This window comes from Mustela nivalis (genome assembly GCF_964662115.1).
Source record: "Mustela nivalis genome assembly, chromosome: X".
Taxonomy (NCBI): Eukaryota; Metazoa; Chordata; class Mammalia; order Carnivora; family Mustelidae; genus Mustela; species Mustela nivalis.
Genome location: NC_139040.1, coordinates 56,405,816 through 56,694,173, shown reverse-complemented (window position 1 = coordinate 56,694,173; position 288,358 = coordinate 56,405,816). Strand labels below are relative to the sequence as shown.

The window sequence follows — 288,358 nt, the reverse complement described above, 5'->3', positions numbered from 1 at the left end:
ATAAATAAATTTTTAATGTACTGTGGAATTCAGTTTGCTACTATCCTGTTGAGAATTTTTGCATCCTTATTCATCACAAATATTGGTCTGTAATTTTCCTTTTAAGTTGGGTCTTTGGTTTGGAAACAAGGTGATACTAGCCTCATATAATGAGTTTAAAGTTTTCTTCAATTTCTATTTTTGGATCAGTTTGAGAGAATAGGTATTAACTCTTCTTTAAATGTCTGGAAGAATTCCCCTGGGAAACCATATGGCACCGGACTTTTGCTTTTTGGGAGATCTTGATTATTGACTCAGTTTCTTTTCTGGTTATGGGTCTGTCCAAATGTTCTGTCTCTCTCTGTTTCAGTTTCGGTAGTTTGTATGTTTCTAGGAATTTATTAATTTCTTCCAGTTTGGCCAGTTTGTTGGCATATAATTTTTCATAATATTGACTTAAAATTGTTTTTATTTCTGTGACATTGGTTGTGTTATCTCCTCTTTTTATTCATGAATTAAACTATTTGGGTCTTTTTTTTTCTTTTTGATAAGACTGCCTAAAGGCTTATCAATTTTAGTAATACTTTCAAAAAACCTGGTCTTAGCTTTGTTGATCTGTTCTAATGCTTGTTTGTTTGTTTCTGTATCACTTATTTATGTTCTAATATTTATCAATCCCTTCTGCTGGCTTTATGCTTTATTTGTTTTTCCTTCTTTAACTCCTTTAAGTGTTAGTTTAGGTTGTGTATCTAAGACTTTTTCTGCTTCTTAAAGTAAGGCCTGTATTGTTATATACTTCCCTCTTAACACTGCCTTTGCTGTATCCCAAAGGTTTTGGACTACCATATTTTCATTTTTATTTGCTTCTGTGTGTTTTTTAAATTTCTTCTTTAATTTCTTGGTTAATATATTCATTCTTTAGCAGGATGTTCTTTAATTTCCATGTATTTAGTAGTCTTTCTAAATTTTTTCTTGTGGTTGACTTCAAGTTTCATTTCACAGTGGTCTGAAAATATACATGGTTAGATCTCAATATTTTCTACTGGTTGAGACCTGATTTGTGACCCAATATGTGATCTATTCTGGAGAATGTTTCCTATGCACCTGAAAAGAATGTGTATTCTGCTGCTTTAGGATGAAATGTTCTGAACATATATGTTAAATTCATCTGGTCGAGTGTGTCATTCAATGCCATTGTTTCCTTGTTGATTTTCTGATCAGGTGATCGGTCCATTGCTGTAAGTGGAGTGTTAACATCCCCTACTCTAATTGTATTATTATCAATTAACGTTTTTGTGTTTGTTATTTACTGATTTATATATTTGGGTGTTCCCAAGTTGAGGGCATAAATGTTTACAATTGTTAGATCTTATACATGGATAACCCCTCAATTATGATATAATTATGAGCCCCTCTTCATCTCTTGTTACAACCTTTGGTTTAAAATATAGTTTGTCTAATATAAGTGTGGCTATTGTGGCTTTCTTTTGGCATCGATTAAAATGATAGATGCTTCTCCATCCCTTAACTTTCAATCTGTAGATCTCTTTAGGTCTAAAATGAATCTCTTATAGAATTTTGGTGGGTTTTTTAATCCATTCTGATACCACATGTCTTTTGATTAGAGCATTTAGTCCACTTACATTCAGAGTAATTTTTGAAAGGTATGAATTTATTACCATTTTGTTATCAGTAAAATTGGTCATCCTGGTGATGTTCTCTATTCCTTTCTAGTCTTTGTTCCTTTTGATCCTCTATTTACACACTCAAAGAGTTCCCCTAGTGTTTTCTACAGAACTAGTACAGTGTTCACAAACTCTTTTAGTTTTTATTCTCTGGGAAACTCTTTGTCTCACCTTCTATTCTTTTTTATTAATTTATTTTTTAAAATTTATTTATTTATTGAGAGAGGGAAAGAAAGAGGGAAAATGGGAAAGGAGTAAGGGGAAAAGTAGAGAGTCTTCAGCAGCAGACTCACTACTGAGAGCAGAGCCTGCCTGACACAAGGATCCATCTCACAGCCCTGAGATTACAAGCTGAGCCAAAAGCAAACGTTGGATACTTAACTGACTGTGCCACCCGGGCACTACATCTTCCTTCTCTTCATGATCCATTACTTCTGTTTCCCTCTTCTTTTCAGCTTCATTATTTTATCTAACTTTATCTTCTGTATTGCTGAATCATTTCTGTTTCATCAATCCTAATTCTTATGGCAGGCATTTGGGTTTGCTTGTTGGTTATAGCATTTTTAATTTCAGCTTGACTAGCTTTTAGCTCTTTTACCTCTGTAGTGAGGAATTCTCTGGTGTCTTCTATGTTTGTTTGTTTTTTTAATCCCAGTTAGTATCATTTTAATTGTTATTTTAAATTTTATTTCAGACATCTTAATTATATCTGTATTGATTAAATCCCTGGCTCAGATTTCTTCCTGCTCTTTCTTTTGGAGTGAACTTGGAAGTTAAGAAAAGCAAAATAAAATAAAATAAAAATTTAAAAAAAAAATAAAAAAATAAAAAAATAAAATAAAATAAAAATTTAAAAATTTAAAAACTAAAGGAAACTAGGTCTGTTTTTGTCTGCTTTTCAAGAGGACCTTGACAGAAAAAAAAGAGTAAAAAATTTAAAATTAGGGAGAAGGAGTGAAGATGGCTTAGAAGTAGCAGGCTGAGATGACATCAGGTAGCAGGACATTAGCTAGATAGCTTATCAAACCATTCCAAACACCTACAAATCCAACAGAATATCGAAGAGAAGAAGAACAACAGTTCTAGAAACAGAAAGTTGATCACTTTCTGAAAGGTGGGACTGACAGAGAAGTGAATCCAAAGTGATGGGAAGATAGACCACTGGGGGAGGGACCAGATCCTGGCAAGCAGTGGAGCAAGGGAGCACAAAATCAGAACTTGTAAAAGTCTGCTCCACTGAGGGACATCACTCCAGAGGCTAAACAGGGGTGAAGACCACCCAGGGACAGCATGGTCTCAGGTCTCATGGGGTCACAGAAGGATCTGGGGTGTCTGAGTGTCACAGAGCTAGCAGGTATTAGAGTGGGGAAGCCAGCTACAGAGAAAAAGCTGAGGAGTGAGCTCTCAAATTGGGGTTACCTTATTGTGATCCATGGCATAGGCCACTGCTCTGTGAGTATGGATCCTACAAGATCCAGGGGGATGCCCCCTGGAAGAGCTCAGGAATATGCAGGGTTTGGAGACTCCAGAAGGTGCTGTGTGCCAGAGACTGAGATGGTGAGCTCAGAGCGCAGCTGCTGGCTAGGCAGATGGGAGTGATTGAGTGCTTTTTCTGAGAGCACACTGAGGAGTGGGGCCCCGGGCTCTTGGCTCTTCTGGGCTAGAGATTGGGAGGCTGCCACTTTGATTCCGGTCCTCCAGAATTCTAACAGAAAGTGTTCAGGGGACAAAAGCTCCCAAAACAAACCCAAGCAGATTACTTAGCCTGGCCCCTGGTAAGGGCAGTGTAATTCCGCATGGGAGAAAGACTCTTGAGAATCACTACAACAGTCCCCTCCCCCAGAAGATCAACAAGAAATCCAGCCAAGACCAAATTCACTTACCAAGGAGAACAGCAGAATTCCAGATGAGGAGAAAGCAAAGCATGGAATTCATGGCTTTCTCCCCATGATATTTTAGTCTTGCAAACTTAATAATTTTTTTCTTCTCCAAAATTTTTTGAACTTTAACCCTTTCCTCTTTTAACATTTTTTAACTAGTTTACTTTAACAATACCTTTTAAACAAATCTTATTTGAACAGTCATTGTTGTAGTCACATTTATCCTTCATTGTATCTAACTTTGTTTTGGGATACACACGGGATCTTTTTTCTTCTAAAAATTTTGGGATACAGCTTCTTCTAATAGATCAAAGTATACCCAAAATCTAGCAAAGGGTTTTGTTCTAGTTTCCAGCCTGAGCAAAATATCTCCACTTTCTTTTTCTTTATTTTCCCAACCAACATATCAACTCCTTTTTTAGAATTTAAAAAAACTATTTTTTCATCATTATAGTCATATTCCATCCCTTCATCGTGTTTACCCTGATATATGCTTTTCATTCTTTAACATTTTGGGAAGTAGTTTCTTCTAGGAGACCAAAATATGCTCAAAATTAACTGGGTTAACCTGTTCTATTCACCAGTCTATTATATATATTTTATTTTTTATATTTTTCTTTATTTTTTTCTCCTTTTAATTTTTTTTTTCCTGAACTTCTTTTTATCTCATTTCTTCCCCCACGATTTGGGGTCTCTTCTGATTTGGTTAAAGCACATTTTACTTGGAACTTTGCCACCCTTTTAGTATTTTATTTGCTCTTTCATATATTCTTATCTGGATAAAATGACAAGGTGGAAAAACGCACCCCCCCCCAAAACAAAAAGAAGAAGGGGCAGTGCCGAAGGCTAGGGACCTAATCAATATAGACATTGGTAATATGTCATATCTAGAGTTCAGAATGACGATTCTCACAGTGCTACCCAGGCTCGAAAAAGGCATGGAAGATATTAGAGAAACCCTGTCTGAAGAAATAAAAGCCCTTTCTGGAGAAATAAAAGAACTAAAATCTAAACAAGTTGAAATTTAAAAAAAGCCATTAATGAAGTGCATTCAAAAATGGAGGCTCTTGCTGCTAGGATAAATGAGGCACAGGAGAGAATTAGTGATATAGATACCAAATGACAGAGATAAAGTAGCTGAGCAAAAGAGACATTAACAACTACTGGAACACGAGGGGAGAATTTGAGAGATAAGTAATACCATAAGATGAAACAACAGTAGAATAATTGGGATTCCAGAAGAAGAACAAAGAGAGAGGGGAGCAGAAGGTATATTGGAGAGAATTATTGGAGAGAATTTCCCTAATATGGGAAAGGGAACACGCATCAAAATCCAGGAGGTGCAGAGAACGCCCTTCAAAATAAACAAGAATAGGTCCATGCCCCGTCACCTAATAGTAAAATTTACAAGTCTTAGTGACAAAGAGAAAATCCTGACAGCAGCCCGGGACAAGAAGTCTGTAACATACGATGGTAAAAATATTAGATTGGCAGCAGACTTATCCACAGAGACCTGGCAGGCCAGAAAGAGCTGGCATGATATATTCAGAGCACTAAACGAGAAGAACATGCAGCCAAGAATACCATATCCAGCTAGGCTGTCATTGAAAATAGAAGGAGAGATAAAAAGCCTCCAGGACAACCAAAAACTAAAAGAATTTGCAAACACCAAACCAGCTCTACAGGAAATATTGAAAGGGGTCCTCTAAGCAGAGAGAGAGCCTAAAAGTAGTAGACCAGAAAGGAACAGAGACAATATACAGTTACAGTCACCTTCCAGGCAATACAATGGCACTAAATTCATATCTCTCAGTAGTTACCCTGAAGGTAATTGGGCTAAATGCCCCCAATCAAAAGACACAGGGTATCAGAATGGATAAATAAAACAAAACCCATCAATATGCTGCCTACAAGAAACTCATTTTAGTCTCAAAGACACCTCCAGATTTAAAATCAGGGGGTGGAAAAAAAATTACCATGCTAATGGAAATCAAAAGAAACTGGAGTGGCAATCCTTAGATCAGATCAATTCGATTTAAAGCTGAAGACTATAATAAAAGATGAGGAAGGACACTATATCATACTCAAAGGGTCCATCCAACAAGAAGATCCAACAATTTTAAATATCTATGCCCCTAACATGGGAGCAGCCAACTATATAAACCAATTAATAACAAAATCGAAGAAACACATCGACAATAATACAATAACAGTAGGGGACTTTAACACTCTCCCTCGCTGAAATGGAAAGATCATCCAAGCAAAAGACCAACAAGGAAATAAAGGCTTTCAATGACACACTGGACCAGATGACATCACAGATATATACAGAACATTCCATCCCAAAGCAACAGAATACACATTCTTCTCTAGTGCACATGGAACATTCTCCAGAATAGATCACATCCTGGGTCATAAATCAGGTCTCAACTGGTACCAAAAGATTGGGATCATTCCCTGCATCTTTTCAGACCACAATCCTCAATCACAAGAGGATATTTGGAAGGAATCCAAATACATGGAAGCTAAAGAGCATCCTTCTAAAGAACGAATGGGTCAACCAGGAAATTAAAGAAGAATTGAACAAATTCATGGAAATACATGGTAATGAAAACACAACGGTTCAAAATCTGTGGGACACAGCAAAGGCAGTCCCAAGAGGAAAATATATAGCGTTACAAGCCTTTCTCAAGAAACAAGAAAGGTCTCACATACACAACCTAACCCTACACTTAAAGGAGCTGGAGAAAGAACAACAAAGAAAGCCTAAACCCAGCAGGAGAAGAGAAATAATAAAGATCAGAGCAAAAGTCAATGAAATAGAAACCAAAGAAAACAACAGAACAAGCAAACGATACTAGGAGTTTGTTCTTTGAAAGAATTAATAAGATTGATAAACCGCTGGCCAGACTTATCAAAAAGAAAAGAGAAAGGACCCAAATAAATAAAATCGTGAGTGAAAGAGGAGAGATCACAACCAAAACCAAAGAAGTACAAACATTTATAAGAACATATGATGAGCAACTCTACAACAGCAAATTTGACAATCTGGAAGAAATGGATGCATTCCTAGAGACATATAAACTACCACAACTGAACCAGGAAGAAATATAAAACCTGAACAGACCCATAACCAGTAAGGAGATCAAAACAGTCATCAAAAATCTCCAAACAAACAAGAGCCCAGGGCCAGACAGCTTCCCAGGAGAATTCCACCAAACATTTACAGAGGAATTAATTCCTATTCTCCTGAAGCTGTTCCAAAAAAAAAAAAAAAAAAAAAAAAAAAATGGAAGGAAAACTTCCAAACTCAATTTTTGACTTTTTTTTTAAATTTTTTTATTTTTTATAAACATATATTTTTATCTCCAGGGGTACAGGTCTGTGAATCACCAGGTTTACACACTGCACAGCACTCACCAAAGCACATACCCTCCCCAATGTCCATAATCCTACCCCCTTCTCCCAAACCCCCTCCCCCCAGCAACCCTCAGTTTGTTTTGTGAGATCAAGAAGATGTGGTATATATACACAATGGAATACTATGCAGCCATCAAAAGAAATGAAATCTTGCCATTTGCGACAACATGGATGGAGGAAGTGGTGATCCAAACTCATTTTATGAGGCCAGCATCACCTTGATCCCAAAACCAGACAAGGATCCCATCAAAAAAGAGAATTACAGATCAACATCCTTGATGAACACAGGTGTGAAAGTTCTCACCAAAATACCAGCCAATAGGATCCAACAATACATTAAAGGATTATTCACCACGACCAAGTGGGATTTATCCCAGGGCTGCAAGGTTGGTTCAACATTCACAAATCAATCAATGTGATACAATACATTAATAAAAGAAAGAACAAGAACCATATGATTGTTATGCCCGAGTTTTTGTGTCTGAGAGACCACCAAGGAACCAAGCACTGATGCAATCACACGAGGGTTTATTTGACAAGCTTATGCTTGGGCCCAAGTATACCCAACACAGCAGAGTAGGGACTTGGACCCTGAGGTGACATGCTTAAGCTTGGGCCCCAGTATACCCGACATAGCAGAGTAGGGACTTGGATCGTGAGGTGACATGCTTAAGCTTGGGCCCAAGTATACCCAATGCAGGAGTGTAAGGACTTAGACCCCAAGCCAGATTACAGTCAGAGTTTTTAAAAGCAGAGTAGGGGTGGACTCGGCAGTGGGTGAGGACAAAAGGGGTTATGGATGATGAAAGTCTCTAGGGAATTTTGGAAGCAAGGTCTCCAGGACTTTGAGGGGCTAGCTGTTGTCTGGGGAAAAGGTTATTCATTACCAATAATAAAAATCTTCTTGTGAGACCCTTCAGATGTATATCAGTGGGTCATATGCTTGGGAATGATCACTGACACTATCTTGGAGGTTTAGAGATAGTTTCACATTTCTCCTATCAAGTGTCCTTGTTAGTGAGATTTAGGTTTAGAAGAAATTTAACTTCATTTACATTCCCTTCTTCTCAGCCTCCTTCAGTTTTATGGTGGGGAGGGCAACATTAGGGCTTAAGGAACTGAGTTATTTGCCTCTGGAAATTGTGCTAATCTTAAGATAGCTTCTTGGTTGTAAATCTCTAGGACATTGGTAAACCAAGGGAGACTCCTGTCTTGCAGGATTGTGATATCTGCAAGTTAACTATTTGCTTTTCCCCCAGGGCAGCCAGGGGTGGCTGAGGAATGTCACACATATTAGCGAGGGAGGGGAGCGGGTGGAGAGGGGGTGCAAGGTGCCAGCCTCCACTTTGCCAAGATGGCTGTACTTATGTCAGGGCTAGACTCGAGGTGGGTACAGCCTTGTTTTTCTTGGCGTCCACAGCAATACTCTCAACAGATGCAGAAAAAGCATTTGAAAAAGTACAGCATCCCTTCCTGATCAAAACTCTGCAAAGTGTAGGCATAGAGGGCACATACCTCGATATCATCAAAGCCATCTATGAAAAACCCACCACAAATATCATTCTCAATGGAGAAAACCTGAGAGCTTTTCTGCTAAGGTCAGGAACACGTCAGGGATGTCCATTATCACCACTGCTATTCCACATAGTACTAGAAGTCCTAGCTTCAGCAATCAGACAACAAAAAGAAATTAAAGGCATCCAAATCATCAAAGAATAAGTCAAACTCTCACTCTTTGCAGATGATATGATACTATATGTGGAAAACCCAAAAGACTCCACTCCAAAACTGCTAGAACTTGTACAGGAATTCAGTAAAGTGTCAGGATATAAAATCAATGCACAGAAATCAGTTGCATTTCTATACACCAACAACAAGACAGAAGAAAGAGAAATTAAGGAGTCAATCCCATTTACAATTGCACCCAAAACCATAGGATACCTAGGAATAAACCTAACCAAAGAGGCAAAGAATCTGTTCTCAGAAAACTACAAAGTACCCATAAAAGATATTGGGGAAGACACAAAGAAATGCAAAAATGTCCCATGCTCCTGGTTTGGAAGAATAAATATTGTGAAGATGTCTATGCTACCTAAAGCAATCTACACATTTAATGCAATCCCTATCAAAATCCCATTTTTTTCAAAGAAATGAAACAAATAATCGTAAAATTTGTATGGAACCAGAAAAGGCCTCGAATTGCCAGAGGAATATTGAAAAAGAAAGCCAAAGCTGGTGACATCACAATCCCAGACTTCAAACTCTATTACAAAGCTGTCATCATCAAGACAGTATGATACTGGCACAAAAACAGACACATAGATCCATGGAACAGAATAGAGAGCCCAGAAATAGACCCTCAACTCTATGGTCAACTAATCGTCAACCAAGCAGGAAAGAATGTCCAATGGAATAAAGACAGCCTCTTCAACAAATGGTGTTGGGAAAATTGGACAGCCACATGTGGACAAAGGAAACTGGACCATTTTCTTACACTACAGAGGAAAATAGATTCAAAATGGATGAAGGACCTCAATGTGAGAAAGGAATCCATCAAAATCCTTGAGGAGAACACAGGCAGCAACCTCTTTGACCTCAGCCACAGCAACTTCTTCCTAGGAACATCGCCAAAGGCAAGGGAAGCAAGGGTAAAAATGAACTATTGGGACTTCATCAAGATCGAAAGCTTTTGCACAGCAAAGGAAACAGTTCACAAAACCAAAAGACAACTGACAGAATGGGAGAAGATATTTGCAAACGACATATCAGATAAAGGACTAGTATCCAAGATAAAGAACTGATTAAATTCGACACCCAAAGAACAAATAATCCAGTCAAGAAATGGGCAGAGGACATGAACAGACATTTCTGCAAAGAATACATCCAGATGGCCAACAGACACATGACAAAGTGCTCCACGTCACTCAGCATCAGGGAAATACAAATCAAAACCACAATGAACTACCACCTCACACCAGTCAGGATGGCTAAAATTAGCAAGTCAGGAAATGACAGATGCTGGCGAGGACGGGGAGAAAGGGGAACCCTCCTACACTGTTGGTGGGAATGCAGGCTGGTGCAACCACTCTGGAAAACAGCATGGAGGTTTCTCAAAAACTTGAAAATAGAGCTACCCTATGACCCAGCAACTCTACTACTGTGTATTTACCATGAAGATACCAATGTAGTGATCCGAAGGGGCATGTGCACCCAAATGTTTATAGCAGCAATGTTCAAATAGCCAAAGTATGGAAAGAACCTAGATGTCCACCAGCAGATGAATGGATAAAGAAGGGGTGGTATATATATACGATGGAATATTATGCAGCCATCAAAAGAAATGAGATCTTGCCATTTGTGACGATGTGCATGGAACTAGGCGGGTATTATGTTTAGTGAAATAAGCCAATTGGAGGATAACAAATATCATATGATCTCTCTGATATGAGGAAGTTGAGAAACAATGTGGGAGTTTTGAGGGGTAGGAAAGGAATAAATGAAACAAGATGGGATCAGGAGGGAGATAAACCATAAGAGACTCTTAATCTCACAAACAAACTGAAATCTGCTGGCGGGAGGGGGCTAGGCTAGGGTGTTTGGGTTATTGGAATTGGGGAGGGTATGTATTATGGTGAGTGCTGTGATGTGTGTAAACCTGGCGTTTCACAGACCTGTACCCCTGGTGCTAATAATACATTATATGTTAATTTTTTAAAAAATGTCTATGGCAAAAAAAAATAAAGTAGAATTAAAAATTTTAAAAAGAGTCTATGATTTGTTTCTCTGTTTCTCTCTCGCGCACTCTCTTTTACTTTGTTTCTTAAATTTCACATACCACATCATATGGTATTTGTTTTTCTCTGACATTTCATTTTGTATTATACTGTCTAGGTCCAGCTATGTTGTTATAATACCTAGGAATAAACTTAAAAAGATGAAAGATCTGTACTCCTAAAACTATGAAAGACTGATGGTAGAAATTGAATTGACACTATGAAGATATTCCATGCTTATGTATTGGAAGAACTAATATTTTAAAATATTCATAGGGGCGCCTGTGTGGCTCAGTGGGTTAAAGCCTCTGCCTTCAGCTCAGGTCATGATCTCAGGGTCCTGGGATCGAGCCCTGCATCAGGCTCTCTGCTCAACAGGGAGCCTGCTTCTCCCTCTCCCTCTGCCTGCCTCTCTGCCTACTTATGATCTGTCTGTCAAATAAATAAATAAATTTAAAACATCTTAAAATATTCATACTATCCACAGCAATCTATAGATTTAATACAATCCCTGTCAGAATACCGAGATCATTTTTCACAGAACTAAAACAAATAATACTAAAATTTGTATGGAACCAAAAAGGAGCCTGAATAGTCATCTGCTTTTTTCATGTTACAAGATTGAGGCCAAAAAAGGGAAAGGAGTTTATGTAAAGTCATCATTATTTAGTGGTAGAAGTAGGACTCAGATGCAGGCCCTAAGCAATGTTCAATTTTATAATGAAACCTGCAGGAGTTTTCTTCATCTTACATGTTAGGATTACTTCACAAGTTCATCTTAGACCATATCTCATCCAGGCTCATGGATATATCACCTTTCTTTTATTCTTTAAAATATTCTCACTTGTTGGCAGGAAAGCTATGGGAAAGTGAGAGAAAGAAAGGTAAACCTATTTGAATAGACAAACTAATAAAAATTAAAAGGGGTTGCTTAGTGAAGGGTTTTATAGATCCTGTTTCTTCTTTTAGTTGTGAATTGACTGTAGGAAGAAGAATAGAAACATGGTTTATCATACTTAATCAGTAAGAGAATTCTGGAAATGTGACAGCAGTCCTAAATATATCCAAATCATTAAGTGATATAATAAAGTGAAGTGAGAAAAAAAATGGTCAGGTTGAGTCTGCTTCTCCCTGTAGTATTTTATCCTCATCCCAGTATTTATTTATTGTGATAGAATAGTTCTGTTTAGTACATTTCAATCCTATGGTAAGTACTCTCTACTGTTATTGATGTTTGGCTTAACAGATAATTATAGGGATCTAAATTACACAGAGATCTCATTGTACATTCTTGGGAAAAAAGTGGCTAGAAGACACTTTTAAATCAAATTAATATTTATGGCCCTTGCCCAGTATGTGGAAGGCATCATGGAAGGTTCTTTCTTTCCAAAACTTTTACAATTGTTTGAAATCAGGAGCAAGGAGAGCCAGATAGGGAGGAGATAGAATTTACTTATTGGTAGAATAAAACTACAAATAGTTGAGATTAATGTTGTAATATTGTCCTTCTGATATATAAATAATAATATTTCTGAGTATAGGGGGCTGGAAAATGGAAGTTAGATAGAGTCCATTGTTCTTAATGGCTATCCATTTAAAGTTGATGATCTGTTTCCATGCATTTTGGTGGTTTTATGTGAGTGATTACAGTTATCATCATTAGAACTTTAACATGAATTCTGTACCTCTTGGAAATTTGCAAAATCTAATTTATAGCTAAAAGAAACTCCCTCCAAACAAATTGTCACATGCCACAAGCAGAAATCTATTTGTTTGCTTGCTTAAAGTAGGCTTGGAGAGTATGGATGGTAAGCTATCAACTTTCAAAAATTCCTTTTGGTGAAATTAAATTAAGAAGAATGTAGTCAAAAACAAAATTATATTTCTTTCTAACTAGCAAGTCCTGACTTTTCTGTTTCTATTTTATTTCTCCACCTCCCTGCTGTCTACATCCAATAAGTGATTGAACTCAGTAAATTCTAGAGCCATGAGGAATCTCAAATCCATTTTTCCCTTGCAATCTTAATCCAGACTTAATATCTTTCACTTATATCATTACTATTGTCTCAAACTGTTGCTTTTTTCTTAAACCACTGGTCTTTCCTCTTTCCCATCTAGTAGTTCACAAACTTTAGTGTGCATTAGAATCACATGAAAAGCTTATAAAGCAAAAAACTTTGGGATTTTGTTCCATTTCTGATTCAGTAGGTCTGGAAGAGGGTAAGAATTTCTAACTAGCAAATCAATGTTGATACTGCCAGTTCTGGGATCACACTTTGAGTAGCCCCACTCTAATCCATCCTTTTTCCCATACACTGTTGGCCAAGCCCATCTCCTTAAAACATAGCTCTATTTATGTCTCTGATGTTCACAGAATTTCTGTGGATCTCCATTCTCTAACAAATAAAATTCTCTTAATCCTGACAGAAAGGCTTTCTTCTGTTTTCTTAGCCCCACCTGCCTTCCTGCCTTATCTTCTATTTTTACTTTTCAATATGTTAGGTTGCATAGTCAGTCATACATACAAGAGATGTGGAATTAGATATCCTTGGGTTTGAATCCTATCTCCCCCATTTAAAGAGTGGGAATTTGGAGAAATTTTCCATTCCTGGAAGGTACCATGTTCTTTTCTACTTCAGGGCCCTCGTATATGCTATTCTTTCAGCCATCGACATTTGCTTTGGAAGACCTTCCCTGTTATATCATGTTGGAAGCACCCTGCACTTCTTTGTCACAAATAATACCACTTGCGTATGTAGTTGTTTTATGTTTATTTTCCCCATTTCTCCAAGAATAAAGAACACATATCTGTTCTGTTCACACCATATATCCCAATGTCTAGGGTAGTGTTTTTAACCTGCTTTGTTCACCTAACATTATATAATGAAAACATGACAGGAATTGCATTGAATCTATAGCTGGCTTTTGGTAGTATTGATATATTAACAATGTTAATGATTCTAATCCATGAACATGAGATAGCTTTTAATTTATTTGTGTCTCATATTTCTTAAATTATTGTCTCATAGTTTTCAGAGTAGAGTTCTTTCACCTCCTTAAATTTTTTTTTTAAGATTTTATTTTTTATTTGAGAGAGAGTGAGCATGAACATGGGGAAGGGCAAAGGGAAGAGGATAGAAGCAGATTCTCCACTGAGTGCAGAGCCTGACATGGGGCTTGATCTCAAGACCCTGAGATCATTCATTGAGCCAAAATCAAGAGTTACACACTTAACCATCCAGGTACCCCAAATCTTAAGTATTTTATTATATTTGATGCTATCGTAAATGGAATTGGTTTATGTTTTTTTTCAGAAAATTTATCTTTAGTGTATAGAAATGCTACTGATTTTGTATATTAATTTTATATTCTACACCTATACTGAACTCATTGATTTGATCTAACACTTCGTTGGATCTTCAGAATTTTCCAATATATAAAATCATTTCACCTACATACAGGGACAATTTTACTTCTCCCTTTCCAATTCTTTTTTTTTTTTAAGATTTTATTTATTTATTTATTTGAGAGTGAGAGAGAACAAGAGCAGGGGGAGGGGCAGAAGGAGAAAAGCAGACTTCCTGCTGAACAGGGAGCTGGACATGGGGCTTGATCCCAGGACTCTGGGATCATGACATGAGCAGATGGCAGATACTCTACTGACTGAGCTACCTAGGTGTCCCCCTTCCTTTCCAATTCTGATATCCTTTTATTTCTTTTCCTTGTGTGATTGTTCTAGGGAGGACTGCAGAATAGGAGTGGGAAGAGTAGGTATCCTTGTTTTGTTCCTGGTTTTAGAGGAAAAGTTTTCAATTCTTTAGCATTAAGTATAACGTTAGCTGTGGACTTGTCATATATGGTCTTTATTATGTTGAGATATGGTCTTTCTATACCTAATTTGTTAAATTTTATCATGAATAGATGTTAAATGTTGCTAAATGTTTTCTCTGTGTCTATTGAGATGATCATAGGATTATTTTCTTTCATTCTATTAATGTGGCCTATCACATTGATTGATTTGCATGTGTTGAAACATCCTTGCGTTTCAGGGGTAATTCACAATTTATTATGGTGAATGACAATTTCAATGTGCTTCTGAGGTTTGTCTGCTAGTAATTTGTTGAGAATTTTTGCATCTATATTTATCAGGGATATTGGCCTATAGTTTTCTTTTCTAATAGTGTTGTTTTGTGATTTGGTATCAAAATAATGCTGGCTCCATAAAATGAGTTTGGAATTATCTCTTCCTCTTTGATTTTTTGGAAGACTTTGAAAAGGATTGGTCTTAATTCTTTAAATTTTGGGGAAAATTCAGGTCTTTGGGTCCTGGGCTTTACTTAGTTGTGAGATTTCTTATTACTGATTCAATCTCTTTACTAGTAATTGGTCTATTCAGACTTTCTATTTCCTCCTCATTTAATCTTGCTAAGTCTAAGTTCTTCAAACAAGTGAGATAAAATTTGAAAGTTTATCAAAGAATTTGTCCATTTATTCTAGTTTGTTCAGTTTGTTGGCATATAGTTGTTCATAGTAGCTTCTTATTATCCTTTGAATTTTTGTGTTATCAGTTGTAATGTCTCATTTTTCATTTTGTTACTTACTTCGGGTCCTTTCTTTTTTTTCCCCTTGGTTAATCTAACTAAAGATTTGTGATGTTTATCTTGTGAAAGAACCAACTTTTAGTTTGCCTTTACTTTCCATCATTTTTCTATTATCTATATCTTTTATTTCTGCTGTAATCTTTATTATTTCCTTTCTTCTTCTAACTTTGGGGTCTGTTTGATTTTCTTTTTCTAATTTCTTAAGGCATAGAGTTGGATTCTTTATCTAAGATCTTTCTCACTTTTCAATGCAGACATTAATTGCCATAAACTTCCCTCCTAGAACTGCTTTTGCTACACCCTACAACCTCTGTTATGCTGTGTTTCCATTTTCAATTCTATCCAGAAACTTTTTTATTTCCCTTTTAATTTATTCTTTCATCCATTGACTGGTTAGAATAGTGCTGTTTAATTTTATGTATGTGTGAATATTCCAGTTTTCTTCTTGTTATTGATTTCTAGTTTAATGTCATTGTGGTCAGAGAAGATACTGGGGATGATTTCACTATTTTTGAAATTGCTAAGATTTGTTTTGTGGCTTAACATATGATCTATCCTAAAAACAAAACAAAACAAAAACAAAACAAAATACAACACAATACATTTCATGTGCACCTGAGAAGAATGTGTATTCTGCACTTGTTGGATAGAATGTTCCATTTTCTATTAGATCCATTTGGTCTGTAGTGTAGCTTAAACCCACTATTTCTTTATTGATTCTCTGTGGGAATCATCTGTCCATTGTTGTGAGTGAAGTATTAAAGTTCCCAACTACTATTGTATTATTGTTTATTTCTCCAGCTTGTTTTATTATTTTTTGCTTTATATATTTGGATGTTCCAATATTGAGTGCATAAGTAATGTTGTTATATCTTTTTGATGGATTGACCACTTTATCATTACATAATGAGCTTCTTTGACTCTTTTTACCATTTAAAAAAGTGTATTTTGTCTGATATAACTACCTCTGCTGTTTGTTTTTTGGTTTTTGTTATCATTTGTTTAAAATGTATTCTTCCATCTCTTCACTCTCAGCCTATGTGTGTTTTTAAGGCAAAAGTAAGTCTTTTGTGGGAAGCATATTCTTTTTTTTTTTAATATCCATCATCCATTCTATGTCTTTTAGTTACAAAATTTAATCAGTTCATACATAGTAATTACTGACAGGTAAGGACTTACTATTGTCATTTGCTTAATTGTTTTCTGATTGTTTTGTAAGATCTGTTTTTCCTTACTTGCTGTCTTTGTGTCATATCTTTTGGTATCAATATTTATGCTTTGGCTTCTTTATTGTGTTCTTGTATTAATATTGCAGGATTTTCTCTGGTTGTTACCCTGAGGCTTACATAAAATATCTTAAACTTATAACACCCTATTTTAAGCTTACAATAATTTAACTTCAATAGGATTAATAAACTTTACACTTTCACTTCTTTTCACCCTCATATTTGAAGTTGTTGTTATCATTTACAGTTTTTTAATATTGTGTAACTAATAACAGATTAATGTTGTTATGATTATTTTACCATGTTCTTTTTTAAAAAAATTAGATGAGTTATAAGTGAATTATGCACTACTATTACCATATTGCAGAACTTAACTATGACTATATATGTACTATCACCATTGAGATATATGCTACATTTTTTTCTGTTTTTATTATAGTAATTAACATTCTTTTACTTCCACTTAATGAACTCCCCTTAACATTTTTTGTAAGGCAGGTGTAGTGGTAATAAATTACTTCAGCTTTTGTTTGTATAAGAAAGTCTATCTCTCTTTCATTTCTGAAGGACAAGTTCACTGGATAAAGAACTATTGGTTGACAGGTACTTTTTTTTCAATATTTGAATATATCATCCCATTTTTTCCTGACCTAAAAAGTTTCTGTTAAGAATGCCACTGAAAGCCACTGATATTCTTACAGGATTTCTCTGTCTCCTCTTGATGTTCTTAAAATTATTTATTTTCCTTTGATTTTTGACAATTTAATTACAATGTCTTTGTGTAGCCCTATTTGGGTTAAGCTTATTTGGGATCCTTTGGGCATCATGGATCTGGATGTCCACTTCTATTTCAACTATTATTGCATCAAGTATACTTCCTATTACTTTCTCTTTTATTTCTGGAATTCTCATAATGCAAACATTGTTTCTTCTCATGGTGCCCCATAATTCCCACAGCCTTTTTACACCCTTTTTCATTATTTTTTTTGTTGTTCCTCTGACTATGTAATTTCCAATGTCTTATTCTCCAGGTTATTGATTAGGTTATGATTAGGTCTGTTTTGAAACTGTTGAATTATTCAGTTCAGTTATTTTATTTTTTAACTCTAGGATTTCTGTTTGGTGCTAATTGATGGTTGCCATTTCCTTTTCAAACTTCTTGGTTTGTTTACGCATTGTTTTCTTAATTTTGTTTAGTTGTTTGGTTGTTTTCTTGCAGGTCATTAAACTACATTGAGAACATTATTCTGAATTATTTGTCATAGTTCATAGATCTCCATTTCTTTAGGGCTAATTATTGGAACTTTATTAGATTCCTTTGGTTGTGCTATTTTTACTTGGATTTCCATGATCCTTGATTCCTTTTTGCTCATTTTGAATAATCAGTTTCATCTTCCAACTTTACAATTTTACTTTGGCAGAGACAGTTCTTCACCTGATAGCTCAGTTTGGGATTTTGATTGTACCTGCTGAGAATGTCCTGGGGCATGTGTGGCTTGCAATTATGGCCTATTTTTAGTGAGGCAACTGTTTGAACTCTGAGGACAGAGATGGCAGAATGTGCTGCTGACTGAGAAGAGTTGAATAGGATTGCTAGCTTTGTTCCATACCTAAGTGAGGCTCTACTATGGGCAGGCTTCTGGGCAGGCTTCCTAGATGGCTAACTGAGTACTATTATTAATATAGTAAGTGGGGCTATGAATTAACTTCCTTGGCCTGTTAGGGCAGCAGGATGGGACCCAGAGCCTGTATATCTCATTGTTTAGGGATGTTAATAACATCAGGGTGTGCACCAACTTCCCTGGTTATGCAAGGCAACTGGTTTTGTTCTGCAGATGAGGGAAGCCACAAGCTGTGTCATCCATTCTAGTGTCACTGTATGTAGGAATATTAAGGAGTTAATACAGCTTCTTATTTGCAATGGTAAGGACCCTTGTCAAAGAAGCTATAGGCTGTATTCAGTGATGAGTATGGTTACAAGGTAGATTCCTTGCCCAGGTGTAGTGAGAGAAGCATCTCTAAAGTTGGTAAATAATTTTGTTGTCTTAATTCAAGTTGATTCAACCCCAAATTTCCTCTTTCAACTAAGGAACTAACTTTGCTCTGTACAATATTGGCTCTGCCCACCCACATCTTAGCTCAAATGTTGTGGACCACACAGCTTCCAGGAGTTGTGTCCAGCCCTTCTGGGAAGTTGGGACCAGAAGACACCTTCCGCAGTTGCTGTAGCTGTGATTCAACTTCATATCTAGGAGGATGGGAAGGGTCCACTCCAGACTATTCTCTGTATTGCTGGATATTGCTAATACAGAAACTGAGAAAATAACAAACAATAACAGATATTGAGGAGAATGTAGGGCAATGGGAACAATAATTTCTTTAATTTCCTGGTTGACCCATTCATTCTTAAGCAGGATGCTCATTAACCTCTAAGTGTTTTAGTTTCTTCTAAATTTATTCTTGTGAATAAAGTTGCAAAACATTATGTTCTAAAAATATGCAGGGGATAATCTTAATATTTGGGGACCAGTTGAGACCTGGTTTGTGACCCAGTAATAGGTCTATTCTGGGGAAAGTTTCATGTGCACTCAAGAAGAATGAGTATACTGCTGTTCTGATGCAACATTCTGTATATATCTGTGAAGTCCATCTCGTCCAGTGTGTCATTCAAAGCCCTTGTTTCTTTGTTGATCTTCTTAGATGCTCTGCCCATTGCTGTGGGTGGGGTGTTGAAGTCCCCTGCTATTGATATAGAATTATCAATGTGTTGCTTCACTTTGGTTACTAATTGGCTTATATAATTGGCTGCTCCCATGTTGGGGGCATAAATATTTAGAATTGTTATATCTTCTTGTTGGATAGATCTGTTAAGTATGGTATAGTGTCCCTTTCAATCTCTTACTAAAATCTTTGGTTTAAAATCTAATTTGTCTTTGGGGCACCTGGGTGGTTCAGTGGGTTAAAGCCTCTGCCTTCAGCTTAGGTCATGATCTCAGGGTCCTGGGATCAAGCCCCGCATTGGGCTCTCTGCTCCACAGGGAGCCTGCTTTCTCCTCTCTCTCTCTCTGCCTGCCTCTCTGTCTACTGGTGATCTCTGTCTTTCAAATAAATAAATAAAAATCTTTAAAAAAAAATCTAATTTGTCTTATATGAGGATTTCTACCCCCAACTTTCTTTTGAAGTCCATTAGTGTGATAAATTGTTCTCCACTCCTCACTTTCAGTCTGGAGGAGACTTTAGGTCTAAAATGAGTCTCTTGTACGGACCCCTGAGTGGCTCAGTCAGTTATGCAGCTTCTTCTGGCTTGGGTCATGATGCCAGAATCCTGGGATCAAGTCCCACATCAGGCTCCCTGCTCAGCAGGGAGACTATTTTTCCCTCTTCTGCCTGCTGCTCCCTCTGCTTGTGCTCTCTTTCTCTGTCAAATAAATAAATTAAATATTTTAAAAATAAAATGAGTCTCTTGTATATGGAAAGCATATGGATGGGTCTTGCCTTTTTATCCAATTTGATACCCTATGTCTTTTGATTGAAGCATTTAGCTCATTTACATTCAGAGTAACCATTGAAAGATGTGAATTTAGTGCCATTGTATTGCCTATAAACTCTCTGTTTCTGTTGATCATCTGTGTTTCTTTCTGGTCTATATTATTCTTGGAGTCTCTCTTCCCTTACAGTATCCCCCTTAATATTTCTTTCTGGGCTGGCTTGGTGGTCACATATTCTTTCAGTTTCTGTCTGTCCTGGAAGATCTTTATCTCTCCTTCCATTCTGAATGACAGCCTTGCTAGATAAAGTATTCTGGGTTGCATATTCTCTTCATTTAATATCCTCAGTATATCATGCCTGCCCTTTCTGGACTGTCAGGTTTCTTTGGATAGGTCTGATGTTATTCTGATATTCCTCCCTCTGTACATAAGGAATCGCCTCTTCCTAGATGTTTCCATGATAGCTTCTTTTTTCTCTAAGATCTGCAAGCTTCATTATTATATGTTGGGGTGTTAATCTATTTTTATTGATTTGGGGAGGTGTCCTTTCTGCCTCTAGGACATGAACACTTATTTTCTTCCCCAGATTAGGGAAGTTCTCAGCCATGATTTTTTCAAATATAATTTCTGGCCCTCTCTCTCTCTACTCCCTCAGGCATGCCAGTATTTCTGATGGTTTTTTTTTTTTTTTCTTTTCAGGGCATCATTAAATTCCTGAAGTCTTTCTTCATGGGCCCTGAGTTGTCTTTTCCCTTTTCCTCAACTTCCTTATTCTCTCTTCTCACTGACTCTAGCTGTTAGAGAATCCAATTTAGACTGCATCTCATTCATAGCATTTTTAAGTTTAGCTTTATTAGATCTCACTTATGCCCTTAGAGATTCTGTAGTGTCACTTATGATTTTTCAAGCCTAGCTATTAAGTTCATAATTGCTATCCTGAAAGTCCATCCCTGACATCTTATATCTATATCCATTAGCTCTGTAGCAGAGAACATTGCTGTGGCAAAGAACATTGCCTCTGTTTTTTTTTTTTTTCTTTTGTTGTAAATTCCTCCTTCTAGTCATTTTGTGCAGAGAAAGATGGGTGAACAAGTGAGCAGAGTCCAAAATATCAAGCATGATCCAAGTGAAATACACACTAGACAAATCTAAAGAGGTCAGAAGCCGCAACAAAAAAGCAAACAAAACCAAAATGAAATAAGAAAAGAAAAACAAAAAAAGGGGGCAAAGAGACTATAAACTCTCAGTGTGGACAAAGCAGGGTGATTCTCTTTTCCCTGATTGAATTTTGGTCTCTGTGTTAGAAGAATCTGCATTCCAAATTTGCAAAGAAAGCAAAACTCTGTATATATATTTGAATAGAGTGAAAAAAGGACTAAAATGAAGCATTTATCTATAAAATGTAGGTTTAAAAAATAAAAAATCAACTTCAAAACACAAGTTGGGGGGCGCCTGGGTGGCTCAGTGGGTTAAGCCTCTGCCTTCAGCTCATGTCATGATCTCAGGGTCCTAGGATTGAGCCCCGCATCAGGCTCTCTGCTCAGCAGGGAGCCTGCTACCTCCTCTCTCTCTGCCTACTTGTGATCTCTCTGTCAAATAAATAAATCTTAAAAAAAAAACACAAGTTGGTACAATAAGAATGTAGTTGGAATGGTGGAAAGGTACAAAAAATTGGAAAATTTTAGACTGAAAGATAAATGAATTGTGAGAAAACTTCAGGAGCTATATATACTATTTTCCCTGGCACTGTAGTTTTACAGTCTTGTGGGATCTGTAAGCTTGTTTTCTACTTGTTCTTCCAGTCTGTCTTCTGGGTGAGGGCCCTGCAGTGTTGCTTTTCAAGTGTCTTTGCCTGGGTGGAGTTGTCTCACCCTTTGTCAGGTGGTGAACTCACTGGAAGCTGGTTCTCTATGTGACCTTTGTTCCCTGGAGGTTTTCTACACCTCTTTAGATCAGAGTAAATATGGCCAAACCTGTATTTATGGCCAGAGCTGAGAAATCATGCTCACCCCCCCTTTAATAAACCCTCTGTGACAAACAGTTTTCACTTTTGTGTATGCCAAACTCCACAGTCTTGCAATGTTTGCCTACTGTAATCCTGCCCATTGGTGGGGGGCAGGGCCCTTTGTGTGCCCAGGAACTGAGATTGGTTGTGGGCTTATGAGTGTACCCACTCTTCTGCTCTGTGGGGAGTATTAGGTGTCACCTTACTGTCCTTTCTGGGGACACCATCGCCCTGAGAGTTATTGCCTAGTCATGGGTATAGCCATTTTACCTCTCCCAGGGGAAGGCAAATGGCCTGCATACTCCAGTCCTTTTCAAGGTGCTCAGGCAAATAGCAGTCAACCAACTCACCCAGCTCATGATTAATGGCCACCCAAGCTGAATGTCCCCTCCTGGTCTTGCTGATTGTGACCCATTTCCCTGCTTCCCTGCTTGGGCACTCTACTGGATCAGGCATCCCCATTAGTTCTGTGTCTCCTCAGATCCTGAGACCACAATAATGAACCAAGAACTCTCAACTTTTTATCCCCAGAGCTTCTTTCAGAAAGAGATGTCTCTCACTGGAGCAGATTTCTAAGAGTTTTGATTTTGCACTCCAGTGTTGTATCCCTTTCCAGTAGCCAGCTTATGGAGGCTCCCCCTCTGTTTGTCTTCTGATATCTTCTCCAGAGATTCATGACTCCATACCTCTTACTTTGAAAAAGCAGTCACTTTTTTACTTACAGAGTTCCATATATATTTTCTTACATCTCAGGCTGAATTCATGGGTGTTCAGAAAAGTTTGATAGATACCTGCTAAATTCAAGGGACCAAATGAAATGAGGTCCCCCTACTCTTCCACCACCTTGCCAAGTCCCCTGTCCATTGTTTAAATCTCACTTTTTCATTTTTTCATTCATTTTTTTTCATTTCACTTTTTAATTTTTCATTATCTCACTTTTTCATTTTATTAGTTATTGTGTTATATATGTGATATGGAATGTGTCATCTTTTATGGAAATTGTGATAAGAAGTATATCACTCTTTCCCATCCATGACTGCCCTTGCTCACTGGTGCTCCCTGCTTCCCACCTGCCACCCTCAGGAGGTTATCTTGTTAATCTGCTGCCATCTCCTTAGCCACCTGCCCTTCTCTGATCTTGCCACTTGCAGACAGGTCTCCTTGGCCCAGAGAGGCCAGAATCTGAGTCATCACCTGATTGCCTTTCATCTGAGAAGTTCAAGGCACTTGTGGAATTTCTGCCACACAGGCCGTGGGTCTTGTAGCACATTTGTTTTTTTTTTAAATATTTTATTTATTTATTGACAGAGAGAAATCACAAGTAGATGGAGAGGCAGGCAGAGAGAGAGAGAGAGGGAAGCAGGCTTCCTACTGAGCAGAGAGCCTGATGCGGGACTCGATCCCAGGACCCTGAGATCATGAACTGAGCCGAAGGCAGCGGCTTAACCCACTGAGCCACCCAGGCGCCCACTTGTAGCACATTTGTAAGCATGGTTGTCATCTGGAAGGAACTGGTGATTATTGGTGGTGGAACCTGTGGTAAGACTTGTGGGTCACCTGGGTGGTTCAGTGGGTTAAGCCTCTCCTTCGGCTCAGGTCATGATCTCAGGGTCCTGGGATTGAGCCCCATTTTGGACCCTCTACTCAGTGGGGAGCCTGCTTCCCCCTCTCTCTCTGCCTGCCTCTCTGCCTACTTGTGATCTCTCTCTCTCTCTCTCTCTCTCTGTCAAAGTGTTATGTACCCACAGTGTTTGAAAACTATATGGCAGATATTGAAGTTGATGGAAATTGGGTAGAGTTGGCTTTGTGGGATACAGCTGGGCAGGAAGATTATCACCACTTGAAGCCTCTCTCCTATCCAGACACTGATGTTATACTGATGTGTTTCTCCATTGACAGCCATGATAGTTTAGAAAACATCCCATAAAAATGGACCCCAGAAGTCAAGCACTTTTGTCCCAACCTGCCCATCATCCTGGTTGAGAATAAGAAGGATCTTCAGAATGATGAGCACACAAGTTGGGAGCTTGCCAAGATGAAGCAGGAGCTGGTGAAGCTAGAAGAAGGCAGAGATATAGCAAACAGGATTGGCGCTTTTGGGTACATGGAGTGTTCAGCAAAGACTGAAGACAGAGTGAGGAGGTTTTTGAAATGATCATGAGAGCTGCTTTGCAAGCCAGATGTACGAAGAAAAAATATGGGTATTTTGTCTTGTGAAACCCTGTTGCAAGCACAGCCTTCATGCAGTTAATTTTGAAGTGCTGTTCATTAATCTTAGTGTATGATTACTGGCATTTTTTCATTTATTTATAATTTACCTAAGATTACAAATCAGAAGTCAACTTGTTACCAGTATTTAGAAGCCAACCATGATTGTTAATGATGTCCAACTCACCTGGCCACCGAGGTCCTTCTGACAGCCCTCCTCTGTACTCCCACAAGACACACCAGGTGCTAATTAAAGGAATTTATTAACTTCTTGCTTCTTTTTAGAAAGAGAAACAGTTGTTAACTTTTGTGAATTAGGCTGCTACTACTTTATACTAACATGTCCTGCCTGTCATCTGTCAGCTGCAAGGTACTATGTTGAGTCCCTACTTCAGAGCCAGTTTTTTTAAAATGCTCATTCAGAAAGACCCAAGTCCATGCAGCTGTGACAGTTACAGTTCTGTGGGTTCGTGTTAGTTGCCTTATAGTTACTCTGTAATTAGTACCACTTAATGTATGTTACCAAAAAATAAACATATCTACCCCAGACTAGATGTAGTATTTTTGTATGATTGGATTTCCTAATACAGATATTTGTTATCCTTGCAGAAATTGTATTTTTTTAAAGAAGGTATGTTTGAAAATAAAGTCAGACAGAAAATTTAAAAAAATAAAAAAGAAGTACATCACATGGAAAAGGTGCATCTAATAAAACATGTAATAATTTGCAAGATGGTGAAGAAGTAGCAGGCTGAGACTACATCAGGTAGCAGGAGATCAGCTAGATAGCTTATCTAAACATTGCAAACACCTACAAATCCAATGGGAGATCAAAGAGAAGAAGAACAGCAATTCTAGAAACAGAAAATCAACCACTTTCTGAAAGGTAGGACTGGCAGAGAAGTGAATCCAAAGCGACAGGAAGGTAGACTGCGGGGGGGAGGGGCCGGCTCCCAGTAAGCGGCGGAGCAATGGAGCACAAAATCAGGACTTTTAAAAGTCTGTTCTGCTGAGGGACATCGCTCCAGAGGCTAAACTGGGGTGAAGCCCACACGGGGTCAGTGAGGCCCCAGGTCCTGCAGGGTCACAGAAGGATCGGGGTGTCTGAGTGTCACAGAGCTTGCAGGTATTAGAATGGGGAAGCCAGCTATAGAGACAGAGCCAAGGAGTGAGCTCTCAGCTCGGGGTTACCTTGAACTGGTCCCAGGCTGGGTGAGCTCAGAGCATGGCCAGAGGCCAGGGAGATGGGAGTTATTGGGCGCTAATCTGCGGGTGCACTGAGGAGTGGGGCCATAAGCTCTTGGCTCCTCCAGGCCAGAGACTGGGAGGCCGCCATTTTCATTCCCGTCCTCCAGAACTCTACGGAAAGTGTTCAGGGAACAAAAGCACCCAAAAGTAAACCTGAGCGGATTACTGAGCCTGGCCCCTGGTAAGGGTGGTGCAATTCCGCCTGGGGCAAAGACACTTAAGAATTGCTACAACAGGCCCCTCCCCCAGAAGATCAACAAGAAATCCAGCCAGGACCAAGTTCAACTACCAAGGAGTGCAGGTTCAATACCAAGGAGAGCAGCGGAATTCCAGAGGAAGAGAAAGCAAAGCATGAGGGTCATGGCTTTCTCCCCATGATTCTTTAGTCTTGCAGTTAATTTTTTTATAGTTTTTTCTTCTTCTGCTAAATATTTTTTAACTTTTACCCTTTTCTTTTTTAACGTTTTTTAACTAGTTTATCATATATATATATATATGTATATATATATATATATATATAATATTTTTTTCTTTATTTCTTTTCTTTTTTGATTGTTTCTTTTTTATTTTTTACATGTTTTTATCTTCTTTCTCCCCCCCACAATTTGGGGTCTCTTCTGATTTGGTTAAAGCATATTTTTCCTGGGGTCTTTACCACCCTTTTAGTATTTTACTTGCTCCTTCATATACTCTTATCTGGACAAAATGAAAAGGCGTAAAAATTCAACACACAAAAAAAGAACAAGAGGCAGTACCAAAGGCTAGGGACCTAATCAATATAGACGTTGGTAACATGTCAGATCTAGAGTTCAGAATGATGATTCTCAAGGTTTAGCCGGGCTCGAAAAAAGCATGGATGATATTAGAGAAACCCTCTTGGGAGATATAAAAGCCCTTTCTGGAGAAATAAAAGAACTAAAATCTAACCAAGTTGAAATCAAAAAAGCTATTAATGAGGAGCAATAAAAAATGGAGGCTCTCAATGCTAGGAGAAATGAGGCAGAAGAAAGAATTAGTGATATAGAAGACCAAATAACAGAGAAAAAAGAAGCTGAGAAAAAGAGGGACAAACAACTAGGGGACCATGAGGGGAGAATTCGAGAGATAAGTGACACCATAAGACGAAACAACATTAGAATAATTGGGATTCCAGAAGAAGAAGAAAGAGAGAGGGGAGCAGAAGGTATATTGGAAAGAATTATTGGAGAGAATTTCCCTAATATGGCAAAGGGAACAAGCATCAAAATCCAGGAGGTGCAGAGAACGCCCTTCAAAATCAACAAGAATAGGTCCATACCCCGTCACCTAATAGTAAAATTTACAAGTCTTAGTGACAAAGAGAAAATCCTGAAAGCAGCCTGGGAACAGAAATCTGTAACATACAATGGTAAAAATATTAGATTGGCAGCAGACTTATCCACAGAGACCTGGCAGGCCAGAAAGCCCTGGCAGGATATATTCAGAGCACTAAACGAGAAAAACATGCAGCCAAGAATACTATATCCAGCTAGGTTATTATTGAAAACAGAAGGAGAGATAAAAAGCTTCCAGGACAAACAAAAACTGAAAGAATTTTTTTATATGTTTGCCTTTTTCGTGTGTGTTGAGTTTGAGGAGTTCATTATAGATCCTGGAAATCAACCTTTTGTCTGTACTGTCATTTGCAAATATCTTCTCCCATTCTGTGGGTTGCCTCTTTGTTTTCTTGACTGTTTCCTTTGCTGTGCAGAAGCTTTTGATTGTGATGAAGTCCCAAAAGTTTATTTTCGCTTTTCTTTCCTTTGCCTATGGAGACATATCTTGAAAGAAGTTGCTGTGGCTGATATCGAAGAGATTACTGCCTATGGTCTCCTCTAGGATTCTGATGGATTCCTGTCTCACGTTGAGGTCTTTTATCCATTTTGAGTTTATCTTTGTGTATGGTGTAAGAGAATGGTCAAATTTCATTCTTCTACATATAGCTGTCCAGTTTTCCCAGCACCATTCATTGAAGAGACTGTCTTTTTACCACTGTATATTTTTTCCTGTTTTGTTGAAGATTAATTGACCAAAGAGTTGAGGGTCCATACCTGGGCTCTCTACTCTTTTCCAATGGTCTATGTGTCTGTTTTTATGCCAGTACCATGCTGTCTTGGTGATCACAGCTTTGTAATAAAGCTTGAAATCAGGTAACGTGATGCCCCCAGCTTTATTTTTGTTTTTAAACATTTCCTTAGTGATTTGGGGTCTCTTCTGATTCCATACAAATTTTAGGATTATTTGCTCTAGCTCTTTGAAGAATACCGGTGGAATTTTGTCGGCATGGCATTAAAAGTATAGATTGCTCTAGGCAGCATAGACATTTTAACAATGTTTATTCTTCCAATCTAAGAACATGGAATGGTCTTCCATCTTTTTGTGTCTTCTTCAATTTCTTTCATGAGTGTTCTGTAGTTCCTCGAGGACAGATCCTTTACCTCTTTGGTTAGATTTATTCCCAGGTATCTTATTGTTCTTGGTGCTATAGTAAATGGAATCGATTCTCTAATTTCCCTTTCTGTATTTTCATTGTTAGTGTATAAGAGCCACTGATTTCTGCACATTGACTTTGTATCCTGCCATGTTGCTGAATTGCTGTATGTGTTCTAGTAGTTTGGGGGTGGAGTCTTTTGGGTTTTCCATATAAAGAATCATGTCATCTGCAAAGAGAGAGAGTTTGAATTCTTCATTACCAATTTGGATACCTTTTATTTCTCTTTGTTGTCTGATTGCTGTTGCTGGGAAGAAGATATGAACAGACACTTCTCCAATCAAGACATAAAAATGGCTATCAGACACATGAAAAAATGTTTATCATCATTAGCCCTCAGGGAGATTCAAATTAAAACCACATTGAGATATCACCTTACACCAGTTAGAATGGCCAAAATTAACAAAACAGGAAACAACATATGTTGGAGAGGATGTGGAGAAAGGGGAACCCTCTTACACTGTTGGTGGGAATGCAGGTTGGTGCAGCCTCTTTGGAGAACAGTGTGAAGATTCCTCAAGAAATTAAAAATAGAACTTCCCTATGACCCTGCAATTGCACTCCCGGGTATTTACCCCAAAGATACAGATGTCATGAGAAGAAGGGCCATCTCTACCCCAATGTTTATAGCAGCAATGGGCATGGTCGCCAAACTATGGAAAGAGACAAGATGCCCTTCACTGGACGAATGGATAAGGAAGATGTGGTCCATATACACTATGGAGTATTATGCCTTCATCAGAAAGGATGAATACCCAACTTTTGTAGCAACAAGGACGGGACTGGAAGAGATTATGCTGAGTGAAATAAGTCAAGCAGAGAGAGTCAATTATCATATGGTTTCACTTATTCATGGAGCATAACAAATATCATGGAGGACAAGCGATGTTAGAGAGGAAAAGGGAGTTTGGAGAAATTGGAAGGGGAGGTGAATCATGAGAGACTATGGACTCTGAAAAACAATCTGAGGGGTTTGAAGTGGTGGGGGTGTGGGAGGTTGGGGTACCAGGTGGTGGGTATTATAGAGGGCACGGATTGCATGGAGCACTGGGTGTGGTGAAAAAATAATGAATACTGTTTTTCTGAAAATAAATAAATTGAAAAAAAAAAAACGGAAAGAATTTGCAAACACAAAACCAGCTCTACAGAAATATTGAAAGGGGTCCTCTAAGCAAAGAGAAAGCCTAAAAGTAGTAGATCAGAAAGGAACAGAGACAATATACAGTAACAGCCACCTTACAGGCAATACAATGGCACTAAATTCATATCTTTAAATAGTTACCCTGAATGTTAATGTGCTAAATGCCCCAATCAAAAGACACAGGGTATCAGAATGGATAACAAATCAAACCCATGTATATGTTGCCTACAAGAAACTCATTTTAGTCTCAAAGACACCTCCAGATTTAAAGTGAGGGGGTGGAAAACAATTTACCATGCTAATGGACATCAGAAGAAAGCAGGGGTGGTAATCTTTATAACAGATCAATTAGATTTCAAGCCAAAGACTATAATAAGAGATGAGGAAGGACACTATATCATACTCAAAGAGTCTGTACAACAAGAAGATCTAACAATTTTAAATATCTATGCCCCTAACGTGGGAGTAGCCAACTATATAAACCAATTAATAACAAAATCAAAGAAACACATCAACAATAATACAATAATAGTAGGGGACTTTAGCACTCCCCTCACTGAAATGGACAGATCATCCAAGCAAAAGATCAACAAGGAAATAAAGGCCTTGAATGACACACTGAGCCAGATGGACATCACAGATATATACAGAATATTCCATCCCAAAGCAACAGAATACACATTCTTCTCTAGTGCGTATGGAACATTCTCCGGAATAGATCATATCCTGGGTCATAAATCAGGTCTCAACTGGTACCAAAAGAATGGGATCATTCCCTGCATCTTTTCAGACCACAATGCTCTAAAGCTAGAACTCAATCACATAAGGAAATTTGGAATGCACCCAAATAAATGGACACTGAACAGCATCCTTCTAAAGAATGAATGGGTCAACCAGTAAATTAAAGAAGAATTGAAAAAATTCATGGAAACAAAAATGATGAATACACAATGGTTCAAAATCTGTGGGACACAGCAAAGGCAGTCCTGAGATGAAAATATATAGCGGTACAAGCCTTTCTCAAGAAACAAGATAGGTCTCAATTACACAACCTAACCCTCCACTTAAAGGAGCTGGAGAAAGAACAAGAAAAAATCCCTAAACCCAGCAGAAGAAGAAAAATTATAAAGATCAGAGCAAAAATCAGTGAAATAGAAACCAAAAAAACACAATAGAACATATCAACAAAACTAGGAGCTGATTTTTGAAAGAATTATTAAGATTGATAAACCACTGGCCAGACTTATCAAAAAGAAAAGAGAAAGGACCCAAATAAATAAAATCATGAATGAAAGAGGAGTGGTCACAACTAACACCAAAGAAATACAGACAATTATAAGAACATACTATGAGCAACTCTATGCCAATAAATTTGACAATCTGGAAGAAACGGATGCATTTTAGAGACATATAAACTACCACAACTGATCCAGGAAAAAATAGAAAGCCTGAACAGACACATAACCAGTAAGGAGATTGAAACAGTCATCAAAAATCTCCAAACAAACAAAAGCCCAGCGCCAGACAGCTTCCCAGGGAAATTCTACCAAACATTTTAAAAAGAACCAATTCCTATTCTCTTGAAACTGTTCCAAAAAATAGAAATGGAAGGAAAACTTCCAAACTCATTTTTTGAGGCCAGCATCACCCTGTTCTCAAAACAAGACAAGGATCCCATCAAAAAAGAGAACTACAGACCAATATCCTTGATGAACACAGATGCAAAAATTATCACCACAATACTAGCCAATAGAATTCAACAGTACATTAAAAGGATTATTCACCACGACCAAGTGGGTTTTATTCCAGGGATCCAAGGTTGGTTCAACATCCGCAAATCAGTCATTGTGATACAAGACATTAGTAAAAGAACAAGAACCATATGATATCTAAATAGTTGTTGAAAAAGCATTTGACAAAGTACAGCATCCCATCCTGATCAAAACTCTGCAAAGTGTAGACATAGTGGGCACATACCTCAATATTATCAAAGCCATCTATGAAAAACCCACCACAAATATCATTCTCAATGGAGAAAAACTGAAAGCTTTTCCACTAAGGTCAGGAACATGGCGGGGATGTCCATTATCACCACTGCTATTCCACATAGTACTTGAAGTCCTACCCTCAGCAATCACACAACAAAAGGAAATTAAAGGCATCCAAATCGGCAAAGAAGTCAAACTATCACTATTTGCAGATGATATGATACTATATGTGGAAAACCCAAAAGACTCCACTCCAAAACTGCTAGAACTTATACAGGAATTCAGTAAAGTGTCAGGATATAAAATCAATGCACAGAAATCAGTTGCACTTTCTACACCAATAACAAGACAGAAGAAAGAGAAATTAAGCAGTCAATCCCATTTACAATTACACCCAAAACCATAAGATATCTAGGAATAAACCTAACCAAAGAGGCTAAGAATCTATTCTCAGAAAACTACAAAGTACTCATAAAAGATATTGAGGAAGACACAAAGAAATGCAAAAATGCCCCATGCTCCTGTTTTGGAAGAATAAATATTGTGAAGATGTCTATGCTACCTAAAGCAATCTACACATTTAATGCAATCCCTATCAAAATCCCATCCATTTTTTTCAAAGAAATGAAACAAATAATCGTAAAATTTGTATGGAACCAGAAAAGGCCTCGAATTGCCAGAGGACTATTGAAAAAGAAAGCCAAAGCTGGTGGCATCACAATCCCAGACTTCAAACTCTATTACAAAGCTGTCATCATCAAGACAGTATGGTACTGGCACAAAAACAGACACATAGATCCATGGAACAGAATAGAGAGCCCAGAAATAGACCCTCAACTCTATGGTCAACTAATCATCAACCAAGCAGGAAAGAATGTCCAATGGAATAAAGACAGCCTCTTCAACAAATGGTTTGGGAAAATTGGACAGCCACATGTGGACAAATGAAACTGGACCATTTTCTTACACTACAGAGGAAATAGACTCAAAATGGATGAAGGACCTCAATGTGAGAAAGGAATCCATCAAAATCCTTGAGGAGAACACAGGCAGCAACCTCTTTGACCTCAGCCACAGCAACTTCTTCCTAGGAACATCGCCAAAGGCAAGGGAAGCAAGGGTAAAAATGAACTATTGGGACTTCATCAAGATCGAAAGCTTTTGCACAGCAAAGGAAACAGTTCACAAAACAGAAAGACAACTGACGGAATGGGAGAAGATATTTGAAAACGACATATCAGATAAAGGGCTAGTGTCCAAAATCTATAAAGAACTTAGCAAACTCAACACCCAAAGAGCAAGGAATCCAATCAGGAAATGGGCAGAAGACATGAACAGACATTTCTGCAAAGAAGACACCCAGATGGCCAACAGACACATGAAAAAGAGCTCCATAGCACTCGGCATCAGGAAAATACATATCAAAACTACAATGAGATATCACCTCACACCAGTCATAATGGCTAAAATCAACAAGTCCAGAAATGACAGATGCTGGCAAGGATGCAGAGAAACCTCCTATACTGTTGGTGGGAATGCAAGCTCGTGCAACCACCCTGGAAAACAGCATAGAGTTTCCTCAAAAAGTTGAAAATAGAACTACCCTATGACCCAGCAATTGTACTACTGGGTATTTACCCTAAAGATACAAATGTAGTGATCCGAAGGGCACGTGCACCCGAATGTTTATAGCAGCAATGTCTACAATAGCCAAACTATGGAAAGAACCTAGACATCCATCAACAGATGAATGGATAAAAAGGGTGTGGTATATATACACAATGGGATACTATGCAGCCATCAAAAGAAATGAAATCTTACCATTTGCGATGAGGTGGATGGAACTAGAGGTTTCATGCTTAGCGAAATAAGTAAGTCAATTGGAGAAAGACAAGTATCATATGATCTCCCTGATATGAGGAAGTGGAGATACAGCATGGGGGGTTAAGGGGGTAGGAGAATAATAAATGAAACAAGATGGGATTGGGAGGGAGACAAACCATAAGTGACTCTTAATCTCACAAAACAAACTGAGGGTTGCTGGGGGCAGGGGGATTGGGAGAGAGGGGTGGGGTTATGGACATTGGGGAGGGTATGTGCTATGGTGAGTGCTGTGAAGTGTGTAAACCTGGCTATTCACAGACCTGTACCCCTGGGGATAAAAATACATTATATGTTTATTTAAAAAAATAATTTAAAAATTTAAGAAAATGTAATAATTTGTAGGAAATTATCACATCACCAAATTTAGCAGTTAACTTATCCCAGTGGGTTGGCTTTTAGTGTTCCTCATATTTATATATATGGAATTTGATAGCAAAGTGAAAGATGTTTCACATAAGTAATGTAACATAAGTTTATGTCTGTGCATGAAATTCTCAGATACATACCAGTAAACTAGAGATAATAAGAAATAATTTATGATTTTTCTTAGAAATAAAATATTTCCTAAAATATAGAGCATTTCTTAATATTCTTATATATTTTTCCTAATATTGTTCCTACTTTTTGAAGGAATAATAACTATGTTTTTGTAACAATGAGTCTTTGCCTTTTAAACCTTCAAATAATGCATAAAGAAAAAAGACAAGGTATTTTTTAAGCAATATTATACCACTCAGAAGCAACCATTGTTAACATTTGATAGCTATCACTCCAGATAGCTATCACACCACTCAACTGGTTCATATACTGATAAAAGAATGGATGAGTGGATGGATGGGATAGATGCTGTATCATTCATCTATTGCTGTTTTAAAAAATCACAAAATATCAGTGGTATTCAAAATAAGCACTTATTTCTCATTCATATTTCTGTGGGTCAGTTGGGAAAGGTTTTTTACAGCCTGGAAGTCTGTCAGTTGTTACTTATGTTTCACTTTGGTGCTCAGACTGGAGATTAGTTACAAGTGTATGAAGGACACAAGAGCCAACAAAACCTGCATAGTCACATCTCAAGTCTCTGCTTGTATCTTGACTGTTAAGATCCAATTGGCCAAAGCAAGCTGTGTAGTTAAATCCAAAGCCAAAGTTTAGATAAATACACTTAACTTGAGGCAAAGGTGTGGATATAGAATTCTATTTATAGAGGAGTGAATAATTGAGACAAATATTCATTCTATTACAAATGAATAAATGGAAAGATGGAGAGACAATTTGATCATCTGGAAGAATTACACACAAAAAAGCTAACTGTTTAATTCTTGAATATAACAGAAAAAGAAAATGAATTAAAGGAATTCTTTAATGTCAAGTAAACATTTTTCCACCATAGGATATATTTGTTGTTGTTGTTGTTGTTGTTTTTATGCTCAGTTAGTCAAAATATAGTACATCATTAGTTTTTGATGTAATGTTGAGTGATTCATTAGTTGTGTATAATATGCAGTGCTCATCACAGCACATGTCTGGTGATGAGTACTACAGCTATATTTGTTTTTTAAAATATTTAAAAATTTATTTTTTGGACTTTAAAAAATTGGTGTATAATTGACATAACATTATTTTCAGGTGTATAATGCAGTAATTCAATATTTTATTTATTATAAAGTGATTACCACAGTAAGTCCAGTTAACATCCATGCACCATACACAGTTTTAATTTTTTTTCTCATGATGATAAGTTTCAAGATCTACTCTTTCATCTATTTTTGTAATAAAATAATTTTACTTACATTTCTATGGCTTTTTTTTATTTTATAAATAGAAATTTGTACCTTCTTCATTCTTCATCTTTTTCATCTCTGACATTTTACTTTTTCTTTATTATTTCATGTTTCTACTTAACTTTTAGAACTTTAAGAACATATAGAATACAGTTATAACAGTTTTAATGGCCTTGCCTATTTCTTTTTAAGTTTTTTAAATTATTTTTATTTTTATTATTTTTTTTAATTTTATTTTTTTATTTTCAGCATAACAGTATTCATTATTTTTTCACCACACCAGTGCTCCATGCATCCCAGTGCCTCTATATAATACCCCCACCTGGTACCCCGACCTCTACCCACCACCTGGTACCCCGACCTCCCACCCCCTGCCCCTTCAAAACCTTCAGATTGTTTTTCAGAGTCTATAGTCTCTCATTGTTCACCTCCCCTTCCATTTTCTCCCAACTCCCTTCTCCTCTCTAACTCCCCATGTCCTCCATGCTATTTGTTATGCTCCACAAATGAGTGAAACCATATGATAATTGACTTTCTCTGCTTGACTTATTTCACTCAGCATAATGTCTTCCAGTCCCGTCCATGTTGCTACAAAAGTTGGGTATTCGTCCTTTCTGATGGAGGCATAATACTCCATAGTGTATATGGACCACATCTTCCTTATCCATTCGTCTGTTGAAGGGCATCTTGGTTCTTTCCATAGTTTGGCGACCATGTCCATTGCTGCTATAAACATTGGGGTACAGATGGCCCTTCTTTTCACGACATCTGTATCTTTGGGGTAAATACCCAGGAGTGCAATTGCAGGGTCATAGGGAAGTTCTATTTTTAATTTCTTGAGGAATCTTCACACTGTTCTCCAAAGAGGCTGCACCAACTTGCATTCCCACCAACAGTGTAAGAGGGTTCCCCTTTCTCCACATCCCCTCCAACACATGTTCTACCAAACTTTCAAAGAAGAAATAACACCTATTCTCCTGAAGCTGTTTTAAAAAATTGAAGCAGAAGGAAAACTTCCAGACTCTTTTTAAGTTTTTATTTAAATTCCAGTTAGTTAACATATAGTGTAATGTTAGTTTCATATGTATAATATAGTGATACAGCTCTCTCATATAACACCCAGTGCTCATCACAAGTGCCCTCCTTAATCCCCATCACCTGTTTAACCCATCCCCCCACCCAGCTCCGTTCTGGTAGCCATCAGTTTGTTCTCTAAGGATAAGAAGACTTTTTTAGTTTGCCCCTCTCTCCCTCTTTCTTTTTACCTTTGTTCATTTGTTGTTTCTTAAACAAACATGAGTGAAATCATATGGTATATGTCTTTCTCTGACACACTTATTTCACTTACCATAGTACTCTCTAGTGTCATATCCTGTTTTGATGATTACAGCTTTGTAATGTATCATGAAATCTGGGATTGTGATATTTCCATCTCTGTTGCTCTTTTTCAAAATGACTTTGACTATTTACAGTCTTGTTGTTCCATATAGATTTTATTATTTGTTCTACTTCTGCGACTGATTTGGATAGATATTGCATGAAATCCTTACATTTCTTTGGACAGTATGAACATTTAAACATTATTTGTTCTCCCAATCAATGAGCATAGGTTATCTTTCCATTTGTTTGTGTCATCTTCAATTTCTATCATCAATCTTTAATAGATTTTGGAGTACAGGTCTTTCACCTCTTTGGTTTGATTTATTCCAAAGTATTTTATTTTGGGGGGGTATAATTGTAAATGGGATTATCTTCATAATTTATCTTTCCACCTCTTCATTATTAGTGTATAAATATACAACACATTTCTGTACATTAAATTTCTCTCCTGAAATTTATTGAATTCACTTATCAGTTTTAATAATTTTTTGGTGGTATTCATAGGGTTTTCTCTATATACTATTTATTATTTGTAAATAGTGACAGTTTTACCTCTTCCTTACCGATTTGGATGCCTTTTACTTTTTTTTCTTTTTGATTGCTTGGGGCAGGAGCATAGAAGAGAAAGACTGCTCTTATATTTATTATTTTTATTAGAGAAGTAATTTATATGATAGTGTATAAAATATAATGCTAATTTATTCATTACATAATTTACATTTTAACTCTTATTTATTATAGAATTTATCTATGCAATGATTATATAAATAATAAATTTTAAATAAATGTTATTTGTGTAATATTGTTGAATTTATATTGAATGCTTCTGTTATATTTGTGCCACAATGTCTCTTTCCAAAACCTGGATACCAAGTCTACTCTGGGAAAGAGATAGTAGATAATAGCATAAGATATGATTTATAGTGTGTCAAAAATTTTGCTTACCAAAAGTAACTGCAATTTCCACCATTATAGATTAGAAAACACATGATGAATTTTTTCTTTATTTGAATGTGACCAACTAACCCAGGGGATTTATATTTAAGGTACATTATTATCATTTGGGAAATGTTTTTAAATGCAAATTTTGTGTCTCCACTCCTGGAGAATTTACTTCAGATAGAAACAAGACCTCTGTCAAAATGAGATGTATCAAATGCCAAAACATTGTCAATACGCATCTTTTTCAAAATTGTGTAGGGAAAGTGAGCAAAAAGAAAATTTATAATGACAATAAAAACTGAGTCAAAGCCTAGGGTGATAAAATCCAGTTGACAAATTAAATAACACTTACTACTTTTCAAGCTTGCACTAACACCTTTGAAGCAAACTTAATTAAATCTTGGCTAATGTGTTTGTTTGTTTGTTTGGTGAACGGTCTATATATTTCTCTACAACTGATTATTATGCCATCTCCACATAATAAATTCTGTTTCTTCATATTTAATTAGGCTATCTATGCTATTATTCTTAAGATTTCATTAATATAATGGGAGAAATATTTACCAGTGTAAGACTTTTGCATTTTCCGTTGTTCTAACATGCTTTTGCAAGTTAATTGTTAAATAAGACAATTTGAGAATGTTTACTCCAGTAAACAGATATGTAAATATGGATGAAAGCACACATATACTGACAGTAGTTTATCATTGAATTTATATGTTCATTTTTGAGACTTTAATTATCTCAGGTTTACTGGTTCTACATGTAGCCCAGGATATATTTTCCAACTCTGGGGAAAAAATGTCATAAAACTATGCCTTAAAATATTTACATTTTATCTCACTAACCCTTTATATTGTGCATTTTCATTACAAGGAATGTCATTTAAAGGCTGAAGAAGTATCATGGTGCTTTAGTCCTTCGCTTAGCAGAAGGACAAGAAGTAACTTCCCTGTCATTTTCCTGATTAGTGCCACTTTACTGCCTGCATTTGTCAGATAGCTATTTCATTACTAATCAAGATGAAACTCTATATTGAACACTATATCTGAAATTAATTATATGCTATATGTTGGCTAATTGAATTTAAAAAAGAAACTCTAGAGTATTTCTGATATTCAAGTGATATCTACTGTCTTCATAGGAATTGTCTTAGACTCATCCACTGACTAGGTTTTACCTCTTAAATATATTGGAATGTCAAAGATTGATTAAAAACTCTTTTCCTGTTATATTATGGCTTCTCCTTTGGGTAAATAATATTTATTTAAGGTCTACAGTGCAACTATGGAAAAATCAACCATTTCTAGACTATCATAGATATATAAGAAGAAATTCAATTAAGCCTCTGCTTTTGGCTCAGGTCATAATCCCAGGGTCCTGGAATCTAGTTCTGCATCAGGCTCTTTGCTCAGTGGGGACCCTGATTCTCCCTCTGCCTACTGTTGCCCCTGCTTGTGCTTAATCTCTCTCTCTGAAAAATTAACAAATAAAATCTTTTTTAAAAAGAAATTCAATTCTGGGTTTAAGGCTGGTGAGCTCTGGTACTCAGCCAGATATTTGATTATTATAATCAGGTTTCCCTAGTACTAATGGTAGTGAGATTTCTGTTTTTTATTTTTTAATGAATAAAATAATTTGCATACAAACATATATAGGGATTAAAGAACATTTGATCAGAGTCTCAAATACATCTATCCCTTTGTAATCATGATGGAAATAAAAGCTAAAGTGATGAGGGGATACTTCATTTGGCTGATCCAAAGGCTTTTTAGCAGAATACATCATGTTCTATTGCTAATCCATAGCAACAACTTAACGAAATTACCAGGTATTTATTAAACACTTTTTTGTGTCTCAGGTACATGTAAGAAAAGTAGAATAAAACTGCATATTTTTGTTCAATTGTTAAGTGGTTATTTAAGTAAAAGCTTAAACTATATGCTAAGCTTTCTTAGAAGTTGCATTCATTCTAAGAAGCATTGGCTCTTTGTGGTCAAGGTGATTTTTGCATACTGATTATAATGTACCTATTATAAGAGGAAATGCACTTATTAGGCAGTTACAGGATGTCTTTTAAATGTTTGCTAACAACAGTCAACTTAGATTAAGGATTAATTATGCAGGTTCTGAATTATACAAATTACTGCATTTCTCCTTTATTCTCCTGTCTTTTGCTCCTTTTTTGTCCCCTGAAGCCTGGACAGGCAAGAATTTATACATCCGTTTTACTACTTATTAATTCCCAAGGAAAAATATTTAATGGGAGATGTGAAATAAGGGCTCAAGATAATCTCTGGATTAATTTCAATTATCCATGCCACCTTTATACACCAGTATCATGACTAAATAGGAATTGACCATAATATTAAAATATAACTTAAGCATACCAGTCACATCAAAGAACTCATCAGTAATTTTTGTTCTGTTATCAAATGTGACTTGACCTTTCATAAATTCAGAAGCAAAAAGAAAGACTGATACTGTGCGGAATTTTGCTACAATATGAAGTCCTGACTGACTTTTTTTATATAATTTTTTATTTTTTATAAACATATTTTTATCCCCAGGGGTACAGGTCTGTGAATCACCAGGTTTACACCTGACTGACTTTTTTTAATTTATTTTTTATTTTCAGCATAACAGTATTCATTATTTTTGCACCACACCCAGTGCTCCATGCAATCCGTGCCCTCTATAATACCCACCACCTGGTACCCCAACCTCCCACTCCCCCACCACTTCAAACCCCTCAGATTGCTTTTCAGAGTCCATAGTCTCTCATGATTCACCTCCCCTTCCAATTTCCCTCAACTCCCTTCTCCTCTCTAACTCCCCATGTCCTCCATGCTATTTGTTATGCTCCACAAATAAGTGAAACCATATGACTGACTCTTACAACTAAAACAAGATTTTGAAATGAAGAGGACCTTGAAGATTAATTTGTAGTGTAGAAGTTTAGAGATCAAAAATAAAATAGACATCGGGCACCTGAGTGGCTCAGTGGGTTAAGCCACTGCCTTCGGCTCAGGTCATGATCTCAGGGTCCTGGAATCGAGTCCCGCATTGGGCTCTCTGCTCAGCGGGGAGCCTGTTTCCTCCTCTCTCTCTGCCTGCCTCTCTGCCTACTTGTGACCTCTCTCTGTCAAATAAATAAATAAAATCTTTAAAAAAAAATAAAAATAAAATAGACATTGCCATTTAAGACAGCCGTTAGTACAACCAGCAAAGAGATTATTAAGTAAGCTTCTAGATATCATCAATGGTATTTACCCTGCTAAACTGTAAACCAGTTTTGGTTATGTAAAAGATTATGTGGAACTGCTATCAGCAGCTGGGTTTGAATCTCCCCTCCCTTTAAAAAAAAAAACCCTATATGTAAATATTAAAAGTGAAAAGTAAATCTCTAATTTCAGCTGTTAAAATATGGTCATTACTGAGGATATAATTTTACAGAAGCTATGAAATTATGAAAAATACGAGAAACATGTAAGGAAAGGAGATAGCAAGAATACAGCAGTCAGATGCTGGAAATCATCACCAATGTGGATGAGATATTAGCTGATGGTGGGAGATTCCTTTTTTAAATGAGCCAAACATTACTTTACTGAATGGCATCCTAGGAATGACTCCTAAAATATAAGCAGTTCTTGGTTATCTACATGAATGGGGGTTTACTGTGGTATGGATATTTGGACATTGTGTGTATTTAACCAAAATTTGCTATATGTTTATTAATATAAAACTATTTTCTGAGTGGGGCATGGTGAATCTTACTTCCTAGTTGCATACTATATTAGGCTTACAAGGGCAAGAGAGAGAGAATAGAAGACAGAGAAAAGCTAGGTTAGGATTAAAAAGTCGTAATACATATGAAGTTAATGGAGACATTAACTTCTGTTTGCTGTTCTGTTGAATAATCACTGGAAGAGCTGTTTTTATTTTATATTTGTATCTTCTGCAAATTTTTCAGAGGGTAAAATTTTAATACACTGAAATAAAGTAAATGATACAGGATTTTAAGTGTATATAATTTTTCTGCATGTATCTATATACACTACCATCACTGAAAGCAGGATTCATTTCCCCAAATTCGTGTTAGTTATGGAAATTCTAGAGTCCTTTGGGAGGCAATGTAGATGACCCTTGAACAATGCAGAGATTAGGGTCACTGATCATCCCCTTTCCCATGCAACTGGAAATCTGCTCATAACTTTGGATTCTTCCAAAACTTTACTAATAACCTACTGTTAACCAGAAGCCTTATCAATAACATAAATAACTAGTTAATACAAATTTTGTATGTTATATGTACGATATACTGTATTCTTCTTGCAATTAAGTAAGCAAGAGAAAAAATGTTAAGAAAATCATAAGGAAAAGAAAATATATTTATGGTACAGTAAAGCATTTATAAAACAAGTGTGCATAAAAGCATACTTGTGTAGTTCAAACCTCATTGTTCAAGGGTCTAATGAAATCGTAGTTTGGGAGAGGGGTGATGGAAGAGAGGTAGTATACACAGATAATAATTTCTCTCCTCTCATGAAGTGTTTATCTGTGCGACTTACACCTCCTGAAATATTTTGGACACCATAAAGGAACTTATTTGCCATGATTCTATCTTGAGTTAAAAGCCTTTTTAGAGGCATAGATTGTGTCTGGTTAATGAGTTCTCACTTGCCAACTCTAGATGAGGCCATTTCTAATCATTTTATATATTTATTTTATTAGCTATTTTATGCTTTAGTTCCTTTTAGTAGTCAATCACTGCAGTTTTTATAGACACAGTCATGTCAGTAATTAAACAAAAACATTTTCAACTAATATACATATAATTAAATAATTACAGACCAATTGCTCTCTACTAAAGCAGGAAGTCTCTTTTGTAACAGGTAAAAAAATAAATCGCCAAGACTGTGAACCTACATGTTGACTACAGATTAATGACAGTGCAGTTTTTTTTAAGTGCAGCTTTTGTTTAATATATTATTTTTTTTATTATTTTAGAGAGAGAGAGTGCACACTCATGTGTGCAAGCAAGGGTTAAGTAAGAGGCAAAGGGAGATGGAGAAATAGAATCTTAACTAGATTCCACAACTAGCATGGGGACCAATGTGGGGCTTGATCTCATAACCCTGAGATCATGACCAGAGTTGAAATCAAGAGTCAGATGTTTAACCAACTGAGTCACCCAGGTGTCCCTGGTTATCTATGTTCTTGATGCAATTACTAAAGCAGCTAAAAGAGAAAAAAAGATACAGCTAAAAGAGAAAACAAAGAGAAGGGAGAATTTCAGGTGGCTATGAAAAGATAGGCAAGGAGACTTCTAAAATTGTTTATTAAATATTTTAATAATCAAAAAGTTTAAAGTGAATGTTTTACTTAGTGATGACAAATCTGAAGGGAGAAGGTGTATTTCTACTGGTAATATGGGAATTTTGTTTGATGTGTAACAAAACTGAAGAATTAATAGAATAATCCTATTCTTTAAAAATGGCATTCAAATTACATACCTCTGTCAGTGTTTCATTGATATGTTAATAATGAAGCCTCAAATCTCTGTGGTAATATAATTTCTTCTCTTCTATTTGAAAAATACCTTTCTGTTATCATACAGCTTCTGTTTATTTTGGGATATTTCATTATTATAGAAAGAAAGTCTAGATATCCTTTATAATTTTAAGGACAGAATAATTAAATCTTAGCAAACAAATTAACTTCCTTTTAATATTGTCAATATAAACAAACTGACCTTTCTTGTTACCTGGAAGACAGTTATATATGTGGGAAACCTCATAAGACTATTAGCATATTTTTCAGCAGAAACTCTGCAGGACCAAAGAAAGTGGCACGGTATATTCTAAAGTACCAAATAGGAAAAATCGGCAGCCAAAAATATTCTATCCAGTAAGGTTACCATTCAGAATAGAAGTAGAGATAAAGCATTTCTCAGACAAACAAAAAATAAAGGATTTCATGGGAACTAAACCAGCCCTACAAGAAATATCAAAGGTCACTCTTTGGGTAGAAGGGAAAGACCATAAGTGAGAGTATGAAAAGTCAGAAGTAAAAAAAGCAGTAAAAATAAGCATATCTGTAAAAATCTGTCAAAAGATCCACAAAATAAAGGAATGTAAAATATGACACCAGACCTAAAACTTGGGGGGTGGGGGTTGGAGCAGAAGTAAAGAATGGGATCAAACTTAAGCTACCATTAATTTAATATACATTGCTATATGGATAAGATATTATATACAAACCAAATTGTAACCACAAATCAAAACCCATTAATAAATATACAAAGAATAAAGAGAAAGGAATTCAAGTATATTACTAAAGAAAGTCAACAAAAAATGAAAGAGAGCAAGAGAAGATCAGAGAAAAACTATAAAAGCAGCCACAAAACAAAAAAAAATGGCAATAAATACATATCTTTCAATAATTACTTTGACTATAAATGGCCTAAATGCTCCAAGAAAAGATACACAGTGATAGAATGAATAAAACTACAAGACCCATCTATATTCTGCCTTCAAGAGACTCATTTTAGAGCTAAGACACCTGCAGATTAAAAGTGAGGAGATAGAGGGGTGCCTGGGTGGCTCAGTGGGTTAAAGCCCCTGCCTTCACCTCAGGTCATGATCCCAGGGTCCTTGGGTTGAGCCCCACATCAAGCTCTCTGCTCAGCAGGAAGCCTGCTTCCTTCTCTCTCTCTGCCTGCCTCTCTGCCTACTTGTGATCTCTGTCTGTCAAATAAATACATAAAATCTTTTTTTTAAAAAATGAGGAGATGGAGAAATACTTATCCTGAAAATGTCTGTCAAAAGAAAGCCAGAGTAGAAATACTTAGATCAGACAAATTAGATTTTAAGACATATCAAACTAGATTTTAAGAAAAGACTGTAACAAGAAAAAAAGAAGGACACTGTATAATCATAAAGAGAACAATCCTACAAGGAGATATAACAATTGTAAATATTTATGCACCCAAATGGGAACAACTATACATATAAAATAATAGCAAACATAAATAAGTAATTGATGGTAACAAAATAAAAGTAGAAGACTTTAATGCCACACTTATATCAATGGATAGACCACCAAAACAGAAAATCGACAAGAAAACAATGGTTTTAAATGACACAGCATTTAACAGATGGATTTAATTCAGAACATTCTATTCTAAAACAGCAGACTATGAACTCTTTTCAAGTGTACACAAAACATTCAGAATAGATTACAACTTGGGCCACAAAACAAGTCATGACAAATTCAAAATGATCAAAGTCATTCCATGCATCTTTTCTAACCACAGCATTATGAAACTAGAAATCAACCACAACAAAAAATCTGAAAAGAGAACAATTACATGGAGGTTAAATAACATGCTACTAAATAATGAATGGGTCAACCAGGAAATAAAAAAAAGAAATAAAATTTACTTGGAAAAAATGAAAATGAAAATACAATGACCAAAATATTTAGGAGGCAGCAAAAGCTCTTTTATGTGCGAAGTTTATAGTAATACAGGCCTACCAGAAAGAAGTAAGAAAAATCTCAAATAAGCAACCTAACCTTACCAGTAAAGGAGCTAAGAAAAGAACAATAAACAGAATCCAAAGCTAGCAGAAAGAAGGAAGTGATAAAGATTAAAGCAGAACTGAAAGATGCAGAAAATTAAAAAAAAAAACAACTATTGAACATATTGATGAAAAAAGAAGGTGGTTCATTGAAAAAATTAAAATTTATAAACCTCTAGACAGACTTGTCAAAAAAAGAGTGGACTCAAATAAACAAAATCACAAAAAAGGGGACAAATAACAACCAATACCACAGAAATACTAACAATTGTACAAGAACATTATGAAAAACTATATTCCAAGAAATTTGACATCGTGGAAGAAATGAATAAATTCATAGAAACATATATTCTACTAAACCTGAAGCATGAAGAAATAGAAAATTTGAGCAGACTGATTACCAGCAATGAACTGTAATAAGTAATCAAAAAATTCCCAACAAACACAAGTCCAGGACCAGACAGCTTCACAGAGAATTCTACCTAACACTTAAAAGAGTCAATACATATTCTTCTCAAAGTATTACAAAGAATAGAAGAGAAAGGAAAACTCCCAAATTCATTTTATGAGGCCAGCATTACTCTGATACCAAAGCCAGATAAAGACATCGCAAAAAAAGAGAACTATATGCCAATATCACTGATGAACATAGATGCAAAATTTCTCAACAAAATATTACCAAGCCAAATCCAACAATACATTTAAAAAATCATTCACCACAATCAAGTAGGATTTATTCCTGGGATGCAAGGATGGTACAATATTCACAAATCAGACAATATGAGATATCACATCACTAAGAAAAAAGGACTAAAAACCATATGATCATTTCAATATATGCAGAAAAATCACAATACAAAGTACATCATCCATTCATGGTAAAGGCCCTCAGCAAAATAGGCCTACAGGGAATACACCTCAACATAATAAAGCCCTTGTATGAAAAACCCACAGTGAACATCATACTCAATGGTGAAAAATAGAGAGATTTTCCCCTAAGGTTAGGAACATGACAGAGATGTTCAATATCACCATTTATACTCAAAATAGTACTGGAAGTTCTAGCCACAGAAATCAGACAAAGGATGTAAATAAAAGACATGCAAATTAGTAAGTAGGAAGTAAAATTTTTATTTTTTGTAGATGACATGATATTATATATAGAAAAACCTGAAGACTCCACCAAAAACTTACTAGAACTGATAACTAAATTCAGTAAAGTCACAGGATATAAAATAAATGTAAATATCCAGTAACACAATTACTGAATTATAGGGTAGTTCTACTTTTTAACTTTTGATGCACCTCCATACTATCTTCCACAGTGGCTGTACCAGATTGCATTCCCACCAACAGTACACAAGGACTCTTTTTTTCTCCACATCTCTTCAACACTTGTCTTTCCTTGTGTTTTTTATTTTAGTCATTCTGACAGGTGTGAGATGATCTCTCACTGTGCTTTCAATTTGCATTTCCCTGATGATGAATAACGTTAAGCATTTTTCATATGTCTGTTGGCCATCTGGATGCCTTTGGAGAAATGTCTCTTCATATCTTCTGCCCATTTTTAATGGGATTATTTGGTTTTTGGGTGTTGAGTTTTATAAATTCTTTATATATTTTGCATATTAACACTTTATTGAATATAGCATTTGCAAATATCTACTCCCATTCATTAGATTGCCATTTAATTTTGTCGATTGTTTCCTTCACTATGCAGAAACTTTTTATTTTGATGTAAGGTCAAATTTTCTTTTTTTTTTTTTAGAGAATGAGGTTTTTTTTTTAAAGATTTTATTTATTCATTTGACAGATAGAGATCACAAGTAGGCAGAGGGGCAGGCAGAGAGTGAGGAGGAAGCAGGCTTCCCGCTGAGCAGAGAGCCCGATGTGGGGCTTGATCCCAGGACACTGGGATCATGACCTGAGCTGAAGGCAGAGGCTTTAACCCACTGAGCCACCAAGGTGCCCCTCAAATTTTCTTTTTATGCTTTTATTTCTCTTGCCCCAGGACACAACTAGAAAAATGTTGTTGCTACAACCAATGTCAGAGAAATTATTGCCTGTAGTCTCTTCTAGGATTTTTTATGGTTTCAGGTCTTACATTTAGGTCCTTAATCCATTTTGAGTTTACTTTGTGGATGATATAAGAAAGTGATCCAGTTTCATTCTTTAGCATGTCACTGTCCAGTTTTCCCAGCATCATTTGAAGAGATGTTCATTCTCCCACTGGATATTCTTTCTGCCTTTATGGAAGACTAATTGATCTCACATTTTTTGGATTATTTCTGGGCTTTCTATTCTGTTCTATTGATCCATGTGTCTTTTTTGTACCAGTACCATACTGTTTTGTTTACTACAGCTTTGTAATATATGAAAACTGGAATTGTGATACCTTCAGTTTTATTTTTCTTTTACAAGATTGCTTTGGCTACTTGGGATCTTTGTGGTTCCATATATATTTTAGGATTGTTTGTCCTAGCTCTGTGAAAAATGTTAGGGGTACATTGATAAGGATTGCACTAAATATATAGATAGCTTTGGGTAATATTTGTAATTCCAATCTATAAATGTGAAATGTCTTTCCATTTCTTTGTATCATCTTCAATTTATGTCATCAATGGCATAGGGTTTACTTAAAAAAAAAGAGGGGGAAAACACAATTTCATTGTTTTCATAATAATTTATCTGTTGTTCTTGAACTTAAATCATTTCATATGTGAACCTATGATTTTCTTTTTCACTTTTTTCAAGACCTCTACACATTTTTCTAATGTCTTAGAATATTTCATTATGATATGTAAGAACAATTTTATATAAAATATTAGTCCATTATACTGTTGTAAATATTTTTGTCAATTCATCATTTGACTTTTAGTGTTGTTTTTGGCATTCTGATACATAGAAAATTTACCAAACTTTTGTCATCAGCCTTCTTTAGTTCTTTCGCTTAAAAAGACCTTACTAATCTTAGATCCAAAAAATATTTAGCCTTATTTTTCTCACTATATATTTTTACTGAACTATTCGATCCATTTAGAGTGAATTTTGATATTATATATGAGTAATAATACTCATTTATTATTTTTCCAATTAGCTAAAATAATTGTTTCATAAAAATTATTGAATCATCCTTCCTTTTTCCCACTGATTTGTGACATTCTGATTCTAATAAAGTGTTTTCCTTTAGAAATGTACTACAATAGCATTTTCCTCTGAAATTTTTGAACTACTTAGTGCAGTCCATAATGTTACCCATAACTGTGGGTTTGCACATTCCATGCTCTTTTATCAAAGGGCCATACCTTCTTTCAAATATTTTCATGAGCCTGCCCTCTTAGTGCCTAAAACATTGCTAGATACGACAGTGGGTATTCAGATGACCTGATGGCTAAGGATGCTGGCTCTGGATTTGGCCTTATCAGTTTGAATCCTGGATCTGCCAAGTACTGCTTTTTACAAGTAACTTAACTTCTCTAAGTCTCAGCTTCCCCATCGGTGAGATAAGGGAGAACATTCATACCTATCTTTTTTTGTTTGCAGTAGGGTGGGGGGAGTTAAATGAGATAAAGTATGCAAAGTCTTTAAACCACTGCCTGGCAAATAATATGTACTCAAATGTTGACATTTTCAAAATTATTACTGTTGTTATTGCTGTTATTATTAATGCAGTGACTAATACAGCAATGGTGAAGGCAGTGCACTAGAAGCAGAGGCACTCTCAGAGATAACTTAGTAGTGACAGATACATGGTCTCTTCTTTGTCATAGTGTGATGCTAATATGAATCAAGGAATAAGGGGAGGAAAAATGCTAGGAAGAGATTCTTGAGGTACGTTAGGAAATATACTTATTCCATAATTTTTTAGAAACAGCTTTCTGTACATTAGTTTTATATATTGCAACTTTGTTGAATTCATTTATCAATTCCAGTAGTTTTTTGGTGGAGTCTTTAGGCTTTTTATATGTATTATCTTGTCATCTGCAAATAGTAAAAGTTTTACTTCTCACCAATTTGGATGCTTTTTCTTTCCTTCTTTCTTCTTCTTCTTTTTTTAATCTGATGACTGTGGCTAGGACTTCCAAAAATATGTTGAATGAAAGTGGTGAGGATGGGCATCCTTGTCTTGTTCCTGACCTTAGGGGGAAAAGTCTAAGTTTTCCTCATTAAGAATTATGTTAGCTGTGGGTTTTTCACAAATGGCCTTTATTATGTTGAGATATGATCCCTGGAAACCTACTTTGTTCAGGATTTTTATCATGAATGGATGTTGTACTTTGCCAAATACTTTTTCTGGATCTGCTGAAATGATCATATGGTTTTTATCCTTTCTCTTGGTAAGGTGATATGTCATGTTGATTGACTTGTGATGTCTGAAACAAATCTACTTGATCATGATAAATTATTTTTTTAATATATTGTTGGATTCAGTTTTCAAATACTTTGTTGAAGATTTGTGCATCTATGTTCATCAGCTATATCTGCCCATAGTTTTTTTTTTACTAGTGTCTTTATCTTGTTTTTATATTGGGGTAATGCTGGCTTTGTAGAATGAATTTGGAAGAATTACTTCCTTTTCTGTCTTTTGGAAAAGTTTGAGAACAACAGGTATTAACTCTTCTTTATTTGTTTAATAGAATTCATCTGTGAAGCCATCTGGTCCTGGACTTTTTTTGCTGTTGTTGAGAGTTTTTTGACTACTGATTCTATTTTATTGGTCTGTTTGAATTTTCTATTTCTTCCTGATTGAGTTTTAGGACGTTTTGTTTCTAGAAATTAATCCATTTCATCTAGATTGTCCAATTTGTTGGCATGTAACAATAGAAAAATATAACCAGTTTTATTTGTTGGTTGTGGTAAGGTAAATGATCATTTAAAGTAGCTTCTTTGTTGACATCATTTGGCTTTAAAATGACACAAAAAAAACATAGAATGTTACACATAAGGAATAATCTAATCCAAACTCCTTATTTTGCAGATGAAGCACAGACTGGCACAGAGAGGTTAAATGATTTACCTAAGGTATCTTAGAAACTTACAAGTTAAGTTTGGAGTTTGAACTCAAAATTCCCTAAATACAGCCATGTGTTCTTAAATTGCCTCCCTACCCATAGCTTAATTTGAAAATGGAGATAGAATACAGGGAAACAATTACATGACTCATAAAACAATATCTCAACAAATTTTTATGATTCCTAGCCTTAGGGTAGATTAGCAATGTTGTTTTGTGTTATAAAATATATTTAATGAAAGGTAATCAGACATTATGGTTAAAAATCAATAATTTTATCCTGAAATTGACAGCATTAACATATTTACTTGACTATGAAGTTTAGAAAATAAAATGCACTGTACTTCAACTGTGCCTTTTCTGGTAATAACTTCATGTAAAGCCAGTTATTCCAATTGGTACTGATTGATCCTAGTGATTATTTGTAGAGCAGCTGGGAAGAAAGGCATGATACAACATGACTGTTCATATATAAACACCTCTTTTATAAATGTGACTTATTTTTCATTGGTATTATTCCTTGACCCCTGTATTCCTACAAGGTGATGAAGAAACAGAAATTAAAATTAATTCAGTTGATAAACGGACTAAGAGAGCTACATTGATTCTCATTCAGATTAATTAAACTTGGGTAAATGGTTTTCCTTAAAATGTAATTCCCTGATTTAAAAGTTGCTCATAAGTGAGGAAGGGTCTAAGAGGGAGCAGAGATATCTGTGATGTTAGTGGATCTTATTAACTTTCTAATCACACAGGACTGCTGTGACTCCCTTTCAATTTCTTTTTCTTTTCATTAAATCAGCTACTTTGTGTTATTACAGCACAGTGAACTCTTCAGTTTGTATAACATTTTTAAACAGTGATTTAAATTGTGGGCAAAGTAATAAATATAAGAATATAGTATCCTTTCACATACATTGCTCAGGAGCTTGCAGTTCTCTTCTCTTATATCCCTATCTCTTTGATCATCATAAGCAAATAAAATTTTAGAACTCTAAAGCTGGTGATTCACAGACCTGTACCCCTGGGGATAAAAATATATGTTTATAAAAAATAAAAAATTATAAAAAAATAAAATAAAATAAAAGGTCAAAATTAAAAAAAATAATTTTTAGAACTCTAAAAAGGGGCACAGGACATTATATGTAACTGCCGTAACTGTGGCCCAAAATTGGATTTGACTCCGCAGCAAAATTAGGCATAGGGGTAATAGAATACTTTTAACTGAGAGAGAGAGAGAGGATTAACAACACAATTTCAGGCAGAGGGACTTTTCTTTAGGTTTTCACCAGGCTTTCCTTACCACCCAAATAAAGAAAAAAAATGAAGTATTTATAGTTCCAGTCCAAAATAGGCCTGGGATGCTTGAAAACACATGTCAGAGTCCTGTCCTTCATGTCAGCTGTGCCCTGGCATGAAATAAGGCACGATACTTATAAGAATATTGTACCAGTAGTACAGTCATGATTAAACAGGTGATGTGAGTTCTCAGCCACTATGCTCATTTTCAGCCTTTCTGTACCTTCCTCTATTACATCCTTTTTCTCAAAAGAAAATTGAAATGGCATTGTAGTTTGAGGCTGTCCAATTGTAGCTCTGTAGCCAGTTAAACTGTCAGACCCTCAAGGAAGGCCAATGTTTTTCTGCCAAGTACTGATACTGCAAAATGTTGAATTATTATAAAAACCACAGACCACATGGTCAATATAAAATCTAGGCCCGTGATGAACAATCTACTCTTATCTGTGTGTTTATATCTTTTCCCTAATGAGGCTCATTAGAGACTTGTACATGAAAGGGACAGCTCAATGTTGAGTACTCCTTTCTAAATGTCCCTGTTCAGTTGCCTCTTTGTAAAAAGGCAGAAAAAATATTAGAAGTCATTATGTCTTTTTTGTTTTATGATATGAAAGACAAAGTTTTCCTTTTTAACTTTCTAATGTTGTTAAACAAGAGTGGACAACTAGTTTAAAAAATAAAATCTTATCTTTTATGTGTCTAGTATTCCTTATAATTCACCCTACATTTACTATACAAAACATTTTCTCATAAATTTTGTAGTTTGATTTTCAAATTAATTTGATCTTCTAAGCAGCACTTTGAAGTGCTCTTAGCCCAATTTTGCAGATGAAGCAATTGAGGCTCAGAAATATTAAATGACTTGAGAAAGTCAATTAAGCAATAAAGCAGGAATAAAACTGTTGGGTTTCTAAAAGTAAAAACAGAAACTCAGGCCAGTGAAATATTTTAGATGACATGAGGATTGAGAAGATTCATTTGTCAGTTCCAAAAGCAAGTAGATATAAGGCTCTTAATGTTTTTTTCCAGGCTAATGGAGGAATTTTGAATGTAATATAATTCAACAGAACCAAATATCCATTTACTACTACCAAGAAAAATAATAATGCAATGAAGTATTTTAAATCTGTCTGTCCAAAATCAGTGAACCATGTCAAAGCTTTTTTAAGTGTCTTATTTAAACAGACAAATCACTATTTTGTATAGTCAAGAACTGGACAAACTCATATTCTTGGTCAGGAATCACTTGGGCTTTTGAATAGGAAAAAGTACAATTACTGAAATTCTATAAGGGATCTGCTGTCCCCATGCATACACACTTACAGATTCTGAAGTTACAGATATCAAGGCATTTCCTTAGTGAACTAAGAATATTGAGAATGCAGCCAGTTTTCCAGTATGTTTAACTACTTTTGCTATGGTGATTATACTATTTTCTCAAGACGCTGAACCGCTAAGAAACTTGGAAACTTTCTTTACAAAGAGATGGGGAGTATTTTTGCAGGATCTGGATTAGCAAAGTACAATGAGTGTTTAGCAAACCTATATGTATCACCTTTCAGATATTTTGGGGCTTTGTTTTTTTTTGACATTAGCCTCTCTCCATTTAATATTTTTCAGTGTATTTTTTGAAGAAGACATCTATTTGATTTGAGTGAAAGTAGAACATATTTGCTCAGTAAAGAAGCCAGAGCAAATATCAAGCTTTTCTTTTGAAGAAATTGTGCTGAGATTTGAAAGAGCACAAACTGATGGATGGCAAAGTAAAAGCATAAGACTGGCTCTTTGGTCAAACTGAGAAATAGGACAAGTCTATCTTAATCCCAACTTCCCACCTTTCTGTTCATGTAACATTTGAAGTTCTGTGTCTTTTCCTGGTATCTTTTTCCTTTTACCACTTATCATACTAAAATTTTAATGTCCTCTGCCTTATTCTCTTGGCCAAGAAACAGATAAACCATCAGTAAATTGTTTATGAGCACAAATGATATTCAATCTGTCATTCTCTTTACAGTTGTGTATTAAGCGATAGGAGGGATTGAAAATGTTGCCCACTGTGACGGGCTTTTAGCTACTAGAGAATTGGAGGATTGATGTGTGTTTTACATGTCCCTCATTTGACACTATATACAGAGATTCTCACTACCTGCATATGGACTCTAAATTCTGGTGAAGGATTTAAAAACCAAGGATGTTAATGTGGTAAAAAGAGGACTTTGGAGATGTAACTCAGATTAATGCTCTTGATTTCAAAACATGAAAGATTCTACACTTAACCACATAATGACGATTTCTAGAATTAGAAGGACATAGACCCCCTGCAGAGTAGTTCACACTGGAATAATTTATACATTCTCTATGCTTCCTAGAACATATCTGGTAAATGCCATACTGAGACTTCAGTTCAGGACTCTGTGCCTAACTCCAAAGCCAGTTTTTCCAATATCAGAATTTCCACCCAGCTCTCCCTGCTGTCTCTCTTCCATGCTTTTAATAAAAAAAAAAAATCACATTGAATTCAATTCCACTTATTTATATGTCCCTCCTCCTACCTCACCCATCCACCTTTCTAGTAGCTCATCTATTGTGTGTTTGACACTCTCATATTCTTGTGAACAAACATTTCCATATTTATGTGCAAGGATCTGGAACCAGATTTCTTGGATTCAAATTCTGAATCTACCACTTACTAGTTTATTATTTTTCTTATGTGAACTTAAGCTGGACACTTAACCTCAGTTTCATGATCTATAAAATGTGGTTACCATTTCTTCCTATATTACAAGGTTGTTTATTGGCTTGGATGAGCCAAAATATGTAAATCACTTAGAAGAGTGCCTATAATACTTTAAGTGTTTAATAACTGTTGCCTGATTATTATATTTCTTCCACCATTTCACTTTATTTTTTTTAGAGATTCCATTTATTTATTTGAATGAGAGAGCATGAGAAGGGAGAAGGTCAGATGGAGAAGCAGACTCCCCATGGAGCTGGGACCCTGATGCAGAACTCAATCCCGAGACTTGGGGATCATGACTTGAGCTGAAGGCAGTTGCTTAACCAACAGAGCCCCCCAGGTGCCCCCCACCATCTGACTTTAATTAAAGCATGGGTTTTACCTGAAACAATACTTAAAACTGCACCTTACCCTTGTGCCTCTTATTCTCAATACAGATGGACTCTTTTCTACAATTTCCACTCCATCTCGGTTATTTCCCCATATGACCATCCTCATTTCCTTCTGTTGTAAAAGAACATGTGTCTGTTTTTCTTGGTTAGCCCTGTATCTCCCATTTCTTTAGCAGCCTAACTGTTCTCTTTCTTGTGTCTTTGATTGTTTCCTCTCCACTAGTTCCTTCCCCTTAGTCTGCAACTATCGTCAGGGATCATCTCCTTTCAAATCATCCTTAGCTCTATTGATTACTCAAATTTTAGAATGCCAGTGATTGCAATTTGAATTCCACTTCTACCACTCCAAGTTCCTCAGTGACCACTAATCAATATATCCAATGTTTTCTCCTATTTGAAGAATAAAAATGATTACTTTGAACCTTTTTTCTTCCTTTGGCTTCCTTGATATACCTGGGCTACTACACTCAAATACCACTCAGCCAAGCTTTTGTTAACATTTCTCTTTTTAATTATGGAAAATTCTGTGAATTAACATACATTTATACATACATATAGAACTTTCCATAATTTTCACATATATGGGGGACAGAGAAGGAATTTTTGGAGAGTAATCAAAATAGTGTATTATTGTCCAGACAACCAAATCTTGTGTCTGTGATATGCAATTAATTGTTCATTAATCTCTGAAAGTAAAGTTGAAGTGATTGCAACAAAAGGTGTAATAGTGGTACAATGAAAATCACCAAATAAGAGGTAGTCGTAATATTCATATTATAACTACACCATAATGAGTTATTGACTTTTATTATATGTTAATTAATAGCTATTATCAAGCCAGGAATTTAACGGTCTTTGTTAACAAAACACATCAGTGGCTATGTACTCATAAGAATTTAGTCTTGTTTTCTGGCAAATAGTGTATTACTGGTTGAAGGAAATGAGAAAATGCATGTGGAAAGCCTTTTGAAATCTGTGACATGGTATTCTTTTATTCTATTCCTGTATTTTTATTGTATATATTTTAAATATTTATATTTATAAGCATTTGTGAGTATATAAACTTTAAAAAAGTTTTTTATTTACATTCCAGTTAGTTAAAATACAGAGTAATATTAATTTCAAGTGTACAATTTAGTGATTCAACACTATATACAACACTGGGTTCTCATGGTGACAACTGCACTTCTTAATCCCCACCACTTTTTTAACCCATCACTCCCACCCACCTACCTTCTGATAATGATCAGTTTGTTCTCTATAGTTAAGAGCCTGTTTCTTGGTTTACCTCTATCTCTTTTTCCCTTCTTGTTCATTTTTTTGTTGCTTAAATTCCAAATATGAGAAATCATATGGTATTTGTTGTTCTCTGACTTATTTCACTTAGCATAATACTCTCTAGCTCCATCCATGTCATTGCAATTGGCAAGATTTCATTCAATATATATATGTATATATATTCACTTATATATATATATACACATAGATATATATGTATATACATATACATATATATCTATGTGTATATATATATAAAATTTCTTCTTCATCCATTCAACAGTCAATGGACACTTGGGCTATTTCCATAATTTGGCTATTATAGATAATGCTGTTATAAACATTGGGGTGCATATATCCCTTTCATTTATTGTATTTTTTTATTCTTTTGGTAAACTCTTAGTAGTGCAATTGCTGGAATCTAGGGTAGTTCTATTTTTAACTTTTTGAAGAACCTCCATATTTTCCATAGTGACTGCATCAGTATGCATTCCCACCTACACTTTAAGAGGGTTCCTTTTTCTCTACAGCCTCACCTATTGTTTCTTGTGTTGTTAATTTTAGTCATTCTGAACATTTTAATATGTTAATATATTATATTTATTTATGTGTGTGTTATAAATATGTATGTATATACATATTAAGGAACAAACAGAAAAGAAGTTGAAGGGTAATTAAACCTTTCCAGGTTTCCCTGATTGCCATTCAATACACAAAGCTACTGCTAAATTACAAATATCTTCCAATGGAGTTTGGCAACCATTATTAACAAACTAGCACAGATTAGTTTGTCAGAGTAACTTGTACAAAGTTGAAACCCTGAAGAATAAAATAAAATAAAAGTGTTATGCTTCAACTCCAGAGAGAAATATTCTATGAGTTAAATGACAAAAAATGTAAAATTTCCACAATTCAAGTATGCCAGCCTTAATCTTCCTTCTAAAATGCAAAGGCTTTTGAATGATGCATTCAACTACCAGAAAGATAGTTTTTGACAGCACAAAAATAGAAATTATGTTAATTATAACCATAATTATAATCATGATTATCTAAATTTGTATAATGTAAGATTAAGTATGTATAAGACTCAGTGGTTGAGCAAATAGGAGAAAAGCTACTTTGAGACAGCTGATTAAAATGGGAAACATCTGTCTTTGTAAAAGTGGATGTGAGCCAAGATCTTTTACCCTGTTTGCTAACTGATTCTAATAATTTCATGTGACTGGGAGTGGTTCATGGATACTCACACTTGTAAAAAAGAAAACAATACAACTGTTTTCTAAAGTCTGCTTCTACCTTTTCCCGCTCATCATTCCCTACTTCTCTTTCTCATCATTAGTGAGTATTTGTTTTTTGTTGTTGTTGTTATTGTTGTTTCACTTTGTTTTCTCATCCTTTCTTATGTCTACATTTTGGGAGACAGAAACCCTTTGTGTGACTGCTTCCCAAAACTTTCGCCATTTGCTTGATATGCCATTTAATTCTGGTATGCATGGAATTTGGTGGGAGGACCACTAAAGTTCAGATACCTGGGCTTTTTTTTCTAGTTCTAGCACTAAATTTTTGTGTAACTTAAAACATGTCTCCTCTACCTGGAGCTCAGTTTCCTCACCTGTAAATGAAAGAAATAGATAAAATTATTTTTCAGGTTCATTCCACCTGTATTTAGCATTTGATTACTCTAGTTGGTGGGCCAGATGGCTTCCTTTGGTGATATGGAATGCCTAGAGAAATGTTTTCCAGGGAATAGAACTATTAATAGAAATTTTGATTTAGTTTTTTACCGCTTTTAGACCTTTGCTTTGATAAAGGACTTTAAACATAAATGCATTCACTTATTACTGTACCAAATCTGGGCTCACAGCTTCAAAAACAGTACAGGTATGATGTTGAGGAGTACTACAATAGCATGAGACAATAATTTCAGTTTTGCTTAAAATGGGGTTCTTGCCCTGTAGGGGCAAGGAATAGTCAAGGAATGCAGTGTTCTGGTGATAATTTGTGTTCAAATGAAACAAACTATTTTATATTTCATTTTGAACACCGAGTATTATTGCAAGTCCGCTTTTAAAGTGGCATTATCTGAATCCATAGCACATTAAAATGGGAGCTACTTGAAGTAATGTGAGAATGTAGGACTGCTAGAGACCCTAATTCTGGCCTTTCCCCACCCCCAAGTCTGGGCCTCAGTTTTATGGTCTATAAAGTTACATTAAGAAGATAAGAAAAGGGGTGCTTTTCTCACTCAGTCCCTAGAGCACACCACTCAATCTCTGAAATCTAGTTGCATGTAGAGATTACTTAAAAAAATAAAATCTTGAAAAGAAAAAGAAAAAAAAAAGATTTTTCATGAACACCGGTGAGTGGCTCTTCTTCACTTCAGCTTGGCATTCCAGCAAATGTCTCATTTACTGAGAAATCTGTGACCCACTTGTTGCCTCCAGGTTAGTTTTCTTCTTTCCCTGAACTCATATTCACTTTGTGTGTGTGTATGTCTGTTTACTCTTCTCATGAGAGTCCTTATAGCACACCCACAGACATTTGGGCAGTATCACAAGGAAACACAATTTCAACAGCTCTTATGGGCGGGAAAGGCCGGAAGACCAGCTCCCCACCAACCCGCCCCTTCCCGCGTAGGGTGTAGGGCAAGAGCTACGTCACCAGCACCCCACCCCGCCCCCCCGGAAGCGCGCCAGGCGCTGGAGTGAGCGAGCGTTGACTTGCGTACGCAGTGCTGGGTAGCCGGAAACTATCCAAACCAGACTCAGCCGCTGAATTGGCGGCTGAGGGATTCTGCCCCCGCGGCGTCAGGCCTGACAGGGTAGGGAAAGAGGCAAGTAGCAAGATTGTTTACTGTAGCCATCGCGTGGGGCTGTAGAGGGAGGTGTTTACTTTTCTGAGGAGCATACTTTGAAAGCCTTAAATGGCGACGCCGTCTAACTGGAGCGCCATTACCTCTGAGTAGGAAGAGGCCTACCTGGACTGCCGGGACAGAGGGGGCAGGGTGACCACGCGGCCCCCTGGTCCCTCCAGACTCAGGTGGTGAGGCCACTTTGGCCTTGAATCTCAGTTCCGAACCCCATATTACGCAGTTAGAGATCCTGATAGGCTGGTGGCAGACCTTTGGGTGAGGACAGCGCAGGGAAACTGTCCTATGGAAAGCAGGAGGGAAGAAGGGTGGGTGGGACGGTTAGATTGGCCAACTAACAACTCTTTGGGACTCCGGGGTAGATTGGATGATGGCTCTCTGAGGTAAAATTTTCCAGAGGCTCCTTTGCAGGAACAATGTGAGTCAGAGCTAGGACAAAAATAGGGGGCAGGGGTAAGAGTTCAGAAAAAGCTGACTTCAGCTCAAACATGAGGGAAACTTCCCATGGAATTTTAGCCGTTGGCAGGCTCAAGTTGTTGCCTCATCAAGTTCTGCACCATTTCTGTGGTAGCTATTCCAAACCGTCGAATTCCAATGTTTTGGTTAGATATCACCTGTTTTATTTATTTATTTTTTTTAAATTCCCTGAGTCAGTGATTCATTCTCTATAGTAGTAATATAGTAATCTATGTCAACTTTATTTTATATTATTCTCTTATGGAAAAAGAAATCCACCATGCTCAGAACCACTGATGATTTAATTTAGAATCTTCTTTTTAAGTCTTAACACTTTATTGTCTAGAAAATGGATAATAGGACTTCTGTGGTTGTGCGTTTTAAATACATTAGGCTTAATTAAAATGCTAACAATTAGTGACCATTTAACGTCTAGTTTATCACCTTACAAAAGCGATAGACCCAAGCCTTTCAACATAAAGAAATGGAATTGGAAAAAAAAAATTTAAAGCTAGTCAACGTTTGTAAGAATAGACACTGAAGTCCTGAGGAAGGAAATTTTTCACTATCGTAGATCATTAATATTTACTTATTTTTTAGTGTTTGTTTTGGCAGTTTTGTTTTCCTCCTTTCCTTTTGGGGGGGCTCTTTTAAAGCCGAGATGGAACTGCATAAACAGCTATATGGAATTATAAGAGGAGAAAATGGTCAGTAGTCCTCTGAATTGAAATTAGGAAGAAAGCAATGGAAACTGGAAAGACCAAACTGAGAGAAAGGAAAAAAAAAAGAAGTCATTTATGTAGATTCCAGAAGAAATGTATATGTTAAATACAAAAAAAAAAAATAGGGAAACCATTGCACATCATAAACTCCTTTCCTCAAAATTAAAGGACTTTAGGTGATGTTGTACAATTATATAAAGCACAACTACATCTTTTAATCAATGAAATTTCCTCTGCCTGGCACATAGTAAGCACATTATTATTGAATGTGTTTGAGTGAAATTTTTATCTATTTATCTTAATACTCTGCTGAATGTGAGAACTTCATATGCATTTCTGTCTTACTAAATTTATTTTTATTTTTTCAGAATAACTGAACCCCACTGGAGATTTAGTTCACCAGTGGAGGCTTCCTAAATCTCCTTTCCTTTATCCACCTCTGTACAGCCTCACCTACCCTCATAACTCAGGTGAAGGGGAAATCAGAGAAGCACCAGCGACTTGCTGGTGTTTGTAGGCTCATTGCCGATTTCATAGTGCATTTCAGGACTACAGATAATCTGACAGTAAGCATCAGGATTCTTTTGGATCTTCCTATTCCCCTAGCAGCCCTCATTTTCAGTCTGAGATTGTCCACCAAGTATGTAACCCTAATGTTTGATTAGAGGTTCTAGAACTGTGTTGTCTAATGTGGTAACAAAATGTGGCTACTTAAATTTCAATCAATTAAAATTAAAGAATTGTGTTTTCAAGTCTCACTAGTCACAGTTTTCATGCTTAATAGCCATATGTGGCCAGTAGCTACTGCACTGAATAGTGCAGATGTATAATATTCCAATATTACAGAAAGTTATTTTGAACAGTGCTGCTTTAGAAAGCATCCTTTGTCATTTCTGCAGCTTAAAAGATACTCAGTTTCAAACTCAGTTTTCTTGCAGGGCAAGATAAAGGTAAACAAATATGCTGTAGTAGTTCAAAAAGTGGCTGTGTAAGGCAGGGTGTGAATGCATTGGTTGAGTGAAGTAAGACATGGCAGCACCACTCATCTAATTTGGTCATACTTATTTAGGTTGGGAAAATGCTACCCATTTTCAAGGTTTTTTTGTTTTGTTTTGTTTTGTTTTTAGAAAAGGATTTAGCTGTGATTGTAGATCTTTTGTTTAATGTGAACATCAATAATTTACATTTGTAAAACATTTGAATATACAAGGTCATAAAATTTAGTTTAAAGATGGTAAATGGAAGGAGAGAACAGTTGATTCTAATAGCATTACCACAATTACACAATACTAGTTAAATTGTCATTAATGTGTCCTTTGTATCTTGGTTTCAAGAGCTGAGTAATACAGATAGGAAAACTGTAAGCTTAACAAATTGGTGTTTGAAAACTAGCAGGATTCATAATGATTCACATTTCCATGATGAATGTTTTACTTTAAAAAAAGAAAAGACTTATTTATTTATTTCAGATAGAGAGGGAGAGTGAGTGTGGGCCTGGGGAGGGTTAGAGGGAGAGAAAGAATCTCAAGTAGGCTCCCTACTAAGCATGGAGCCCTAAGCTGATCTAGATTCCAGGACACTGAGATCAGAACCTGAGCCAAAACCAGGAGTCTGACGTTTAATTGATTGTACCACCCAGGCACCCCAGTTTCACTTTTTAAAAAGCATTCTCCTTCCTATTTATTTATTTTTTTTTCTTTTCTTGGGTCTCACAAGACACTCCTGATATAGGTAAGGAAGATGTTATTTTTCTCTCAATGTACTTTCCTATATAGTCTTTGCTTTGACTCAGATGCTACCTGCTGCATGAAGCTGTCTCTTTTCCTTGCAGTTGAACAAACTCCTTAGCACTTTTTCTGTATTGTAGTTGTCTCAAGCTGTTCATGTGCTTTTGATCCTTCTTAATAGATTCACAATTCTTTCTGGACAAAAGTTGTGTCAGGCTTATTTATTTATTTATTTTTCCCTTTAAATTTTATCTCATGTAAAATTTATCTAATAAAATCAACCATAGGATTTACCTATACTGAATTTTTCAACTAAATAGAATCTAACAATATGCAACCTTATGTGTCGGGCTTCGTTTGCCTAGTATAATGTTTTCAGTGTTCATCCACATTGTAATGTATCAGTATTTCATTCAGGTTTATAGTTGAGTTTTTGTATTTACTAAAGAGATGTACAATACATATTATTTAATTATTTTATCCCAAACTCCCACACCTGATAGCATATGCTAATATAATGCAGTCTGTATGAATAGATAATGCCTAAACCTCATTGAGTTCTGTTATTTTATTCTTAGCTACTCAGATTATCTAAACCTTAAACATTAAATGCCAGAAGATTTTCTCTATGTATCCATTCCAAGACATGGTACAATCTTTTCATCTTCCTCAACAAGGACCTACTGTGACATCCTCTCCTACCGAAGTTCGTGTGTGGATAGAAGGTAAGATGTTTTGAAACTTCGTAGCTCTGCACATCACATTTCATCTTTTACAGGCTCAGCTGACCAGATTTCACAGAATATTAGGGCATAAAAACCATATATTATTTTGCACTCTTTTATGGAACATGTTTCAATATTAATTATTTGAACCTGAATTCTGTAACTCTAAGGTCCTAACATCGTGTTTTAATAAACACATTCCAAGCATAATTTCCTTGTCTTGATTAATGTATTTTTGTATGAATATTAGAATTAATATAGTATTCTTGATTAACATATTAGTGTATGATTTTCTTATTAATAGAAGTAATATGTGAATATTGGAAACAACCACATATTCTAAAATAATAGCATTAGCTAAACAGTTAAAACAGATATGATTTACATTCTTCTATTGGAAAGAGCCATTGTTGACTGAAGAGAATTGATTGTGTAAAGGAATATATGCAATGAAAGGAGGAGTTAAATGCAATTAAGTTAAATAATTTTATTGTTAATTATAATTTATTACATTTAATATATAGTTTACCTTTGAGAGCACATTCTTTTCCTGCCTCCATCACTTAGTGTTTACATAAATACATACTAAGAAATAGTATGTTAAATGATTTAAAAGGGAGGAAAAATCCAAAGTCTTCTTCTTTTCTTTAAAGATTTTATTTATTTATTTGACAGAAATCCCAAGTAGACAGAGAGGCAGGCAGAGAGAGAGAGGGAAGCAGGCTCCCTGCTGAGCAGAGAGCCCAATGCGGAACTCGATCCCAGGACCCTGAGATCATGACCCGAGCTGAAGGCAGCGGCTTAACCCACTGAGCCACCCAGGCGCCCCCCAAAGTCTTCTTTACGATCAGCTGTCTTTATTAGGATCATACCAATGAGCACTTTAAGGAAGATTGACAGTGCTTACCATTTCTTAATTATAGAAACTCTTTTAAAGATGATTACTATGGGGCGCCTGGGTGGCTCAGTGGGTTAAGCCGCTGCCTTCGGCTCAGGTCATGATCTCGGGGTCCTGGGATCGAGTCCCGCATCGGGCTCTCTGCTCTGCAGGGAGCCTGCTTCCTCCTCTCTCTCTGTCTGCCTCTCTGCCTACTTGTGATCTCTCTCTGTCAAATAAATAAATAAATAAATCTTTTAAAAAAAAAAAGATGATTACTATGAAGCTTTGGTCTATTTGCAATGTTTTCTTTATGTAAAGCTGGTTTATATTCCTTTGTGTTAAGTATAGTAGATTAGGTACTACATAGATGAAAATAATATATTATCATTACATATTTATAGTATCTTTTTGAAATTTTAATTCCTCATCCATAAAATTCAGTTCAGTAAGATTTTTCTCCCAATAAATTGAATACATAGTTATTTATCACAATATATGTGAGTTTATTATAAAAATAATTTCAATTGTGTCAATAAAATTATTTTAATGGAGAAGAATTTCAAGTCAATAAGCTTCAAGTTTTCTTGGTTCACACTTTAATCATACCTTTTATAATTTTTAATAGCAGGAAACTTAAACATCTTAACATCACCCTACTCACTATTAAGGAATAAAATATTGGTTCCTGCTTTTGAAAAAAAATTCCAAGTTTTCTCAGCTGCATTGCTACTTTTTTTCTTAGTGATTCCTTTTAAATTTCAGAACTTGCATTTGCAAACTACTGGGAATAATACTAATGTAAGAAGAAATGTCTTCTTCCCCCTGTGTTTCCATAATATTTCCTTTGTATTTCAAAACACTTCATGCCTATCACTGTGTTTGTGTGTAGAGGGGGTAGTTATCTTCTTCCTATCAAATTGCAAATAGATTGAAGGCAAAATGCAATATTCTACTTATCTTTGTATCTCTGACAACATTCAGCACCATACTTTGCAAAGACTGGGTGTTTAGCAAATATTTTTGTTATTATTGACAAAATAATGGCTTTTAATATTTCACTTCTCAATTTTTCCTATAAAATTGGCCTAATGCCAGAAACTTTCATGTTGCCATTCTTAGTTAACTTTTGTTTGGTGATATTGGCATATTCTTATTTCAGTAATTGTAAAAGAAAGTAATTTCAATTAAACAGGCTATGAATTCTAGGCACCAGACTTTAATGTCTTATTGGTATCCTAGCTTGGATTTCTTCTTTGATTAGTGATAAGTTACAACACTATTAAAGAGGTAAATGGTTTCTTATATGAACAGAAAAAAAAAAAGATGATTATAACAATTTGACTTACTGGAGACCTTTTTACATAGTTAATTTAGAGGGGAAACCTAGGCTAGCACTATTAAAACTGAAAATGCGAAACCAAAACAAAACACAAAAATCTTAGAATGCCAGAGGGTTTTTCAGGGAGCTGAATTTTATTTATTATAGCATATCCAAGATATTATCATGTGTAAACACGTTACTTTAAGAGTATTAGTCATATTACCCTATTGAAGTTTGGGTGCAGTTTGAGACTCAAAATATAGTTTAGAGGAATAAACTGCTATTGAGATTACCACTGTTTTTTAAAAAATCATTATTTAGTCTTTAATTTTTCTTAAATTTATTATTTTTTATTAACATATAATGGATTATTAGCCCCAGGAGTACAGGTCTGTGAATCGCCAGGTTTACACACTTCACAGCACTCACCATAGCATGCTATGGTCTTTAATTTTTATTTGTGTTTGTTTGTATGAGCCATGTTGATGGATTGTGGTCCCACATTGCATTTCTAGTCCAGTTCTGGTGTTGTCCTTACCAAAAACTCTCAGGTTGTTCTCAGAGTTCCACAAAAACTCCTTTTGGTGTGGATTGAATTGCAAAATCACTTAGCATAATACACTCTAGCTCCATCCACATTGTTGCAAATGGCAGGATTTTGTTTTGGATGCCTGAGTTATATTCCATGTGATTGAGATATATATAGAATGGATAAGGATATAAGATATATCTCACATATATATATATATATATCTCTCACATCCTTATCTATATATATATAATCTTATTGAGATATAATCACATATAAGATATTAGTATGTGTACATATATTTAAATTCTAATATAGCTAACATAAAGTGTTACATTAGTTTCAGATGTACAATATAGTAATTCAACCATTCCAGACATCACCCATTGCTCATCATGAGAAGTGCCTTCCTTAATCCCCATCACCTATTTAACCCATACCCCTATCTACCTCCCCTCTGGTAACTAGCAGTTTGTTCTCTGTAGTGAAGGATCTGTTCCTCGGTTTGTTTCTCTCTCTTTTGTTTTTTTCCTTTACTCATTTGTTTTGTTTCTTAAAATCCACATATAAGTGAAATCATATGGTATTTGGCTTTTTCTGACTTATTTCACTTAGCATTATGTTCTCTAGCTCCATCCATGTTGTTGCAAATGGCAAGATTTTATTCTTTTTTTTTGGCTGAATAATATAATATCAGCCATCCATCCATCCATCCGTCTACCTACCTATCTGTCTATCTTATTTCTTCATTCTTTCATGAGTCTATGGACATTTGAGCTGTTTTCATAATTTGGCTACTGTTGATAATGCTACTATAAACATCAGGGTGCATGTATCCCTTTGAATTAGAGTTTTTGTATTTTTTGAGTAAATACCCAGTAGTACAATTATTGGATTTTAGGGTAGTTCTATTTTTAACGTTTTGAGGAACCTCCATACTCTATCCCACTGGTGGCTCTACCAGTTGGCATTCCCACCAACAGTGCAAGAAGGCTCCTTTTTCTCTACATCCTTGCCGACACTTGCTATTTCTTGTGTTGTTGATTTTAGCCATTCTGACTGGTTGGTGTGAGCTTATATCTTGTAGTTTTGATTTGTATTTCCCTCATGATGAGTGATGTTGAGCATCTTTTAATGTGTCTGTTAGCAACATTTTTATAGATGTATCTCCTGAGACAAGAGAAATAAAAGCAAATATAAACTATTGGGACTACATCAGAATAAAAGTCTGCATACAGTGAAGGAAACCATCAACAAAATGAAAAGACAACCTTCTGAATGCGAGAATATATTTGTAAATGACATATTCAATAAAATGTTAGTATCTAAAATATATGATTTGTTTTTAAGTAAAGGATTTTTCCTGAATTTTAGTACAAAATAGAAAGTGTGATTTAAATTTGGCAGTTGGAACATCTTGAATCAATTAAAAGAACATAAGCTGAATTTGGAGCCCTGACTTCTAGGCTTGAATTTATCACTAAACTCCATTGTGACCATAGACAATTTTTCTTTATTTTTTTTAATTGGTTTTCTTTCTTAGTATCTTTCTTTCCTTCTTTCTATTTCTTCCCTTCTTTCTTTCATCTTTTTTTTTCTTTTCTTCTCAATTTAGCAATACAGTTATGTACGTCTGAGAAGTTTGTTGCAGTGAAAAGTAAAAATCGGGACACCTGGGTGGCTTAGTTGGTTAAGGGTCTGCTTTCAGCTCAGGTCACAATCCCAGGGTCCTGGGCTTGAGCCCCAGTTTGTCAGGCTCTCTTCTCAGCAGGGAGCCCATCTCTCTCCTTCCACTTGCTGTTCCCCCGCTTGTGCTCTTTTTCTCTTTCTTTCTCCCTCTCTCTTTCTCTAATACATAAATAAAATCTTTAAAAAATTAATAATAACAAATATTTGGGGAGGGTAAAGGACAAAATAAATGTGAAATGTATTTTATCATTGTTCTTATTTTTTTCCCACTATCAGTTCAACTATTGTTACTAAAATGCTAGTGTCTACACTGTCAGAAGCACCAACGTATTACTGTTTATCGGATTTCTTGGATCTTACAGGTTTAGAGGATTGTTAGCTCTATGTATATATGGATTTTAATAGCATAAAACCGGGTATATTTTAAATTAGAAAGCATCAATTAGTAGATAATTTTCATTAAGAAAATATTTTTTGTGAGAAAAGATTAAGTTAAGATTGCAAAATTAGTAAATTAGGAAAGATTATAATAATGGGAACCTAAGGTCCTCTTCCTTCACTGCTGATGTACACTGATTTTGTCAAAATCTTAAGGTATGCAAGGTATATTTGATAAGGGAAATCATTCTGCTTTAGTGACTATGACAATATTGAGTTTATCATTCTGGAAAAGACTTGTGAATGAGCAGAAAGTCTTCATATTAAAAAATAAGAGTGGTAGGTATCAAAACATCAGGAAAGACAGGCAGGAATACTCACCACTGTACTAATGAGGACAGCAAAACATCAGGAAAGAGACCAAGTAATTGTTATAGCCTGTTCCCAGAAATAATAAAAATACCTGTATAGATTTTGGAAGAGATTGGGTACAAATCACCAGTCATGGTGTAAGATGCAATAACAAGAGAGAAAGTTTTTATTTTTGGGTAAGACTCTTTCAAATGTTTCTTAAATTACATTTCACAGATGACTGGCTGTGCTGTCTTTATCTCATGTCCAAGGCTAGTATTGAGTAGCAGGATAGATATAGACACTTCCGAGAGGGAAAAAAAAAATGCCACCCTTCCTGGTCTCTATCGTATTCATGTCCTGGGGATGGAGATTTGGCCCTGATAATGAATACTAGGTGGGGATGACTAAAATTGCTGTTTATAGACTGCCTGTGCCAGATTTACAATAGTAAGTTATTTACATTTAAATCATAAGTTGTGCACCTGGGGAGCTGCTTTAGCTTTCAGAGTTCCAGATGCTATTACTGAGTAAATTGCTTAACAGACTGTTTTATATGACAGAAACCTACAGCATTGCATAGAAAATGACTTCTTAAACATTAAAGTGTCACAAATCCTAATCCCTTTGAAATTTGATAAAAACTATAGACTCTATCCTTCAAAATATACATACATGCTCTATTTTGTATAACATGACAATCAAATGGTATGTACACCAGTATTCCAGACAAAGGAACTTCTTCACTAGGTAATGAATCATTAATGTGTGATGAGCAGATCTTTCTCCCTTTTTGTCTTCAATATTTTCCCACACTTCTAAGCATATTGCTCAGATTTAAAACACTGAAGCAGTTTTTCCTAAGTAAGAAGTTATTGTTGTATAGTATGCATAAAGCAAAACAGAAACAAAAACAAAACAAAACAAAAACATGGAGGTATAAAGACTAGGAATACATTCTTGCCATGAAGAATATTCATTTCCCTTATTGGTTGTCAGAGTTACCAGGTGGTTAAGCACCACGTATATAGGTATATATCTGTAATATTTTAACTGTATTAGTATCTATCATAATTTGAAGTAGGTTTTATAAAGAGTTCTTATTGTTTCCATCAATTTCTTTTTGTCTGCTTGTAGGCTTTTTGCTTTTGTCCTGTGTAGTTGATTGAAAAGTGACTACATTTACAGTAATGCCTCAGTATCTTTTTTAGTTTTTTCCCAAAGCAGGTCTTCTTAGCTTCATCATAGAATGCAGTTCCTCACCAAAATGCATGGCATTATAAAGCTTCTGTGCTTTCTTTGATCCCCACCATGCCCCCAACAAACCTGAGCTGAGCTTTTTGAAAAAACCAAGGTGATCTTTATCTTTATTTCTGGTAATGGTCTGTGGATAAGAGGACTGAGAATGTCCAGTATATAAATTGAATAGTCAATCTCTATTTAAAATAATTATACTTATTTGTAGATCCCAGTCTTTCCCCTCATTCATAATAGAAACTAAAGGTCTGTATTGTTTTTTAAAAATATATTTTATATTTTAGGGCAGTTTTAGGTTCATAAAAAAATAGAGCAAAAAATATAGAGTTTTCATATATTCCCTGTTTCCACATATGCACAGTTTCCCCCACCATCAGCATTCCAAGCCACAGTGATGCATTTGTTAGGGTTGATCAACCTACAATGACACATCATTAACACCCAAAGCCAATAATTTACATTAGGGGGGCGCCTGGGTGGCTCAGTGGGTTAAAGCCTCTGTCTTTGGTTCAGGTCATGATCCCAGGGTTCTGGGATTGAACCCCGCATCAGGCTCTCTGCTCAGCAAGGAGCCTGCTTCCCCCCTCTCTCTTTCTGACTGCCTCTCTGCCTACTTGTGACCTCTCTCTGCCAAAAAAATGAATAAAATCTTAAAAAAAATACATTAGGGTTTACTCTTGGTATTGTACATACTATGAGTTTTTTCAAATGTATTACATGTACCTACCATTGTAGTATCATGTGAAATAGGTTTACTGTCCCCCAAATTCTATGTGCTCTGTTTATTCATCCCTCCTTTCACCTGAAGGAAAAGAAAACTTTTTCCTCTACCCTTCAAGGTCTTCCATCTGGACCAAGTATTGTATTTATGGAGACAGGTTAACAGGAGTAAAAAACCAAACCAAACCAAACCAAACCAAACAAAAAAAAAAAAAAACCCAGAAAATTTTGTTACATGTGCAAGGAGACCCGATATTGAAATTGAGACCTAAAGAAATGACCAAGGCAGGCAATTTTTAGACTCTTTAGACAAAGAAACAATAAACTTGTGAGGAACAGACAAGATAAAGAAAACAAGTTTGGGAGATTAAATTAGCAAAGAATTCTAAGTATTTGGGTTGAGGTACTAGAGTAAAAAGGTTTGTTTCTTTAGTTTTCTCAGCTTTAAATTTCCTATCTCGGAGGATAAGACTCTCTCTCTGCTTCTTTGTATAGAGAGGGTACTTTTCATATGAAAGATTTAATTCCTGCTTTTTGGGGGGGGAGAGAGGAGGGTTTGAGTGTCCTTGCACTGGCTATTTCTTGAGTAACTTTTATTTAAAATAATCAATATTTCAGAGGGGCACATTTTGAGGTGATCTGCCATTGGCCCCTACACAACCTAACCACTGGCAATCACCTATCTTTTTACTGTCTACATAAATATGCCTTTTCCAAATGTCATATGGATGGAATTACACAATATGTAGCCTTTTAAATTTATATATATATTTATTTTTTTAAATAAACACATGTATTTTTGTCCCCAGGGGTACAGGTCTGTGAATTGCCAGGTTTACACACTTCACAGCACTCACCATAGCACATTCCCTCCCCAATGTTCATAACCCCACCCCCCTCTCCTAACCCCCCTCCCCCCAGCAACCCTCAGTTTGTTTTGTGAGATTAAGAGTTTGTCTCCCTCCCAATCCCATCTTGTTTCATTTATTCTTCTGCTACCCCCTTAACCCCCCCATGTTGCATCTCCACCTCCTCATATCAGGGAGATCATATGATAGTTGTCTTCCTCCGATTGACTTATTTTGCTAAGCATGATAGCCTCTAGTTCCATCCACGTCATCGCAAATGGCAAGATTTCATTTCTTTTGATGGCTGCATAGTATTCCATTGTGTATATATAGTATGTAGCCTTTTAAAATTGGTTTCTTTCACTTAGTTATATGCTTTTAAGGTTGTTCCTTATCATCTCATGGTTTTATAGCTCATTTCTTTTTACTGCTGAGTAACAATTCATTGTCTGGATGTTCCACAGTTTATCCATCCATCTGCTGAAAGACATCTTGGTTGCTTCCAAGATTTAGCAATTGGGAATAGAGCTGCTATAAACTTTTATGTGCAGGTTTTTGTGTGGATGTGTTTTAAACACCTTTGAGTTGGGGTGCCTAGGTGGCTCAGTGGGTTAAAGCCTCTGCCTTCGGCTCAGGTCATGATCCCAGGGTCCTGGGATCAAGCCCCATATTGGGCTCTCTGCTCAGTGGAAAGGCAGCTTCCTCCTTTCTCTTTCTCTGCCTGCCTCCCTGCCTACTTGTGATCTCTATCTGTCAAATAAATAAATAAAATCTTTAAAAACAAACAAACAAAAAAACCTTTGAGTAAGTACCAAAGAATGTGATTGCTGGATCTTATGGTAAAATATGTTTAATTTTGTAAGAAACTGCCAAACTGTCTCTCAAAGTGTCTGTATCATTTAGCATTCTACCCAGCAATGATCAGAGCGTTTGTTGCTTCACATCCTGGCAACATTTGTTGTTGTTGTTGTTGTTGTTGTTGTTTTTAAGTTAAATTCTGGTTAGCTAACATACAGTGTAATATTAGTTTCAGGTGCACAATTCAGAGATTCAGCACTTACAAACAACACCCAGTACATCACAACAAGTGAACTCCTTAATCCACTCACCTATTTAACCCATCCCCCCATGTACCTCTTCTCTTGTAACCATTACTTTATTCTCTGTATTTAAGAGTATGTTCCTTGGTTTGCTTTTCTCTTTCTTTTTTCCTTTACTCGTTTGTTTTGTTTCTTAAATTCCACATATGAGTGAAGTTATATGGTATCTGTTTTTCTCCAACTAACTTATTTCATTTAACATGATACTACTCTTTAGTTTTATCCATGTTGCTATAAATGGCAAGAGTTCATTCTTTTTTATGGATGAGTAATATTCCACTGTACATATAGAACACATCATTTTTGTCCATTCATCAGTTGATGGACATTTTGGCTGTTTCTGTAATTTGGCTATTGTAGATAATCCTGCTTTAAACATCAGGGTGCATGTATCCCTGTCAATTAGGAATTTTATATTCTTTAAGTAAATACCTAGTAGTGCAATTACTGGATGGTAGGGTAATTCTATTTTTTATTTTTTGAGGAATCACCATACTGTTTTCCACTTTTTTACACCATACACAAAAATAAATTTAATGGATTAAAGACCAATGTGAGACAGGAAACCATTAAAATCCTAGAGGAAAACACTGCAGTAAATTCTTTGACATTGGCTGTAACAACTTCTTACTAGAAACCAAAAGTAAACTATTGGGACCTCATCAAAATAAAAAGCTTCTTCTTAACTAAGGAAACAAGTCACCAAACCTAAAGTCAACCTATAGATTTTAACAAGTTTTCAGGATTCAAAGATAATATACAAAGGTCAACCATGTTCCTATATAGTAGAAATGAAGAAGTGAAATGTGAAATTTGAAACATAGTATCATTTATATTAAGGACTCCAAAAAATGAAATAGTTATAGATATAACAAAATCTGTCAAAGAAAACTCCTGGAACTAGCAAACCATTATATCAAGGTTGAAGGATATAAGGTTAATACATAAAAATAGATTGCTTTCCTATATACCAACAATGGACAAATGGAATTTGAAATTAAAAACAAAATACTGGGGTTCCTGGGTGGCTCAGTTGGTTAAGCATCTACCTTTGGCTCAGGTTATGACCTTAGGGTCCTGGGATTAAGTCTTGTGTCAGGCTCCCTGACCTGCAGGGAGTCTGCCTTTCCTCCCCCTCTGCCCTTTCCCCCAACTTGTGCATGCTCTTTCTCTCTCTCTCTCTCTCTCAAATAAATAGATGCAATCTTTTTAAGAAAGATTTATTTATCTATTTATCTATTTATTTGAGAGAGAGACAGAGAGAGGGAGAGATCACAAATAGGCAGAGAGGGAGGTGGGGGGGGCGGGAAGCAGGCTCTCTGCTCAGAGAGCCCGATGCAGGCTCAATCCCAGGGCCCTGGGATCATGACCTGAGCCAAAGGCAGAGGCTTTCACCCACTGAGCCACCCAGGCGTCCCTCAATTAAATAAATATAATCTTAAAAAATAAAAATAAAAACACAATACCATTGATATAAGCATTTCAATAAATTGAATACTTAGGTATAAGTCTAACAAAATTTTTAAAAGATCTATAAGGGGAAAACTAAAATCAGAGAACTACATAAATGAAGAAATGTTCCCTGTTTAGAGATAGGAAGGTTTAATATTGTCAAGATGTTAGTTCTTCCAAAATTGATATATGTATGTATATACTATATATGTAATATATATATAGTATATATATATATATTACATATATATTACATATATATGTAATATATGTATAATATATGTATGTATATACTATATATGTAATATATATATAGTATATATATAGTATATATGTAATATAAAGTATATATATATAATATATAGGTTTGATATACTCTCAATCAAATTTTCAGCAAGTTATTTTGTAGATATCAACAAATTGATTCCAAAGTTTATATGGAATGATAAAAGACCCAGAATAGTCAATATAATATCAAAGGCAAACAAAGTTCGCTGACACTACCTGACTTCAAGACTTAATATAAAACTGCAGTAATCATGATAGAGTGATACTGGTAAAAGAACAACAACAAAAAAATCAGTTGATCAAATAGAATAGGCCAGAAACAGACCCACATAAATATAATGTACTGGTCAGAGGAGCAAAGGCAATACAATGGAGAAAGAATAGTCTTTTCAAAAACATTAGGGAATTGTAAACTAAAACACCACTGAGATACCATTACACACTTATCAGAATGGTTCAAATCTAAACCACTGATAACAACAAATGTGTGATGTTGAGCATCTTTTCATATCTCTGTTGATTACCCGGATGTCTTCTTTGGAAAAATTTCTATTCATGTCTTCTGCCTATTTTTTTAGTTGCTTTTAGGATGTTGAGTTTTATAAGTGCTTTTTATATTTTGGATACTAACACTTTCTCAGATAGGTCATTTGCAAATATCTTCTCCCATTCTGTAGGTTGACTTTTAGTTTTCTTGACTGGTTTCTTTTTTCAAATCTTTTGGGTTTTCTATATAAATAATCATGTCATCTGTGAACAAAGAGTTTTATTTCTTTATTCCCTATCTGTATACATTTTAATTCCCTTTTTTCTCTCATTGCATTGTCTAGGATTTCTAGTTTGATGTTGAAAAGGAGTGGTGTGGGGGCATCTGGGTGGCTCAGTGGGTTAAAGCTTCTCCCTTTGGCTCAGGTCATGATCTTATGGTCCTGGGATCAAGCCCCACATTGAGCTCTCTGCTCAGCAGGGAGCCTGCTTCCCTTCCTCTCTCTCTGCCTGCCTCTCTGCCTACTTGTGATCTCTGTCTGTCAAATAAATAAATAAAGTCTTTACAAAACAAAAAGAAAGAAAAAAAAGGAGTGGTATGAAGGTATATCCTTGCCATGTTCCTGATCTTAGGGGAAAAGCTTTGAGTTTTTCACTATTAAGTAAATGTGTTAGCTATAGGGTTATTTATTTATTTATTTATTTTTCTGGTAGATGTTCTTTATTAAGTTGAGGAAGTTCCTCTCTATTCATAGTTTGCTGGAAGTTTTACTATGAATCAGTATTGGATTTTTGTCTAATATTTTTCTGCATCTTTTGATATAATTGTATTATTTTTCTTCTTTAGACTGTTGATGTGATGGTTAGCATTCATTGATTTTCAAATATTGTACCACCAGCCTTGCATACCTAGATGAATTTCCTTGATTGTGGTGTATAATTATTTTTTATACATTGTTAGATTAAATTGGTTAGTATTTTGTTGAATATTTTTGCATCTATGTTCATGAGCGGTAACTGGTTTGTAGTTTTCTTTTCTTTTGATACTTTGCTTTTGGTATTAAGTAATTCTGTCCTCATAGAATGAATAAGGAGTATTTCCTCTACTTTTACATTATGGAAGAGATTGTAGAGAGCTTGTGTAATTTTTTTCTAAAATATTAGGCAGTATTCACCAGTGAACCTATTTGGAACTGATGCTTTCTGTTTTAGAAATTTATTAATTATTGATTTAATTTCTTTAATAAAGGTAAGCCTATTTAGATTGTCTATTTATTCTTGTGTGAATTTTGGCAGATTGTGCCTCTCAAGGATTTCATCCATTTAACATAATTTACCAACTTTATGGACATAAAATTGTTCATAGTATTGCATTAGAATCCTTTTAATGGTAGTGGGATCTGTAATGATATTACCTCCTTCATTCTTTATATTAGTAATTTCAGTATTTTTCTTTAAATCAGCTTGTTTTTTTGTTAATTGTGTTATGTTAGTCATTATAAAGTACAACATTAGTTTTTGATGTAGTGTTCCATGATTCATTTTTTGCATACAAGGCTTGTCAGTTTTATTGATTTAAAGAACCAGGTTTTGGCTTTGCTGATTTTCTCTATTGATTACTTATTTTTATTTTTTATTTGATTTATTATTTTTAAATCATTATTTCTGCTCTAATTTTTTTGATTCATTTTTTCTGCTTACCTTGGATTTAACTTTTACTTTTCTTTTTCTAGTTTCCTAACGTGGAAACTTGGATATTTATTTTAGATATTTATTTTTTAATGTATGCATCCAGTGCTCTAAATTTTTCCCAAGGCACTGCTTTCACTGTATCTCACAAATATTTATAAGTTGTATTTTCACAATCATTTAGTTCAAGATAATTGCTAAATGTCTCTGGAGATTTCTTCTTTTATCCATGTATTATTTAGAAGTATGCTGTTTTTTTTTAATTTTTTATTTTTTATAAGCATATATTTTTATCCCCAGGGGTACAGGTCTGTGAATCACCAGGTTTACACACTTCACAGCACTCACTAAAGCTGTTCAATCTCCAAAATTTCTTTTAATTTTCCAGATATCTTTCTGTTATTGATTCTTAATTTGATTCTGCTATTGCCTGACAGCAGACATTGTATGAATTTTATTCTTTTAAATGCGCTAACATGTATTTGATGATCCCCAATGTGTTCTATATTGGTAAATACTTCATAAGACCTTAAAAAGAATGTGTGTATTCTGCTGTTTGGATGAAATAGTTTATAGATGTCAATTATTTCCAGTTGATTGATGGTGCTGTTGAGTTCATCTATGTCCTAACTGATTTTATGAATGCTCAAAATGTCCATTTCAGGTAAAGGTATGTTGAAGGCTCCAAAATATATTACTGGATTGATCTATTAATTCTTGTACTTCTATTAGTTTTTGCTACATGTATTTTGATGTTGTGATGTAAGGCACATAAACAGTAAAAATTGTCATGTCCTCTTGGAGAACTGACCTCTTTATCATTATGTAATTCCTTGCTCTGAATTCTGCTATGCCTGAAATTAATATGGCTAATCCAGCTTTCTTTTGATTACTGTAAATATAGTACATCTTTCTCCATCTCTTTTTTTTCATTCTATATGTGCCTGTATATTTAAAGTGTATTTCTCCCAGACAACATAATGTTGGATCTTGGTTTTTTATTCACTCTGATAATCTTTTTTAATTGGTGTATTTAGACCATTGAAATTTAAAATTATTATTTATATTATAGTTGATATTATTGAATAATATCTACCGCATTTGTTATTGTTTTCTATTCATTGCCCTTGTTTTTCAAAATTTATTGTCCATTATATTTCTTTTCTGCCTTTGTGATATGATTTATTTTTTTATAAAAAACATTTATTTCTTTTATTTATTTAAAATATTTTATTTATATATTTGATACAGAGAGATCACAAGTAGGCAGAGAGGCAGGCAGAAAAAGGGGGAGGCAGGCTCCCTGCTGAGCAGAGAGCCCAATGTGGGGCTTGATCCCAGGAGGCTGAGATCATGACTTGAGCCAGAGGCAAAGGCTTAACCCACTGAGCCACCCAGGAGCCCACAGACATTTATTTTTGCTGGTGGAGGTTGGGAATCGAAATGAGGAATGAGAAATCGGGATTGTGAAGCCAGCAGATTTTGTGTTCAGCAAAGGTTTCCTGGTTCGTAGACCATACCTTTTCACTGTGTTCTCACATTGCGGAAAAGGTACTGGAACTCTCTGGAGTCTCTTTTGTAAGAACCCAAATCCCATTCATGAGAGCTCCACTCTAATGGACTAATCACCTCTCAGAAGCTCCCCACTTTCTAATACCAACATATTGGGAATTAGATTTTCGACATATAAAGTTTGGGGAACACAAATCTTCAGACCATATCATGTGGTAAAATGGATAAAATATAAAATTTACATTTTAACCTCTTTTTAAATATATAGTTCAGCAGCATTAAGCACGTTCACATTGTTATCATCCCCACTATCCATCTCCAGAATTCTTTTCCTTTTGCAAAAGTGAAACTCTGTACCCATGACAAAATAACTCCTCAGTCCCTGGCAGCCAGTACTGTGCCTCTTATCTCAATGAATTTTACTATTTTAGGTACTTCATTTAAGTGGAATCACACAGTTGTCTGTCTGTGACTTTATTTGGTATGGTATCCACAAGACTCACCCATGTTGTAGCATGTGTTAGAGTTTTCCTCCTTTTTAAGGCTAGTAATGTGCCATTTTATGAATACACCACATTTTGTTTATCCATTCATTTGTCCATGAATACTTGTGTGTTGCTTCAACTTTCTGTCTGCCTTTGTGATTTTATTTTATTTTTTAAAGATTTTATTTATTTATTTATTTGACAGACAGAAATCACAAGTAGGCAGAGAGGCAGGCAGAGAGAGAGGAAGGGAAGCAGGCTCCCTGTTGAGCAGAGAGCCCAATGCAGGACTTGATCCCAGGACCCTGGGATCATGACCTGAGCTGAAGGCAGAGTCTTTAACCCACTGAGCCACCCAGGCGCTCCTGCCTTTGTGATTTTGATTGAGCATTTTATATGATTTCATTTTCTCTTTTCTTAGCCTATCAATTACACTTTTAAACTTTTTTATATATGCTTTAAGGTTTATTTACAATCAATCCAAGCCCACTTTCGAATAACGCTATACCAATTTCCTGGTAATTGCAAGTATCTTATAATAATAAAATATTCCCAATTGCTCCATCCTGTCCCTCGTATCATTGCTGTTCATTTTACTTATACATAAGATATAAATATTGGGTATATATTTGATGTTATTTTGAGTACACTGTTATCTGTTACATCAATCCCAAATAAACAAAACAATAGTTTTTATCTTACCTTCATCTTGTCCTTTTCTAATACTTTTCTTTCTTTTATATAGATCTCAGTTTCTGACCTGTATCATTTTCCTTCCCCTTGAAGAGCTTCTCTTAACATTTCTTGCAAGCAGGTCTACTTATAACAGAGTCCCTCAATTTTTGTTTGTCTGAAAGTCTATTTTTCAGAGTCCCTCAATTTTTGTTTGTCTGAAAGTCTATTTTTCCTTCATTTTTGAAGGATAATTTCACAGAACAAATTCTAGGTTGATGGGAATTTTTTTCTCGAGACTTTAAATAGTTTACTATACTGTCTTCTTACCTACATGTTTTCTGAGGAGAAGTTGAGTATAATTCTTACCTTTGCTTCTATATTGGTAAACTTATTTTCATCTGGTTTCTTTCAAGATTTTTTCCCTTTTCTTTTATTTTGTGCACTTTGAATATGATATGCCTAGGTGTAGGTTTCTTTGTTTCTGTTTTGCTTTGTTTTTTTTATTTTTGGCATTTATCTTGTTGGTCTGAGATTTGTGGATCTGTGGTTTGATATCTGACCTTTATATTTGGAAATTATCAGTCATTATTGCCTCAAATATTTTATCTATCCTGTTCTTTCTTTCTTCTTCTTCTGGTAACCTCATTAGGAAAATTACTTTTATAGTTGTCCCACAGTCTTTGGATATTCTGTTTCCATTTTTTTCAGTCTTTTATCTCCCTGATTTTCAGTTTTGGAAATTTTTATTGACATATACTCAAAATCAGACATATTTTTCTGAGCTGTATTCAGCCTACTCGTAAACCTATCAAAGATGTTGTTTTTCTGATACAGTGTTTTGATCTCTGACCTTTCTTTTATGATCCTTTGTTAGAATTTCCATTCCAATACTTACATTACCCATCTGTTATTGCATGTTGCCTACTTTTTGAATTAGAAATTTCATCATATTAAACATAGTAGTTTTAAGTTGTTTGTATGATAATTCGTCATTCCTGCCATATCTGAGTTCGGTTTTAATGCTCTATGTGTCTCTCTGAACATGTATTTTGTTTTGTTTTATTTGCTTTTTAGTATGCCTTGTATTTTTTTTCTTGAAAGCTGGACATAATGTACTGAGTAAAGAGAACTTTGGTAAATAAGCCTTTAGTGATGTGACAGTAAGGTTTGGTGGGACTGTAAACATTTTGTATTCCTATGATTGGGCCTTAGATATTGGTAAGCCTGTGACCCTCAGTTGTGATTTCATAAGTGCCTCTAAGATATTTCCCCACCTTTGGTGGAACAAGATGTCTAGTGGGGGCTGTAATTTTGTATTTTCCTTTCCCCACATGGAAGGTAGAAAAGACTAGAGTATTTTCTTCCACTAGGTAAGTTAGACTCTGATATAAGAACAATAGATAAGGCTCTAGTAGAATAGTTTTTTCTTGAAGTCAGGTGTTCTAAGAGCTGAGTGCTCTGGTGCATTTGAAAATTGTTCTTTTTTGCCTTTCCCTGCTGGAAACAAGAGTATTTTTCTTCAGTATTCACTGTAAGAGCCTGGTAGGAATCCTATTGGTAAAATTTACAAAAGTGTGAAGTCTCTGTATAACTGGACCCCGCATCCAGATTTTTTAACTCTCAGACTTATCCACACTATCTCCAGAACCCCTTATACAGAACCCGGGTACTGGTTCCTAAGGTTTTTGCTTATAATAAAGGTTATGCTCTTGATAAATTGTGATCTGTTATTTGCCTGTTGGTCTTTCCAGTTTTGGGGGCAGCAGTTTGCCCTGTGACCTTGCTAGGAAGATGTACCTGAAAAGAGTTATTGCCTTTTCCATTTGTTCAGAATTTTACTTGTTAGGATGGAGTGATGACTTCTAACATCCTTGCATATCAGACTGGAAACTGGAAGACTTCTTTCATACTTTTATTTATTAATTTCATACATTTATTTATTTATTTATTTATTTTTTACTTATTTATTTATTAAGGTCTTTCTTTCTTTCTTTCTTTCTTTCTTTCTTTCTTTCTTTCTTTCTTTCTTTTTGAACTAAGCTCTATGCCCAACGTGGGTCTTGAAATCACAACTCGTAGATCAGGAGTCATATGCTCTATTGACTAAGCCAGCCAGGCACCCCTGAATTTTTATATTTTAGTGAAACAATAAGATTCCGAGCATGTCAGATATAATTCTAAGCATTCAAATAGCTTCCATGCTAGATCTGAACAAAATGATGTGTAATTTACTTTGAGATCCTGGTAGTTTGCGTTCACATTCCTTTTATTCTTGTTCTTGAATGAAGTAATTGTCTGTTCTGCTGGAGTTCATTTGGAAGCAGTGTTTTCTAAAAATAATGCTTCTTTCGGGATAATTAATTAGTTCTGCCAGGATGTACACACCATTAATAAAATTATATGTGTTTAAAAGTACATATGTAACATTTATTATGTATTGAGAAAATATAGAGAAGAAATAAGAAACTAAGAATCATCTGTAATCTCTGTAATTCAGGTAACCACAGGAATTTTTTCCTGTATATGTTTCCAGATACTTTTATCTGCATAAACACATGCAACAGTATCTTTTTCCTTAACAACTTTGGATTATCCATGTTCAGTAATGAGGACTCTGGAATTTATTGCAGTTTATTGATAAAGCATGTCATTTGCTTCTACCAGTAACAGAAATAAGAATCAAGGGATTATGGGGGTATTATTTTTTTAAAAAATTTTAATGATTTTATTTATTTATTTGACAGACAGAAATCACAAGTAGGCAGAGAGCCAGGCAGAGAGAGAGAGCAGGAAGCAGGCTTACCACCAAGCAGAAAGCCTCATGTGGGGCTCAATCCCAGGACCCTGGGATCACGACCTGAGCTGAAGGCAGAAACTTTAACCCCCTGAGCCACCCTGGTGCCCTGGGGGTGTTCTTTTTTAAATATTTTTTTAAAGTTTTTATTTGAATTCCAGTTAATACAGTACAATATTAGTTTCCAGGATACAATATAACGATTCAACCCTTTTGTACAACACCCATGGCTCATTAGAGTAAGTGCATTCCTTAATCCCCATCAAGTATTTCACCTATCCCACCCACCCACTCATCTCCCCTCTGGTAACCATCAGTTTGTTCTCTATTATTAAGAATCTGTTTCTTAGTTTGCCTCTCCCTATTTCTTTTTCTCCCTTTGTTCACTTGTTTTGTTTCTTGAATTCAACATATGATTGAAATCACATTATTTGTCTTCCCTGCATGACTTACTTTGCTTAGCATAATACTCTCAAGATCCGTTCATCTCCTTGCAAATAGCAAGATTTAATTCTTTTTTATGGCTGATTAATATGCCATTGTATACATACACCACTTCTTTATTCTCTCATCAACCCATGGACACTTGGGCTGCTTCCGTATCTTGGCTATTGTAGATAATGCTGCTAAAAAAACATCAGGGAAGATCCATCCTTTTGAATTAGTATCTTGGTATTCTTTGGGTAAATACCTAGTGGTGAAATTGCTGGATTGTAGGGTAATTCTATTTTTAACTTTTTGAGGAAACTCCATACTATTTTCCAAAGTGGCTTATGGTTTGTCTCCCTCCCAATCCCATCTTGTTTCATTTATTCTTCTCCTACCCACTTAAGCCCCCATGTTGCATCACCACTTCTTCATATCAGGGACATCATATGATAGTTGTCTTTCTCTGCTTGACTTATTTCGCTAAGCATGATACGCTCTAGTTCCATCCATGTGGTCGCAAATGGCAAGATTTCATTTCTTTTGATGGCTGCATAGTATTCCATTGTGTATATATACCACATCTTCTTGATCCATTCATCTGTTGATGGACATCTAGGTTCTTTCCATAGTTTGGCTATTGTGGACATTGCTGCTATAAACATTCGGGTGCACGTGCCCCTTTGGATCACTACGTTTGTATCTTTAGGGTAAATACCCGATAGTGCAATTGCTGGGTCATAGGGCAGTTCTATTTTCAACATTTTGAGGAACCTCCATGCTGTTTTCCAGAGTGGCTGCACCAGCTTGCATTCCCACCAACAGTGTAGGAGGGTTCCCCTTTCTCCGCATCCTCGCCAGCATCTGTCATTTCCTGACTTGTTGATTTTAGCCATTCTGACTGGTGTGAGGTGATATCTCATTGTGGTTTTGATTTGTATTTCCCTGATGCCCAGTGATATGGAGCACTTTTTCATGTGTCTGTTGGCCATCTGGATGTCTTCTTTGCAGAAATGTCTGTTCATGTCCTCTGCCCATTTCTTGATTGGATTATTTATTCTTTGGGTGTTGAGTTTGCTAAGTTCTTTATAGATTCTGGACACTAGTCCTTTATCTGATATGTCGTTTGCAAATATCTTCTCCCATTCTGTCAGTTGTCTTTTGATTTTGTTAACTGTTTCCTTTGCTGTGCAAAAGCTTTTGATCTTGATGAAATCCCAATAGTTCATTTTTTCCCTTGCTTCCCTTGCCTTTTGCGTTGTTCCTAGGAAGATGTTGCTGCGGCAGAGGTCGAAGAGGTTGTTGCCTGTGTTCTCCTCAAGGATTTGGATGGATTCCTTTCGCACATTGAGGTCCTTCATCCATTTTGAGTCTATTTTTGTGTGTGGTGTAAGGAAATGGTCCAATTTCATTTTTCTGCATGTGGCTGTCCAATTTTCCCAGCACCATTTATTGAAGAGGCTGTCTTTTTTCCATTGACATTCTTTCCTGCTTTGTCGAAGATTAGTTGACTGTAGAGTTGAGGGTCTATTTCTGGGCTCTCTATTCTGTTCCATTGATCTATGTGTCTGTTTTTGTGCCAGTACCATGCTGTCTTGATGATGACAGCTTTGTAATAGAGCTGGAAGTCCGGAATTGTGATGCCACCAACGTTGGCTTTCTTTTTCAATATCCCTTTGGCTATTCGAGGTCTTTTCTGGTTCCATATAAATTTTAGAATTATTTGTTCCATTTCTTTGAAAAAGATGGATGGTACTTAGATAGGAATTGCATTAAACGTGTAGATTGCTTTAGGTAGCATAGACATTTTCACAATATTTATTCTTCCAATCCAGGAGCATGGAAAAAATTTCCATTTCTTTGTGTCTTCCTCAATTTCTTTCATGAGTACTTTATAGTTTTCTGAGTATAGATTCTGAGTCTCTTTGGTTAGGTTTATTCCTAGGTATCTTATGGTTTTGGGTGCAATTGTAAATGGGATTGACTCCTTAATTTCTCTTTCTTCTGTCTTGCTGTTGGTGTAGAGAAATGCAACTGATTTCTGTGCATTGATTTTATATCCTGACACTTTACTGAATTCCTGTATAAGTTCTAGCAGTTTTGGAGTGGAGTCTTTTGGGTTTTCCACATATAGTATCATATCATCTGCGAAGAGTGATAATTTGACTTCTTCTTTGCCGATTTGGATGCCTTTAATTTCCTTTTGTTGTGTGATTGCTGAGGCTAGGACCTCTACTACTATGTGGAATAGCAGTGGTGATAATGGACATCCCTGCCGTGTTCCTGACCTTAGTGGAAAAGCTTTCAGTTTTTTTCCATTGAGAATGATATTTGCGGTGGGTTTTTCATAGATGGCTTTGATGATATTGAGGTATGTGCCCTCTATCCCTACACTTTGAAGAGTTTTGATCAGGAAGGGATGCTGTACTTTATCAAATGCTTTTTCAGCATCGATTGAGAGTATCATATGGTTCTTGTTCTTTCTTTTATTGATGTGTTGTATCACATTGACTGATTTGCGGATGTTGAACCAACCTTGCAGCCCTGGAATAAATCCCACTTGGTCGTGGTGAATAATCTTTTTAATATACTGTTGAATCCTATTGGCTAGTATTTTGTTGAGTATTTTCGCATGACTCTTAATCTCACAAAACAAACTGAGGGTTGCTGGGGGGAGGGGTTTGGGAGAAGGGGGTGGGATTATGGACATTGGGGAGGGTATGTGCTTTGGTGAGTGCTGTGAAGTGTGTAAACCTGGTGATTCACAGACCTGTACCCCTGGGGATAAAAATATATGTTTATAAAAAATAAAAAATTAATTAAAAAAAAAAGTGGCTGCACTAATTTGTATTCCCACCAATAGTACAAAGGTGTTCCCCTTTCTGCACATCCTCACCAACACCTGTTTTTTCTTACATTGTTTATTTTAGCCATTCTGACAGGTGTAAGGTGATAGTACATTGTAGTTTTGGTTTGTATTTCCCTTGTGATGAGTGGTGTAGAGCCATGTGTCTGTTAGCCACCTGAGTGTCTTCTTTGGGAAAATATATTCATGTCTTTTACCCATTTTTTTTTCTTTTTCTTCTATCTATTTTTAATATGGATTGTTCCTTTTTGGGTTTTGTTTAGTTTTTTGAGTTTTTTTTATATATATATTGGATACTAACCCTTTCTCAGATAGGTCATTTGCAAATATCTTCTCTAGGTTACCTTTTAGTTTTGACTATTTCCTTTGCTGTAAAGAAGCTTCTTTTTTTGATGAGGTCTCAATAGTTTATTTTTGCTTTTGTTTCCCTAGAAAGAAGTTGTTGCAGCTGATGTCAAAGAAATATTGCCTGTGTTCTCTTCTACAATTTTTGTTCTCATGTCTCACATTTAGGTCTTTCATCCATTTTGAATGTATTTTTGTGTGTGGTGTAAGACAGTGGTCTTGTTTCATTCTTTCCAATGTTGCTGTTCAGTTTTCCTGACACCATTTACTGAAGAAACATTCCTTTTCCCATTGGATATTATTCCTTGCTTTGCCAAAGATTGACCATAGAGTTGTGGGTTCATTTTTGGGTTTCCTATTCTGTTCTGTTGGAGTGTGTCTATTTATGTGTCAGTACCAAACTGTTTTGAGGGATGCCTGGGTGGCTCAGTTGGTTAAGTGTCTGCCTTTGGCTCAGGTCATGATCCCAGGGTCCTGGGATCGAGTCTCTCATCTGGCTTCCTGCTCAGTGGGCATGCTGCTTCTCCCCCTCTGCTTGCTGCTCCCCTTGCTTGTGCTTGCTTGCTCTTTCTTGCTCTCTGACAAATAAAATCTTTTAAAAAGAACCAAAAAACAAAATACAAACTGCTTTGATTACTATGGCTTTGTAACATAACTTGAAGTCCAGGATTGTGATGCCTCCAGTTTTGCTTTACTTTTTCAAGGTTGCTTTGGCTTTTCAGGATCTTTTGTGGTTCCATACAAACATCAGGATTGCTTGTACTAGTTCTGTGAAAAATGCTATTGATATTTTGACAGTGATTGCATTAGAACTGTAGATTGCTTTGGGTAATATAGACATTTTAATAATATTTGTTCTTCCAGTCCTTGGGTGGGTATTGAATATCTTTCCATTTCTTTGTGTTGTCTTCAATTTCTTTCTTTAATGCTTTATATATTTCAGAGAAACAGGTCTTTCTCCTCCTTGGTTAATGTTATTTTCAAGTAAAATTTTTTTGGTGTCCTTGTAAATGGAATTGTTTTCTTAATTTCTCTTTATGTTCTTCATTATTGTATAGAAATGTGTCAGATCTGTATAATGATTTGTATTGTGGGACCTTAATGAATTCATTTATTAGTTCTAGTTTTCGGTGGAGTCTTATGGGTTTTCTTTATATATTATCATGTCATAGCAAATAGTGAAAGTTTGACTTGTTTTTTGACTGTTTCCTTTACTGTGCAGAAACTTTTAATCTTGATGAAATCCCAAAAGTTCATTTTTGCTTCCTTTGTTTCCTTTGCATTTGGAGACAGTTCTTGAAAGAAGTTGCTGTAGCTGATGTCAAAGAGGATACTGTGTATGTTCTCCTCTAGGATTTGGTAGATTCCTGCCTCACATTGAGGTCTTGTATCCATTTCGAGTTTATTTTTGTGAATGGTGTAAGAGAATAGTTGAGTTTCATTCTACTATATATAGCTGTCCAATTTTCCCAGCACCATTTATTGAAGAGACTGTCTTTTTTCCACTGTATATTTTCTCCTGCTTTGTCAAAGATTATTTGACCATAGAGTTGTGGGTCCATATCTGGGCTCTCTACTCTGTTCCACTGGTCTCTGTGTCTGTTTTGTGCCAGTACTATGCTATCTTGGTGATCAAAGCTTTGTAGGAAAGCTTGAAATCAGGCAACATGATGCCCCCAGTTTTTTTTTTCCAATATTTCCTTGGTGAATCAGGGTCTTTTCTGGTTCCATACAAATTTTAGGATTGTTTGTTCTAGCTCTTTAAAAAATGCTGCTGGTATTTTGATCGAGATGGCATTGAAAGTATAGATTGCTCTGGGCAGCATAGACATATCCTTCCCATCTATGAGCATGAATGTTTTTCCAGATTTTTGTGTATTCTTCATTTTCTTTCATGGGGGTTTGGGGTTCCTAGAGCATAGATCATTTACCTCTTTGGTTAGGTTTATTCCAAAGTATCTAATAGTTTTTGAGGCTATTGTAAATGGAATTGATTCACTAATATTTCTTCCTACAGTTTCATTGTTAGTGTATAAGAAAGCAACTGACTGATGTGCATTGAGTTTGTATCCTGCCACATTACTGAATTGCTATATGAGTTCTAGTAATTTAGGGGTGGAATCTTTTGGATTTTCCACATAAAGTGTCATGTCTCTGTGAAGAGAGAGAGTTTGACTTCTTCTTTGCCAATTTGAATCATTTTATTTCTTTTTGTTGTCTGATTGCTGTTGCTAGGGCTTCCAGTGCTATGTTGAACAATAGTGGCAAGAGTGGGCATCCTTGTCATGTTCCTGGTCTTAAGGGAACAGTACTCAGCTTTTCCCCATTGAGAATGATATTTGCTGTGCGTTTTTCATAGATGAATTTTATGAAATTGAGGAATGTTCCCTCTATCCCTATACTCTGAAGAGTTTTAATCAGGAAAGGATGCTGTATTTTGTCAAATGATATTTCTGCATCAATTGAGAGGATCTTGTGGTTCTTTTCTCTTATTAATTTGTTCTGTTACATTAATTGATTTGTGAATGTTGAACCACCCTTGTAACCCAGAGATAAATCCCACCTGGTCATGCTGGATAAACCTGTTAATGTACTGCTGGATCCTATTAGCTAGGATCTTGTTGAGAATTTTGGCATCCATATTCATCAGGGATATTGGTCTGAGATTCTCCTTTTTGATGAGGTCTTTGCCTGGTTTTGGGATCAAGGTAATGCTAGCCTCACAGAAAGAGTCTGGAAGTTTTTCCTCTATTTTTTGAAACAGCTTCAGGAGAATAGGTATTATTTCTCCTTTGAACGTTTGGTAAAATTCCCCATGGAATCTATCAGGTCCTGGGCTCCTGATTTTTTGGAAGGTTTGTGATCACTGCTTCAATCTAATTTCTGGCTATTGGTCTATTCCTCTTGTCAATTTCTTCATGTTTCAGTCTTGGAAGTTTATAGGTTTCTAGGAAGGCATCTGTTTCTTCCAGGTTGCTTAATTTATTGGTATATGGCTGTTGATAACAGTTTCTGATTATTCTTTCTATTTCCTTGGTGTTAGTCATGATCTCTCCCCTTTCATTCATAATTTTATTAATTTGCATCTTTTCTCTTTTCTTTTAGTTAAGTCTGGCCAGTGGTTTATTGGATTTATTAATTCTTTCAAAGAATGAGCTTCTAATTTCATTGATATGTTCTGTTGTATTTCTGGTTTCTAATTCATTGACCTCTGCTCTAATCTTAATTATTTTCCTTCTCATGTGTGGGTTAGGTTTAATTTGTTGTTGGTTCTCCAGTTCTTTAAGGTGTAAAGAGAGTTTGTGTATTTGTATTTTTTCTATTTTTTTGAGTGAAGCTTGGATGGTTATGTATTTCCCCCTTAGGACCACATCCATAGGTTTTAGGACTGATGTGTCTTTATTCTCATTGGTTTCCATGAATTGTTTAAGTTCTTTTTTGATTTCCTGATTGACCCAAACATTCTTCAGCAGGATGGTCTTTAGCTTCCAAGTGTTTGGATTTCTTCCAAACTTTTTCTTGTGATTGAATTCCAGTTTCAAAGCATTGTGGTCTGAAAATATGCAGGGAATAATCTCAGTCTTTTGGTATCAGTTGCAACCAGGCTTGTGATCCAGTATGTGGTCTCTTCTGGAGAAAGTTCCATGGGCACTCAGGAATAATGAGTATTCTGTTATTTCAGGGCAGAATGTTCTGTATGTATCTATGAGGTCCATCTGGTCCAGTGTGTCATTGAAAACTCTTGTTTCTTTGTTGACTTTCTGCTTAGATGATCTGTCTGTTGCTGAGAGTGTAGTGTTGAGGTCTCCTACAATTAGTGTATTATCATCAGTATGTCTCTTTATTTTGGTCAACAGTTGGCTTATGTAGTTGGCTGCTCCCATATTACGGGCATAGATATTTACAATTGTTAGGTCTTCTTGTTGGATACAGTGTCCTCCTGTATCCATCACTACAGTCTTTAGTTAAAAATCTCATTTGTCCAATATGAGAATTTCTACCCCAATTTTCTTTTGAGTTCTGTTGGCATGAAAGATGGTTCTCCATCCTTTCACTTTACACTGGATGTATCTTTAGGTTCATAATGAGTCTCTTGTAGATAGCATATTGATGGGCCCTGTCTTTTTATCCAGTCTGCAACTCTGTGCCATTTTACTGAAGCCATTCATATTGAGAGTGATTATTGAAAGATATGATTTTATTGTCATCCTGTTGCCTTTGTGGTCCTTGTTTCTATAGATTTTCTCTGTAAATTTCTGTTCTATATCACTCTTGGGGTCATTCTCCTTTTATAGAATCCCCCCCTTAATATTTCTTGCAGGGCCAGCTTGGTGGTACCATGTTCTTTCAGTGTTTGCTGGTCTTGGAAGCTCTTTATCTTTCCATCCATTCTAAATGATAGCCTTGCTGGATAAAGTATTCTTGGCTGCATATTCTTCTCACTTAGTGACCTGAATATGTCTTGCCAGCCCTTTCTGGCTTTCCAGGTCTCTGTCGACAGTCTTGACATTACTGATATTCCTCCCTCTGTACATAAGGAATCTATTCCCCCTAACTTCCCTTAAGATGGTTTCCTTGGTTTTAAAATTCATGAGTTCCACTATTACATACTGGGGTTTTGGTTTATTCTCCCTGATCTTGGGAGGTGTTCTCTCTGCCTGTAGGACATGAATGTTTGTTTCATTCCCCAGATTAGGGATGTTCTCAGCTAGGATTTGCTCACATATATCTTCAAGTCCTCTCTCTCCACCCACTCAGGGATCCCAGTAATTCTTACATTGTAGCATTTCAGGATGTCATTTACTCCTCTAATTCTGTTTTCCTGGATACTAAGCTGTTTGTTCCAGACCTCCTCCTGATCCTTCTTTTCTATCAGTTTGTCTTCTTGATTGCTAATTCATTCTTCTGTCTCTTTTACCCTAGGTGTTAGAATATCTAGATTAGATTGGATCTCATTGATAACATTTTTAAATTCTACCAGATCAGCTCTCACTTCTGCTCTTAGAGAATCTATGTTGTCTTAATGGTTTTCTCCAACCTAGCTATGGTCTGCATAACTGTTACCCTGAAGTCTATTTCTGACATCTTGCTTATAACCCTATCTATTGGTGCTGTGGCAGAGGTCACAATCTCTGAAGTTTTCCTGTGTTGGAGGTTCTCTTCTTAGTCATTATGTTAAGGTGTGTTTGAGGGAATGTACAATCTCCAAATTATTGACCACAACCCAAGCAAGATACACCTGTTTTATGTGGACCTTAGGGTAGTTGGCCTCTTGTTCTTTCAGCCTGTTTTCTAGGGGAGGGGCCTGCTGCACTATTACTCAGGCAACCCTGTTTGGGCAGAGTTGCCCTGCCCCCTTGGAGGGTGGGGGAGTGGACTCAGTGAAAACCGGTTTTGGGAGGGTTTTGTCCTTTAGTGGCTTTCTGCATCTCTTCTGAGAGTCAGAGCAGAAATGAACTTATACAAACCTCTGTCTCAGAACAACAAGTTCACAGCTTATTCTTCCTTAAACACTTCAGGCCACACTCTCTCCATTTTCATCTGCGCTGCTAAAAACCACAGTGTCCTGGGTTATTTGCTCCACAGCAGCACTCCCAGCCCTCACTTCTGGGTCCAAGCATGTCTCTGGCCTTGTGTTTCTCAAACTACCAGCTACCCCTGGTTCTCACGCATGACCCCCAGCTCCAGGTTTCAGTCCGGGATGCTGCCCTAAAGTCCTTTCGCTGATGCTTTGGGTCTGTGAGTCTGTGCCCAGGCCCCAAAACAGGAGGATTTTGAGCTCTGGCATTGCAGGATCCTACCCCCCACCTTCTGTTTATCTTCCAATATCTGCTACAGAATCACGTCTCCCTGCTTCACTTTGGACCTTGAAACCAACCACTGGGAATATTCTGTTGGTACAGATCCATAAATATCTCCTTACACCTCAGTCTGATTTTGTGGGTGTTCAGAGTGGTCTGATAGTATCCATCTCAATTCAGGGGACTGGTTGAAATAGGGTCCCCTACTCCTCCACCATCTTGTGCTCCTCCTGTATTTATTTCTTTTAGAGAGAGAGCACAGGGAGAGAGGACGAGGGAGGGAGAAGGAGTCTGACTCCCTGCTGAGCATGAAACCTAGTATGGGGTTTGATCCCATGACCCTGAGATCATGACCTGAGCTGTAATCAGGAGTCAGATGCTTAACCAGCCGAGCCCCCCAGGCACCCCAGCTGGCATATAAATTTTCAGATGTTCTTTTATAATGTTTTGTATTTTTGTGGTGTCAGTTATTTCTCTTCTTTCATTTGTGAATTTATTTTAGTCCTTTCACTTTTTTTGATGAATGTGGCTAAAGGTTTATCAATTTTGTTGATCTTTTCGAAGAACCAGCTACTGGCTTCATTGATTTGTTCTCTTGATTTTTAATAGTTTATTTATTATTTATTTCTATTCTAATCTTTATAATTTTATTTTCATTTTTCTCTATGTACTTTTTGATTTCTTCTTTGACTTCTTAGTTGACACTTTATTGTTTAATAGCATATTATTTAACCTTCATGTATTTGTGTTCTTTCTAGATTTTTTCTTATGGTTGATTTCTAATTTCATAGCATTATTTTCAGAAAAGATGTATGGAATGACTTCAGTCTTTTTAAATTTGTTTAGACTTGTCTTGTGATGTGATCTATACTGGAGAATGTTCTGTATACAGTTGAAAAGAATGTGTATTCTTCTGTTTTTGGATGGAATGTTACAAATATGTCTGTTAAATCCATTTGTCCCAGTGTGTCATTGAAAACCAATTCTTTCCTTATTGATTTTCTGTTTGAATGATATATCTATTGATGTATGTGGGGTGTTAAAAACCTCTACTATTATTGCATTATTATTGATTAGTTCCTTTATGTTTGTTTTTAACTATTTTATGTATTTGTTTGCTCCCATTGAGGGTGCATGAATATTTACAATTGTTATATTTTCCGGTTGGATTGTCTCCTTTATTATTATATTGTGCTTCTTTTTTGCTTGTTATAGTCCTTTTTTTGTTTGTTTGTTTACTTTGGGTTTTTTGTTTGTTTGTTTTTTGTTAAGTGAAGTTAAAGTTTATTAAGTGAAGATTAGAACAGAAAGGAAAGAACTCTCTAGAGTGAGAGGGGTCCTGAATGGGTTGCCCATATAGTCCTTGTTTTAAAGTCTACTTTGCACAATGTATTTAATGCTACCCTGGCTGTCTTGTGACATTGTTTTGTATAATAAATGTTTCTCTGTCCTGTCACTTTAAATCTTCATGTGTCTTTAGGTCAGAAATCAGTTTCTTGTAGGCAGCATATAGATGGGTCTCATTTTCTTTTTTATCTAATCTGTCACCCTATGCTTCTGGTTGGAGCATTAAATCCATTTACAAAATATTTACTGATTGATAGGTATGTATTTATTGCCATTTTGTTGCTTGTTTTACAGTTGTTTTTGTAGTTTTTCTCTGATCCTTCTCTTGCTCTTTTTTGTAATTTGCTGGCTTTGTTTAGTGATATACTTGGGTTCTCTCTCTCTCTCTCTCTCTCTTTTTTTTTTTAGTTTTTGCTTGCCTATTACTGTTTTTTGACTTGTGCTTATCATTATGTTTGTATATATCATCTTCTGTGTATAACAGTTTATATTAAGTTGATGGTCACTTACGTTTAAACTTTTTTTTTTACTCCTCTCCCCTCCCCCCGTGTTTTAGGTATATGGTGTTATATTTTACATACTTTTATTTTGTGAATTCCTTGACTGATTTTTACAGGTGTACTTACTTTTATTCCTTTTGTATTTCCTACTTTTCCTACTCTTACGTATGATATTTCCTTTCTACTCAGTGAGTCCCCTTAATATTTCTTGTATGGGTAGTTTAATTTTCATTAACTCCTTTAGCTTTTGTTTGTCTAAAAAACTCTCTCTCTCTATTCTGAATGATAGCCTTTCCAAACAGAGTATTTTTGCCTGCAGGTATTTTCCTTTCAGCACTTTAAATATGTCATGCCACTTTATTCTGGCTTGCAGTGTGTCTGCTAAGAAATCTACTGATAGACCTATGGGGTTTTCTTTGTATGTAACTGTTTTCTTTTCTCTTTTGAGTTTTAAAATTCTTTATCATTTCTTTTTACCACTGGCGTAAGTTTGTTAAGTAGTGAATGTGGGCACCATGCTGGTTCCCACAGGTAGCCATGTGTGTATGCTCATAGCCAGGGGAGAGAAATAGCATGTGCCAGCTCCTTTGTTCTTCAGAGGGTTATCCTGATATCCTGCCACTCTGGGACATGTTCTGGGATGAATAAATAGATCTTCCTCCTGTATGCCCCATGTGTTTTTTAAACTGTTGCAGAGATACTGTATCTCTGCTGGCTACTTGCCATGTTGTCTTTTTAAGGGTGAGGACCCAGCATTCTATTGCTCTCTGGGCTGTTTTGAAACAACCTACTGATTTTTCAAATTCCAGGCCTTAAGTCCCTCTGGTGGTAAGAACTCGTGAAATTCTGCTCCTCTTGCTTTCAAAGCCGAATATTATGGAGATTCATCTTCCCCATGCAGGCTCCCCAGTGTGACAGCCTGTTTCTTGTCCTTCTCTGTGATGGTTGCTCCCTCCCCCTACCCTAAGGACAACTGTGTTCTGTTTTGCTCCCTACTGCATCTCTTTCCTTCTGAACCCCTTCATTGTAGCCTCTTCTCTACTTTAATTGTGGAGTTTTTTCTGGCAGTCTTCAGTTCTTTATTCTAGGTTATTTACACTGATGTGAGTGTTATCTAGTTGTATTGGTTGGATGAGATGAGCTCAGGGTCCTCTTACTCTCCATCTTTACAGCATTCTGAAGTGTTGTTTAATGATTGTCTGAAAGCTGTAACCCCTCATCCTACCAAAAACAAAAGTCAAAATTCAATGTTCAAATTCTTATAACTCCTACAGTTCAGGCTATTTTGGCTGGGGGGAGGTTAAGAGTTATATGGTTGAATGATAGGGTGAATATTTTGTTTAGTTTTACTTTTTACTGGAGAAGGACAGGTGGAAGGAAGAAAGATTACAAAGTTTCCATTTTAGGTGGGGGATTATCCATAGATTCCTTGAAGATGGTATTTTCCTTACCTTCTTTTTTCCCCAATCCTCAGCATCATTGTCATCTAACTATTCAGTCAGACTTTACTGAAAGGAATCTGGGATGGAATAGAAATTAAGATGGAGATCAATAAAGTAGATTCAGTTTTTAATTCTTCTATTTATTAATGATTTCTATTGAACTATTTATGGGGTTATTCAATTATGTTGTATCTCCTTGCTATCCATCCTATTCTATCATCAGTAATAATGACACTACAAGCTACAAGTTCACTGCTTGTTTAGTATCATTCACTGTGCTAAGATCATTTTACTTCCATTATCTTAAAACTAACAACAACTTTTAGCATGATACTATCATCACTTTAATTTTAAACATTAGGAAGTTGGGATTTAGAAAGATGAATTTACTTGCCTGAAATCATGAAACTAGTAAATATCAGGGCCTGGATTTGATGTGAGGCAGCTTGGTTTTAGTGTTCTTACTCAGACTAATGTATATACTGATTGATCCAGGACCATCAAACACAATGATCAAAAAAAGAAATTTTGAGATGTTTTATGGTACAAAAACATTCTTCTATTATAGTACTTAGACAGGATCCACGGAGAGAAAGAACTACATTTGTGATTGTGAAGAGTGAGTGATTATATACTTTTGAATTTATGGAGGGGGCAGATAGAGATAATATAAGTTTCTCAGGAATTTCTGAATGCTAAAACTAAGGTCTATGAAACCTTGGAGGTCTAGTTATTGTCAAGATAAGGTCCCTTTTAGTCTATAATGAAACATCAACAGTAAGGCATCCATGACTTGTTGGAAGAATGTCACGCTCTGAATGTCTTAGGTATTTATGAGTGGGCTATAATCTACTTTTAGCTGCATTTCTATTGCCTTTTTTCTCATTATATACCACTTGTATTATGTATTATATGGATTATGCATATAAATACATACACTCACACATACACACACAGAGAATGTTATGACCTAGATATTTTGTATGTGTCCTATCATAAGTTGAAATCCCATTTTCAATTTTTGAATAATTTGTATTGTATTTGGTGTGCTTTAAAAATAAAGCCCATGCATACTCCATTGACTATTTCAAACAGTGAAGTATAAGATAGACCTGATTGCTATCCTAGGCTGTAGTAATTTTTCCAGTTGTGTTCAGGAAGCACCATTTTATCTCATATCAGTTGCATTACTGGTTTAAAAAAAAGTTGAAAAGACTGAATTTTGAAATAGTGATAGAAGTATTTACACTCCAGATACAGTTTTAATGTTTCCCTTGGGAAATTTTGTTTTGTTTTGTTTTGTTTCACAATTGGCTTTTTATTTATTTATTTTTTAATTTTTTCAATTTATTTATTTTCAGAAAAACAGTATTCATTATTTTTTCACCACACCCAGTGCTCCATGCAATCCGTGCCCTCTATAATACCCACCACCTGGCACCCCCCCGCCACTTCAAACCCCTCAGATTGTTTTTCAGAGTCCATAGTCTCTCGTGATTCACCTCCCATTCCAATTTACCCCAACTCCCTTCTCCTCTCTAACACCCCTTGTCCTCCATGATATTTGTTATGCTCCACAAATAAGTGAAACCATATGATAATTGACTCTCTCTGCTTGACTGATTTCACTCAGCATAATTTCTTCCAGTCCCGTCCATGTTGCTACAAAAGTTGGGTATTCATCCTTTCTGATGGAGGCATAATACTCCATAGTGTATATGGACCACATCTTCCTTATCCATTCGTCCGTTGAAGGGCATCTTGGTTCTTTCCATAGTTTGGCGACCGTGGCCATTGCTGCTATAAACATTGGGGTACAGATGGCCCTTCTTTTCACGACATCTGTATCCTTGAGGTAAATACCCAGGAGTGCAATTGCAGAGTCATATGGAAGCTCTATTTTTAATTTCTTGAGGAATCTCCACACTGTTCTCCAAAGAGGCTGCACCAACTTGCATTCCCACCAACAGTGGAAGAGGGTTCCCCTTTCTCCACATCCTCTCCAACACATGTTGTTTCCTGGTTTGTTAATTTTGGCCATTCTAACTGGTGTGAGGTGATATCTCAATATGGTTTTAATTTGAATCTCCCTGAGTGCTAAGGATGATGAACATTTTTTCATGTGACTGATAGCCATCTGTATGTCTTGATTGGAGAAGTGTCTGTTCATATCTTCTGCCCATTTTTTGATATGTTTGCCTGTTTCGTGTGTGTTGAGTTTGAGGAGTTCATTATAGATCCTGGATATCAACCTTTTGTCTGTACTGTCATTTGCAAATATCTTCTCCCATTCCATGGGTTGCCTCTTTGTTTTGTTGACTGTTTCCTTGCTGTGCAGAAGCTTTTGATTTTGATGAAGTCCCAAAAGTTTATTTTCGCTTTTGTTTCCTTTGCCTTTGGAGACATATCTTGAAAGAAGTTGCTGTAGCTGATAGTGAAGAGATTACTGCCTATGGTCTCCTCTAGGATTCTGATGGATTCCTGTCTCACGTTGAGGTCTTTTATCCATTTTGACTTTATCTTTGTGTATGGTGTAAGAGAATGGTCGAGTTTCATTCTTCTACATATAGCTGTCCAGTTTTCCCAGCACCATTTATTGAAGAGACTGTCTCTTATCCACTGTATATTTTTTCTTGTTTTGTCGAAGATTAATTGACCATAGAGTTAAGGGTCCATATCTGGGCTCTCTACTCTGTTCCACTGGTCTATGTGTCTTGTTTTATGCCAGTAGCATGCTGTCTTGGTGATCACAGCTTTGTAATAAAGCTTGAAATCAGGTAACGTGATGCCCCCAGCTTTATTATTGTTTTTCAACATTCCCTTAGCAATTCGGGGTCTCTTCTGATTCCATACAAATTTTTGGATTATTTGCTCCAGTTCTTTGAAGAATACCGGTGGAATTTTGATCAGAATGGCATTAAAAGTACAGATTGCTCTAGGCAGTATAGACATTTTTACAATGTTTATTCTTCCAATCCAAGACCATTCCATGGTCTTCCATCTTTTTGTGTCTTCTTCAATTTCTTTCATGAGTGTTCTGTAGTTCCTCGAGAACAGATTTTGGTTTTTTTGTAAATGTAAATGTAAAATGTAAAAAATGTGAAAAAGAACTGATTTTTTAATATAATTATCTGTTTTGTGTGGGTTGAGTTTGAGGAGTTCATTATAGATCCTGGAAATCAACCTTTAGTCTGTTCTGTCATTTGCAAATATCTTTCCCATTCCGTGGGTTGCCTCTTTGTTTTCTTGGCTGTTTCCTTTGCTGTGCAGAAGCTTTTGATTTTGATGAAGTCCCAAAAGTTTATTTTCCCTTTTGTTTCCTTTGCCTTTGGAGACATATCTTGAAAGAAGTTGCTGTGGCTGATATCAAAGAGGTTACTGCCTATGTTCTCCTCTAGGATTCTGATGGATTCCTGTCTCACGTTGAGGTCTTTTATCCACTTTGAGTTTATCTTTGTGTACGGTGTAAGAGAATGGTCGAGTTTCCTTCTTCTACATATAGCTGTCCAGTTTTCCCAGCACCATTTATTGAAGAGACTGTCCTTTTTCCACTGTATATTTTTTCCTGTTTTGTCGAAGATTAATTGACTTTAGAGTTGAAGGTCCATATCTGGCTCTCTACTCTGTTCCACTGGTCTATGTGTCTGTTTTTATGCCAGTACCATGCTGTCTTGGTGATCACAGCTTTGTAGTAGAGCTTGAAATCAGGTAACGTGATGCCCCCAGTTTTATTTTTGTTTTTCAACATTTCCTTAGCGATTTGGGGTCTCTTCTGATTCCATACAAATTTTTAGATTATCAAAAAATTGGCAGAAGCTATGAACAGACACTTCTCCAATGAAGACATACAAATGGCTACCAGACACATGAAAAAATGTTCATCATCACTAGCCATCAGGGAGATTCAAATTAAAACCACATTGAGATATCACCTTACACCATTTAGAATAGCCACAATTAGCAAGACAGGAAACAACATGTGTTGGAGAGGATGTGAAGAAAGGGGAACCCTCTTACACTGTTGGTGGGAATGCAAGTTGGTAAAGCCTCTTTGGAGAACAGTGTGGAGATTCCTCAAGAAATTAAAAATAGAGTTTCCCTATGACCCTGCAATTGCACTCCTGGGTATTTACCCCAAAGATACAGATGTAGTGAAAAGAAGTTCCATCTGTACCGTAATGTTTATAGCAGCAATTACCATGGTCGCCAAACTGTGGAAAGAAACAAGATGCCCTTCAATGGACAAATGGATAAGGAAGATGTGGTCCATATACACTATGGAGTATTATGCCTCCATCAGAAAGGTTGAATACCCAACTTTTGTAGCAACATGGACGGGACTGGAAGAGATCATGCTGAGTGAAATCAGTCAAGCAGAGAGAGTCAATTATCCTATGGTTTCACTTATTTGTGGAGCATAACAAATAGCATGGAGTACAAGGGGAGTTAGAGAGGAGAAGGGAGTTGGGGAACTTGGAAGGGGAGGTGAACCATGAGAGACTATGGACTCTGAAAAACACACTGAGTGTTTTGAATGAGAGAGGGGTGGGAGGTTGGGGGAAAGAGGTGGTGAGTACTAGCGAGGGCACGGATTACATGGAGTACTGGGTGTGGTGCAAAAATAATGAATACTGTTATGCTGAAAATAAATTTAAAAGGGAACTGATTTTTTAGTTTTTTTTTTTTAATATTCAGATGTTTAAAAAAAATCGGTGGTGGTGCCTGGGTAGCTCAGTCAGCTCCACATTGGTCTTTTAATTTCAGTTCAGGTCATGATCCTCAGGGTTGTGAGATTGAGCCCTGCATCAGGGTCTTTGCGGGATGTGGAGTGTGTTTATGGTTATATCTCTCTCTCCCCACATTCTCTCTCTCTAAAAAGAAAAGAACAGGAAGGGAAGAGAATAAAATAAAAAAGGAAAAAAGTCCTATTAGGATCTCTAGCTAGGTACAATTAAAATAATCTAATTTCAGGTATCAAGGAAATTAAGGGCCATGAATAAACCTCATTCTGAATACCTTCAAATAAGTAACAGTGGGTTTCTCCCCTGAGATTCATCCACTTTGTAGATCTATTTCAGTTAATTTATTTTTTTAAAGGTTATTTATTTGTTTATTTCAGTGAGAGAGAGAGTATGAGGTGGGGAGGAGCAGCTGATGAGGGAGAGAAACAAGTAGACTCAGAACAAAATGCAGAGCCAGACAAGGGGCTTGATCTCATCACCCTGAGATCAGTGCTGAACTGAAACCACGAGTTGGATCCTTAACTGACTGTGCCACCCAGGAGACTTCCTTCAGTTATCTTAGATATTGTATCTTCATACATGATTTTTACCAGTATCAATATAAGGAAATATATCAGTTTATTATTGTTAGATTTATTTAAAACTTTAACACCTGCATTTTTAGAATGTGTTTACATATTGTTCCTATTTTTAAACTTCCCTCTAAGTTTATTATTTTTGGACTAGTTTATCATTTTGTCTTTTTTTAAGTAGAAAACAAGTGAGCCTTAGGAATTTGTTAATGAAAGTATTTTCTCATTGTAATACCCTGTGTTTCTATGACAAAAAATATAATTATATAATGCCTCAAATGTGTTAAACATTAAAGTAGTATAGGACATGTATAAGCTGATATTTTGAGTGGCAGTGTACAACTCAGCAGCTGATAGCTGAAAGGTATTAGAAAGTTCCCAAAACAAGATTTTCTTATTTCACAATTTTATCTGAGATCTGTTTTGTAAATAACTCATGTTGAGGCAAAAAGGTATTCTCTAAGACAACAAAATTAGATCTCAACAGTTATTTTTTAATCGTAGTTTTTTCAAAGTTTAATATTTTGGGTTTCATGACATATTTGTGTAAATATTTAAAATCAACCTCCCTACTTCCACCTCATCATTTGACATTGATAATTGTTGTAGTGTCCTTAGAAACATCTTTATTACATGTTCTTTCAGACTTCATTACATGCATTACAAAAGGTATATATCAATCACTTATAATACACTCTTCTCTAAGTAGTATGCAGGCAGTGTTCTTCCAAACATCTTCATTAGAAGTGTTCTTACACGACACTCTACATGGATTACAGAATATTTATAGCTTCCATTCACTGACAAAAGATTGATCTCTATATAGTAAGCAAGTACCATTCTTAGAAACATCTTTATTAGAAGTGTTCTTAAATACTTCACTACACACATTGCAGAATGTATAGATATCATTTACTGATATCTTAAAGTATATGCAAGTAGCAGAATTTTATCATTTAAGTAACAACACAAGCCACTTAAAAATTAAGAAATAGACTTGTCACAAAATGCACATGCATACATACACTCAAAAAATTAACATATCCCCTTGGAATTCCAAATGTATATAACATGTATATGCATTTACTTTAGATTATCTATGTTCATAGTCTCATTAAAGAAGAAAACATTGAAAACTAACTGTGTATAATTTCAAAAACCATTTTATTTTTAAAAGATTTTATTTGAGAGAGAGAGAGAAAACACAAGAAGGCAGCAGCAGGCAGAGGGAGAGGGAGAAGTAAGATCCCCACTGAACAGAGAGCCCAACAATGTGGGGCTTCACCCCGGGACCCTGACACTTCAGGTCATGACCTGACCTGACCTGACCTGAAGGCAGACACTTAACTGACTTAGTCACCCAGGTGCCTTCAAATACCATTTTAAATATAGTTTTTAGTATTTAGGTAGAGTTTTACTATAGCTTGTACTCATTAAGCTTTATAATTTTTTACCATTGTTTTCAAGCTGTTTATTCCTACGATATTCTTACTATATTTTAAATTGAGTTCTGTTGGATCTATTGAGCATATTTCTTATGTTTGACTACTCTATAACATCAAATCAAAGTGATAGTTTTCCATTGGTGCCAAGTTTGTTTTGCACCTTTGAAATTCCTGGCTTTTTGGAATCTAATTTTGTAGCTTGCATATAGTAGTATTTCTAGATTCCATCACTTATGGTTTTTATGACTTGGTAATGTGAAGAAGCTTTCAGTTAAAATGCTAACAATCATCTGTTGCTTGAAAATCAGCAAATGAAGAGTTTTAAAATACATTTGGTGTCTTTTTGGCCTCTCTTTTCTTTCAAGTATAGACCAGTTCCTTATAAAATATAAATAGATAAAATTTTAATTGTTGAGTTTCAGAAAATTTTAAATACTTTGGCTTTAGAAGCATCTCTTTAAATTTCAGTTGTGGTATTGGTTTAAATAATTTTATTAGCCAATTTCTGACTCCTATAACTTGGCAATATGTGGATTTTTTTCTGAATTTTCTTCAGTATTTTTTATATTTATCTCTTTTAGATAAAGTCATAGCACATGCAAATAAGAAACCAAATTAAACTCAAAGAAGTATTATATTAACTTATATACAGTATGGTGGATTTTAAGAACATAAAAGAATTGATTGGTGAGGCTGAATTACATGCTGTGTATAGTGTTAGGAAATACTAGATTACAGTTTTATTGTGCAGGATATGTGTATGTAAAAACATTGTCCCATTTCTCAAATTCATTCTAATCTCACATCTCTTTGTTTAACTAATGCCTACAATATTTCTCATTTACTTAACTCGGGGCATAGTTCTTTTAGTGTGAGATATATGACATTAACATTTTTGTGTGTTTTTCTTTAGTTGCATAAAACAAAATTGTAAGCTCTTTAAGTGTAGAGATTGTGTTGTGTTTCTTCCCGTCTCCCACAATTTCTAACAATTACTGTGCATACATTAATTTATTAAATATTCATTAAATATTTTCTGGGGCAAGTGGGTGGTTCAGTGGGTTAAGGCCTCTGCTTTTGGCTCGGGTCGTGGTCTCAGGTTCCTGGGATCGAGCCCTGCATCGGGCTCTCTGCTTGGTGGGGAGCCTGCTTCCTCCTCTTTCTCTGCCTGCCTCTCTGCCTACTTGTGATCTCTCTCTCTCTCTGTCAAATAAATAGATTAAAAAAATATTCTTTCAGAAAATATATGAGTGAGATTAAGGAATGATGAGCTGTACATATAGATTGTGGTCTTTCCAAAAATTCACTGATGTAGATAGCTGGCTTCACTTAGATTACTCTAAGACTGTGATCAGCTGTCTCTTACATCTTTAAGCATGCCATTTTGGATTATTTTATGGGTGTCATAGAAGCCATTTCCAGTCTTAGGCCATCTCAATTAGTATGACAAGTAGCAAAACATAGTGATTAAGAGCATGAGATCTGCAGTTAAACTTCTTAGATTTAAATCCTGACTCAGCCACTTACTAACTGTGTGTTCTTCATTAAGTGACTTACCTCTCCTTAAGTCAGTTTTTACATCTGTAAAGTGGATATAATAGTAGTTCCTATGTCATAGAGTTGTTGTGAGAATGGAGTTAACATATAAAAGGTGCTTAGAATACTGGCAAATATTAGATACTATTATTACAGTGGGCCTTGCAACTTCTTAAACTAAAGAAAAAAGCTCCAGTTATTTTTATTTATAAACAAAATACACAGGCTAATCTTGATGGCTTATGTCAATCCCCGTACATATACAGGTGGGGTCATGACTGTATAAATTACTGATATATTTGGGAAAATGTAAAATTTATATAAGCACATGCATGTACATACTCAGACATATACACATTTAAGAATAATACTGTGACTCAAACTTGTAAATCAATATTGTTAATATCAAGCTCTGATGGGACAAAATGACAAGAGATAAAAATAGGGTAGGTGTGGATGTGTATGCCATAAAAATCAATTTGAAAGTCACAGATTTTAAGATTTATAGCTTAGTATTCAATCATAAAATTTATCCTTGGCAATAATTTGGATATCACCATCATGAATGTGTGAAAGTATATTAAAATACAGATAGTTTTACAAACCTGGAAGACTGTGTGCCAGATATTGAGAATGAGATTTCTGCTTTTCATTGATGGTATCGCTTTGAGGGCATGCCAATTGTGGAATTTTAATCAATTTTTAGGCTTGCTAGGTGTCTCCTTGGATTGTTTTGCATTATGACATTCAGCTACTTCTGTGTTTATGCTTCCTTAAAGAAGCATGACCATGTCTCTGATTAGCAAGCTTTTCATGCCTATAACCTGATATATATTAATCACACCAATTTGTTAATTATGTCATTAATGACTTAAAAGGCTGATGTTTAAATGAAAGCAAAATGATATGTATGGATTCCATCAAAAATCCCTCAATCAAAGCAGGCAGGCTATTTGTTGGTGAAGCCATAGAACTGGTTTCAGGTCCATATTTATTATCTGGTCCATATACTTTCTAAGGAAGTTTTAATAAAAAGTTTTATAAAAACAAAGGCAGAGAAACCAAGCTCAAATAACTAACACTTACTGTATTAGATACTCAATCATCTTTAGAGACTAAGTTGTTTTAATTATATTTGTATACATCACAATTCTTTAATTTAGTTCTACAGTCTTGTTGACAATATATTAGATTTTAGTGCAAGTATCTGTTGCAGTTTATAAAACAGAATGTGGCCCTGGGCTGTGTGAAATAGTCAAGGCATTATTATTCATTCACCATACACACATGAAGAGTAAAGATAAAATCCTGTTAAGTCATTCAACATTTAAATATATTTCCTGAGTAAAGTTTCAGGTACATATGAGCATCATCCATAAGACTTTTATACATCATCCTACTGGATAAAACTATATATAATTTTCTCCTAGCCAATTCCTAGCATAAAAACTGACCCATACAAATCTGCTTATTTTTTAAAATCATATTTAGCAAATGTAACAAGTACTGTAAACTCTTCTATAAGTTAATAAGAAGAGTACCTTTAGAAATTTAGCTTTCAAATTTATTTTGACATAGCTACACAGCTTCACCAAATAGCCAAAACAAACTTTGAAAAACAAAAACAAAGCTGGAGGTATCACAATTGCGGAATTCAAGTTTTATTACAAAGCTGTTGTGATCAAAAGAGTATAGTATTGGCACAAAAAATAGACACATATATCAATGGAATAGAATAGAAAACCCAGAAATTAACCAACTAATATATGATAAATTAATCTTCAACAAGGCAGGAAACAATATCCAGTGGGAAGAAGAAAATTTCTTCTCTTTTTGTTTACTTTTAGCCATTCATATAATATGTACTCTCATAAATCAAATACTTGATTCTCTTTACCTAATGAAAGGATGTTATAAACTTGAAAAATAAGTAGAGAGAAATACACCCAAGTTTAGGTAGATACTTTGTAACTCTCTGAATAACATTACTGGTTATTTTATAGCATGGGGCAGAGAAGTATTCTCTATTATAAAGCTCCAAGGGAGGGAAGTGGGAAATCTGAATAAATAAACTGATAGAAGTTGAGTTATTCTAGGTGGCTTTACTTTTTAAATTTGTGAATGCAATGAGAAACTACTAATTTATGAGTAATCAAGAATAAGGCCATTTTAAATATGTGGGATTGAGAATTATAAAAATTTAAAATAGGGGCACCTGGGTGGCTCGGTCGGTTGATGGCTCAGGTCATGATCCCAGGGTCCTGGGATCGAGCCCTGCATCGGGCTCCCTACTCCACAGAGAGTCTGCTTCTCCCTCTGCCTCTGCCATTCTCTTTCTGACTATCATTAATAAATAAATAAAATCTTATAAAAATATTTAAAATAAAAGAAATATAGTTTTACAGCTTTAAGGGCAGATTATAATAAGAACGTAACCAACAAGAACAACAACAAAAAAAAACCTGATTAAAAATGGGCAGAAAAAAACTTAAAAAAATAAATAAAAATGGGCAGAAGACCTGAATAATTATTTTTCTAACAAAGACATCAGGTTGCCAACACACACATGAAAACATGCTCAACACCACTAATCACAGAAATGCAAATCGAAACTGCAGTGAAATATCACCTCACACCTATAAAATGACTAAAATCAAGAAGACAAAAAACATCAAGTGTTGATGAAGATATGGAGAAAAAGGAACTCTTGTGCATTGTTGGCAGGAATGTAAATTGGTACAGCCACTATGGGAAACAGTATAGAGGGTCCTCAAAAAACTAAAAATAGAAATGCTATATGATCCAATAACTCCACTATTGGATATTTATGCACCCCTGTGTTTATTGAAGCATTCCTTACAATAGCTAAGACATGGAAGCAACTTAAGTGTCCATCAATAGATGAATGGATAAGGAAAATGCAGTAGGAATAAATATATATAATATAGGTAATGTGGTATATTATGTATTATATGTATGTATTATGTCATATAATGTATAGGATGGATAAGAAAAATGTATATGTATATATATGTATATATATATGTTGATGTGTGTTTATACATACATATGTATATAATAAGTATAATGGAATATTATATAGCCATAAAAAGATGAGACAGTGCTGTTTGAGACAACATGGATGGACCTAGAGGGTATTATGCCAAGTGAAATAAGTCAGACTGAGAAAGACAAATACCATATGATTTCACCCATGGAATTTAAAAGAAAATGAATAAAGAAACAAAGAACAGAGTCAGAACTATAAATACAGAGAAAAAAAAATTGATGGTTGCTAGAGGGGAAGGGTGTGGAGGTGTTGGATAAGGTACGTGAAGAGAAGGAGATACAGGCCTCCAGTTAAGGAATGAATAAGTCATGAAAATAAACAAAGCATGTGAAATACAGTCAGTGATATTGTAATAGTGATGTAATGGGACAGATGATATCTGTACTTGTGGTGAACCTAGCAAAATATATAAACTTGTCAAATTACTAAGTTGTACAACAGAAACTAATGTAACTTTGTGTGTCAAATATACTCAAATGAAAATAAATAAATAAAAAGAAACAAAATAAATTTAATAGCAGTCATTAATAGGCCTTGTTTTAATAAATAAGAATACAATATTATTTAATTAACATATAAGTACAATGAAGTATATATTTGCAAAGTACTTGGTAAGTTTGAAAAGCAGTATTTAGGGGTGCCTGGGTGGCTCAGTGGGTTGGGCCGCTGCCTTCGGCTCAGGTCATGATCTCGGGGTCCTGGGATCGAGCCCCGCATCGGGCTCTCTGCTCAGCGGAGAAGCCTGCTTCCCTCTCTCTCTCTCTGCCTGCCTCTCCATCTACTTGTGATTTCTCTCTGTCAAATGAATAAATAAAATCTTAAAAAAAAAAAAAGAAAAGCAGTAATTAAGTATTCCTCATGAAATATTTATATTATCTAATTATCAAATTATCTAAAGATATTATAAAGGTAAACATTCTGCTAAGTTAATTATTTTTGAAAAAACAAAGTAATGGGATCTATATTAATCAACTTATAACATTAGTTTCCAGGATTTTAGCCACAATCACTTTCACAGGGAATTTCAACATCAAATTTCAAACAATAAGTTAAGTTTTGACCATTTCCAATCTACTCCTACTCTTATTATGTATAACCAAAGAAGAATGATAATTTATTTAGTCTTCTGAGACCTTTAGTTATCATAGCTCTACCTACATTTATGTCAGATTATTTTAATTTTTCACCATCATGTAATATATCGTGTTAGTTTTGGATTCTCTAATTACTTATTTCTAAATAAAGCTAAAGATATGGCAGAAGTTCACTAAAATATGTATCTGAATATTTTTAGTTTTTTTCTATTTTAATTATAGTTATGAAGCAGTTTATCCAAGAGATTGTACCCACCCCAAATAGTCCACATATATTAATTATATAGATTCTTAATTGATAAAATTCCAAATGTGAAAGCAATCACAAATCAAAAAGCACATTTTATCTCAGTTCAATTAAGCCCATCTTAGATATTATTATAACATTGTAAATATTCTTTCAGTTATAATCTCTGACTTTAACTGGGTCTCTTATTAATTAAATTTTATACTTATAACAATATTTAATTAATTTATTAATTAAATTTTGTACTTAAGCATTTCTGTAAGCATCTACAAAAATTTGTCTTCCTAAGCCTAACTAAAGATACTGCACTTAAGGTGGACTGTTGGAATGAAAACAGTAAGTAGCTCATTGATAATGATAAAAATCCACAAGTAATTGTGTTTCTAAAATAATTTATTTTATTTTATTTTCACAAATAATTCTATACTATAGAAACATATAGTTATCTTTACAAGGAGGTACAGACTTTATTTTCCTTGAAATCTCCTATACCTCTTTTATCTTTTTCAGGATTGGATTGTACTTTTCCAGTCTATGGAGAAAATTTTGAAAGAGCAGAAATCAATGGAGAGAAACTACTTAATATCACCCGGCAACAACTTAGTGATCTTGGCATAACCCGGACTGACCACCAGGACATCATATTGAAAGCAGTTGCTAATATTTGTGAAAAGGTGAGTATAACACTGTTCTATATTGCCTTTATTTCTAAATAACTAGTAATAATTGAAGATTGTGCTTCTGTCTGATACTATATTCTCTACAGTGAATTGCAGTTTTTTGTCTTTCAACTCAAAAGTACTTATGATTGATATGGTTTTTCACTACTCTACTTAAAAATTATGTGGGCCCTTCTTAATCCTTTATTTGAATCATGGCACTGTCTGAAGTGATTGTTGTTTCTTGTCCATCAATCCTGGGAAAAGTCAAGGATATTCTGCCTAAACTCAAGGGTATTCTGCTTCCCAGAATTGAAAGTCAGACATGGAGATTCTAGGAAATAAATGTACAAAGTTTTATAAGATCAAAGGATTGAGAAGACTGCTCTATCTACCGTGGCTCAAAATGAATTGAAGAATGGTAAGGGGTTATCAGGGCCAGACACAATATTCTCGACAGATGTCTCTGCATCTAGAAATAGAATTGTCACTTTATATAATAGCTAAGTCAACCCACAACTCAATAATAGATACAAAGAATATACTGACACTGTTTAACAAAGAAGAAGAAAACGTGGAGTTTTTCATTATTTCAGGGCTGTGATCAAAATCCATCTATCTACTCAACAAATATTGATTGAGGACCTTCAGTTACTTGAGAAATTCAAGCAATGTCATATGCCTAATTTTGTCTAATGAGTTTCATTTTCCACATTTTCATTTGATAGGCTTGAAAACTGTTTTTTCTCAGTCTGACCATTTCACTCAGCATAAAAGCCTCTAGGTCCATCCATATTGCTACAAATGACAAGGTTTCATCATTTTTGCTCCTGCATAATATTCCACTGCATGTATATACGACTTCTTTATCCATTCAGCCAGCAGTGGACACGTAGGTTGTTTCCATACCTTGGCTATTGTAAATAATGTTATAGTAAACATAGAGTTGCATATATGTATATTTTTTATCTTATTTTTTTAAATTTTTTAGTTTTTATAAACATATATTTTTATCCCCAGGGGTACAGGTCTGTGAATCACCAGGTTTACACACTTCACAGCACTCACCAAAGCACATACCCTCCCCAATGTCCATAATCCCACCCCCTTCTCCCAAACCCCCTCCCCCCAGCAACCCTCAGTTTGTTTTGTGAGATTAAGAGTCACTTATGGTTTGTCTCCCTTCCAATCCCATCTTGTTTCATTTATTATTCTCCTACCCACTTAAGCCCCCATGTTGCATCACCACTTCCTCATATCAGGGACATCATATGATAGTTGTCTTTCTCTGCTTGACTTATTTCACTAAGCATGAAACGCTCTAGTTCCATCCATGTGGTCGCAAATGGCAAGATTTCATTTCTTTTGATGGCTGCATAGTATTCCATTGTGTATATATAACACATCTTCTTGATCCATTCATCTGCTGATGGACATCTAGGTTCTTTCCATAGTTTGGCTATTGTGGACATTGCTGCTATAAACATTCAGGTGCACGTGCCCCTTTGGATCACTACGTTTGTATCTTTAGGGTAAATACCCAATAGTGCAATTGCTGGGTCATAGGGAAGTTCTATTTTCAACATTTTGAGGAACCTCCATGCTGTTTTCCAGAGTGGCTGCACCAGCTTGCATTCCCACCAACAGTGTAGGAGGGTTCCCCTTTCTCCGCATCCTCGCCAGCATCTGTCATTTCCTGACTTGTTGATTTTAGCCATTCTGACTGGTGTGAGGTGATATCTCATTGTGGTTTTGATTTGTATTTCCCTGATGCCCAGTGATATGGAGCACTTTTTCATGTGTCTGTTGGCCATCTGGATGTCTTCTTTGCAGAAATGTCTGTTCATGTCCTCTGCCCATTTCTTGATTGGATTATTTATTCTTTGGGTGTTGAGTTTGCTAAGTTCTTTATAGATTCTGGACACTAGTCCTTTATCTGATATGTCGTTTGCAAATATCTTCTCCCATTCTGTCAGTTGTCATTTGGTTTTGTTAACTGTTTCTTTTGCTGTGCAAAAGCTTTTGATCTTGATGAAATCCCAATAGTTCATTTTTTCCCTTGCTTCCCTTGCCTTTTGCGTTGTTCCTAGGAAAATGTTGCTGCGGCTGAGGTCGAAGAGGTTGCTGCGTGTGTTCTCCTCAAGGATTTAGATGGATTCCTTTCGCACGTTGAGGTCCTTCATCCATTTTGAGTCTATTTTTGTGTGTGGTGTAAGGAAATGGTCCAATTTCATTTTTCTGCATGTGGCTGTCCAATTTTCCCAGCACCATTTATTGAAGAGGCTGTCTTTTTTCCATTGGACATTCTTTCCTGCTTTGTAGAAGATTAGTGGACTGTAGAGTTGAGGGTCTATTTCTGGGCTCTCTATTCTGTTCCATTGATCTATGTGTCTGTTTTTGTGCCAGTACCATGCTGTCTTGATGATGACAGCTTTGTAATAGAGCTGGAAGTCCGGAATTGTGATGCCACCAACGTTGGCTTTCTTTTTCAATATCCCTTTGGCTATTCGAGGTCTTTTCTGGTTCCATATAAATTTTAGAATTATTTGTTCCATTTATTTGAAAAAGATGGATGGTACTTTGATAGGAATTGCATTAAACGTGTAGATTGCTTTAGGTAGCATAGATATTTTCACAATATTTATTCTTCCAATCCAGGAGCATGGAACATTTTTCCATGTCTTTGTGTCTTCCTCCATTTCTTTCATGAGTACTTTATAGTTTTCTGAGTATAGATTCTGTGCCTCTTTGGTTAGGTTTATTCCTGGGCATCTTGTGGTTTTGGGTGCAATTGTAAATGGGATTGACTCCTTAATTTCTCTTTCTTCTGTCTTGCTGTTGGTGTAGAGAAATGCAACTGATTTCTGTGCATTGATTTTATATCCAGACACTTTACTGAATTCCTGTATAAGTTCTAGCAGTTTGGGAGTGGAGTCTTTTGGGTTTTCCACATATAGTATCATATCATCTGCGAAGAGTGATAATTTGACTTCTTCTTTGCCGATTTGGATGCCTTTAATTTCCTTTTGTTGTGTGATTGCTGAGGCTAGGACCTCTAGTACCATGTTGAGTAGCAGTGGTGATAATGGACATCCCTGCCATGTTCCTGACCGTAGCGGAAAAGCTTTCAGTTTTTCTCCATTGAGAATGATATTTGCGGTGGGTTTTTCATAGATGGCTTTGATGATATTGAGGTATGTGCCCTCTATCCCTACACTTTGAAGAGTTTTGATCAGGAAGGGATGCTGTACTTTGTCAGATGCTTTTTCAGCATCTATTGAGAGTATCATATGGTTCTTGTTCTTTCTTTTATTGATGTGTTCTATCACATTGACTGATTTGCGGATGTTGAACCAACCTTGCAGCCCTGGAATAAATCCCACTTGGTCGTGGTGAATAATCCTTTTAATGTACTGTTGAATCCTATTGGCTAGTATTTTGTGAGTATTTTCGCATCTGTGTTCATCAAGGATATTGGTCTATAGCTCTCTTTTTTGGTGGGATCCTTGTCTGGTTTTGGGATCAAGGTGATGCTGGCCTCATAAAATGAGTTTGGAAGTTTTCCTTCCATTTCTATTTTTTGGAACAGTTTCAGGAGAATAGGAATTAGTTCTTCTTTAAATGTTTGGTAGAATTCTTCCGGGAAGCCGTCTGGCCCTGGGCTTTTGTTTGTTTGGAGATTTTTAATGACTGTTTCAATCTCCTTACTGGTTATGGGTCTGTTCAGGCTTTCTATTTCTTCCTGGTTCAGTTGTGGTAGTTTATTTGTTTCTAGGAATGCATCCATTTCTTCCAGATTGTCAAATTTATTGGCGTAAAGTTGCTCATAGTATGTTCTTATAATAGTTTGTATTTCTTTGGTGTTAGTTGTGATCTCTCCTCTTTCATTCATGATTTTATTTATTTGGGTCCTTTCTCTGTTCTTTTTGATAAGTCGAGCCAGGGGTTTATCAATTTTATTAATTATTTCAAAGAACCAGCTCCTAGTTTTGTTGATTTGTTCTATTGCCTTTTGGTTTCTATTTCATTGATTTCTGCTCTGCTCTTTATGATTTCTCCTGCTGGGCTTAGGGTTTCTTTCTTGTTCTTTCTCCAGCTCCTTTAGGTGTAGGGTTAGGTTGTGTACTTGAGACCTTTCTTGGTTCTTGAGAAAGGCTTGTACTGCTATATATTTTCCTCTCAGGACTGCCTTTGTTGTGTCCCACAGATTTTGAATCGTTGTATTTTCATTATCATTTATTTCCATGATTTTTTTCTTTTTCTTTTTTTTTTAAAGATTTTATTTATTTATTTCAGAGAGAGAGAGACAGTGAGAGAGAGCATGAGCGAGGAGAAGGTCAGAGGGAGAAGCAGACTCCCCATGGAGCTGGGAGCCTGATGTGGGATTTGATCCTGCGATTCCAGGATCATGACCTGAGCCGAAGGCAGTCGTCCAACCAACTGAGCCACCCAGGCATCCCACCATGATTTTTTTCAATTCTTCTTTAATTTCCCTGTTGACCCATTCATTCTTTAGAAGGATGCTGTTTAGTCTCCATGTATTTGGGATCTTTTCAAACTTCCTTTTGTGGTTGAGTTCTAGCTTTAGAGCATTGTGGTCTGAGAATATGCAGGGAATGATCCCAATCTTTTGATACCGCTTGAGTCCTGATTTAGGACCGAGGATGTGATCTATTCTGGAGAATGTTCCATGTACACTAGAGAAGAATGTGTATTCTGTTGCTTTGGGATGAAATGTTCTGAATATATCCGTGATGTCCATCTGGTCCCGTGTGTCGTTTAAGGCCTTAATTTCCTTGCTGATCTTTTGCTTGGATGATCTGTCCATTTCAGTGAGGGGAGTGTTAAAGTCCCCTACTATTATTGTATTATTGTTTATGTGTTTCTTTGATTTTGTTATTAATTGGTTTATATAGTTGGCTGCTCCCACGTTGGGGGCATAGATATTTAAAATTGTTAAATCTTCTTGGTGGACAGACCCTTTGAGTATGATATAGTGTCCTTCCTCATCTCTTATTATAGTCTTTGGCTTAAAATCTAATTCATCTGATATAAGGATTGCCACTCCTGCTTTCTTCTGATGTCCATTAGCATTGTAAATTCTTTTCCACCCCCTCACTTTAAATCTGGAGGTGTCTTCGGGCTTAAAATGAGTTTCTTGGAGGCAACATATAGATGGGTTTTGTTTTTTTATCCATTCTGATACCCTGTGTCTTTTGACAGGGGCATTTAGCCCATTAACATTCAGGGTAACTATTGAGAGATATGAATTTAGTGCCATTGTATTGCCTGTAAGGTGACTGTTACTGTATATGGTCTCTGTTCCTTTCTGATCTACCACTTGTAGGCTCTCTCTTTGCTTAGAGGACCCCTTTCAATATTTCCTGTAGAGCTGGTTTGGTGTTTGCAAATTCTTTCAGTTTTCTTTGTCCTGGAAGCTTTTAATCTCTCCTTCTATTTTCAATGATAGCCTAGCTGGATATAGTATTCTTGGCTGCATGTTTTTCTCGTTTAGTGCTCTGAATATATCATGCCAGCTCTTTCTGGCCTGCCAGGTCTCTGTGGATAAGTCAGCTGCCAATCTAATATTTTTACCATTGTATGTTACAGACTTCTTTTCCCAGGCTGCTTTCAGGATTTTCTCTTTGTCACTGAGACTTGTAAATTTTACTATTAGGTGATGGGGTGTGGGCCTATTCTTACTGATTTTGAGGGGCATTCTCTGAACCTCCTGAATTTTGATGCTCGTTCCCTTTGCCATATTGGGGAAATTCTCTCCGATAATTCTCTCCAGTATACCTTCTGCTCCCCTCTCTCTTTCTTCTTCTTCTGGAATCCCAATTATTTAATGTTTTTTCGTGTTATGGTGTCACTTATCTCTCGAATTCTCCCCTCATGGTCCTGTAGCTGTTTGTCCCTCTTTTGCTCAGCTTCTTTATTCTCTGTCATTTGATCTTCTATATCACTAATTCTTTCTTCTGCCTCATTTATCCTAGCAGTGAGAGCCTCCATTTTTGATTGCACCTCATTAATAGCTTTTTTGATTTCAACTTGGTTAGATTTTAGTTCTTTCATTTCTCCAGAAAGGGCTTTTATATCTCTCGAGAGGGTTTCTCTAATATCTTCCATGCCTTTTTCGAGCCCGGCTAGAACCTTGAGAATTGTCATTCTGAACTCTAGATTGACATATTAGCAATGTCTGTATTGATTAGGTCCCTAGCCTTTGGTACTGCCTCTTGTTCTTTTTTTTGTGTTGAATTCTTCCGTCTTGTCATTTTGTCCAGATAAGAGTATATGAAGGAGCTAGGAAAATACGAAAAGGGTGGCAACAACCCCAGGAAAATATGCTTTAACCAAATTAGAAGAGATCCCAAATCATGAGGGGGGATAAAGGGGATAAAAAGAGGTTCAAAATGGAAGAAAGAAAGAAAAAAAAGAAAAAAGAAAAAAGAAAAAAAAATGAAAAGAAAAGAATTAAATAAAAAAGAAAACAAATAAGAAAAATATAAAAAAGAAAAAATATATATATTAGATAAGCTGGTTAAAAAACGTTAAAAAAGAAAAAGGTAAAAGTCAAAAAAAAAATTTTACCAGAAGGCGAGAAAAAAAAAAAACAAAAAATGAAAAAGAAAAAAATTAAATTAACTGCTATACTAAAAAAAATCACAGGGAAAAAGCCATGAGTTCCGTGCTTTGCTTTCTCCTCCTCTGGAATTCTGCTGCTCTCCTTGGTATTGAAACCGCACTCCTTGGTAGGTGAACTTGATCTCGGCTGGATTTCTTGTTGATCTTCTGGGGGAGGGGCCTGTTGTAGTGATTCTCAAGTGTCTTTGCCCCAGGCGGAATTGCACTTCCCTTACCAGGGCCTGGGGTGAGTAATCCGCTCGGGTTTGCTTTCAGGAGCTTTTGTTCCCTGAGCGCTTTCCGTAGAGTTCCGGAGGACGGGAATACAAATGGTGGCCTCCTGGTATCCGGCCCGGAGGAGCCGAGAGCCCAGGGCCCCACTTCTCAGTGCACCCTCAGAGAACAGCGCCCAGTTACTCCCGTCTGCCTGACCTCTGGCCATGCTCCGAGCTCACCGAGCCTGCGACCGGTTCAAGGTAACACCGAGCTGCGAGCTTACTGTCGGCTCTGTCTCTGTAGCCTGCTTTCCTGTTCCAATACCCGCAAGCTCTGCGACACTCAGACACCCCCGATCCTTCTGTGACCCTGCGGGACTTGAGGCCACGCTGACCGCGCGTGGGCTTCGCCCCGGTTTAGCCTCTGGAGCGATGTCCCTCAGCGGAACAGACTTTTAATAGTCCTGATTTTGTGCGCTGTTGCTCCGCCACTTGCCGGGAGCCGGCCCCTCCCCCCGGGGTCTCTCTTCCAGTTGCTTTGGATTCACTTCTCCGCCGGTCCTACCTTTCAGAAAGTGGTTGTTTTTCTGTTTCCAGAATTGCTGTTCTTCTCTTCGATCTGCCGATGGATTTTCAGGTGTTTGCAATCTTTAGATAAGCTATCTAGCTGATCTTCGGCTAGCTGAAGTAGTCTCAGCCTGCTACTTCTCCGCCATCTTGACTCCTCCTGAGTTGCATATATATTTTTGAAGTAGTATTTTCATTTTCATTGGGTAAATACTTACTAGTTGCATTATTGGATCGTATGGTATTTCTATTTGTAATTTTTTGAGCAAACTCCACATTGTTTTCCACAGTGGCTGTACCAATTTATATTCCCACCAATAGTTCTCAAGAGTTCCTTCTCTTCCACACCTTCACCAATACTTGTTATTTCTTGTCTTTTTGATTTCAACCATTTTGACAGCTGTGTGGTGATGTCTTGTTGGATTTTTGATTTGCATTTCTGTGATAATTAGTAATGTTGAGCATTTTTTCATGTGTCTTTTGTCCATCTGTATATCTTCTTTGGAAAAATGTCTATTCAGGTCCTCACTCATTTTTGCAATGGAAGGCTGTGTACTCCTTTTTAAAGTGTCCCTTGGGTATCTTTTCTATCTTAGTCATTACAGTAGTATGACAATATGTGTATTTGATTACACTTTATATCCCATTAAGTTAGGTATTCAGTTAAGACTACTAACAAGTAAACACCATGAGAACCCTTATATACTGACTGAACAAATTTAGTGTGTCAGTCTGAAAAGGGTTTAACAGTCATCCATACAATTTAAATACAAGTTTATTTCTATATGGAAGACATATTGGAGACTATTGATTATGTCAAGAGGTCAAGTAGTTTTTCCCTACAGAGTAGAATACCATTTAAAAATATTGGATGGATAAAAAAGAAACATTTGATATGGGGAAAACTCTAATAATATCAATTTCTCTTAACTGGCCAGCCATTCTCTAGAATATCTTGGCATCAAAATTGTTTCTATTCTTAGATAATTTCATAAATTCTTGTGATTATGCTACCATGTTTCCAATACTTCACAGCAGGTTTTAAAGGATATCCTTTTGATTAAAAGGGGAAAAAAAAGATTTGTAATGTGTCAGTATTTCAGTCAAATTACTGAGGTATATATGAACCTGAGATCTTAAAAACTTATACCCTCTAAATGTTTCATGACCATGTTTATCTTCTGGGATCTGTCTGAATAAAGTATTTCATTGAATTTAAAATGCAGTCATTGAATTGTGCTATTATTTAATTTACCCCTTTGAAAGAAGAAAAAAACAACCAATTGAGTAAGTCCAATGATTTCTACCATATGTATAAACAATCACATCCTGATTTAGGAAATTTTAGAATTCAAAAATAAATTTGTCTTCTCCAATCAATGTAATGTGGTATTTTATAAGTTTATATGGTCCCTAAGGTACAGGTTGTGATAATATTTTGAAAGATCAAACTGAAAAGGGACACATGTTCCTAAAGGTAATAGATAAGTTTTCATATAGCTGTTTGAGTAATGACTTTTGGTAAGGATGTTTTTGACTCAAATTCTGAAAATTAGCCAAGTATCATATCATATCATATCCTACCTATATCATCATATTTTAACTGGATATCTGGGACTTCCAATGTGTAATAAGTGATAACCCCATTAGAAGAAAAATGCTCAAAAAGTATGACCTGGAAGTAAACAGAAAAAGTAGTGAGGGGACAGAATCTGAATAACAAATGATTTCTTAGTAAAGAGGACTGTAATGATCTTATTTCTGTGCTTTCACAGAGGGATGAAACTTGAGAAATGAGAGAAGACATCAGCAATTGTAAAATATAACTATTCTTCTTGACATATTTTTAATAGAAATCCATCATAATTTCTTTAATATCTAGTAGAAAGTAGATACATGGATCACATGCATATAGATTTTAAATATAAGATAAAAGATAAAATTAAGAGTGTAGATAAAGGGGTTCCTGTGTGACTCAGTGGGTTAAGCCTCTGTTTTTGGCTCAAGTCATGATCTCAAGGTCCTGGGATGGAGCCCCACATTGCACTCTCTGCTCAGCAGGGAGCCTGCTTCCCCCTCTCTCTCTGTCTGCCTCTCTGCCTACCTCTCTGCCTACTTGTGATCTCTCTGTCAAATAAATAAAATCTTAAAGAAGTGTAGATATAAAGTATGGTATAAAATTATCAGTTTTCAACACTATTATAATTTTATAGATTTAAAATATGGTTTATGTGTGGTTTGAGGGTGGGAATTCAGATATAGAGATACAATTTTGAAGGCTAACACAACGTCAGGTGATAGTGGAAATCTTGGGAAATGTTGTTGGAGAAGAAAAGAAAGCTTGATTTGAAGATTTTTGAAGTAGTAATCTAAATATAATATTATTGACTTTAACTTTACTTCGTATTATTATTGACTTTTAACTTGACTGTATGTAGCAGGGAATCATTTATAAAGTACCATTATGTATTCTATTCTGATTTTAACAACTGAGAGGTAAGGAAAGAATATCAGGCATTCTAAAACACATACAAAATAGAACTTTTTAAAGGATGAGTTTTTTTTTTAAAAAAAAGAACATTATGAATAACTGCTGTCGTGCTTGTTTTATAGATGAAGAAACTGAGAGTCATAGAGTTTGTTTTGCTCCATGATTGCTTGATGAATAAATGATGGAGATGGGTTTAAAGTTCAGATTGTCTGGCTCAGTATTGTTACACTCAAAGAAGATACCAGAGAAGAAAAGAAGGTGGGCAAAGGCGAGAATGAATGAGAGGGATCTAGAGGCTATCAAAAGAGCGAGGAAATCACCAGCAGTTAAGGGAGATATATATCTGAGGAGGGCAACGTCAGCAAGATAAAATATTACCAAAGAGGTAAAAGAAATTCATTATAGTCTTATGGGTAGTAAAGTTTGAGGCAAAATATTTTCATACATTAAAAATTGTTTGATAAAGATAAATCAGTTAACCAAACATAACAAACTTATCTATATTACTTTTGTTGGGCCCTTCTTAAATATACCATTTGCTTCATGGGTTATTGCTATTATGCAGTTAGCATTTATTTATTTATTCATTTACTTTTAAAGATTTTTATTTACTCATTTGACAGAGAAAGAGTGAGAGACAGTGAGAAAGGGAACACAAGCAGAGAGGGAGTGGGAGAGGGAGAAGCAGGCTTCCTGCTGAGCAGGGAGCCTGATACAGGGCTCTATCCCAGAACCCTGGGATCATGACCTGAGCCAAAGGCAGACACTTAATGACTGAGCCACTCAGGTGCCCCAGTTAGCATATTTTAAATCAGCTAAGCAAGAAGAAGATAATTGTTGAATTTTTATACTTACCCATATTCATCTTTCCTTGATTAAGAAAGTAGTATCATGTTTTACTAGAAAGCTCAGTAGGACCTTTATGGCCCTGGTGAAAGGTCTCTCTTTTCTAGAAAGACAGAAATATTTGGTGGAAGATGGCAATGTATAATTATATTTTTTAAACTGTATATCCCCATGCAGTGAGGAAGTACTCTATAGATTTGTCATTAAAGCATGAAGTTGAAAATCTGTCTCCGGTAGATCTATCTTTTTTGCACCTGGGCTTTCTCATCTCTCTGAGTTAATTACAAAGACCAGTACCAGGCAAGAACAATATCAAAGAAAACAGATTATTGATGTTATAGATATTTATAGATAGGTTCATTCATTTGGCAGTTAATAAATAAAAATCGTATTTAATATAATTAAGGGTTAAGTTATGTGAAGATAATTACTGACAAACATGATAAGCAAATATCATTATAAACAGAAATTCAACTTCGTGAATGCAAGGATTTATGTCCCTCAGAGGAGTAGGGAAGTTTCTGTGTCTGGAATCAAGTAATAGGTATTCATTGAACTATAGCTAATACGTTCTTTTAGTACGTATAATTACTATCAGTGCCATTTATACAGTTTGGAAAGGCTTTCCAAAGATTTACAATTGATCCTTATTATAGAAAAATAGCAATTGGGAAATAAGCAATAGGATATAAATTTTTCAAAAATGGAAAGAATAGAAGGAATAATGATAATCATGTTTCAAAAATTACATATAATCCAAATAAGTTTGTCCTTTTATCATATGGAAAATTAATTTATTTCTATGTTCTTTTCTGAATTTAGCTTGCTTATCTAGCTTATGCTTAAATCTAGGGCAGAATCTATCATTCTAAGTTATTTCCTCTATCCAAATTTCATTATAGAATATGTCATCAAATGTGGGTTAAAGTTTATTTTATGGAATATTTTCTTGTATCTGAGAAATCAAGAAAAAACACTATTACCTTTCTTGTGCCACTATTGCTTGGTTTTATATAAAATCACATGTACTTTGAAGTTTGGAATAGAATAGTAGACATTTGAAAATTTATTTTATTTTCCTATATGACTCCTCTTGAAATGTTGAGTAGAAGGATGTAAAGATGCCTACACCTTTACTTCCATGGTGGAACTAATTCATAATGCATACTAAAAAATTCCAGTAAAATCAGACAGGCAGACAGTGTTTTCAGACACTCAGACTGTTGTTCCCTGCTTTAAACCTGGGAAATATAGAGATTACTGTACAGCTTCCTTTCAAAATACATCCAGTTGCTCCTTAGTCCCATGTTGCTGTAACAAATGGTGGTAAGTTGTAACCATGTTAACAGAAAGGAATGTGATTTACATGATGACAAAGCAGATGGTTTACTGTTCAGCAGTCAGAAGGAAAGATCAGTAACTGATTTCGGTTTCAAGACTTAACTCATTCAAGTTAATTTTACCTGCAATGAACTTCCTTGGAGATTATTTTAAGAAAAAAATTCAAAATCTTTATCTCCCATCTCAGAAATAGAAACCTTTCTGGGATGTGCAAACTTTTCATTAAAATGTCCTTTATTTCTGCTTCTTTCCCAGTATAAGGAAGTTTGACTTCAATAGCTCTAAACAGAACAAATAGAAAGGGGAAAAAAACTCAATTAATTTATTTACTATGTGCCCCAGAACAATGTGTTAATGGATAACAAAATTTGAGGAACTTGTATTAAGATTAAATTTCTTTAATTATAGTAGGAATGAGAAAATACCTAGATATGAAAATAACTGTTACTGCTTATGAGTGTAAACCAGAGTCTTGCTCTGCTTTCTGTGGTATCATAGTACTGGCTAACTAATTCTATGTTTTAAAACATTATTACTTTATCACTTTTTCTGTCTTCTATTCATTCTTCATTATAATTATATTGAAGATGAACTAAACTCAGTGTTCAATTATTTCAGTCATCTTCCTTTTTACCCAGAAATAAATGAATGGTTCTCTGTTCTGTGAAGAAAGCTGACACAACTTATTTTCATATCTGTCGGTTTTTATAGTTCTTGTTATGACTTATCATCAATATATATTTGCAATTAAAGGTCATCTTCCTTTCATTCTATTCTTTAACTTTCTAAGAGGGAAACCTTAAATAATTATAAAGCTGAGAAATCTAAATAATGCTATCTTTTGGTCTTCTACAGTCTCATTTTTCTACTCTTAATAGAAACTACAGTTAAATATAAGGACTAAAGATGTGTGATATAAAAAAAACTAATGTCTTGGCCACTGTTTGAATAGATATCTGGGTTCCACAATAGCTGACTGCATGGTAAAACAAAAGTTAAGGAAACTGTGTTATTCTCTCACTATAGGCAGTTTATCACTTAAGTAGCCTATAGAGCAGGAATTTCCTCAAGTTCATTCATCATTATTTAAATTCCAGAATTGTTAGCTGGTTGGTTTTTTATATTGACTCTGAGGTAAGTTACAGTTGTAATGGGGGACTTGAACTATTTGGACAGCTGCTTGGAAATGTCATTCTATTAATAGCAAGACATGTGTCTGACTATGCCTACCATTCCCTTCCTTCATTACTACTTACTAACTATAAGATGACATGACATGGTCACTTTTTCCCAAGGCTTCTAGGTTTTATAAATAGTTATTTTTTGCTCAAAATTTGGACCAGATAAACTGTTCTTATCATGTTTTTCTTTTCTGAGAAATGAAATTGCCAAGAGTGCAAGTCTTCAGACTCAGGTGAATTTTTTCTTAGGGCATGGGGTGGAAACTAAATACTTAACATATTATTTTAGAAGGACGGTCAGTAATCTTATGGGAGAGATGCCAGAAGCTTAAGAAATTGGAATTTCTTTTTATCTTAAAGAGCTCTTTTACAGAGTGTCTCCAAACATAAATATTTTGTGAGATATAGATATGTTGGTTGGATGTAAATACAATTTGTAGATAATTAAATAACTGCACTAAAATACTAGCATGTCATGCATTTAAGCTTAATTCTCATAGAAGTAGAGTTGAAGCTCACTGAACATAAATTATAGTTCACCTTATCTTTACTTTTATTAACAGCTTAACTTCTCTTTAAAATAAAGCTTCCTCTTTTTGACTGTATATGCTCCATTAAATTGTCTTGATTTTTTCCCCCTTAGGACAAAGTTGAGAAGAAAGATATGCAAGGAGAAGATCAGGTAAGAAAACAATAGTAGTAACACCAACAAAAAATCTATTGAGGAAATCTAAGTAAAAAATTATTTGTTGCAATACTAAAGACAAGTGTGATGGGGCAGGATGTACTGAGATTTATAATTTTATGGTTCAAAGTATAGTTACTAAATTGTCTTGGAATTGCTACTATTAACAGCTGCCTACAATGTGGGAAAAAGTGAGTCAAATGGTATCTTTTCACAGTATACCAAATATCCGGCTGGAAACATCTGGATGACTTACTGGTTCACTCTGCATGGATAATATTTAATTCTGTTTCTGTTAAAGTTTTAGTGCTTGATCTCTTTTGGCTCTGGGCTTTTGGATGTCATGGTAGTTGAATATATTGCCACCTCCTTTATCTTCTGTGTTAGTTATGATTGCTGGACAGTTATGTTATTTTTTGTTTCTGCTAGTGTATAAGAGTTTCTAAAATAGTGGGGATTTTTCTGTTTTTGTCCATTTTTTTTTGTAAAATATGTATCTGTTCACCAGAAAATTTCTTTTAATTAATTTACCACTGTCTTAGAGATGTATTTTTGTCAGTGAGAAGAATTTGAATACTCAGAAGTGAATATACAGAAGCATTATTGAAGCATGAATGTATTTCAGCAAAGAGATACTAATTTTTAAATTTTTAGTCACAGAACTTAGAAAAACTACAGTTACTGTAAGAAAATATATTATTGATCAGTTGTTTTTTCCTTTGAAAATTTGGCATTTTACATTTGGGAGTCAGGCTGAAAGTACACAATTTAATATTTCAAACATTTGGTTAAAGTAGAACCTCTTGCTTAAACAATTGGCCTTTAAGATAGAGGGCTAAACACATTTTTTTAAAGATTTATTTATTTTAGAGAAAAAGCAAGCACAGTGGGGAGGGGCAGAGGAGATGGAGAGAAAAAATCTCAAGCAGACTCACCCCCTTGCAGCTGAGGACAGAGCTCAATGCGGGGGCTTGATCTCAAGACCCTGAGATCATGAGTCAGAAGTTAACTGACTGAGCCATTTGAGCACCTCATAGAGGGATAAACATATTTTCTGAGTAAATTTTCAGGAATTCACATACTATTACTCTCTCCCCCCCCCCACCTACCCCCCCCCCACACACCACAAACATAGCTACAGCAGGTATGAAAAGGACACTTAGAGATTCATTTGTAAGTTGCCTTCTAGGCAACCAACTTAGTATAGATTGTTTGTGTATGAGTTCATAATTTGTGGATTTTTAAAAATATGTCATTGTCATCCTTGGTGGGATTAAATTAGATATGTATGTCATTATCATACTTGGGATTAAGTTGGATATGTAAACAATCAGAAAATTTGATTGTTCCTTATTAGCAGTGAATAATAAGATAGATAACTTGAAGATAGCCTAATTGCAGAGTTTTTCTGTTTAGTGACTTTTGAAGAATGATACACTCTTTCCTGAGTTTTGAGATTTTGGGGGGGTTCATATAACCTCTGCTTTTAATCACTTTCAACCTACTGCTACACTATTTTTTTAGTGTCTATAGTAGCTTCTAAAGGAAAAATACAAATATATTAGCAATTATAGTTAGAATAGTTAGAGAATAGAGTTCTCCAGTAAAATTTTATCAAATGCTGTTTCATTTTTTTAAGATTTTTTTTAAATTTTTTATTTTTTATAAACATATATTTTTATCCCCAGGGGTACAGGTCTGTGAATCACCAGGTTTACACAGTTCACAGCACTCACCAAAGCACATACCCTCCCCAATGTCCATAATCCCACCCCCTTATCCCAAACCCCCTCCCCCCAGCAACCCTCAGTTTGTTTTGTGAGATTAACAGTCACTTATGGTTTGTCTCCCTCCCAATCCCATCTTGTTTCATTTATTCTTCTCCTACCCACTTAAGCCCCCAAATCAAAACCACAATGAGATATCACTTCACACCAGTCAGAATGGCTAAAATAAATAAGTCAGGAAATGACAAATGCTGGCGAGGATGCAGAGAAAGGGGAACCCTCCTACACTGTTGGTGGGAATGCAAGCTGGTGCAGCCACTCTGGAAAACAGCATGGAGGTTCCTCAAAATGTTGAAAATAGAACTGCCCTATGACCCAGCAATTGCACTATTGGGTATTTACCCTAAAGATACAAACGTAGTGATCCAAAGGGGCACATGCACCCGAATGTTTATAGCAGCAATGTCCACAATAGCCAAACTATGGAAAGATTTTTAAAATTAATTTAATTATAATGGACACACCATGTTACATTGGTTTCAGGTATACAATACAGCGTTTTGACAGTTCTATACATTACTTGGTGCTTTCATTCTAAGCATACTCTTAATTCCCTTCACCTATTTCACCCATCCTCTCACCCATGTCTCCTCTGGCAACCACCAGTTTGTTCCCTATATATTTAAGAGTCTCAGGTTCTTTGTTTGTCTCTCTTGTCCTTTGTTCATTTTCTTTTGTTCCTTAAATTCCATGTGTTAGCGAAATTATAGGCTATTTATCTTTCTCTGGCTGACTCATTTCACCTAGCATTAAAAAAATGCTATTTCAGTTAATCTTATCTTGGGGCATCACACTCATTTATCTACAGATACTTCTGATTATTGTAGATTTTTTTAAAATTAGCTTTTAATTCAAGAGTACTGTTGGAAATGCATTCAATTGGTTGGGAGTATGGCACCTTAAATAAATCAAATCTTTAAACTATTCAGAATTGGAATTTAGAATTCAGGTTTAGTATTTGGGCTCTAGAGTCAGGCTGCCTAGGTTTACATTCCAGATAAAACTTACTAGCTATGATGTTGCACATAATACTCACTGGCTCAGAACTTCCCTTGCTGTATCTGCAAAATAGAGATCATGACAATGCTAAAATTGTTGTATTACCTGAGATAATTAACTTTAATTTTTGTGTATAGTTCCTAGTACTAGCTGTAGCAGCTATTTCTTTCCCTCCTCCATCTCTTCCTTCCACTCCATTGCTGCTACTGCCTCCTCCTCCTATTTCTCCTCTTCCTCCTCCTTTCTAGTAGTAATAGTAGTATTGAAGAGCTGTATACCACAGTCTCTTGGCTTTCTGCTCCAATACACATTACAAAGTTTATCCAGAATAATCGTTCTTTGGCATTATCCTCAAACATTCCCTTGTGCAGAAATATGACTGATTAAAATCAGACTGCTAACTACCATTAAAGGTTCTTTGTTAGTTTAATCTTTAGCTTTAATGTTAACTCTCTAATTCACTTTTCAGCATTCCTGACTTTTCTACTTTTTTCAGACAATTAAATCCTTTGCAATTGCTGGCCCAAAACAGCAGGTTTTAAGAATGAGAAGGAGGGGCACCTGGGTGGCTCACTGGGTTAAAGCCTCTGCCTTCAGCTCAGGTCATGATCCCAGGGTTCTGGGATCGAGCCCCGCAGCGGGCTCTCTGTTCATTGAGGAGCCTGCTTCCCCCCTCCCCATTTCCCTCTCTGCCTACTTGTGATCTCTGTCTGTCAAATAAACAAATAAAATATTTTTACAAAAGAATGAGAAGGAAAGAATGAGTGGCTCAGTCAGTTAAGCATTTGCCTTCAGCTCGAGTCATGATCCCAGTGTCCTGGGATGGAGTCCCATGTTAGACTCTCTGCTCAGTGGGGAGTCTGCTTCTCCCTCTCCATCTGCTTGGTATTCTACTCTCTTGTGCTCTCTCTCACTCTCTTTCTCTGTCAAATAAATAAATAAAATATATATTTTTTAAAGAATGAAAAAGAAAGGAGCCCAGGCATCTTGAAAAATAGTGATGATAACAATAAAAGCTATAATATTAATAGCTTACATTTGTAAGTTTTACCATCTTTCATGATCTGCAAAATACATTCATATATATATAAAGTTTATATATATATAAAGTTTATATGTGTATACATACATATTAACAGCTTATATACACACATATACTAACATCTATATATATATATATATATACACACATACATATTAACAACTTACATTTTAAGCTTTACCATCTTTTACCATCTGAAAAATACATAAATATATAAAGTATATATATATATATACACCTACATATATAAAGTTTATATATATATATGTTGCATATATATGTGTGTGTATATATATGGTGTGTATATATATGTGTGTGTATATATATGGTGTGTATATATATGTGTGTGTCTGTGTGTGTCGCACACAGAGACACACACATATACACACACACACACACACACACACACATACTTTCAGGATTAAAAAATGCTTTACAGATCCTTCCATAAATTTTCCTCATTCAAAAAGGGGCAGGGTTTCTCTGAAAAAATCAACATACATAAATAATATATGAATTTGAGGCTGTTAGAGCAGACCATGAGGAGACTTTTTTTTTTTAACCATATAGCACAGTGTTTTAACCATAAGCTTTTTATCATAGCCCTTCTTAGAATAGATAGATGAGTAAATTCAGAACTGATGATAAAGTCCTTAAAAGTATATAAGAGACAACACTCTTCAACTAGGAGTTCATTAGGAATGATCATCTCAAGTTAAAAAAAAAAAAAAGTTTGAGGGATTGAGGAGCACAACGTATATTTGAGAGAGAATGAAAGACCACAACTTTTTTTTTTTTTTTGATAAGGATGTAAAAGAAGGATTAGCTTGGAGAGTCATTGTGGATGCCTGTAATGTTTTGGATTTCTATGAATAGAAGTTGTGGAGAAGTCATAGTCTAATATAGAGTCCTAACCCCTTGATTCATAAGGTCCACAGAGATTACTGTTAACTTTGTTTAAAGAGTCACTTTATAGGTTCCCTTTCCCTCATGTTTTGGTTATCACCACACTTCATAGAGAAGGAAAAAAAATGGTTATCTTTGAGTTTGTCACATGTCAAAGTACTCAGGATTCTTAGTATCCTTGGATGCTATGCCCTTTTTAGATGGCAGGAATTTTTTACTTACTCTTTTTTGCATCTATGTACTTAAGTCTAACTGTCTTAACAGAATGAATGAAAATTAGCTTAAAAAAGTGAAATTGTAAGTCAGTGGTGTCCTGGCAAATGTTGAACTGGTTGTTTGGAAAAAACAGGCATGATATATAAATACAGATTAAGATAGATATATAAATATATATGAACATATATGGTATATATATTACTGATATTAAGGTAGGTAGCCCAAAATTAAATAATAAAATGTGTGGTGCTCTTTATTATAAGTTCCATATAGCCAATTTTCAGAGAATACATTTGTTGATTTTTTAAGTTTTTATTTACATTCCAGTTAGCTAATATACAGTGTTATATTAGTTTCAGGTGTACAATATAGTGATTCAGCAATTTCATGCATTACTCAGTGCTCATCATAAGTGCACTTCTTAATCTGCATCATTTATTTAACACAGTGTCCCACCTCCCTTCTCTCTAGTAACCATCAGATTGTTCGCTATAATTAAGAGCTCTTTCTTTATTATTATACTTATTTTTATTAAAAATGTGTTTTTATTTTATTATTTTTGAAATTTTAGATTCTCTTTAATGACAGATTCATATTGTTTATATATGTGTATTAAATTTACTCATATAATACCTGATTATTTTTAATTTAATTAGTTAATACACTAATTATGCAGAATAAATTTTATAAAATTATATCGATACTAACCAACTATTATTGTGATTTTTATATGATCTAGCTTTAAAAAAGCTGCAGGTTTTTAACAAGTATCTGTTAGGCTAAATGGAGCAGAAAAATGTTAACAAGAACAAAATACTAGCACCATTTATTAAAAGTAACTGAACACTTGACACTGTATTAAGTACTATGTGTACCAGTCTTACTGAATCATTTTAACAGTCAGATGATGTAGTTACTTTCCAGCATCCTCATAGATAATGATGCTTCCCTAATAACTATTTCTATTTGGACATGCCACACATTGTAAGGATTATACTTACCTATTTTTCCAGGCAGTTGCTAGCCAAATCACTATTTAGTAGTACTGGAGCTGGTTGATTAGAGCCTTCACCTTGATTAAAGCACAGTGAGAATGGGTCTTCCACATTATTTGTGGAAATAGCTTTTAAACTCATTAGCTTCTGTTAATAAATGAGTGATTCCTGTTAACAGGCTGAAGTATATAGAATACAGTACTCAGTCACAATATTTACAACTATTTCAGATGTCAATCAGAGAGATGAATTAAATGAGATTCCAGTTGCACATGGAAGTACAAACTGTTATTATCAATATGAAGGTTTGTATAGCTTGTAAACTCAACTTTAAATTCCATCAGTCGCACAAGGAAGGCAAGTCTTGCAGTATCATACAGATTTGTATTTATATTGCATAAAATAAATCAGTTTTCCTATTCGTTGAAATAATTGTTGTAAATGCCAGGCTGGTGATATCATGGGATTATAGATCTGATTATCTGTAATTTCAGATATTTCTTTTTTTTTTTTTACTTGTGAGAGGACTAGTTTCAACTTAGTTATCTTTTTTTTTCCTTTCCCTAATTTTTTTTAAAATTCCAGTTAGTTAACATAGAGCATAATATTATTTTCAGGTATAGAATTTAGGGATTAATCAACACCCAGTGCTTGTCACAATAATTGCCTTCCTTAATACACATCACCTATTTAATCCATCTCCTGCCTACCTTCCCTCAAGTAATTATCTGTTCTATACAGTTAATAGTCTGTTTCTTGGTTTTCCTCTCTTCCCCTCCATGTTCATTAGTTTTGTTTCTTAAATTCCACATATGAGCGAAATCATGTATTTGTCTTTCTCTGACTTATTTGCATAACTTAATTCTTTGTGGTTCCATCCATGTTGATACAAATGGCAAGTTTTCATTCTTTTTATGGCTGAATAATATTTCATGGCACATATATGTGTATATATGGTATATATGTATATGTGCATGTATATGTATGTGTGTTTGTGTGTGTGTGTACTACATCTTTATCCATTCATCAGTCAGTGGACATTTGTACTATTTCTGTAACTTGGCTATTGTAGATAATGCTGATATAAACATCAGGGTACATGTATCCTTTGAATTGGTATTTTTGTATTGTTTGAGTAAATACATGTATCCTTTGAATTAGTATTTTTGTGTTTTTTGCGTAAATAACTAGTAGTGCAGCTGCTGGATTGTAGGGCAGCTATATTTTTAATTTTTTAGGAACTTCCATACTGTTTTCCAGAGTGGCCACACCAGTTTGCATTCCCACTAACAGTGTGGGAATCCACATCCTCACCAGCATCTAATGTTTCTTCTATTGTTGATTTTGGCCATTCTGACAGGTGTGAGGTAAGTTCAAATACAGTTTTAAAATAGTTTCAGGTGTACAGTATAGTACTTCAAAACTTCCATACATCACCCTGTGCTCATCATGACAAGAACATTTCATAATCCTCATCACTTACTTAATCCATTCCCTCACCAACCTACCCTCTGGTAATCAGGCTGTTCTCTATAATAGATATTCTTGCTTTGTCTATCTCTTATTTTTTCCCTTTCCTTGTTTGTTTGTTTGGTTTTTCTCTTATATTCCACACCAGGGCAGGGCTCCTGGGTGACTCCATCGGTTTCTGTCAAATAAATAAATAAATTCTTTTAAAAAATAATAAAGTCCACATAGGAGTGAAATCACATACTATTTGTCTTTATCTAATTAACTTATTTCTCTTAGCTTTATACTTTCTAGCTCCATACATGTCATTTTAAATGGCAAGATTCCATTCTTTTTTATGGCTGGATATTATTCCATTGTATATATATACCACTTCTTCTTTATCCATTCATCATTGGATGGACACTTGGGCTACTTTCATATCTTGGCATAGTAAATAATGCTGCTATAAATACAGGGGTTCATGTATCCCTTTGAATTAGTGTTCTTATATTCTTTAGGAAAATATCCAGTAGTGTGATTGTTGGATCATAAGGTAGTTCTATTTTTAACATTTTGAAGAACTTCCTTACTGTTTTCCACAGTGAGTGCACCGGTTTGCATTTCCACCAACAGTGTAAGAGGGTTCCCTTTCTCCACATCCTTGCCAACACCTGTTGTTCCTTGTGTTTTTTATTTTAGCTATTATTAATATTGTGAGGTGATATCTCATTCTAATTTTAATTTTTATTTTCTTGATGATAAGTGATGTTGAGCATCTTTTCATGTCTGTTGGTCAAGTGTATATCTTCTTCGGATAAATGTCTGTGCATGTCTTCTACCCATTTTTAAAGTAGATTATTTGCTTTTTGGGTATTGAGTTTTATAAGATCCATTTACATTTTGGATACTGACCCTTTATTAGGTATGCCATTTGCAAATATCTTCTCCCATTCCATAGTCTGTCTTTTAGTTTTATTGATTATTTCCTTACTGTGAAGAAGATTTTTTATTTTGATTTAGTTTCAGCAGCTTAGTTTTGTTTTTCTTCCCTTGGCTCAGGAGACACATCTAAAAAGAGTTGGTAAGGCTAGTGTCAAAGAGGTTACTGCCTTTGTTTTGTTCTAGGATTTTTATGGTTTCAGGTCTCATGTTTAGGTCTTTTAATCAATTTTGATTTTATTTTTGTGTATGTTGTAATAAAGTTAGCCATTTTCTTTCTTTTGCATGTTGCTGTCCAGCACCAATTGTTGTAGAGACTTTCTTTTTCCCATTGGATATTCTTTCCTGCCTTGTCAAAGATTAATTGACAGTATACTCATGGGTTTATTTCTGGGTTTTCTATACTATTCTATTGAACTCTGTATCTATTTTTGTGCCAATACCATACTGTTTTGGTACAGCTGCATAATACAACGTGAAGTCTATAATTGTGATGCCTTTGGCTTTGCTTTTCTATTTCAAGGTTGCATTGGCTCCTCAGTATCTTTTGTGGTTCCATACAAATTTTAGGATTGTTTGTTCTAGTTCTTTGTAAAATGATGTTGCTATCTTGATAGGGATTATATAAAATGTGTAGACTGCTTTGTGTAGAATAGATTTTTGAAGAATATTTTTTCCTCTAATCTATGAATATAGAATGTCTTTTGACTTCTTTGTGTCATCTTGCAATTTCTTTTTTTAGTGTTTTGTAGTTTTCAGAGTAGAGGGCTTTCAACTCTTTGGTTAGGTTTATTCTTAGGTATTTTATTATTTTTGGTGCAGTTGTAAATGGGGCTTTTCTTCATCTATGTTTCTGCTATTTCATAATTGCTATATAGAAATACAACAGATATTTTCAGATTGATTTTGTATCTTTTGACTTTACTGAATACATTCATCAGTTCTAGCAGTTTTTTGGTAGAGTCATTGGGGTTTTCTATATAGAGTATCATGTCATCTACAAATAATGAAAGTCTTCTTTTCCCATTAAGGGTGATATTATCTCTGGTTTTTTTTTTTAAGATTTTGTTTATTTATTTGGCAGTGATCACAAGTAGGCAGAGAGGCAGGCAGAGAGAGAGAGAGAGGAGGAAGCAGACTCCCTGCTGAGCAGAGAGCCTGATGCTGGACTCAATCCCAGGACCCTGGGATCATGACCTGAGCTGAAGGCAGAGGCTTTAACCCACTGAACCACCCAGGCACCCCTATCTCTGGGTTTTTCATATGGTATTTATTATGTTGAGTTCTGCTCTCTCTAAACCTATGTTGTTGAAGATTTTTCTTATCAATGCCTGTCATACTTTTATAAATGCTATTTCTTCATCTATTGACATGATCATATGGTTATTATTCTTTCTTTTATTGATGTGATGTAACACGTTGATTGATTTGTGAATATTGAACCATACTTGAAACCCAGCAATAATTCTCACTTGTTCATGTTGAATTTTTTTTGATGTATTGTTGAATTCAATTTGCTAGTATTTTGTTGAGAATTTTTGCATATATGTTCATCAGAGATTTTGGCCTCTTGGTTCTCTTTTTTACTGGAAACTTTATCTGTTTTTTTTTTAAGATTTTATATATTTATTTGACAGAAAGAGAGAGAGAGAGAGAACACAAGCAGGGGGAGTGTGAAAGGGAGAAGCAGGCTCTCCGCAGAGTAGGGAGCCCAGTGCGGGCCTTGATCCGAGGACCCTGGGATCATGACCTGAGCCAAGCCAGATGCTTAATGACTGAGCCACCCAGACACCCCTATCTAGTTTTCTTAAAAGGTCAATGCTTGCCTCATAGAGTGAACTTGTAGTTTTCCTTCCATTTTGGGGGGACTAATTTGAGAAGAACAGGTATTAACTCTTCTTTAATTGTTTGGTAAAATTAATTTGTGAAGCCCTATGATCATGGACTTTAATTTGTTAGGAGATTTGTGATTACTGATTAAATTTCTTTGCTGGTTATCAGTCTGTTCAACTTTTCTGTTTCTTCCTGTTTCAGTTTTAGTAGTTTATATGTTTCTAGTAATTTATCCATTTCTTTCAGGTTGTTCAATTTGTTGGCATATTTAATACTCTCTTAAAATTGTATTGCTTTGGTATTGGTTGTTATTTATCCTCTGTCATTTGTGATTTTATTTATTTGAATCCTTTCTCTTTTTGTGATAAATCTGGCTAGAGTTTTATCAGTTTCACTTATTTTTTCCCCAAAGAACCAGCTCCTGTTTTCATTAATCTGTTCTATTGTTTTTTTCAGTTTTGATATCATTTCTTTTTGCTCTAATATTTATCATTTCCTTCCTTCTACTGGTTTTAGGTTTTGTTTGTTGTTTTATTTCTAGCTCCTTTAGGTGTAAGTGTAGGTTATTTATTTGTGATTTTTCTTGTTTCTTGAGGTTGGTGTGCATGTTTATATATGTCTTTCTTAGAAGATCTTTTGCTGCATTCCGTATGTTTTGGACCATTGTGTTTTCATTTTCATTTTTTTTCATGTATTTTTTTAATTTTTAATTTTTTAAATTTCTTTTCAGTGTATCAGAATTCATTGTTTATGCACCATACCCAGTGCTCCATGCAATACATGCCCTCCATAATACCCACCACCGGGCTCACCCAACTTCACACCCCCTGCCCCTTCAAAACCCTCAGATTGTTTTTCAGAGCCCATGTATTTTTTTAATTCTTCTCTGATTTCCTGGTTGACCCCTTCATGTTTAATAGAATATTATTTAACCTTCCTTGTATGTATGTTCTTTCCAGATATTTTCTTGTGTTTAATTTTTAATTTCATAGTGTTGCAATCAGGAAAGATGCATGGTATAACTTTAATCTTCTTGAATTCGTTGAGACTGGTTTTATGGGATATATTATCTATGCTGAAGAATGTTCCATGTGCGTTTGAAAAGAACATGTATTCTGTTGTTTTAGGACGGAATGTTCTGAATGTATCTTTAAATCCATCTGTTCCAGTGTGTTCCTCTAAAACTGTCGTTTCTTTGTTAGTTTTCTGTTCAGATGATCTGTTCATTGATGTAAAGGGGGTTTTAAATCCCCTATTATTACTGTTATTATCATTAGTGTAATTATGCTTGGTGTTAACTCTTTTGTGTATTTGGGTGTTCTTCTGTTGGATGAATATTTACAATTCTTATATCTTCTTGTTGAACTCACCCCTTTATTATTATATAGTGCCCTCCTTTTTATCTTGTTACAGTCTTTGTCTTATAGTCTGTTTTTGTCTCATATAAGTATTGCTACCATGGCTTTCTTCAAACATCCGTATGCATGTAGATGTTTCTTCATGCCCTTACTTTGAATCTGCAGGTGTCTTTAGGTCTAAACTGTGTCTCTTGTAGGGAGCATATTGCTGGTTATTGTTTTTGTATCTATATTGTCACCCTATAACTTTTGATTGGCGCATTTAGTACATTTACATGCAAAGTAATTATTGCTAGATATGTATTTTTGTCATTCTGTTACTCATTTTGTGGTTGTTTCTGAAGTTTTTCTCTGATCCTTGTCTTTTTCTCTTTCATGATCTGCTGGTTTTCCTTAGTAATGTATTTGGATTTCTTTCTCTTTATTTTTTGCATATTTACTAGTGATTTTTGATATATGGATATATGGCTACCGTTAGGCTTGTGTATGACCTCTTCTGCATTTAGCAGTCTGTATTATAAAGTCATGCATGTTTGAACCAATTCTTGTTCCTATTCTCCCTATATTTTAGTTATAAATTGTTATATTTTATACCCTTTATTTTGTGAATTCCTCAATTAATATTTTTAAAGAAATATTTATTTTTACTGCTTTTGTGTTCCCTACCATTATACTTTCACTTCTGGAGTCTTCTTTCTACTAAAAAAAATCTCCATTAATATTTATTGCAGGGGTGGTTTAGTGGTCATCAACTCCTTTAGTTTTTGTTTCTCTCGGAAGCTTTTTATCTCTCCCTTTTTTCTGAATGATAGCCTTGCTGGGTATTCTTGGGTGCATATTTTTCCCATTCAGCACATTGAATATATCATGCCACTGCTTTCTGGCTTGTCATGTTTCTGTTGAGAAGTCTGCAGCTAGCCTTATAGGTCTTCCTTTGTAAATTAAGGACTTCTTCTGTCTTGCTGCTTTTAAGATTTTTTCTTTATAACTATATTTTGCAAATTTAATTAGAACATATCTTAGTGTTGGTCTGCTTTTGTTGACTTTGATGGGAGTTCCCTGTGCTTCTTGGATCTCAATATATGTTTCATTCCCCCTATTAAGGAAGTTTTCAGTTATTATTTCCTCAAGTTTTCTGCCCCTTTTTCTGTCTCCTCTTCTTCTCAGACTCATACAGTATGAATGTTATTACATTTGATGGAGTCATTGATTTCCCTAGGTCTATTCTCATTTTGTACAACTGCTTTTTCTTTATTTTGATCAGCTTTGATTACTTTCCATTATTCTGTCATCTGTGTCACTAAATTCATTCCTCTGCTTCCTTCATTATGTTGTTTATTCCATCAAACATGTTTCTCATTTCATTAATTGAGCCATTTATCTCTGCTATGTTATTTATTATCTTATATTAAGGGTCTTGCTCATATCTTGTATTCTTTTTTCAAGTCCAGTGAGTATCTTTATAATCATTGCTTTAAATGCTCTTTCTGACATGTTACTTATATCTGTTTTACTTAGCTCTCTGGCTATGGACTTGCTCTGTTCTTTCATTTGGGATAAATTTCTCTATCTCTTCATTTTGTCTGCCTCCCTGTGTCTGTTTCTGTGTGTTAAGCAATTCAGCTTTAAACAAAAACTAAAAAAAGAAAGAAGGAAAGAAAGAAAGAAAAACTAATCTATGTCTTCTGCTCTGGAAAGTAGTGACTTTATCCAGAAAAGTTTCCGCAGTACCCTGGCACTTCAGAAGAGTATTTTAATGTGTTGCTTATGCCCTGCTCTTCTGTTTGAGTCACTTTTCCTTTTAGTGCGGTCATCTGTACAGACTCTCTGTCTGCTGTGAGTTGAGCTTGTTGTCTGTGGTATTAGTGGGACCCAGGCAGGTCAGCTCTGAGGCAGTATGCCTACTGGATAACTTGAGAATAGGGAAACAGTGTGCAAAATTTATACTGAGCCACTAGCCCTGCACTTGATTTATAGAATCAGAAGTTTGTCAGTTTCCATGGTGAAGATATTCTGTGTCTGATTTCAATCCATCATCATGATGCAGTTGGGAAGAAATGTACAGTAGTATAACACCTTATAGATATAATAGATTTAAATGACTCAAGAGAATGGAGTAGAAAAATGTGGTAAAACAATGAAAAGTGAGTTTTGAGAATTTACTACCTTTGTTTTTAACATAATTCAGGTAATTGTAAGCTTACTTTATTTTTAATAATGGCTATATTTAGCCACCAGTTTGCCAAATTTCTGATGGTTCTTAAGTTACCTTTATCAAACTATTAAATGCCAGCTCTAGTTATCCACTGAAAAACAATACCATTGTTTCATTAAAAATCTTTGAGTGATTCTGCGTGTTATCAAGCATTTTTTTGAGATATAATTGACTAATAACATTGTATGAGTTTAAGGTATACAACCATGTTGATTTGATATATTTATATATTGCAATATAATTACTACTGTAGCTTTGGCTAACGCCTCTATCATGTCACATAATTATTATTTTTCTCTGATAAGAATATTTAAGATATCATCTCTTAGCAAGTTTGAAGTATATCACATAGTATTGCTGACTATAATTACAATATTGTACATTGGATCTCTAGAACTTGTTCATCTTCTAATTTAAAGTTCAGACATTTTGACCAATATCTCTCCATTTTCCCAAAGCCCAGTCCCTGGTAACCAGCATTCTACTCTCTGATTCTGTTAATTCATATTTTTTATATATAAAGCAAAACCACAAGAAATATCACCTCACACCTGTTAGAACGGCTGTCATCAAAAAGACAAAGAGACAGCAAGTGTTGATGAGGATATGGAGAAAAGGGAACACTTGTGCACTACTGGTGGGAATGTAAATTCGTATAGCCACCATGGAAAATAGCATGAAGGTTTCTTTAAAATTTATAAATAGAACTGTCATATGATCCAACACCCCCACTTCCAGATTTATTTGTAAAAGAAACAAAAACAGGATATCAAAAACGTATTTGTTATTCCATGCTTATTGCAGCATTATTCACAATAGCAAAGATATGGAAACAACCTGTCTATCAATGAATGAATAGATAAAAGAAGACTTACTGTGTATATGCAGTAGAATATTATTCAACCGTGAGAAAGAATGAAGTCCAGCCATTCACGATAACATGCATGGTATCCATTATTTGTGGAATAATGTAAAAAACCTAACCTCATACCCAGCATTTTAATCATACAGAGGAAGTCACTGTAGGAAAGTATTAACTGTTAAAATGATTACCCTGTCTGAATGCAAAGGTCTGCATATTGAATGATATCTTTAGTATTATTTGTGGTACCTATATAACATCCTTCAGTAAACTTCCAATACTTTTTAAAAAATAAATACACCACCAAATGTTATGAGAGTAGGAAACATCAGGGTGGTAAACAAATGAAGAAGAGGGGAGTTTGAGGTGAAGACTGAAATAGGAAGATAGTAACAGGAGGCATCCATCTCAATAGTAACCCTGAAAAAGGTAACTCCAGTTGTATGTTTTCTATTCCTGCTATAATAAATTAGCACAAATTTAGGATCTTACAACACTACCGATTTATTATTTTATACTTTTGTAGCTTGGAAGTTTAGTATATGTCTGAGTGGCCCAATATTCAATGTGTCTGCAGAGTTGCTTTTCTTCTCTTGTTGTAGCAGGAAAAAATCCATTTCCTTATTCATTCAGGTTAGTGTCAGAGTTCAGTTTTTTACCTGTTTCCTTGCTGGCTGTCACTGAGAGTCCTAGCTTTTAGAGGCTATTTACATTCTTTGCCTTATAGCCCCCACACTTCAGCTTCAAAGCCAGAGATGGCTGGTTGAATCTCATGCTTTCCATCTCTCCTGACATTTCTTTCACTTTGATATCTTTGTGATCTTTTCATTTTCCTCTTTTCCTTTTAAGGGCCCGTGTTACTGCACTAAGCTTATTTGAATAATTCAGCATAATCTTCTCAATTTTAAGGTTGGTTGTTAAGCAATTTTAATTCTCTTTTGCCATATAACATTACACATTCACAGGCTCCAGGGATTATGACATGAACATCTTTGGAAGGGCCACTATCCTGCTTACCACATTGGAGTGGAGCTTTATATAAGCAACATTTGAAGTTATTGACCTTTATTTTTGCTTTTACCCATTTTTGTGTTAAGGTATGGTGTGCTACTATGGTCTTCATTCCATCTATCCCCCAGGAATATCTGATTTTAGACATTTTAAGTGTAAATGGCTAAAAGCTGTTTTTGCAGGGAAGTCACATTGTGTTTAGATAAAATATTTTCCATATTTCACCTCAAGCAGGTAATTTTTAATTGTGTTACTACTGTGTGACCTTGAGTCAGTTACTTAACTTTTCTAGTCTTCAATTTCTTCATCTACTGAATTGGGATCAAACAGTTCCCTTGTAGCATTGTTGTGAGTATTAGAAATAATATGAGTAAATCCTGAGTCCAATGCCTAGCATATAGTAGGGGTTCAATAAGTTATATATGTTGTAATTATAAGCCAGGATTTCATTTACAATGTTCCATTTGAAAAAAGATTCATTTAGTTTTGGATCACCAGTTATGTACCATGTGTACAATGTGTACTTACAGAAAAATGATTATATTTCACACTAAAAAATTCACAAAGTATTGGTCTCCAGTATTAATATATCTAATTTAAACAACTGATATATCTAACCTAGTGTAGGAAGAAATTTCAGAAAAAAATTATTATAGCTTTCAAATTTCTAATAAAGATTTATTATTGGTTAATAGTGGTAAGTGCTTTTCTGTGAACAAAGATACTATTTACATTATAGTATATTTGGCCCTTTAGCCACATAAAATTGTAAGCCATCTTTGACTTTAAAGATGCTATTGGGAAAACTGGACAGCAACATGCAAAAGAATTTTAAAACTGGACCACTATCATACATCATACACAAAAATAAATTCAAAATGGATTAAATATCTAAATGTGAGACCTGAAACCATAAAAATTCCAGAGAAGAACACAGGCAGTAACCTCTTTGACATCAGCTGTAGCAACTTCTATCTATATATGTCTTCTTAGGCAAGGGAAACAAAAGCAAAAATAAACTATTGGGACTTCATCAAAATAAAAGCTTCTGCATAGCAAAGGAAACAATCAGCAAAACTAAAAGGCAACGTATGGAATGAAAAAAGGTGTTTGCAAATGACAAATCTGATAAAAGGTTAGTTTCCAAAATGCATAAAGAACTTATAAAACTTAACACCCCAAAAATGAATAATATAATTAAAAAATGGGTAGAAGACAAGAATAGATATTTTTTAAAGAGGACATTCAGATAGCTAACAGACACATGAAAAGATGCTCACTATCACTCATCATCAGGGAAATACAAACAAAAACTGCCATGAGCTATCACCTCACACTTGTCAAAATGGGGAAAATAAAAAATATAAGAAACAACAGGTATTGGGGAGGATGTTGGGAAAGGGGAACCCTCTTGCACTGTTGGTGGGAATGCAAACTGGTGCAGCCACTCTGAAAAACAGTATGGAGTTTCTTCAAAAATGAAAAACAGAACTACCCTATGATCCATAGTAATACCTTGTGTAACTAGGTAGTTACCAAAGAGTACAGAAATGCTAATTCAAAGGGATACACATACCATGATGTTTATAACAGTGTTATTTACAATAGCCAAATTATGGAAATAGTCCAAGTGTCCATCAACTAAGGAAGTTTCATGCACCACTCATTTTCAGGGAAATACAAATCTAAACTATAATGAAATATCACCTCACACCAATAAGAATGGCTAAAATTAACAATGCAGGAAACCACAGGTGTTGGCAAGGATGTAGAGAATGAGTAACCCTCTTACACTGTTGGTGGGTATGCAAACTGGTGCCACCACTCTGGAAAACTGCATGAAACTTCCTCAGATGTTACAAATAGAACTGCCTTTCCAACCAGCAATTGCACTGCTAGGTGTTTACCCAGATGATACAAAAATACTGATTTGAAGGAATATGTGCACCCCAATGTTTATAGCAACATTATTAATAATAACCAAAGTATAGAGAGAGCCCAAATGTACATCAACTGATGAATGGACAAAGATGTGGCATGCATATATATAAAGGGCTATTACTCAGCCATAAAAAGTATGAAATCTTTCTGTTTGCAATGATGTGGATGGAGCTAGAAAGTATAATGCTAAACTACATGAGTCAGTCAGAGAAAGACAAATACCATATGATCTCACTTATATGTGGAATTAAACAAACAAAACTAATGAGCAGTGATAACAAAATAGAAGAAACTAAGAAACAAACTCTTAACTATAGAGAATAAACTGACGGTTACCAGAGGGGTGGTGGGTGGGAGGTTGAATTACGTATGTGATAGAACTTAAGTCATGCACTTGTGATGAGCACTGAGTGTTGTATGGAAGTGTTGAATTACTATGCTATACAACTAAAATTAATATTACACTGTAAGTTAACTAACTGGAATTTCACTAAGAACTTCAAAAAATTCTTCTTCTCGAATACTCTATATACAACTACTTCCCAAGACCTGCTGATTTTTCCTTTTTCAGTTTTTAAAATCTACATATTCTTTTCAATTATTTCTAATAAGGTACAGGCTTTAACTGTGCTGGCTAATGACTCATGAGTAACAGAGATGGGAAAATCATGTAGGTTGAAAAACTATCAGATCCTGAGAGTCAGGTGATGAACTTCAGGACATAAGGTGTATATCCAAAGGGATGAGAGTGATCATCAGATCATCAGTGGTGTTTTTAAAGGCATGGCATTTGTTGGTAGATTTTGTTTCCAGTTGCAAGGGACAGACATTCAAGTGTTTGAAGTTTGTTTGGCAGAATATAGGAAGAATGAAAAGACTCACTACATTCCTCTTTTTCTGTTCTTTTAGACTGATTCCATGCCTTAGATATTTAGGAAGTAAGAATAGTTATAATAATAAAAGTAAATATATAGGATGTATTCCTCTATATCTATGTTTCTCTGCTTAATTCTTCTAAAGATTTATAAAAACTCCATTAAAGAGCAATCATTTTCCTTTAATGATACTGATACTTAAAAGTTTACAGAATATAGTAACATTTCTATGTAAAATATTTAACCACTTCTAGGCAGTTCATCCACATAGATCTGGATATTTTGAGCCATTCTACCTCTCATATGCTATCTTTTGACAGTCCTTAAATGCCACAACTATACTTTTGGAACATTACTTATCTTTTAAAAGTAATATCTTCTTCTGAAGAACAATGTAATCATTAAGTGTACAGCCTCAAGAATCAGACCACATGGGATTGAGTATTTCTAATAATTAATTTTTGTGACTTTGGGAAATAATTATCATTTTATCCTGGTATTTGTTGTCTACATTTCATGTGTCACGCACTGTGCTGAGTAATTTACATGAAGTATTTCATTTAATTCTTCTTGCATTTTTGCTTCAGTTTCCTCATTTTAAAAGTGAGGTTAATGATAGTTTGTATATCATCCAATTATAATGAAGAATATATATGTTAATCTAATGCAGAGTACATGACTCAAAAATTATGTTATTTTAGCTATTTTTTTATAATAGTTACCATTAGTCTATTCGAGTCTTCTTTCTTTTTTCAAATTTGCTAAGAGCTAAAAAAAATCCTTTTGGAATGTTCTGGTGCCTATAAAATTCAGCAGGGGCTGGCCACATTGTTGTTAATAGAGCCAAAGGAGCAGAGTGAAGCATGTTCCCTTTACTTCTTTCAGAGAAAGACAAATGCCATATAATTTCACTATATGTGGAATTTAAGGAACAAAACAAATGAACAAAGAAAATAAACCATGTTCTTAAATATAGAGAACAAAGTGATGGTTGTCATAGAGGAGGTGAGTAGGAGGAAGGATGAAATAGATAAAGGTGATCAAGAGTAGACTTATCTTATTGAACAGAGATCAATGTATAGAGTTGCTGAATCATTATATTGTACACCTGAAATAAATGCAACACTCTATGTTAATTATATTTTAATAAAAGAAAGAAAGAAAAAGGGATAAATTATTTTTATTTTTTGAATATTTTATTTATTTATTTGACAGAGAGAAACACAGTGAAAGAGGGAACAGAAGCAGGGGGAGTGGGAGAGGGAGAAGCAGGCTTCCTGCTGAACAGGGAGTCTGATGCTGGGCTCCATCCCAGGACCCTGGGATTATGACCTGAGCTGAAGGCAGACACTTAACAACTGAGCCACCCAGATGCCCCTAAAAAGGAATAAATTTTTTAAAAAACTGGGTTGCTTGGGTGGCTCAGTGGGTTAAGCCTCTTCCTTCAGCTCAGGTCATGATCTCAGGGTCCTGGGATCGAGCCCTGCATCAGGCTCTCTGCTCAGCAGGGAGCTAGCTTCTCCCCCTCTCCGTCTGCCTCTCTGTCTACTTGTGATCTCTCTGTCAAATAAATAAATATTTTTTAAAAAACCTAAGATTTTCCTTGCTTCGTAGTGACAAGTGACATTTTATGAATTATATCTGTTACTGGCCTTCCCAAAATATACTTTTAATATATTCTGGAATTTTAAGATATTACATTAAAAATTCCCATAGGTTCATTTTAATGTAAATTTAATTCTGTTTTTACCATTTAATGAAAATATCCAATTTCCATATCATAATCTTTTAAGGGTGTTCTTTATCCTCCAGTACCCTTAGAATTTCATTAAATAAATACATAAATAAGGCAAATAAATAAATATATAAAATGTCAAAAAATATCCAATTCCACCTAGCTATCAATGATTTTAATGCCCTCCTTTTCTATTTCCTTCCCCGTTTATCTATACTGCACATCACCTCCTCCCAATACATCTCGCTTGGGTAGTGAAATAGTGGCATCTATTTAAAAGAATATAGCCTTTTAGCTGAGGTATCCTCATGCCTTTTCTATGAGTTTCCTGTCAGGAGAGCAGGTACTAGAGTAGCTAAATGGATTGATCAGGCTTCTAACATCATTTATCCATCTATTGGTTCCAAGAGGGGACAAGTAGTAAGAAATCTATGCCCTTAACACATGCTAACAAACACAACTTTTGAGCACTTATCACCCAGTAGTATAAGTCATTCTTCATGATAAATTCCCTGGAATCAAAGGATCCATGCCATAGTATTGTAAGTGTGTCACTGAGGTATTACTGGAAGCCAACTTGTGACAATATTTAAACTTACTTATTTTGAAATAAAAATGTTCCATTGCACCTAAAATCATCTAGTATTTGGGAGTTCAAGTTCACCATGCTATGGCTGCTTGGGTGGCATAGTCTGTTAAGCTTCTGACTCTTGGTTTCTGGTCAGGTTGTGATCTCAGGATTGCAAGATCAAGCCCCAGGTCAGGCTCTGCACTCAGCCCAGAGTCTGCTTGAGACTCTCTCTCCCTCTCCCTCTGCCCCCACCACTCATGCTTTCTTTCTTAGAGTGGCATTCAAGAAATGTGAATATATTGTATATAACAAATCTCTGTAATTAGGCATAGAAATGTATTCTTTTAATGGGAAATTATTAGGATAATGCCATCACTGAAAAAATGATACTGGCCAGTGGGAGCTCTGCATTTAAAATAAATATTTTTAGTTGAAATTTACATCTAAAATAAATGTAAAATAAATTATACACAACTAATGAAATCATTGAACACTACATAAAAACTAATGATTTACTATATGTTGACTAATTGAATTTAAATATTTTTTAAAAAATTAAAAAAAATATGGTGCTTCAAGCAGTCTAAATTGGATTCTTTAATATTATCTCACAATAACACAAAAAGAATGAACTTGTATTAATCTTCTATAATAGATTGGTCAGGCACCGTATTCATAATAACATTTGTATCTTGGTATTTTTCTTTTTGAAATACTATATTAATTTGGAATGAAGCATGGTTCTGTTAATGTATTTGAAGACTCTTCAAAGCAGGGGGCTGAAACAACTTCCACACCATTAGAAGTTGAGATATACCTCTAGGTATTTTGAGGTATATTAACTATAATTAGAAAGTTTTTAGGTTCATTATAAGTGCAATAAACATTACAAACATGGGATACAATGAGATTTTCTATCAATTTAATTGAGAGATGTGTATAAAGCAATTTGCAGTCATTATAGTAATGACAAGAAGATGCTTAAGTGTGAATCCAAAACAGTTACAACTTTTAAATTTTAAAGCATTTGGTAAATTATTGCTGAGTTTTTTTCTATTGCCAATAGCAAAGTGCTTTTCCATTGAGAATATTTAAGACTATCAAACATTTTGAATATGGCAATATTTATAAATGTGTGGCTTGGAGGAATTGTTTAAATTCCTTTTCCTAATTTCTTTTCTCTCCAGAATAGATTCTTTTAACAAGTAATTTGTAGTGATGACTATGTTGACTTCAATTCTGGAGTGTCATAGATATGTATACTCTCTGGTCTTACTGAAGCCAACACAGAACTTTCTGCTGTTTTTTTCTTCAGTGATAATAAAATACAGATTTTAAAATAATAATATAAGAATAAAAAATAAATGAATGTGGATGGTGTCAGAGAAAGATATATCTAAAAAAGAATGATGAAAGAGATGTAGGGATATGAGAAAAAATAATAAATGTGGAAAGTAAAGAAGTAGAGACATAAGTAACAGAGGTACTTATTCCAATCATAAAGAAAAATCAATGCCTCTGATACAGACTTGTTTTTGTAACTAATGGATTTACATTTAAAAAAATTGGACATCAACATTTCAGAGGCTAAAGTTAAGAAATAGCTTAATTAAAATAATTTGAAAGAGAGAGGAAGATGGCAGCAGAGTAGGAAGATCCTGGCTCATTTTGTCCCATGAACACAACTAGATAACTGGCAAATCATCCTAAATACCCCAGAAATTTACTTTAAGCCTGAAGAACAAACTCCACAACAAAAGGGAGAAAAAGGCCACATCAGAGAAGGTAGAACTTGCAGAGACATGGTTTAGAGAAGAATCAGATCATGGGTGCTGCACAGAGGAGGGAGCCATTGTCAAAGAGAAGGGTGAGAGAGAAAGGAGCACACGGGGAATACATAAAGAAGATGTTTCATCAAAACCATTGGTTTAGAAAATGAGAGGGGCTGAACTTTGTGAGTTCTTGTAAGCAGTGGGGATTAAAGCTTGTAGTATTAAGGGACAGTGGGATTGGCTGAGATAGAGCCTAGAGGGCACTGCATTGCTCCTGGAAATGAGGGGGCAAACAACTGGAGGTGCAGACAGCATGACAACTGATCTGAAGAGCACCTGAGGCACACAGTGGGGAGATTATTTGTAGTGCATTCCTGAAAGGCAACAGAGCAGGCTGTCACCATTTCCCTCCCCCTCCCCAGCATAAACACAGAGTAACCTGCAAGTAGTGCCCCTTAAACACAGCATGCACAATTTGCATACACCAAACCCCACCCCTCGCCTACTGGTGGTACTACCATTCTCAGTCAAGATAGCTTAAGTCCGAGCACAGCATGCCCCTCTCCCAATTGTGCAGCCTGAGAATAGACTTAGGGAAATCAGTGACTCCATCAAACATAATAATATTCGTATTATAGCAGTCCCAGTAGAAGAAGATAGAGAAAGGGGGCAGAATATTTGTTTGAGAAAATAATAGCTGAAAACTTACCTAATTTGGAGAAGGAATCAGATAACCATTTCTAGAAAGCAAGGAGAGCTCCCATCAAAATCAACAAAAACAACCACACCAAGACATATTGTAGTTAAATTTGCAAAATATAGTGCTAAAATATATATTAAAAGCACCAAGACAAAAGAATTCCTTAACTTGCAAAGAAAGAACCATAAGGCTAGCTGCAGATTTCTCAACAGAAAGATGGCAAGGCAGAAGAGAGGGGCACGATATATTCAAAGTGATGAATGGGAAAAATCTGCAGCAGAGAATACTCTCTCCAGCAAGGTTATCATTCAGAATACAAGAGAGAGTTTCCCAAACAATTACTAAAGGAGTTCAATATCACTAAATCAGCCCTGGAAGAAATATTAAAGAGGACTCTTTGAATGAAAAGGAAAAATCAAAGTGACAAAAAGAAGAAAGGATCAAAGAAAATCTCCAGAAACAACCACAAAACAGGTAATAAAATGGCAATAAACACATTTATCACTAATTACTTTGAATGTAAATTGACTAAATCATCCAATCAAAAGGTGTCTGGTTTCAAAATGGATGAAAAATAAGACTCATGTGCGCGTGATCTACAAGAGACTCATTTTGCACCTAAAGACACCTGCAAATTGAAAATGAGGGAATGGAGAAACATTTAATATGCAAATGCATGTCAAAAGTAAGCCAGAGTAGCAGTACTTATTTCAGACAAACTAGACTTTAAGACAAAGACTGTAATAAGAGACAAGGAAGGACAATATATAGTCATACAGGGGACAAACCAACAAGAAACTATAACAATTCTAAATATTTATGCACCCAAAGTGGGAGCACTCACACGTATAAAACACTTTTTTAAAAGATTTTATTTATTTATTTGATGGAGAGAGATCACAAGTAGGCAGAGAGGTAGGCAGAGAGAGAGGGAGAAGCAGGCTCCCTTGCCGAGCAGAGAGCCCAATGTGGGGCTCGATCCCAGAACTCTGAGATCATGACCTGGGCCAAAGGCAGAGGATTAATCCACTGAGCCACCCAGGCACCCCAAATGTATAAAACATTTAATAACAAACATAAAAGAACTAACTGATAAAAATACAATAATAGTAGGGGACTTTAATAATCAACTTACTTCAATGGACAGGTCATCTGAACAGAAAATCAACAAAGAAACAATGGATTTGAGTGGCATACTGGACCAGATGGACTTCAAAGATATATTTAAATACTCCATACTAAAACAGCAGATTACACATTCTCTTCAAGTGTACATAGAACATTCTCTAGTATAGATCACCAATTAGACCACAAAATAAGCCTCAACAAATACAAAAAAGGTTGAAGTCATGCCATTCATCTTTTCTGACCAGAATGATATGGAACAGAAAAAATCAACCAAAAGAAAAAAAATCTAGAAAGTCCACAAGTATATGAAGGTTAAAAAGCATTCTATTAAACAATCAATGTGCCAACCAGGAAATCAAAGAAGAGATAAAAATAAATACATTGAAACAAATGAAAATGATAATACAACAGTCCAAAACCTTTGGGATACTGCAGAAGTGGCCCTGAGAAGGGAATATACAGCACTATAGGCCTACCTCAAATAGCAAGAAATATCTTAAATAAACAAGCTAAATTTACATCCAAAGGACCTAGAAAAAGAACAATAAACAAAGCCTAAATCCAGCAATAGGAAGGAAATAATAAAGACTAGAGCAGAGAGGCACCTGGGTGGTTCAGTTGGATTAACATCTGACTCTCAATTTTGGCTCAGGTCATGATCTCAGGGATATGAAACTGAGCCCCATGTCAGGCTCTTCACTGGGCATTAAGCCTGCTTAAGATTCTTTCTCTGTCTCTCCTTCTGCCCCTCCCTATCAACATATTCACAAAAAGTTTAGCACATAAAGAAAGGATATAGAAAATTTAAAAACAAAACAAAACAGTAGAACAGATAAATGATACCAGGAGGTGGTTCTTCGAAAAAAAAAATTAATAAAATTGATAAACCCCTAACCAGACTTATCAAGAAAAGAAAAATACTCAAATAAAGTCACAAATGAGAGGAGAAATAACAACTGACACTACAGAAATACAATTATAAGGGAATATTATGAAAAACTATATGTCAACAAATTGGACAACCTGGAAGAAATGTATAAATTCCTAGAAACATATAAACTATCAAAACTTAAATAGGAAGAAAGAAAAATTTGAACAGACCAATAACCAGCAAACAAATTAAATCACTAATCAAAAACCTCTGAATAAACAAAAGTCCAGGACCAGATGGCTTCATAAGAAAATTCTAACAAACATTTAAGAAGTTTTAATACCTATTTTCAATCTATTCCATAAAGCAGAAATGGAAGGAAATTTTCAAATTCATTCTATGAGGCCAGTGATACCAAAACCAGTATAAAAGTGACCACTAAAAGAGAGAACCACAGGCCAATATCCTTGATGAATACAGATGCAAAATTTCTCACTGAAATACTTGGAAATCGAATTCAAAAATACATTAAAAAATTATTTGACATGATCAAGTGGGATTTATTCCTGGGTTGCAAGGGTGGTTCAATATTCTCCAAATCATTTGATGTGATACACCACATTAATAAAAGAAATAAGAACCATGTGATCATTTCAGTAGATGCAAGAAAAGTATTTGACAGGGTACACCCATTCATGATTTAAAAAACAAAAAAAAGGAACCTTAATATGGTAAGTTTAGATAGACCTCAACATAGTAAAGGCCATGTATGAAAAACCCACAGCTAATATTCTAAGTGGAAAAAACAAAAAACAGAGATTTTCCACTAAGGTTATGGATAAGACAGGGATGTTCACAGGCTCCACTGTTATTTAACATAGTACTAGAAGTCCTAGCCGTAGCAGTCAGACAACAGAAAGAAAGTACATCCAAACTGGCAAAGAAGTAGTAAAATTTCACTATTTGCAGGTGAGATGATATAGAAATCCCTGAAAGATTCCACCGAAAATACTGCTGGAGATGATAAATTGAATAAAGTCAGAGAATACAAAATTAATATACAGAAATGTGTTGTTTTTCTATACACAAATAGTGAAGCAACAGAAAGAGAAATCAAGAAATAAAGCCCATTTAAAATCATACCCGAAACAATAAGATACCTAGGAAAAAACATAACCAAAGAAGTGAAACTCTGGAAACTATAAAACACTGATGAAGATGACATAATGAAGAAGATATTCCAGGCTCATGGATTGGAAGAAAAAATGTTGTTAAATGTCTATACTACCCAAAACAATCTTCACATTTAAAGCAATTCCTAACAAAATACCAACATCATTTTCCACAGAGCTAAAAGAAACAACTCTAAAATTTGGAAAGAACTGTGCTTTGGTGAGTGCTGTGAAGTGTGTAAACCTGGTGATTCACAGACCTGTACCCCTGGGGATAAAAATATATGTTTATAAAAAATTAAAAATTTAAAAAAAAATTTGGAAAGAACCACAAAAGACCCTGAATAGAGAAAGCAAACTTGAAAAAGAAAAGCAAAGCTGGAAGCATCGCAATTCCAGACTTCAAGTTATATTTCAAAGCTGTAGCGATCAAGAAAGTATGGTACTGGCACAAAACCTGAGGAATTGATAAATGGAACAGAGTAGAAAACAACCAGAAATAAGCCCACAATTATATAGTCAATCAATTTTCAACAAAGCAGGAAAGGACATCCAATGGGGGAAAAAAACAAGTCTCTTCCACAAGTGGTGCTGGGAAAACTGGACAGCAACATGTAAAAGAATGAAACTGTATCACTTCCGTGCACCATACACAAAATAAATTCAAAATGGAGTAAAGATCTAAATGGGAGACCTGAGGGGCACCTGGGTGGCTCAGCGGGTTAAGCCTCTGCCTTCGGCTCAGGTCACGATCCCAGAGTCCTGGGATCGAGCCCCGCATCGGGCTCTCTGCTCAGCAGGAAGCCTGCTTCCCCATCTCTCTGCCTGCCTCTCTGCCTACTTGTGATCTCTGTCAAATAAATAAATAAATACAATCTTTTAAAAATATGGGAGACCTGAAACTATAAAAATCCTAGAACAGAACATAGGCAATAATTCCTCTGATGTCAGCCATAAGAACTTCTTTCTAGATATGTCTCCTGAAGCTAGTGAAACAAAAGCAAAAATTAAGTATTGGGACTTAAGCAAAATAGAAAGCTTCTGCACAGTGAAGGGAACCATCAATAAACATAATACAGCTGACAGAATGTAAGATATTTATAAATGACATGTCTGATAAAAGGTTAGTGTCCAAAATATATAAAGAATTTATAAAACTCAAAACCCATAAAATGAATAATCCAATTAAAAATGAGCAGAAGTCATGAATAGCCATTTGGTCAACAGGCACATGAGGAGATGTTCAACATCACTTATTGTCAGAAATACAAATCAAAACTACAATGAATCTTGGAACACTGAAAAAATAAAATAAAGTTTAAATTAAAAAAATAGAAAATAAATAAAAATCATCTTGAAGGCTAAAAAAAAACCTACAATGAGCTGTCACCTCACACTTGTCAGAATGGCTGAAATGTTACAACACAAGAAACAACAGGCATTGGTGAGAATGGGGAGAAAGGGGAACCCTCTTACACTGTTGGTGGGAATGCAAGCTGGTGAAGTTACCCTGGAAAACAGTATGAAGGGTCCTCAAAAAGTTAAAAATAGAACTATATTACAACCCAGCAATTGCAGTACTAGGTATTTATCAGAAGAATACCAAAATACGGATTCAAAGGTATACATATATCCTGATGATTTTAGCAGCATTATCTACAATAACCAAACTATGGAAATAGCACAAATATCCTATGTCCAACAACTGATGAATGTATAAAGAAGTGGGATACACACACACATATAATGGAATCTTACTCAGCCATAAAAAGAATGAAATCGTGTCATTTGCAATAGCATGGATGAAGCTGGAGAGTATTATGCTAAGCGAAGTAAGTCAGTGAGACATATTTCAGAGACAAATAGCATGATTTCACTCGTGTATGGAATTTAAGAAACAAAACAAATGAGTGAAGGGACAAAAAGAGAGTCAAACCAAGAAATAGACTCTTAACTGCAGAGAACTGTGGAGAACTGTGGATGTTTGCCAGAGTGGAGGTGGGTGGGTATATGAGTAAAATAGGTGATAGAGATTAAGGAGTGCACTTGTGATGAGCACAGGGTATTATAACTTAACTTCAGTCACATATAAAATCTGTACACTCTTTTCCTCACCACATATTTTATAGTATGTCACACTTTACATCTTCTTATATTGTGGCTTCATTAAAATTTATTGTAGGCTATAGTTATTTTTAAGGTCATTTTCTAACTTTTATACTAGAAACAAAAGTGATTTACATAGAATCATTAAAGTTTTGTGGTATTCTGGCTATGAATTAATCCCTTTGCCTGGGTGTAACAAGGGAGCCTTATATTGGCATTGCCTTGGGTATGATGAGCTTTGCCTACCTTACTCTTGGCTTGAGTGTTGCTGGTTACATAGCTTCTAGGTATTCTTGTCAGTCCTTCTGGTTTAATGGGGACCAGGAATCACAGTGGTTGAAGCTGTTTCAGCTCATTTGGGGGAGCAGGATGGGGAGGAACCATTCCAGGCAACTCCCCAATTTTTTCAACTAGTTTTTTGTGCAGGAGGTGTCAGAAGATGTCCTCGGCCTTGGCTGTGAATTAATCTCTTTGGTTGGTTATAGCAATGGAACTATCCATGCTCAGTACTGACTGGGGGTGATCTGCCCTACCCACTTACTTCTTAGCTTGAGAATTTTTATGTTACACAGTTTCTGGGTGCTCTCACCAGCCTCTTTGACCAGATGGGGCTGGGAGACACTCTAACCATCAGGTGGGACTATGACTCAGCTCCTTGCCTGGACATAGGCAAACCAAGTTCTAGGGCCAGTAAAATTCCTTGTTTTAATACATGAATCAGGCATATCTCCATCCCAATGAGTTTCTTGGTCAGAGTGTGTCACTAACTTGATTCTGCATATACACAAAGCCACTTGGCTGGGATTACTTTTTAGACAGTGTAGGTAATTACTTGGTCTGCCAAGATCCATGTGCTAGATACTTCAACCCCTCTCCCCTCTCCTTCACAGATTCACAATGGTTGAATCTTGGAAATTCCCCTGAAATTTCCATGGGTCAAGACTAGACTCGGGGTTCCCATGAAGTGTCTCACAATGCCAGGGACACTGGTTGTCCCTCCTGGGGATCCCCCTGGAGGAACTGGAGTCTCAGGGGAAACATCTCCATATAGTTCTGTGCTAGCCTGTGGGAGGGGTACTATGGTTGCTGTGTAGCCATTTCTCTTATCCTTCTAATGTAATCTGTCTTGATCTCTTGGTGAAAGAGGTTGCTTTAGCCTCACCCCTGTTTTCTAGAATTCTCTCAGTGGTGTCTTGTTCATGAGTAACTGTCAGTTCTTTTGGGGAGGGGGAACAAAGTCAGGATGACCTATGTCACCATTTTGGGGATATCACTCCTCAATTGATAGAATATTCTGAATTTGACTGTATATTTACCTTCAACCAGTGAATTTTGTGCTTTTATATGTTTTCATCTTATCACTTAGTATATCAACTTGGAGATCTCTCTTGCAATTATTTTAAGAAATTGTATGGTGATGATTTCCATTAGCTTTTGTTTGTCTGGGAATGTCTTTATCTTTCGTTCATTTGTGAAGGTCAGTTTTGCCTGGTGTAGTATTCTGAATTGTCATTTTTATTTTTCATTCAGCTCTTCAGATACATCATCCCATTATTTTTGGGACTGGAAGGTTTTTGTAGAGAAACACACTGATGAACCTATAATGGTTCTCTGCTATATGAAGTGATCATGTGATAATCTTGGTTAGGAATAATCTTGGTTAGGCTGATCTTGCTTTGTATTTTGAGCTTCCTGTACTGCAATGCCTTAATCTCTTCCAAATTTTGGGAAGGTTTCAGTTATTATTACCTTATTTTATTTACAGCACCTTTATTTATTTACTTATTTTTGTAAATAATAAATTCTTATTTAAATTAAATTTAGTTGACATATACTGTATTGTTAGTTTCAGGGGTAGAGTTTGGTGACTCACCAAATGCATTTAACACACAATGCTCATTACATCAAGTGCCCTCCTACATGCCCATCAGCCAATTACCGCTTCCCGCACATACCTCCCATCCAGCACCCCTCTATTTCCTAGGGTTCAGCACCTCTTATAGTTTGCCTCCCTCTCTATTTTCATCCTATTTTGTTTTTCCTTCCCTTTCCCTATGTTCATCTGTTTTGTTTCTTAAATTCCATATATGAATGAAATCATATAGTACTTTTATTTCTCTGATTGACTTATTTCACTTAGCATAATACCCTCCAGTGCCATCCAAATCATTGCAAATGGCAAGATTTCATTCCTTTTAATGACTGAGTAATATTCCATTGCATATATATGTTACATCTTCTTTATCCATTCATCTGGTGAGGGACATCTGGGCTTTGTCCATATTTTGGCTATTGAGGACATTGCTGATATAAACATTGGGGTGCTTTTACAATTGTAAATATTTATGCCTCTAACTTAGGAGCAGTCAAATATATAAACCAAATAATACCAAATTAAGTTCATGCCCCTCACTCTTCAGTGAGCCCTCACAGAAAAGCAGTCAATCACTCTTTTCTCCCTGGTTGCCATCAGAAATCCATGTTCACCTGGCTTGCAATTGAGCATTTTTATCTCAGGCATATGACCATGTTTCAAAATTCCAAATTTTACAGAGTCCAGCATGGAACCACACTCTTCTTCCTGTAGGAGGGAGTGGGTTTTGCCACAATTTTACCTTTTGCTGGATCCTTGTCAGGAAAGCAGTATATGGAAATACAGAACAGAAAGCTGGCACCTAGACTTGCTGTTTTCAGTTGTCTTCCCAACTCTTGTGCCTGGGAACTTTACCACACTCAGGCACCCTCATTCTTCATGTGACCCCAGGGATCCTGAGACCATGCTGTCATACCTGGAATCCCTCCCCACTTCATCACCTGAGCACCATTAAGCCAAGGGAGTACTCAAGTGTAGCAGACTTCTAAAAGTTCTTATTTTGTGCTCCACTGCTTCTAATATTTTGTGGTAGCCTCCTTAAGCAGGCTCCATCCTCTCCATCATGTCCACAGATATATCACACCTGATTGAAGTCTCTGCACTTCCTACCTTCCAGAAAGTAGTCACCTTTCTACTTGTAGAGTTGTAGCATTTGTATTCTCAGATCTTTGATTGATTTCTCAGGTATTCAGAATAATTTGATAACTCTCTCTAGCTGTTTTTGAGGGACCAGACAAACTTAGTCACCTACTCCTCTGTCATCTTAACTTGTTCCCTCATGTTTTTATATCAACATCTGTGATTTTTTATTTTATTTATTTATTTTTTGGGTTTTTTTAAAGATTTTGTTTATTTATTTGACAGAGAGAGAGATCACAAGGAGGCAGAGAGGCAGGCAGAGGGGAAGGGGGAACCAGGCTCCCCACTGAGCAGAAAGCCCATGCAGAACTCGATCCCAGGACCCTGAGATCATGACCTGAGCTGAAGGAAGAGGCCTAACCCACTGAGCCACCCATGTGCCCCAACATCTGTGATTTTTTAAATAATCTTTCTTCCCTCCCCTTCTCCTGAGATTCCTGTAATGTTAATCTTCATTATCTTTTATAGTGTCTCATAATTCACCTAGGCTTTCTTTATTCTTTTCTATTTTTTTTTTTGTTTCTCTAATTAGCTAATTTCAAATGGTCTGTCTTGAACTTCACTGATTCTTCTGCATGATCAAGGCTGTTATTGAAGCTTTCTTTTGAAATCTTCAGTTCTGTCATTGTATTCTTCAGCTCTAGGATTTCTATTTGGTTTTCTTATGTTTCTATTAATTAATGAAATTTCTCAGTTTATTGTTTCCCTGATTTCACTTAGTTGTCTGTGTTCTCTTGCATTTCACTGAATTAAAAAAGGTGAATACCTTGAATACTTTGTCAGAGAAATCATAGATCTCTATATTTTCAGTGTCGTTACTGAAGTTTTATTTTCCTCTAGTAGTGTCATATTTGCCCGTTTCTTAGTGATCTATGTAGCTTTACATTGGTGTCTTTGCATTGCAAGGATCATACACATTTTTCAGTCTCTAAGACTCGTCCATAGGTAAAGACCTCTTATTAGTTCCCTTTTCTGGTAGGATTATCTCCAGATTCACAGTTGTGCTGTGTTGGAGACAATTATGAAATTGTCTCTGGATCTACAGTGCATTCCTCTATTGTTTAAGCTTGTCACCAGGGGCTCAGAAAAGCATGGCTCTTGTCCCTGGGTAGTTGAGACTGCCTTAAGTACATTGTTCTGCTTCAGGTACTCCCAAAATATACATGTGTGTAGCCTAATATGTCCCTGAGCTAGCAGGATTGCTCACAGACTTAAGCCAAGAGGAGTTGTTACTGAGTTCAGGGACCTTCTCAGGATCTCCAGAAGCACAGACAAAAGTGTTTATCACTGGGTCCCTAAGACATTACTGCTTATAAACTGACTAGTAGAAGTTAGAGCTGAGTACAGTACCTTTTCAGGATCCTTTCTATCTCTTGCTGGGCTAGGGGCCCAGCAAGTAGAGACTCTGCTGGTAGAGTATGGCTGGGGCCTTTTTAGAATCTTGCTTGCATACAGGATTGTCTCCTACTGGATTCACATGATTTTTGGTAGATTGTGTCTTGCAACAGGGCTAGAGCCAAGTATCAGGACCTTGTATCCAAGGGTATTGACAGGAGTGTGTAGTGTGTCCTGCCTGGTCCCATTGCTGGCATGTCTGATAGTAGACTGAGATATTGAGGGAGCTATTAAGATCTCTGAGGTTACAGATAGAAATATTTTCCACTAGATAACTGTGCTACTAATGCTATTTGCAGACTGAAGCTAGAGGGGGCTAGAACCATTAAAAGGACCTTTCAGAATCAACATTTGGGTTGAGTTTGGTGATCAAAGACCTCTAAGAACTCCAAGACTGCTGCCAAGAGGGACTGGAGCTGGCTACTTCAGGATCCACACTCAGGACCAGCATCCCTATACCTATTACTTAAAGCACAAATGGGCATGACTCCTCCTCGTCTTTTAGTATATGGTACTGTTGCCCAGACCAAAGGCAAATAGGCTTGAGCCAAGTCCTCAGGGTTATGAAGCTATTTCTGGGTCTATAGCCAGGATTATGTTTTATGAATCTACCACCTGGGTATGGGCCTATCTTCTGCCTTCTCAATATGACTCTTGTAGGTCTCATAATTTTCTATCTGGATCACAGACCTATAAGGACACTTTTGCCTATAGATAGATATGAAATAACTATTGATGAAGGGGGATATAAATGGAGGACATCTAATTCAGCCATCTTGATATCATTCCATCTAGGCAGTATTTTAATAACCCAGGCAGGCCTCACCACCCTACCAGCTACCAGCACATTCTCAGACTCCTCGATTCTCTCCTAATCCATGTCTTCTCAACATGTCACTTTATTTTTATTCTAATTTACATTAATCAATTCTTGTCATTATACCAATTTCTTCTACAGAACATATTTGGTTTTATGTTATTTGCTCCTTAGAACCATTCTCACTCATATTTGATGGCTGTCTGGGCTCTTTGCTTAGCTCTACAGACATTTCCATTTCCTTATTAGGCACCATTTGCTGATCTTGGATGGCTTTAGTACGATCCATATTAAGAAGTCGAATGTTCTGAATTGTGATTAGTGATGGAAATTTTCTTCATACTTGATCTGGTTCTCATCCCAACATTTAGTGTAAAACAATACATTGTACTTGGGCTCCCATCTACTGAATCAGCTGGATACATTGTGCCCTGCTGTGCACAGAGCCTTCTTGGAAATAAGTTACGTTTAAAACTCACGGGGCACCTGGGTGGCTCAGTGGGTTGAGCCTCTGCCTTCGGCTCGGGTTGTAGTCTCGGGGTCCTGGGATCGAGCCCCGCATCAGGCTCTCTGCTTGGCTGGGAGCCTGCTTACCCCTCTATCTCTGCCTGCCTCTCTGCCTATTTGTGATCTCTGTCAAATAAGTAAAATCTTTAAAAAACAAAAGCAAACAAAAAAAAAAAAAACCCAAAAAACAACCTCACTGTATCTTATAGGCATACATGGGAGATGTTGTGAGTTTGGTTCTAGACCACTACAATAAAGCAAATATCACAATAAAGTGAGTCAAATGAATGTATGGTTTCCCATTACATATGAAAGGTATTTTACACTCTACTATAATCTATAAGCATGCAATAGCATTATGTCTTAAAAAACAATGTATATATCTTAATTTAAAAACACTTTAGTGCTGGGGCGCCTGGGTGGCTCAGTGCGTTAAGCCGCTGCCTTCGGCTCAGGTCATGATCTCAGGGTCCTGGGATCGAGTCCCACATCGGGCTCCCTGCTCAGCAGGGAGCCTGCTTCCTCCTCTCTCTCTGCCTGCCTCTCTGCCTACTTGTGATCTCTGTCTGTCAAATAAATAAATAAAATCTTTAAAAAAAAAACACTTTAGTGCTAAAAAATGGTATTCCTGGTCTGTGCTTCCAGGAAGTCATAATATTGATCACTGCTGATTGATCAGTTTCTTAAGGTTGGAGTGGCTGTGGCTATTTCTTAAAATAAGACAAAAATGAAGTTTGCTGCATCAATTGACTCTTTTTTCATGAACACTTTTTCTGTGGTATGTGATATCCTTGGTAGCTTTTTCCCCACAGTAGAACTTCATTCAATATTGAAGTCAATCGTCTCAAAATTTCCCACTGTTATATCAACTAAGTTTATGTAATATTTTAAATATTTTGTTGTCATTTTAACAGTATTCACAGCATCATACCCAGGAGTGGATTGTAATTTTCTCTTTGGCTATACCACATTTTAAAATTTTATTGTAATCCCAGTATAATTAACATTAGGTGTTATATTAGTTTTAGGTGTATAATAAGTGATTTGACAATTCCATACATCACTCAATGCTCACCATGGCAAGTGCACTCCTTAACCCTCATCACCTATTTCACCCATCCCCCAAACGACTGCCACCTATCCTCCAACCCACCCACACAACCCACATCAGTTTGTTTCTTTATGGTTAAGAGTCTGTTTCTTGCTCTTTCTCTCTTTCTTTTCTTCCCCTTTGCTCTTTTATTTTGTTTACTAAATTCCACATATGAGTGAAACCCTACGGTATGTCTTTCTCTAACTGACATGTTTCACTGAGCATTATACTCTCTAGCTCTATTATTGTTCTACAAATGGCAAGATTTCATTCTTTTTATGGCGGAATAATATTCCAGTGTGTGTATGTGTGTGTGTGTATATAGTGTATGCAAATATGGTGTATATCTATAGTATAAACACACACACACACATACATAACAACTTCATCCACTCGTCAATTGACGGACACTTGGGATACTTCCATAATTTGGCTATTGTAAATAATGTTTCCCTAAGTAAATATGTGGGTGCATGTATTCCATTGAATTAGTGTTTTTGTGTATTTTTGATAAATACCCAGTAGTGTGATTACTAGATCATAGGATTCTTCTATTTTTAAATTTTTGAGTTCACTGCCATGCTCTTTTCCATAGTGATTGTACCAGTTTGTGTTCCCACAAAAGTGCAAGAGGACTCCCATTTTCTCCACATCCTTGCCAACACCTGATGTTTCTTTTTGATTTTGATTTTAGCCATTCTGACAGGTGTGAGCTGATACCTCATTGTGGTTTTGATTTGCATTTTCTTGATGATGAATAATGTTGAGCATCTTTTCATGTATCTGTTGGCCATCTGTATGTCTTCTTTGGAAAAATGTTTGTTCATGTCTTCTGCCCATTTTTTAAATTGGATTATCTGTTTTCTGGAGTGTTGAATCATATCAGTTCTTTATATATTTTGGATACTAACACTTTAGCACATATGTCATTTGTAAATATTTTCTCCCATTCCTTGGGCTGCCTTTTAGTTTTGTTAATTGCTTTCTTCACTGTACAGAAACTTTCTATTTTGATTTTATTTTTTGAGTTTATTTTTGCTTTTATTTCCCCTGCCTCAGGAGACATGCATAGAAAACTGTTACTATGGCCCATGTCAGAGACATTGCTGCCTGGGCCTCTATGAGTCTTATGGTTTCAGATCTTACATTTAGGTCTTTAATCCATTCGAGTTTATTTTTGCGGATGGCATAATAAAGAGATCCAGTTTCAATAATTTTGCAGTTAGCTGACCAGTTTTTCCAGATGCTTTGCTTAAAGAGAATGCCTTTTTCCCTTTGCATATTCTTTCTTCCATTGTTGAAGGTTAATTGACCATATAGTTGCCGGTTTATATCTGGGTTTTCTATTCTGTTCCATTGATTTCTGTGTCTGTTTTTGTGTCACTACCATACCTTTTGATTACCACACCTTTGTGATATAACTTGAAATCTGGAATTGTCATACCTCCAACTTTGCTTTTCTTTTTCAAAATTGCTTTGGCTATTCACAGTCTTTTGTGGTTCCATACAAATTTTAGGATTATTTATTCTAGTTCTGGGAAAAATGCTGTTGGTATTTTCACAGGGATTGCTTTAAATGTGTAGATTGCTTTGGGTAGTATAGATATTTTGAAAATATTATTTGAAAATGCTATTTCTTCCAATTTTGAAAATATTATATCTTGAAATAATTATTTGAAAATATTATTTCTTCCAATCCATGAGCATGGAATGTCTTCCCATTTCTTTTTGTCATCTTCAATTTATTCCATTAATGTTATATAGTTTTCAGAGTACAAGTCATTCATCTGTTTGGTTAGGTTTATTCCTAGGTGTCTTATTTTTGGTGCAAGTATAAATTGAATTCTTTTCTTTATTTCTTTTTCTGCTCCTTCACTGTTATGGTGTAAAAATGCAACAGATTTATGCACATTAATTTTGCATCTTAAGAATTTACTAAATTCATTTATCAGTTCTAGTAGTTTTTTGGTGGAATCTTTCACATTTTCTGTATATAGCATAATGTAATCTGCAAATAGTGAAGGTTTTACTTCTTCCTTGCTGATTTGGGTGCCATTTATTTCTTTTTGTTTTATGATTTCTGTGGCTAGGACTTCCCTGTATTATGTTGAATAAAAATGGTGAGAGCAGACATCCGTTTCTGGCTTCTGACCTTTATGGGAAAGCTCTCAATTTTTCCTTATTGAATATGATGTTTTCTGTGAATTTTTCTATATGCCTTCATTATTTTGAGGAATGTTTCCTCTAAACCTACTTTGTTCAGGGCTTTTGTCATGAATGGATGTTGTAGTATGTCAGTGATTTCTCTGCCTCTTTTGAAGTGATTATATGGTTTTTGTCTGTTCTGTCACTGGTGTAATATATCCCATTGATTGTATTGTGAATATTGAACTACTCTTGCATCCCAGGATTAAAACCCACTTGATTATGGTCACTGATTTTTTTTTTTAATTTATTGTTGGATTTTGTTAGCATGCTGGTAAATTTTGTTGAGGATTCTTGTATCTATGTTCATTAGAGATATTGGACTGTGGTTCTGTTTTTTTGTGGTGTCTTTGTCTGGTTTGGGTATCAGAATGATACTGGCTTCCTAAGATGAATTAGGAAGTTTTCCTTCTTCTACTTTTTGAGACAGTTTGAGAAGAATAGGTATTAATTCTTTTTGAAATGTTTAGTAAAATTTGTCTGTGAAGTCATCTGCTTCTGAAGTTTTGTTTGTTAGGAGTTTATTTTTTACTGTCATTACTGATTCAGTTTCCTTGCTGATAATTGGTTTGTTCATATTTTCTATTTCTTCCTGCTTCAGTTTCGGTAGCTTACATTTTTCTAAGAATTAATCCGTTTCTTCTGGGTTGTCTAATTTGTTGGCATATAGTTTTTCATAATATTCTTTTTCAATTATTTGTATATCTGTGGTGTTGTTTGTTATTTCTACTCTTTCACTGGTGGATTTATTTGAGTCCTTTCTCTTTTTTTTTTTTTTTTTTTGATGAGCTTGACTAGAGGTTTATAAATTTCATTGATCTTTTCAAAGAACCAGGTCTTGGTTAGATTGATGTGTTCTATTTTTCTTTTATTTTCAATATCATTTTTTCCCTGCTCTAATCTTTATTATTTCCTTCTTCTGGTTTAGGTTCTATTTGTTGTTCTTTTCTTTTCTAGCTACTGTAGTTTTAAGTTTAGGTAGTTTTTTGGGATTTTTCTTGCTTCTTGAGTTAGGCCTGTATTGCTATAAATGTGGTTCTTTAGAACTGCTTTTGTTGCATCCCAAAGGGTTTTTGGACAGATGTGTTATCATTTTCATTTCTCTCCATGTAATTTTTTATTTCTTCTTGGATTTCTTGGTTGAGCCCTTCATTGTTTAGTAATACATTATTTAACCGGCTTGTATTTGTGGTCTTCCCAGATTTTTTCCTCATGGTTGATTTCTTGTTTCATAGCATTGTGGTCAGAAATGATTCATGGTAAAACTTTGATCTTCTTTTTGTTGAGGCTTATTTTGGGGCCTAATATGTGATCTATTCTGGAGAATATTTCATGTGTACTTGAAAAAATGCATATTCTGCTGTTTTAGGATGGACTGTTCTGAATATATCTGTTAAATCCATCTTATTTGGTGTGTCAACCAAAGCCACTGTTTCTTTGTTGATTTTCTGTTTCAATGATCTTTTCATCAATGTAAGTGGGGTGTTAAAGTACCCTAGTATTGCTGTATTATCAATCAGTTTCTTTATGTTTGTTATTAACTGTTTTATATATTTGGGTGCTCCCATGTTGGCTGCATAAATATTTAGAATTGTTATATCTTCCTGTTGGATTGCCCCCGGTGTTATTATATAGTACACTTCATTATCTCTTTTTAAAGACTTTGTTTTTTTAAAATTTTATTAATTGATTTGACAGAGAGATATATAATGAGAGAGAGAGAACATTAGGAGTGGGAGTGGGGGAGAGAGTTTCAGGCTTAGCAGGTAGACCAACATGGGCCTCCATCTCAGGACCCTGGGTTCATGACCTGAGCTGAAGGCAGATGCTTAATGACTGAGCCACCCAGGTGCCCCTAGTCCCCCCAACCCCTCCAATCTGTAACTCTCAGTCTGTTTCCTGGAGTCCAGAGTCTCTCATGGTTTGTCTCCCTCTCTGATTTATTTTTATTTTAAAAATTGTTTTATTTAATTTTTTAATTTTTTAATTTTTCAAACCAATTTGTTGCCCTATCTTTTTTTATTGTACCATTTAGTCCAATTTCATTCAAAGTAATTAATTGTAGATATGTATTTATTGCCATTTTGTTACTTAGTTTTTGGCTATTTTGTAGTTTTTTTTGTTGTTGTTGTTCAGTCTTTTTTACTTTAATTTTTTATTCTTTATAAACATATATTTTTATCCCCAGGGGTACAGGTCTGTGAATCACCAGGTTTACACACATCACAGCACTCACCAAAGCACATACCCTCCCCAATGTCCATAATCCAACCCCCTTCTCCCAAGCCCCCTCCCCCCAGCAACCCTGTTTGTTTTGTGAGATTAAGAGTCACTTATGGTTTGTCTCCCTCCCAATCCCATCTTGCTTCATTTATTCTTCTCCTACCCACTTAAGCCCCATGTTGCATCACCACTTCCTCATATCAGGGAGATCATAGGATAGTTGTCTTTCTCTGCTTGACTTATTTCACTAAGCATGATACGCTCTAGTTCCATCCATGTGGTCGCAAATGGCAAGATTTCATTTCTTTTGATGGCTGCATAGTATTCCATTGTGTATATATACCACATCTTCTTGATCCATTCATCTGTTGATGGACATCTAGGTTCTCTCCATAGTTTGGCTATTGTGGACATTGCTGCTATAAACATTCGGGTGCACGTGCCCCTTTGGATCACTACGTTTGTATCTTTAGGGTAAATACCCAATAGTGCAATTGCTGGGTCATAGGGAAGTTCTATTTTCAACATTTTGAGGAACCTCCATGCTGTTTTCCAGAGTGGCTGCACCAGCTTGCATTCCCACCAACAGTGTAGGAGGGTTCCCCTTTCTCCGCATCCTCGCCAGCATCTGTCATTTCCTGACTTGTTGATTTTAGCCATTCTGACTGGTGTGAGGTGATATCTCATTGTGGTTTTGATTTGTATTTCCCTGATGCCGAGTGATATGGAGCACTTTTTCATGTGTCTGTTGGCCATCTGGATGTCTTCTTTGCAGAAATGTCTGTTCATGTCCTCTGCCCATTTCTTGATTGGATTATTTGTTCTTTGGGTGTTGAGTTTGCTAAGTTCTTTATAGATTCTGGACTCTAGTCCTTTATCTGATATGTCGTTTGTAAATATCTTCTCCCATTCTGTCAGTTGTCTTTTGATTTTCCTAACTGTTTCCTTTGCTGTGCAAAAACTTTTGATCTTGATGAAATCCCAATAGTTCATTTTTGCCCTTGCTTCCCTTGCCATTGGTGTTGTTCCTAGGAAGATGTTGCTGCGGCTGATGTCGAAGAGGTTGCTGCCTGTGATCTCCTCAAGGATTTTGATGGATTCGTTTCGCACATTGAGGTCCTTCATCCAGTTTGTGTCTATTTTTGTGTGTGGTGTAAGGAAATGGTCCAATTTCATTTTTCTGCATGTGGCTGTCCAATTTTCCCAGCACCATTTATTGAAGAGGCTGTCTTTTTTCCATTGGACATTCTTTCCTGCTTTGTCGAAGATGAGTTGACTGTAGAGTTGAGGGTCTATTTCTGGGCTCTCTATTCTGTTCCATTGATCTATGTGTCTGTTTTTGTGCCAGTACCATGCTGTCTTGATGATGAGAGCTTTGTAATAGAGCTGGAAGTCCGGAATTGTGATGCCACCAACGTTGGCTTTCTTTTTCAATATCCCTTTGGCTATTCGAGGTCTTTTCTGGTTCCATATAAATTTTAGAATTATTTGTTCCATTTCTTTGAAAAAGATGGATGGTACTTTGATAGGAATTGCATTAAACATGTAGATTGCTTTAGGTAGCATAGACATTTTCACAATATTTATTCTTCCAGTCCAGGAGCATGAAACATTTTTCCATTTCTTTGTGTCTTCCTCAATTTCTTTCATGAGTACTTTATAGTTTTCTGAGTATAGATTCTGTGCCTCTTTGGTTAGGTTTATTCCTAGGTATCTTATGGTGTTGGGTGCAATTGTAAATGGGATTGACTCCTTAATTTCTCTTTCTTCTGTCTTGCTGTTGGTGTAGAGAAATGCAACTGATTTCTGTGCATTGATTTTATATCCTGACACTTTACTGAATTCCTGTATAAGTTCTAGCAGTTTTGGAGTGGAGTCTTTTGGGTTTTCCACATATAGTATAATATCATCTGCGAAGAGTGATAATTTGACTTCTTCTTTGCCGATTTGGATGCCTTTAATTTCCTTTTGTTGTCTGATTTCTGAGGCTAGGACCTCTAGTACTATGTTGAATAGCAGTGGTGATAATGGACATCTCTGCCGTGTTCCTGACCTTAGCGGAAAAGCTTTCAGTTTTTCTCCATTGAGAATGATATTTGCGGTGGGTTTTTCATAGATGGCTTTGATGATATTGAGGTATGTGCCCTCTATCCCTACACTTTGAAGAGTTTTGATCAGGAAGGGATGCTGTACTTTGTCAAATGCTTTTTCAGCATCTATTGAGAGTATCATATGGTTCTTGTTCTTTCTTTTATTGATGTGTTGTATCACATTGACTGATTTGCGGATGTTGAACCAACCTTGCAGCCCTGTAATAAATCCCACTTGGTCGTGGTGTATAATCCTTTTAATGTACTGTTGAATCCTATTGGCTAGTATTTTGTTGAGTATTTTCGCATCTGTGTTCATCAAGGATATTGGTCTATAGCTCTCTTTTTTGATGGGATCCTTGTCTGGTTTTGGGATCAAGGTGATGCTGGCCTCATAAAATTAGTTTGGAAGTTTTCCTTCCATTTCTATTTTTTGGAACAGTTTCAGGAGAATAGGAATTAGTTCTTCTTTAAATGTTTGGTAGAATTCCCCCGGGAAGCCGTCTGGCCCTGGGTTTTAATCTCCTTACTGGTTCTGGGTCTGTTCATGCTTTCTACTTCTTCCTGGTTCAGTTGTGGTAGTTTATATGTTTCTAGGAATGCATCCATTTCTTCCAGATTATCAAATTTGTTGGCGTAGAGTTGCTCATAGTATGTTCTTATAATAGTTTGTATTTCTTTGGTGTTAGTTGTGATCTCTCCTCTTTCATTTATGATTTTATTTATTTGGGTCCTTTCTCTTTTATTTTTGATAAGTCTGGCCAGGGGTTTATCAATTTTATTAATTGTTTCAAAGAACCAGCTCCGAGTTTCGTTGATTTGTTCTTTTGTTTATTTTGGTTTCTATTTCATTGATTTCTGCTCTGATCTTTATGATTTCTCTTCTCCTGCTGGGCTTAGGGTTTCTTTCTTGTTCTTTCTCCAGCTCCTTTAGGTGTAGGGTTAGGTTGTGTACCTGAGACCTTTCTTGTTTCTTCAGAAAGGCTTGTACCGCTATATATTTTCCTCTCAGGACTGCCTTTGTTGTGGCCCACAGATTTTGAACCTTTGTATTTTCATTGTCATTTGTTTCCATGATTTTTTTCAATTCTTCTTTAATTTCCCAGTTGATCCATTCATTCTTTAGAAGGATGCTGTTTAGTCTCCATGTATTTGGGTTCTTTTCAAACTTCCTTTTGTGGTTGAGTTCTAGCTTTAGAGCATTGAGGTCTGAAAATATGCAGGGAATGATCCCAATCTTTTGATACCGGTTGAGTCCTGATTTTGGACCGAGGATGTGATCTATTCTGGAGAATGTTCCATGTGCACTAGAGAAGAATGTGTATTCTGTTGCTTTGGAATGAAATGTTCTGAATATATCTGTGATGTCCATCTGGTCCAGTGTGTCGTTTAAGGCCTTTATTTCCTTGCTGATCTTTTGCTTGGATGATCTGTCCATTTCAGTGAGGGGAGTGTTAAAGTCCCCTACTATTATTGTATTATTGTTTATGTGTTTCTTTGATTTTGTTATTAATTGGTATATATAGTTGGCTGCTCCCACGTTGGGGGCATAGATATTTAAAATTGTTAAATCTTCTTGGTGGACAGACCCTTTGAGTATGATATAGTGTCCTTCCTCATCTCTTATTATAGTCTTTGGCTTAAAAACTAATTCATCTGATATAAGGATTGCCACTCCTGCTTTCTTCTGATGTCCATTAGCATCGTAAATTCTTTTCCACCCCCTCACTTTAAATCTGGAGGTGTCTTCGGGCTTAAAATGAGTTTCTTGGAGGCAACATATAGATGGGTTTTGTTTTTTTATCCATTCTGATACCCTGTGTCTTTTGACAGGGGCATTTAGCCCATTAACATTCAGGGTAACTATTGAGAGATATGAATTTAGTGCCATTGTATTGTCTGTAAGGTGACTGTTACTGTATATGGTCTCTGTTCCTTTCTGATCTACCACTTATAGGCTCTCTCTTTGCTTAGAGGACCCCTTTCAATATTTCCTGTAGAGCTGGTTTGGTGTTTGCAAATTCTTTCAGTTTTCTTTGTCCTCGAAGCTTTTAATCTCTCCTTCTATTTTCAATGATAGCCTAGCTGGATATAGTATTCTTGGCTGCATGTTTTTCTCGTTTAGTGCTCTGAATATATCATGCCAGCTCTTTCTGGCCTGCCAGGTTTCTGTGGATAAGTCAGCTGCCAATCTAATATTTTTACCATTGTATGTTACAGACTTCTTTTCCCAGGCTGCTTTCAGAGTTTTCTCTTTGTCACTGAGACTTGTAAATTTTACTATTAGGTGATGGGGTGTGGGCCTATTCTTACTGATTTTGAGGGGCATTCTCTGAACCTCCTGAATTTTGATGCTCGTTCCCTTTGCCATATTGGGGAAATTCTCTCCAATAATTCTCTCCAGTATACCTTCCGCTCCCCTCTCTCTTTCTTCTTCTTCTGGAATCCCAATTATTTAATGTTGTTTCGTGTTATGGTGTCACTTATCTCTCGAATTCTCCCCTCATGGTCCTGTAGCTGTTTGTCCCTCTTTTGCTCAGCTTCTTTATTCTCTGTCATTTGATCTTCTATATCACTAATTCTTTCTTCTGCCTCATTTATCCTAGCAGTGAGAGCCTCCATTTTTGATTGCACCTCATTAATAGCTTTTTTGATTTCAACTTGGTTAGATTTTAGTTCTTTCATTTCTCCAGAAAGGGCTTTTATATCTCTTGAGAGGGTTTCTCTAATATCTTCCATGCCTTTTTCGAGCCCGGCTAGAACCTTGAGAATTGTCATTCTGAACTCTAGATTGACATATTACCAATGTCTGTATTGATTAGGTCCCTAGCCTTTGGTACTGCCTCTTGTTCTTTTTTTTGTGTTGAATTTTTCAGTCTTGTCATTTTGTCCAGATAATAGTATATGAAGGAGCAAGTAAAATACTAAAAGGGTGGTAACAACCCCAGGAAAATATGCTTTAACCAAATCAGAAGAGATCCCAAATCGTGAGGGGGGAGAAAGGGGATAAAAAGAGGTTCAAAAAGGAAGAAAGAAAAAAAAAAAGAAAAAAGAAAAAAAAATGAAAAGAAAAGAATTAAAAAAAAAGAAACCAAATAAGAAAAATATAAAAAAGATAAAATATATGTATTGGATAAACTAGGTAAAAAACGTTAATAAAGAAAAAGGTAAAATATAAAAAAAAAATTTACCAGAAGGCGAGAAAAAAAAACAAAAAATGAAAAAGAAAAAAATTAACTGCAAGACTAAAAAAAATCACAGGGAAAATGCCATGAGTTCCGTGCTTTGCTTTCTCCTCCTCTGGAATTCTGCTGCTCTCCTTGGTATTAAAACCGCACTCCTTGGTAGGTGAACTTGGTCTCCGCAGGATTTCTTGTTGATCTTCTGGGGGAGGGGCCTGTTGTAGTGATTCTCAAGTGTCTTTGCCCCAGGCGGAATTGTACCGCCCTTACCCGGGGCAGGGGTGAGTATTCCGCTCGGGTTTGCTTTCAGGAGCTTTTGTTCCCTGAGTGCTTTCTGTAGAGTTCCGGAGGATGGGAATACAAATGGCGGCCTCCTGGTCTCCGGCCTGGAGGAGCCGAAAGCCCAGGGCCCCACTTCTCAGTGCACCCTCAGAGAACAGCGCCCAGTTACTCCCGTCTGCCTGACCTCTGGCCACGCTCCGAGCTCACCGAGCATGCGACCGGTTCAAGGTAACACGAGCTGTGAGCTTACTGTCGGCTCTGTCTCTGTAGCTGGCTTTCCCGTTCCAATACCCGCAAGCTCTGCGACACTCAGACACCCCCGATCCTTCTGTGACCCTGCGGGACCTGAGGCCACACTGACCGCGCGTGGGCTTCGCCCCGGTTTAGCCTCTGGAGCGATGTCCCTCAGCGGAACAGACTTTTAAAAGTCCTGATTTTGTGCGCCGTTCCTCCGCCACTTGCAGGGAGCCGGCCCCTCCCCCCGGGGTCTATCTTCCCGTCGCTTTGGATTCACTTCTCCGCCGGTCCTACCTTTCAGAAAGTGGTTGTTTTTCTGTTTCCAGAATTGCTGTTCTTCTTCTCTTCGATCTGCCGATGGATTTTCAGGTGTTTGTAATCTTTAGATAAGCTATCTAGCTGATCTCTGGCTAGCTGAAGTAGTCTCATCCTGTTACTTCTCCGCCATCTTGACTCCTCCCATGGCTATTTTGTAGTTTTTTAATGATCCTTTCTTCTTTTCTCTTTCATGGTTTGCCAGTGTTCTTTAGTGATATACTTGAATTCCTAACTCTATTTTTGCTTAGTAATTAGTTTTTTTCACTTGTATTTACCATTCAGTTTACATAACATCTTTTGCATGTAGCAGTCTATATTAAGCTAATGATTGCTTAATTTTGAACTCATTCTTTACTTCTCTTCCCTCTGCATTCCTAATATTTGATAATCATATTTTACATTTATTTTTTTTACATATTTTACATTTATTTATTTTGTGCCTCTCTTGACTGGTTTTTGCAGGTATACTTGACTTGTTGGCTTTTGTGCTTTCTATTTTTCTTATGGTTTTTGTTTTCTACTCCAGAGTCATTCCTTTTAGGGCTGGTTTAGTGGTCAAAAATTCTCTTGACTTTCGTTCATCTTGGAAACACATTTTAGGAGTGGATTGTGTCTTAAGAAACCACTTTATTTGCTCTTCTATAAGAAACTCGAATCTCCATCTGTCAGTGTGTTATCATGAGATCACAGCTATTCAGTGATGTCCTCAGGCTCCGCTTCTAATTTTTCTTAGTTGTCTTGCTATTTCTCTCTCTCTCTCTCTTTTTTTTTTCATTGTGTTACATTAGTCACCATACAATACATCATTAGTTTTGCTGTTTCTACCACATCTGCAGGTACTTCCTCCACTGAAGTCTTTGAACTCCTCAAAGTCATTCAGGAACGATGGAACTTCTTCCTAACATTTCTTCCTAACTCCTGTTAATGTCACTATTTTGACTTTCTCTTATGAATCCTTTATATTTTTAATTACATCTCAACTGGTGAATCCCTTCAGAAAGTTTTCAATTTACTTTTGAAATTAACTTTGCCTGGGCTACCAGGTGCATTGTCAGTGAGCAGCAAGATTTTGAAAGGAATCTTTTTTTTTTTTTTTTTTTTCCTGAGCAGTAGTGGTGGGCTAGAAGTATTCAGCCTACCATGTTATAAACAAATGTTCTGTCATCCAGGCTTTGTTGTGCTATTTATAGAGCATGAGCAGAATAAATTTACTATAATTCTTACGGGTTTTGAGATTTTTGGAACGGTAAATAAGCATTGCCTTCAACTTAAAGTCGCTATCTGTATTAGCCCCTAACAAGAAAATCAGCATGTCCTTTGAAGCTTTGACACAGGCTTTGACTTCTCTCTAGCTATGAAAGTCCTAGATGTCATCTTCTTCCAACAGCAGGCGGTTTCGGCTACCTTGAAAATCTATTGTTTATTGTTGCTACCATCATTAATTATCTTAGCTAGATCTTCTGGATAACTTCCTGCAGCTTCTACATCAGCACTTGCTACTTCACTTTTACTTTTATGTTATGGAGAATGCTTCTTTCCTTAAATCTCATGAACCAACCTCTGTTAGCTTCACACTTTTTTTTTTCACTGAAGCTTTCTCACCTCTCTCAGCCTTCATAGAGTTGAAGAATTTGGGCCTTGCTCTGGATTAGGTTTTGGCTTAATGAAATTTGTGATCAGTTTGATCTTTTATCCAGACTACTAAAACTGTCTCCATATCTGCAATAAGGCTGTTATTATCATTTTTATGTTTTTATGTTTTATCATCATTCTTTATGTTATGTTGCACTTTTAATTTCCTTCAAGAACTCTTCCTTTGCATTCAGAACTTGGCTGTTTGATGCAAAAGGCCTGTCTATCAAACTATTCCAGCTTTTGGCATGCCTTCCTTGGGAGCTCTCTGCTGCTCACGGAGCTCCCAGGGGAGTGAGCCGGTTCGATGGTGGGAGCAAACGGGTCACACACAATAACTGAAAGCGAAAGCTGTTTATTAGCGCATACCAAACAAGCTAATACAAGACAGACAACTCTAGCCGCATGGGCTAGGGAGAGAACCCAGGGTACTCCCGCCCGATCCCCTTCTCTGGAGCACACCGTTTGGGTGCATCGACCGAGAAGGTGACCAATCCCCTCCCTGGAGCACACCTTTTGGGTGCATCGACCGGGAGGATGATCTGAGCGAGAGTGTCCCAAGAGCACACTCTGACAAGCAGAGGGCCAGTGTTGCTTATATGCCAGTTCAGTCACTGCTCAAGGGCGCTTGCGGTTAATCTGCGGTCTGCTGTACGTGCGAGGCTGCTCGTCTGCTGCTGTTGATGTTGCTTGTAGCATGTACCCCATGTCCCGGTGGTCTATCTGCGGTCAGCTATAACATCCTGCATAACACCTTCTAGTTCATAACAGTTCTTGGAAGCCCTTTTGTCTGCTGAGAAGGTCTGCAAAAGTGGGGCTCATGCTCACAGGCCTCCCTCAGTTCACCCTTTCCTTTTCAATTGTGGCAAGATGGTGGGGTTAACTCTTATAGCATATCTTGTCTTGGGGCAGTCTGCTCCTGATGTTCTGTATCTTATCCCGAACAATTAGCCGCCAAGTGGAGCCGCGTAAGCTGGGCTTCCAATCCTTCAGCCATCAGGTGGAGCTGCGCAAATAGGGCTTCCAGTCCTTCTCTGGCTCGCCGCCTTGCTCAAGCGAGGAATCGTCGCCGACCTCTACGTCTGCCTCCCCGGGGATGTTTGCCATTGGTATCTGATCTGCCACAGACATGGCAGGAAGGATTTGGTCCTGTTCAGATATAAGAGAATAACCTACAAAATTATAGAGCATATTTTGAATGCATTGAAAGAGGCATGGCCCGAAGAGAAGCAAGAGCAATATTTAAGTGCTAGAACACCCCATGATCTCCACAGATCCCTGAACTTATTCCATATAGTAGTTAGCCAATTTGACTCCCCAAAATTTTTGAGTTGTACCTCTAATGATTGGAACGAGGCGCCACTCTCAGCCAGTTGTTGCAGTATTAACTCCTTATATGTCCTGCTTTGGTTTAACCAGTTGCTCATGGTCCTATTCCTCATGGTAATATTATATGTGGAATTCCAAGCAAGGTGGGTCAGACATACTGGGGTAAAACTCCCACATCTGGCCAGATTCATTAATTGGGCTGTTCCCAGGATCCAATCGATTCTGTCTACTCTTGCCTCCAGTTCCATCAGGCCTGCCTCCAGGGCCTCTTGTCTGTGTAACAACAATCCCTGGGTTTCAAGGATGCCTCTTAGGAGTTTCTGTTGCTCCTTTAAGACTCCTACCAGCCCGGAAGATTGGAGTACTCCAGTTATCCCTGATGCGGCTCCGATTCCACTCATCAGCAAGGAGAACAGAAGCAATGGTACCTGTACAGCTCTTTTCTTCCTGCCAATTGATCTTTTGGTCCCCCACATTGGGAATTCACTTTCCCTGAACACTCCTATTGAAGGTTGTTTGACTATGGAGTAGTCTCTTAACTGATGCATAAGGTTAGAATATGGGTCTATAAGATTTATAATGGTATTATTTTGACATGAGCATTCATCTCCCTCATTAGAATTATAACAGCTGCTGTTGTAGAACCCCTTCCAGGCATTATAGCATGTCCAGCTCCCTGTCATGCTTTTGAGGGAAGTTCTGCTCCAATTAGCTATTAACCCTCCGGCTCCTCCATCCCAGAAGGGAATGTTCTTCGCTATTGTACAGTTATTCCAATCTACGGAGGTGTCATTTGTATTACCGCAGGGAGAACTTTCGTTTTTGCCATCTATGCAAGGACATTGTATGATAACACTAAAGTTCTTTGAGTGGCAAGGAAATAGGAACCATCTGGCAGGGTTTTCTTGAAAACGGCTGGTATTGACCTTCCATATATTTAATACTGCTCCATCTGGCCTCCAAGGGTCCCCAGAGTACCTGCATTTCAATTGCCCATAACTTTTTTCCTTTTAGCTCAAATATGAGAGGGGAAAACCCCAAAATTTGCCTTGTGTTGATACTCTTTGTTTCCAGATGGTTCTGGAGCAGTTGACAGATATATTTCTTGGTACCCAATGATAGGTATAGTTACATTTGTCAACATTAGACATGCTCCCATAAAGTGTTCCATTAGGTCCGAGGATTGGTTCTGAGATCATGGTTTGATTGATAAGAGTACTAGAAAGGTTAGTAATGCAATACTGCAAAGTTCGTTCTCTTAGAAAGAAGTAACCCCCTGTTAGACATAAAGCGAATTTTTTGCCTCCCGCAGCCCAATTGTGTAGCCTTTCCAGGTTACAGGTGTAATAGCTAGTCTCTATTGAGATATTCTCAAGTGAGACCCACATACTATTTATTGGCTGTTATAATTGTCACTTCCCCAAATAAACCTTGGCTGGAACTCCCCCTCTCCTTGCAACCTTTTATGGCCAACTTGATGAAGGCTTTTAACACATCTGCAGCCAGGAGGGAGGCGTTCATTTCTTGGAATGTTTCATTAAAGGTAACCTTTCCTTCTGGCATTAGTGCCTCTGACCTAGAGCATCCAGGGTGGTTGTTGGAGGCGCACCACCATGGTGGCAGTTCCTCCGCTGGGATCACTCCCGGGGGAGTGGCTAGCAGAATAACCCTTTCTGCCTTGGTTTGGCCATTCCCGCCAAACATGGCTAATATCAGGCAGGTGTGTATTAAAATTAGCCCACCTATACAGGCTAAGATTAGTGTCCAGCATTTTTCTATCCTTTCCTTCCTTCTTAGTTTTTGATCCCTCTCCCATAGTGCTTCTAATCTTATCATGGTCACATTACCATACGTCACCCGTTCAGCATTCAACCTTTCCAGGATAGGCTGCCACTGCTCCATGTCAGGGTGTTCTCCTTCTCGGAAGGGGTTGAGACCTCCTCCTCCAAAGGTGAGTCGATGCCAGTCCCACATGACCTCTGCTTCTTCCTGGGTCCATGGCTTCTTTTTCGTGTCCTCCTGGTTTTGCATTTATAAGCTATTCCTAAATATTTCTGAAGAAAGCAAAGCTGGCAGTGGAAAGTGCATCTTATACATAAGCATGAGTTACATCCTACTTTAGCTCTTTGATACTCAATCTCCATGCTAGCCATTGCAGGTATCTTTCTGCGCCTTGGGGGGTCTGAAACATTATAATGACTTTTACTCTCTGGAGTTGATCCTTTGAGAGCTTATGCTCTATAGCTTGGCATAGCAGTCTGCAAGTCTCATTCTCCATCTAACACCATTCTAGGTCAAGGAGAAACTTTAGCTGGGTATGGGGTCTTAGGAGTAGGGTTCGATCCATATTTGTCATATGGGGCCTGTATATAAATTTGTCATATTTTATGATGTTTGGCAAAGGAGGTGCCCCTTTTCCCTCTACATATGCAAGTGCAGCTCTTCTTTGCAGGCTATTTGGCGGGGTTTCCAAAATAATTGCTAGCAGAGCGCATTCAAAGCATCTTGGGGGTTCTTGTCCTGTTAAGAGGAGTTTCCACCAGTCTGAGTTGTGCTCCCCACATGATGCTAATCTGCACAACAGGCCAAACGCTCCTGGCTTATCCCATTTCCCTTCCCAATTTTCCCAATCAACCCTCGTTCCTATTACTACCTTATACCTGTTGTACCAGATATCTTCATCTTCTAAATTTTGTATGTCTAAATTTAACCTGAACAGCCTCCTCATGTCTTCTTGACTTCTTTCGAAGAAGCCTAATTCCTACCTAACGTGAAATTCTTGGGTTCCTCTTTTACAGCTTGTAATTCTAATGACATTGGTTTTTCAGGTGCTACTAAAAGTTGTTCGCCATGGGTTATGTGGCCTAATCCTCCAGGTTAGGTACCTCCTTAAAGTTCTTATTAGGGATGAGGACTGGCCCATCAGGTGTTTGTATTACTATAGCACCTTCCCCTGTCCAAAGGATACAGGCAGGACCTTGCCAATTCCCCTTTTGCTTTCCTTGCTGAAGTCTGTAATAACAGAATTTTTTGTTATTTTGAGTTTTGTAGAAATTTATTTGTTCTTGGTTATCTGTATTCATCTGGTATATCATTAGTTCCCAAGGTGTGACATCCCCTATTCCACCCCTTTGTTTTTTATTAAGCACTATCAGTGCTAAATCCAATGCAGCCTGTAAGGTCTCTGTTCTTTGAACTGATTAGTCAGTCTTTTTAACTCCTTATGCTTATTTTCTATTATGGCCTGACTTTGAGGATTCCATGGAATGCCGTATGTGTGTTTTATATTTAAGTATTGACATATTCCTTCCACCTGTCTGGAAGTGAAATTTGGCCCATTATCTGAGTGGATCCAGTTTACATTCCATAGTTTGTATAAATTTAATATGGCCACAGCAGTGGCCTTTCCTGATTCTGAGGGCAGGATAACTGCATGCAAGTATCCTGAGGAGCTGTGACAGGCCGTAACTGCCACAGTTGGGAGTCTACGGGGTTGATGCCTCTTATTGGGTTTGCCCCTTTAATGCAATTTGGACATTGTTTAATTATTTCTTTTGCCACTGTGGTAGGGAGACCATATTTCAATTTTAAATCCCTCCAATTATTATGCCATTTTTCATGTTCTTCCTTTATTTGACTCAGGTTGTCTACCCAGTTGAAAAAGACACCTGTGCTGCCAAACCCGTTTTGCCCCCTTTCTGTATATTTATCTACTGTGCCTTGTTTAAGAGGCTCATGAAATAAGGGTAAGATGATTAATTGTGCTATTTTTTGTCCTGATTGTAATAAAATTTTCCTCCTTCCTCCATTTAATAACAGAACTTGAATATTACCTCTAAACCCTTGATCTATAATTCTTCCCTGGATTTGTAGGCCTTTTAAGCCTAGGGATGATTTTTGGGTTATCCAACCCCAGTGTCCTTCTGGGATCTCTATTTTTGTTTCTATGTCTAGTTTTATAATTTCTCTAGGTAATAGAAATAAATCTTTTGGGGTACATAGATCATAGCCTACATCTTCTGGTCTTTTGTCCTTAACATTCTCTCCCTCCACAACAATAGATACTAATTGGTCTGCTTCTGTGTTTCCAGGTACCCCCTTATGTCCTGGTACCCATCCTATATACCAAATGTCCTTTTTCATAGATAATGAAATTATCTCCTTCCATAAATTATCTTCAGTGGTTTCTGGGTCTGGTCTAGCTCTTAAAATGGAGAAGCAGTACTTGCTATCTGTGATGATATTAACTTGTGGACCTGAATCTTGAAAGGCCATTTTTATTGCATATTTTTCTGCTTGCTGATTTGATCCTACTATATGTTCTATTCTACTTTTTCCTGTGGAAGTAACATACCCTGCCTTTGTTTGTTGTTCCTTTCTCCCTCCATCTGTATAGAAGACTTCCACATCCTCTAAAGGATCATTACTCTGGTTTGCTAGGACTTCCTTAAACATTAAATCAGCATTTATTAGTTTGACATGGGGAAACCAGCAAAGATAATTTTGTTGGCTGTACCAATTTTCTAAGGTCCTTTTTTCCATGGGGGGTAGAATAATGGGTTCTACCCCTAACCTGATTTTGCATTCTGTGCAAATATTCTGAATAGCTATGGCCAATTTATCTAGGATAGATTTTCCAATACCCCTCTTTAATGATTGTCTTCCAACCCATAGCATCTGCTTTTTCCCTTGCTCTTCCTGATATATTCCATAATTTATTTTCTGAGAATTTTTTTATAATTTTGCAATAAACCTCCCTTTCTGGTATATAGTAATGATATCCTTGATTTTCTGCTATCTTTTGTTGGGCATATTTTACTTCCTCTAAAGCCTCTGTTGTCCATTCCCTATGGGAGTCTAATTGCATATTGCCTCTCATTAACTTACATAAGTTTTTGATCCTTAAACCTGGGATCATGGAGCTAGCCCAATTGATCTTCCCTAATATCTTCTGCAGTTGGTTTAAAGTTGGTTTTTCTGGGATTTCCAGTTCCCATTTTTGTAATTTCCAGGTTTTAGGCTCTAATTCATATCCCATCTAATTATATGGGGGAGCTTCCTGTAGTTTCTCCTCTGGGGTCTCAAACCCCCATTGAAATAGCATGTCTCTAAGATTTTGCACTACCTTCTGGTGCTCCTTTTTGTTTAAATATGATCCTATTAGTAAATCATCCATGTACTGGTATAATAATATCTCAGGATGTTGTTCTCTCCAGGGCAAGAGAATATCTCTAAGGGTGCCTTGATATATAGCAGGGCTGTGACTCCAGCCTTGTGGGAGACAGCACCATTGGAACCTTCTGGCTGGTCCTTGATTGTTCAAAGAGGGTAGGGTAAATGCCATGTAAGGCCTAAAATCAGGATCCAATGGGATAGTAAAGTAAGCATCTGCTATATCTAGAACTGTTATATACCTTTTTTCTGGCAACCCTGCAGGGAAGGGAATTCCCAGTTGTATCTCTTCCCCTCTTAAAGTCATTTTATTAAGTTCCCTGAAATCTATTAAAAGCCTGTATTTTCCTGACTTCTTCCTTATGCAAAATATGGGTGTATTCTAAGGGTTATCCCATGCTGCTGAAAGACCCGCGGATCCCCTCACCCAAGAATCCAACACTGCCACTGGATGCAATCAGCAAGAGGTTCTTTATTGTTACGCAGGCGCCTGCGGGTGGTCAGCGTGCGCCTGCGGGTGGTCAGCAGCTCCTGCTAGCTGAGCACACCCGGCTGGGGTGGTGCCGGGTTTTTATAGACAGGTACAAACAAGTTTTGGGTGGGGCGCAACTGATTGGTGGACAGTTTGAACTTTTGAAAAAGGCATACTTGGTGTTAGTGGATTGGCCCTGGAAGACCCCCCTCGCGTGAAGAGAAAGGCGGGAAGGGGAAACAAAGAGGAGTTTGACCTTATTACTCAGCAGAAAGGCATCCTGTCTACGTGACCTATGTGACCATGCAGCCCCCTTGCCTACGGGACCATGCCCCGGCTATTAGGAGAGGGTATCTTGTTCAAACAGGAGTCAAGTGTCATGCCCTAAAAGCCAAGCGGTTACAGAAAGGCAAAAGAGCAGTTACATTGAATTCAACCCTGGGGGAAGGGTCTTTTCATTGCAAGGGGAGGAGGGGTACTTTTACACAACAAAAGAGCAGTTAATTACTTAACGACGAGGGGGGGTCTTTCACTGCTTCTTCTATTTTCCCTTCCTTTAATAACTTCTCTATGGTTTCTGTAATTCCCTCTAATTTATCCCTGCTAAGGGGCCATTGTTTTATTTGGGGTCCCTTAGTAGGGTCTCTAAGTTGTACCTTGTAGGGCCTAATCTTATCTGATAAATTAGCACATATTAATTTTATCCCTAGTTTCTTTAAAATATCTCTTCCCAAGAGATTCAGGGGGACTTTTCCTACCAAGGTTTTTGAAGAAATCCTTTTTTCTCCTACTTGAATATTTAAAGGACCATATTTTTGAAATCTTTGGAGACCCCCTACTCCAATTATGTTGACTACCTCCAAGCATGGTCCTAGATCCAAACTTTTTGCTTCCTTGTTGCTGATAATAGATGTGTCGGCCCCAGTGTCTATCAGCATATGAATCTCTTTTTCATTAATATACACTGGGGTCATAGGCCTAGTACTTAGGCTAAGGACAGGGAGGGATAAAGTTTGTTGGTCCTCCCCTCCTGATAGGCAGATTCGCTTGCCTGCATTACCTTCCCAGGGGACATCCCCTGGGGGTGCTACCCGTTTCCCTGTTTGCATTCCTTCTGAATGTGGCCTGGTTTTCCACATTTAAAGCAAGTCATTTTTTGTTGTTGCTTAGGCGCCCGACATTGCCTTGCTATGTGACCAGGTTTGCCACAGTTAAAACATTTTCCTCCATTTCCCCTCCTTCCTTGTCGCAGCCCCGCCTGCAGGGCTTCGGCTAGGAGAGCCATTTTGTGTTTATTTGACCCTATCTCCCTACAGGCATACATTTTGTCCTCTAGAGGATCTTCTGGTCTTAGATTTCTCATGGCGGCCTTGCAATACTCATTTGCATTATTTGTACTAAGCTGCTGTTTTAGGTATGCCTTGATTTCCTGATCTGCTATTTCTTGATCTATCTGGCCAAATAATCTATCTATGAAATCTGGATAAGGTTCTTTTGGGCCCTGTCTAATGGATGTGGCCTTAGGAGCCCCCTTATAGACTCTGATAGCATCCTGGAAGGCTTCAAGAATCATGTTTCTATATAGATTTCTAGCCACATTCCATTCTGGTCTGGCAGCTTCTTCATTTGTCATGTTTAGACCTCTGATTTCTGCCACCATCAGGGGGCGAGGTCCTGCTGCGCCAGGGCCTGGTGGCGGATGCATCCTCTCATATTCTTCTAGCCTCTCATTCAATTTGGCGAGCAAAAGTTCCTTTTGCCCTGAGGCCCCTGGGACTATGTCTAAAAGCCCATTCATCTCCGGCGAAGTACTACTTGCTGTGATGATCCCAAAATATTGGAGAGTTGCCTGAGCGAGAAGTCCGGACTTCTGTACCTTGCCTATTCAACTGCTATAGAATCTAGGATTAAACTGTTCATATTCTTGTTGGCCATGCCTAACAACTACTGGATATGCAGCCTGGACCTTTTGATCATCCTGCCTTGGGGGATTTTTGACATCCTCATCTCCAAAGCCTGGATGACAAACTTTGTATTGTACAAGTCCCTCTGACAACTCCCTTATTTTAAATTTTTTAAGAAGACACCATATGCTACATAAAGTTTCCAAGCAGACCTTGTATAACCCGTCTGATTTGCTTCCTTTTGCTTCCACCCATCTCTGAATTAGATCCTCTAGTGATTCCTCTGTCACCTCCTTAACCGGCGTCCCGGTTGCCTCAATGGCTGTCTTCAAGGCCAAGATACAGTTACCCCTGGTAACTGTCTCCTTACTCCCCAAACATTTCTTTACTCTCGACATCACCTTGAAGACCTGCTGCAGCTGCTTTTCATCTCTCTTACTTAATCCAGCCCCCATGGCTGTTATTCCTATTCCCTCTTGGGACAGTCTCAGATCTCTGTTTCAAGATCTCGGGGAGTACTCACCACTGAGGCTTTAGAGGCTCGAAGGATGGCTCACTCTACTTCGTCTGTGTCTTCCTGGCTGTCTCCTGGCTGGCTCGCCAACTGGGAGCTCTCTGCCACTCACAGAGCTCCCAGGGGAGTGAGCCGGTTCGATGGTGGGAGCAAACGGGTCACACACAATAACTGAAAGCGAAAGCTGTTTATTAGCGCATACCAAACAAGCTAATACAAGACAGACAACTCTAGCCGCATGGGCTAGGGAGAGAACCCAGGGTACTCCCACCCGATCCCCTTCTCTGGAGCACACCGTTTGGGTGCATCGACCGAGAAGGTGACCGATCCCCTCCCTGGAGCACACCTTTTGGGTGCATCGACCGGGAGGATGATCTGAGCGAGAGTGTCCCAAGAGCACACTCTGACAAGCAGAGGGCCAGTGTTGCTTATATGCCAGTTCAGTCACTGCTCAAGGGCGCTTGCGGTTAATCTGCGGTCTGCTGTACGTGCGAGGCTGCTCGTCTGCTGCTGTTGATGTTGCTTGTAGCATGTACCCCATGTCCCGGTGGTCTATCTGCGGTCAGCTATAACATCCTGCATAACACCTTCTAGTTCATAACAGTTCTTGGAAGCCCTTTTGTCTGCTGAGAAGGTCTGCAAAAGTGGGGCTCATGCTCACAGGCCTCCCTCATTCCTCACTAAGCTTAATTATTTCTAGCTTTATCCAACTGAGCCACCCAGGCGTCCCTATTTCTAGCTTTAAAGTAGAGACATGCAACTCTTCTTTTTACTTGAATACTTAGAGGCCATTGTAGGGTTATTAATTGGCCTTACATCAGTATTGTTGTGTCTCAAGGAATAGGGAAGCTGGAAGTGAGGGAGAGGGATGGGGAAATGGCTGGTTGATGGAGCAGTCAGAATATATACATTTAGCCGTTAAGTTTGCTATCCTGTATAGGTGTGGTTCATGGCTCCCTGAAACATGTAGAATAGTACCATTACAGGTCACTGATGACAGGTCACCATAAGAAATATAATAACAATGAAAAGGTGTGAAATATTGCAAGAATAACCAAAATTAAACACAGAGACTGGAAATAACCAAATGCTGTTGAAAAAAAAATGGTGCCAATAGATTTTCTTGATGAAGGACTGCCACAAATCTTTAATTTATATAAAAAATGCAATATCTAAAAATGCAGTAAAGAAAAGCACAGTATAATGAGCTATGCCTTTTACTTAGCCAATATTGTCCTTTAGTTCACGTGTCTTTCAAAAAATCTGAAGTGGATGCCCAACTGGAATAAAGATAACACACCCAGAAAGTGGCTTCTCAGTCAAGAGGAGAAAATACAAAGATTATTCTCTGTGCTCCCTGTTTTCTAAATGTTTTCATTAGAGACTTTGATATAAAATAATGAGAATATTCATTAACTGTTAAGAAAATGTATAACTATAATATGTTATATATATAGTTCACTGGTTATTATTCAAAATACAAAATCAGAATGTATTTATTTATTTTTAGAAGATTTTATTTATTCGAGAGAGCAAGCACAGCAAGGGGAGGGTCAGAGGGAGAGAGATGAGCAGACTCCCTGCTGAGCAGGAAGCCAGATCATGACCTAAGCTGAAGGCAGACACTTAACCAAATGAACCACTTAGGTGGAATTTAAAATGACCTTTATTAAATATAAATTGAACATTTCAATGGCATGTCACTATGGGCTTCTGAAGAGAGTATGGGAAAGCAATTTCCAAAATCATTTTTTGTTGTTGTTGAGTAAACATTTATCGGAAAACAATTATCTTTTCTTACCTAGTGTCTACTTTTGAATGTCACAGCAAATATGGGATAAGGAAGATATTATGTGTAACAATGGATATGTATACACATCATTATTAAAAATTATGTATTGTAAAATAATTTTCAAATATTGTTTCTGTTTTCCATTATTCCTTTTCAACTCGGTAATTTTATGCAATACAGCAGAGTTTGTTATTTCTGTTTGACAGATTAGGAGATTGAGATGCAGTGGTTAAACCATTTGCTCAAAATTATAGAGTTAATATATTCCACTTATTCTTTATACACTCTTCTATTGATGGACAGACACTTGGGCTGCTTCCATAATTTGGCTATTCTAAATAATATTATAAACATATAGAATTGTTTAATCATAATACTGTATACCTGAAACTAATAAAACAGTGTATGTTAACTATACTGGAATTAAAGTAGAAAAAATACAGAGATAGGTAGTGGAAGTGATAGGACTAGATAATGAGTCTCCTGATCCTTTATATTTATGTTAACCTTCATTCACTCAATAAATGAATACTTTGAAGTCTTCCACATGTGAGGCATTCTTCTGGATGCTGGGGATATGATGAGGCAATAATTCATTGTTCCTGACCTTATTGAGTTTATACATTCCAGAAATATAAAGACTTGTAGACAACTACCTAAAGACTTGTACAAGGTTGCAATATTGGATAAAATATTTAAAAACATATAGTTTGCTATCAAGTGTAAAATAAGAGGGGCACCTGTGTGGCTCAATCAATTAAGCATCCTACTCTTGATTTTGGCTCAGGTCATGATCTCAGGGTTGTGAGATCAAGCCCTGTCTTGGGCTCTGCTCTGGGTGTGGAGCCTGCTTAGGAGTCTCTCTCTCCTTCTGCCCCTTCCACTCCCCCTCAAAAAACTGTAAAATATGAGTGGTTAAATTAAATGTGATATTTTTATGAGTTAGAGGTATAATACACCAGAGAGGTTCATGGAAGGAAGAATTTGATTTTAAAATGTGTGCACAAAAACATATTTAGGCACTGGTTCTTTATTCCCACTGGAATGAAGGAATTAGGAAGATGTATTAAAAGGAATAGGTATGTTATCATGTCTGAGAAGGAAAACTAACGAAATGGGCTTTTTACTACTGAAAGATGAAAGAAATTTTTAAACAGAATCAGAATGATAACAGTTTTTTGTCATAAAATCAATGTATGAAGAAGAACAAAGGGGAGAAATAAATGGTAAAGGATAGACATTTTTAGAAGTCAATGACAGTGCTTAAATGACTAGTTTAAATCTTACAAGTAACTGTGCTGAAAAGGAAGAAAATAAATATCATATAATAATATTTTTTAAATTTTTTTCTTTCCAAGTTTTTATTTAAATTCCTGTGGTTGACATACAGTCTAATATTAGTTTCAAGTGTACAATTTAGTGATTCAAAATTTACATACAACACCAGGTTCTCATGATGACAACTGCATTTCTTAATTCCCATCACCTACTTAACCCTTCCTCCCACCCACCTCCCTTCCGGTAACCATTAGTTTGTTCTCATAGCTAAAAGTCTATTTCTTGGTTTGCCTCTCTCTCTTTTTATAAATACTTTTGTTTTAACACTGCTAATCATAAAACTTTTAGGTTACTTTTTTGTGATATCTTATTATTAATGTCATAATAATTAGTGACAGTAGTCATGAAAAGAATGAATTACATCTATAAATTTACTTAAGAGTTTAAAGAGTTATTTCACATCATTAATCCATCATATCCTTAAGTATAACTAAGCATTTCTGACCTTCAATCTTGGATCACAACTTAGAGTTTTCATGAAGAATTCTGTTTTATAAATAAGATAATTAAATATTGAGTGGATCAATTATATGGTTAATAAATTATAAGGATCTCTGACTATAAGTCCAGTGCTAGAGAAGAGTATCTGAGTGCTTGGGAACTCTTTTTTTTTTTTTAATTTTTTTAATTTTTTTTATAAACATATATTTTTATCCCCAGGGGTACAGGTCTGTGAATCACCAGGTTTACACACTTCACAGCACTCACCAAAGCACATACCCTCCCCAATGTTGGGAACTCTTTTATACTGCTTATACGTCTGTAATGAAAGCCAGAAATGTATTGCTTTTGGAAAGTACAACTGTTGTGGATGTGTTCTTTTTTTTTTTTTTTTTTTTTTTTAACATCAGGAGCTTGTGTCAGATAATCGCTAAGCAATGTAGAAATTTTTAGTCAGAATCTGCCACTTATTAACATCATATAGATTAAGACTTTGTGTTCTTTGGGAAATGATTGTCCTATATAATTCCATTTGCACCACAGTAGAAGACTTCCAAGTTATATGTTTTTCTACAGGTCTTAGAAACAAAATATTTCTCCATGTTCTGACTTTAGTCTTTGTGCATTCTTGGCTGATTTTAGGCAAATGACAATGTAGGTGGATGCTTCCACTCAATACATAACAGAAAAATTAAGCAGAAAATATAAACAAATATTTTTTCTGTTTATATATATATATATATATACATATACACATATATATACATATATATATATATATATATCCAAATATGAAGGTCTGTATATCTTACTTATGATGCAAGATACAAATAATTTTATATTGCAGCCTTACTATAGCAATAAGCCATGTCTATATTATGGAATTTGAAATGGTTCCTCTACCCTTCTACAAGACTATGGTATCTAAATGAAGACAATGACTTGGTATAATATTTAGCTAATTTTCAATCACACAAATTCCCAATGCCTTTTACATAAACACTTGAGAAAATTTCCATATTGTAGCTGTCACTTATGTACACATAACATACAGATGGTTAAATTGTTCTGTTCCATTCTTAAATTCTGACTGTGTGTGCTACAGTAAATTTATTCAGCTGTTATTCCTGCAACATATATATTGAGCAGAATAATGTTAGAACATGCAGCACACATAATCAATCCACTAGAAATATCAAGAATATTTGGAGGAAGCTGGTGGTACATAGAGAATAGACTCCTCTGACAGCTTTGATGGGATAAAGTGTGTTTCTGAAAAGTAAAAGATGTATACATGCTATTTCTTTCTACTATTGTTACTGTCATCAGTTATTTTAAATTATTTTATTTATTGATTGATTTGGGAGAGAGCACAAGTGGGGTGGGGGAGAGGGAGAGAGCGGGAAAAGCAGACTCCTCACTGAGCAGGGAGCCTCATGTGAGGCTCAGTCCCAGGACCCTGTGAGCATGACCTGAGCCAATGGCAGACACCTAACCGACTAAGCCACCCAGGTGCCCCACTGTTCTTAGTTCTTGAAAGCCCTGTAAAACTTGAGAAAATCATATATATATATATATATATATATATATATATATATATATAGTGAAGATTATATACTAACAAAAATCACTGTCAAATGGATAAAAATGGATTTAATTTCATGAGTCATAATGGAATCTACAAAGTCTGTAACTCAAGGCTTAATGGAAATATGAGCGGTTCATTTTAGCTGTCAGCATGCTTATAGGATCACAAAGGGGTTGATGTAAATAAATATCTTTTAGGGCACTATGGCCTTTATGGCTTCAGAAGAAATTCAAGGGGTGACTGGCTGGCTCCACTAGTGGAGAATGTGACTCTTGATATTGGGGTGATGAGTTCAAGCCCCAAGTTGGATATAGAATACTTAAATTTTTTTAAAGAAATTCAATTTTGTCTGTAAGCTAACACTTGAGAAACACTTTTGTTGGACACGTTTTTGGCTTCATTGATATGTGTAATAATGAAAATTTTCCATTGCTATGCTAATAAATGGCTTTTAAAATTTTCAATAAGATACAAATTTTTACATTTTAAATGACATTATTTGCTGTTAGCTATTCATGCTAAAATAATCACCATTATGGAACTCCTGGGTTTTCATTTCTCATTTCTAAAGATTACCAAAGTGTAAGTTACTTGACCTAATTGTTTTGAGTTTGCTTTCAGCAAGATGATTTTAAAACAAAAAATAAAGAAGAGAACACATATATCTGATTTTCACTCTTTAAAGAAGGTCTGGTGAAGTATCTAACAAAACAAGAATAGTATTTATCAATTATTTAATATTAATGGAATTTTCAAAAAAACATTAGGAAAGTCAATTCAAACTTACTTAGAATATCAGATGGTCTAAACTTTAATTTCCTTGAAATTTCTTTAGGATTATGAAGAGATTGCCCACCACCTAGGGTCTGGTTGTTAAGAATTTTAAAATAGTGACTTTTTTGTTATATAATAATTATATGGAAATAATAATAACTCTTATTTATATATATGATATCTTTAACAATCCTATGCATGGATAAAACAGGTGTTAGTATCTATATTTTTAGAGAGAAATAAACAAACATGGCTCTGAGACATTTAATGATTTGTACAAATTCAGATCTCACAGAGAACTTAATTGTCTTTCCATTTCACCACACTGACAATAGCATGGCACACACAAAAAAATTCCCATATTTCCTTAGCTCTCTAGAGGCAAATACATTTAATAATGTAGTAGAAGAGCAGTATAAGAAGGCTTCTGTTTCCAGGATAAGATCTACTAATAATTAGCTGTGTGACCATGAGAAACTATTTATGCGAGTTGGGAACTGAAAAATATCCTTAAGACTACAAATTCAGGGAATATATTACTCATTAACTCCTTAAAATTACTGGGAAATACACTTCAGATGACTGAAGGATGAATAAAATTAAATACTCCAACTCCCGATATGTGGTAGTATGTTGCTCAGCAACGATTTAATACTTTAATGAAAGTATTAAAGCACAGTTTATCAAAATAATCTTTGTTAATATAGTTACACACTTACTACAGAATTTTGAAAAACTCTGGAAAGATAAAGTATATATCCCATAGCCTTAATTTATTTTAATATTAATGATAATAATTTGTATCTAAAATCTCAGATAATATCAGTAAAAGCTGGAAAACGTGAAGCAGAAGATGGAAGTAAAACCATACTAATGCTTATATCTTAAATGCTGGCAGTGATAATTTCATTATGACATCTGTAAATAAGAAAAGTAGAATCCATCATTTTCCATTACTTTATTTTTTATATTCTAAAACCCTTTGAAAGAAGGAAAGTGTCCAAATATAAATCTTACTTCTTCAATCAGCAAATGTATTTAGCGAGTTTATTTGCAGGAAGTGAGTGCTACCAAAACAAAGGTATTCATCAGAAATCTGAGAGGGGATATTTTTATGTTGATTCATGATTTTTAAAGAGAAACACTAAGTGTAAACATTTGAACATATTACATAATAGATTTTACATCAGGAAGAAGTAATTATTGGAGAGATGTATACTTGGTTTTCTGGTTTCATAGAAGTCCTTTTAATATGATCCTTTCACATATCTTATTGGACCTAGGATAAAAATAATCATAAATACATTTCTTACATAATTAAATAAAATTCCTTGTACCTCAGGATTTCATAAACTAAAAAGGGCAGGTCTTTTTTTAGTAGATTTCCTCACTACTTAGTAAATCACAGATTATTCACTGACCATTAAACCAGGAAGGTAACTTCTTCCAAAAAGGAGGTTGCATGAAGCCATTATCACAACCCTGTGGTTATTTCTGATAGCCATTTGATGAGGCCCTGGACAAAAGCATAAAGAGTGGGAGTGTGTGTATACATGTTCATGCAAAGAAAATACATGTATATGAAACAAGTGTCTTGAAGTCACTTGAAGTGGTACATTGAAATACCAGTGCCCAATTAATATTCTTATGGTTCCTGTATATTTAAATTATCAGCTCTTAGAATGGGCTATACATAGTTTTCAAGGCTCTGAAATAAATGAAAAGTAAGGATCTCCTTTCCTGTCTCTTCGTTCTATATCCAATCCTGTCCAGAATACAAATATGGAGTCTTCCCTCAGTAGATTATACTCTAATAAGTAAATGAGATAGGTATACTAATTGTTTAAACAAGAGTTTAACATGTGCTAATTGTTGGTAAGCAGTTATTGTCACATTATAAAAGTATATACCTCAGTATTCATATGGCTGAACCGTATTCCTTTCATGTCCTTTATGTAACTACTACCATGAATGGCATTAGATTACCAAAAGCAATATGTAAAGAATGGAAAGTGTTTGATGGTAATTTTATATCCCTCTTATGTTACTTTGGCTAAATGGTATTGCTATTGAACCTACTCCATATTTATAGTATGTTAGATAAGTGCTGCCTCATTTCTTTCCCCAAACTCCCACTTTAATTTCAGAATGACAAAAAGATGCCTACCAGATTCAGAAAACAAAGTGAACATCTTGAGCATGCTATTGATCGTGTTCTTGTCATGATATCGGAAAGAAGAAGGGCCCGTTCTCTACATGGCACTAATGAACAACCACCTCGTAACATTCTTACAGCTGTTCTTGAACTGATTAATATGGTCAAGATGATACGAAACATTCTGGAAAGGTAATACCAAATATGTGATCTGTAAAACCTTAAGTTAGTTGCATTTCTCCCCCTTTCTTCCTCTTCAGAAAACTTATGTATGGATTGGATTTTATTTCCACAGTATCTTTCAAATGCAATTACAAATTTTTATTGATGTTCTGAATATCTCCCTAGGGTGAAAAATGTTTATCTAATTCCCTTTAAATAAACCAATATGTGATCATCTGACTTTTTACAGAAGTAAATCATTTTACAGAATTAGTATTTGTTTTACAAAAGACTCACTTTGGGCATCCTTTATAGACCAAACTCTGCTGCTGCATTAGAAACACTTGTTTTTTGTTTTTTTGTTTTTATAGTCCTTTAGGAATATACAAAAGTTACACCAAAGTTCTAAAATACCACATCTGGACTATTTATAGCAACAAAATAGTGATTTTTTTTCTTTATGTATTAATTATATTAGGAATTTTTCATAATCAGTAATACTTTTTAACTTTTTTTAAAAGATTTTTTTTTATCTATTTAACAGAGAGAGAGAGAGAGATCACAAGTAGGCAGAGAGGCAGACAGAGAGATAGGGGGAAGCAGGCTCCCCGCTGAGCAGAGAGCCCGATGCGGGGCTGGATCCCATGACCCTGGGATCATGACCCGAGCCAAAGGCAGAGGCTTTAACCCACTGAGCCACCCAGGTGCCCCAATCAGTAATACTTTTAAAATTCTGTGTTACTAAGAGGAGTCTTTAGAAATCAAAGGCTAATGATTTCTAATCTTCTTTTGATAATAACCTATAAGGGACATAATAATATTTTAGTTTCTTGAAAAAATTTAAATTTCCTAATTGCTGTTTTGATCAAGACTATAATCAACTCTATATTTTACACACAAATGAAATATTACATGGATATTTAGTCCTAGGCTTTTGCTTTTGCTATCAGAAAGTGTTATATCCCTAAGATAGAGAAATTAAATTGTGAGAGGGAAGCATCCTTTTATGACCAGTGAGAGAAGTATAAGAGAGAGGTCATAATACTCTTCTCTTCTCTCTTTGATAACTGTTCTCTTACTAAATTTTTATCATCTCTTTACATTTCAATTGATGGTTGATTTATAAACTCATTTTGTTCACATGACGAAGGGATGAAGTGACTTGCCTGCTTTTTCAAAGAAATTTCAGTTTGCATGTTAGATAAAGTATAGGAAATTCATCAGCCCTGCTACTCCCTCTCTTCTAAGCTCCTTACAGTTATCTCTCTGGAAACAAGCTGAAACAAAGAAAATAATCGAGATTCTTGGAATTAATTCATGTTAAGGAAAATAGGGAAAGGAATAATGGGCATACAACAAAGATAGCCACAGGACTGAGTGGTGGCAACCGAAGACCCCCAAATGAATATAATCTGCTTCACTGATAATTGATCATTCACAGTATTGGATGTTCTTGTTTATTAAAGTAGTCTCATTACAAAATTCACATCATGGTTACAGTATTAATAAGCATGCTTTAGCAAATTTTCATTATATCACCAAATTGAGGGCTTCTTTGTTCTGATGGGTGGAACCAGATAAGATTAAAAGTATTTATATTGTTCTTGCAATATTTTATGGTAAGTAGTTCTTAATATTTTGTAGTAAGCAGTTAGACTTCTCTTTTAGAAATGATAAAATCTATACAAAATAACATCATATAATAGGTTTTGAAAATGGCAAATTTATGGATCATGTTAGCACCTTCTTTTCTAACTGCTTGGATTTTTTTTTAAATTTTATTTATTTATTTGACACAGAGAGAGAGATCACCAGTAGGCAGGGAGGCAGGCAGGGGCAGCAGGAAGCAGGCTCCCTGCTGAGCACAGAGCCCAATGTGGGACTCAATCCCAGGACCCTGAGATCATGACCTCAGCCAAAGGCAGAGGCTTAAGCCACTGAGCCACCCAGGCACCCCACTGCTTGTCTATTTTTTAAACTTTAGTTTAAAACATTACAGATTCTCATAGTCCTTCCTTAAGAACTAGTGACAACTGAATAAAATATATTCATACTAAATAAACTTACTGAATATTCTAAATACGGTCTTTGAACATGTAAAATGTTATGAATAAAACACATCAACAACACAATAATATACCTTGCAGTGGACATGGTTGCTATAATGCACCATGGTGCTTTTAAATTTCTTAGCTTTAGTCACTTCTGATTTTCCAAAGAACTAGTAAAGACCATATGTTTTGGAAAGTTGTGTCAGAGACTCATCTGGTTCATTTCTTATGAGGCTGTAACATGGGTTTTAAGAAGGTTTGGGGCTCACAAAAAGAATTTTGGGAGCTTATCCTAATTGGATTTCCTACAGAATAATTAAATTTCTTTTATAAGATATCTGGTTAGTGTGCTAATTGCAGCAATTGCTTCTTTTTTCTCTGAAATTAAAAAATTGTGTTGCCAAGAAAAGTATTTCATGGTTCATCCTAAAGTTGGCTTCATCTTTGTGTATCTAAAACAAAATATGGGGAAGATGCTGTTAAAATGTAAATTTTATATTGAGTTTTTCTCAAATTATGCTTCAAGCTATTATTTGATTTGACTTAATCAAATCTATGATTTTGGGCCTAAAACTTATTTTTCTTTTATTAAAAATAAGAATATAAATGTAGTGAGTCATCTTGGTAATAGAGATAATAAGTATTTTTGAGAATTGATGTTCATTCAAGAGTTTAATTTGGTATGTCATCATGGCAAAAAGGAGAAAAGGTGGTTATATGACCGCTTTACAAGAAGTTTCCTCTTCATTTTTTGTATTTTCCTGAAAGGTTTGGACTATGTAGTGAGTTATTTGAACTTTCTCAACTGAACTACATACAAAAGATTGACTTTACAAACACTATACATTTATATATGTTTGAGCATATTAAAGTGTTGCTTTATTGGTAAAAGAAGTAACATTTTAAGAATTACTATTGATGCTGTGGGTTTTTAAATCTCCTAATTATGATAATAAATGGAAATTTTAGATTCTTTTGATAAGGGTTTCTCTGATTATATTGTATTTCCATTATTCATTACAATTTTAATTTGCTTACTGATTTGAGGTAGAATTTATGACAGAATTCACTGAGGAGAGCAATATAGTAACTCAAGACCACTTATCTAAGCATAACTTCCCAATACTCTACTTCTAAGGAAACATAAATTGAACATGTTTCATGTTGAAAACTAAGAGATAGGGTAGGATGAGATAATAGGCTCTACATTGACCAAATATTTTCTTGCATATTTATTTTTTTAAAGTCTAGAAATGGATGAGAACAGAAAAAATGCCTAAGTAACTTTGTTCATATGTGCTTTAGAAATAGACTTCCAGAAAATGGCACTTTTGTGTAAGCACCAGAGATTGTAATCTCTTAGGAAGGGGGGGGGTCTTATAAATTTTTATTGCTACTTTAAAACTAAAAATTCATTTTTCATATGAGAATAAATGTGTTTTGAGCACAGCAATACTTGTTAATTTGTTTTACAAATGACATTCTGAAAATTGTTCCCCATTTTTCAAATGTAATAAAACAAGATGAAGTGGGTGATTATTTTACAGCAGTGCTCTGTAGATTATCACCTCATTCAAATTATTACTTGTGATTATAGGTATCCAAACCACAGAAGCCTGAAATCTATATTAGATAAAAATAATAGAGCCCAAACTCATCAACTGGGTGTAGAGTCCTAAGTAAAATAAATCTTTTTAAATTTGTGGCAAATAAAATTAATTACCAGATACCACCAATCTTTATTTTTCAAGGAATGGGTAATCTAGTTGTAGATTACATAATTAATATTTAATACATTTTTCTTCCTTTTTTGTTCTTTTCATGTAATCATTTCTACTGTAAGTTAGCCAAAGAAAAAGAAATTAAAAAATTGAAATTACATAGTCTGCCTTCCACCTTTTTATAGTAACTTGAAAACAGGGATTGTAAACTGTGGACCTACAATCCTAACAGTTTACTGAGATCATAGATGTATTACACTGATCAACTTCCATATAAGTTTTCTGTTATTTTTGTATAACTTCATGATGTCTAGAATTTAGCTTACCCTTTGCAGATTTTCAGAGTGACCTAAAGCTCTGTATATTGGAGATTATAATTTCCAGTTTCCTAAAGTATAAAACTGTGACATTCAATGAAAATGAAATTGATTGGCCCTTTTGTTAATCCTTCCCTGGCAGGCCTCCATTTGATGGTATGGCAGAATTTTCCAGTTTGAAAAGCCACCTCATTAAATATATCACATTACTGAAACATTTCTCTGAACAGGTAAGACATGATTTTGTTATGATGTTCTCCATACATTCTCATATGTATTTATTTATCAAACCCTGTAAATTCATTTTCAATAACACCTATATAACCAGTCTCTTTACCATTTCCAATGCCAACACTGAAATTCAGGTCTATATTTTATTATACACAGATAGAATATTTGTATAGCTATGCAATTGATTTGTTGACTTAAATCTCTTTTCTACTCAATTAGAATTTACCACTATTCTGAAATAACTATTAAGCTGAAGAGAAAACTTCAAATTCTTACTATTATCCACCAAATAGTCTAAAATTGTTATCATTCACAATCGTCCTTAGCCTGTAATTATCTATTATCCTTCTGTTCTGTGTGACCCCTATATTACCCCTAAGAAGTTTTACTCGTTTATCTTTAAATGTTTCATGTGCAATTCCACCTCTTTTATTTTTATCATACTGTACTCTCTACCTAGAATTTACTACCGTACTTACTTCTCCCTTCATCTAAGTAATACATTTTTTTTAATTTTTTGTGAGTTGATAATTTCATTTTTTTCTTGGTTGCAGTTTTTTTTCTTTTTTAAAAGTATTTATTTAAGTTCCCATTAGTTAATGTACAGTGTAATATTAGTTTCAGGTATACAATGTAGTGATTCAACATTTCCATACAAAACCTGTTTCTCTTCACAGAAAATGCACTACTTAATCTTCATCATCTCTTTTACCTCTCCCCCAACCCTCCTCCTCTCTGGTAACCAGTATGTTCTATATAGTTAAGAGTTCATTTCTTAGTTTGCCTCTTCCAGTTTCCTCTTTGATCTTTTGTTTTGTCTCTTAAATTCTACATATGAGAGAAATCATATTGTATTTGTCTTTCTTCGACTGACTTATTTTGCTTCATGTAATTCTCTCTAGCTCCATCCATGTCTTTGTAAATGGCAAAATTTCACTATTTTTTAAGGGCTGAATAATAATATTCCATTATGTGTGTGTGTGTATACATATACCTTCTTTTTCCATACACTTCTTTAAAAAATTAGTTCATTCATTTGTTTTTACTTCTGTTCACTAACTTACCCATTCATCACTCAAACAAGGTGATGCTTTTTGTTGCTATAATTTTCTAGACTTTAGTATATGATACTTTGTAAGCTTATTTTAACTCCATAATCACGAGAGTTGGCTATATACACATATGTGTACTAAGCTTCATAGAGGAGACATGAATAAATAAGACAGAATTCTTTCCCTCAAAGTTTAGTAGACTAGTAAGATATTTAAACAAGTAATGTGTAATTGTGTGTGTGTGTGTGTGTGTGTGCATTTCCTTAACAAGTACATTTTAAGTCTTTGGAGTCAGGGGTTATCCTACATGATTTTAAATTAAGATTGTTTAACATAACTTTTTGTCAAAACATTTTTTATGTACATAGTAATAAATATTTCATATTGATTCAATGCACCAAGAAATACTGAAACAGGATTCATTGTCACAGATATTTTGTCCATGTTAATTGTATATATTTTATCAAAAATTAGGTCATAGACTAGAATAGTCAATAATAATAACAAATGCTTATATAGTAATTACTATTTGTCAGGCACTGTTCTAAGTGCTAGATGAAATAACTCTTTTAAACTTCAAATCATTTCAAATATGTTGACTAGCTGAATACTAGAAAGAATAGAGGTCACTGAGGTCCAACTATTTTCTGCATTAATCTATAGATGGGGCTTTTGATTCAAAGGGCCTCTTCTCAAATCCCCATTATTTCTTGTTTTACTATGGCAGAAATTATTATGGAAAATATGTCTTATGGAAAGCATCAAAATTAGACTGCTGTTTTTAGCAGTCTCTCCAGATTCTAGTAGACTGAACATCCCACAGAGAAAAATTAGAAAATATGAACAAAATAAAATAAATTCTCCAGTTTTAAGTATCAAAGAGATTAAGGCATTACAGAAATATTGAAAGCAAAGGGATGGAAAAATATGGCATAAAAACTGATTAAAAAAAACCTGGCTTAGCCTTACATATAAATATATATGTGTCATATATGTATGTATGTCTATAATATATATGTATGTATATAATATAAATATATATATATATATATATATATATATATATATATTGGATTTTAAGGCAAGAAACATTGTAAACTAATACTATATTTTATAAATAAAATTTCCTGAGAGTAAATCTTAGTTTTTCTCATAAAAAGAAAGGTAGCTATGCAAAGTGATAGACACATTAATTAAACTGATTATCTGAATCTTTTAGCAATGCCATAAGAGAATATGGAGTCTGGGAAACAAGCTGAGGGTTTTAGAGGAGAGGGGAGGTTGGGGGAATGGGTTACCCTCTGATGGGTATTAAGGAGGTCACATATTGCATGGAGCACTGGGTGTTATATGCAAACTGTGATTCTTGGAACACTACATCAAAAATGAATGACATACTGTATGGTGACTAACATAACATAATAAAGTATACATATATCAAATAATTAGGTGTCTGCTCTATATATTACAGATTTAGTTGCCCCTTTTACTTTAGTAAAGCTGGGGAGAAGATATAAAAAAATCACAATGAGAATTTGAAAATATTTTGAACTAATAATGAAAATAGGTTTAGAAAACTTGTGACATGCAGTTCAACTTGTATTTAGGTTAGGTTTCATAGCTTCTTATATATTTAATAGAGAAGAAGAAAGGTTGAAAATCAATGATGTAAGCATTAATTTGAAGAATGTACTAAAAGAACAGCAAATTAAATACAAAATAAATATAGGGGCACTCAGGTGGCTCAGTTGGTTAAGCATCCAACTCCTGATTTTTGACTCAGGTCATGATCTCAGCGTTTTGAAATTGAGCCCTTCATCATGCTCCATGCTGGGTATGGAGCCTGCTTGAAATTTTCTCTCTCTCCCTCTCTCTTTGTCTCTGCCCCTCCCCTTCCTCTAAAAAAATTAAAAATACAAAATAAGTAACAAAAGAAAAGAATAAATGAACTGCACAGTTATCATATGGTTTCATTCATATGTGGAACATAAGGAATAGAGCAGATGACAATAGGGTAGGGAGGAAAAACTGAATGGGAAGAAATCAGGGAGGGAGACAAACCATATGAGACACTTGACTCTGAGAAACAAACTCAGGATTGCAGGAAGGGAGGTGGGTGGGGGATGGGTCAACTGGGTTTGACATTAAAAAGGGTATGTGATATGATGAGCACTGGGTGTTATACTGAAATAATGAGTCATTGAACACTATACCAAAAACTAATGATGTACAATACGTTGGCTGATTGAATTTAAATTAAAAAAAGAAAAAAGATCTTCGCTTTTGTTTTCTTTGCCTTTGGAGACATATCTTGAAAGAAGTTGCTGTGGCTGATATCAAAGAGATTACTGCCTATATTCTCCTCTAGGATTCTGATGGATTCCTGTCTCACATTGAGGTCTTTTACCCATTTTGAGTTTATCTTTGTGTACGGTGTAAGAGAATGGTCGAGTTTCATTCTTCTACATATAGCTGCCCAGTTTTCCCAGCACCATTTATGGAAGAGACTTCATCAAAATCAAAAGCTTCTGCACAGCAAAGGAAACAGTCAACAAAACAAAGAGGCAGCACATGGAATGGGAGAAGATATTTGCAAATGACAGTACAGACAAAAGGTTGATATCCAGGATCTATAATGAACTCCTCAAACTCAACACACACAAAACAGACAATCATATCAAAAAATGGGCAGAAGATATGGACAGACACTTCTCCAATGAAGACATACAAATGGAAATCAGACACATGAAAAAATGTTCATCATCACTAGCCATCAGGGAGATTCAAATTAAAACTACATTGAGATATCACCTTACACCAGTTAGAATGGCCAAAATTAGCAAGACAAGAAACAACATGTGTTGGAGAGGATATGGAGAAAGGGGAACCCTCTTCCACTGTTGGTGGGAATGCAAGTTGGTGCAGCCACTTTGGAGAACAGTGTGGATATTTCTCAAGAAATTAAAAATAGAACTTCCCTATGACCCTGCAATTGCACTCCTGGGTATTTACCCCAAAGATACAGTTGTCGTGAAAAGTAGGGCCATCTGTACCCCAATGTTTATAGCAGCAATGGCCACGGTCGCCAAACTATGGAAAGAACCAAGATGCCCTTCAACGGACAAATGGATAAGGAAGATGTGGTCCATATACACTATGGAGTATTATGCCTCTATCAGAAAGGACGAATACCCAACTTTTGTAGCAACATGGACGGGACTGGAAGAGATTATGCTGAGTGAAATAAGTCAAGCAGAGAGAGTCAATTATCATATGGTTTCACTTATTCGTGGAGCATAACAAAAAGCATGGAGGACATGGGGAGTTAGAGAGGAGAAGGGAGTTGGGGGAAATTGGAAAGGGAGGTGAACCATGAAAGACTATGGACTCTGAAAAACAATCTGAGGGTTTTGAAGGGGTGGGGGTGGGAGGTCAGGGTAACAGGTGGTGGGTATTATAGAGGGCACGGGTTGCATGGAGCACTGGGTGTGGTGAAAAAATAATGATACTGTTATGCTGAAAATAAATAAATGAAAAAAAATAAAATAAAATAAATACAGAAGTTAATGAAATAGGAAGCAAACAAAGGGATATAATACAAACCCTAAATTATATTATTTCAAAGCAAAAATTACTGACTTTGGCCAGTTTTTTTTAAACCCACAAATACAGTATCAGAAATGAAAAGGTGGATACCACTAGAAATTCAATGTACATAAAGTAGCTCTATTACTCTTTTTATAGCTTTCATGCCAAAGAATTAACAGAGTACATGAAATGGAAACATTCCTAGAAATACGTAGATGGGAAATCGACACAAAAAAAGAAACAAAAATTTTGAATTGTCATATACAATAAGATATTACTATTTAAGTGATGATCCTGCATCTGCAACATTGATCTTGGAATCTTGTTAGAAAGGCAATCTCAGGTCTCGCGCAAGCCTACTAAAACAGTATCTGAATTCTAACATGATCCCCATGTAATTCACATACACATTAATGTTTGGGAAGCATTGTATTAAATAAAGTGTATACATAATTATAATCCTTCCCACAAAGAATATTCTTGTCTAGATAACTTCATCTGTGAATTCTTCAACACAGTTAAGAGGGAAATAGCACTAACACTATACAGACTGCCAGATAGCAAAAGGAAAAAAAAGAGAGAGAATGCACTTTCCAACTATTATGTTAACAAGTTTTTTAAATTTTATTTTATTTTTTCAGTGTTCCAAGATACATTGTTTATGCACCACACCCAGTGCTCCATTCAATACATGACCTCCTTAATACCCACTACGAGGCTCACCCAATCCCCCAGCCCCCTCCCTTCCAAAACCCTCAGTTTGTTTCTCAGAGTGTCCAGTCTCTCATGGTTCATCTCTCCCTCCAATTTCCCCCAATTCACTCTTCCTTTCCTTCTCCTAATGTCCTCCTTCTTATTCCTTGTGCTGCACAAGTAAGTGAAACCATATGATAAATGACTTTCTCTGCTTTATTTACTTCACTCAGCATAATTTCGAGTCCCATCCATGTTCATACAAAAGCTGGGTATTCATCCTTTCTGATGGAGGTGTAATATTCCATTGTATAAATGGACCGTGTCTTTATCCATTCGTCTGCTGAAGGACATCTCAGCTCTTTCCACAGTTTGGCAGTTGTACCCATTGCTGCTATGAACATAGGGGTACATAGGACTCTTCTTTACACTACATCTTTATCTTTGGGGTAAATACCCAGTAATGCAATTGCAGAGTCATAGAGAAGCTCTCTTTTTAACTTCATAAGTGGCTGCACCAACTTGCATTCCCACCAACAGTGTAAGAGGGTCCCCTTTCTCCACATCCTATCCAATACTTGTTGTTTCTTGTCTTGTTAATTTTGGACATTCTAACTGGCATAAGGTGGTATCTCAATGTGGTTTTGATTTGAATCTCCGTGATGGCTATGATGGTGAACATTTTTTCATGTGTCTGTTAGCCATTTGTATGTCTTCTTTGGAGAAGTATCTGTCTTCTTCCCATTTGATTGGCTGATTTTTGAGTGTTGGGTTTGAGGAGTTCTTATAGATCTTGGATATCAGTCCTTTGTCTGTAGTGTCATTTAAAAATACCTTCTCCCATTTCGTAGATTGCCTCTTTGTTTTGTTGACTGTTTCCTTTGCTGTGCAAAAGGTTTTTTTTTTTTTTTAATCTTCATGAAATCTGCTTTTGTTTCCCTTGCCTTTGGAGACGTGTCTTGAAAGAAGTTGCAGTGGCAGATGTCAAAGAGGTTACTGCCTCCATTATCCTCTAGGATTTTGATAGATTCCTGCTTCACATTGAGGTCTTTCATTCATTTCAAGTTTGTCTTTGTGTATGGTATAAGAGAATGGTCGAGTTTCACTCTTCAATACATAGCTGCTCAATTTTTCCAGCACCATTTATTGAAGAGACTGTCTTTTTTTCCACTGAATATTTTTTCCTGCTTTGTTGAAGATTATTTGACCATAGAGTTGCAGATCTATCTGTGGATGTTCTACTCTGTTCCACTGGTCTATATGTCTGATTTTGTGCCATTACCACACTGTTTTGGTGATCACCACTTTGTAGTAAAACTTGAAATCCGGCAACGTAATACCCCCAGATTTCTTTTTCTTTTTCAACATTTCCTTAGCAATTCAGGGTCCTTTCTGGTTCCACTCAAATTTTAGGATTTTTTGTTCCAGCACTTTGAAAAATGCCGGTGGAATTTTGATAGGGATGGCTCTGGAAGTATAGATTGCTGTGGGCAGTATAGACATTTCAACAATGTTTATTCTTCCAATCCATGAGCATGGAATGCTTTTCTATTTTTTTGTGTCTTCTTTGATTTCTTTCATGAGTGGTTTGTAGTTCCTCGAGGACAGATCCTTTACCTCTTTGGTTAGCTTTATTCCAAGTTACCCTATGGTTCTTGGTGCTATAGTAAATGCAATAAAGTCTCTAATTTCCCTTTCTATGTTTTCATTATTAGTGTATAAGAAAGCAACTGATTTCTGTGCATTGATTTTTTTTATTCTGCCACATTACTGAATTGCTGTATGAGTTCTAGTAGTTTGGGGGTGGACTCTTTTGGGTTCTCCATAAAGTATCATGTCCTCTGTGAAGAGAAAGAGGGTTTGACTTCTTCTTTGCCAATTTGAATGCCTTTTATTTCTTTTTGTTGTCTGATTGCTGTTTCTAGGACTTCTAGTACTGTGTTGAACAACAGTGGCAAGAGTAGGCAACCTTGTGTTCCTGATCTCAGAGGAAAGGCTTCAGCTTTTCCCCACTGAGAATCATATTTGCTGTGGGTTTTTCATAGGCAGATTCTATGAAGTGAGGAATGTTTGTTCTGTCCTTATATTTTGATGCGTTTTAATCAGGAACAGATGCTGTATTTTGTCAAGTGCTTTTTCTGCATCAATTGAGAGGACCGTGTGGTTCTTCTCTCTTCTCTTTTTGGTTTGTTCTATCACAATGATTGATTTGTGAATGTCGAACTACCTTTGCATCCCAGGAATAAATCCCACCTGGTTATAGTGGATAATCTTTTTAAAGTACTGTTGGATCCTATTAGCTAGGATCCTCTTGAGAATCTTGGCATCCATATTCATCAGGGATATTGATGTGAAATTCTTCTTTTTGATGGGGTCTTTGTCTGGTTCAGGGATCAGGGTAATGCTGGCTTCATAGAAAGAGATTGGAAGTTTTCCTTCTGTTTCTATTTTTTGAAACAGCTTCAGGAGAATAGCTATTCTTTCTTCTTTGAATGTTTGGTAGAATTCTCTAGGAAATCCGTAAGGTTCTGGGCTCTTGTTTTTGGGGGAAGTTTTTGATAACTGCTTTAGTCTTGTTACTAGATGTTGGTTTATACAGGTTGTCAATTTCTTCTTGTTTCAGTCTTAGAAGTTTATAGGTTTCTAGGAAAGCATCCATTTCTTCTAGATTGCTTAATTTATTGACATATAGCTGTTGATAATAATTTCTGATGATTGTTTCTATTTCCTTATGTTAGTCATGACCTTTCCCCTTTCATTCATAATTTTATTAATCTGGGTCATTTCGCTTTTTTTTTTTTAAGATTTTATTTATTTATTTGACAGACAGAGATCACAAGCAGGCAGAGAAGCAGGCAGAGAGAAAGGAGGAAGCAGGCTCCCTGCTGAGCAGAGAGCACGATGCGGGGCTCGATCCCAGGACCCTGGGATCATGACCCGAGCCGAAGACAGAGGCTTTAACCCACTGAGCCACCCAGGCGCCCCTCATTTTGCTTTTCTTTTGGATTAGTTTAACCAATGACTTACCGATCTTATTGATTCTTTCAAAGAACCTGGTTCTAATTTCATTGATATGTTCTACTGTATCTCTGGTTTCTAACTCATTGATCTGTACTCTAACCTTGATTCTTTCCTTTTTCGTGCAAGGGGTTGGCTTAATCTATTGTTGATTTTCCGGTTCTTTAGGGTGTAAGAGAGTTGTGTATTTGGGATTTTTCAATTTTTTTAAGTGTGGCTTGGATGGTTATATATTTCCCCCATAGGACTGCCTTTGCCATATCCCATAGTTTTTGGACTGATGTGTCTTTATTCTCATTGGTTTCCATGAATTGTTTAAGTTCTTCGATTTCCTGGCTGATACAAACATTTTTTTTAAATTTTAAATTTTAATTATTTTTTTATTTTCTTAAACATATAATGTATTTTTATCCCCAGGGGTACAGGTCTGTGAATTGCCAGGTTTACACACTTCACAGCATTCACCATAGCACATACCCTCCCCAATGTCCATAACCACATCCCCCTCTCCCACACCTCCTCCCTCCAGCAACCCTCAGTTTGTTTTGTGAGATTAAGAGTCACTTATGGTTTGTCTCCCTCCCAATCCCATCTTGTTTCATTCATGCTTCTACCCCTTAACCCTCCATGTTGCATCTCCACTTCCTTATATCAGGGAGATCATATGATAGTTGTCTTTCTCCAATTGACTTATTTCGCTAAGCATAATACCCTCTAGTTCCATCCACGTCATCGCAAATGGCAAGATTTCATTTCTTTTGATGGCTGCATAGTATTACATTGTGTATATATACCACATCTTCTTTATCCGTTCATCTGTTGACAGACATCTAGGTTCTTTCCATAGTTTGGCTATTGTAGACATTGCTGCTATAAACATTTGGGTGCATGTGTCCCTTTGGATCACTACATTGGTATCTTTAGGGTAAATAGCCAGTACTGCAATTGCTGGGTCATAGCATAGTTCTATTTTCAACACTTTGAGAAACCTCCAAGCTGTTTTCCAGAGTGGTTGCACCAGCTTGCATTCCCACCAGCAGTGTAGGAGGGTTCCCCTTTCTCTGCGTCCTTGCCAGCATCTGTCATTTCCTGACTTGTTAATTTTAGCCATTCTGACTGGTGTGAGGTGATATCTCATTGTGGTTTTGATTTGTATTTCCCTGATGCCAAGTGATGTGGAGCACATTTTCATGTGTCTGTTGGCCATCTGAATGTCTTATTTGCAGAAATGTCTGTTCATGTTTTCTACCCATTTCTTGATTGGATTATTTGTTCTTTGGGTGTTGAGTTTGCTAAGTTCTTTATAGATTTTGGACACTAGCCGTCTATCTGATATGTCGTTTGCAAATATCTTCTCCCATTCTGTCAGTTGTCTTTTGATTTTGTTAACTGTTTCCTTTGCTGTGCAAAAGCTTTTGATCTTGATGAAATCCCAATAGTTCATTATTGCCCTTGCTTCCCTTGCCTTTGGCGATGTTCCTAGGAAGATGTTGCTGTGGCTAAGGTCGAAGAGGTTGCTTCCTGTGTTCTCCTCAAGGATTTTGATGGATTCCTTTCTCACATTGAGGTCCTTCATCCATTTTGAGTCTATTTTTGTGTGTGATGTAAGGAAATGGTCCAATTTCATATTTCTGCATGTGGCTGTCCAATTTACCCAACACCATTTATTGAAGAGGCTGTCTTTTTTTCATTGGACATTCTTTCTGCTTTGTCGAAGATTAGTTGATTATAGAGTTGGAGGTCTACTTCTGGAATCTCTATTCTGTTACATTGATCAATGTGTCTGTTTTTGTGCCAGTACCATGCTGTCTTGATGATGACAGCTTTGTAATAGAGCTGGAAGTCCGGAATTGTGATGCCACCAACGTTGGCTTTTTTTTTCAATATTCCTTTGGCTATTCGAGGTCTTTTCTGGATCCATATAAATTTTAGGGTTATTTGTTCCATTTCTTTGAAAACAATGGATGGTATTTTGATAGGAATTGCATTAAATGTGTAGATTGCTTTAGGTAGCATAGACATTGTCACAATATTTATTCTTCCAATCCAGAAGCATGGAACATTTTTCCATTTCTTTGTGTCTTCCTCAATTTCTTTGATGAGTACTTTATAGTTTTCTGAGTATAGATTCTGTGCCTCTTTGGTTAGGTTTATTCCTAGGTATCTTATGGTTTGGGGTGCAATTGTAAATGGGATTGACTCCTTAATTTCTCTTTCTTCTGTCTTGTTTTTGGTGTAGAGAAATGCAACTGATTTCTGTGCATTTATTTTATACCCTGACACTTTAGTGATTTCCTGTACAAGTTCTAGCAGTTTTGGAGTGGAGTCTTTTGGGTTTTCCACATATAGTATCATATCATCTGCAAATAGTGATAGTTTGACTTCTTTGCCGATTTGGATGCCTTTAATTTCCTTTTGTTGTGTGATTGCTGAGGGTAGGACTTCTAGTACTATGTGGAATAGCAGTGGTGATAATGGACATCCCTGCCATTTTCCTGACCTTAGCAGAAAAGCTTTCAGTTTTTCTCCATTGAGAATGATATTTGCGTTGGGTTTTTCATAAATGGCTTTGATAATATTGAGGTATGTGCCCTATATCTCTATACTTTGCAGAGTTTTGATCAGGAAGGGATGCTGAACTTTGTCCAATGCTTTTTCAGCGTCTATTGAGAGTATCATATGGCTCTTGTAATTTCTTTTATTAATATATTGTATCACATTGATTGATTTGCAGATGTTGAACCAACCTCACAGCCCTGGAATAAACCCCCCTTGGTCGTGGTGAATAATCCTTTTAATGTACTGTTGAATCCTATTGGTTCATATTTTGGTGAGAATTTTCACATCTGTGTTCATCAAGGATATTGGTCTATAGCTCTCTTTTTTGATGGGATCCTTGTCTGGTTTTGGGATCAAGGTGATTCTGGCCTCATAAAATGAGTTTGGAAGTTTTCCTTCCATTTCTATTTTTTGGAACAGTTTCAGGATAATAAAATTAGCTCCTCTTTAAACGTTTGGTAGAATTCCCCTGGGAAACCATCTGGCCCTGGGCTTTAGTTTGTTTGGAGATTTTTGATGGCTGTTTCAATCTCCTTACTGGTTATGGGTCTGTTCAGGTTTTCTATTTCTTCCTGGTTCAGTTGTGGTAGTTTATATGTCTCTAGGAATGCATCCATTTCTTCCAGTTTGTCAAATTTGTTGGCGTAGAGTTGCTCATAATATGTTCTTATATTTGTATTTCTTTGGTGTTGTGATCTCTCCTAATTCATTCATGATTTTATTTAGTTGGGTCATTTCTCTTTTCTTTTTGATAAGCCTGGCCAGGGGTTTATCAATCTTAGTAATTCTTTCAAAGAACCAGCTCCTAGTTTCGTTGATTTGTTCTATTTTTTTTTGTTGTTGTTTCTTTTTCATTGATTTCTGCTCTGATCTTTATGCTTTAACTTCTCTTGCTGGGTTTAGGGTTTCTTTCTTGTTCTTTCTCCACCTCCTTTAGGTGTAGGGTTAGGTTGTGTACTTGAGACCTTTCTTTTTTCTTGAGAAACGCTTGGACCGTTATATATTTTCCTCTCAGGACTGCCTTTGCTGTGTCCCACAGATTTTGAACCATTGGGGTTTCATTATCATTTTTTTCCATGAATTTTTTCAATTCTTCTTTTATTTCCTGGTTGACCCATTCATTCTTTAAAAGGATGCTGTTTAGTCTCCATGTATTTGGGTTCTTTTCAAATATCTTCTTGTGATTGAGTTCTAGCTTCAGAGCATTGTGGTCTGAAAATATGCAGGGAATGATCTCAATCTTTTGATACCGGTTGAGACCTGTTTTGTGACCCAGGATGTGATCTATTCTGGAGAATGTTCCATGTGCACTGGAGAAGAATGTGTATTCTGTTGCTTTGGGATGAAATGTTCTGAGTATATCTGTGATGTCCATCTGGTCCAGTGTGTCATTTAAGGCCTTTATTTCCTTGTTGATCTTTTGCTTGGATGATCTGTCCATTTCAGTGAGGGGAGTGTTAAAGTCCCCTACTATTATTGTATTATTGTTTATGTGTTTCTTTGATTTTGTTATTAATTGGTTTATATAGTGGGCTGCTCCACGTTGGGGGCATAGATATTTATAATTCTTAGATCTTCTTGTTGGACAGATCCTTTGAGTATGATATAGTGTCCTTCCTCATCTCTTATTATAGTCTTTGGCTTAAAATCTAATTCATCTGATATAAGGATTGCCACTCCTGCTTTCTTCTGATGTCCATTAGCATTGTAAATTCTTTTCCACCCCCTCACTTTAAATCTGGAGGTATCTTCGGGTTTAAAACTTGTAGGCACCACATAGATGGGTTTTGTTTTTTACCCATTCTGATACCCTGTGTCTTTTGATTGTGGCATTTAGCCCATTAACATTCAGGGTAACTATTGAGAGATATGAATTTAGTGCCATTGTATTGTCTGTAAGGTGACTGTTACTGTATATTGTCTCTGTTCCTTTCTGATCTACTACTTTTAGGCTCTCTCTTTGCTTAGAGGACCCCTTTCAATATTTCCTGTAGAACTTCTTTGGTGTTTGCAAATTCTTTCAATTTTTGTTTTTCCTGGAAGCTTTTTATCTCTGCTTTTATTTTCAATGATAGCCTAGCTGGGTATAGTTTTCTTGGCTGCATGTTTTTCTCGTTTAGTGCTCTGAGTATATCATGACAGCTCTTTCTGGCCTGCCATGTCTCTGTGGATAAGTGTGCTTCCAATCTAATATTTTTACCATTGTACATTACATACTTCTTTTCCCGGGCTGCTTTCAGGATTTTCTCTTTGTCACTAAGACTTGTAAATTTTACTATTATGTGATGGGGTGTGGACCTATTCTTATTGATTTTGAGGGGGGGTTCTCTGCATGTCCTGGATTTTGATGCTTGTTCCCTTTGCCATATTGGGGAAATTCTCTCGGATAATTCTCTCCAATATACCTTCTGCTCCCCTCTCTCTTTCTTCTTCTTCTGGAATCCCAATTATTTTATTGTTGTATCGTCTTATGGTATCACTTATCTCTCGAATTCTCCCCTCGTGGTCCAGTAGCTGTTTGTTCCTCTTTTGCTCAGCTTTATTCTCTGTCATTTGGTCTTCTATATTGCTAATTCTTCCTTCTGCCTCATTTATCTTAGCAGTGAGAGCCTCCATTTTTGATTGCACCTCCTTAATAGCTTTTTTGATTTCAACTTGGTTAGATTTTAGTTCTTTTATTTCTCTAGAAAGGGCTTTTATATTTCCTGAGAGGCTTTCTCTAATATCTTTCATGCCTTTTTCGAGACCGGCTAGAACCTTGAGAATCGTCATTCTGAACTCTAGATCTGACATATTACTAATGTCTATATTGATTAGGTTCCTAGCCTTCGGAACTGCCTCTTGTTCTTTTTTTGTGGTGAATCTTTCTGCCTTGTCATTTTGTCCAGATAAGAGTATATGAAGGAGCAAGTAAAATACTAAAAGGGTAGTAAAGACCCCAGGAAAACATGCTGTAATCAAATCAGAAGAGACCCCAAATCATGGGGGCGGGGAGAAAGGGGATAAAAAGAGGTTCAGAAAAAAAAAAAAGAAAACGAATAAAGAAAACATATAAAAAAGAAAAAATATATATATGTATATATTAGATAAACTAGTTAAAAAACGTTTAAAAAGGAAAGGGTAAAAGTTAAAAAATTTAGCAGAAGAAGAAAAAAAATTGAAAAAAAAACCAAATTAAATTAACTGCAAGACTAATGAATCATGGGGAGAAAGCCATGAGTTTAGTGCTTTGCTTTCTCCTCCTCTGGAATTCCGCTGCTCTCCTTGGTATTGGATCTGCACTTCTTGGTAGATGAACTTGGTCCTGGCTGGATTTCTTGTTGATTTCCTGGGGGAGGGGTCTGTTGTAGTGATTCTCAAGTGTCTTTGCCCCAGGCGGAATTGCACCGCCCTTACCAGGGCCTGGGCTGAGTAATCCGCTTGGGTTTGCTTTCAGGAGCTTTTGTTCCCTGAACGCTTTCTGTAGAGTTCTGGAAGACGGGAATGAAAATGGTGGCCTCCCAGTCTCCAGCCCAGAGGATCCAAGAGCTTGGGGCCCCACTCCTCAGTGCACCCTCAGAGAATAGCCCCCAATAACTCCCGTCTCCCTGGCCTCTGGCCGCGCTCTGAGCTTACCCAGGCTGTGATTGGTTCAAGGTAACCCCGAGCTGAGAGCTCACTCCTCGGCTCTGTCTCTGTAGCCGGCTTTCCCGTTCTAATACCTGCAAGCTCTGTGGTCTGAGAACACAAAGGGAATAATCTCAGTCTTTTCCTATTGGTTGAGCCCTGATTTGGGACCCAATACATGATGTTTCTGGAGAAAGTTCCATGATCATTCAAGAAGAATGAATATTCTATTGTTTTAGGGTGGAATGTTCTGTATGTGTCTATGAGGTCCATCTGGTCCAGGGTGTCATTCCAAACTTTTGTTTCTTTGCTGATTTTTTGCTTAGATGATCTGTCTATTGCTGAGAGTGGAGTGTTGAGGTCTCCTACAATTAATGTATTATCATCAATATGTCTCTTTATTTTGGTCAACAGTTAGCTTATGTAGTTGGCTGCTTCCATATTGGGGGCATAAATATTTACAATTATTAGATCTTCTTGGCGGATATACACTTTACGAATGATGTAGTGTCCTTCTGTATCTCTGACTACAGTCTTTAGCTTAAAATCTAATTTATCTGATATGAGAATCCCTACCCCAGTTTTCTTTTGAAGGCCATTGATATGAAAGATGGTTCTCCATCCTTTCGCTTTCAGTATGAATGTAACTTCAGGTTCAAAATGGGTGTCTTGTAGACAGCATATGCTCGGGTCCTGTCATTTTACCCAATCTGCAACCCTGTGCCATTTTATGGGAGTATTTAGGCCATTCACATTGAGTGTGATTATTGAAAGATATGTTTTTATTGACATCGTGTTGCCTGTAAAGTCTTTGTTTCTATAGATTGTCTCTGTAAATTTCTGTTCTATGTCACTCTTGGGTTCTTTCTTCTTTTATAGAACCCCCCCCCCCTTATTACTTCTTGCAGGGATAGCTTGGTTGTCACATACTCTTTTAAACCTTGCCAATATTGGAAAGCTCTTTATCTCTCCATCCATTTTCAATGTCAGTCTTGCTGGATAAATTATTCTTGACTGCATATTCTTCTCATTTAGTGCCCTGAATATATCTTGCCAGACCTTTCGGGCTTGCCAGGTTTCTGTGGATGGGTCTGATGCTATTCTGATGGTCCTTCCTCTGTACATAAAGAATCTTTTCCTTCTAGCTGCCCTTAAGATCTCTTGTCTGAAATTATGATTTGTGAATTTCCCAATTAGGTATTAATTCGTGAATTTCCCAATTAACTGGATGTCTTTCTAGACTTGTTGATCTTGGGGGTATCCTTTCTGCCTCTAGGACATGAACACTTGTTCCATTCCCCAGACTGGGAAAATTTTCATCTGGAATATGTTAGACTATATCTTCTAGTCTTCTCTCTTTCTCTACCCCCTCAGGGATTCCAATAATTCTGAGCTTGGAACATTTTGTGGCTTCATTTATTTCCCTAATTCTGTTTTCATGCCTTCTAAGGTGCTTGTTCCAGGCCTCCTCCTGATCCTTCTTTTCTCTCAGTTTGTCTTGTAGATCACTAATTCAATCTTCTGTCTTGATTACTGTAGCTGTTAGAGTATTTAGATTAGACTGGATCTCATTGATAGCATTTTTAACTTCTGCCAGATTGGCTCTCATTTCTGCCCTTAGAGATTCTTTGTTTTTACTAATAGTCTTCTCCAACTTAGCCATTGCCTGGATAATTGTTACCCTCAATTCCCTTTTCGACATACTGTTTATGTCCATATCTAATAGTTTTGTGGCAGAGGACACAGTCTTTGAATTTTTCCTCTGTTGGGTGTGCCTCCTTCTAGTCATTTTGGTGAGAGGTGGTTGAGGGGATATATGACTATATATATCAACCACAATCCAGGCAAGGTGCACCCTGGAAAGTTTTGGAGCAATCAGAAGTCACCATCAAAAAGAAGGAAAAAAAGGGAGAAAAAAAGAGAGAGAGAGGGAAACAAAGAGAAAACCCAGCCAAAAGGAGACCCATAAGTAAGATTTATAAGGTATATAAATAAAAACGAAGAAACAAAAAGACCAAAAAAAGTAAATGACAAGAAAAAAAGAAGAATTTAGCAAAATGAATCTCAGGAATGATTTATATAATACCAGAACAAAAACAAATATACAGAAACACTGAGAGAAAAATAAGATGAGAAGGTGGTTCTAAACTCTTGATATGGTTGAGGAAGGTTATTTCAGTTCTTCTTGGGTGTATCTTGTTATCTTTGCTAAAAGATAAACTCAACTTTTCAGAAATAAAGGGAAATTAAAACTGGTTTATATATAAGGGTATTATTAAATAGGGAAAAAGGATTACCTTGAAGTTTATATCTGGATGTATCTTTAAAAAAAGAGAGAAAGAAAACACAGGTATATGTATGACAGAAGTTCAAGTTAAAAAATTATTGTGGAATATGTTGTATTAAATCTCTATTTGTAATGGTAAGTAGTTTAAAAAAATTAAAAGAACAAGAATTTTGAGAACGAATTTAAAAAAAGAAAGAAAGAAAAGTTGTGTCTATGAAATATACAGGCTTTGGGGCAATAGCAGGAGATTAATATATTGTGTTCCCCTGATGTTAGGGATTTATAGTTTTATGAGGACCCTGTGGTGGTTGTACTCTTGTTCTTTTGGCTTGTCTTCTGGGGGTGGGGTTTGCCACATTGTTTTTCAGTCAGTCTTGGTTGGGCTGAGTCACCTTGCCCCCTATGAAGGGGCTGGGCTCTGTGGAAACTGGTTTTTCAGGCTTTTGTTCTCTGGAGGTTTTTCTTTTTTGGTGGCTTTTTGGAGATTTAGTGGAAAGTAAACTGTCCGGATCCAGACCTCTACCTCAGAGAGAAGCTTCAGACTGGTCCCCTCTGGGTAGTCGAGAACACACAGACTCCCACTCTGCAAACTCCGCTGAACATCACAACCTCCGACAGGTGGTTTGCACCTTAAGCCACCATCCCAGTGGTCACCCGAGGTCCCTGCTTGTCTCTACACCCCCATAACACTAAAACCACAAGTGATATTGGTCTGGGGAGCCCTATTCCAATGGCTGCTCTTACCGGGACTGCTGTCTGTTGTCCAGGCCTACACTGGGTGCACTCACATCCAGTGGCTGTGCAGTTCGCAGAAGGCTGCCAGCTGATAGATCCTTTTTTTTTTTTTAAGATTTTATTTATTTATTTGTCAGAGAGAGAGAGAGAGCACAGGCAGACAGAATGGCAGGCAGAGGCAGAGGGAGAAGCAGGCTCCCTGCCGAGCAAGGAGCCCGATGTGGGACTTGATCCCAGGACACCAGGATCATGACCTGAGCTGAAGGCAGTTGCTTAACCAACTGAGCCACCCAGGCATCCCCAGCTGATGGATCCTGACTGGAGTCTGTGCCAGGTTCTCTCAGGCACAGGCTGGGTGCACTGATACTCTGTGGTCACACAGGTTGTGGAAAGCTGTGGGTTGCAGAAGGCTACATGTCTCAGAAGGCTTCAGGCTCAGAGACTTCCAGCCAGCACCTACACTGGGCTGTCCCAGGCACTGGCAGAAGTGTGCCCAGCCTGAGCAGTGGTGCAAGCAGCAGAAAGCCACTTTCAGGGACCACAGACTGGAGGCCCAGCCGGGCTCTCTCTGGCATGAGTGGTCGCCAGTGGTAACCATCCTGGGACCTTGGGCTTAGGCCCCTGCCCATGACCACCCGATTCCACCAGTTTCCCCTTAAGATCTTTTGCTCTTTTTGAGTGCTTTTAACCAGACTCCAAGTTAATGCTGGTCCCCAACCACAGGGCACTTTCATATTGAAGTATTGCTTTCCAAGGGTTGCTTCTGGTAGCTCCTTCCCCCTTCTGTTTATCTCCCTATATCATTCTGAGTGTTCCTACTCCACTTTATCTCTCCACTGATGTCTTCTGCCCCTGTAGAGATCCAGAAGTGTATAATCGTACATCTCAGGCTGATTTAATATGTGTTTAGAGTGTTCTAATAGATATTTAGCTCACTTTAGGGGACTGGTTGAAACAAGGTCTCCTACTTCTGCGTCATCTTGCCCCTCCTCTTAACAAGTTTTATAAGGACATCGTAAGAAAGGAAATTTATAGGCCAGTCTCTCCCATGAACAAAGAAGTAAAATCTCAAAAAAATAGCAAGCTCAGTTCAATGATAAATTAAAATTATAGTATATCACGGACATATTGGCATTATTCCAATTTAACAGTTGAAAATGAATCTAATTAAACAGAGTAAAAGAATAACAGTGAAATATATAGCCATCTGAAATGAGGTCGAGAAAACATTGAGTAAAATTCATTGTTTGCACGTGATAAAAAACTTTTAGCAAAATTGGGGCACCTGGGTGACTCAGTCAGTTAAGTGTCTGTCTTTGGCTCACGTTATGATCCCAGGGTCCTGGGACTGACTGGGTCTCTTTTCTCAGCAGGAAACCAGCTTCTCCCTCTCCCTCTGCTGCTTCCCTTGCTTGTGCTCTCTTTTCTCTCTCTCTCTCTCTCTCTCTCTCTCTCTCTGTTGGATAAACAAATAAAATCTTTAAAGAAAACTTTTAGCAAAATAATAGATGATAATTACTTTTTTGATAAAAGTTGTCTACAAGTAATAAAGTACAGCAACATCATACTTAATGGTGAAATAGTATAAAACTTCTATGAAATTAGTAATGAGATAAATATGTGCTATCATTATTTCTATTCCACGTTAAAACAACGAATCTAACCCATGGTATTGAAAGTCAGAATATTGGTTACATTTGGAAAAGTAAGGGTGGTAGAGATTGGAAAGGACACAAGAAGGACTTCTCTAGTCCGTATTATTTTCCATTTCTTGATCTGGGTAGTGGTTATATGTTTGTTCTAATTTTGGATTATTTCATTCATCAGTACAATTAGGATTTGTGTAATTTTCTTCATGTAGTCTGTATTTTAATAAAACTCTTTGTGTGTTCCTCAGAAATACTCCATGTCTCCTTTTATATGTAACTGATCCTTATATTATCCCTATGAAGGACGCCCCTTTAAAGAGGTTCATTTTGTGCTAGCTTGCCAGAGTACATGAAATCCCAATATCAGTGTTCATTTTCTACATTAAGATATTATTTCTTCAGTATCTCATAAGTGGGTACATGTCATTTGGGACACTGGTCCCTGATTTTACCTATATTTCAAGTTATGCAACTTAGAAAATTTATTTAAATATTATTTTTTGGCCATGATTAATTAATTTGAATATGGTTGACACATGATGTTAATTTCAGGTATGCAGCATCATGATTCAACAACTCTATACATTGGGATATGCTCACTGTAAGAGTAACTACAATTGGTCTGCATGCAACAATGTTGCAATAACACGACTATATTCCATATACTGGTTCTTTTGTGACCATGACTTATTCATTCTGTAACTGTAAGCCTGTATGTCCCACCCCCTTCACCCCTTTTGCGCATTCCCCAACCCCTCCTTTCTGGCAACTGTCAGTTTGATCCCTGTATTTATAAATCTGATTCTGATGTTGTTTTATTCATTTGTTTTGTGTTTTAGGTTTCACATATGAGTGAATTGTATAGTATTTCTCTCAGTCTGAGTTATTTTACTTAGCATTATACCCTCGAGGACCATCTATGTTGTCTCAAAAGGCATGATCTCATCCTTTTTTATGACTGAACAATATTCCAATGTACACATATTCCACTTTTTAAACATTCATCTATTTATGTGTACTTGGGCTGCTTCCATACTGTGGTTATTGTAAATACTGCTGCAATAAATGTGGGGGAGTGCATATATCTTCTTAGTGTTTTCATTTTCTTTGGTTAAATACCCAATAATGGAATTTTTGAATCATATGGTGTTTCTGTTTTTTAAAAAAGATTTATTTATACGTGTGTGAGAAAGAGAGAGAGTGTGTGAGCACGTGGGGAAGTGGCAGAGGGGGAGAGAAGGGAGAGAAAGAATCTCAATCAGGGGGGCACCTGGGTGGTTCAGTGGGTTAAGCCTCTGCCTTCGGCTCAGGTCATGATCCCAGGACCCTGGGATCGAGCCCCACATGGGGCTCTCTTCTCCACGGAGAGCAAGCTTCCTCCTCTCTCTCTGCCTGCCTCTCAGCCTACTTGTGATCTCTGTCTGTCAAATAAATAAATAAAATCTTAAAAAAAAAAAAAAAAAGAATCTCAAGCATTCTCTCCACTGAGCACATACCCCAATGTAGGGCTCAGTCACACAACCATGAGACCATGACTTGAGCTGAAATCAAGAGTCAGACACTTAACTGACTGAGCCACCCAGGTGCCCCGGTATTTCTATTTTTAATTTTTTTGAGGAAACTCTGTATTGTTTTTCTCAGTGACTGCACCAATTTACATTCCTACTACCATTGTATAAGGGTTCCTTTTTCTCCACATCCTCTCCAACACTTCTTATTTCTTGTCTTTTTGATTTTAGCCATTCTAACAGATATAAGGTTAGATAAGATATTGTGGTTTTGATTTGCATTTTCCTGATGATTAGTGATATTGAGCAGCTTTTCATGTGTCTGTTGGGCATTTGTATGTTTTCTTTGGAAAAATGTTCAGATCCTCTGCCTACGTTTTAATCTGATTATTTAGGTTTTTTTGGTGTGGAGTTGTATACATTTTTATATATTTTGGATATTAAACCTTATCAGACATATTTGCAAACAACTTCTCTCATTCAGTAGGTTCCTTTTTGGTTTTGTTGATGGTTTCCTTCAATGCTCAAAAGCTTTTAATTTTGCCGTAGTCTCAATAGCTTATTTTTGTTTTTGTTTCCCTTGATTTAGGAAATGGATCTCCAAAAATATTGCTGTGGCTGATGTCAGAGAAATTATTGCCTATGCTCTCTTCTAAGATTTTTATGGTCTCTGATCTTACATTTATTTATTTATTTATTTAAAAAATCTATTATGTTCAGTTAGCCAACATATAGTACATCATTAGTTTTTGATGTAGTGTTCAGTGATTAATTAGTTGTATATAACACCCAGTGCTCATCACAACACATGCCCTCCTTAATACCCATCACCTGGCTGGTCTTAACATTTAGATCTTTAATCTATTTTGAGCTCTTTTTTTTTTTTTTTTGCATAGTGTTCAAAGTGGTCCATTTTCATTCTTTTGCATATAGCTTTTTAGTTTTCCCAGCATCAATCATTAAGGAGACGGTCTTTTCCCCAATCTATATTCTTGCCTCCTTTGTCATTGATTAAGTGACCATATAAGTGTGAGTTTATTTCTGGGCTTCTATTCTGTTTCATTGATCTATGTGTCTGGTTTTGTTACAACATCATACTGTTCTTATTTATTTATTTATTTTGGTGTAAAATGCTGGTTTTATTAAAGTATGGGGATGGGACCCATGGACAGAAAGAGCGCTGTACTGGGGTCTTGAGGAGTCTCTGACTGTATACTCAGGAGTTGGGGGAAGTAAGGAAAATAGAGGTTTCAAAAGGATTTTCATATGTTAAAGAAGACTCAGGATACTGGAGGTTTGGCTATTATCAAACTAAGGCATTAACTTTAAGAGAGTTGGGAGATTCCTGGAAGAATGTCACACAGGTCCCACCCAGGTTGGGGGAGGTTGTAGGGTTTCCGCTAACACTTTGTCTTTAGCTAGCCTTCTGCTCCCTCATCATTTCCCCCCCTCCCCAATAAGTTTTGACCTTAAATCTTTAAGGTTGTTGAAGATGGAAGGTCTTATCTTCTGTAATGTCTCCCTGCTGAATAGGGGCATTAGAGATGTGCCTACCTATGTGTCAGTTGGGGAACATATAGGGGAGTTATGAGAGGGAAGGCAGCTGAATCCAACGCTGTCAACATATATGAATGTCCTTGGGTAGAAAGGATCTTCTGTGGATGTGAAGCCATTGTAGGGATGGAGTCTCAGTACCAAATGGAGAGATACTGAAAAAGACAATGCATTAAGGTTAGTAATTACCATACTGTTTTTACTGTTATGTCTTTGTAGTATATCTTGAAATCTGGAATTTGATACCTCCAGCTTTGTTCTTCTTTCTCACATTTTCTTTGGTTATTTGGTGTCTTTTGTGGTTCCATATAAAATTTGGTAGTATCTATTCTATTTTTATGAAAATAGAAAATATTATATATATTATAATACATTATCATATTATATATACTAATATAAAATATTATTAAATATTGTGAAAATATTTTTTGTGAAAAATACTACTGGTATTCTGACAGGGGTTGCATTGAATGTGTAGGTTTCTTTGGATAATACAAACAATTTAACAATATTAATTATTCCAATCTATGAGCACAGATATTTTTCAATTTGTCGATGTAGTCATCAATCTCTGTCATCAATGTTTTATAGTTTTCAGAGTACAGGTCTTTCATCTCTTTAGTTAAGTTTATTCCAAGGTATTTTATTCTCTTGGTGCTGTTGTAAATAGTGTTGTTGCTTTTGTTTTGTTTTCTTTCTGCAGCTCAATATTAGTTTATAGAAAAACTACTGATTTCTGGGTATTATTTTTGTACCCTGCAACTTTATTGAATTCATTTATTACTTCTAGTAATTTGTTGGTGGACTCGAGGATTTTTTATGTATCATATTATGATATCTGCAGGTAGTAACAGTTTAACTTCTTCTTTACCAACATGGATGTTTCCTATTTCTTCTTTTTTTAATTTTTTTTTGATTCCTGTGGCTAGACTTATAGTACTATTTTGAGTAAAAGAGGCAAGAGTGGACATCCTTGCTGTGTTCCTGATATTGGATAAAAACTCTGTTTTTCACTATTGGGTATGATGTTATCTGCAGGTTCTTCATAGATGGCCTTTATTATGTTGATATATATTTTCTCTAAACACACTTTATTAAGGGTTTTTATCACAAACAGATGCTGAATTTGTCAAATGCTTTTTCCCTATCTATTGAGATCCTATGATTTTTATCCTTCCCTTTGTAAATGTGGATTATCATGTTGATTTGTGAGTATTGGACTATTCTTGCATCCCTGGAATAAGTCCCACTTAATTGTGGTGAATGATCCTTTTAATGTATTGTTATATAGGGTTTTCTAATATTTTGTTGAAGATTTTTGGATTTATGTTAATCAGAGATATGGGCCAGTAGTTTCCTTCCTCCCTCCCTCCCTTCCTCCCTCCCTTCCTTCCTCCCTCCTTCTCTCTCTCCCCCTGTCTCTCTCTTTCCTTTCCTTTCCTTTCCTTTCCTTTTCCCTTCCTTTCCTTCTTCCCTCCCTCCCTCCATCTCTCTGTCCCACCCTTTCCTTCCCTTCCCCTTCCTTTTCCTTTTCCTTCCCCTTCTCCTTTCTCTTTCCCTTTCCTTTCCCACTTCCCTCCCCACCCGTCCTTCTCCCCTTCCCTCCTTTCCCTTCCCTTTCCTTCCTTCCTTCCTTCCTTCCTTCCTTCCTTCCTTCCTTCCTTCCTTCCTATTTTATCTTTGTCTTGTTTTGGTATAAGGGTAGTGCTGGTTTCATAGAATGTATTTGGAAGCTTTCCTTCTATTTTTTGGCATAGTTTGAGAAGAACAGGTATTAACTCTTCTTTAAATGTTGGAAAGATTTCCCTTATGAATATATGTGGTCCTAGTCTTATTTTTTGGTAGTTTTTTTGATTGCTGATTCAGTTTCATTAGGAATAATTGGTCTGCTCAGATTTTCTATTTCTTTCTGATTCAGTTTTGGAAGATTATTATTTAAGAATTCATTTTTTTTTCTAGGTTGACCAATTTGTTGGAATGTAATTTTTTTGTAACAGTATGTTATAATCCTTTTTACTTCTGTGGTGTTGTTGTTACTCTCTCTCACTCCTGATTCTAATACTTTATTTTATTATTTATTATTTTATTTTTCTATTATTTATTTGGGGGGATGATTTGTTTTGATTTATTTTGTTTCATGGCTTTTGTTATTTTTTAATTTATTATTTTTTATTATGCTCAGTTAGCCACCATATAGTACATTAGCTTTGAGGTAGTGTCCAATGCTTCAATAGTTACATCCAGTGCTCCTCACAAAATGTGCCCTCTTTAATCCCCATTACCTGGTTGCCCCATCCCCCACCTCCCTCCACTCTGAAACCCTCAGTTTGTTTTTCAGAGTCCAGATTCTCTCTCATGGTTTGTCTCCCTCTCTGATTTCACCCCATTCAGTTTTCCTTCCCTTCCCCTATGGTCCTCTGCACTAATCCTTATGTTCCACAAATAAATGGAACCATATGATAATTGTCTTTTTCTGCTTGACTTGTTTCACTTAACATAATTCCCTCCAGTTCCATCCAAGTGGATGCAAATTGTGAGTATTCATCCTTTCTGATGGCTTATTTAATTTATTTATTTTATTTGGGTCTTTCTCTTTTCTTCTGATGAGTTTGACTAAAGGTTTGTGACTTTGGTTTGTCTTTTCGAAGAAACATATCTTGGTTACATTGGTCTTTTAAACTGTTGTCTGTTTCTATTTCATTTGTTTCTTTTCTGATCTTCAATAATTTTTTTTTCTCCTACTAACTTTGGGCTTTGTTCTTTTTTTCCCTAGTTCCTTTAGTTATAAGATCAGATTATTTGAGCTTTTTCTTATTTCTTGAAGTAGGCCTGTATCATTACAATCTTCTCTCTTAGAAATTCTATCACCGTGTTTCAAAGATTTGGGGCCATTTTGTTTTCATTTTCATTTTTGCCCCTGTGTTTTTTTATTTCTTCTATGATTTTTTTGCTAACCCATTGTTTATTTAGTAACATGTACTTTAGCCTCTGTGTGCTTGTGTGTTTTCTGGATTTTTTGCTTGTGATTCATTTCTAGTTTCATTCTATTGTTGGAAAAGATGCATGATACAATTTCAAACTTCTCAAAGTATTTGAGACATATTTTGTGGCCTATCTTAGAGAGTGTTCCATGTGCACTTGGAATATTATTCTATATGTTGTAAATTATGTCCTAAAAATAGCTAAGTACATTTGGCATTTATTACAGTTGTGCACTGTGATTTATGCACTTTAAAGTCACCTTTCATTGATGAAGGTCTGGGAAAGGCTGAAGAGAGTAAGTTAATTCAATAGCTTTTCAGAGGAATCATAATTTTTTTTAGCAATTTTTTAAATTTTATTTTTTATTTTCAGCATAACAGTATTCATTATTTTTACACCACACCTAGTGCTCCATGCAATCCGTGCCCTCTATAATACCCACCACCTGGTACCCCAAACTCTCACCCCCCCCTTCAAAACCCTCAGGTTGTTTTTCAGAGTCCATAATATCTCATGGTTCACCTCCCCTTCCAATTTCTCTCAACTCCCTTCTCCTCTCCATCTCTCCTTGTTCTCCATGCTATTTGTTATGCTCCACAAATAAGTGAAACAATATGATAATTGACTCTCTCTGCTTCACTTATTTCACTCACCATAATCTCTTCCAGTCCCGACCATGTTGCTACAAAAGTTGGGTATTCGTCCTTTCTGATGGAGGCATAATACTCCATAGTGTGTATGGACCACATCTTCCTTATCCATTCATTCATTAAAGGGCATCTTGGTTCTTTCCACAGTTTGGCGACCGTGGCCATTGCTGCTATAAACATTGGGGTACAGATGGCCCTTCTTTTCACTAAATCTGTATCTTTGGGGTAAATACCCAGGAGTGCAATTGCAGGGTCATAGGGAAGTTCTATTTTTAATTTTTTGAGGAATCTCCACACTGTTCTCCAAAGTGGCTGCACCAACTTGCATTCCCACCAACAGTGTAAGAGGGTTCCCCTTTCTCCACATCCTCTCCAACACATGTTGTTTTCTGTCTTGCTAATTTTGGCCATTCTAACTGGTGTAAGGTGATATCTAGAGACCCTGAATCGCTAAGGAAATGTTGAAAAACAAAAATAAAACTGGGGGCATCATTTTACCTGATTTCAAGCTCTACTACAAAGCTGTGATCACCATGACAGCATGGTACTGGCATAAAAACAGACACATAGACCAGTGGAACAGAGTAGAGAGCCCAGATATGGACCCTCAACTCCATGGCCAAATAGTCTTCGACAAAGCAGGAAAAAATATACAGTGGAAACAAGACAGTCTCTTCAATAAATGGTGCTGGGAAAACTGAGCAGCTATATGTAGAAGAATGAAACTCGACCATTCTCTTACACCATACACAAAGATAGACTCAAAATGGATAAAAGACCTCAGTGTGAGACAGGAATCCATCAGAATCCTGGAAGAGAACATAGGCAGTAATCTCTTCGATATCAGCCACAGCAACTTCTTTCATGATATGTCTCAAAAGGCAAAGGAAACAAAAGTGAAGATGAACTTTTGGGACTTCATCAAAATCAAAAGCTTCTGCACAGCCAAGGAAACAGTCAAGAAAACAAAGAGGCAATCCACGGAATGGGAGAAGATATTTGCAAATGACAGTACAAACAAAAGGTGATATCCAGGATCTATAATGAACTCCTCAAACTCAACACACACAAAACAGACAATCATATCAAAAAATGGGCAGAAGATATGAACAGACACTTCTCCAGTGAATACATACAAATGGCTATCAGACACATGAAAAAATGTTCATCATCACTAGCCATCAGGGAGATTCAAATTAAAACTACATTGAGGAATCATCATTTTAAATTCAGTATGACAATTTTTATCATTCAAAATTAAGTCACATATTTCAAGGTTAACTCATACATCTTATTCTTCAATTAAAATGAGCATATTGAATTTTTCCATTGTATTGAAAGGAAAGAACGAACTTTACAAATTTCCAAGTGTATTTTAAAGCCATTATTACAATATAATGGGTTGCCTAGTTGAAGAATAATATTCCATCAGTAGACAGAAGCTATTTTGCACTCTTGTTTTAACAAGAGACAGTCTTTTAAAAATGACTTAATTGAACAAAAAAAATTACTTAGCTGAAATATAATTTATATCCTACACAATTTATTGATTTAAATAGAACAATTCAGTTCAGTGCTTTTTTATATATTAAAAGTTCTGCAACCATTACCTCAGTCAGTTTTAGGACATTTTTACCACACCCTCAAAATACCACATCTTCATTTTCAGTCACTCCCACCTCCCTGACCACCATAATCACCATGCTCACCCCAGCTGTAGCTAACCTCTAAACTACATTGTGTCTTTATAGATTTTTTATTGTGCATATTTCACACAAATTAAATCACATAATATGTGGTCTTTTGTGACTGGCTATTTTCCCTTAAAATAATGTTTTCAAAGTTCAGTCATGTTATGTCCATGCATTAATGCTTCATTCCTATTTATTGATAAATAATATTCCATTGTATAGAAAACTACATTTTGTTTATCCATTCATCAGTTGATAGACATATGAGTTGCTTCCACACTTTGGTTTATGAATAATGCTGCTGTGACTTTCATGTACAAGTTTGTACTTACATATGATTTTATTTATCTTAGGTATATACCTAAGAAAGGAATTTTGGGGTCAAATGCTAACTCTATGTTTAATGTTTTGAAAAAGTTTTAGATTACTTTCTGACGTGTCTGCATCATTTTACATTCCCACAAGCAGTGTTTGCAGGTTTCAGTTTCTCCATATCCTGAACCAAATTTATTATTATATGATGTTTTGATTATAGCCTTCATTGTTATGTGTTATGAAGTGTTATGCCATTGTGATTTTGATTTACGTTTCCCTGTTGGTTAATGATAATGGCAATTTTAGCCAATTTTATATAATCCTGAGAGAAATGGTTTTAAAATTGGTTCTAAAATTGGTTTGTTTTTTCATTATTGAGTTGTAAGGATCCTTTGTATATTCTTGGTACAAGTCCTTTATCAGATGTAAGATTTACAAATATTTTCTGCCATTATATGGGTTTTCTTTTCACTCTTATGGTGTTCTTTGAGCACAAAAGTTTTTAATTTTGATAAAGTTCAATTTCTTTGTTTTTTTTCCTTTGTTACTCATGTTTTTGGTTTGCATTTTTGGGTTTTTATATTTTATTTATTTTTAATTTCTAATGTCTTTAATTAAAATAGTTTTTAAAATTAAAATTAAAAAAATAATTTTTATTATGTTCAATTAGCCAACATATCATTAGTTTTTGATGTAGTGTTCAGTGATTCATTACTTGTGTATAACATCCAGTACTCATCACAACACGTGCTCTCCTTAGTACCTATCATCTGGTTACCCTGTCACCCCACCCCCCTCCCATCTGTAACCCTCAGTTTATTTTCCCAGGTCCAGAGTCTCTCATGGTTTATCTCCTCTCTGATTTCTTCCCATTCAGTTTTTATATACAATGGATTGACATGGATGGATCTGGTGGGGATTATGCTAAACAAAATAAGTCAAGCTGAGAAAGACAATTATCATATGGTTTCACTCATATGTGGAATATAAGGAATAGTGCAGAGGACCATAGGGAAAGGGAGGGAAAACTGAACGTTTTTTCATATTTTAATAACTATTTCCTAATCCAAGATCATAATGATTTATGCCTATATTTTCTACTAACAATTTTATAATTGTAACTCTTATATTTAAATTTATGATAAATTATGTGTTAATTTTTTATGGTGTGAGGTAGAAGTCCAACTTCATTCGTTTTTATGTGGATACCCAGTTGTCCTGACACCATATGTTGAAAAGATTATTTTTTCTGTATTTAATTGTATTGGTACTCTTCTTGAAAATCAGTTGACAGTGAGTGTAACAATGTACTTATGAACTCTCAGTTCTGGTCTGTTGATCCATATATATACCTGTATGACAGTACCAGAATTACCTTGACTCCTGTGGCACTGTAATAAATTGAAAAATTGGTTAAGTATGAGTCCATCAAATTTGTTCATTTTAAAGATGGTATCAGTTATTCTGTACTTGTATTTCCATATGAATTTTGTGATTATCCCATCAATTTCTTTAAAAAGAAAGAGAAATAGGTAGGATTTTGACAGAGATTTTATGGAATCTTTAGACCAATTTCAACAGTATTGCCATGTTAACAATTAAGGCTTTCAGTCCATAGGCAGGAGATAACTTTCCATTTACTTAAGTATTATATAATTTCTTTTAACAATTATATGTTTTGGTGTACATGTCTCACACTTTTCTTATGCATATTTTTAAACATTTTATTATATTTTTATTATTTTTGATGTTATATTAAATAGAATTGTTTTCTTAATTTTCTTTTTTTTTAAGATTTTGTTTCTTTATTTATTTGACAGACAGAGATCACAAGTAGGCAGAGAGGCAGGCAGAGAGAGAGGAGGAAGCAGGCTCTCTGCTGAGCAGAGAGCCCAATGTGGGACTCGATCCCAGGACTCTGGGATCATGACCCGAGCCGAAGGCAGAGGCCCCAACCCACTGAGCCACCCAGGCATCCCTCTTAATTTTATTTTCATATTGTTCATTACTGTGTATAAAATTGCAATTGATTTTTAACGTTTTATTTTATTTACTTATTATTTTTTTATGTTCAATTAGCCAACACATAGTACATCATTAGTTTTTGAGATAGTGTTAAAGGATTCATTAATTGAACATAACCCCCAGTGCTCATCACAACATGTGCCCTCCTTAATACCCACCACCAAGTTACATCATCTTCCCCCACCACCCTCCCTTCTGTAACCCTCAGTTTATTTTCCAGAGTCTAGAGTTGCTCATGGTTTATCTCCCTATCTGATTTCTTCCCATTCTGTTTTCCCTCCTTTCCCCTGTGTTCTTCCACGTTATTCCTTATGATCCACTATGAGTGAAACCATATGATAATTTTCTTTCTCTGCTTGACTTATTTCACTTAGCATAATCCCTTCCAGTTCCATCCATGTTAATGCAAATAGTGGGTATTCATCTTTTCTGATGGTTGAGTAATATTCCATTGTATATATGAACCACATCTTCTTTATCCATTCATCTGTTGAAGGACATCTCAGCTTCTTCCACATTTTTATCTCATTTTTGTCTTCTTTAAGTCTTAGAAAATAATTTGTTGAGACCTGCTGCTGTTGAGCACTCTACACTGTCTGGAAAGTATTCACACCTTATCCTGACTTTCTACTCCTAATTTCCCTTTTTCATAACCATTCATTTTTCTCAGTTAAACCCCAGTTTAAAAATTGAATTCAGTCAGGAATATAATTCAGAAACCGATTTTTTTCTAAGTATCAATTTGCTGTTGTAATCCATACAGAGGTTAGAATAAAATCTCACTTTACAAAACCTAGCAATAATGATTAAATGCTAAACAATCCTGGAATATGCCAGGTGGGGAAAAAAAAAGAAGCAGTGATAAATTGTCAAAGCAAAAGGGAGAGCTAAGTTAAAGAGATTTGGTAATAGCTACTTCAAAAATAATGGAACCGTGTTTTAGGCTGTACAAATAAGCACAATCCACAAAGAGTTTAGAAGAGGAAACTCTAAGTCAACAAAACAAAAGAATAAGTGAATAAAGCTCATCAAAGCCACAGTTCTTGATCAATCAATCTTGTTTTGAAGGAGAACAATTAAGAGAGCTTGATTGAAAATGTTATTTTATGTGATTTCCAGAAAGAAGAATCTGCAGTTAAAAGACCACAACCTTTCTCAGTATCTCTGTCGACCAAGAAAGATAAAAAATAGAGTACAGTCATCTGTGTAGGGCAAAGCCTTCCTCATGGGCAAAGTCAGGACTTCTAACAATTGTCCTCAAACCAAAAAGTACAAATTATCACATAGGAAGCTAACACAGCCCACTTCCTAGATCTTGCCTCAGTGATTGTGATTCACTATCATTGGTTTCCAACCCTAACTGCATATTAAAATTACCTGAGGAGTTTTTTAAAACATACTGATGCCCATTCCCCGTCCCAGGTATTTAAGATTTACTTGAGATTATGAATGAAGCCTAGCTATTGTTATTTTCCAAAAACTCCCCAAATAATTATAATATGTAGCCAGGGATGAGAACCAGGCTCTTAGATCAGTATAAATTTACTTTTAAAGTAGCATCTTCTAAGTGAAACTGATACATTTAATATACTTTGTATATTGCTAGGTGAATTTGTGTACTCAACATATCACAAACTGCTGTTCTAAGTAGTACATTTATGAGGTGCTATGTGGTTTATGACCTCCAAACAAGACTTTACTGTTCATTATAACTCAGTTGTCATAATTATGAAAAGCAGCATAGATGATCCAAATCAATCATCAATACAGAAACATTTTAATTTTAGAAGTCATGCTTTCTATCTTACATTATTATATAGATATAATTCATATAACACACTTTGAATTGCAAATAACTATACAGATCAAAAACTTATTTTAAGATTAACAGTGGAATTTGCTTGTAAAAGAGCACAGTTGTTTGTGGTCTCTTAATGCTCAGTTATGGAAAAATGACTAGTGAAATAATACCTGCTTTGCACGTGGAAGTAATTATGCATTCATAAACAAGAAAACATACATGCAAATTTCAAGACGTGTTATAAATAAGTGCCTTATAATTGCATATACATAATTTTACAGACTACCATGGCAACAGAAATGTTACAGAGAGAAGAGTTTATCTCATAACATAAATTATATGGTATAATTATCTCCGTTGTGCCAGATTCTTCTTTGCTTTTCTGAATATACATCTTTTTGCCTCAGGGATTCTTTTTTACTTCTCATAGAAGCCTTAAATTTCCTCCAAAATTACAGGTTTACCAAAAAAACCTTAAAATTAAATGCATTAATTAGTTAATCTTCATTAAAGGCTAAGATTTGTCTTGAAAACAGCTAGTTTTTTGGAGGGTTCCATCTGATATTGGGGTAGAATTTTGCTTTCTTTCATTTCTGCTATATGTTCTTACATTTGGTGATGCAATCAGAATTTGTGACTGTTGAGATCTCTGGTATGAACATTTGGTAGCATTTACATTTTGGCTTTAGGACTCACATGTTTGTCTTCACACTTTTACCTTTTCAATTCTACAGTATTGACAATCAGCTTTCAACCTGGAAAAATATTAAAATATTATATCAGGCTCAACAGCTATAGTTTAGCTTCATGACACACTTCCCCTTAGCCATAGATGAATGACTAGATTCTGCTCATGTTTCTCTGTACAACCCATTCTATGCCTGTGGAACATGTTTTATATTTGCATTTATCAGTGTCGGAAATCTCTTTTCTTTACTCTCCTTTAGTAAACTGTATATTTCGATGCAGCCAGCGCTAATATCTGGAAGCAAGTTCCAGCTTTTAGTGAAGCAATAGAGTCATCATAATATTATCACTACCATTCCCCCTCCTCTTCAATTCTCGCATTCAATTCATTGCTTTATTTTTTAAAACTTCAGTTTCTTTGTTGCCCTATGTATTTCTTATGGTGATGCCATGCATCATCTAGTAGTATAAGTGTTAATACAAAAAAATGCTGCAGTGGGAATTCCAACTCAAATCTACATGTCACTAAATTTTGCTCCAAGAGAAAGTTACTCTAAAAATCATTTAATATATATCATTTGTATAATACCTATAGGATTGTAAAGCCCTAAGTTTCAGAAATGCATGTAACAAAATGTAAGGTTGAAAACAGGGTTATAGGTATTGAGGAGGGCACGTGCTGTGATGAGCACTGGGTGTTATACTTAACTAATGAATCATTGGACACTGCAACAAGGACTAATTATGTATTATACAGTGGCTAACTGAACACAGTAAAAAATAAATAAAAACAAATCCCACCATTTTTCACGAAAAAAAGCTGTAAACTTTTTCCTGAAATACAGAAAACTAATACATTGTACAGTAATTTACAGTAATGCTATTGTTTAAAAGATTTATTTATTTGAGAGAGAGAGGTGGGAAGGGTAAAGGGAGAACCTCAAGCAGACCGCACACTGAGCATGGAGCTAAATGCAGGGCTTGATCTCACAACACTGAGATTATGACCTGAGCTGAAATCAAGATTCAGGTGCTTAAGCAACTGAGCCACCCAGGTGCCTCCAGTAATGCTCTTTTAAGTGGTAAATGTCATTTAAAATATAGAAGAGACTGCTTTCCCGAAGAATGGAAGTTGTTTATTTGATCATGACATATATGCAGTATGTAGTGGAAATATTGATCCTTTTTCGAGGTATCAAGGTTTTTGTTTGTTTGTTTGTTTGTTTGTTTTACAGTTTAAGCCATCACTAAAAAGCTACCAAAGGGAAAATCAATGCTTGTCATGACTAACTTAGCATAGAGAATTCTTTGAAATAATCTTTTAAGGAAAATCATATTTTGAGCAACAACTTCAGTGAACTAGTTTATTAAATATAAAATCAGTTATGAAGGCAGCTTGAACAAACATGAGTGCAATAAATTCAGTGAATTAAATCTAACAATGTATGTAAACAATATTTAAAGAAGATATATTTTTACCACAAATGATATGCCTGTTTTCATGATTACGGTCTCAAGTGTGAAGTATTTAACTTTTTGAGTAACTGACAAATTATTTTCCACAGTTGGCTCTACCATCTTTTTCTCTTTCCACTTTTTAGTAATAGACTACTTCTTAGAGCAGTGTTAGGTTTCCAGAAAAATCGGTAAACCATTGGCCACACTAATGCAAAAGAAAAGAGAGAAAACCCAAATTAATAAAATTATGAAGGAAAAGGGAGAGATCACAACTAACACCAAGGACGTAGAAACAGTCATCAGAAGTTATTATCAACAGTTATATGCCAATAATCTAAGCAACCTAGATGAAATGGATGCATTCCTGGAAAACTATAAACTCCCAAAATTGAACCAAAATCTAATGGAAAGTAAACAGAAGTTCCATATGCCTTCTTCCTTCCAAAATTGTTGTGGCACATTTGTTAGAATTGATGAATCAATATAGAAAATATTACTAACTTAAATCCATATTTTATATTAAGTTTCACTATTTATGTTGTACATTTCTATGGGTTTTGCCAAATGCATGTCATGTATCTACCATCACAAATTTACGTAGAAGAGTTTCATCCCCCCAAAATCACTAATCACCTAATCACCATTCCCTCCTATACACTTCCTCTCTTAGCCCCTTGGAGAGGCTTATTCTTATTATTACACTTTCTCTATTGTTCTGCCTTTTCCAGAATATCATGTAGTTGGAATCATACTGTATCTACCTTCTCAACGTGGCTTCTTTCATTTAGCAATATGCATTTAAGGTTCCTCTGTGTCCAGTTGGAGCTTGATCAGTTTTTTTTACTATTGCATAATATTCCATTGTGTGTATGCACCCAAGTTGTTTATCCATTCATCTACAGAATGACATTTTTCTTGCTTCCAATTTTTGAAAATTATGAATAAATCTGCTGTAAATATCTGTATACAAGTTTGTTTTTTGTTTTTTAAATATTTTATTTATTTATTTGATAGAGAAAACCTGTAGGCAGAACAGTAGGCAGAGGGAGAGGGAGAGGGAGAAACAGGCTCCCATCTGAGCATAGAGCCTGAGGCAGTACTCTATCCCAGCAACCTGGGATCATGACCTGAGTAGAAGGCAGACGTTTAACTGACTGAGCCACCCACGTGCTCCTATTTTTCTATTTTTTTTTATCATGGTCAATTAGCCAACATATAATGCATCATTAGTTTTTGATGTATACAAGTTTTTGTGTGCATGTAAGTGCTCAACTAATTTGGATAAATAACACAGTGTGTGACTACTGGATCATATAGTAAGATTATGTTTAGTTTTTTGGGGGTTTTTTTGTTATCTTTACAAACTTCCAAGCTATTTTTTTATTATATTCAATTAGCCAACATGTAGTACTTCATTAGTTTTTGATGTAATGTTCAATGATCCATTAGTTGTGTATAACAGTGCTCATTACATTAAATGCCCTCTTTAATACCCATCACCCAGTTACCCTTTCTCCCCATGCCCCTCAATTCTGTAACTCTCAATCTGTTTCCCAGAGAACAGTCTCTAATGGTTTGTCTGCCTTTCTGATTTCTTTCCATCCAGTTTTCCTGCCCTTCCCCTATGATTCTCTGCACTATTCCTTATGATCCACATATGAGTGAAACAATATGATAATTGTCTTTCTCTGCTTGACTTATTTCACTTAGCACAATATAAACTAGCTTCAAAATGACTACACCATTTTTCATTCCATCAGCAATGAATGAGAGTCTCTGTCACTCAATATCTTTACCAGCATTTGGCAGTGCCAGTTATTGGATTTAAGTCATTCTAATAGGTGTATCTATAATAGCACTATCTCATTATATTTATTTGCAATTCCCCAATAACATACTAATATTGAACATTTTCTCGTATTCATATTGGCCATCTCTATATCTTCTTAGGTGAAATAGTCTGTTCAGATCTTTTGTCTACTTTTTTTCTTACTCAGATATAATTAACATATGTTATATTTGTTTCAGATATATATTTATCCAAGAATTGTGTACCTAATAACTCAGTGCCCATGGTGATCAGTGTAGTACCCTCTGTCACCATAAAACATTATTATAGTATTATTGAATCTATTCCATATGCTATAATTTTCATCTGTGATTTATTTATAAATAGAAGTTTGTATCTCTCAGTCTCTTTTATCTGATCCATGAATACCCCAACCCACCTACCATCTGACAACCACCAGTTTGTTCTCTGTATTTAACAATTTGATTTGTTCTTAGTTTCTGTTGATTGGTTTGTTTTTTAGATTCCACATATAAGTGATATATAGTATTGTCTCTCTTATTTTTTGTTTCAAATTTTTATTTAAATTATAATTACTTAACATATAGGGTAATAATGGTTTCAGAAATAGAATTTAGTGATTCATCAATTACATATAACACCCAATGCTCATTATAAGTGCCTTTCTTGATACCCATCACTCATCCCCAACCCACATCCCTCCATTAGCCCTCAGTTTGTTCTCTAGCATGAAAAATCTCTTATGGTTTCTTTCCCTTTTTAACTCCCATAAGTTTATCTGTTTTGTTTCTTAAATTCCAAATATGAGTGAAATCACAAGGTATTTGTCTTTCTCAAATTTATTTTGTTTAGTGCAATACATTCTACCTCTACCCTTGTCATTGCAAATGGCAAGATTTCATTCTTTTGGTGGCTGAGTAATAATCCATTATATGTGTACCACAGCTTCTTTATCTATTCATCAGTCAATAGACATTTGGGCTCTTTCCATAATTTGGCTTTGGTTGATAATGCTGCTATAAACATTGGGGTGCCTTGCCCCTTTGAATCCTTATTTTTGTATCTTTTGGGTAAATACCTAGTAGTTCAATTGCTAGATAGTAGGATAGTTCTATTTTTGACTTTTTAAGGAACCTCCATACTGTGTTCCAGAGTGGCTTCACAAGTTTCCATTCCTACCAACAGTGTAGGAGGGTTCCCCTTTCTCCACATCCTTACCAATAACTGTTGTTTCCTGTGTTGTTAATTTTAGCCATTTTGACAGGTGTGAGGTAGTATCTCATTGTAGTTTTGATTTGTATTTCCCTGATGATGAGTAGGCTGAGCGTCTTCTCATGTGTCTGTTAGCCATCTGTTTATCTTCTTTGGAAAAATGTCTAATCGCGTCTTCTGCCCATTTCTTAACTGGATTTTTGGTTTTCTGGGTGTTGACTTCAATAAGTTCTTTATAGATTTTGGATACTAACACTTTATTGGATAGTTCATTTGCAAATATCTTCTCCTGTGCCATAGGTTGCCTTTTAGTTTTTTTCTCCCCTCAGGGTTTCCTTCATTTTGCAGAAGTTTTGTATCTTGATGAAGTCATAAGAGTTCATTTTTGTTTTTGTTTCCCCTGTCTCCTGGGATGTGTCTAGTAAGAAGTTGCAATGGTGAAGGTCAAAGCAGTGTCTGCCTGTGTCTCCTGTAAGATATTAATGGATTCCTGTCTCACATTTAGGTCCTTCATCCATTTTGAATTCACTTTTGTGTATGGTTGGCACATGATTTTTCATAATATTCTCTTATAATTGTTTGTATTTCTGTGGTTTTGGTTTTTATCTCTCTCCTTTCCTTAGTGATTTTATTAATTTGGGTCTTTCTGTTTTCTTTTTGATAAGTGTGGCAGGGGTTTATCAATTTCATTCAGCCTTTGGAAAAACCAGCTTTTACTCTCATTGATCTGTTCTACTAAGATTTTTTGTTATGGTTGTTTCTATATCATTTAGATATCTGTTCAGTCGATCTGGTCCAGTGTGTCATTCAAAGCCACTATTTCCTTGTTGATTATCTGCTTCAATTATTTGTCCATTGATGTAAGTTGGGTGTTAAAGATACATAGGATTATTATATTATTATCAATGAGTTTCTTTACGTTTGTTATTCATTGATTTATATATTTGGCTTCTCCCAAATTGGGGGCATAAATATTCACAATTGTTAGATCTTCTTGTTGGATAGATCCTTTAAGAATGACATAGTGTCCGGGGGGGCGCCTGGGTGGCTCAGTGGGTTAAGAATGACATAGTGTTCTTTGTATTTCTGACTACAGTCTTTAGCTCATCTCTTGTTACCATCGTTGGTTTAAAATCTAGTTTGTCTGAAAGAAGTATGGTTACTATGTCTGTCTTTTGATGTCCATTAGCATGAGTGATGTATCACCATTATCTCACTTTCAATTTGGAGACATCTTTAGGTCTAAAAGGAGTCTCTTGTAAGCAAGATATAAATGTGTCTTGCATTTTCATCCATTCTTATACACTATTTCTTTTGGTTGGCACATTAGGTCCATTTATATGCAGAGTAATTCTTGATAGATAGGAACTTAGTGCCATTGTTTTTTTTTCTATTCAGCATAACAGTATTCATTGTTTTTGCACCACACCCAGTGCTCCATGCAATACATGCCCTCCCCAATACCCACCACATTTTTCCCCCAACCTCCCACCCATCCCTTCAAAACCCTCAGGTTGTTGTTCAGGGTCCATAGTCTCATGGTTCACCTCCCCTTCCAATTTCCCTCAGCTCCCTTCTCCTCTCTATCTCCCCATGGAGATACCACCTTACACCAGTTAGAATGGCCAAAATTAGCAAGACAGGAAACAACATGTGTTGGAGAAGATGTGGAGAAAGGGGAACCCTCTTACACTGTTGGTGGGAATGCAAGTTGGTGCAGCCTCTTTGGAGAAGAGTGTGGAGATTCCTCAAGAAATTAAAAATAGAGCTTCCCTATGACCCTGCAATTGCACTCCTGGGTATTTACCCTAAAGATACAGATATAGTGAAAAAAAGGGCCATCTGTACCCCAATGTTTATACCAGCAAAGACCCCGGTCAGCAAACTGTGGAAAGAAACAAGGTGCCCTTCAACAGACGAATTGATAAGGAAGATGTGGTCCATATACACTATGGAGTATTATGCCTCCATCAGAAAGGATGAATACCCAACTTTTGTAGCAACGTGGACAGTACTGGAAGAGATTATGCTGAGTGAAATAAGTCAAGCAGAGAGAGTCAATTATCATATGGTTTCACTTATTGGTGGAGCATAACAAATAACATGGAGGACATGGGATGATGGAGTGCCATTGTTTTATCTGTAAAGTCTGATTGTGGAGATTTTCACTTTTCCTTTCTTGTCTTTGTCATTTTTTGTCTTTCTTTCCCACTTAATCTGACCTCTTTAATGTTTCTTGTAGGGCTTTTTTAGTGGTTATGAATTCCTTTAATTGTTTTGTTTGATTTAGCGGGGAGTCTGGGAAGCACTTTATCTCTCCTATTTTGAATGAGAAGCTTGCTGGATAAAGTATTCTTGGCTGCATATTTTTTCCCTTCAACACGTTGATTATATCTTGCTACGTTCTTCTGGCCTGCCAGGCTTCTGTGGAGAAATCTGCTGCTAACCTGATTTGTCTTCCTTTGTAGTTAGGGATTTATTTTCCCTTGCTGCTTTCTTGATTCTTTCCTTATCTCTATATTTTGCAAATTGTACAATGATGTGTCTTGGTGCTGGCTGGCTTTTGTTGAATTTAATGGGAATTATCTGTTCTTCCTGGATTTGGATGATTATTTCCTTCCTCAGATTAGGGAAATTTTTAGTTATAATTTCTTCAAATAAACCTTTTGCCTGTTTTTCCTTCTCTTCTTTCTCTGTGATGTCTATGAAATGAATATTATTATACTTTGTGGAGCTGCTGAGTTCCCTAAGTCTGCATTTGTGATCCAGTACTTTTCTTTCCCTCTTCTTTTCAGCTTCATTACTTTCCATAATTTTATCTTCTGTATCACTTATTTGTTCCTCTGCTTTGTCCATCCTCATTCTCATTGCAGCCAGTCAGTTTTGTATCTCAGTTATAGCATTTTTAAAATTTAGGCATGATTAGTTTTTAGTTCTTTAATCTCTGCAGAAAGGGATTCTCTAATGTCTTCTATGCTTTTCTCAAGCCTGGGTAATATCCTTAAGACCGTTGTTTTAAATTCTGGCTCAGACATATTATTTTTATCTGTTCTGATGAGATCCCTAACCATGATCTCTTCCAGTTCTTTCTTTTGGGATGAATTTCTCCATCTTGGGATTTTGCTTAGACCTCTGTCTACAGTGTGTTAGGAAAAGCTGTTGCATTTCCTGCTCCTGAGAGTAATGGTTATATTAAGAAGACATCATATACTGTCCAGGGCCTGGCACTTTAGGAACTTTTTTTGGTATATGCTGTGTGCACACTACTGCTATGTTTTGGCTGCTCTTGCCTGCAGATCAGTTCTCTGAAAGTTTCTCCTTGCCTGCAGTGAGAAGTGTTTGGACCTGATCCAAGGTGTGGTATTTTAACTAGGTGTGTTAAAAAAAAAAAAGTGTGTTGGTTAAAAAGGCTAGATCCTATTTCCCCTAGAGCTGAAGATTTGGACCATTCTATGATCAGTAGACTTGGTGCATACAGGGGATTTGTGCTTGTCTTCTAGGGGGAGGTCTCTGCTATGCTTGTTTTCAGGGCATCTTGGCCTTGTAAAGGTGCAACTGCAGGGCACTGTGGGGCAGGGTTTGGTGTAAGCCACTCCAGCATCTACTGAGGGTGCTGTGTTTCTCACTGAAGTGTGTCCATACTGATAGACAGGTGGAAAATAGCATCATTTCACTCTCTCATTCCTGGATAAGGGAGTTCGTGCCCACTGCTATTCAGGAAGCCCAAACAGGAGAGTGACTAATCTCCCCTCTTGTGTCCCAAGCTCCTTTTAGAACCCTCAGTTCACCCTGACTGTGTCCAAGCCATCTGTCTGCCTGGTGGCACAGTACTCCTGTGTTTTATTTCAGGCATGCAGCTGGGTTTCAAAGCTCCAAATTTTAGGGACCAGTCATGACATGTACCAGCTCTGATCCTCTGGGGTAAGGTCTTGCCATGCTGTGTCTGGTGCAGGTTTTCCCCCCAAAAAATAGTCACGTGACTGTATGGGGCTAGGATTTTACACAAAAGCACAGCAGAAAGCCGGCTTTCAGGTTAGCTGCCTTCAGCTTGGCTGCTCAATGACACCTTTCTCTTTTGTCTTCTGAGAGGCACTGCAGCCTCTTCCAAATGCACACCAGGAAGGGGATCTGTTCCACTCTTTGTGACCCAGAGGATTCTCAGACCACATTGTCCACCCATGGGCCTCTGCCATCCTTTCCCACAGGAGCCCCACTAAGCCCACCAGGCATGACCCTGGAGATGGCACGGACTTCTAAAACTTCAGACTTTGAGCTCCAGTGCTTATAAAGACTTGGGATAGTCAGCTCCTCTCCTTTTCCCAGTCAGTGGTTTAGGGGAAGAGTTTATCTTGTGCAATCCCCTGTGTCCTGCTTTTATTCTCTCTCTCTCTTTCACTCTCTCTCTTTCACTCTCCCTCTCTCCTCCTCCTCTCTCTGAAATCAGGGCTCCCACCCCTTCATAGAACTCACAGTCTTTTTCTCTCCCAAATCAACTCTCTGCAGCTCGTGCCTTTCACAATGTGGCCAATTTTTCCCCCTTTAGATGTGAATTTTATTCCCTCAGTCCTCAGATCGATTTCCTGGGTGATCAGAATGATTTGACATTTATCTGTCTGTATTAGAGGGACAAGGTAAGCATAGGATTCCACTATTACTCCACCATCTTAACTCCCCCTCCCATCTGATTTAATTCAATCAGTATAATACACTCTAGGTCCATGCATGTTATCACAAATGCTAAGATTTCATCCTTTTTCATGGTTGAGTAATATTCCATTGTGTGTATTTACGAGTTCTTTACCCCATTTATCATTGGTCACTTAAGATTGCTTCCATATGTTGGCTATTGCAAATATGGTTACAATAGAGATAGCGGTGCATATATCTTTTTGAATTAGTGTTTTCATTTACTTTGGGTAAATACCCAGTAGTGGAATTACTGAATCATTTGGTATCTCTAATTTTAATTTTTTGAGGCATTTCCATATTGTCTTCCACAGAAGATGCATTGATTTACATTCCCACCAACAGTGCATGAGGGTCTTTTTTTCCCCACATCCTAACCAATACTAATTCTTTCTTGTCTTTAAGATTCTAGCCATTTTGGTAGCTGTAAGCCAATATCTCATTGTATTGTGTTTTTCCAAAATTTTATTTCAATTCTAATTAGTTAATATAGTGTAATATTGGTTTCCAGAGTAGAATTTAGGGATTCATCAATTATGTATGACACTCAGTGCTCGTAATAATAAGCGCCCTCCTTAATGCCCATTACCCACTTAGCCTATCCCTACTTACCTCCCTCCACTAACTCTCCTTGTTGTTTTGACTTGAATTTCTCTCATGATTAGTGATGTTGACCATCTTTTCATATGGCTGTTGGCTGTCTGTATGACTTCTATAGAGAAATGTCTGTTCTGGTCCTTTGCCCATTTTTAATTGGATTATGTGGAGTTTTTTTGGTCTCAAGTTGTGCAAGTTCTTTATATATTTTGGACATTAACCCTTTATCAGATATATCATTTGTAGGTATATTCTCCCATCAGTAGCTTGACTTGCGTTTTGTTGATGGTTTCCTTTGCCATGCAAAGGGCTTTTATTCTGGTATAGTTCTAGTAGTTTATTTTTGCTTTTATTTCACTTGCCTTAGGAGACATATCTAGAAAAATGCTGCTAATGTCAATGTTTAAGAGATTATTGCCCATTTTTTCTTCTAGGATTTTTATGGCTTTGGGCTTGACACTTAGGCTGTTAAGCAATTTTGGGTTTGTTTTTGTCTAACTTGTAGGGAAGTGATCCAGTTTCATGCTTTTGCATGTAGCTGTCAGTGTTCTTCAGTACTAATTATTGAAGAGATTGTCTTTTCCCCATTGTTTATTTTTGCATTCTTTGTCTGCATTAACTGACCACAGAAGTCTTGATTTACTTCTGGTATCTTCCTTCTGTTTCATTAATCTATGTGTCTGTTTTTGTGCCAGTACCATACTGTTTTGTTTGCTGCAACTTTGTGGTATATCTTGAAATCTGAGATTATGGTACCTCCAGCTTTTTTATTCTTTCTCAAGATTGATTTGAGTCCTTTGCAATTTCATACAAATTTTAGTGTTACTTGTTCTAGCTTTGTGAAAAATGTTATTGATATTTTGATGGTGAATGCATTGAATCTGTAGATTGCTTTCTATAGTAAGGACATTTTAACAATATTAATTCTTCCAATTCTTGAGCATGGAATATCTTTCCACTTCTTTTGTCTTCTTAAATTTCTTTCATCAATGTTCTGTAGTTTACCGTATATAGATCTTCCACCTCCTTGGTTAAGTTTATTCCTAGGCATTTGTGTGTGTGTGTGCGAAATTGTAAATGGGAATGTTTTTTTTAATTTCTCTTTCTGCTTTATTATTATTTTTTTACTATATGAAGTACAAATATATTTCAATTATATATAAATTATATTATTATATATAATTATGTATTATGTAGAAATGTCATATAGGAATGCTACTTTATTATTATTACTATATAAAAATGTAATTTTGTAGATTAATTTTATGCTTTACAACTTTAATGAATTGTTATCAGTTCCAATAGTTTTTTGGTGGAGTCTTTAGGATTTTCTATGTATAATATCTTGTCATCTGCAAATAGTGACTGTTTAATTCTTCCTTAACAGTTTGTAGGCTTTCTATTTCTTTTTTGCTCTGATTACTGCAGCTAAAACTTCCATTACTACATTGAAAAAAGTGGTGGTATTGGACATTCTTGTCTTTTTTCTGATTAGAGGAAAAACTCTCAGTTTTTCATCATTGAGGATGATGTTCACTGAGGGTTTTCATATATGGCTTTTATTTATTTCATATACTTACAGAACATCACATAAGTGTTTTGTAAATACTTTCTTCCACTCAATGGCTTCTTTTTTCATTCTTTTAATAGTGTTTATTGCACAAAAGATGTTTTGAATCTTGATGAGGTCTAATTTTCAAATTTCTATTTAATGTGTGCATTTGGTATTTATCTATACATTTATTGCCAAATTTAAGGTCACCTAAATTTTCTACTATTTTATCATCTAAAACTTATATAGTTTGGAGTTTTACATTTAGATCTGTGATTCGTTTTGAGGTAGTTTTTGTAAAAAGTGCAAGGTCAGTATATAGATTGTTTTTCCTTTTTATTTCTTTCTTTTTTGCCATGCGGATGTCTAGTTGCTTTAGTACCATTTGTTAAAAATACTATCTTTTTGCCATTGAATTTCCATGTTCCTTTCCCCAAATCAGTTGACTATATTTGTGTGGGTCTACTTCTTGGCTCTCTCTGTTCTATCTTGTTGATCTATTTGTCATTAGTTTACTTATACTACACTATCTTTATCAGTGTAGCTTCATATTAAGCATTTAAGTTGGATAGTGTCAGTCTATCAACTTTATTCTTTTTAATACTATGTTGGCTAATCTGGACCTTTTTGCCTTTTCATATGAGCTTTAGAATCAGTTTGTTTTTTATCGACAATGCACCTTTCTGGTATTTTTATTGAGATGGTGTAAATCTAGAGACAATGGGGAGAATAATTGACATCTTAACAACATCTTGTCTTCTTATCCATGAACATGGAATATCTTATCAGACATTTACATCTCCTTTGATTTATTTCATCTGCATTTTAAAGCTTTCCTCATATAGCTCTTATATACATTTTGTTAGATTTATACCTAAATATTGATTTCTTTTTAGTGTTAATGTAAATGGTGTTGCCTTTTAAATTTCAAATTGCCATCCAGTCATTGCTGGTATATAAGAAAGTAATTGATTTTTGTATATTGTCTTTGTATTCCCTAAAATTGGTACAATTCCTTGTTAATTCAAATAATTTTTATCAATTACTTGTTTTTTCTACATAGACAATCATGTTATATCATCTGCAAACAAAATTTTATTTCTTCATTCTCAAACTATATACCTTTTACTTCATTTTTCTCTTACTGCCTTAACTAAGACTTTTAGTACAAAGATGAATAAGAATAGTAAGGAAAGACATCCCTACCTTGTTCCTGATCTTAAAGGGAAAACATCTACTTTCTTGCCATTAGTATGATTTCAGGTATAGGTTTTTTTGTTTGCTTTAAAGATTTTATTTATTCAAGAGTGAGTGAGAGAATGAGCCCATGGGAGAGAGAGGGACAGCACAAGTGGAAGGAGAAAGAGCAGAGGGGAGAAGGAGAAGCAGGCTCCCCACTGAGGAGGGAGCCTGATGGGACTCCATCTCAGGACCCTGGGACCATGGCCTTAGGCAAAGGCAGATGCTTAATCAACTGAGCCACCCAGGCACCCCGGGTATAGGTTTTTGTAGATGTTCTTTGTCAGGCTGAAATTAAAAAAAATCTGGGGAGGGTCCAAGATGATGAAGTTCAGGAAGACCTTGAACTAACCTCCTTCACAGACACACTGAAGTGTGCCTACATATAGAAAAATTCCTCCTGAAGAACCAATGGCTGACTGAGCAGCTTCTACACCACAAAGATTAGAATAGAGGGACCACATAGAGAATAGCAGGAAAGATGCAGACACAATAATGATAGGAACACCCCCAATACTGTGAACTGTGGTGAGGAGAGAGAGTACTAAAGGACCAGGAGCAAATTCATCTTCTGGGCACAGAAAAACAAAAACAAAAACAAAACAAAACTGTGGCCTAAAAAGGTAACAAGAAAATAAAGGAACTAATCCTCCACCAAACATCAGAAACTTCCTAGAACTCTTTCCAGTGTCAGAGGGGCTAGTGAGTGCCACTGTTTACATTGCCCTTCCACATTGACAGTCTAGATAGGAGCAGGATTCAGGTGTCCTAGCCTGCCCATCACCTCAGAGTTTCCCTAGACCATTACCCCGTAGTGGCTTCAAAATACCTTGAAACGGGAGGGGGGGGAGCTTCAGTTTAAAGAGGAAGTAGAATATAAAGAAATCAAAGCCCTAGACCTTTGGCAAATGGTGGTGGAGTTTCTGAAACTCTCTCTGGAGGGAGAGGGATTGGCACATGAAAGTTTATTTTGCCCCTCCAACTAAATAATGCACCCAAAGTAGAGTCCGAGTGCCCTAGGCAGCTTGCCACCTCAGCATGCTTGGGCCCCTGGCTCACACCAACCCCAGCCATCTCTCTAAGATGCCCCTCCACAATACTCACCAAAGTCCAGCTGTCCCACTAAGGTAATCCTGGGTGGAACATATCAGAACACCCCTGGACAGCAACCAGTCGTGCTCTAGTCATTTTTCCAAGGCAATAAAGCCACAAAGCATCTCAGAATACTCTAGGCTCATAACCACATTGGCTCTGTATGACTTGCTAGGGCACATTCTGTGAGAAGTGCCCTAGGACCTCCAAACCTATACCTACTTCAGCTCCTATTGCCCATTAAGCCCCCACCCCCTGAACAGAGCACCCTGAGACATCCTTGCCCAAGCTTCCTTTGGCTCCAGCCATCCCACCAGGGTGACCTTAGGAACACAAATCAACACACACTAGAGCTCCAGACAGCCAACCAAACCTACTAGACACATGTAATCTACAGAGGGGATGTCCATTTCCTCAAGTCTAGAAGAAATAGCTGTTCTACTTAATTGATAGAAACAAATGCAGAAAGACAAACAAAATGAGGATACAAAGGTATATACTTAAAATGAAAGAACAAGATAAAATTTCAGAAAAAGAATTAAATGAAACAGAGATAAACAATCTGCCTAATAAAGAGTTCAAAATAATGGTCATAAAGATGTTCACTGAATATGAGAAAAGAGTGTATGAACTTCAATTATAGTTGAAAAATAAAGTAACTTAAATGGGAAAAAAAAGAACACTAGAAGGAATCAACAGAAGATTAGAATTCAGACAAGACTGACTACATCAAAGACGGGACAAGGGAACACATCCAAGATGAACAGCAAAAAGAAAAAAAAATTAAAAACAAGAATGGGTTAACAATCCTCTAGGATAATATCAAGCATAATAACATTTACATTATAGAGATTCCAGAATTAGAGAGACAGAAAGGAGCAGAAAACATATTTGAAGAAATAATAGCTGAACACTTCCTTAATGTGGAAAAAAAAGAAACATCCAGTTCCAATAAGTGCAGAGAGTTCCAAACAAGATGAACCAAAAATTTCACCAGGACACAAGATAATTAAAATGTCAAAGATTAAAAAAAGGTCAAAGATTGAACATAAAAAAATTTTAAAAGCAGCAGAAAAGATGCAAATGGATAGTTACATGCAAGGAAAACCCTTTTAGGTTAGCAACTGATTTTTCAGCAAGAGGTTAGCAAGCCAGAGAGGAGTGCCATGATATATACAAAGTATTAAAAAGAAAAAAATATTACAACCAAGAATATTCTACACAGTAAGGTTATTACACAGAATTGAAATAGATTCCCAAACAAATGAAATGAGTTCATGACCAGTAAACCAGTCTTACAAGAAATGTTAAAGGGACTTCTTTAAACAAAAAAGAGAAAGTCAAAATTAGAAGAAAATTATGAAAGGGAAAAAATTCACAAATAAAAGCAAATGTAATAGTAGACCAATCACTTATAAAGCTAATATGAAGTTTAAAATGTAAAAGTAGTAAAAATCAATTGTATCTAGAATATTATTTAAGGGATTCATAAAATAAAAATATATAATATATAACATCCTTCCATAAAATATGGAGGCATCAAAATGAATTTTTTTAAGAATGTGATTGAACTTAAGCATCTATTAGCTTTCTATAGATTGCTCTACACTTAATATGTTATACAGAAACCTCATGGTAACCACAAACCAAAGACCTATGATACATACACAAACAAAAACAAAAGAACTCCCACATAACATTAAAGAAAGCCATCAGACTTTAAGGAAAGGAAGTAAGAAAGAAAGGAATAGAGATGAACTATGAACACAGCCAGAAAACAATTAACAAAATGACATTTAGTTACATATATCAGTAATTACTTTACATGTAAGTAGACTAAATATTTCAATCAAAAGACGTAGGGTGAATGAATGGATGAAAAACACAAGATCCACCTATATGATGCCAAAAAGAGACTAACATCAAACCTAAAGAGTCATACAGACTGAAAGTGAAGAGATAAAAAAAAGGTATTCTATGCAAATGGAAGTGAAAATAAAGCTGGGTAACAATACTGACATCACACAAAATATGCTTCAAAGAAATGACTATAACAAGAAACAGGACATTAGATAATAATAAACAAATCAATCCATTAAGAAGATATAATAATTGCAATATTTATGCACCCAACTTAGGGCAACCTAAAAAATACAGCAAATGTTGACGGACATTTAGGGAGAAATTGATGGTAATACAATATTAGTAATGCAATATTAGTAGGGGACTTTAACATCTTGCTTCTTCCTTTCCAATTTGGATGATTGTTATTTCTTTTTCCTGACTGATTACTCTTACTAGAACTTCTAGTACTATGTTGAATAGAAGTGGTGATAGTGGGCACTCTCATTTTATTCTTGATTAGAGGAAAAACTTTTAGCTTTTCACGATTTAGTATTATGTTAACTGTGGATTTGTCATTTATAGACTTTATTGTATTTAAGGTACTTTCCTTCTGTATCTGATTTGTTGAGTATTTTTATCATGAAGGAATATGAAATCTTTTAGATGCATCTATTGAGACCATCATATTATTTTTATCCTTCATTTTGTTAATGTGGTATATCATGATTGATTTACATATGTTGAACTATCCTTGTATTCCTGGAATAAACTCAACTTGATCATGATATATGATCCTTTTAGTTTAGTTATAAAGTTGTTGCCTGTGCCTCTCTCATACATACAATATTAACTACATAGCCAGTGTGGTGTGAGAACAGAAAGCTGAGAAATTAACACAAAACATATCCATAACCAGTAAAACTCCTTGGATATTTGCAGAGATAAAAGTAAAACTACACTTTAAGGTTATCAAAATGCAAGAAATACCAGTTAAATTTAAGGTGCTTTAGAAAGCTTGGGATAACCACACAAGAATGTTTTTCTTTGTGAGGAAGGTGCTAATGGTGATTACCAAATACAAAAATTATTACCATATCTTCCTCTCCTGTACTCCTGATATCTGAGGTATTTCTCCCTGGGTGAAAAGTTGTTGATCTCCTTCCACTGCCATAAAATTGGTATATCACATTCTAGCACCTAGAAAGTGGAGAATAATTCATTGCCTATTTGACTATGAACTTTGGTCAATGTATTTGTGACCATTCTTATGGACTTCCCTCAAATAACATTTGTTCATCTATAAGACTTTCATCCTAAGATTCTTCCAGAAAGCCTTCTATCAGTGACACAACTCTGTTGCCAAAACTATGAAGGAACTGTCAGATTTTAACCTATTTGCAAACTAGCCATTTAACCTGACACAGCTTACAGATCTCAGCAGAAGTTATAAGACTCCTTGTCAAAGACAATGAACTTTATTACTCACAGCAACAGCAATAGCCAGAGTATCATCATTTTCTTGGGTAAGTTTCCTGAGCCCCAATTCTCACAGTATGATGTTAAGAAAGTCAGTTGACACCTACACACCAAGTGGATTTTATTATAAGAAAAAAAAAACTAAGTTTAAGGAACAAGGATCTTTTATGATAGGAAGTAAGCATGTCCACTTCTAATGACAGAATTACAAACCATCTATTTCATGCAAAGCTATTTGCTATATTAGCATTCTTGTGAACATCATGCAGAGCAAATGTGGTCAGAGCCTCTGCTTACCATAAATACAGACACATGAGAGACACGTAGAAAATTCCCTCACAAAAATTGACATCCTCACAAATGAAAATAATAGATCATGAAACTTACTATAAATTAAGTATGCTTAAAATGATTAAAGAGAAAAAGGAATTTATTTAAAAAACACACAATATAAGTAAGTAGAGAACAAGTGGAAAAGGAAAAAAAAACAGGAAACACTGAAAAAAAGAACCAAATAGAATTTTGAGGAAAGAAACTTGTAGTAGTTGAAATTTAAATATTCACAGGGTGATTTAAATGCATGTTAAAAAGATCTAAAGAGGCAATAATCCAGAATGTATTATGTAGAAAAATATGAAAAATAAGTTAAAATATGTACAGTTTAGTAAGTTTCAACATGCATCTAATTTAGAGTTCCCAAAGGTGAAAACAGTGAAAATGGAAATGAAGTAAAATTTAGAAGTAGACTGGTTAAAAAACATATGGAACTATGAAAGTTTGAATTATTACATTCAGAAAAGTAAGCATGTCTGCATCAGAATAAAGCAAAATAACAACAAAAACAACAAAAGTATTACATACATACTAATGTACAGAATAATGTTATTTCATACCATCAAAAAAATGAATCTTAATATCTATTTTAGGTATTAAGACAGATGCCCCATAATAAATGACAAAACAATATACCAGAAGATAATCAAAATCTTAAATTCTGACAAAAATAATATTTTAAATTAGAATTATTAAACTTAAAATGAACAAAATAAGAATATTTTCAAAAAAAGATTGTAAAAGTTTAATACTAACATGCCCTCATTGCAAAATAATTAAAGGAATCTTAAAGGAAGAAATATGAAACAAGGGTAAGGTAATAAGCTATGGTGAGTGGTAGCTGTTATCAGAACTACCATTTTACTAGGAAAAAAACCCTAAAAAACCTGGTCAAAATGTATAAAATAACTGTGTAAGCACTGGAAAACAAGTAAATCTACAATACTGACAGAAGGAAAATACATGAAGTAAACTCAGAATTTACCCTGCATTTTCCTAGAACAAGGGTATTTTAGAGAAATAGAGCAGGAGTACAGGATAGTAGCCCCACTGGGAAGATAATTTCAGGGCCACCATGGTAGTTTGACTTAGGAGAAGAGGTGATTCCAAAAGACGGAAAGGCCACAAAGAAAGAGATGAATAAAATTTCTCATGGTTATTTTAACAGTCTCTAGGCATTGCATTTTCAGAGTAAGACTCTGATAGGTCTGTCAGAAAACAACTGCTAGACTGGAATGCTAGGGTGATATTTCAGAGGCTGCACAATCCTTGGGAGATGGAAGTTTGAGTTTAGATAATACCAGGACATTATAAACATCCATAGTCATCAGTTAAGATCTCAGAAAGGCCCTATTTTATGGTAAAGGACCACTCTCCAGGAGAATAATCTTAATCAACTTTAAAATCAAGTCTCCACAAAGTCAAGATGATTCAAGTTAATTTGACTGTTTACCACAATATTATCTAACACACTCTAGAGGAAAATGACATAATCTATAGCATCTGCAATGTATCATCTACAATATCTGAAACATAATAAAAGTTACTAGATATACAAATATATAAGTATATTATTAATAAGAAAGAGAAATAGTGTCTAATAATAGTTTATTAGACACTATAGTTATTTTGATAACCCCAAAATATTGGGTTTTTTGAACTAACATGTGTTTTGATAAACCCAAAATATTGGGTTTTAGTTATTATGATAACCCCAATATTTGGGGTTATCATAAAAGGGCTTCAAAATAATTGTGATTATTATATTAAATTGCTATGGGTTGACTGGTTATGTTCCCACACGTCCATATTATGAAACCCTAATACCAAATGCAGTAGTATTTGGATATTAGACTTTTAGAAATTTATTTGGTTTAGATGGAGTAATGAGGGTGGAGATCCCATGATGATATTTGCACACTTATAAGGGGATGAAATGACCAGAGCTCTCTCTCTTTGTCTATGCCATGTGAGGATACAACATGAAAATGGCTATCCTCCCAATTCCAAAACCATGGAATTGACCAACACTTCAAACTTGGATTTCCCAGCCTACAAAACTATGAAAAATAAATGCTTCTTTTTTTAAGTCACCTACTCTATGGACTCTATTATACTAGCCCAAGCTGTTGAATACATACAGAAAATAGAGAAAAATGTAGATAAAATGGATGAGAATATGAACAATTACAAAAAGGGATTTAACATGTATAAAATATAGTTAGTTGCACATTCCAGAACTACAAAATATCATATCAGAAATGAAAAGCTATTTGGACAGATGGGCTCAACAATAGATAATATTAGTTATTTTGAAGACATGTTAGTTCAAAATAATCTAAAGCATTGGCAGAAAAGAAAGGATGGAAAAATGAGAACAGAGCATATATGGTATGCTCAAATATTCTAACATATTGTAATTCATATTCCAAAAATAAAATATAGAGAGAATGGGGTAGGAAAATTATTAAAGAAATACTTTTTCAACTGTGACGAAATACATAAAACATAGGCTAAAGGAGTTCATCAAAGCACAAGCAGGATACAAACAAATAAAATTTTACCTACACATATCACAGTCAAATCATTCAAGTTATTGAAAAATCAAAATCATGAAGGAAACCTTATAATCAGTTGGAGAAAGAAATCATTTTTCAAAGAAACCACAATAAGATTGATAGCTGACTATTCTGCAGAAGCAATGGAAGCCAGAAGTGAGACGACAAAACACTAATTTCCTTTGGGCTAAGGAATGTACCAGGAAGCAGGACTTTCAATGTTAAGACTGAAACATTTTCAGGCAACCAGAGTGATTGGTTACTTTAGCCAGAATAAAATTTTATGGAACCCTGTTACACTGTGGGTGGGAATACAAGTTGGTGCAGCCACTTTGGAAAACAATGTGGAGATTCCTAAGAAATTAAAAATAGAGCTACCCTATGACCCTGCAATTGCACTACTGGGTATTTACCACAAAGATACAGATGTGGTGAAAAGAAGGGGCATATGTATCCCAATGCTCTTAGCAGCAATGGCCATGTCGCCAAACTGTGGAAAGAGCCAAGATGCCCTTCAACAGACAAATGGATAAAGAACGGATGGTCCATAAATACGATGGAATGTTACACCTCCATCAGAAAGGATGAATACCCAACTTTTGTATGAACCTTGACAGGACTGGAGCAGATTATGCTGAGTGAAATAAGTCAAGTAGAGACAGTCAGTTATCATATAGTTTCTCTTACTTGTGGAGCATAAGGAATAACGTGGAGGACATTTGGAGAAGGAAAGGAAAAGTGAATTATGGGAAATCAGAGGGGTAGATGAACCATGAGAGACTGTGGACTCTGAGAAACAAACTAGGGTTTTGGAAGGGAGGGGATGGGGGGTTGGGTGAGCCTGGTGAGGGGTATTACAGAGGGTGCATATTGCATGGATCACTGGGTATAGTGCATAAACAATGAATCTTGGAACATTAACAATGAATCTTGAAATTAAAAATTAAAAAAAAGAAATTAAAAAAATTCTGCCAATTTGTAGTCTACATAATTGTAAAGAAAAATGAATATATGTTAATTTCCTTCAAAAATGCAAAATGAAATAATATTTTTTAAAGATTTTATTTATTTATTTGATAGAGATCACAAGTAGGCAGAGAGGCAGACAGAGAGAATGGAAGAAGCAGGCTTACCGCTGAGCAGAGAGACCGATGTGGGACTCAATCCCAGGACCCTGGGATCATGACCTGAGCTGAAGGCAGAAACTTTTACCCACTGAGCCACTCAGGTGCCCTGCAAAATGAAAATATTTTAATTAGAACGAATGCTTAAAGAATTCATTACAGGAGACTTGCACTAGGGTAAATGGAGTTTTTCTGTCTGAGGGAAAATAATCTCAGATGAAAGTAAAAAACAGCAGTAAGTAATGAACAGTCCCAGGAAAGGAAAATATGTTGGTAAAATATAAATGAATATTATCTGTATAAAATAAGAACACATATTAATTATAAAACGTACAGCATTTATAATAGCAAGAAAATGACAATGATGCAGTCATCCATGCTGGATATAGAACCTGCTTAAGATTCTCTCTCTCCCTTTTTCCCTCCCCCCAACTCATCTTTCTTTCTCTGAAAGGAATTAAATCTATTCTTGTATTGCACGGTTCTCTTTTTCGTTCAGCTTCATTGGTTTCCATTATTTTGTCTTCTAGGTGATTAATTTGTTCCTCTGCTTTTTCTTGCCTGCCATTCGTTGCATCAAGCCTGTTTCCAATCTTGTTTATTGCATTCTTCATCTCTGATTCTTTTTTAAATCTTTTATCTCTGTTCTAAGAGTCTTACTGATATCTTCTCTCAAGCCCAGTTAATATTTTTATGATTGCTGTTTTAAATTCTCCATCAGCCATATTACTTATATCTTTTGGTTAGATCTCTGGCTGTGGCCTTATCTTGTTCTTTCATTTGGGATAAATTCCTCTGTCTTGGCATTTTCATCTAAGTCTCTATCTTCTCTGTGTTAGAAAACCGAGTTATGTCTCCTGCTGCTGAAAGTAATGGTCTTATGAAAAAGAGGTTATATAGTGCCCAGGGCCTGCCACTTCAGGGAGTGTCTCTGGTGTGTGCTGCATGCAGTCTGCTGTTGTATTCTGGCTGCACTATCCTTCAATCCAGGCATCTGAAGAGTTTTTTGCCCCCTGTGGGTAATATTTGGCCCTTGACCTGAATGTAATGACTTCTACTAAGTGAGTTTTGGTCTGCTTGTGAAATGAAAACTGGCACCAACTCCACCAGAACTGAAGCCCTGGAGAAATTTCTGGTGGGTAAGTGCTTGAGCTGGTCTTCTCGGGAAAGAACCCACCATGCTGGGACTCAGCCAAGCTTGAATGAGAAGGATAGTCTCAACCAGACCACAGAAGAATTATGCAACATAATAGACTTAGGGAACTCAGAGACTTCATAAAACGCAATTACATTCATATTCTAGAAGTCCCAAAAGAAGAAGAAGGAGAAAAGGGGAATAAAATTTCTTTCAAGAAATAATAAGGGGCACCTGGGTGGCTCAGTGAGTTAAAGCCTTTGCCTTCTGTTCAGGTCATGATCCCAGGGTCCTGGGATCGAGCCCCACATCAGGCTCTCTCCTCCATGGGGAGCCTGCTTCCTCCTCTCTCTCTGTCTGCCTCTCTGCCTACTTGTGATCTCTGTCTGTCAAATAAATAAATAAAATCTTAAAAAAAAAAAAAAGAAATAATAACAAAATCTCCCTAATCCAGGGAAGGAAACAGACATTCAGATTTAGGAGACACAGAGAACTCCCTCGAAAATCACCAAAAGCATGTCAGCACCAAGACATATTACAATTAAATCAGCAAAATATAGTGAAAAAGAAAAAAAATCTTAAAAGCAACAAGACAAAAGAAGTCCTTAACTCACAAGGGAAAAACCATAGAGCTAGCTGCAGAAACTTGACAATCTAGAAGGAGTGGCATGATCTATTCAATGTGCTGAATATACAGCCAAGAATAAGCTATCCGGCAAGGCTATCATTCAGAATAGAAGGAGAGATTAAAAGAGTTTCACAGACAAAAACTAAAGGAGTTAATGACCATTATATCAGTCCTGCATGAAATATTAAAGAGCGTTGTTTGAGTGGAAAGGAGAAGTCAAAGTGAGAAAGACAAGAAAGGAGCAGAAAAAAATCTCCAGATACAATGGCAAAACAAGTAATAAAATGGCAATAAATACATATCTATCAATAATTACTCTGAATGTTAATAGATTAAATGCTCTAATCAAAAAACATAGGGTGCAATTGCAGGGTCATAGGAAGTTCTATTTTTAATTTCTTGAGGAATCTCCACACTGTTCTCCAAAGAGGCTGCACCAACCCCAAAGATGCAGATGTAGTGAAAAGAAGGGCCATCTGTACCCCAATGTTTATAGTGGCAATGGCCATGGTCACCAAACTGTGGAAAGAACCAAGATGCCCTTCAACAGATGAATGGATAAGAAAGATGTGGTCCATATACACTATGGAGTATTATGCCTCCATCAGAAAGGACGAATACCCAACTTTTGTAGCAACATGGACAGGACTGGAAGAGATTATGCTGAGTGAAATAAGTCAAGCAGAGAGAGTCAATTATCATATGGTTTCACTTATTTGTGGAGCATAACAAATAGCATGGAGGACATGGGGAGATAGAGAGGAGAAGGAAGTTGGGGAAATTGGAAGGGAAGGTGAACCACGAGAGACTATGGACTCTGAAAAACAATCTGAGGGTTTTGAAGGGGCGGGGGGTGGGAGGTTGGGGTACCAGGTGGTGGGTATTATAGAGGTCACAGATTGCATGGAGCACTGGGTATGGTGCAAAAATAATGAATACTGTTATGCTGAAGATAAATAAATAAATTAAAAAATAGGGTGTCAGAATGTATTTTTAAAAAGCAAACATAAAGTATTGGGACTTCAAAATAAAAAGCTTCTGCACAGTGAAGAAAACAGCAAAACTAAAAGGCAACCTATGGAATGGGAGAAGATATTTGCAAATGACCTATCTGATAAAGGGTTAGTATTCAAAAGATATAAAGAATTTATTAAAATTGACACCCCCAAATTCAATAATCAAATTAAAAATGGGCAGAATATATGAATAGACATCATCCAGGTAGCCAACAAGCACATGAAAAGATGGTCAACATTACTGATCATCGGGGAAACACAAATTAAAACTACAATGAGATACCACTCCATACTTGCCAGAATGGCTAAAATCAGCAATAGAAGACAGAACAGGTTTTGTTGAGGATGTGGATAAAGGGGAGCCCTCTTTCATTCTTGATGGGAATACAAACTGGTGCAGCCACTCTGGGAAACAGTATGCAGGTTCCACAAAAAAGTTAAAAATAGAACTATTCTATGATTTGGCAATTGCACCACTACATATTTACACACATACATACATACATACATAGGATTATTATTCAGCTACAAAAAAAAATCTTGCCACTTAAAACAAGGTGGATGGAACTAGAGAGTATTATGCTAAGCAAAATCAGAGTAAGACAAATAGCATATGATTTCACTCATATGTGGAATTTAAGAAACAACAAATCAGCATATGGAAAAAATAACAGAGAGAGGCAAACCAAGAAACAGACCCTTTAACTATAGAGAACAAACTGACAAACTTATCAGAGAGCAGGTGTGTGTGTGGGCTGGCTTAAATAATTTATGGGGATTGAGGTGTACATTTTTTATGATGAGCACTGGGTGTTGTATATCATACACCTGAAACTAGTATTACACTGTGTTAACTATTCAGAACTTAGATGAAAACTTAAAAAAAAAGTTGTGTTCAACCTGCATGATTCTTACAGATAATATAAAGACCGAAAAAAAAGCAAACTCAAAAGAGTATATACTGTATGTTTTTGTTTTCATGAGCCTCTAAGTAGACAAAAATGATTGATTATGCAATAGAATATCGGTTACCACTTGAAGTATAGACAGGGAAGGAGCATGAGAGAACCTTGTGGGAGTACAAGAAAGTTTCTATATTCATAATAATATTGTGATTATGCAAGTATATACATATGTAAAGATCTTATAAAGCTACATATAATGTACATACATATGACACTTGTATGTTATTATAATGTAAATAAATTAATTTCTTAAGACTCTTGCGGGCAGGAAAGTCATTAAGCACATCATTTATCTCCTAAGATAACTGTTAAGACTAATTTTGCCAGTTGAAGAAAAATTGGAACTAAAATACTGTACAAAGATAATATCAAAGACGTAAGAGGGGAGGTTAGAGTATAAAGGTTTTAAGGTCATTTTATTCATCAGGGGAGGATATAGGTTTTGACTAGATTATCTGCTATGTATTTTAAAACTTATTTTAAAGTATGTGCATAGAATGTATAATGTGCTGAAAATTAGAGTAGAAGATAAGGATATTTTTAATAAAATGCAGGGAAGGGGTACCTGGGTGGCTCAGTGTGTTAAGCCTCTGCCTTCTGCTCGGGTCATGATCCCGGGGTCCTGGGATCGAGCCCCATGTCAGGCTCTCTGCTCAGCAGGGAGCCTTCTTCCCTTTATTTTTCTCTGCCTGCCACTCTGCCTACTTGTGATCTCTGTCAAATAAATAAATAAAATCTTTAAAATGCAGGGAAGATCATGGCATCTGGATGGTGTGATTCGTTAAGGGTCTGACTATTGGTTTCAGCTCCAGTCACGATCTCAGGGTCATGAGATGGAGCCCGGCATCAAGCTCCATGCTCAGCATGGAGTCTTCTTGGGATTATCTTTCCTTTGCCCTCTGCAATAAATATAAATGGACAAAACCCATCTGTTAAAAAACAGAGGCTTTCAGATTAGTGCTATTCTGTCAGATTTTGAAAGATGTCTTTCTCTAACTTGAATAGATTATTTGAAACACATAGGTATTATAATTCAATTTTCATTCTGTACCCTTAAAGGCATAACAGATTGTATATGAAGAATTCAACACTAAATGCTTTATTATTTTTTCTTATAGTCTGATCTCAGCAATGAAATGGAATCTGATATAATAGATGTGGTAAGTGACCTTCTCAAATCTTGTTTTATAAAATAAAATATTTCACATACACTATATTCTTTTTGATACTATAATTCTAAATAATTATATTTTCTTTGGCACTCCCGTGTAAAGGTATAGAGGAATATGTATATAGTGGATGTTTAAAGAATATTTTGGTTTATCTTTTGTCTCACACAAAATTGGATGCAACAAGGAAAAATTAAATATTTTTAATTAAAAATTAAAGATAATCTAAAATTTGAGACAAAATAAACCATTAATTAATTTTAAAATGTATAGCTATAATGGGCAAATATGAGTGGTATATTTTCAGCATATTCTGAAAAAAGAACAAAAAATAATTCCTTTATTGACATTTCTGATTTGGAATACTCTTACCTTGAGAAATATTTTGCATGTGTACTGCTGTCTTTTGGTGGAGACTAACTGCTTTTGGACTTTTTAATTTTCCAAGAGAATGGATCTTAGTATAATTAATGAGTCAAACTTCCTTGAAAATAATATATCAAATATTGACATAGAGAAATTAATATTTATAAAATGCCACTGTTGAGGAAATATTTTCCTTAGTTGAGTTCCACCAAAAGAAATCTTGAACTTGTACCTACTGCCTTGAGTACCTGTGTTCATTCTTTATTAAAGGTTTTATTTATTTATTTGACAGAGATCAAAAGTAGACAGAGCGGCAGGCAGAGAGAGGGGGGGAATCAGGCTCCCTGCAGAACAGGTAGTCTGATGCAGTGCTGGATCTCAGGACCCTGGGATCATGACCTGAGCCAAAGACAGAGGCTTTAACCCATTGAGCCACCCAGGTGCCCCCTGTGTTCATTTTTTACTTAGAAAAAAATCTGATGGCACTCTTTAGAATTACAGATTACCTGAAGTATTTCCTATGTGGCTGGGACAAAAAGAATTATTTAATTACACTTCTTTCTTTCTGGACCAACCTAGTATTCATTTCAAGGAAATTTAATAGGCTCAAACACATATAATTACAAATGGTTTAAGAGTAGTTTTTAGCTTTTGGATTTTTTTGTTTGTTTGTTTGTGTATTGTTCATTGCTGATAAGCCAGTCAGCCAGGGAAAGAGAAATACCATATGATTTCTTGCATATGTGGAATTTAAGAAACAAAGGGGAAAAAAAGAGACAAACCAAAAAATAAAATGAGACTCAACTATAGGGAAAACATTGATGGTTACCAAACGGGAGGTCGGTAGGGGAATGGGTGAAATAGGTGAAGGGTATTAAGAACAGTTGTCTTGGGGGAGGAGTCAAGATGGCAGAGAAGTAGCAGGCTGAGACTACTTCAGCTAGCCGGAGATCAGCTAGATAGCTTATCTAAAGATTGCAAACACCTGAAAATCCATCAGCAGATCGAAGAGAAGAAGAACAGCAATTCTGGAAACAGAAAAACAACCACTTTCTGAAAGGTAGGACCAGCGGAGAAGTGAATACAAAGCGACGGGAAGATAGACCCCAGGGAGAGGGGCTGGCTCCCGGCAAGCGGCGGAGCAAGGCGCACAAAATCAGGACTTTTAAAAGTCTGTTCCGCTGAGGGACATGGCTCCAGAGGCTAAACCAGGGCGAAGCCCACATGGAGTCAGCGTGGCCTCAGGTCCCGCAGGGTCACAGAAGGATCGGGGGTGTCTGAGTGTCGCAGAGCTTGCAGGTATTGGAACGGGAAAGCCGGCTACAGAGACAGAGCCGACAGTAAGCTCACAGCTCGGTGTTAATTGAACCGGTCGCAGCCTCGGTGAGCTCGGAGTGCGGCAGGAGGTCAGGCAGACAGAAGTAACTGGGCGCTGTTCTCTGAGGGCACACTGTGGAGTGGGGCCCTGGGCTCTCGGCTCCTCCGGGCCAGAGACCAGGAGGCCGCCAATTGTATTCTTGTCCTCCAGAACTCTACAGAAAGCGCTAAGGGAACAAAAGCTTCTGAAAGCAAACCTGAGCCAATTACTCACCCCAGCCCCTGGTAAGGGAAGTGCAATTCCGCCTGGGGCAAAGGCACTTGAGAATCACTACAACAAGCCCCTCCCCCAGAAGATCAACAAGAAACCCAGCCAAGACCAAGTTCACCTACCAAGGAATTCGGTTTCAATACCAAGGAGAGCAGCAGAATTCCAGAGGAGGAGAAAGCAAAGCACGGAACTCATGGCTTTTTCCCTGTGATTTTTTTTAGTCTTGCAGTTAATTTAATTTTTTTCTTTTTCATTTTTTGTTTTTTTTCTCGCCTTCTGGTAAAATTTTTTTTTAACTGTTACCTTTTTCTTTTTTAACGTTTTTTAACTAGTTTATATAATATATACATTTTTTCTTTTTTATATTTTTCTGTATTTGTTTTCTTTTTTTAAATTCTTTTCTTTTCTCTTTTTTTCTTTTTTCTTTTTTTTCTTTCTTCCTTTTTGAACCCCTTTTTATCCCCTTTCTCCCCCCTCATGATTTGGGATCTCTTCTAATTTGGTTAAAGCATATTTTCCTGGGGTTGTTGCCACCCTTTTAGTATTTTACTTGCTCCTTCATATACTCTTATCTGGACAAAATGACAAGAGGGAAGAATTCAACACAAAAAAAAGAACAAGAGGCAGTACCGAAAGCTAGGGACCTAATCAATACAGACATTGCTAATATGTCAGATCTAGAGTTCAGAATGACAATTCTCAAGATTCTAGACGGGCTCAAAAAAGGCATGGAAGATATTAGAGAAACCCTCTCGAGAGATATAAAAGCCCTTTCTGGAAAAATAAAAGAACTAAAATCTAACCAAGTTGAAATCAAAAAAGCTAATAATGAGGTGCAATCAAAAATGGAGGCTCTCACTGCTAGGATAAATGAGGCAGAAGAAAAAATTAGTGATATAGAAGACCAAATGACAGAGAATAAAGAAGCTGAGCAAAAGAGGGACAAACAACTACTGGACCACGAGGGGAGAATTCGAGAGATAAGTGACACCATGAGACAAAACAACATGAGAATAATTGGGATTCCAGAAGAAGAAGAAAGAGAGAGGGGAGCAGAAGGTATACTGCAGAGAATTATTGGGGAGAATTTCCCCAATATGGAAAAGGGAACGAGCATCAAAATTCAGGAGGTTCAGAGAATGCCCCTCAAAATCAATAAGAATAGGCCCACACCCCGTCACCTAATAGTAAAATTTACAAGTCTTAGTGACAAAGAGAAAATCCTGAAAGCAGCCCGGGAAAATAAGTCTGTAACATACAATGGTAAAAATATTAGATTGGCAGCTGACTTATCCACAGAGACCTGGCAGGCCAGAAAGAGCTGGCATGATATTTTTAGAGCACTAAACGAGAAAAACATGCAGCCAAGAATACTATATCCAGCTAGACTATCATTGAAAATAGAAGGACAGATTAAAAGCTTCCAGGACAAACAAAAACTGAAAGAATTTGCAAACACCAAACCAGCTCTACAGGAAATATGGAAAGGGGTCCTCTAAGCAAAAAGAGAGCCTACAAGTGGTAGATCAGAAAGGAACAGAGACCATATACAGTAACAGTCACCTTACAGGCAATACAATGGCACTAAATTCATATCTCTCAATAGTTACCCTGAATGTGAATGGGCTAAATGCCCCTGTCAAAAGACACAGGGTATCAGAATGGATAAAAAAACAAAACCCATCTATATGTTGCCTCCAAGAAACTCATTTTAAGCCCGAAGACACCTCCAGATTTAAAGTGAGGGGGTGGAAAAGAATTTACGATGCTAATGGACATCAGAAGAAAGCAGGAGTGGCAATCCTTATATCAGATGAATTAGATTTTAAGCCAAAGACTATAATAAGAGATGAGGAAGGACACTATATCATACTCAAAAGGTCTGTCCACCAAGAAGATTTAACAATTTTAAATATCTATTCCCCCAACGTGGGAGCAGCCAACTATATAAACCAATTAATAACAAAATCAAAGAAACACATAAACAATAATACAATAATAGTAGGGGACTGTAACACTCCCCTCACTGAAATGGACAGATCATCCAAGCAAAAGATCAGCAAGGAAATTAAGGCCTTAAACTACACACTGGACCAGATGGACATCACAGATATATTCAGAACATTTCATCCCAAAGCAACAGAATACACATTCTTCTCTAGTGCACATGGAACATTCTCCAGAATAGATCACATCCTCGGTCCTAAATCAGGACTCAACCGGTATCAAAAGATTGGGATCATTCCCTGCATATTTTCAACCACAATGCTCTAAAGCTAGAACTCAACCACAAAAGGAAGTTTGGAAAGAACCCAAATACATGGAGACTAAACAGCATCCTTCTAAAGAATGAATGGGTCAACCAGGAAATTAATGAAGAATTGAAAAAAATCATGGAAACAAATGATAATGAAAATAAAACGGTTCAAAATCTGTGGGACACAACAAAGGCAGTCCTGAGAGGAAAATATATAGTGGTACAAGCCTTTCTCAAGAAACAAGAAAGGTCTCAGCTACACAATCTAACCCTACACCTAAAGGAGCTGGAGAAAGAACAAGAAAGAAACCCTAATCCCAGCAGGAGAAGAGAAATCATAAAGATCAGAGCAGAAATCAATGAAATAGAAACCAAAAAAAAAAAAAAAAAAAAACAATAGAACAAATCAATGAAACTTGGAGCTGGTTCTTTGAAAGAATTAATAAATTGATAAACCCCTGGCCCGACTTATCAAAAAGAAAAGAGAAAGGACCCAAATAAATAAAATCATGAATGAAAGAGGAGAGATCACAACTAACACCAAAGAAATACAAACAATTATAAGAACATACTATGAGCAACTCTACGCCAATAAATTTGACAATCTGGAAGAAATGGATGCATTCGTAGAAACAAATAAACTACCACAACTGAACCAAGAAGAAATAGAAAGCCTGAACAGACCCATAACCAGTAAGGAGATTGAAACAGTCATTAAAAATCTCCAAACAAAAAAAAGCCCAGGGCCAGACGGCTTCCCAGGGGAATTCTACCAAACTAATTCCTATTCTCCTGACCAAGTGGGATTTATTCCAGGGCTGCAAGGTTGGTTCACCATCTGCAAATCAGTCAATGTGATACAACACATCAATTAAAGAAAGAACAAGAACCATATGATACTCTCAATAGATGCTGAAAAAGCATTTGACAAAGTACAGCATCCCTTCCTGATCAAAACTCTTCAAAGTGTAGGGATAGAGGGCACATACCTCAATATCATCAAAGCCATCTATGAAAAACCCACCGCAAATATCATTCTCAATGGAAAAAAACTGAAAGCTTTTCCGCTAAGGTCAGGAACACGGCAGGGATGTCCATTATCACCACTGCTATTCAACATAGTACTAGAGGTCCTAGCCTCAGCAATCACACAACAAAAGGAAATTAAAGGCATCCAAATCAGCAAAGAAGAAGTCAAATTATCACTCTTCGCAGATGATATGATACTATATGTGGAAAACCCAAAAGACTCCACTCCAAAACTGCTAGAACTTATACAGGAATTCAGTAAAGTGTCAGGATATAAAATCAATGCACAGAAATCAGTTGCATTTTTCTACACCAACAGCAAGAGAGAAGAAAGAGAAATTAAGGAGTCAATCCCATTTATAATTGCACCCAAAACCATAAGATACCTAGGAATAAACCTAACCAAAGAGACACAGAATCTATACTCAGAAAACTATAAAGTACTCATGAAAGAAATTGAGGAAGACACAAAGAAATGGAAAAATGTTTCATGCTCCTGGATTGGAAGAATAAATATTGTGAAAATGTCTATGCTCCCTAAAGCAATCTACACATTTAATGCAACTCTTATCAAAGTACCATCCATCTTTTTCAAAGAAATGGAACAAATAATTCTAAAATTTATATGGAACCAGAAAAGACCTCGAATAGCCAAAGGGATATTGAAAAAGAAAGCCAACGTTGGTGGCATTACAATTCCGGACTTCAAGCTCTATTACAAAGCTGTCATCATCAAGACAGCATGGTACTGGCACAAAAACAGACACAAAGATTAATGGAGCAGAATAGAGAGCCCAGAAATAGACCCTCAACTCTACAGTCAACTAATCTTCGACAAAGCAGGAAAGAATGTCCAATGGAAAAAAGACAGCCTCTTCAATAAATGGTGCTGGGAAAACTGGACAACCACATGCAGAAAAATGAAATTGGACCATTTCCTTACACCCCACACAAAAATAGACTCAAAATGGATGAATGACCTCAATGTGCGAAAGGAATCCATCCAAATCCTTGAGGAGAACACAGGCAGCAACCTCTTCGACCTCAGCCGCAGCAACATCTTCCTGGGAACAACGCCAAAGGCAAGGGAAGCAAGGGCAAAAATGAACTATTGGGATTTCATCAAGATCAAAAGCTTTTGCACAGCAAAGGAAACAGTTAGGAAAATCAAAAGACAACTGACAGAATGGGAGAAGATATTTACAAATGACATATCAGATAAAGGACTAGAGTCCAGAATCTATAAAGAACTTAGCAAACTCAACACCCAAAGAACAAATAATCCAATCAAGAAATGGGCAGAGGACATGAACAGACATTTCTTCAAAGAAGACACCCGGATGGCCTACAGACACATGAAAAAGTGCTCCATATCACTCGGCATCAGGGAAATACAAATCAGACGAGATCGGGCGCGTTCAGGGTGGTATGGCCGTAGACGGGAAATACAAATCAAAACCACAATGAGATATCACCTCACACCAGTCAGAATGGCTAATATCAACAAGTCAGGAAATGACAGATGCTGGCGAGGATGCAGAGAAAGGGGAACCTTCCTCCACTGTTGGTGGAATGCAAGCTGGTGCAGCCACTCTGGAGAACAGCATGGAGGTTCCTCAAAATGTTGAAAATAGAACTGCCCTATGACCCAGCAATTGCACTACTGGGTATTTACCCTAAAGATACAAATGTAGTGATCCAAAGAGGCACGTGCACCCGAATGTTTATAGCAGCAATGTCCACAATAGCCAAACTATGGAAAGAACCTAGATGTCCATCAACAGATGAATGGATCAAGAAGATGTGGTATATATACACAATGGAATACTATGCAGCCATCAAAAGAAATGAAATCTTGCCATTTGCGACAACATGGATGGAACTAGAGCGTATCATGCTTAGCAAAATAAGTCAAACAGAGAAAGTCAACTATCATATGATCTCCCTGATATGAGGAAGTGGTGATGCAACATGGGGGCTTAAGTGGGTAGGAGAAGAATAAATGAACCAAGATGGGATTGGGAGGGAGACAAACCATAAGTGACTCTTAATCTCACAAAACAAACTGAGGGTTGCTGGGGGGAGGGGGTTGGGGAGAAGGGGGTGGGATTATGGACATTGGGGAGGGTATGTGCTTTGGTGAGTGCTGTGAAGTGTGTAAACCTGGTGATTCACACACCTGTACCCCTGGGGATAAAAATATATGTTTATAAAAAATTAAAAATTAAAAAAAAAGTACACTTGTCTTGACGAGCACTGAGTGATATATAAAATTGTTGAATCACTGTATTGTACACCTGAAACTAACATAACACTGTATGATAACTATACTGGAATTAAAACATTAAAAAGGAAATTAAAAAAAAGTTGTTTCATGACAGAAGGAAACATCTAATACTAATTTCATTTTTTAAAAGATTTTATTTATTTGAAAGAGAAAGAAAGACCCCAGGGAAGCACAAACATGGTAAGTAAGGGCAGAGGGAGAGGGAGAAGCAGACTCTGCTGAGCAGGAGCCTGACACTAGGCTTAATCCCAGACCCTTGAGATTATAACTCGATCCAAAGGCAGATGTTTAACCAACTGAGTTACCAGGTTCCCCCTCATTTTTAACATAATATTTGGAACAAAAGGGAGGACCTCTATGCTTAAAAACAATCTCCTTTTATAATTTGCTGATGTTTGTTGGAGTGAACATTTTCCAATGGAATATACAGTGTTAAGCAAGGTCGTTTTCTTTTCAAGTGAAAGAAAGTTTTATGGGTCCTTTCTGAAAAATAGGTTTTGATAAAGGCAAGTTGAAATAAAACATGAAGACATTGAATTCATAAAGGGGGATACTGGAGAAGAAGAAAGAAAATAAGCTACTTAAAATTTTTCCTAGGGCCAGAACTTCACTCCTGAAGCATTTGTTTTAGTCAGATATAAACTCAATTTAACTTAAGTAACAAACTAGGAGCCACCAAAGGTATAACTAAAGTTGGTCAGCATTCTGTATCTGCCATAAATCATCACATCTTTCTCATTATCACCTCAGAAGAAGTCTTGTGGTTGAGATTATCCTATTTCACAAATCATGAAATAGATGATTTATTACATTCTTAATGGCTTTGTAGACTGGAAGGCTGTAGGGCCTACATGTTATAAAAGCAGAACATATTTTGGCATTTTTAATAGTCATTACTTCCTAAATATGGAGAAGTGCATTTTTAAAATGGCTTTTCTTAGTATTTTAACAACCATGCAGTATTTGTTACCTAGTGTTTTCTTTATTTTTCACCCATTTTTCTCCAACATTCCTTGCCCCCCTTCATTTTGTTTTTGTTTATCCTTCAGATTTTCTCTTCCTAACCATTTCTGTTTTCTCTTGTGCTCCATATGGGAACTGAAAGTAAATTACTAGTGTGAAATACAGAAAATATCCATAGACTTGGGGAATGTACTTGATGTTAAAACATGTCAGATATCAGAAACTAATAAGAAAGCAGTTAAAGTCTAAAAGATTTTTGTGTCTCTGACCTCATTTCTCAGAATTTGCAATTATATCTATGTCTTCTGTCTCTAAGAAATGTTTCTTTGTTAGAAATTATATTGACCAAAAAAAAAAAGAAAGAAAGAAATTATATTGATGTTATAGTAATGGATGGACATGCAGGAGACAGGAAGCATTATCCTCATTTATTTATATATGGTAAACTGTTTAAGACTTTCTAGGTGCCTAATATCTAATATTGTTATTGGGTTCAATTTAGAAAAGTTCAAATTGATTATGTATTGGCACAGATGTCAGCTCTGGAATTCGGTTTTTGTTCTACCTCTAGTAAAATAAATAATAGTGTGTAATCATATATACTTAGACTTTAGAAGCACTTTAGTTTTGGTCCAACTCTAGTATTTGACTATTTCTCATGCATCAAAGAGGACCTAACATATGCCAAATACTGTTTGTTGCTTAAAGTTAACTTAATTTCATTTTCTTCCTTTAATCCCTTTGATACAAAGTACATTTTTTTTTGATACAAAGTACATTTTTAAAAGATAATGTAACTGAGGATCATGGAATTTAAGCCACTTGCTCAAGATCCTACAGCTAATAAGTTGCTCATGTGGGATTTACATTATGGTTATTATGACACTAAAACATATGTTCTTTCCTTTATATCACACATTTATAGTCTATGCTCATATTCCTGCAATCTAGGAATCCTGTTTACCTGGAAAGCTCTCACTGTTGAAAATTTCTCTCTTAGAGTGATATAAGATCTTCTATTCTATAGTGTTCTCACATTGTTTTTACTTCTACTCCTAAAGATTAGCGAACTAATTTAGTTATTCTTCCACATGATTCCTTATATATTTCAAGACAGTAATATTTCCTCAGATAAACACTGTCAGTTCCTCTTACCAGTATGGTTTCTCTGGTGTGAATATGATACAAGGTATCCATAATCATTTTAATAAGATGGAATTTATTTTTGTATTGTTTGGACATTCCCTATCACACTGCTGTCAAAGATTATGCTTCTTGCTGAAATAATAAAAAGAAAAAGATATTTTCATAATATTTATTATAAATAGGCACTTTCCTAAGTGTTTTTATATAGAATATTTAACAAAACTTCTTAAAGCATTTTTCCATAGCCACTGTATTTCCCCCTCCCTATACTTTAGTATTTGTTTTTCAGAAGTTATACAGTTGAGAAAGAGGAAACCTTTACACTGTTGATGGGAATACAAACTTGTGCAGCCACTCTGGAAAACAGTATGGAGGTTCCTTAAAAAGTTAAAGCAATTGCACTACTGGGTATTTACCCAAAGGGTACAAAAATACTGATTTGAAAGAATATATGCACCCTGAGGTTTATAGCAGCATTATCAATAATAGCCAAATTATGGATAGAGCCCAAATGTCCATCAATTAATAAATGGATAAAGAAGAGGTGGTATACATATACAATGGAATATTAGTCATAAAAAAGAATTAAATCTTGCCATTTGCAGTGATGTGGATGGAGCTAGGGAATATGATACTAAGTGAAATAAGTCAGCCAGAGAAAGACAAATACTACTCAATTTCACTTATATTTGGAATTTAATAAATGAAACAGATGACCATGGCAGTGGAAAAATAGAGACACAAACCAGGAAACAGACTCTTAACTACAGAGAAAAAAACTGAGGCTTACTGGAAGGGAGGTGGGTGGGGATTGGGTTAAATAGATTATGGGTCCTAAAGAGGGCACTTTTAATGAGCACCAGGTGTTGTATATAAGTAATGAATCACTAAATTCTAACTTAGTGATTAAATAAAATATAGTAAACTAATATTAGTAAATATTAAATAGTAAATAAATATAGTAAATAATAAATAGTTATTATGTAATAATATAGTTAAATTGTAAATAATAGTAAACTAATATTAAATAAAATATAGTAAAGTAATATTACACTGTAAACTAACTGAAATTTAAATAAGAACTTGGAGGAAAAAAATAAGTTATATAGTTGACCTTATTAACTTCCACTATTACCACTGATTCAGCTTTTTTTACAATTCTAATTCATTCATTCAACAAATATTTCCTGAACATATATTATGTGACCTTCACTGTTCAATATACTAGGAACAAAATGAGCATGTATCCCTATTGTCATTAAGTTTAAACTAACAAGTAAGTAAAATATATTGTATGTCAAATGGTGATAAATGTTATAGAGAAAAATAAAGTGAGGAAATAGGATCAGTTTCTGGCAATCAGAATTGAATGTTAGAGGAGGCCTCACTGAGAAGATGAATTGAGAGCAAAGACCTGAAGAAAGTGAGAGGCCTTTAAACCATGTGGCAATCTGGAAGAAGTGTGTTCTAAGTGGAGGAGATTAAAGGCAAAGGTTATGAGAAGGACACATGCTTCTTGTTTTCTAAGAATAATAAGAAAGCCTAAAATTTAAATAAATAAATAAATAAATAACAAGGAGTACAACATGTGGGGTGGGTTGGCTAAGGTCTCTCATGTCCACAACATGTCTCATGTCCACAACATTGACAACTGTGTGATACTTGATAAAAGTTTTGTTGGGTCTGCAGTGACTTCAGTGGTTGTTGGGGTCCTCAGTGGTAACTCCAGGTTCAGTGGTTAGGGGCCAGAGAAGGCAGCAGTGGTAATATACTGGTGGTATGTATATGCTTGGCTGCAGTGCTTGTGTAGTGAAGGGGCTCTCTGCATATATACACACTGTGAGAACCAGGGTCAGCAGCAGGGGCTTGAGCCAACTGTAGGCACAATAGCAGATACAGGGGCATGGGCTGTTACCTTATATTCCTGTAGCCACAGTCTTGCCACAGGCATACATATGGCAGTGGAGACTACTGGCAGCCATCAGGTCAGAGGAGTGCAGGTGTATAGCTGAAGGTTAGCACAATAATGTTTCTGATAATAGAAACATATCCAGACACACAGCTATTGTGTGGGCCCTGGCTGTCAGTATGCACTCATGGACATAGGAGCTTGCTGTTGGTGCATGCATGACAGTGGAAGCTGGTGATAGAGTCAGACCACTGGTAAGCAGATGCAAAGCTCAGTAATACCTACAGGTGAGCTCAGTGTTATAGGCCAATGACAGGAGTCAGGGTTATATCCAGGTCCACAGACAGCTGTGCAGGTCCTGGCTATCTGAATGCACTTCTTCATCTGAAAGGGCTTGCCCCAGGTGTGTGCACAGTAGTGGAAGTTAGTGATAGGAATTAGGTGGCAATGTACATGTGTACAGCTGCAGGAATAGTGCAAAGAGAAGTGGTGCATGATAGTGACAGGAGTCATGGCTATATCTGGGTCAGTCAGGAGCTGTGGTGGATCTTAGCTGTCCATGTGCACTTGTGCAGCTATAGGGACTTGGCCATAAGCATGCACATGGCAGTAAAGGCCAGTGGCTTGAGTCAGGATGCTGTAGATGCACATCTGCCAGAGGCAAGCCACAAATGTGTTCACAGTGATGAAGGTCAGCCATATGGTCTAGGCTGGTGTCTTGTGTGATCATAGTTAGATGCCAGGGCTGGCTACTGGTATGGATCTGGGCTCCAGCAGGACTAGGGATTGAGCTGGCTGTCTCGGAAAACGTGAAAATCTGTGGGGCAAAAACTTAAGCAATGAAGTCTACAAGGGATACATGACAGCTGTGCTTGCCATCACTTTCTTCAGTGGTAAAAGCTGCTGAGCATTCTGTTGGTGTCTGTGATGAGGTCCATGGTGATGTAATTTGGGGAGTGTAAAGAATCTGCAAGAGCTATAGAGGTCCTCAGTAGTGAAGTGTTCTGGGGTCCTCTGACCAGCAAACCACTAGGAACCACAGTCACTCCTGCTGTGTAGCTGATATTGGTAGCCCCTATCCTTCTTCCTTGTTCTTAGCCATCTCCATGTCTCAGCTTTGCTGCTCTCTCAGTGGAATTGAACTGAAACAGATCCTTCATGTAGTGCCCCAATAGGCTGAGGAAGCTTATCACTGCCCATTTTCCCTTTGTTGGCAAGGGGAACTCTTTTGAGTTGGGACATTCCCTCTTGGGACTGAGCAGTGTTGACCTAGAGGATGGGATGATAAAGACTAAATTAAACTATTCTTTCTACCCATTTTGTGCATTTAATCCCAGGTATTTTATTCCACTGTGTTGCTGAAGCTTCTGTAAGTATACTCCTCAATTCTCCCAGAACTATTTTCATTTGTGGATAGCTGTCCAATTGTTAATCTCTGTTGGGGAATGGAGGCTGTAGTCTACTCTGCCATCTAGGTAACATCACTCTCACCCCAAAGTTTTTCATTTCAATGTAGTTCAATTTATCTGTAGTTTCTTTTGTTACTTCACTTGTCCTTGAGATGTCATAACTAAAGCTTAGGGTTATTCAAGTCACAAATATTTACTTCTATGTTTTCTCCTGAAATTTTTATAGCTATATCTCTTACATTTAGCTGTATAAGTTTTTTGAGTTAATACTTATAAAAATGGGAAATAAAGGTGAGAGATAATTGTCCATATCCAGCTGTCCCAGCACTATTTCCTGAAAAGACTATTCTTTCCCCTTCAAAATTTATTAACACCCTCTTTTAAAATCAACCATGAATGAGGGGCTTATTTTTGAACACTCAGTTCTCTTCCATTGATCTAAGTGATTATTCTTTTTTTAAGATTTTATTTATTTATTTGAGAGAAAGAGAGAGAGCACAAGCAGAGGAGAGGGGCAGAGGAGAGGGAGAAGAAGGCTCCCTGCTAAGCAGGGAGCCCAATGCAGGGCTTGATCCCAGGGCTCTGGGAAAACCTGACCTGAAGGCAGATGCTTAACCATCCGGGCCACCCAGGTGTCCCTTGAGGTTGTTATTCTTATGCAGTTACACATTATGGTAAGTTTTGAAATCACAAAGTATGAGCCCTCCAATTTTATTGCTTTTTTCAAGATTTTTTAAAAGCTCCTTTTGGTCCCTTGCCTTTCCATGAGTTTTTTAGATAAGCCTGTCAGTTGCTGTACAAAAGCCTGCTAGGACTTTGAAGCATAGTGTTTTGAATCTGTAGGTCAACATGGGGGATTATTGCCATTTAACAATATTAAATCTTATAGTCAATCAATATCACATATATTTTCATTTATTTACTTACCTTTCAATCTATTTATTTATACTCCTTTTTAAATTCAATTTTTATTTAAATTCTAGTTCATTAACACATATGGTAAAATTGGATTCAGGTGTAGAATTAACAAGTACCCTCCATCACCCATTTAGCCCAACCCCCACTTACTTTCTTCCATCGAGTCTCAGTTTTTTCTCTGAAGTTAAGATTCTCTTATGGTTCACTTCCCTCACTCTTTCATTCCCCATATGTTCATCTGTTTTATTTTTTAAATTCCACATATGAGTGAAATCTTATAGTATTTTTCTCTGACTGACTTATTCTACTTAGCATAATACACTCTAGCTTTATTCATGTCATTGGAAATGACAAGATTTCATTTTTTTGATAGCTGAAATAATATTCATATAACATATATATCTTTATCCATTCATCAGTCAATGGAGATTTGAGCTCATTCCATAATTTGGTTTTTGTTAATAATGCTACTATAAACATCAGGGTGCATGTGTCCCTTCAAACCAGTATTTTTGTGTCCTTTTGGTAAATCTTAGTAGTATAATTTCTGGGTTATAAGGTAGTTTTATTTTTACCTTTTTTTTAAGAGAGAGAGAGAGAGAGCACACATATGTGAGTAGGGGGGAGGGGGGGAGGGGTAGAGGGAGAGGAAGAGAGACTCCCAAGCAGGCTCCACACCCAGAACAGAGCCCAGTGTGGGGTTTGATCTCATGACCCAGAGATCATAACCTGAGCCAAAAATCAAAAGTCAGATGCAACCCAGGCACCCCTATTTTTTTTAATGCTACTATAATTGACACACAGACATAAGGATTTATATGGTAGATTGTTCTGTAATATAAATTGAGTGAAAAAATAGTCATAGTGTACAGAGAAAGCTAAAATCACCTATAAGATTTCACAAAATTGTAGCTCAGGTTCTGAAAGCTGGAAACAATTTGACTTAACAGAGGTTAAAGTAGAGACACTTCAGTCAAAAGGAAGAACATGAAAACAGGAATGAGCATGACACATTGATGTAATAATTAAGAAACTGTCTAGTCAAAGCATGACTTCAAGTTGGTAATGAATTTAATTAGATAAATAAACAGTTAATTAACATCCACCATAGTCCATGTACTCAGTTTAGACAAAAGAGATACAAAGAACATAGTGACATGGTACTTACCCCTTGGACCTCAAATCTTGTGTTTTAACAGCCCGAGTTTCCTCATCTTAAAATGACGGGATTGGACTAGGTGTTATTTTAGATAATAGTCAACCTAAATAATGTATGATTCTGCTTTTACAAAATCAGCCTATTTGTGCATATATAATCTATGCAGTGTTTATAACTTTGCACTTTAAACATACATGTTGAATTGAAATATTTACTAGATATAAAATATACATTTGTTACTAGCACAGGTGTGTATGCTTTTATGTATAGGTTTTTTTCAAGTCATTAAGATTGTAAGCTATTTTGCTCTGTAATCGTTTAAATCACTGTGCTTTCCATGACTCCATTACTTAAAGCCAATGTTAGACTTAATCATCTTACTTATTTGTTGGAAAAATTAGAAAATTGCTTGTATGTCCTCATACTCACCAACAATAAGTGTTTATGTGGTTTTACTAGATTTTTGGAATTGTGCTGTGATGGGGATTCAAAGAGTTATATATAAGCTCTTTTCCCACCCATGAGATTTACTGATTAAGTAGGTGGTTTATTGGACCATTATTTATTACTCTTTTTATTTAAATTTTCATTTCTTTTTTTTAAACTCTTACATTTCAGAAATGTGTTATGTTTATTATATCAAAATATTAAAGGGGCACCTGGTTGGCTCAGTTGGTTGAATTTTCAGTTCTTGGATTCAGATCAGGTTGTGATCTCAGGGTCAGGAGATTGAACTCTACATAGGGTTGCACACTCAATGTGGTGTCTCCTTGAGATTCTCTCTCCCTCTCTTCCTGTCCCCATTCTCTCTCTTGCTCTCTCTGAAATGAATGAATGAATGAATGAATGAATAAATGAAATAAAATAAATCTTTAAAAAATGTTAAAATTCACAAGGTTCAAATTTCCTTTAGAGAGTTTGCCATATTTAAAGGAAATGTCAATATGGTCCCTGAAAGCATAAATACAGCATGTATAAAAATCTCTGCCAAAAGTACATTTTAAAATAAATCCACAGTATTTATGGAGGTCACGAGAAGTAAATGTAATATTTACCCTGTTTCCCTGTAGGCAGGATTCTGAGTGATTGTTGATTTCTTCTTAGGTTAGGATAGTTGATTTCTTCTTCTGCCATTTTAAATATTTCCATGAAATTTTCCATGATTTCTTATCAAAAACAATTGAATATTTAAAACCTATTTTTTACTTTTTCTTACTGATCTTCATGTTGCCTACACCACAGTTTAGAGGACCTAAAATTTAACCCAGTTTTTTACTTTGATATTACACAGTTGGCTCTGGAATCAAACAAATAAATTTTTTCATCCTGTTAGTGAGCCGTGTATATTATCTTTCTCTGATTATAAATACGTATGTATACATGTATATGTTAAATTTTTTGAGAAATGAAATTTATGACAATTACATACTAAGGTTGAGTTATATTTGTAGATAGGAGTTTTATTCATCTTGTTTCTTTGTTTTCTTCTTTTCTAGTGCAAGAATGTGACTAAAATCTGTCATTACATAGCTGCCCTTCCACCTGATCTTATAGGACCAGAAACACAGATTACAGAACTACTTACCTCTGAAGAAAAGCTATCTAAGGTGCAAGTGGTAAGCAATTTAAAAAAAAAAAAGATTTATCATTAATACTAAGCATTTCAAAAAGATTTATAAAAGTCAATAGAATCCTCTCTAATTTAACACGGCAATTATTTATGGGGTTTTCGTTTCCTCCCAATGTTCCTCAGCATATACAGTATATATGATGATATATTCACATCTTTCTTTTCCATATAGTCATTACATTAATTTTAAATGACTGCCTCATGTGCTATTGAATTTATATACTTAAGTTATTTAATCATTCAATTATTGTTGGATTATGTAGGTTGCCATCAATTTTCAGATGTTAAAAGTAAAGCTGATATAATTAACTTTGTACTTATAATGTATTTCAACTATTCAAATAATTTTCTTGAATACATTCCTATGATTTCTTTTAGCAAAGTTTTCTTTAAAAAATGTTACAGGGTTTTTCATCAGTTACATTCCTATTATCCTGATTATGATGGCAGAATGTACAACTGTTTTAAGACAAATTATCTACCAGAAGAATTCTACCAAATTAAAACCTGTATTTTGACCAGTACTGGATTTATTTCTTTTATCTTACTAGAATTGTAACATCAAACCTCATTTTTGTTTAAGTATGGGTTTAATTGCTTTGACATTTTTTTCTTATATGCTATATAAATCTCTCCTGTTTTCTACATTTCTTTATCACTATTACTAAAATTAATTGTTTTGAATTTGAAAGTAATAACTGCTCTTTATCTGAAATGTGGAAAGGTAGAAAAGCATTTGAATTGCTTTAACCATTAACAATGTTTGTGTATTTTTCCCCCGTGTTTCCTCTATTCATATTTTACTTACACAATTAAGACACACAGACACACACAAATGTCTTTCTGTGTGTATATATATAACCTGTGTGTGTAGGTATATTTAATATTTATGTCATGTAATGTCTATATATATATATACTATAACTCGATTAAGTGAATATAATTTTAAGTTTTTTGCTATATGACTACTATATATACTGCTTCGATATACATCATTGTGAATTATCACACATAAAGCCTTTTTCAGTCTTAGTTGCTTAGGCATGAAATTACTGGTCCAATGCTTATAAATATTTTTAGTTTCTTAATATATAGTAAAAAACTTGCTTTTCTGAAGAATTGTATCAGTTTACACTTTTATCAGCAGCATGCATGCCTAACCATTTCATGATGCTTTTACTGTTTAAATAAATAGGATCATGTAGGTGATAAATAGTCATTGACTATAATCCTGGTCACAATTGTTTCTCTTACAATTACTGAGGTTACATGTTTTTCACTGTATTTATTAGTCGCTTTTATATCCTTTTAGCTTAATTGATTGTCCATAACATTTGTACATTTAACCACTGGGTCTTAGTGTTAACTTATCTGCATTTCATCTTACTTATATGTATATGTTAACAAATTTATTGTAAAGATTTTTATACTGAATTAAGATAAGGAATTTTTAAGTTCAGAAATAAGAAACCTGAAGATTAATTACCAGTGAAGTCAGCTAGCATATTTTATGTGCATAATTTTAACCCAATCACAAATGATTGCCTCTGTCTTAGTATTTATGTGAGTTTCCAGTACTTTTACAAAGTAAGGTAGTTATGACTTATATCTCCTTTTTAAACAAAAGAAAAACGAAACTTTAGACTTGCTCCAACAGAAAAAAATGATTTAACATGAAATTTCTAAAGCTATAATTTGAAGTAATCCTTCAAATGTCATGTTTATATTTGCAGGATTATTTTATTGTTGTCTTTATTATTATCTTTGTAAACATAAAATTATTGTTACATTTGCATGGAAAACTTAACATAATAATTTAAAGAGAAGGGATAGAGGGTTTTTTTAAGATTTATTTACTTATTTGAGGGAGAGACTATGAGGGGGAGGGGCAGAAGGAGAGGGAGAGAGAATCTCAAGCAGAATCCATGATGAGTATGGAGCCAGACCAGGGGCTTGATCTCATGACCATGAGATCATGACCCAAGCTGAAACCAAGAGTCTGATGCTTAAGCAACTTTGCCACTCCAGTGCTCCAAGATAGAGATTTTTAATACAGAATTATTTGGTTTGAAATAGTCAATTAATGACCTGAAAAGTGGATAGACCTTTAAAATAGAAACTGTTATCTTTATTGTGCAGTTGTATCAAGGATGTAATTAAACTATAAACTGGGGGCACCTGGGTGGCTCAGTGGTTTCAAGCCTCTGCCTCCGGCTCCGGTCATGATTCCAGGGTCCTGGGATAGAGCCCCTCATTGGGCTATCTGCTCAGCGGGGAGCCTGCTTCCCTTTCTCTCACTCTGCCTGCCTCTCTGCCTACTTGCGATATCTGTCAAATAAATAAATAAAATCTTTAAAAAATACTATAAACTGCATGCAAAATTATGACATTTTATGTTGATGGTAAAGTACACAAAATAGTGATTTAAAATATTAAATAGTAATTTGGCTCTCAGTTGTAGAGTTGTAGAATTTTAATCTTGATTTACAAAATTTACAAATTCAAGCATGTTAGGAAATAAGCTTCATAAATGTTAAAGCAAAAAAATTCAAACAATAGTATAAAGTAGCATAAGGATTAAATAGCTTTCTTGAAATCTCTGCTTTACCACTAATAACCTAGATGTAAACTTAAACAAGTCATATTTCCTCTCTAATTTTGTTTCTTATACGTAAAATGCAGGACTTGGGTGAATGACAGCTGAGGTCACTCATAATTCTGTGAATATTGTTTCATAGGCCTACAATTTTATCTACTCCTGTAGTGCCCTCTCAAAGAAATCATTAACTAGTGCATGTAATCTGCCTAGGGATTAATTGATTCCTAATGGAAATGGATTGAGTATTGTTGATTTTCATCAAAATATTTGTTCTGCAGCTGTGGATTCAGATGTACTGGGGGTAAGGGGAGAATGTTAGGTGTTTGAAGGATATCAAATCAAATTCACCAGTCTACTCGTGAGTCACACTTAACAACAGAGGCCAGATTTTGAAGAGCCTGAACCTTATACAGTTTGAGAGTCACTGTTTAAAAAAAAATACATATGTATGTATATATTTGTATTTTTATATTTTCTATATACATGCATATATCTTTAAATTGAAATTTGGAATGAGAAAAATCACAACAAATATAAATATGAAAATATTACAAACATAAAATACTTTTCAGGGTCTTGGAACGGGCTTTTACAAATGAGAATCGCTAAAACTTAAGCTTCATTGGCTTCATGGTAAATCTGTCTCTGAGATTAGGCGTGTTTTTCCCTTTGTGTACTTCTCTTTGGTTCTACTCCTCATCATCAACAGTTCCTGTCAGTCCATGGACACAAGTAGTGAAAGAAGAAAACAATATTGGAAGTCAAACAGTAAATATTGTATAGATAAGGTTTTTATATTAGCAAAGAATGTGCCAAGCCAGTATGCTTCCCTCTATGTCAGCTGCTTGAATTATTCCTGCTATGTTGTATTAAATACTAGCTACAAAGTTACAACCTCTTTGGGATGTTCCATGTGCTTTTCATGCACTTGATGAGTGGGTAATTATGATCACTGATTTGAACAAGGATTGTGAAGACCCAGATATTTTCATTATCATAGCCATTGAATTCTTATACAATCTGAGGTTTGTATTGTATGCTATGGCTTTCAATTAGTTTCCTCTGTTTTTGGCAGCCATCTAAAATGTCTTTGCAACATTGCAATGTTGTGAGTTATCAATGATACTGTAGTTGATTTTGAGATCTGTCATGTTGCATGAAATTGTGACATCTGTGCCAACTTCTGGTGGTTAGTATCAGCAATCCAAAATAAAAATTCAAGACAAAATTTAATTGTACCCTTGGAATATAATATAGCATTCTAGTTAATAGGTGTTGGTATAAAGCAATGTGCTTTGTTGAGGATACTGACTAGTAGTAGAAGGAAGCTGGCCAGAATGATTACATGGCAGGAAAAATCGCCTTTCTTCTTTACAAAGAGATAAATCTAAGAAGTAGATATTTGTCTTAGTTAATAGAAATTTTAGCATTTTTAACACTTAAAAACCCAGTAGGCTACTTTATAGACTTTCTGTTGTAAAGTAAATCAATAGTGGAATCATTTCCAAGTGTAAGAAAAATTAGAGCAGAATTACAAAATACATATTTGTATGTTGAATATTGCATTATTACAAGGTATTTTCATTTTAAAGATGGATCATTTAAAAGGAGTGTTTTGTGTTCCCAAAATGTGTTTTTACAGTACATTCTGAAATACTATGATTTAGCTCAAGTCTTTCTACCCTTCAAAACAAAGTTTGAGATTCTATCTAGTCCCATGTAAAAATTGCAAATAATTTTTAAAAATTGCAAATAATGAACTATGTTACCAAATTGTCCAGAGTAAACAGTTCATCTTTGCTCAGTAGGAGAAGCCTACAACTACTTGCCTGACATATTACTTTCACTCAAGTGGAAAGACCCAGGAGATAAAACCTAGAACTCATAATCAGACACTAGTCTTGCTATGTAATCTCCATGGAGCATTCTGCAGTAATTCTTTGACCAATGACCTTAATAGACTTCCAAAATTACCTAGTCTGGGTAAGATAGCTGTGCTCATTTATCTTCATTGGGAAGCTTTAGAAGAGATCAGATTTTTTTTATTATATTCTTATATTGTTACCAAACTTATAGTACCTCATTAGCTTTTAAAGTTTTTGACATAGTGGTCAATGATTTAATATTTGTATATAATACCAGATTTAAAGAAGGAAGTATAAATTTGAAACTCACAGAGTGTCTGTCTTTTTACTTTCCTTCCTTCTCCCATTCTATCTCACGTCTTTAACACTGTCCTCTCTCTCAGTTGCTCTAAGTGTGATATGGTCAGTTACTTGCCTACTCAGAGCCTTCTTCCATGAATATTTCTCCCAGTGCTGGAGGAATGTGACAGTAATTTCATGGTCTATAAATGAAAATTTAAATAATTTTTAAATTTTTTAAAAGATTTTGATTATTTATTTATACCAACTGAGCCACCCAGGCATCCCTAAATTCTATGTATTTTAAACATCACATTATTATTATTGCTGTTATTATCATTGATCCAGTCAATAATCATTTATGTTTACCATATTTTTTGTTCTTCATTCCTTTCTGCATCCTTGAGCTTCCGTCTGGAAACATATTTCTGCTGCTGAAGAACGACCTTTAGTTGAATGTACTGGTTATAAATTCTCAGCTGTGCTCATTCTGTTTGTCCAAAAAGTGTTTATTTCACTTTCATTTTGAAGGGTTTTTTGGGGGGAGGGTGGGGCGAAATTGAATTCTAAGTTGGCAGTTATTTTCTTTCAGTGCTTTCAGTCCACTTTTTGAAAGTAACATTCCCTTTTCTTTTTTCTTGCATTGCTTTTTGGTTTCAGTGTTCTCCCAGATCTTAGCCCCATTTTAAAATTGATTGATATCTCTCTAATGCCTTTAGAGATTTTTTACAAATTTGTCAAACTTTTCATTTTTTTTTTCAGCTAGAAGATTGACACCAAATATCAAGTCCACAATTACTGGGAGTATTCATAACTGATTGGCTCAGTATTTTTACTGAAATGGGTATGAAGCCATAAGCTGAGATTGAAAAGTGGCTGAGTTGGGACCCACTCCCTTTGGAAGTGGTAAAATTTTGGATTAGTTTTTGAGAAAAGACAGCCAATTACAGATGATTAAATAAGCAAGTAATACTGACAATCCAACTGAACTTGGTAGATAGTGACAGCAGGGGTAGAGTATGGCAAAATGCATCTAGATATCAATTAGCTAATTTTAAAAATGAATCTGAAAATATTTTCTGCCCTGTTTATCATAGAGTAATTTCTTTTTTTTTGAAATATTTTTTTTAAACTAACAATATATTTTATGGTGATTAACATAAACATAAAAAAAAATTAGGGACATGTAAAAATACACAAAGTTACAAGGAAGAAGGTAACAATAATCCACAGTGCCACTACCTAAAACATAATGTATTTGGTTATGTATCATTTCTTTTTTTTTTTTTTTTGCATTTAAACTTTTTATTTTTTATAAACATATATTTTTATCCCCAGGGGTACAGGTCTGTGAATCACCAGGTTTACACACTTCACAGCACTCACCAAAGCACATACCCTCCCCAATGTCCATAATCCCACCCCCTTCTCCCAAACCCCCTCCCCCCAGCAACCCTCAGTTTGTTTTGTGAGATTAAGAGTCACTTATGGTTTGTCTCCCTCCCAATCCCATCTTGTTTCATTTATTCTTCTCTATCATAGAGTAATTTCTAAGGACCAAATGAAATGATGGTATGCATTTCAAAAGAAATGATAGATGTGAAAGTAAAATATTATCTACTTATACTCGTGCAGATTTTTAAAAATTGAACAAAACATACTAAATTTGAAATCATCTTTTTTAAAGTTTATTTATCTAAGTAATCTCTACGTCTCACATGAAACTTGAACTCAAGACCCCAACATTAAGAGTTGTGTGCTCTTCAGACTGAGCCAGCCAGGTTAAATCATCTTTTTTATTCAAAAGAACAAAATGTATGAAAATCCACCTTTATTTTTAGAATTTCAATTTTTTTTTTAAATTTTCAGGACACCTGGGTGGCATAGATGGTTAAGCATCTGCTTTCAGGTCAGGTCATGATCCCAGGGTCCTGGGATCAATTCCCACAATAGGCTCCTTGCTCAGCAGGGAAACTGCTTCTCCCTCCGGTTGCCGCTCCCCCTATTTGTGCTTGCTCTCATTCTCTCTCTCGCTCACTCTATCTCTGACAAATAAATAAATTAATTAAATATTTAAGAATAAAGAAATAAAATAGAATTTAAACTCATTACTACAGTAACAAATAAAGAAAGAGGAGGTAAATAAAGTATTTTAATGTCCTAGCACTATCCAAGAAGTGAAAAAGTACATTGATAAACTTGCTATGTTTATGGAAATCACTAAAAGAACAATAAAATAAAGTATAACTATCAAGCAATAGAAGGGAAATGGAAAATAATAATCTTGAAATGCAAGAAAGGAAAAGCAGAGGGGAAAAAAAAGTAGGCAGAAAAAGTGGAAATCAAGTACTAATGTGGTGGTAATAGTATTCAATGTAAACAAACTAAATGCCCCAATTAAGATAAAACAAATATTATACTAGGTAGAAAAATCACAACCATGGGCTGCTTACAAAATACATGTCTAAAATGCAAAAATACAAAAATATAGAATGTTTAAACGTAAAATGATGAAAAAAACATGCCATGCAAATAATTAACAAAAGAAATTTTGAATATCAGACTAAGTTAACTTTAAGAGAAAAATCATTATTGGAAATAAAGATGGACATTTTACAAGATAAAAATTTCCTTTCATCAGAAAGGTAGGACAGTTTTAAATTTGTATGCAAATAATTATAACATAGCTTCAAAATAAATAAAGCATAAGATGTGAAACTTTTTTGCTTCTTGTGTTCCCACCTTCCAAATGACTGTTTTCTACACTGGCAATCTTATTTCATCCTTCCAGTCAGGGAGAAGAACATGTTTCTCCTCTTTTCTAAGAATGATTCTCTTACCTTCTCATGTCCTTCAGCACCTACTTTCTTTTTTTTTTTTAATTGATTTATTTATTTTCAGAAAAAAAACAGTATTCATTATTTTTTTCACCACACCCAGTGCTCCATGCAATCCGTGCCCTCTGTAATACCCACCACCTGGTACCCCAACCTCCAACCCCCCCGCCACTTCAAACCTCTCAGATTGTTTTTCAGAGTCTATAGTCTCTCATGATTCACCTCTCCTTCCAATTTACCCCAACTCCCTTCTCCTCTCTAATACCCCTTGTCCTCCATGATATTTGTTATGCTCCACAAATAAGTGAAACCATATTATAATTGACTCTCTCTGCTTGACTTATTTCACTCAGCATAATCTCTCCCATTCCTGTCCATGTTGCTACAAAAGTTGGGTATTCATCCTTTCTGATGGAGGCATAATACTGCATAGTGTATATGGACCACATCTTCCTTATCCATTTGTCCATTGAAGGGCAAATTGGTTCTTTCCACAGTTTGGCGACCATGGCCATGGCTGCTATAAACATTGGGGTACAGATGGCCCTTCTTTTCACGACATCTGTATCTTTGGGGTAAATACCCAGGAGTGCAATTGCAGGGTCATAGGGAAGTTCTATTTTTAATTTCCTGAGGTTTCTATTCCTTTTGACTTACCTTAATTTTCCATCTGCTCCTTCCACTCAATCTAAAGTCAAACTCAAATCTCACTCATCTCCCCAAATAAAACAATTCTTGATTCTGTGTATTCCATTAACTATTTTATTGGCTTTCTCCTTCACTGCTAAGCCAAGATTCCTGAAAGGCCAGTCTATGTTATGAATTTTTTACATCCCATCTGCTACTCAACCTGTAGAAACCAATCTTCTGTCCTCAATACTCTACTGAAACTTCAGTCTTCATCTTACATTTTTTTTAAAAGATTTTATTTATTTATTTGACAAAGAGAGATCACAAGTAGGCAGAGAGGCAGGCAGAGAGAGAGAGAGAGGAGGAAGCAGGCTCTCCGCTGAGCAGAGAGCCCGACGCGGGACTCGATCTCAGGACCCTGAGGCCATGACCTGAGCCAAAGGCAGTGGCCTAACCCACTGAGCCACCCAGGTGCCCCCATCTTACATTTTTTTTATAGTCTCTTACTTTTTTTCTGTTTTATTCCATCTTTCTTTTTTTTAATTTTTTATTTTACTTATTTTTTAATAAAGTAATTTATTTTCAGAAAAACAGTATTCATTATTTTTTCACCACACCCAGTGCTCCATGCAACCCGTGCCCTCTATAATACCCACCACCCGGTACCCCAACCTCCCACCCCCCCACCACTTCAAACCCTTCAGATTGTTTTTCAGAGTCCATAGTCTCTCATGGTTCACCTCCCCTTCCAATTTCTCCCAACTCCATTCTCCTCTCTAACAACCCTGTCCTCCATGCTATTTCTTATGCTCCACAAATAAGTGAAACCATATGATAATTGACTCTCTCTCTGCTTGACTTATTTCACTCAGCATAATCTCTTCCAGTCCCATCCATGTTGCTACAAAAGTTGGGTATTCGTCCTCTCTGACGGAGGCCATCTTACATTTTTATCTGCAACATTTTGCATAGTTGGTTACTGTTTCTTTGAAACTCTTTCTTCTCTTGGCTATTGTGGCATTTTACTCTCTGGATTCTTCTCTCAATTATCTGGCTGTTTTTCTCAGGGTCCTTGATTGGATTGTTTTTTTTTTTAGTCCATACGGGTTGCTATTCTCCCATACTTTGCAATGAGGTGGTGTTTTTTTCCCCAAGCTCCCTCTGCTTCAGTGTTTCTCAAATTACGATTATTTGACTACCTACATCAGCACTTAGAGGTTCTTGGTAGAAATGCAGATTCCTGAACTGTACCTCCATAGCTTCTGAATCAGGATCTGTAGGGTTAGAGCTTGGGAATGTGAATTTTTTAACAAAGTTTCAGTAATTCTGATGCAGGCCAATGTTTGAGAAGCACTGTCTTTCCTTTTGCCTAAGGAAACTGGTGGCTTTTAACTGTCTGTATGCTTATAATTTCCAATCTCTATCATTACCTAGACTTCTCCCCAAGTCAAAACTCAATTTAAATTAAATTTAAAAGATTAAATCGTTCTGTCTAGAGAAAGGCAAAAGGCAATTTGGCTAAAACCTATAAAGTTTTAAAATAGATAAATAATATGAAATTTAATTATTCAAATTGCAGAGTACTGCACCTAGGGGTCATGAAACTTACATTGTAGTCTTATTTCCATTAATTACTGCTTTGTGATCTTTGTCAATTAACTAATCTCCACACAACTTCAAATTCTCATTTGTAAAAATAAAGGGGTTATAGTAGATACATTTTAAACCATGTAACATTGGACAAGTTACTTAACTGCTCCCATTTTCCTCAAAAGTATAATGGAGTTAATGATATGCAATAATGTTACTGTAAGGATAAATTGAAATGCATTTAACACGTATGAAGTGCTCAGTAAAAATGAAAGATAAGACTATTATTTTTTAAAAGATTTATTTATTTATTTTAGAAAAAGAGCAGGAGCAGGAGGGGCAGAGCCTGAGAGGGCAGAGGGAAAGAGAATCTCAAGCAGACTCTGCACTGAGCATGGAGCCCCACAAAGGACTCCATCTCATGAAACCAAGATCACAACCTGAGCCAAAACCAAGAGTCAGACGCTTAACTGACTGTGCCACCCAAGCACCCTGAGATAGCACTATTATTATAAAAAGAATCTTAGTAAATATTCTAATACTTTGTTTTTAAAATTTTTAGTTAACAAACAGTGTAATACAGTGTAATGTTAATTTCAGGTGTACAACATAGTGACTCAACATTTCCATACAACACCCAGTGCTCATCACAAGTGCCCTATTTAATCCCCATCACCTATTTATTTATTTTTTATTTATTTTTTTTAAAGATTTTATTTATTTATTTGACAGAGAGAAATCACAAGTAGATGGAGAGGCAGGCAGAGAGAGAGGAGGAAGCAGGCTCCCCGCCAAGCAGAGAGCTCAATGCGGGACTCAATCCCAGGACTCTGAGATCATGACCTGAGCCGAAGGCAGCGGCTTAACCCACTGAGCCACCCAGGCGCCCCCCATCACCTATTTAACCCATCCTCCCACCCACCTCTCCTCTGGTAACTATCAGTTTGTTCTCTGTAGCTAAGAGTCTGTGTCTTGGTTTCCCTCTCTCTTTTTTCCCCCTTGCCCCTTTGTTTTGTTAAATTCCACAAATGAGTGAAATCATATGGTACTTGTCTTTCTTTGACTAACTGATTCAGCTTACCCATAATTTGCTTTAGCTCCATCCATATCAGTGCAAATGGCAAGATTTCATTATTTTTATGGCTGAGTAATATTCCATCATGTATCCATTCATCATTTCATGGACACTCGGGATGTTTCCATAATTTGGCTGTTGTAGATAATGTTGCTATAAACATCAGCGTGCCTATATCACTTTGCATTATTATTTTTATATCCTTTGGGTGAATACATAGTAATGCAATTGCTGGATGATAGGTAGTTCTATTTTTAACTTTTTGAAGAAACTTTGTACTGTGTTTCAGAGTGGCTGCACCAGTTTGCATTCACACCAACAGTGCAAAAGTGTTCCCCTTTTTCCACATCCTCGCCAACACCTGTTGTTTCTTCTGTTGTTGATTTTAGACATTCTGACAGGTGTGAGGTAGTATCTTATTGTAGTTTTGAATTGCTTTTCCCTGATGATGAATGATGTTGAGCATCTTTTCATGTGTCTGTTGACCATCTTAATACTTCATTTCTTTTTTTAAAATTTATTTTTAATTTCTTTTCAGCATAACAGTATTCATTGTTTTTTGTACCACACCCAGTGCTCCATGCAATCCGTGCCCTCTCTAATACCCACCACCTGGTTCCCCCAACCTCCCACACCTCCACCACTTAAAACCCCTCAGATTGTTTTTCAGAGTCCATAGTCTCTCATGATTCACTTCCCCTTCCAATTTCCCCCAACTCCCTTCTTCTAACTCCGCATGTCCACCGCTATTTGTTATGCTCCACAAATAAGTGAAAACATATGATAATTGACTCTCTCTGCTTGACTTATAATACTTCATTTCTTAACAGGTGATTGTTTATAGTGCTTTGCAAAAAAAATTATCTTTTTACTTTCTTATCAAAAAGTTAAAAAATTAAATTAAATTAAACATGTTAGTCTTCCAAAGTGATTCTTAAATGTGAAAATATTCTAGAGAAATAATTATTTCTAAAGGACAATGTACTTGTGTGTTTTGATTGCCTTTGAAATAGAAGTTTGCTGCAGATCTACAAATATTTAGAGTTGATAAACAAGCATGATAAGCTTGCACAGAAGTTTAAAAAAATTGTGAGATGGACTTAGGAAGAAATATTTTGCCTCAAATTAGTATACTCCAGAGAAGGACTAGAATAACTTTTTTACTCATTGACTGATCCATTGATTTATTTGGTGATCTGTCTTAAGTATCTACTATATGCCAGACAGTCTGCTTATAATGGGAATGTGCCCATCTCCCAAGGACTTCACAGTCTAATAAAGGACTATAAAGTAAAAGAATTGTTATTTTAACCTGGAAAAACATCACCCTTTAATTTCTTTATCGTGAGGTCATTCTAAGTGAATCTGTCATGGATCTCTTTTGGATGGTAAGAACTATAACAGTCAATGAAATTATTATTTTGAGGGTACATGACCCAAGTGAGTACCCAACAATTCATCTCAAAAGTGGGCATTTAGTAGTAGTTTATAGTAGATGACATTTTGTGTGATTATGACAATTCATCTAACATGATATGATGGTGTGGTAGCTCCACTGTTTGTCCAGCATTATTAAGTATTTACCAACAACAATAAATTTCAGTAAATCTTAATAATAAAATTATGTTTCTATACCCTAAGATAATGTTTTCACAAATGCTCCTAGTTCTAAAAAGGAACACTTAAGTAGTTGATTCCAAAACAACTAACAAAACAGTTATTTTTGTCTGATCATTTTATTTTAAGTAAAATCAACAGATATTTTAATAATCCTGAGCCATTTTAAACTGAGTGTTGTAAACAGGAATGCTCTTCCTGGTGTGAGAGAGAAATCTGGTTTTACACATTGTGGACAGTAGTTAACTAGGAGAAATCTTACTTTTGTCTCAGAACTAATAGTAAATACTTTTACTGATTTTATTTGGGTGACTTACCAATCACCACTAGATATTAGAAAAGCAAACAGAACAGGGGCACCTGGGTGGTACAGTCACTTAAGTGTCTGACTTTTGGTTTTGGCTCAGGTTGTGATCTCAAACTTGTGAGACTGAGCCCTACATCAGGCTCTGTGCTCAGTGCTGGGTCTGCTGGAGATTCTCTCTCTCTGTCCCTCTCCCCCTCCCACTCAGGCTCTCTCTCCTTCTCTCAAACAAATAAATCTTTTTTTAAAAAAGAAAGACACATGGCTAAATGCAGTTTTCTCTCTTTATAAATCTAAAAGTTTGAGAGGTATTTTTTCATTTTTTTTTCTGCATGTGAAAATCAAATAGATTCTTTTTTTAAAAAAATATTTTATTTATTTATTTGACAGAGATCACAAGGAGGCAGAGAGGCAGGCAGAGAGAGAGGAGGAAGCAGGCACCCCACAGAGCAGAGAGCCTGATGTGGAGCTCGATCCCAGGACGCTGGGATCACGACCTGAGCCGAAGGCAGAGGCTTTAAACCACTGAGCCACCCAGGCGCCCCAAATAGATTCTTTTTAAAATAACATCCGCTGCTAGTTTTTTCACTAAAACCTACTTTTCCCTAGGGATTTAGGTCAGATAAAAATGGAAAACATGAGTAACCCACACAATCAAGAAGTTCCAAAAAAGGGTTTTGTTGTTGTTTGTTTGTTTGTTTGTTTTACAAATTGTATAATGGCCAGTCACTTCAGATGGGAAGTAAATAAACTTTTAATTTAAATCATATACTAACTTTATAAAATTAATTGTAAATTCCCAACACACTCTTGTTCTGGAGCCTGTCATGCCAACCAACTTTCATTTTCTTAAAACTATTTATCTTAGAATTTACCCACATGTTAAGTATTCTTATAATTTTGAGGCAACCTGCACATATTATTTTTCAGCTATCAAAGGCTTTGAACAAATAGAAGTGTTTCATATAATACAATGGAGGATGCTAATGGACTGGGCCAGGTTTTATAGGGAACTATCAAAGACAATACATCACAAGGTTCATGGTTAGTAGCATAGTTATGTTTAAATTATCTTGGGCTACACTTTCAATGAGTATACTTGAAATTTTCAAAGGAAATCTTTGTTAGTGCAAGGATTGTAATTTTAGTACTTGTTAGTGTTTACTGATAATTCCAGTGATTCCAAAGATAATGATATTATAAATGGTTTCTTATAATACCATTCAAAATAGAAAATTTGGAAATAAGTCTTTTTATGTCAAAGATAAAGCCAGACACTTGCAAAATATGGTAAAAACAGATTTTATTCATTAATATCTATTGCAATAGGGGAGAGACCTCAATGTAACCTGAGCTCAACTCAGCCAAAAGGAAGTTTTTGGAATTGGAAGGGGAGGTTACCCATGAGAGACTATGGACTCCGAAAAACAATCTGGGGGGTTTGAAGTGGCGGGGGGTGGGAGGTTGATGTACCCGGTGGTGGGTATTATGGAGGGCATGGATTGCATGGAGCACGGGGTGTGGTGAAAAAATAATGAACACTCTTTTTCTGAAAATAAATAAATTAATTTATTTAAAAAAAGAGAGAGAAGTGCCCCAAAGGAGTGATTGTGTGTAAACTTTGGGAAAATCCAGAAATAAATAGATCAGTATTAACTCTTTGCACAAAAAAAAAAGAAAGTTTTTAAAATGCTAAGGGTTTGCCAAAGGCAAGGCACTTGAATGGCATTAAGTAGGGGTTGGTCCTTGTGACTAGGAACTCTGGGTTTGCTAATTGGCATTTATCTAGAAAAGAAACAAATTTCTTTTATGTTTATGAAGGAAGTAGTGATAGAAATTAGACTAAGGTATCCATCAAAGTTAGGCCTTTTCCCTCCCACAACAGGTAGAAATAAAATCTATCTCCTTAAATGTTTACATTTCAAAAAGACTCCCAGGTCCTTGAGAAAAAGAGTTCTGTGTGATAGAAGATTTGCAACTCAAAGGACAAAGGAAGGATTTATATTTTGCAAGCTTTTTAAAGAAATTGTTCTAACATAGGTTTCAGGGGCCTACCAACCTGTCACCAGCTTAAACCATAAATTCTTCTGGAAATGTTAAGCTTTTTCAGGCAGGCATTTTAAAGAAGGCTAGGGCCATCCTAGGGACATGGCCTTAAGCTATTAGAAGACCCATTAGAGTTTGATCAAGTCTCTTAGTGTTGGGGTTAGATGGAGTTGTTTTGTGCAGAGTTTTTTGCAATTTTCAATGGTAATTTTCCATTTGATGTTTAAGGTGCTACAATTGTGAGCTCTACTGACAGAATATTTCTGTTTTATTAAGTAGAACTCACTTGTTCAATATATATAGGAAATTTACTATTAATAAGTTAAAACTTAAAATGTCTTGTTTGGCAACTTAAAATACACAGATTAATTTTCCTATAGAGATGGGGCTTACATACTCATTTCCCATTTTTTTTTTAAATATTTTATTTATTTATTTGACAGAGAGATCACAAGTAGGCAGAGAGGCAGCAGAGAGAGAGGAGGAAGCAGGCCCCCCGCTGAGCAGAGAGCCTGATGCGGGGCTCGATCCAGGACCCTGAGATCATGACCTGAGCCGAAGGCAGCGGCCCAACCCACCGAGCCACCCAGGCGCCCCTCATTTCCCATTATTGATTGACAGAACATGAAGGTGGAGAGTAACAAAGATTTAAACTGTGTTCATGTGGCACAAAATAACTATTTTGGTAGAGTTTGTGTCTAAACTGGTATAGACTGGTTGTATGTTATTTAGAACCAATAACTCAATCATAATATTTTAAGATGTATCTCATGGAATTCAAATGTTTGTGTGGTCTTGACCTAGAAAAAATGATATGTGATGGTAAAAGCAAGAAAATGGATCCAGGGACTTTGATCCTCCAAGCAGAAAACTACATTTCAGATCTTTAAAAATCCTCTCTTTAAATCAAAAGTCATCTTATCTAGGTCTTATTCACAGGTTATATAATAATGAGTACTAAATCTTTGGCTAAATATTTGTCTTTTATAAAAGATTTTGGCTATCTTGTGTTATTATAAAGAAGCAACTATATATCCTTTGGGATTTTATTCTTTGAATTAGCCAAAGGGAAAGAATTTTGGCAATCTGTAAAACAATTGCATCACACAATACAAGCATTAGATTACCTTGATTAGATTCAGAAAAGCAGAATGTATGAAAAAAGTAATGTGAAAACAATGAAAGCTTTCAATCCTGTCTTTATATCCAATAGCAAATTAGATAAGGTTTGAAAAATCTGGCCAGTCACTTAGTGAGCCCATGTGACTTTCTGGATAACCTATTTTTAATATTATTTTAATCTTTAAGATTGACCAGTGTCAGGGCACCTGGGTGGCTCAGCGGGTTAAGCCTCTGCCTTCAGCTCAGGTCATGATCTCAGGGTCCTGGAATCAAGCCCCGAATCAGGTTCTCTACTCAGCAGGGAGCGTGCTTCCTCCTCTCTCTCTCTCTGCCTGCCTCTATGTCTACTTGTGATCTCTGTCTTTCAAATAAATAAATAAAATATTAAAAAAAAAAAAGATTGACCAGTGTCCTAAATGGGAAAACTCAGTTCTCAAATATCGAGTTCAATAACCTGCATGTATATATACTGTTCAACAACTTTAGAATATTTTACAACTCCCATGCAAGAGTTATTATGGGTGTTTGAATTTTATTTTTTACTACTATTTAATCTCAGAATCCAACTAAATTACTTAAATTGTCATTCATCCTGACAATTGTTTTCTAAAGAAAGAACAAATTTGTGCTCTTCTTTGGAATCAAACAAGAAGAGAGGCATAATAGAGTGTTATTTCGAATTTTAAATATGAATGCCCATTGGAGATTATCGTTAGGTCATTTTTGACACTCTGGCTGTGCTTGTTGTGATTGCATCAATATCAAATAAAGGAAGTAAATAAAAAACTATTTCTGTTTACATGACTTAGCTTTTTGTCACACAAAAGCTGTTTCTACTTGGTACAAAACACAAATCTGGTACTTATTTGTTTAATTTGAGGGAAAGGTTTAGACCTAACTCAAAGTGAAGTTGGAGGTGATGGGATTTATTCTTTATTTATTCTTTGTCTAATTCAAAGAATAAAATCCCATCACCTTAATTTATTAATATAGAAAATACAGTTAGGTAAGCAATATCATAGAATGGGAGTAGAATGCAATAAAAAGCACAGAATATTTTTATTGTTTTAAATATTAATTAATCCCCTTCTATACAATAATAAAATAATGCTTATTATATATAACAATCATTTCTCTGTTAAATGCTCTTTTGCTACCTCTACCACCAATTTATTTCAATTATTTCCCAATATAACTCAGACCTTGTAAAATATATATTCTGATTTTGTCTTTTAAACATATAGGATATGACTGATTTTACTCTTTTTTTTCCATTTTCCATTTCTCTTTATTTTTTAAATTTATTACATTATGTTAGTCACTATACAGTACATTATTAGTTTTCAATGTAGTGTTCCGTGATTCATTGTTTATGTATAACACCCCATGCTCCATGTAATCTATGCCCTCCTTAATACCCATCACCAGGCTCACCTGTCACTCCCCTCTTAAACCTTCAGATTGTTTCCCAGAGTCCATAGTCTCTCATGGTTCATCTCCCACTCCAATTTCTCCCCTTCATTTTCCCCTTCCTTCTCCTAATGTCCTCCATGTTATTCCTTATATTCTACAAATAAGTGAAACCATGGGATAATTGACTTTCTCTGTTTGACTTATTTCACTTAACATAATCTTCTCCAGTCCCATGGATGTTGATGCAAATGGTGGGTATTCATCCTTTCTGATGGCTGAGTAAATTCCATTGTGTATATGGACCACATCTTCTTTATCCACTTGTCTTTTGAAGGGCCTCTTGGCTCTTTCCACAGTTTGTTTATTGTGGACATTGCTGCTATGAACATTGGGGTGCATGTGCCCCTTCTCTTCACTACATCTGTATCTTTGGGGGTAAATACCAAGTAGTGCAATTGCTGAGTCATAGGGTAGCTCTATTTTTAATTTTTTTGAGGAACCTTACACTGTCTTCCAAAGTGGCTGCACCCAAGTTGCATTCCCACCAACCATATAAGAAGGTTCCCCTTATTCTACAACTTCTCCAACATTTGTTGTTTCTTGCATTGTTGATTTTTGCATTCTAACTTGTATAAGGTAGTATCCAAATGTGATTCTGATTTTAATTTCTCTTATGGTTAATGATGATGAACACTTTTTCATGTGTCTGTTAGCCATTTATATGTTGTCTTTGGAGAAATGTCTGCTGATGTCTTCTGCCCATTTTTTTACTTGATTATTTGTTTTTTCAGTGTTGAATTTGATATCCAAGATCTATAAAGATCTATAAAGATCTTGGATATCAGCCCTCATCAGCCAAAGAGGGTACTGCCTATGTTCTCCTCTAGGATTTTGGTGGATTCCTGTCTCACATTGAGGTCATTCATCCATTTCGAGTTTATTTTTGTGTATGATGTGAGAGAATGGTTGAGTTTCATTGTTCTGTATAAAGCTGTTCAATTTTCCCCACACCATTTATTGAAGACAGTGTCTTTTTTCCACTGGGTGTGTTTTCCTGCTTTGTTGAATATTAGTTGACCGTAAAGGTGAGAGTCCATATCTGGGCTCTCTGTTCTGTTCCATTGGTCTATGTGTCTGTTTTTGTGTCAGTACCATGCAGTCTTGGTGATCACAGCTTTGTAATGAAGCTTGAAATCAGGCAACATGATGCCCCCAGCTTTTTTTTTTTTAATTTTTTTTTTATAAACATATATTTTTATCCCCAGGGGTACAGGTCTGTGAATCACCAGGTTTACACACTTCACAGCACTCACCAAAGCACATACCCTCCCCAATGTCCATAATCCCACCCCCTTCTCCCAAACCCCCTCCCCCCAGCAACCCTCAGTTTGTTTTGTGAGATTAAGAGTCACTTATGGTTTGCCCCCAGCTTTGTTTTTCTTTTTCAACAATTCCTTGGCAGTTTGGGGTCTTTTCTGGTTCCATACAAATTTTAGGATTGTTGGTTCCAGCATTTTGAAAAATTCCATTGATATTTTGATTGGGATGGTGTTGAAAGTATAGATTGTTCTGGGCAGCACAGACATTTTGACAATGTTTATTCTTCCGATCCATGAGCATGGAATGTTTTTCCATCTTTTTGTGTCTTCTTCAATTTCTTTCATGAGTGTTTTGTAGTTCCTGGAGTTTAGATCCTTTACCTCTTTGGTTAGGTTTATTCTTGTGGTTTTTGGTGCTATTGTAAATGGAATCAATTCTCTAATTTCTCTTTCTACAGTTTCATTGTTAGTATATAAGAAAGCTACTGATTTCTGTGCATTGATTTTGTATCCTACCACATTACTGAATTGCTGTATGAGTTCTACTAATTTGGGGATGGAGTCTCTTGAGTTTTTCACATAAAGTATCATGTCATCTGCGAAGAGAGACAGTTTGACTTCTTTGCCAATTTGAATACATTTTATTTCTTTTTATTGTCTGATTACTGTTGCTAGGATTTCCAGTAATATGTTGAAAAATGATGGCAGGAGTGGGCATCCTTGTTGTGTTCCTGATCTCAATGAAAAGGCTCTCAGCTATTCCCCATTGAGAATGATATTTGCTGTGGGTTTTTCATAGATGGAGTTGAGGAATGTTCCCTCTATCCTTCTACTCTGAAGCGTTTTAGTCAGGAAGGGATGCTGTATTTTGTCAAATACTTTTTCTGCATCGACTGAAAGGACCATGTGGTTCTTGTCTCTTATTTGTGTTCTATCACATTGATTGATTTGCAAATGTTGAACCACCCTTGCATCCCAGGGATAAATCCCACCTGGTCATGACTGATTTTCCTTAGTGAAAGACACAATAATGAAAATCCCTACCAAAAGCAGTATGTCTTAAATACATCATAGTTAATTACAATATCTTGGAATCTGTGTAACAGTACCATAGTCAACCAGTTAGCTAAAGTTGTTCTATCTTGTTAGCCTCTTGGACCTATATGATATTAAGCATCCATGAAATAAACAGTTATCATATGTATTTGGTCTGAATACACCAAAAATGTGAAATTAGTTTTCAAATGTACCTATTTACCCTATTTTTACCTACAAGAATCATTCTAAGTTTTGCATAAAGGTGAATATTTAATATGATGTAATATTTTTTACCTTAAGTTCCACTACAATTTCAAGGACTAAATCCTACAATATATTTAATTGAAATGAATCTTATTAGTAACTCCAAGCAGTAGTTTGAATCAACACATAATATTTTGCATTTAATTGCATTCATAGCCCCTGGAAAATGTTAGCCAAAAGAATTGCCAATCCACCTGACCTAGTACACTAATTGTAAGCCACATATATTATAACCTACTACACAATTAACTTCCATCATATTAGAAGTTTTAATTGACTCTCTGGTATTTAAATATTTAAATAGGCACACTCTAATAATTAGTTGAATTTCCAAGTTGGAGGAATCATTTAAAGATGATTTTGTGTATGCTTCAATTCAAAAAATCCAATAATTGTTTTGTTTTTAAGAATAAAATTGTTCTTTTAAGTGGAATTTAGCATGTGTATAGAACCTGATTTCCATCAATTATTCAGATATTGGTTAATAAAATATTTTAACTAAATTGTTGGCTTATTGAGAGTAAAACTCAAATGTATTATTGATTCAACCAAACTCAGTAGATTCTCAATAAATCCTACCACATCTAATATCTGGAAGAGTCTATATATAGCCCTTAAAAACTAATCCCCTTATAATATGAATGAGAATTGTGTGGTTCAAAAAGATGAAGTACCTTATAGTTTCTGACAAAGAGCAGATGTTTGCTCCTCATTAATAACAAGAGAAATTTTAAAGGTAACCAAATCACTTTCTGAAGCTTCTTCTAGGAGTGGACTCTAGTAGGTAAGAAGAACTCATCAGCATGAAAATATAATCACAGTACAGATTTTATCCAATGTGTAAACCCTAACTAGGAGATTATCCCCTCCCCAAAATATTTACTTCTATTTATAAGAGTGCATTTCCTGGATAGCTGCCAGTTTGTATCCTCAAATTGTAGCAATCTTTATTTTGAAATCATATAACTTTTTGCTGTCTTCCACTTGTGTTTTCCCAAGCAATTCTGGTATAATTAATATCTTATTTTTGCTACTGTAGTGAAGTTTTCCTTAGTTTCCAGTGGAAGTACCAGTGATCTAGTATAGATTAAGAAGGGATATATATGATCCATCTGCTTTGACGCTGATGAATCAGCAATCCAATGTCTCTGAATTCCTTCCTCTTCCAATTTCTCAATTCCTGGGGCATTACAAGTTGTCATTTTATTTTTATTTTTTCAAGTTACACCTCAGGAAAGAGAAAATGGAGCATGGCCAAAGTGGGAAATAGGGGTTCACCTCTGTGTGAGCAGAAAATTTTAACTCTTGGTGTAAAGAGTAGAGAGCCCAGATATGGACCTTCAACTCTATGGTCAAATAATATTCGACAAAACAGGGGAAAAAAAGTGGGAAAAAGTCTCTTCAATAAATGGTGCTGGGAAAACTGGACAGTTATATGTAGAAGAATGAAATTAGACCATTCTCTTACACCATACACAAAGATAAACTCAAAATGGATAAAAGAGCTCAACGTGAGACAGGAATACATAAGAATCCTAGAGGAGAACAGTTAGGCAGTAACCTCTTCAATATCAGCCACAGCAACTTCTTTCAAGATATGTCTCCAAAGGCAAAGGAAACAAAATCGAAAATGAACTTTTGGGACTTAATCAAAATCAAAAGCTTCTGCACAGCAAAGGAAACAGTCAACAAAACAAAGAGGCAACCCACAGAATGGGAGAAGATATTTGCAAATGACAGTACAGACAAAAGGTTGATATCCAGGATCTATAAAGAACTTCTCAAACTCAACAAACACAAAACAGGCAATCATATCCAAAAATGGGCAGAAGATATGAACAGACACTTCTCCAGTGAAGACATACAAATGGCTATCTGACACATGAAGAAATGTTCATCATCACTAGCCATCAGGGAGATTCACATTAAAACCACATTGAGATACCACCTTACACCAGTTAGAATGGCCAAAAATAGTAAGACAGGAAACAACATGTGTTGAAGGGGATGTGGAGAAAGGGGAACCCTCTTCCACTGTTGGTGGGAATGCAAGTTGGTGCAGCCACTTTGGGGAACAGTGTGGAGATTCCTCAAGAAATTAAAAATAGAGTTTCTCTATGACCCTGAAATTGCACTACTGGGTATTTATCCCAAAGATTCAGATGTAGTGAAAAGAAGGACCATCTGTACCCCAATGTTTATAGCAGCAATGACCACAGTTGCCAAACTGTGGAAAGAACCAAGATGCCCTTCAACGGACAAATGGATAAGGAAGATGTGGTCCATATACACTATGGAGTATTATGCCTCCATCAGAAAGGATGAATACCCAACTTTTATAGCAACATGGACAGGACTGGAAGCGATTATGCTGAGGACATGGGGAGTTAGAGAGGAGAAGGGAGTGGAGGGAAATTGGAAGGGGAGGTGAACCATGAGAGACTATGGACTCTGAAAAACAATCTGAGGGGTTTGAAGGGGCAGGGGGTGGGTATTAGGGCACAGATTGCATGGAGCACTGGGTGTGGTGCAAAAACAATGAATACTGTTACGCTGAAAATAAATTTAAAAAATTTTTTAAGAAAAAAGAGTGATATTGACTCCTATCAATAGACTGCTATCTATAGATACCAAGGTCAATAATCAGCGCTTCCATATAATGCCATACAGAAATTACTCCACAGACAGCTGTTTTCACCAGGGTACTGCTTCTCGATTATGCAAATAGATTATATTTACTACACACCTATTTGTGCCCAGTCAAGTGGAGCCTTGGATAACCAAGCAGCTATTTGTAATGCATTTCTAGAAGATCCTTCAACAATACAACTTTTCTGACTGACTCATCTGGAAAATTAAAGCTTTAGAAATTCTATGCATTCACAAGAGGCAGTTAGTTCCATATCTGAGTACTTTTTTTTTTCTAAATATGGTATTTATTGCAAAAGCTCCACTAGACAAAAGAAATGTGTTTGTGTGTGTGTTTGCATAATGAAAATCATAACTAAAACAATAATGAAAATAACATTAAGTTTTAGTTTTTTTCCCATGGAAACTATTTTTTTAGAACTTTTTCTGGTTAATATATTTACTTATAAATAGGCTTGATTTCTACCTCCTTGCTCCTGCCATAAAAATTTCCATGTCCTGGACATTCATAGAAAACACTCTTTTAGGTATTTTTGGTTTAATTGGTGATGTCTTCTGGCGATATAGTGTCTGTGACCCAACATGACTGTAAAGGGACAATACTAGCTTCTTGTATTAATTTATCTATTTAACCGAGTACCTACAATATGTAAGCAACTATTCTACATGAAACAGTAAACAGTAGCTGACATCCTCTCTAAAACATTTATGGAGTTCACATTCTAATAATTTCTAATGTTTACTCATAGTAAGGATACATATTTTCCCTTCTCTTTATCCCCCTTGCTGTTGCTTGTGATAGATTTTCCTACTTCAAGGAAAAGCCCAAAAGTAAATGACAAGTGTAACCCTGCTTAAAATAAGTAGTTTATCAATGTTTT

General features: G+C 35.9%; 1 protein-coding gene and 1 pseudogene across 2 annotated transcripts; both read left to right on the top strand.

Annotated features, from left to right (window-relative positions):
* Positions 1-23,829: 23,829 nt before the first annotated feature.
* On the top strand, positions 23,830-24,343 carry LOC309856814 (transforming protein RhoA pseudogene; annotated as a pseudogene). The gene has a single exon. The product of its transcript is annotated as a transforming protein RhoA pseudogene (transcript).
* Positions 24,344-61,802: 37,459 nt separating this feature from the next.
* LOC309855893 (connector enhancer of kinase suppressor of ras 3-like) lies at positions 61,803-270,347 on the top strand (the record flags this gene model as incomplete). The annotated part of the gene is made up of 7 exons (XM_082716514.1): positions 61,803-61,937; positions 106,335-106,498; positions 120,392-120,430; positions 185,385-185,584; positions 189,786-189,873; positions 264,697-264,816; positions 270,336-270,347. Exons 1-7 carry the CDS (start codon positions 61,841-61,843, stop codon positions 270,345-270,347), a joined length of 720 nt encoding a protein of 239 aa, XP_082572640.1. The 5' UTR covers positions 61,803-61,840.
* Between the last annotated feature and the right edge of the window lie 18,011 nt (positions 270,348-288,358).